Source organism: Scaptodrosophila lebanonensis, unplaced genomic scaffold (genome assembly GCF_003285725.1).
Source record: "Scaptodrosophila lebanonensis strain 11010-0011.00,11010-0021.00 unplaced genomic scaffold, SlebRS2 tig00000043-arrow-pilon, whole genome shotgun sequence".
Lineage (NCBI taxonomy): Eukaryota > Metazoa > Arthropoda > Insecta > Diptera > Drosophilidae > Scaptodrosophila > Scaptodrosophila lebanonensis.
In genome coordinates, this window is record NW_022060545.1 from 4,174,582 (window position 1) to 4,409,906 (window position 235,325).

General features: G+C 38.7%; 1 protein-coding gene across 1 annotated transcript; it reads right to left on the reverse strand.

The window, feature by feature from the left end:
- Positions 1-51,425: 51,425 nt before the first annotated feature.
- On the reverse strand, positions 51,426-214,830 carry LOC115623219 (ecdysone-induced protein 75B). Its single transcript, XM_030517458.1, is given in 7 exon segments — positions 51,426-54,547; positions 59,602-59,840; positions 75,571-75,715; positions 129,050-129,138; positions 213,132-213,283; positions 213,315-213,348; positions 213,351-214,830. Coding segments are annotated over 7 exon segments (4,692 nt in total). The 5' UTR covers positions 214,732-214,830; the 3' UTR covers positions 51,426-51,895.
- Between the last annotated feature and the right edge of the window lie 20,495 nt (positions 214,831-235,325).

Sequence of the window (235,325 nt, forward strand, 5' to 3'; positions counted from 1 at the left end):
TAAAGCAATACCAAGTTGCTTATCTCTATGAAACTCTACAAAGTTTTGATCATCTCTTCAAGTGTAAAAATTTAGAATATTCTGGAACCCAAAAGAGTTTTCTAAAAACTGAAAATAATATCAGTAGTGCTGCCAATTCTCAACCAGTGTGCATTACCAACTCGAACGAACCATCCTCTTCGTCCGCGGCTTGCTGCCAGTTGTGTTAAAATGGTTTATGCTTTTTGCCACGGAAGTGGCTCGTGCAGTGACCCTGACCTGAGCTCCTGCCAGGGCTAAGTCAGTGTCTTGGCTCGCATTTCAGTAATTTCCTGTTTCGGTTTGTTGTTGAATGGACCGCCATCCCCCACTTCGATGAAGATTAGCCAGATCGTTTGCTCAGTCAGCAAATACATACAAGTATATAAGAAGCGTGATCGAATGGTTGCCATATGCAGAGCTCGGTCGGATCAACAAACTGGCTGCCTCGTTCGTTCACTTTTCTCACTTAACTGTAAACAACATGCCGCCGCATTGTCATATGCAGCTAGCAGCCTGTTTATTATTCCTAAAGAAGAAGAAAAAGAGTCGCTGCTGCAATGCGAGACTGCCTTGCTCGGTGTCCGATAAGCGCTTCAAAATTGCAACAAGTGTGAAAATATACAAATAAGAGCAACAACAATAAACAGGGACAACGAACTAAGCCATGTTCCCATCCCTCCGAGGGAAATGCACGGACAGGCAGCGGTCATTGGACACCAGCGAGCAGTCGACTGGCTCCTCCTCTGGCTGCGAAGCGTTGACATCAAATGCCAGTTTATAAATATTCAAGTTGATGTTTACACTGATTCTGCTGACTACTCGTATATCATCGTATATTCCCCATGCATAGTTGCTATTTTTGTGCTATTGGAAATGGGTTCATCGGCTCATCTGTGCGAGTATCTTGGGGCGCAGAATGCGGCACTCGACCGACAAGCCGACAAGCGGACAAGCCGCCCATAAACCGCAATCGGCGCATTATTATCATAATAAACAGTTCCCATTCGATGTATATAATCGCTCGTAATGCGCCCAACCTACGTCGCGACGTCACTCCATGATCTCATTACAATAATGACTTGAATTACATGCCTGAAAACTTTGGCTGGCAACGTGTCTGGCATACAAATGAAGCCAGCCTTGAAATGTTCCATAATTCGTAATTGTCTTGAATCTTTACAAACAAAAAAAAGAGGTGAGGAAAATGGAAAGCAAATCATATTAAATGAACAAAAACCAACAACAAATTAGTTGACATTTATCTAAAAAGTGAATTCTTCATTTGCAGAATTTGAAATTGAAATTGATAAAGCTTTTAAAATGAAAAGAAATAATTTGCGGGACGGGCTTTGGGAACATCCTCCAATAGACCAAAGACTTTTCACGTTCTTCTTAAGTAATTTATAATACACCTAATTCTGTTTGAACACGGTCGTTTTTACACGGTTTTGATTTAACATGGTTTGCAAATTAAAAAATTATACATGGTTTTTTATTTTTACACAACTATTCTGGAAGCAATCTACCGTGTAAAAACAGAATTAGGTATATTTGTTAATTGATGCTTTATTTGTTGGGTATATTAATGTCTCTTATTCCATTTGAATGGGTTAGTAACAGGTACTAGAATGGTAAATAAATTTCACGCTGCGTTTTAAAATCGTTAATAGATCGGCATTTGATTTCAGCTTCCTGGAACTTCCACAAAATCTTTTTAAAATCACAGCTGGAGCTTAGGGACTGCGCCTATACCTATACTATACTAATAATAATTTTTCTTTTCCTATCACCGATGTGAAAGGCATGTGAAAGGATAATTCCATGATAGAATAAATATCTGTGTACATATCTGTATTCATACTTATTAGAAATATTTAATTATTTATTTATTTTTATTTTAAAATCAAAACAATACAGAACTTATACTAAAAGCTATGGACAAAAACCGATTACCAGCAGAGAGTAAGTAGTCAGGGACGTTATTAGACCTAGAAATAAAGAAATGGAGATGAAGAAAGAGCAAAAATAAGAGGAAGTTAAATTAAATTAAAATAAACAATTAAAATTGAAAGATATCCAGAGTATAGAATGAAATATAACGCACGATTTTTATTTGGATGAAAAAAAAAAACAAACACATTATTTACCAAATTATTTTCTTCTTTTTAAACGTTTCTTTATAACCAAAAGAAGGGTTTTTCAGGTCTCACCTTTTATAGTGAGTCATGTTTATATGCAGACGCCTCAGTTAATTGCACCAAAGTAGTCACAGAAAAGAGCGGTTAATGTAAAGCCCACACATAAATCTGCGCAGACATTTCATATTTATCAAGACAAGGACAACTTCATTGAGAAGCCGGCGACCAAGTGAAGCATCGCCAACATATTTCCGGCAGCGATTTCATTTTCTTTTGTCTCTGAGCTCTGCACTTATTAACCGCTTCCTTCAGTCCTCCACTCGCCATCTCCAATGCAGACAAAAGCCACAAGAAACAGCGTGAGCAGACCCTGAACTTTGGTGACTATATACTGCAGTCTCTTAGTCCGCTATCTTTCACATTGCACTTGAATCGGAGGCCCATGCATATGTATATTGCAACTGCCACTGCCGCCTGCAATTTGCTTCGAAGGGAGCAGTGGCTGAACCTAATGTCCCTCCATTGCGCTGCACATTGGTCATTGCTCTGACGCTCCTAACGTCCAAGGATATCTGTTTGTTGTTGATTCGTTATAATATATACATGGATGTGTGTGTGTGTGTGCGATCGTTCTCCTGTGTCGACTTCGCCAATCTGCCACTCGGGGCACCCTTGAACTGCATATTGACCGCTTAATTAGGGCGCTTAAGTACTTCTTTCCGTCATGCCGCTTGATATGCGTCAGTCGTCATCAGTTGTCGAGTCGTCTAAAGTACAATGCCCAGTCAAATGGATGGATGTGGATTGAGAGGCCGGGATCGGCAGCGGGATGGGAGTTCTATAGAAATTCTGTCTGCCACGTTCGTCGACATTTTTAATTGTGCACTGCATATCATTTGATATAAAATAAGTAAACAAATGGATATATACGATGGCAGTCATCTGCATAGAAACACAAATCATTCAAAATATCAAAATCAAATCGAATTGAATATAGATCTTTCTGTTTCAAATGTTTACATTTCGAATTCAGTTTGAAGAATATCTGAGGTCTATAGATAGTTAAAGCACTTTACTTTACAATAAACACATGCGTGTATTAATAATTAATGCTTGAATTAACAAACATTTTAAATATTGTATAGAATCAATTAGTTTTTGCAAATTAGGAAGACCAGACGTTGGATTATTGGTATTGTATTTTATTCATGAGTTAAATAATTTCTAAATATTTCATTTAAAAATTGCATTCATTCTGCTCACCTTAAAAATATGCAATACGAATATTATTTACTCTTAATGTTTTAAAGAAACAGTTTTTTAAAATTCAGTATGTATTCAATTATTTAATAGAAAAGTATGGAAAATCTTCGATCTGGTGTAGAAAAATATAGTAGTCCCATGCCTCAACTTAAAATGCCAGGTGTTTAGACAGATTTCCCCCGAAATAGCAACAAATGTCGTTTTATTCTAGAAACAAATTTTAAATCTTTATGCTCATTTTAAATTACCTTAAATCGTACAAGTAGTTATTTCAATCAGTAAACTGAAAAATCAAGTAAAGGCATACATACCATGTGCATTTCCATGATGTCGCACGGGACAGTCGTACACATTTAAAGCGAAAAAAAGTTTAATGGAAACATTACTAGCCCTTTAATTGGTGCTAATGTTGATGATAGGCATTTCTCGTTTCCAGGATCATTTTTGAAATCCAAGGTGCGGGACTAACTCAAAAAGGGTTTTCGTGGCCACCAGTTCAAACCCAGATTTTAGCGAAAACTGAGGAAATATATGAATGTGACTAGTTTTAGGAGGTTGTGCATTGATGTCTCTTAAAAATGGTTTCGATTTTACCCAAAAATTATTACAACATTTTTTGCAATTAAATTTTAAGCGCATTCACACGGGACATTTTTTCTATCATGATATACTTGTATGACTTTTCTTCTACTTATGTTTAAAATTTTTTTGTAGTTCATGTTTTTTTTTCTCATAATAACAAACCTAATAACTATATGTATGAAGGAACAAGGTTTGTAAGAGTACTAAATGCAATAGCAAAATTAAATTGAAAACCGAATTTTATTACTGAAATTACTGAAACAAAAGTGTGCTAGAAATATCCATTCGAGTATATCGTAATCGGTTATAAGTTATTGTGAATTCAATTGTTTCTCGATAAAAATGTGATAAAACAAAGTAAGTTTAAGAACTTTAAGTTATTTTTGGTCTCGGTGGACCTTTCGATGGATATGCCCAAATAAGTGTACTGAAATTCCTGAAACAAAAGTGTCCTAGAAATTCAAATATCTCGTTATCGGTTATAAGTTATTGTGAATTCAATTGTTTCTCGATAAAATGTGTCCTAGAAATTCGAATATCTCGTTATCGGTTATAAGTTATTGTGAATTCAATTGTTTCTCGATAAAAATGTGATAAAACAAAGTAAGTTTAAGAACTTTAAGTTATTTTTGGTCTCGGTGGACTTTTCGATGGATATGCCCAAATAAGTGTACTGAAATTCATGAAACAAAAGTGTCTTAGAAATTCGAATATCTCGTTATCGGTTATAAGTTATTGTGAATTCAATTGTTTCTCGATAAAAATATGATAAGTAAGTTTAAGAACTTTTAGTTATTCTTGGTCTCGGTGGACTTGTCGATGGATATGCCCAAATACGTGTACATTGTCACATAATCATTTGTAGTGTTTAATTTTGTAATCAAATGGAGTTTATTTAGTTTTATGAAAAGGGCAACAATTTCTTAAATTTAGCAAGCCATTATTTTAAACAGCACTCTTGACAAGGAAAACAAAACATTTTAAAATGCAAATACTCTCTTAAATGAAGCGATTACTACGTATGATAGTTAGTTAATAAGGGCGTTGAATCTATTTATTTGGTCGGCAGTCACCAGGTTCTGTACGACTACTATATGCATATGCATACAAAATGAAGTGCTTGCCTTGTCTGCTGCTTTTGTTTCGTTGCGTTGAGCAGACATTTATATGCTTATACGTATAGTATTTATGTTTGTATATTAATATATGTGTATTTTTCTGAAGCTTCGTGCAATGACTAATTGTCGGGGTATGCACAATCAAGGCACAGAAAACTTTATGCGCACTCAATTTGAATTAATGGGGCTTACGCGTGTATTGAATTTGATGGCAGGACTCTGGGTCGGACAATCATTTCCATTTAAAGAAAACACCTAACCACCACATAGCTGCCCACTCCTCCTTAATACCATTCCCATTGTTCATATAGGCATACAGACATACTCGTACGCTGCTAATTTGATATTTCTCGTTACACGCTTCCAAAGCCTCGACCATGCACTTGACCCTCAAGCCAATTGCGTCAATGTCAATGCCAAAGGCAATGCCACGAGAGACGGGGAGGAGCAGCGGGCGCAGGGACATGCGGGCGGGCAGTGTGCGCGTAATTAGTTGTTGCTGTTGTTGTTACTATTCGTTGAACGAGCTGCTGCCGGTGGCACTGTGGCACTGCTGCTGGTGGTGGCAACAGTTGTTGCTGCAATGACCTTGAACGTTGGCAAAACCCACACAATGCCAGTCAACGGGCGGTTAGTCGCCCGGTTGTTTGGTCATACGAATGACCTTTCACTGCAGCGACAACGACTCTTTCTCGCTCACTCTTTTCAACTCTCGCCCTCATGGTCATGCGAATGGACGATTCGCTCGCACTTGCAGCTAAAAATAAGCTTCACTTAGCTGGCAGAGAAAGCTTCGAGTGAAGGTCAAAAAACCCACCCAGCCACTCGGCATTTCACATTTTCCACATTTTCCGCACTCTCGGCACATGCCACAGCCGCGTGCGCAAGTTCAAGTGCAAGGGTTGCCGTTGCACCTATTCGAGTGCTGTGGGTGTGTTGTGACCTTGTTGCACGTTGGCTGCATTGACGTTGCCGTTGCTGGCGTTGCCATGTGGGAGGCTACTCGCTATCTAATGAAATTTGATGAGCCCGACTCGCCCACCTCGCCGGTCTGCCGGCCGGTTAGAACAATCAGACAGATAGACAGACAGATAGACAGACAGACAGGCAGGCAGGCAGGTAGGTTGCTTGGTAAGTCGTTTGGAAAAGTTTCTCAAGGTCAAGCATTCCCCACCAACTATTTTTAACGCGCTATGAGCATTGTTTTTGGCTTTTCTTGACCTCCCGATAAAAGTCACTTTCGGAGCTGGAGTGATTAATTTGATTTTAATTACGACTTGAGTGGGCGGAAGGATGCTCCTGAAGCACAAAGACTATACATATTTTTAGATACCATGCTGACTGGTTATGTATTTGATTGAGAAATGCTTCAGAAAAGCGACAGCGATTGAAATAAAAGGCATGAGGTATATTTTATTTTTGGATATCTATTTGTTATCCAATTAAGAGACTGCCTTATAATACGCTTTTATGTTACGATTCAATGTTTTAAAAATAATATCTATATTAGATATTTATTTGTTATCCAATTAAGAGATTGCTTTATAATAAGCTTTAATAGAACGATTCAATGCCTGTGAAATAATACCTATTATCTGGCAATATTTGCCAATTGGTATTGGTTCTTAAATTACAGAACAGTGGAACTTGATTTGATAAATTACTAACGCTACAGTGGAGCAAGCCCGACAGTGTAATACCCTGTACCCAGGTAAACTTCCGTCACTGAGTTATATGCGCCCAAAGCAGCAGCAAAAAGAGGAAGACGAAGAGCGAACTTGTTGCTGCAGTTTGGAGGGGGGAGGGGGGGTTGTACTGGCGAGAATTTGTTTCACTAATAACTTTAGAATTGACCGAATTGGATTTTAAAAAACAGTAGATAATTATATATAAATTATGTGTGCGAAGTTTGGTTTAGGTAGCATTTGAAATGTGGACGCTATTGACGAAATTCTGTAGCGGGGGAAGGGGGGGAAAATTTAAAAAAAAAAACTCGTCCTTTCTCGGACCTAGGAGAATCTGGATGCCAACTTTGGTTATTCTAGCTTTTATAGTTTCTGAGATCCTTGTGTTCATCCAGACGGACGGACAGACGGACGGACAGACGGACGGACATGTCTAGATCGATTTCTCTCGTCATGCTGATTCAGAATATATATACTTTAGGGGTCGGAGATGCTTCCTTCTGCATGTTACATACTTTGCACAAACCTAATATACCCTTTTTACCCTACGGTACAGGGTATAAAAAAGTAAACATGTAATAAATTGGATAGCCTCTTAATTAGTGGGGAAATATATTAAAAATAGTTCGAGGGCCAAATCAGGGCAGTGTGCGGCCTATAAATAACTGTAAAATGGTGAACGTAATTGTAAGCATAGGACCTGAAGAGAATCGTGCAGGGTACATTTATTTTAAATTTCAATGAATGAATTGTCTGTTTTGGGTTTTAAAAATTGAATCACAGAATTTTATACTTGGAATAGCTTGTAGTTGTTTATAAAATCGAACAAATATTTATAAATCATATTATTAATTAAATTGTTTTCCAATACTATAAATTGATTTTCTCATTAGCTTCGTCGTTCTTTTTGTCAAGTCATTAAAACTGAGCCTAGTTGCTTGCATTATTTTGTAATTGTTTTACAGGTTTTAAACCGTAATGCTCAAGTATGAAGATAAAGTGATAATGTGATTCCAGCGAATGAAAATAATATATGTACAGAAATAGGTTCATTTATTATAAATTCTTGTTTGTTGTTGTCCATTTGTAGTCTGCACAAATGAACGTGAATTAGTTGTGTGCTTCTATTAGTAAATGTGTGTCCTTTTATAAATGAACTCTCGTATTTCTCCATTTATAGAAGACAGTATCTTACCTGGAATGCCTCTGACAATGGAGTGGGGGAGCAAAGTTAATAAAACAAACTTTCTTGACACGTGGCTTAATTGCATTATGGCCAAATATCAACTTTGTTGTTACTGTCCAGCTACACCCACCCATTGAGGGTACAATGTCGCTACAGTGAACCTTTTTCCATGCTTTTGCTTTGGATGATAAAAAGCAGCGTCCTTTGTTGACCTTTGCAAATCGCAAGCAACATAATGATGATTGTAAGCCGCGCGTGTGTGTATGCGGGTGTGAGTGTGTGGCATTGTGTCTGTCTGTGCGAGTGTGTGTGTGAGTGGGAGCAGAAGGTTAGGGTAGAAAGCTACCTAAAAGAATACATAATTTAAAAATCAAATCAAAGTCACGCGCCGCAATATAATCATCATCATGGAGCAGGCCGGGCGAGGGGTACGTGGGCGAATTGGAGCCCAAGGTTAAAGAACAGCCGCCAAGCGCCCACCATCCCGCCTACTCGATTGCCCACAAACAACAAGTGCACGCGTGGCATTATCGTCGTACCCGATATCGAAGTCGATGTCTAGGTGAAGGGGAGTAGGAGGCAGAGCAGCAGGAGCAACGCTAAGAGCAGAAGCAGAAGAAGCAGCAGCAGCAGCAGGTGCGTAAGAAAGGTCCAGCAAACAATGGGGCGACTCCTCCACGCGCCGCAAAGTATGCAAAGAAAAAGTTGCCGACACTGTCGCACTCACTTGCCACGTGTGTGTGTGTGTGTGGGTCCCAGTGTGTGAGTGTGTGGGCGCGCGACTGGCATTGGCAATGTCAAAAGCAAAAATCCTTCAGTTTTAACCTTGAACTTCAACTGCGTCGATGCGACGTCGAGCTTCTGCTGCTGACGTCCCGTGTACGGCTCGAACAACGGGAGCGAGCAGCGTAGCCTGCATGTTGCTATCTCAGGCGCACCGTGTGTAGGTTTTACGTTAACCTTGTCGGGCTTGTGAGTGGGCCTGTGCGTGTAAGAGTGCCGTCAGTCTTTGAATGTGTTTGTGTGTGGTGTGTGTGTGTGTGTGTGTGTGTGTGTGTGTGTGTGTGTGTGTGTGTGTGTGTGTGTGTGTGTGGTGTGTGTGTGTGTGGGCGCCTACACGTCGACTATGGAATTTTTTTTGCTGTTGCCTTTCACGCTCAAGCGCTGCCAGCACTTACAGCATTATCTCTCTCTCTCTCTCTCTCTCTCTCTCTCTCTCTCTTTATTTCGTTACACTCTATTACTCTCTCTGCTGCTGCTGCTTAATATTGAAGGGCATTTAGTGTTGATTGACGATAAATAATAAAGCCATTTTGTGCGCGCTCTACCTCACTGGAGCCGTTTGGCAAGTGAAAGCTTAAAGCTTGCCTTCTCGTCATGCTGCAGACATTTTGACTTGTCGTAGGTTTTTTCCAAAGCTCCTGCAGGCGCTTCTCTCGCCTTTCGTGCTCTCTCCTTGCTCTTTCTCTCTATTTCTCTGCACGGGGAGTGGCTTGCTCTTGAGCAGAGCTTGCATAACTTTTTATGCTGGGCGCTGAGTTGACTGTACTTCTGTGGCATTGTGCCGCGTGTATCGAACTTTCTCCTTGGCATTGTACTCGCTTCAACTTTCGAGTGTGCAGCTCTTACAATGGCATCTCTCTGGCGGCTCTCTTGCCAGTTGATGTATCTCTCACTCTCCTGCTGTCCTTCGTGCAAGTTTGTTGCCATTTGGCATTGCTTGAGGACATTTTGGCGGCGTTTTGTAACTTTTACCTCCGCACGGTGTTTGGCTAAAAAGCTTATTTTCGCTGTTGCGCATTTTAGTTGGCCTTTTTGTTGGGCCTTTTGTTGGGCCTTTTGTTTTGGGCTCGCATTGGAATCAGCAAAGTGCGTCATCTCTTGTTGCGCACCAACACCCCCCTCTACACCCTCAATCTAGCCCACAAATTCAAATTCAATTTGCATTTCAAATAATATGGCAATTTTCCTGGAAATCCGTAAAACCTCAAAACTAAGAGAGCGTGTGTTACGCATATGTTGTATACTTCATGGCGTTGGGACGCTGGCATTTAGGCTTATTCCGAATTTAGCATAATTTCCTACACAAGAGCCAGGGTGGATCGTTTGGGTAACCGCCATAAATACATTTTATGCGCACGTGCTCACATATGACGCACCCTGGTGGCTCACCTAACAGCTCCTCGCCACCCCCTACTCATATCGCACAATTTGTTAGCCGCGTCGTAAAAATTGCTAAGCGTTGTAAAGTATGCAATGGCATTTATTTGAGCCACTTTTTTGAATGAAGTCGAGCGCGTGCGTTGACCGTCGGTGTGAGTCCCGGGCGTAGCGCGTAACCTCGTCCCAGGCACTGTGGGTGGTCGAGGCCGTGGTCGTGGTCTGGGCAAGTGGCTTTGTGCTGTTACTGTGTTAATGAACTGGCCAACAGGAATTTTTGTCTGACTGGTAGATATGGTAATGATATGGAGAATGGAAGGCGCTTATGATAGTTCTCATTCCCCAATGGAATTTATAGCTTGGCTGTCATTTCTGGTATTTACTGAGTACAATATGTTTGTAATTTTGTGTAATTTTCCACGACGCAGTTTGGTTTTTATTTGCCGTGTTAGAAATTTCTAATTATTGCCCCGTCCGAAATGACACGCGAAACAAGCAACAACAAGAATGGCGCCGAGCAACCTTGACCACTCATAACCTTGAAGGCAAGTGTGAGTCCTTCTGCCTTTTGTTTGGGTTCGGGGGACAAATAAATTGTCGTGGGTAATGGCGGTCCGCCATTGGCGAGCTGGCCCGAACCAGTTTTGGGGTTCAGCGCTACTTGCAGTTATTAAATCGTGGCTTTGTTTATTTAGGGTAGGGTTAAGGCAAACGGTAAGGGTAAGGGTTACACTTAATGCGAAGGGTTGGTGAGAAACCGCAAACAAATCATTGGGTGTGCTGATCGCAGTTTGTTCCACTGAAGGTGTGTCTATCTTTAAAGATAATCTTCAGGATTTTAAACAAAAGTCTTTAAAGGGGTGTTGCTCAAAAAAAAATTCTGAAGGGCAGAAACGGACAATTTCTTTGGAAAAAAGCATTTTGTAGACTTACCTGCTGCAAAATGCAAGGAACCTTTTATTCTAATATTGAAACATTTTGGTAGATAAACTATATAAGCATTGATACACCTTTTCGAGTGGGGAGAGAAATGAAGAGAAGTTCGTCAGATGTCAGACTTGGGTTTGCCGCTTTTACAAAATGTATAATTGTGTATAAAAGCTTTAAAAGCCTCTTATAAAATGTTCTGACAGACATTGCACTCTTCCTTTGAAATTTTAACAAAATCCTTTGGAATTCTGTGTAATTCTGTCTACCACCTTATTACTCAGCTATTTAACTTAACCGTCTCCTAGCCATTTAATGGACGCAAGAGCAATGCATTTAAAATAGTCGCTAATTGCCTGCGGTTTACGGTTGAATACAATTTCTAAAGCGCAGAAAATTGCGGCAACTTCAAGTGCCTTACGTAAGCCAACCCTCCCTAGTTCCAAGAAAACTACTCCCTGACATCTGCGAAGTTTCGCGTAAGATCTTAAGACCTAGTTAAATATTTGACAAGCGTTATTTTTGGAAACTTGAACTTATTATCGATTCAATGTCAAGTGCCAACCCTGAACTTATGCCGGACCGCAGCTGCTGTTGTTGCCTATCCGCCTATCCGCCTATCCACCTATCTGCCCCTCTCACTCAAATTTCTGACGTAGTCGCTACCATTTTCCGGGTGGGTGGGGAGCAGTGCAGAAAGTCGGCCCGGAAATATGTTTGGGAGCAAAGCCACCAGCTTCCGTTCCAACAACAAAAGTGCGCATATCTTTGACGCACTCACACATCCAAATAAATGTTCTCACACACACGCACATATTTATTTCCAACACGTGTCATGGAGGCTGTTGACGTCTCTGGTGCTCCCGATTGAGTGGAGTGGAGTTGAGTGGCATGGAAAAGCTGCGCCTTCCCTGTGGCAGGGGCTCGGAAGCTGCGCAGCTTGTGTTGCTGCCGACATCCTTAGCTTTTCGCTTTTCGTTTCGTTTCATTTTGTGTTTTGTTTTTGTCGCTCACTCGCTCGCTCGCTCGCAAAACTTCAAGGTTAACTTCCGGTTGTTGCGCCCCACTGGACTCCTTGCTCAACATTTGCCGCATTGTGCGCGCTGTCTTCGTCCTCCCCTTAATACGATTAGGAACGGGAAGGTAAATAAACCAACCAGCACACAACAAAATAAAACCAATGCCTATCATTCATCGGAGCGTGTGACGCCATATTGCTTTATTGTTGCTGTTTTTGCACCGTTGTGGCGTTATGTAACCAGTGGCAGAAGCAATCCATAGAGTTCCATTTCACACTTGAAGAAATAGTGCTAAGAAGAAGTCATTCTATTTGTCTGTAAGCTGCAGCTTAAAATTCCAAATATGTATAAAAGAATGCTTGTCAACTTCTTAACTAAAGAAGATAGTTTAAAGGATAAAGCTATTTATTTACGTACGCCTATATTAATAATATTTTATAAGAATCAGGTTGTATTTAAATTGGCAATTTCAGGAACAATTTATACACTTTGAAAATCCAAGCCCATAATTCTATAAGAGATTTTCAATTGTATTTAATTTTTTGAACTACACAGCTGCTGACTGTAAGGAAAGGAATAAAAAGTGATCCTTTCTAGGGATTGCAAATATCAAGAAAAACCCTTTATTTAGCTTATGGTTTACTTGTGTCTTATTTGATAAATCTTGATAAATCATAATCCTTCAGGGAGAAAAGTCTGACAAATAACTCTTTATATTTATTTTTATTTTATATATAGTATATATTTAATCTTAGTGTTGGAGCTTGTGGATAACTTTTTGAAAACATTATACATATTCGTTGAAATCTAAGAACTAATTAAATATTTTTTAATAAAATCAATTATTTGGTTATAAACATGCCTTGGATTACTAGATCGGATCTTCATTTTAAAATCTCTCTGAGAGCGGGGAGCTTCTTTGGAAAGATACATTATGAAGCATGAAAATAAAAATATGTTCTGGTACTCTTCTCTATACTAAGTATATTCAACTATGAATATACTTATGATTAATTGCAGACTTTGTTCTCCCAATACTCTATTCTATTGTTCTACTCCACTATAAGTTTGAGAAACCACTTTTTTTTGGAGTGCAGTTGCCAATCTCGATTATGTAAGGCTCCTTCATTATGCGGAGGCGTCTTCAGTTCTCGGGTTCGTTAAACTCGCCGCAGGCGCAGCAGCGCGGCTGCCATTAATCTTTTAGGCGGGAACATTTCCCCTCAGTCTACGCGTTGTTTTCAGGGTCATTGTACGGCTCCTGCGTGTCATTGTCGAGGTCATTGCCTTGGTTCTAACTTCCGCTCCGATTTGTTCACGATTTTTTCATTCGTTCATGTCTCTAGCGGCCTCTTTCCGCCGATAATTATTTTCTGGCGTGCCCGCAGTTTTTCATTTATAGGTACGTACGAGTATTGTCATTAAATTGATGAATTAGCATTTACTTTTCCGCTTGCGCAACTTCAACTACGCCTTTACTTTGCGGTCTGCCACCACCCGTTACTGGCCTGCTTGGTTTCAAATTTTTCCACCCAAATGAGTGCCGGGAATGCTCCCCTGAGGGGTTGGGGCGTGTGTGTAGGTGGGTGCGCCTGACTTAATTTTATTAAATTTTTGCCGTGTGCTTATAGAGCTGGAAGCGAAATTTGTAAAAATATATCGTTCTAATATTTGCCTGACATAAACACTGTACTAAGAATTGGAATGGTGACAGTACTTTCTAAATGTCAACTGCTTTTAAATATAGTAGTCACTGAGTAAAAGAATTGTTTGCCGCAGTCAGAAGCTATTTTGTGTCCAAACAGATCTTTATCTTTTTATCTGGATAATGGACTTGTTTAGAAACTAAGTACGATAGATAACTGATTCTAATTCTTCTGCTATTTTCTTCGTTTATCCAAAGAATTTACTACAGCGTTTGAATGTCTTCTATTTATACAAAGTAGAATCAGGTTTCGTAAAATTGATCATCTATGTATATGAATGAAATCAGGGCTCGTAAAATGCGCGAAGTGCTCATTCAGACTCGCTGGAAACTCTGCCGTGGGTCCTTTTGAGCAGACAGGGAGACTGTGAGCAGTTGTGAGTAGGTAGCAGAAGCCGAGCGCTCGTTCGTGAAATGAAATTACTGAGCTGGTAAGGGGCACAAATTTAAAGTTGGTGGCTGCTTAGTTTAAAAACCAAGTCTCCATCTCCTCCTCCTCTTTTCCCTTTCCTTTATCTGGATCTGAAATATATGAATTGTGAGAAACTAAATCGATCTACTCGTATTGATTCTTAGCTGGCTGGCGTATTTAGTTGGACAGTATAATTAAAAAGGGGCACTCCGATCTAAGTTGATGATGAATCATATGTATATTTGTTTGAATATATTCCTTTAATACACAAATTAATTTAATATATAATATAATTTAATATTGTTAGACTATTGTTAATATTTGTTAGACTTAGCTGGACGTATGAGCAAAGCAAATCTTGCCAATCCTTTAAGAGATGCTACATAAAGTATTTCAGTTTCAAAGGCCATTTGTACTTAACATCTCTCTATTTTGTAGGCTCTAATACCTAAATCAATTAATGTTAGGTCTATCGATAAGCAATCGCAATAAATCAAGTACCAGTTTGGAAAGAGAATGAAAGAAAGAGGATTTCTGCATTGGGGGTATTGCGTTGATTTTAGTTCATAAGTTAAGTTGAAAAATTTCAAACTGTTTCCACTTTCAATTTCAACTTACTGGAACCAATTTTTGTGCATGATTCCTAGACTTTTACGCGATTGAGAATTGCGTTGAATAAAGTGTTCCATTGAAAAAGCGCTCGCTTGTAATAAAATAACAGCATTCATATGTATTTCTGAGATCCATTAATCATATATGTATGTACTGCATGGCTATAATTTTGTTATACAAGTATGCTTGCCCAATCCGTACAACTTTATCAGACAAATTCTAATGAAATTTCAGCTCCACTGACCCACTTCACGACGACGATGACAACGAATCCGAAAGATTTCCCACGCCCCGCTTGCTTTGATTATCTAGCTAACTTGTAGGTAGCTCCAAAATGCAACGTCCACTTGGCTGCTTGGTCGTTGGCCATTGCCTGTGGGGTTGGGGTCCAACAACGACACAGTCAGCATGGCTCATTCTCATTGTCTGTTCCCTGGAATTGCTGTCACACATGCCCCGCGTGTCTCTCTTTGTCAACAGCACAAAGTCTTTTTTGTTGACAACAACAACAAAAGCAACAGCAACAATAACAACAACTATAAATTGTTTATTAAAGTAGTTTGGATTTTACGTTTTATTTTATTTCATTTTGTAATTTTTTTTGCTTTGTCCACAAGAATCTGTCATATGAAGCCGAAGCCCTAAATTGCGCGCCAAATATTTTTTCATAATCACTTTTATGTAATGTGTGAGCAATTCTTGAATATTGTTTGTAATTGCAGTTGTTGTCGTTCCTCTTGGAGTTCATTTGCCGGCTTGTGCCAATTTCAAGGTTTCAGCAATTATTCAATACCAGCAGCGACGCCCAGGCATATAAAATGTGCCAACCTCGACGGTTTAGCGTCGCTATATACTATAGTATATTAGTTGTGTTTGGCGTTGTTGCTGTTGTTCTTTCCTGGAATCGCCTTCTACAAAATAAACAGAAACTAAACAGCGAATAGTGCAAACAATTTTCACGTTTTCATTGCATGGCGTTGCTGATGGCGTTGGCGTTCTCGTTGGCGCGTTTCAAGTTCAAAGAAATGGCAGCGAACACCAAAATAATAATGGAGCTAGGACTGGGTCTATGCTAGAGCTGTGAAGAAATATTGTAGTTCCAAGATTCATGCTTTCGATTCAAATTTGGATGTATACATATATTTTTTAAATACTTAGCATGTTTGAAACATGGTGCTTCATATCATACATAAAAGTAACATTTATTTTAAAATAATTTTTTATATTTTAATTAAAAACTTGATAACAATGAATGTTTCTTTTTAAAGGTGCTTTTTTTTAAAACTTATTCTTAAAAATTATGAATTATTATAATCACAATGTTTAAGGTCTAATAGAGATCAAAAGCGCTTATATTATTAAATTGTTTAATTTTATTAAACAATAGAAAGCTTAAACTAAAAAAAAAGCCAATGAATAAAAAAGTCTATAGAAAATACAAGAATATAATAACACACCAACTCGGTGGGGGATTTTAGTTGCCCCGATTCACAGCAAATAGTAGTCAGAGGAGTTATTAGACCTAACCAAAAAAAGAAACAATAAATCAAAAGCAAGTATATTTAAATTAAGTGAAAAATAAATTAAAATTAAAATACATAATAATAAGAGATACAAAAATAATTAAATAAATTAGCTGATTATAATCATAGATTTCTTAAAATGCAGAACGAAAACATGGCTGATAATGAACAAATGGGTGCAGAAATAGCAACAATAAATCAAAAGCAAGTATATTTACATTAAACTAAAAGAAATTAAAATAAAATTACTTAAATAATAAATGATAAAATATAATTAAATGCTGCAGCTGATTATAATCATAGTTTTCTTAAAATGCAGAACGAAAATATGGCTGATAATAAAAGTCGTGAAAATGTAGCTAGATATTCTAACTCAGATATACTAAAGATTGCAAAAATATAATTATAATATTTGAAAAATTTTAGACATTTTCTATACTCTTTTCTCAATTGGCAGCTGGTTAGAATCAAAATTGCAAAAAAGTAATTCACCAGCTGACGAGCCTTTCATTTTCTAGTATTTCGTAAAATTTTAATATAAAACTTACAGCAGGATGAGAAATTGAGATTTATTTCGTAAGCAAACGATATTTGGATTATCAGTTTGTGGAATGTTAAGTTTTTCATTAAATTTAATTTCATTTATTTACAAAAAAAAATGGCTCATAAATTTGTGTGTTATTCTATTATTAGTTAACAATAAAAAGTTCAGTCTATGAGACCCTATTAGATATAAAGTGTGTTTTCATAGTTACGGACAGTTTCTAAAATGTAACAAAATCGGGGGAAAAATAAATGTTATCTTCATATTCTTTCTTTTTGTATTATCTGGTGAAATATTTCAGCTTACACAATTCTCATGTCAATGCGAAATGCAAACGTGCCGGCAACGGAAGTGGGGCAGCACTATTGGTGACCCTGTTGGTAGTGGACAATGGCCAATGACCACCAATGAGACAATTGTACGCTGATGACGCATTGAGAGTGGCAACAGAGAATTGGAAAAGTATAGTATTTGGGGGGCAGTTGTTGCTCAAAAACTGCTGAGCTGCACGCATTGCTCACGGGTATGACGGCTGATTCCTGACGGCTGACGCTGACGCTGCCGGAAAAGGTTTTGGGTACGGGGCGTTAACACAATTAAAATACAATTTTGACATTCTCACCGAGCATGTGGGCGCTTTGATTGTGTGGTTGCCTCTGACGTTGCTGCTCTTGTTGTTGCGTGTTGTCGCCCAAACCCTCATCCCTCACCACTCACCCACCGGCAACCCCAACCCCGAGCCACAGCCCTAGGTAACAGTGTCAGCTATTTTTTGTGTGTAAATATTTAGTAAGATTTTGAGCTTTTGCCACTAATTGAAATGGAAATTCGTTCACCCTGACCTTTGTTTTTGTATTGTATTTTGGGGAGGGGGAAGGCGCCGGCATCACCTTTTGTAGTTTATTTTGGGCCGAGCTGACATTGAAATTTCACCGCCGCCGTCATGGTTGCCTTTGTTTGGTCGCTATTTTTTTATTTGCTTTTCTATTGGCATTGCTTGCTAATTAGAATTTCTGTTTTGTTTTCTTTTATTTTTTATGGTGGTCGGTGGAGGCACGTGTTGTGCGTCTGTGTGTGTGTATGGTTGTGTAATCTGTACACAAAAAGGTGTGCCGTTGCCGATTATAAAATATTAGCGTGAATGTAATCGAGTTGGGGCTTCGATAGTTTCTTAATTTGGAAAATATGCAACATATTAAGTATCTGAAATAATTTAAGAGCTGAAAAGATGTAGGCTACTACTATGCTTTGGTGAGACATCAGCTATTATTATATTCAATTGCTGTACGATCGAATCAAGCGTCCTAACTCTTCGTATGTCTATTATGCAATTATTTTACAATGTATGTGCGAAATTTGCAAAGTTTCTATTTGATGGTACTTTAAGTGTATTTGATTTGGTTGATCGCTTTTGGCGCCAATTTTGTGTTTTGTGGGATCCAAGCAAATCAGAGGATTACTCTACTAATTTTTTTTAAATTTATATATATAAAGTACAACTAAAAATGCGATAAATGTGGGGTCACATTAAGCTTTAATAAAATGAATAATTTGTTTTCAAAATATTCATTTACAGACATTTTTTGACCCCAAAAATAACTTTAATATCAAAATAAAACACATCATTTTTTTGTAAAAAAAAATATACAAAGTCTATATATATTTTGCCTTTTCTATCTAATGGAAAAACCGCATTGAAATCAGAAACAAAAAGTCATACGAAAGGTTAAAAGCGACCCCCACAACGCTTTTGGGACAAGTATTCTCTGAGCGTGAGCTAAGTGTGAGAAGTCCAAAAAAATAGAGTAAGTATATCTTGAGAACTAAACAAAAATTAGCGTCCGATCGAATAATGTTTCGATTTGTATACTTGGTGTAAAATGAATCACTTAAAAAACAAACCTCAAAATCAATGGTTTTCTTAAAAAACTGGAAAAATGTATATCCAATATAAATCGTATATAGCTATATATAAAAAAACAAAACCTTAAGCTATTGTTTTTTCGTCTATAAGCTAAAAACTAATGGGAATAATTGGATAGTTAATAAAAAATAATCGTTGGATTAGCTAGTTTTTTACTTTTTGCATAAAGATCTAAAATCATAAGCAACATCGATTGTTTATTGGTTTTTTGTAGCAATACAGTGATCGCTACTCTCGACGTATCACCTTTCATGTTGAGGGTATATCGTTGCGTAAATGAATGTTAACGAAACTCCAAGGTTTTTGGATCATCGTCGCTGTGGCGCCTGTTGTCCCTTTAGCAGCGCTTCCTGCCTCAATAGCAGCTGTCGTTGCCGCTTCAATTTGTCGAACCGCGCTTCACTAACCACCGACCACTGATCAGCAACCAGGTGAAATTTGATATGCTGCCCGGCCAGTTTTTGCCTCTCTCAGTGTCTGCATCGTTCACTGACCCCCCGAAATAAACTTACACAAAGCCAAAGAAAGTTTGGCGCATGCGTCGAGTGCCAAATAATAAAGCGCAATAAAAAGTAAAACAAAATCACACACACACACACACACACATTGGCGCCATGAAAAACACCCAATGAAGTATTTAACATGACCGTTTTTCACTGTCTGGTCCACACAGAGAGTTCGTCATCAACAAAAGCCGCCCAACCCAAGCCACGACTGCTCCACTCCACTCCACTCCACTCTGCTCCGATCCGATCCGCTCTGCGTCGGTCTGACCTCAATAGCCAAACAACATTCAAATCAAATCGCTGCATAAAACTCTCACTTTTCTGCGCTCATCATAGGGCCGATGATCGTGAGCAGAGGTGAAAATTTGTCATACAGTAGACTATCGGTTAAATGTAGTTTTAAAAGCCATTCGAGTCTAATTAATATATAAAATGTTTTTCAAAAGAGATCAAAATAAATAATTGCGTATTCACACTCCTCGGATTATGAATTACTTTAGGAGTTTCGGACGTTCATTACGCACTCAAAAATAAAGGAAATAAATTTATTTATTTATTTGTTTAATAACACGTTCATTACGCACTCAAAAATAAAGGAAATAAATTTATTTATTTATTTGTTTAATAAGGATGTAGGATGCGTTCTTTGTAAAATGGGCTTTCGAGTTTTAAGATTCCACGATTAGCTCAAGTTAGTAACAGCTATAAAATTTTACATTCTCAAGGGCGTACGCAGCTTTTACAAAAAATGTTGATTAAATAATTAATGGGCGAACGGCACCCCCTCCCCCCCCCCCTGCGTACGCCCTTGTACATTCTTATTATAAAATGCCAGAAAAGGACGCTTAAAATATCCTTTGCCTTAAGTAAGGCATATAAATTTTTTTTGTATTTCTTAATGCCATTTCAAAATGTTTGTTATTCTTCCGAATAAACACACATTAATATTGAATCAATTTTAGAATAAATAATTTTAAATTAATTTAAATTCCGTTTCTTGTTATTAAATCTATGTAAAGATAATGTATTAAAGATAAAGATAATGCATTATTAGACAGATCGACAGACGGATCAGTCAGATCGATGATGTATTATTTTCCTTTTTTCCTTAAATTTCAATTTTGCATTAATTGCAATCTAAAGTCACGAGGAGTCACTACGAGGATGTTGTAGATTTATCTAAGACCTAAACAGTTGAGATTATAATTTTTATAATACTACACTAGCATAACATTATATGAATGTGGTTAATACACACAGCTTAGATTAATTTTTATTGAATTTTACGCACTTGGCAGAAACGTGCCTTTATTTTTATCCTGCACTAGCGTCCAGGTACGTGCTTCGCAACGAATAAAGTGAAATAATAAACAAATTTAGTTGGAACATCAAATTCAATTATTCAAACAAAAAATATTTTATTAATTGCTAGCTATTTTAAAACTTAATCCAAAACATTATTTTTATATAATATATTTTTTGTTTTCCATTTTGAGCATGAATAAACAAACGGCTGGGGGTACAGACTCTGGAATTGGCAACAAAAAGTTGGCCATGTGAAAAACATGATTCCTCCAAATTCACACCACAATCCCCATCTGAAAAAAAATTGCATGTTGACTGCAAAATCCCCATTAAGAAAATGATCCGCCATTTATTGAATTCATTTGTTACAAAAAATGTGATAAGTGAAGAACCGCCCGACCGATTTTGTGCAAACTTCACATAAACCATCTACTAAATAGTCCGAACAAAGCCTAAGCATTTGGTCTGGTTAGGTGAGCCCGTTCTTGAGTTATGAAATTACAATGAAAAGTGGCATTGATTTTTATAAATATCTCTCTAACTCTTTTGTAAGCGTTTAATGATTTTTGTTTTAAACGGAAGTTCATCAGAGCTAACTCCACTGTAGCTTCAATTTAGCCACCGATCGAGTTCAACAAACTCTCGCTTGAGCTCATTTTGGAGCAATGACACTTGCCGCCCCGCTGGCCGCGCACTCTTGCCCTTTCGGTCGAGCGACCGCGTTGTTCGTGGTCTCGGTCTCGGTGTCTCGGTTCACCCTTGCCCCATGCCATATTGTAAATGTTGTTAATTTCTTGGCCGAACAACACTTTCTTTTACATATCGCACATACATACATACATATCCATATGCATGTATGTATTGATATGAAAAAAATTCGACAGGCTGCCGCACAGCTGTTGCCGTTTTGCCTCTTGCCGCTTGCCGATTGCTGTATGTACTAGTTGCAACATTTTTCACTTTCTTTTTCTGATAGCTTTTGAAGTGTTTCTGGCTTTTTGTGAGCGTTCGCGTTCGGATACATGGCTGTTATAGTTTTTCGAGTAGGGTAATTGATGCCCACCTACCCAGTCGAGTTTCGTAGTTGAACTCCAATTGTTTTGTTTGTCATGTGTTGGCCAAAAAGAAAGTCGCTGCACTGTTTTTTTTTTCGTCTCTTTCCTTTTGTTGATTATTTTGTGTGTGTCTGTCTCAATTTCTAATTCGGTATTTATGGTAAATGGAAAATTGTTGTAGCATATCAGACAGACATCAAGATTTGTATAGTTTTTGGACACTTTTCGGTGAAAATAGAAAATGAAAGCGCGGAAAATTGTCGAATAAAGTTGAATGCTTCAGCAGCTGCTCAGAGTTATACAAAAGCGATTAAAAATATTCAAAACACAGCACTAACCAACTGAACAACCCTTTGTGCCAATATTTATGTCATTTTAAATATCTTTAGTAGCTGCCAGACAGTTGGCGCGCTTTGTCGGTCTTGAGGGTCATTAAGAAAGTTGCCGAAGCTGCATCAGCGGCTGCAACGACTCCTTCACTCATCCATGCAACAGGATGTCTTCATTTCCGAAGCTGTTGCTTTGCCATTGCGGTTTTTTGTTGCTGTTTTTACTGCTGCAATCCTTTGACTGCTGTCCGGATACAGGCACAGACACAGACACAGGCAGCAGTTGCATTTTTTATGGCCTTGCATAAAATGTTAATGATTGTTTAGTGGTTGGTGGCCGGTTGACGTGTCATTGGAGCGCCGGTGCTCCGGTTTCTGGGTCACCACCGTTTTGAGAGAAAGTCGGGCACAAGGTGCAACATTCGCACCGAGTTAAGGGGAAGTTCAATTTGGCGAGTTCATATACAAAACAATTTATATAGTACATACGAGTATGTGTTGGTTCATACATACATACATGCATGTATTTTGTAAATGTTTTACTTTAGTAGTGGAAATTCAAGAAGTCGAAAATATACCTTGATAATGTTAAGTTGTTATTAATTTAAAAATTATCTTAATACGTGCATGCATCGAATTGCTTATTATCGATAGCAGACTTTGATGTAGCTTTTACCACCCCGACTTTATATATACTTCTGTCTATATACATATGTGAATTTTGCATTATCTGAATATTTTCTATTGGAAATATGCATTATATGAATATTTTCTAATTGAAATATGCATTATCTGAACATTGTCTAATTGAAATATGCATTATTAAGGTGCCAATTTGAAGGGAAATAACAATGTGATTTTAGGAACTCTCAACAGATATCTTCTATTCTAAAGTTTATTCTGAGATGTTTAAAAAAATCACATGAAGGCAACATTTAATTCTTTTAAATCAAAAATTACCATAATTTTGAATTCTATAAATATAGATGCATATTTAACATGAGTAGCTAAGGTAAAGAGCGCCTTTATCACAATTACAAGCAAGGTCTAAATTTGTCGTGTGCCACAGTAATTTATCAGGCTAGGGCGTCTCGATTCCTCTACAACCTTGTACACCTAATTCGGTTTTTACACGGTAGATTGGTTCCAGAAACAACCGTGTAAAAAAGACAAAAATAGGTGATTGGTTTTCTTTATCTTGAAAGAAATATATAGGCAATTTTAAATTTTCAAACCGTAAAAACATAATTAGGTGTACTGAATATTCCTAACACCTTTTCCCAATTGTAATACAACGACTACAATTAGTTAAAATAAGTACCTGAAATCTTTTAGAATTATGAAAAACTTGTAGCTAATTAGATTGCCCTAAACACAGCAGCAATTTTCCAGCATCTTTAAACTCATGATTTTTCCCCTATTGTTCTACTCCTGACATATTTTAATTCGTCTTTGTGCACATCTAAAATAGCATCTAGTTATGGTCAAAATTATCTAGAGTGGGCATTTTAACTTTTACTTAACTCGGTCTGCAATTCATTTTTCTCGGCCATAAAACCGAATAAAAATGTTGAAATTTAGAGCCGCATAATTAACTCAATTAAATGCCACCATCACCTAAAGGCACTGTTGACTTTTGCTTTGTGCTTTGAATTCTATTTTTTATTCGAACGTCGCTTTCCTCAAATGCTCGTTGTTTTATTTGTACCGTAAACTTTTGAACTTTCAAGCCGAAGCCCTGAAAACTCTGCGGGGCGCCCCCTGCCTCAAAAAAAAAACCAGGTCAGCTCACCAAAATTTCACTCTTATTAATGTGCTTTTCTACTTTTTCGACGCTTTTGTAATTACTTAATGAAATTTATAAATGCCTAATACCAGACAATGCCAAACATTTCGTTCGCTTGAACTTCTTTCTAGCGCCAGTCCTTCTCTCTCCCCTCATTATAAAAAGTGAAACTGTTGACAAACGAAATTGAAAAGCAAAAGAAATTTGAAGAATTGTTGGCAAGACAAAAGGCGAAAATAATGAAAATACAGATACATGGCTAGAAAGAAATATAGTATAGTGCATATAGCAAGAAATCCACTTTCGCTTTTGCTTTCAATTTCATTTCAAATGCTTACTTGTTAGAGTAGAGTAGTAGTTGTTGTTTTGTTGTTGCCGAACTGTCGCGCATGCGCAGCAAGCTGATGTGTGACATGGACGAGTACAGCAGTACTGATGCATGCGTCTATTTTTTAATTGAGCGCTGATTGGCTTCGGTAATGCTTTTATTGTTGACTCATGAGCTGACAGAGCATTGAACTCTGGAAACATGCTCAGCATCGGTAGGTGCAGTCTAGTATGTATTTCAAATAGTTGTGAATTGACCAAGCTTGGTAAGGTTGTATGTGGGAGGTATACTTACATTTATTTAGTTTATATTTTTACCATTTGTTTGGGTAAAAAAATATAATATGCTAAATGGCCTATTCATAAAAATTCAATGATGGCATTAACATAGCTTTTTCGACCCACCTTAAAAAATATTGACAAAAAACACAACTAAGGAACAACTTCGATATTTTAATACTTAGTATGAATTCCCTGTTCGTTAACAACTGATTTAAGCCTTATAGGCATCGACGCCACTAGTTTTCTGGCCGTTTCCGGAGAGATTCTGGCCGTTTCCGGAGAGATTCTGGCCCATTCCTCAGCAAGGGCAGTTTTTAGGTAATTTTGTTTCTTTTCCGAATATTCATGTATATTATTGATCAGTATGACAACGAGACGATATAGCCATGTCCGTCTGTCTGTCCGCCCGTATTAATGAAAGGATTTCGGAAAACCCGATAACAACCGCACGCCAAGTTTTATCATAATATATCTATTATAAAGAATGCTAAAGCCATTAATGCAATCTCTGCCCAAGCTCTGCTTGCAGCTCTTGTTGTTGTTGCTGCTTTGTCTTTATTTTGTACTGCACACATACATTCACGCACATAAACACGCATAGAAATATGTATGCCGATGTAAATATATACTCTAAATAAATATATGTATGTACATTTGGTTTAAATTATGTATGTATGTATGTATTAAATATTTTTTATTTAAATCTAAAATGCACACAATTTCCTAACCTCAATCAACTCAACTCCAACGCATAAAATGACCAAACACTTGCTTTGCCTTACACGTGTGGCAGGCGCGAGAGCCGATTTACAGTTATGATTTTTGATCTTTTCCTTTACTTTCGTATTCTTAGAGAGAATATTCTGCAGGCTGATGCAATGCAAGGCTTAGTTTTGCTCGACCTGTTGAACGCGACGCGCCGTCGGTCATTGGAGTTGCCGAGAACTCTTAGAAAATGTGTAGTTTAAATAGTTTAATCGTTTAAATATTAGTAAAAATATGTGAAAACATTACTACATAGTGCATACATATATGTAGATGTGTAAGTTGTGTGCGAAGTGTGCAAAATATGTGTTTATTAATGCAAAAATGCCGCGCAAATTTCGTGCTGTATGCATATTTATGTATGTATGTGTGTGTGTTCGTGATTTCAAATAAAATGCGCAGTGCCTCAATTTTTGTTTTGTTTTTTAAGTGGTAATAATTGTGATTTAAATAATTAAAGTAAAGTTTTTCTATTTTCAAATGTATGTAAATGTAAGTACGCACTTATTAATATTTGGCATCTTAATATTTTACTGCCTCAACATACATACATACTTGTGAACATATGTGTGTATACTTCTGCGTTTAACATTTCATGTATGTATGTATACGCGTGTCTCCGAATTGGCTTTGATATTAGCAGACAAAGTGTCACCACAACATAAGTTATGTTATGTTATGTTACATAACAGAGACACAAAAAAAAAAGAACGAAAAAAACTCAAATAAAAGAATTTGCCGTACGATTTGTATAACAGATTTCTAACTTGGATACATTTGTGTTTTAAATCAGTTGAATGAAGTTGGAGTGTGGGTGGTCGAACGCAACTTGTCGCAAACGACCAAGAAAGTTGCGTTCAGTTAGATCAATCGCTAAAGGCAACAGAGGTCTTACGATCCATATTCAAATGAAATAAAAGAGTCAGTACTAATTTTTCACGAATTTACTATAAAAGTCAAGTTCGATTTCTGGCCATAACCTATCTGAGCTCAAACATTTCATTGAACTCATTTAACGGCTTCTCAGATCTTGCTCTTAATTTGTCAACAACAAAATATGTTCATGGAAAGATGTTTTTACATTTTAGCTTCTTGTTGAGTTTTAATTTTAGTCTCTTTTTTTTTTTGCTTTTTTGAGGTTAATTCGCATAATTCATTGCAAAGACCCTCAACGGCAATTATGAGGTTATTTATACACACACGCATACTCACACGAGCACACGTGTATGTACACAACCACACACATTTGTTCATTGGCCTCCTCGGCTGTTGTTGCTGTGCCATTTTTCAGTAGCAGCAGTAGTTGTTGTTGCTGTAAATGTTGCTGTTGTTTTTCGCGCCGTTCATTGAACAGAGGCAGAAAAAAAAACTCAACTCGAAACTCAACATTGAGCGCATACACTCACACGCACTCGCATGCGTTTAAGGTGAGTTGTAGTTGAGTTGTTGTGAGAGGATGAGGGAAGGCTGTGGTGGCAGCTGCCGCTGCTTGGTTAAACGACACTTGCTAATTGTCTCTGACCTTTTTTGGCATATTTCAGTGGCGAGGCTCTTTAGTTTTGCACGCCAAGCGCATAAAATCAGTAGCTTAAGCAAATACGAAATAATAATAATGATACAAAAAAAAATTGTAGGCGACTTTTCGAATTGGGTTACATGGCCCGTAGTCGCTGTCGGCGGCGCAGCTTTCATTTCCAGTCAGAGGCACAGCCGGTTGGTTGGTTCATTGACATTTTTGCAACTCATGCAAGGGCTTCAAAGCCGAAAAGAAAGTAAAATTTCGTTATTAGTGCGTTGTTATTGCTGTTATTGTTGTGTTTGCTGCAGCTTTTGGTTCCGCTCCAGTTATGCGGCAGTGAGGCCAACATCACGTCTGCGAGCAGACAGCCCCCCTTGTTGCCCAACAAGTGGCACTTGCTGAGCTTTAAGTTCAAAAACCTCTTCGAGTTTCACTTTCGCTGCTGCCGTCTGACTAACTAACTAACCAACTGACTGCCTGACTGACTGTCAGACTCTTTTGATTGCCGGCCAAGTGAAATTTTATAATTTGAATTGTTAAGTGAAATAAAAACGAAATAAAGGTTATTGACATTTTGCAGCTCACGTGATGGCCAAAATTTGATTGAGAAATAAATATGGGTATGCACTCGTATATATTTTTGAAATATTTAAACACACTCTTGTATTTTATTGGATCAGAGCTAAAAGCAAAGTCAACTACTTTATTGCTCACCCTGAACTTCAGGCGCCTTCGTTTCAATACCAAAACGTAATTCACAAATTGTTTATTGTAGCTTTTATTTAACCATTGCCTTGATTTAAGGTTGCGGGCCAGAAAACAAAAGGCGAGCACACACACATTTTTTACATAAACAATGACTAAAAATCGCAGATTGAATGTGAAACCTCCAAATTATTTATTGCGCCCGCCTCCACCTCCACCTCCCACTCTTATTGTTGTTGCTGTGTACGAGTATTTCATTCTCAATGTTGATGTCGATGCCTGGCCCCTGCAATTGGGTCGCTGTGCAAAAGTCGCGTGCAAAGCATTCAGGGGCGTAAATAAACGCGTCAAAGTCGCGTTGACATTTCAACTACGAATGCATGTACATATGTACGTGTGTGTGTGTGTGTGTCCATGTTCAAGCACTAATTGTTCAGATCAACTTTGACTGATTATTGTGAGTTGATTTCTGATTGTGATCTCTTGTTTGTCCGTTCGTTCGTTTAGTTGCCGTTGCCGTTTCTCAGCCCACTTTGAAATCTACAAATTTCTCCAACATTTCACCAAAACGCTTTTGAAGTCTCTTGTGTGTGTGTTGTTGTTGTAGTTGTAGTTGCTGTTGCTTTGCAAGCACTGCAAAGTCCGTTGACTTTCGTTTTCATAAGCGAAAGTGTACTCCATTTAGTTTAAAGTTGCTTTTGTTTTGTTTTTATGTTGCTGCTTCTGCTGTTGTTGTTGCATTTATTTTGCCGGCAGCAGAAACCGGTTATCGTCTCGTTTTTCTGGGTCAACGAAAAGTGTGGAAAGTGTTTTGTTTTATTATGTTTTTTTCTCAGCTTTTTCGGAGGCATATGAAATTGTGTTTTGCTTGTCTGCAAGGCAAACCAAACTGTTGATTAAGCTGCAGTGCCACATGACACAAAAGAGTGAAAACCAATAAACAACAACATTAGCACTGAATATTTTAATTTCTAAAAGACCGTTTTCATTTTATGTATGTACTCTGAATCTATAGTAGTACTTCAGCTTTAGATGAAAATTATTTGCTAATCGAATAAGAAATCTAACATACCAGTTTTTAAAATAATAATAAAATCTTAATTTCAAACTAATGTTCGGGGGTGTTGTATCGAAAAAAATTACATTTAATTATGTTTAATCTAAAATCTAAAAATAAAATGAGAAAGCAACCTCTCAACAAAATACTTTGAAAAACACCAAGTCTGAAACTTTCCAGGCTCGACCAATAAAAAGTCTTTGACACACAATCCTATCGATCCGGCTTCTATACAAAATACCGGACAACTTTGTCATAACCCAGTTATAATAATGTGCAGCGTACTCCCACGTCCTGGCCATTGCTTTACAATCCGAGATACAATTTCACAGCCAAATCAGATTACATATCTTCCATTCTACTTGTAAATCCTGCTTTAAAAAAGCTAGAATTAATTTTATAATTTTCGAGTTATTTACAATAACTAATAATAACACAAAATCAACATTTTAATTAAATAATATTTGATTTGATTATAACGGTGAAATGCAATTTATAGCATCATCCAATTAATATTATTTTTACTATTTACTAAGTCACCAAAAAGTATTAAGTTTGGAGACTCAAAAATGTCAATTGATTGGTGAAAATATTATTATTACCGCAAATTAAATACGAAATATTTTACTTGCTGGCACTGCTCCTCTTAAATAACTAAGTTTATGAATAAAAAATGTAATAGTTTTTAAAATTAATACTTGTGCTCCTTTATATATTTTTTAAGTCTAAATCCTTTTTCAAAAAAAGAGTAGGATTTATATTCAAATGTATATTGTATTTACTGTTCCAAAGAGATTTTTATTTTTTTTAATTTCGGATACAAAGCTCAATTTTCTTACACTGATTCTTTTTAGACTTTTTTTTTAGATATCATTTCATTGTAATGTTGAAAGAGCGATGTAAACTTTATTTCGTCTTCGTTTAACTGTAATCATTATCTGAACTCATAGATTCTTTTGTCAGTTCAATAACTTACTTGTACTTACTATAACTCATAACCCACATAGCTACATCAGCAAGGAAATGTTTCGAAATACGCCTTAAGTAAAAATGCTTATTTTCAAATTAAGTCTTAAGCTGTTTCCGACCCTCCATATAGTTAATTGATTCACGATTTTAGCTTCCCTCGCTTGTGTAGCAGACACGTTCAAAAAGTTTACTGAACTCTGCCAAAGAGCAGGAGAAATTTTGACAAACCAAATCCAAAGAAAGTGAATTTTGTTGCGCTTGCCAAATGGCGGGCGTTCAGCAATTTGGGTCGCAAATGGGCCGCTTTATTGTTGTTGTTGTTGCTTTTGTTGTTGTAGTTGTTGTCACAAATTATAGGCGCTTAGAGCTGGTTATGGCTGCTATGTTTTGTTGTTGTTATTGTTGCTGTCACTGCTGGTAATGAGTAGCGCCAACTAAAAGTGAAAATATTTGATTTATGAGCTTTTCAAGTTTTCGAACGAACAAGTTTTGTGCATCGAACAGACAGACAGTCAGACAGAAAGACACTTTGAATATTTGTTGTTAATTTGTTGGGGCCACTTAATATGTGTGTGTATGTTTTTTGTGTGCTATTATTAAGTTATTATTGTTGGTTTTGTTGCTTTCTGCAACAGTTTTTTGGTGATATGTGTATGTGTATGTATATGTTGCTGGGCTTCCTGGAATTCAGTTTGGGCGCAGCCAAAACAATTTGCAGCTTCAAGACACAAATTGTGAACAGAGACAGGGAAAGACAGCTGCAACAACAACAGCAACAACAACAATCACAATTACAACAATGTGAGCTACAAAAACAAATGGCGTCATAAACAAAGCGAACGCCTACACTAGATAATTACACGCTATCATCAGTTTGTCAGTCGCAGTCACAGTCGGGGCTGTGGCTAGGTTCGGGGTCGGGGTCGGGGTCCACACCGACTTCCCAAGCCCAGCAAATTGACCGGCGACCGAACGACTACGACGCAGTTACAAGGCAGGGCAGCACAAATTTCTATATCTTCGTAAATACATACATACATACATGTTGTATGTCTGTGCACAACGCCCACATCGTTTTGGGACCGTTCAGAAGGATAAAGGTAACCTTGAAATACAAATAAGTACAATCAGTATATGTATATATATATGTTGTGGGTAAGTAAATATATGCTCTGCGTATAACCAATTTGTTGGGTGAGCTGCTAGCTAGAAAATAGGGAGGGAGATTCAAATATAGATTGATATGCAGAATAGAAGGTTGCTGCTGAAATGAGTTACAACTAATATCGTTGATTGCCTGATTCAAGGACAGCAAAGTAATATAATTATAGAACAGAAGAAAAGTTCTTATAAACTAAGGATAGCGAAACTCTTAAAATGTTTTAATGTAGTCGTTGAAACAACATTTCTCCAAACATAAAATATGTATATTGTACAATTATTTCGGATGCAATTTCTGTACGAAATCATTTACAAAAGCTGCTAAAATGGGTTAAAAGAGATAGTTGTGTCAGTCGGACTTTGGTTTACTTATCATTCCTCTGCAAGCAATATTATATAAGTAGTTATCCAACTTCGCGAGAACTTTATATTATATAGCGGCACAATACAGAACTTATAACCCATGTACCAGAATATCGTTAGACATATTCATAAACGAAAGAGGGAAGGCAAACATTAAAACTTGTTGAATCAAATGGTTAAAATGGACTGTTTTATTATATAACTAAGCATCGAAAATATTAAAATATTATTCTATTCATCACTTCGATTACTTACAAAAGTTCCTAAAAACTCATCTTTAGAGATCTATCTCAGTTGTGGACGACTTATAAGAAAACACCAAAAGCGACTATGTCTCTGAAAGAAAGACATTTAAGTAATTAAATTCAACACCATTTTACAAAATGTCCAACGCTTTTCAAGCAGTGCCCGTCCGGTCGGGTTAGTATAATATTTATCATATTAAGGGTAGAGTTGCGTGCCTAGGCCTAGAATTGCGCCTGTCATCAAACGGCACTTAACTATATTTTCATACAAACAGGTAAAACATAATTCCAATCAGCGAAAGGTGTATCTAGATGCAAATAATGGTATTTGGCGAATCTGATTGCTTAGCGCAGCAAGTCGGGCGACATAAAATTTCTGTTTACAGCCTTCAATGTTCGATTTCGGCTAATTTTATGCCTCAGTTGGGCGTTAAATGCCGCCTAAATATGCCCGATAACGGCTGGCGTGCGTATACGTGATGATTGCATTACCGCGACTTGCGCATATCCTTGGCACAAAATCCATAACTCCCTTTATGTTGTCGAAGCACATTCACACGCACCAGTTCACCATCATTGTTGGTTTCATATTATGCGACAGAGCATAAAAATTCCGTGCCTGTCAGTTGGTTAGAAATTTGAAAAGCCCTCGGTTTATGTGTCATGGCCGTATAAGCCATAATGCTAAGCCTATGAGCCTTTGCTATAACTTATACTTACGTATTGTTGCAAAATTCATGAGCAAACAAGGACATACGTGGAATAGGATGGGAAATCAATGGCGAAAATAAAGTAATTTGTTGTTTCATAAATTTTCGAAGATTCTTTTGGTTTAAGAATCGTTTCTCTCCGCTTAAAACACAATGTTTGATTGATTTTTTGTATAGGATGTATTGTAATATGCAATAGGCTTAAATATTTAAACGAGCTTGTATGGCGAAGTAATAGCAATGTGCTGTAGGGTTTATAAAGTCGCAGTTGGGATTCAGAAGATATATCCAAATGCAGCATTCTTGCTCCTTCTCACACTTAAAAATCGACCCACTTATATTATATTTCTTACATAAGTTTCGATACAGGTTATATTCTTCAAAACATCATTTTCTGGATCAATAATCTTGCAATTACATTTCGAATTAAACATTGTTTTAAAGTTTAAAATTTAAACCGTAACATTTAAATTTGAGGAAAGTCTTGCAACAATTGCGAAATGCTACCAAAATGTTTAATTCTACTAACCACATGGAATCTTAAAGATAATAATGAAGTTGACTCAGACTATCAGCTCTATCTGAAGCCCAGTTATCTATTATTGCTCAGCATCTATAACAGAATGAATTAAGGAGGCAAGAGAGCAGATTTCCACGTGCACCTTCCTCGGCACTTCTCACTTACTTCAAGGCTAGTTCAGTCAAACTAAGGTTTAAAATATTTATGACATTCCACTACATATATACCCATATATATGTATATATGCACTCTTCTTCCACAGTTGGAGGGGCATATATTAAACCCGACTGCGGCTGCTTCCTGTGGCATAACATTAAACATTGCTCGGAACTCTGCCCCATCGCCCTCTCCTCCAATCAAGAGGCAGACATCAAGTGCTAAACCAGTCGATCAGTCGAGTTTTGTGTTAGTTAGCAACACAAAGTTATTCATTGTGTGGCATATTGAGCAGCAAGCACTTCCTGAATTGAAAAATCCATGACATTGAAATTGTCGTCCGACCGTGAAATGTTTGTCATACTCGTAGTTTGCATTGCTAAATAAATAAATACTGTATATACATACAAGTACACCTATAAAAATATTCAACTATGCGCTTCAAACATTGCCTTACACTACATAGAAGGAGTACATTGGGAGTAAGAAGTAAGCATAGGAGGGAGTTTTATATATACTTGTAATTTATAAGTATTTGATGCGCATTACGTTTGACTTGTGGATTCGTCCTTGACACATGCGACACGATTATGGGTTTTTTAGGCAGGAACAGGAGCAGGAGCAGGAGGCGATGGCGTCGCCTCCATTTGCCACATTTGCCACATGCGGCCAAGCATGAGCATGACAAAGCAGAATGACATAAAAAGCAATTGCCATTGCCCGCATGGCGTGCGACTTGAGGCTGAGGCATCAGGCTGGCAACAGTTGGTCGTCATCGTCATTGCTTTGGCACGCATATGCCGGCGGGGAGCGGTGAGTGATGAGTAGGCGTTGTCGCTCAAGGACTCAAGGACTTTCGGTCGTCGGCATATTTGTGTGCGCGCATTCGTATTATTATTACTTTGTTTTTTTGGGACTGAGACGCAATCGGCCTTGACTAGGCAGACTGGCAATGTGGCTTATTTCTTGAAAAACAATACGACAATAAAACAACGGCAATACAGCAGAACAGCAGCAAGAACCAGAAGAAGAACAACAATAATGTCAGCTTATCAACATGCACGTCATCGAAAAATTGCCCATTAGCCTCGATCATCAGCATTTGGTCTTGAGTCTAGGCGTAATAGGAGCAGCCGCGCCATGGCCCTCGTTACACACACAGACACACACATACATGTGTGTCTTTATATACAATGTACAATGTCTGTTTGTACAAAATGGAAATAAAAATTTAAATATTTACATAAAACGGCATATGAAATGTAATGCCAATCGGTCCGCGTCCGCGTCCGCCTGCCAAGTTCATTTGTCCACAAATCTGTCCGAGCCGTCCATTTTTATGCACTACTCGTATGCTCTTTGTGCCCCAGAGAGCCTCTTATGAAATTAAGTTTTATGCGTAATTTGATTTGGTATTTTACCCTGCAGTATAAGAGCATAGCAGGCACATACTCGTACTTAGTATACATATTTATATATAGGTTTGCATCAGAATCAATGATTGAAAAGACAGGAAAGTCATTGAATTGGTGCTAATTGCAAATAGTATACAAGGAGCATGATTATTGGAGAACAACGATATTTTATTCTTTTTCTAATATTATTCGCAGACTTGGTAAGATATTCGGATTGGATAGCTGCCTTTCTTCTTCCACAAACTTGGGTATAAGCTTGTATTCCATTATTTCAACTCCGAAGGACGTAGGAAATTGTTGCCATATCTACATATATTTAATATATATATATACATATATATATATATATATATATATATATATATATATATATATATATATATATAAAGGTGTATATATATATTTAAAGGTGTACTTTTAAGACTAGCTACAGTTTCTTGATAAAACATAGAAAAATATCAAGAAATTATAAAAGATGAAACACAATCATTTGGCAGAGCATACTTATCTATGTATAAGGAGAATATCTTCCTCAGGTTAATAATCATATCTGACTACCGAAAAGCGCCTATTGGTCGTTTATTCAGTCTTGCCTATATTGTGGAACATATACATATATTTATGTTAGAATGTAATTAATTTGCTTAAGTGAAGCATTTAGCATTTATTTTAATAACTATTTTATTTAAAGTCGATATTTTTAAATAAACTTTTAGATTTTGTGACAACGAAGGCGGTTTGGAATAATCTGAATTATGTGAATATATTGCAGATTCTCTAGTGGAAATATTATTTCTAAAATTTTAATTTGTTAAAATAAAGAACAACTGCAAAAACTTTTAGAATTCTGCTACAGTTAATGAAAAGCAACAGCACCGATGACCAGAATGCTGACTTAGTTTAAAGGATGGCATTACAATAAACTGAATAACTATTGACAACTTCTGTTATTCTTGACATCTGATCACTAAAAGGTGGAGAAAAATATAAAATATCGACTATAAAGGGATTCAAATTTTGTAGAAATATTTTCAGTTTACGAGTCACATGAAACAAAAGGAGAGCTTACTAATTACAATGGCCATTGTGGGTTAATATAGTAAGTAATTATCTATACACATACTACACGTATTCGAACGGACGTCGTAAAGCGAACAGACAGACGATCGGCCACGGCTGATTACAAAACTATAAATCGCATTGGCAATAATGAAAAATCGTTTACACAACAGCAGCAGTACTGAGAACAACGACAACAACATGGACAGCCTTCAATTGCAACGCTTGAGACGCTTACAGATTACTTGTGGCATTTAAAATTGTACATTAGTTTTCTGCTCCATTTCCATTCCCGCCAATGTCAAGCGAACGGAGCAACACATGCAAATTCGAGGCAGGTAGTTGGAGGAGGAAATAGGCCTCCAGACAGAATAGGTGGCAGGCCAAGTAGTACGAGTGCTAGGTTGAGTCAAAATCTCAACCCTGGAGGTGTTTATTTTTGTTCACTCTGCCAGCGTTCTCATCGTCATCATTATGTTCATCATTGATGGCTGACGACTGCTGACAGCCGACTTTCTTGAAATTCAAGATGCTTATGGGACAGGCCATTTACATAGTCAGCCCTCACCAACCCAGGCAGGTCCTTGAAAAGCGCTTAAGGCGCTTTATTGGTTGGTTTTATGCTACCACTTCGTTGACAACTGCCTGGCCTAGGCCGTCTGCCTCTTCTAGCTCTTCGCAGCCACAACAACCTTAACATTTATTTTTATGGCTGCCGCCACTCCGAGAGCTTATGTATTTGAATGACATTTGATTTGGTTGAGCTCAATGAATGTAAAGCCTGTCGGCCGAAATCGCATGCAAATGCGAAATTTTATCTACTTGTAAGAAATAGCCGCACAGAAATGAGAGAGACGTACAGAAAGTGGTTCCCAATTCGGATGGACAAACTTCTTTTTTTGTTTTGAAAATGATGATGTTCTACTAGGAATGAGATCTGATATACTAGATATAGACTGTGTGAGACTTATTTTCGTTTCAATTAGTGGTCTGTTTAATCGGAATTCTCGGTTAACATCAGTTGCACAACTTCTAAAGCAGAAGCATTTCATAAGATTGACAGAGCTGGTGGTATAAGATGTTCTACATAAGTAGTCTGCTAAAACATCTAAATATATATATTCGTTTTAAAGAGATATTCATATTATAGTCTTTCACATTCATTAGTGGGTATTCAATATTTTTCGCCCTTAAAGCACTCAGTTATGAACCAATTTAGAATTAAATAAATGCATTTGTAATTGAAAATAACATTTTAAATAGGCAGGATAATATTTTCGCCACATTTTTAAGAATGTCGAGGCAAGGCTTTTGAGTAGTTTTATAAAAAAAATTTGGGAAATTAGAGAATACAACAAAGGTTACCAAGAAATAAAAGCTCTTTGATTTCTAAAAAAGTCGAATTATAAATTATTTTCGTTTGTTTATTACTTTATTCAATACTGCAATAAAAATAAAAAAATAATTTATAATTCAACTTTTTTAGATTTCAAAGAGCTGTTTGAATTTTAGCAGAAAAAAAAATTTAAAAAAAAGTAGTCCCTTACATGTTAAAAGTTGGATAAGAAATCATCACAAATATCTATAAAATTTGTTAAAACTAATAGGAGAATACATTATTCAGTTTGAAGCAGTCTAAAGAAGTACTGGAAATTAAGGATTTAAATTATACTTTTAATGCACTTATGTGTAAAAGTTGTGCATGAAATACCAACAATTTTTTTTTTTTGGTGTGCTTGCTCCAACGGAAACATCACTTTCCAAGGAATTCGGACTGTGCTTGCAGCCCAATTTTTTCTCACCTATATTTTAAGGTTTTGAAGTGCCTTTGAGTTGCTGCTTATGAATAAATGAGTACCTTTCCGTCATCTGCGAAAACAGTTCAGTCACTCGGAAATGTGCGCTCCTTAATTAGACAGTTAAAAAGTGAGTGCCTCTGATTTGTTATCCAGCCAGCAGTCCCACTCAGAAAGTTTCATTTGATTTGGGTCAAGTGGCAGCAACAACAAAAAAAAAAAAAAAAAAAAAAACATTTTTTTGGAAACTTTGTTTTATAGGCCTGAGAGTTTGGCAGAGTTTGGTGTGATGGTCGCCTACTTTGGACTCCAAGCTGCCGCCATTAAGGGGCGGATTCTGCGCAATGAATGTGTTGTTGTTTTTAGTATTTGCGTTGCTTTTGTATTTACGTTTTACGACCAGGCTCAACTTTGACCTTGAATGCTAAACAACTGGCACGGGGCTGGGACCGAGTTTCGGGGGTTGTTGGCGTCGCAGCACAATACAATTTTCGTAAAAGTTTTTTGCAGGCGCCCCATTCTGCGCCACCGCACCCCGAGCCCGGGAAAAAAAAACAAAAAAGCTTTTCGTAGCCGCCATGCCGGCAACAATTTTCGACGCAATTTCGTTGCGCTCATGTTTGCTCATGTTTCTGTTTATGGCTGGCGAGCCGGGGGGTGGGGGTGCAAATATTTTGTGTTGTAATTGTGTAAATATAGTAAATGGCTCTAGGTTATTGGCTTGTGGGGCCAGCGCGTGTGGTTGTTTGTATTGCCAGCCAAGCGAGCCAAAGGCAATGTGAAAAGCCGATTGAGTTTCATAGACGCATTCAAACCGCCCCCCAACCACCTGCGCCCTATTAATAGGGAGCAGGGATACTCGTCCCCTTCAAAACTTAGTAGTGCAATGCAGAGGTCGGGTGAATTTAGAGCTCAATTCGCAGGCCATTGGCCGCATCTAGAACCTAATTAGCGCAAAACTTTTCTCAAAAGTTCCCTTTCAACCTCCACCTCCAACCATCCACACCTCTTCGCCTTTTCCCGAAATACCATTTGCTGCTCATTTGTTCCGTAGTCATCAGCTTCAACGTCGTAAAAAGCAACTTAATTTTCTTGGTTTTTATGACGTTGCACGATGCTCGACGACTGATCCCCGAAGGCGCCGAGCTCCTGAAAAGAAGAGGTAGCTGGCGGCTGAGGGGCGTATTTCTATTCCCGAATGTGTGCCACGTGTAAATAAGCAATCAGGCCCAGGCTCTCCAGACTCCCGCCAACTCATGCCAACTCTCCACGCGTCACAATCGCCACGTGGGTAGCGCCTGATGCCCCCCTATCCATGGAGGTGCTGAGGTGGTGGTGTCGGGTATGGTGGGGGCTTGCAATGTTATTGTCAAGGACATTCCCAATACAACACACGCGTTGTCGTTGCCGCTGTCCTCCTCGTTGTCGATCCCACGCAATTCTGGGGATGCTGCCTACTGCCTTGACCTTTCTGAAGGAGATTTTTATGAGTGCGCGCGCAAAATGTTAGCTACTTGTTGGCAACGTGGCAGTTAAGTCGTTGAGCTTTTGTTTTATGTCCCAAATATGTCTTCTATATGCCAAAAGAGGCACTTAGGACTCGAGTCTTTTATGATGCACGCGCGCCAAGTCCAAGCAATCCTGGAGGGCTGTGTTTTCCCCGCTACCCCAACGAGATTCGGTATGAGATGAGCAGGGGAGGAGCTTTTCGATACAATGATATACTTGTATAGAATAAATGGTATATAGAATATCAAGTCGATCAAGTCTAAAGTATTTTATATATTTATGTACATTATTGTAACCAAGGCAAGGTATACTGTTTCTTATTTATAATGGATAGTATAGATTGGTTAGATCACTTGTTTTCATGAATTGTCTTTTGAAGCTCACACAATATGCAGACCAAATATTCTATAATTTCTTTATGCACCAAAAGTTTTCCTTAAAGAGATTTCTTGAGCTATGAAATAAACTGGGACCGAAAGTGTTTGATTTCAGAGTTTATTTTTAATGGCGATTCCGCTCTATGCTCGCTCTATGCCTTTGGGGTGATTTCAATATATATCGATTGATTTGTTAGATACAAAGCTTTTGAAACGAAAACTGAAATGAACAAAATAAATAAGTAAAATAATGCGATCAATTTTTTTAGCTGACAGAATCAAATAACCGAAATAATTCAAGCTGAAAGCACATAAAATAGAAATTGTTTGCCTTGGAAAAAGAAGAAAACTGTATCTAATTAATGGAGCTCAGTAATTTTTATCTATAGTATATGTTCCAGAATTCAAGTAATTTATCGGTCAAATTGGTATGTAACGTGATTCTGCTTTACGCTCTCCTTCTTTCTTGAAATTAGCAAAGAGTTTTTGTTCTTTTCTTTTTGTCTGTGTACTACTTACTTTGTTGCCTTTTCCCCCACTGCTGATGTCAACATTATTGGCTTTCATTGCCTTGTCGCCTTTGCTGCATCCCGAAAGTAAACTCAAGAGATTCTTCGAATTGTTATTGATGTGACATTGAAACACACTCCAGAACAGGATCCTGGCCAAGCAGCCCCAAAGTCTTGCCGGCTGGGCAAACAAAATGAAACAAAGCGGGTGGGACGAAATGTCTGTGCGACTCAACACAAATAAATCTGCCTAAAACCAAAAATCACTTAGGCATCGTCATATACAAATACACACACACACACACACACAGATACACACATGTGCACATAGACATGCTCCCCACATCCCAACACACAAACAGCAGCCGCAGACACGCATACGAGGGGGACCCTCCTCGTGCAAGGCACGCGCGTGTCGGCAATCAAGCTGAAAAGAAAAATTGAAGCAAGAGAGCGGGAAAGAGCGGGAGTGAGAGTACAAAACGGCAAGTGCCAAACTCAGGCGATTGAGTCCTGCACCCGCATTACTCGACGTCCACACCCCACCCCTCTCGCACGGTCAGCTCTTTGCCGCCCACACAATCAAATCCACGAGGCAACGGCCGCTGTCCTGGCGCGTGCAACACTTGTCAATGTGACCTTGAGGGGCTGCCATTGCCACTGCTGGTGTCACTGTCAGTGCCACTGCCATTGCCACTCTTTCAGGCAGGCAGGCAAGCATTCAGGCATCCTTGGAGCGAAGCAATACTCGTAAATGCCGCCGGGTGTTGCCAGAGCCTTTGCACGTAATTTGCGCGTTTAGCATATTTTTAGGCGCAGCAAACTTGCCGCATTTATTTATCTGTCACTTCTCTGACACGCGCCCCAAAAACTGATACACAACAACAGCGCTCCCCACTCGCCTGAGTCCCACCACTTGTTGTGGCTCATCAAATGGATGACATGCTCCACGTTTATTGGACTGGCTGTGGCACAAAAAGGGTTAAGCTGTTAACTTTCTTTTGCGGATAGTCCTTAGTCCCGACTTGCTTCCTCTTCCCCTCCCCCTGAGCCCTGTAAGTGTTCGCAGATTGTTGAACATAGATCAATTCCATGTCCACTACAGTCATGGCACATTGGGCCTAACTCACTATTTATTGCATATATTTCAGATAATTGATATACTTATGATCATATAATTATAATATATAATTAATTATTATAATTATTATTATTATCATAATTACTAACTATATTTTTTTTATTGTCAAATTATTCGTTCCTATTAAAAATTCACAAATAAAGTATACGCTGTAGAGTTAAGCATTAAAGTTTGTAACGATCCTCTACTCGTTAAACTGCATTGTAATAAACATGCAGCTCTCTCTGGAATAGAGATTCCTCTTATTAGAAAAGTATTTTGAAGATTCAAGCATTTCAATTAGGCCGGACTTTAATTCTTCATTTTGCTTAAAATATAAAGATTTCATTTAAATATAAACATTTCAATGTACCCGCACACGAATGTGAACTACCTTCAGAATGTTTAAAAAGAAATATATTAATTGTATCCAAGCATTAAAATCAAGTGCTTTCAAACCCTCTCAAAAAGCTATATTTTCAAACTTTGTAAAATAGCTAGAGCCTAAGCACAACACTTGATTGTTATTCATATATTTGAAAATAGACAATCATAGAATCAGGAATCAGGAATTTAGAAAATAGGAAATTAATGTTAATTTTGAAAAACAAAATCAGTTCAATTTTTGAATTCAGTAAAGTTTCATTTTCCTTTATTTGCCAAACAAAGAGAACATTAATTCGAGCCATTTCTGCGGCTTAGAAATTGGCTTCTTATATACGTTTATGCCCTTCCATTGAAAACATCTGGGTTGTCTGTGTCTCAGAGTACGACAGTAAAAAACTTAATAAATCGCTCAAAAGCAAAATAGTTTATATTTACCATTTAAAGCTTTTTCTGGAATTTAATCTGAATCCTACTTTCTAACTCAAGAATATTCAGTTTTGTTTTCTCCATTTTCAGTCTTTTCCATCAAAACTACTCAATACTTTTGGAAAATTCGAATTTAACAGTATGAACCTTATTTATAATACTTTATCAGTTGCTCGTTAGTTCCTAAACATTTCAATAGAAAAAGATAAGAAGAGCTCATTTACAATTTGAGATTATTTTCCGCACAAGCCAACATATCCAAAGCAATTAGTAGTTCGTTTAGAATTTTGCATATACTCGTAAATATTGTATGTATATGCTCTCCATAGCTGATAAGGGAAACGAGGCCATTAGACTTATGCTTGACCTCGTTATATTCCACGATTCGCTTATCAGCCCACAGTGCGACCGAGTGGAGCATTCACTGCTAGTTTATAGAAAAGGTCCCCAATGCTGGGTCATCTGTTAATTTCTGCCTATGATTCATTGGATTCTACACAACAATCTTCGTTGATTGTCGAGCACATTACTCATACGTCCCATATGGCGCCGCTGGCGTCATTTGCACTGCTATATTTTTGGTTTTATAATTAAGAATAAATGATATCTTTGTTGTCACACTGCAAATATGCCCTTCCTATCTATATACTCGTACTCTGTTTGTGAAGAGCTTTATTGATTCATTGCCTTGAAAAGGGAACTTTCAAAACAATCGCAATCATGTAAATTGTTAAATTAGACTCGACTATACTATATATGCTAAGATACATACACTACATGTATGTATAAAATATAATCTGTATATTGTTAAATCATTGTGGTTACATGTTGTTTGATTATTTGAGATGATATGATCAATCCGTACATACTATATGTTGAGTAAAGCCAATTTGAAATTAATTTGCCCATGATAAGGCAATATATAGAATTAATTCCATTTCAAAGTTCAAAAACAAAAAGTTTACGAAAAAAATATTAATAATTACTTTTCATTTAATTAATTAATTTTCATTTCTGTCTTTTTCTCTTTTTTTAATTCTTTCGATTTGTAGCTCAGAGTTTACGAAACACATAGCATTATTTTCGTTTCAAAGTTCAAAAACTGACATCTTAAGCTTCGAAAAAAATGAATCAAAATTATATATATAATTTTAAACTTTATTCTACTCTACAAGTATTTTCATTTCTGTGTTATTGACTTTTTAATTTATACGTTTAAAGTTTAAAAAACATAACTACGCATCGGAAAACAGTTAAAGATTAACCAATTCAGGGTGTGGTAATAATACATTGTTCACATTCCAATATTCATACACACTTGTATATAAAGAAAGCGAATTCTACCAATCTTATCTTTTATCCGATTGACAATCAATGAATTAAAGGTGAACCATTATTAAGAAAATTAAAAAGTTAGGAAAGTCGACAATTTGTCGAAGCGTCTAGATTTGTGGATTGAAAAGTAATGCGCATAAAATGTGTCACAAATTTCTTCAATTCAGAAAACGTTATTTTAATTATTAATAAACAAACAAGCAGCTATCCCACCCACATCTTTTCTTTTCTGCTTTTGTTGCTCCTCATATTGCACGAAAAGTGCATTACATTTCAATTGTCATTTTATTTTATTTAATTTTTCAACTGCTCTGCTATCAGCTCATTTTTGCCTCTGCTCGTCGCTGCTGTCGTTGCTGTTATTGCTGTTGTTGTTCTGTTTCAGTTGTTGTTGTTGTTAATGTTGTTGTTGCCGTCGACTGCAGTGCAGTTCAAGTTCAATGTCAAGCGTATTTCGCTTTGTTGTGTGTGTTTGTTGTTGCGCCTCATCGTCGCTTTTATATTGCATGCCCACACTTATACTTATACTATACTTATATATGCAGGTCTGTGTACAAACACCTGTGCGTGTGTGTGTGCTGTGTTTACTTTTTGTTATAAACGTACAACTTTTGTTTATACTACGTAGTATATATATTTAACTCTCTATTATACACAACTCGTATCTGAATTGCCTCCGTTCGCCTCGATGTCCGTCGTTTCCACGATGCCTGTCGTTGTAAGTATTTTTGTGCAGTTGTCGTCGGCTTTGATTCATTCCTTTTTTTTGGGCTTTTGAGGAAATTAAAAGTAAATTTGATTAAAAATATGTTTGTAAAGCCTAATAGGATCAAATAAATACTAGCACAATAAATTCCTTCGTTTTTCCATTCAACTACTCTGATGAATAGGAGCTACAGTTAGTGGATTTTATTTTCGAAAAAATATTTCAGATACAAGACTCTAACTTCTTTCTTTACTTTACTCTACAAGTATACTATAGAGTCTCTAGATTAAGTCTGGTCTTCCAGCCAGCCAGTCCATAACAGCTGACTGCCCATCTACTGATGACTACGTAAGAGTTGAAAGCTTTAGACCCCTTTCAGTTGTCCTACTTTATAATAACAATTTAAAAACAGAACGTTTGAAGTACAAAATATATACATATATCAGAGAACTTTCTATGCAAATACTTAATCAATATTATAGTATTATGTACGAGTTATAGTCCAAAATAGTTAAGCAAATGAATATTGATTGGTTATGATTTTGTCGATGCGCTAAATAAGGAACATATTTGCAGTGAGTATCTGTTCTTCGAATCAGGTTTAAAAACAAAACCGATGAATTATGATTTTTACATTATTTATTTAAAATTGTAAAATTGGATATGATGGATTTAAACAATTTTAAATTAAAATTTATCTAAATTTATCTAAAAACAAAATATTTTCAATTCAGAATCAAAAAAAGCAATGGCACTGAATCTATCGAACTAAGTTAAGTTCTATTTTCGGTTGTATGTACGACAGCTTTCTGCCTAGAAAAGTTATCTTAATTGATCGAATTGGATTAGGAATATGCAGGTACATATTTGTTACGATTTTATTTGGTAAGCACGAAGAAGGACAAGATCAGATTAGATCAAACTGTTTAGTTAGTCTCAGCTAATGCTTGTCAAAGGTATCTTCTTCTTACTTCTATTCAATTTAGTTTGCGTTTAAATCTTGTAGTAAATCCTTTTCATGGGTCGGCACACAGAAAGAATGAAAGAAATGAATAAGCCGACATCTGCTGCCCTCTCCACACCACCTGGCCCACACTTTTGCTAAACATTTCAAGGACAACTGTCCCATAATTTCACATAAATTGTTACTATGTACTAGTATGTATGTATAGTACATATTTTTCGATATAACTAGTATACAAGTATATACATACATGTACATATGTATGTACAATATGTATATGCGGGTTCGGGTTCGGTAACGCATGCCGCACATAAATGAAATTTATTATATTCGGCACAATCTTTCCTCCATGTTTTTTTTTTCTACTATACGAGTATGTATGTATGTAGGTATGTTCTTAATTTCATTTTGGGGCTTTTGTTCTGCCTTTGCTATTTTGCTATTTGTCTATTTATTTTCCCGCCCCGGCACCGACCGCCCCACCACCACGACCACGACCACGACCCATCAGAGTGCTCGACCCCTCGGGAATGAACTGCGAGTTTCGTGTATCAGCAAAGGCTTAACCGAAAACCAAATATAACAACAATGCTTGGAACTTTTTTCTGGGCTGTGGATGTTGGTCGCGAGTGTGGCGGGAGGAGCGGGAGCGGTAGCGGGTCGGGGGCGAGGGCGCTAAACATGCGTACGCACACATGCGTGCTGGCTGTATAGCTGTATGGGCAAGGGGTGTGTGGTGGTGTGCTGTTCAAGTGGTTCAGCGGTTTGGCGGTGGCAACCACGCACTAGAAACGCGTTGCGTGAGCTTTTATTTTCGCGCGTGCTCTCACCCGTTCCCCTTTCGTTTCATTGCCGTCTCTCAACCACACTCGTCTTGGCCGCGTGGTTACCGTTGTTGTTGTTGTTATTATTATTATTATTATTATTATTATTATTGTTGCTGCTGTTCCTGTTGTTGTTATTGTTGCTGTTATTGCTGCCTAGAACTTTGCTAATTTCGTCTAATCAGTTAACCTTGAATATTTTTTGGACGCGTGATTGTTGTTGTTGTTTAATATACAAATACATTTTGTATATTTGTTGTTGTTGTTGTTGTTGTTTTTGCCGCTGCCTGCCTACGTACATTTGTGAATGTATATAGCACATACATACATACATATCCATAGTATAAGTATGCATGTGTGTGTGTATTTATTGTCGTGGAATTTGCGCTCGCTGTTAGTTGGTGTATGTATGTATGTATGGGTGTGTGCGTGCGTTTTAATTTATTTAAGGCTTGTTTTTTTTTATTTCAAGGTGAAATATGCGCAAAAAATTTAAAAGAACAAATGAATTGAGGAAAGCAACTTCTTCAACATTAAATAAATAACAAAATCATAAAATGAATATTATACATATACACATACTATATGTTTATAATAAAAAAATGAATAAATTAAAATAATAATAAGCATAATTTTGAAACTAGTTTCCAAATTAAAAACAAAAACGTTAAAATGTCATTCTTAATATTGTTGCAATAAACGGATTAATGTACAAATGTATTGTATTCAACATATCAATATAATTATTGCATATACAGTGCTGGTGAAAAAAAAAGCACTCCAGCAAATGAAAAGTCTACGCACAAGAACTTTTTTTTGGAACTTTATAGAAATTTCAGAATGCAGTGCTGTACTGGAAGTTTGTTTCTTAGTACAGCTTTGCTCAATCACATCAACATCTACTGTTCCTATTTAACCTAAATATGGAGTGGTTTATTTCCCCAAGAATGCCCTACAAAAATAGACGACCTGAAAAAAATAACGTCATAAAAACGATCATTTTGGAAGGAAAAGCTATATGTATGTATGTCGAAGTTGGTAGAATAGTCAGAGTATATGTTCAAAATATATACAAATACCATAATTCTTAAAAAAATTAATACTAAAACTGAAAATGTAATTTAAAATAATAATTGCCAATATACATATAATGTATATTAAAAACTCATTTAAAGTCGCTTAAAGTTAATTGTAAGATCAGCAAGAGTAAATAATTTAATACACGAGTATGTATAAAACTAAGCACTGCCTCCTTATTTGGCTTTAATGAAGTTTTTGTTTTATGTTTTCTGACAATGTCTCGGCAATTTGGAATTTCCGTATTTCATAACTCCTTTAAAAAAAAAACTTAAACTTTTATTTATATATAAATTAAACATATCTGCCAAGTTTAAGCTAAAATATTATTAGTATTACCGCTGCTCATCCCATCTTCTTTCAACATTAGTGGAATACGATTGGTTTCGTTTTTAAACTAGCGGACTGATTCAGGGTAGAATATTTAAATAAATAAACTTATTTAAACACTTATATTTAATATTCAAGGGAAATCTCAGTATGGAAACTGCAATGGGAATTCTTTTCCTATGACAAAAAAAACCCATTCACTAGTAATAGAAAAAACATATGTACATATGTATGTGCTTCCGTTTCACACTTCCTGGTTCGTGTTTCCCTTGCATATTACTCATACGCCACATTGCACACACTTAATTAATCTGTGTCGCGCTAGTTGTGCACTTTTCAGCCTACCCCCAACCCCCGACCCAACCCCCTGAAAAGCAAACGACGGCCACACAACGCCTTAGCTTTGACATTGACTTTGAAGATAGATAACACACATAGTTAACGTGTGTGTGTGTGTGTGTGTCTTGATGAGTGTGTGTGCACAATTCTCTCTCTCTCGCTCTCCTTCTCTGTTTGCATGGCGTCTGCGGTGCTCGCTCGTTATTTAAAATTAGAATAGAAGGTATTTTGCAAATAAAATAATTCCTTACTATGGGTGCGCGCGTGTGTGTGTGCGAGTTTTTTTGGTGCGCGTGTGTGTGTGTGTTGGTCTTATCGACACAATGCGGCGCATGTTAGCCCCCCGCTCTCTCTCTCTCTCTCTCTCTCGTTTGCTCAACTTATCACTGCTCGCCTACTTGAGTGCCCGGTTGGTTAGGTGTCTCTTGCGTTATCTATACACACATACACACACACGCATACACATGCTTGCAGTTGACGCTAAGAGCAACAACAACAATAGCTACAAAGTCGAAAATAAAGAAGAAGACGAGAGCGACGCCGACGCTGATTTGATTATTTCGGCAAATTCATTTCGCGACACTTATCGCTCAAGGTCACGGGCAAAATTCCAATATACATACATACCTATAGTATATAGCCACGACATTGAAAATAATGGCAACGTGCTAGAAGAAGCGCCAGCCCCACACACACACACCTACAAATAACAAATGATAAGAGCAGCAGGGAACGTACGTACATACATACATGTACGTACATATGTATGTATGTATGTATGTAGATGTGCAGCTGTAACATGACTGGCACAAAATTATAACTGCGTCGACGACTATCTAGGGAGAATGAAGGGTTGTAAGGCAGATATGTCGTTAGCGGATACGCAGAATTGTAAATTAATATAATAAACATGAACAAATACATTACATACATACATTCTCTGCTTTTTAGTTGAGCTGCTTCACTATGATTGGTAATTGGTTGACAATTAATTTAAGTTCGCAGCTTGGACTAGCAAATGAAAAGATATTTAAATAGGGGGAGGGACTAGACTATAGTGCCATAATAGACCTAATTCTGTTTTTACACGGTCTTTTTGTACACGATTTTGATATAACACTGTTTAAAGATTAAAATTTGCAAATGTACATATGTATACTTGTATGTATATTTTTTTTTCAGAGATAAGAAATCATGAAATCAATCACCTATTTTTGCATATGATCAATGTCTTTTTTTACATGGTTGTTATATACCGTGTAAAAACAGAATTAGGTGTAATAGTAATATAGTACTAATATAGCTTATAGTACTCTCCAGATATGTCTTCCAACCCTATTAACCTGAGAGTGTTGTTGCTGATGTTGAGAAATATTCAACGAATCAAAGAAATAATGCAATTTATAAACTCAAAGTCTCACAGGAACATTGAGCTGCAATCGTAAATCACAAAAATTCTGATCAATCTTTTGATGATCTTTAAATAACATATCCAATTCAAATCTATATTGCTTGATGTACAATGTGGAGTTTTAGTAGGAACTCAATATCGATGTTGAATTTTTATAGATATGTATGTATATAGTAGCTTCGTTCAAAGATAATCTATGTAGCCGCAATAAAAGCAAAGATCTAAGTTTGATTATCATTTTAAAAATCTTTCCATGATTTTGTAAGTTAACTTCAATAAAGAAGTGTCGCGACTTAAATCCAAGGTTTTATTATCGTTTGAAGAATTTTAACAGCAAACTGTCGTTTCTTCAACTAAATCGATGGCTAGTTTTATTTATTTTGCTAAATCAGCGATCAAATAGTGGGTTCCATTGGCAGCGCGAACATCATAAAATTGATAGGGTGTGCCTTGCTTGACTTATACAAATGATGTCCTTGGGATGTGCTTGTTTAAGATCCGCAGTTGTTTCCGTTGTTGAATATGCTGCAATTTAAATGCCACATTTTTGAAATAAAAACGACAGACAATTTTCATTTCTTGATATATTTTAAATACTTATTTTCATATTTTATTCACATATTTCCTCTGGTTTTAAAACAAACTGCATTATTATTTTATTTCACAAATACAAATGTCTTCCTGCCTTACAATCGATCTTACTTTTGTCTTACTTTTGTTGCTGTTGTTGTTGTTGTGTTTTTGTGTTGTTGTTTTCTTTTTGTTCGTTTCGATTTGCCATTTAGCCCATTTATTCTAATTATTACGTTCGCTGTACGATTTGGGAATTTCGAATGCTCCTCAAACATTTCACATTTCTCGTTTCCCGTTGGCAATTTCCATCTTTCTCTCTCGCTCTCTTCTTCTTCCTTTTATATTATCCGATTCAAATCATTTTGTTAATAAAGTTTTCAATTATATTGTGTGTGGCTGCCTTCTGCGCGCTCAGTTTGAATTTGTTCTTCGAGACTAGTTCCTATTTACGTGTAAACTGTTACTGTTACTTTACTGTTACTTTTAAATCTTCTATGCTTAATTGTCGCAATTTCATTGTTTCAGTTGTCGCTGCTTGTGCAGCTGCTGCTCAAAACCTCTTATTATTACCGGATAGCAGTCAGATCCCTGATACAGAACTGCCATCCTCCTCGACCTGCTCTTCAAATTTGGAATTTTTGTTGTTTTTCATCATTTTGTTCATTTTTTACATAAAATATTCATATTCTTTAGATACAATGTGTCTTCAATATGTTTACTTTGCTGGCTAAAAATTACGGACAATGTTACAAATACACACACACACACAAAAATCGTTTACGATTTCTGTTTTTTTTTTTTGTATTTTAGTTGGTTTTTTTTTTGTTTTTTTTTTAAATTTTTATTCATATGCTTGTAATTATTGAAGTGTGATATTTGTATTTATGTTTGTAACCGTTTTGTTGTTGCTGCTGCTTGCATAAATGTTAAAAGAATATATTTATGTAATATATTTGTAAATGTTATTTTATTTATACGCTTACTGCTCTTTTAAGTTAATTTCATTCGTATGCGTAAGTTTCAAGTCAACTCGGCAAACATTCTTTAGTTGCTCTTGCTGTGGTTGTTGTTGTTGTTGTGTTTTTACATTGTTTTGCGTGCGCATTCGTTTATACACATAAAATATTAACTTTATTCGGATAAAGGTATATCGTACATACAATACATATATAAGAGTTGCAGATATCGCTTCTCTACAATTTTTACAATGCGGCAGCAGAAAAAACAAAGAAGAGCTACAAATTATATGTTTCGATCGAAAATTGTTGTGGTTCTCGCTTCCCACAAAACAAAAGTAAACGGAAAGTGTTGAAAACAAGAGCTGAAAATGAAAAGTCTGAAAAATAAAAACCAATTCAAATAAAAAGAAAGGGTTGAATGTTTTTTTTTTTGATATTTTTTAAACAAATTTTTTATTGATTTCACATACAAATTTCTGCGTCGGTGTGTGTTTTTGTGGTTGTTGTTGTTGTTGTTTCTGAAGCAAAAATTGTTTGGTTCATTACCATAAACATAATAATAATAATAATTAATTAATAATAATCATAATAGTACAGCATAATTATAGTAATAATTAATGTAATAGTTCTTTGCTACCGCAATTTTTAATAATAATAAATTGTATTCTTTTTTTGTTTGTTTACTTTTTAAAGTTTACGCTTTTCAAATAGTATTTTTTGCAGTTTTTTTTTGTGGTTTTTGTCTGTTTGTTTGTTACTCATTACTGATATTTTTGTCAGCGTCTAAGTTTTATGTTCTTTACGCCAATTAAACATTTAATTGTAATGTATAGTGTTTACTTTAAATATGCGTTACGTTTAATTTAACATTTAACTATTTACACAACAAATCATGTTTAACGTTGGGTTTTTGCAATAATTTGATTTTTTATTTGTTTGTATTTTTTTTTTTTTTTGTTTTTTCTTTTGTAGTTTTTGCTCAGTGTTGGTTTTTAAAATTAGAAAACAATAATATATATATTAATTATGTATGCATATATGTATATATGTAGGTATAAATTTACTTGATGTAATTCTTTAGCAAATTAGGTTTGTGCCAAAAAATGTTGTCTATATATAGTATGTTTAAGAAATTATAACAACGCAATAAAATTAATTCATAAAAAATGAATTTGCAACTTAAAGTATCCTTTGCATGTTCTCGTGTCAAAAACTGCTTTTCACTTAACGGAGATCGCACAAAATATTCACTTTCGCTTCATTTCGGTTTAGTTTCACCAAATTTTGTAAAAATAATTCGCAGTTTTTCCAAAAAACATTTAAAAGCAAGTAGTATTGAACGCTTCGCTTGCCTACTGAATAACTAAATCTAAAACTATCGATAGAAATATATAGTATGTAAAATATGTACAACAATCACTTAAAACTTAAAAACAATTCAAAGTTTGCGCTTTGTAAGAAGAAGTTCTTGTTTTTCTAGAAGAAACAGTCAAAAACAAGAAACAATTTTGGAAGAAAAAACAAATACTTTGAAGAAGAAGATGAAGCGTTGCAAATAAAGGAAATTACGTTTTCTTTTCTTTAGGACTCAAAAGCAGCAAAAATGTGGTTTCAATTCTACTATTGTTTCCATACAACGCTATTTGAATGGTAGTAGGCGCTGCTTGCCACGCCCACCATTTACCTCTAAAAAGCGCTTCGATCAAAAATGAAAAAGGACATTTGTTTCATCGCCTTTAAATTAATAATCTTTACTTTAAACGCTTAAATTGCATGCATTTGTTTAAACTTTGTACACTGCTCAATGTTTTTTTGTTTTGTTTTTTTTTTTAAGTTTTATTTTTAATGTAAAATAATTTAATTGGTTTGTTTTTTTTTTTGTTTTGTTTTGCTTCTAATATTTTTCTCTGCTCTTTTGTTGCAAATTAAATTAATGTTGAAATAATATATATATATTTTTGTTTTTGAAGATTTTTTTCTTTTGTGTAGTTTTTCCCGCCCTGTAATGCTGCTGTCTTGGTCACGCCCCCTTGTTGCGACCACTTCTTAAGTTCTCTTGTGTGTTGCTCTTTAAGGAAAGTTTCTTACGCACCCTCTCCCCCTCTCTGCCACATTTCTTAAATCATTTCAGTCTCGCTCTTGCACTAAACATTTGAAGAATTCTGCTTAGCTGTGTGGTTGGCGCCACTGCTGGGGTGGTTTACGCCTCCAGCATGACTTTGTGCACCGCTGGCACGCCCCCGGAGGGAGGCTGCGGCGTACTGCTGCTGCTCGGCGGTGTGCTGGAAGCCACCGGTGGTGCGGTGGTTGCTGTCACAGTCACATCAGCCGACACTGTGGGGTAGCGTTGCTGCTGCTGTTGTTGTTGTTGTTGCACAGCATTGGCAGCGGCGACGAGAGCGTGCAGTTTGCTGGGCGGCGGCGTCGGGGATTTCTTGGACAGATTGAGCGGCTGCTGGGAGTCGGCGATGTCCACCTGAAGCTCGAGCATACGAGGTGGCGAGGGACGCGGCGGTGTTACTGGTGAGGTGGAGGAGGATGTTGAGTGCGGCGATTGGAAATACTGACAACTGGAGGCGACGCTGGACGTTGTCGATGCGGTCGCGGAGGATGAGGATGAAGAGGAGGAGGACGACGATGAGGAGGATGAGGAGGAGCCATTGCTGTGTGGCGAGACTGATTGCTGGCGCTGCTGGCAGGTGGTGGTGATCACCGATGAGGAGGCCCAGCGCCCGTTGGGTAGCCCAGCCACCGTCGGTGGTTGCTGCTGGGGTGGTGGCGAAGGTAGCGTTACGCAAGCACCGCCACTGCTGGTGGTTGAGGGTGAAGCGCAATTGGAGTTGCTCGACGACGGCGAAGAGGCGGCGGCATAAATGTGCGACTGTTGCTGCAGCGGCGCCGGACTACGGCTGCCGGTGGTTGAGCTGGCGGCTGCAGCCGCTGAGGGCTCACGCATCAAATAGTTTTGAATGATATCGGAGCGTTTCATTTGCTCGGGCGTCATGCGTGGCTCGGCCATTAGGGACTTGGCGAGCACGGAGTGGGTGCTGGAGAGGGTGCCACCTGTGGTGGAGCTCTGGGTGGTTTGGCTGCTGTTGCGCGTCAGATGCATGTGCAGTTGGCTTTGGTGGTGATGCTGTTGTTGCTGTTGGTGGTGCTGCTGGTGGTGATTGTGGTGTGTAGCGACTTGGGCGGGCGGTGGTGTGGCCGCTGCTTGTGGCACAACGACGCTTATGGCGGCGGGTGGTGGGCTGTGGCTCAAGTGAGAGCCACCGCGCGGACTGCCAGCAGGCATGCTTGTGGTGCTGCTACTGCTGCTGGTGGTGCTGGCAGCACTGGTGGAGCTGCTGGCGTCCGCCTCCGCGGTCTCGAACTCGCGATGGCGCAATGCGCGGAATTTCTTGTGCGGCTTATAGGCCTCGTCCATCAGCGAGTTCGTGTCGTACAGCGGGGGTGCCTGTAGAACGCGCTTCAGCACAGGCATATCCTCCACAATCTGACGCTTGAGAGTCGCGCTGCTGGAGGCCGATGTGGCCGAGGAGGGCTGTGGCGAGCGCACAGGCGACACAGAAACGCTCACCTGGGCGGCAACTGCGGCGGCAGCGGCTGAAGCAGCAACCGCTGCGGCATCACTGCAGTCCAAAGCATCATCGACGCTGGAGCGCGGACTCGAGCAGGAGGAACTGCCGCCAGAACTGACGGGCTTGCTGCCTCCGCACTCGTTCTTCTCATTACCGGACTCAATGCCGGAATCTGTGGGCGAGTCCAACTTGCGGTAGCGAGCCACCGCAGTGGCGCCGGAGGTCAAATGATGATGCAGCTGGGGATGCTGATGATGCTGGTGCTGCGGCTGATGCGACTGCTGATGGGCGTGGCGCACAATAGGCGTGATCGTGAGTCCATTCTGTGTGAGATGCGCATGGGAGCCGACTATGTCCATATCGGCAGCACCAGAGTCCCCGGAGGATCCGGAATTGGCCCGATTTCTCAATGGACAGCCGCCGGAGAGGGTGGCGGCCAAAAGTGGAGCCGAAGAGGCCAATGATGAGGGAGCAGCATGAGTTGGCACCGAGGGACCAACCTGATGATGAGTGCTGCTTGGAGCACTGTAATCTAAATCTCCACTCTCTGTGCTCGAGACGGAGCCCAAGGGGCTCTTCGCCGCCTCCACATCCATGGCATCCCAGCTGCGCGAAGGACTCTTCACAGCTCCTGCACCCGCAGCACCGTTAGACTCGCCGTCCTCCATGGACCACATCTGCTGACGCAACAACTCCTTGTGCTCCGTGCGAAAGACCACTAACTTCTCGGTGTGAAGAGTGCTCAGGGTACGCAGATCAGGCATTGTTTCCAGCAGCTTGGACAGGAAATCTGGCTGATCTGGACGATTCTGGGCCACAATGCACTGCAGACAGCCCTTGAGGCGACTGTACATTTTCTCAATAAGCTCCAAGTTGCGCAGACCCGGACGGTCGGGTGTGATCAAGACAATGGCGCAGAAGAGACCAATCTCAGCATCTGTCAGATTCATTGAGTTCATGCGCTCCGCAAAATTGAAGGTCGAGTCGACCAGGAAGCGGGCATTGGCTCCATTCTGGATAGCATCGCGACGCATTACTTGGCCATTCAGGCAAATAATCGAGTTAATGGACGAGTCAAACATGCAGATCAGACGCACGAAGAGCGCATCGAAGAGACCCGCCTTCAACAGCGTGAATTTGTCGTCCTGCGTGAGCAACTGGAAGCCGGGAATCATGCCAGCGAAGTCGATGACGCCACGTATGACGTGCGCGAAACGCTGTGAGAACTCCTGCTCCGATTGCAGCTCAGGCGCGGGATTTAGAGGACAGGCCTGCAAATAAAAACAAGCAAAATGGGAAGATCTTTGGTTAGAGAATATAAAATATAGAGAATATTCTTCTAAGTACAAGTCTGGTAAAAATAAATCTAAAACAATTCGCGCCCTAAACCCTGTTGCATACGCGACTCACGTACTATTGTGAGTTGACTAATCTATTACACATCGCACAGATAACGGCAATCGTCAGTCTGCAGTTGTTGTTGCTGTTGCTGTTACTGTTACTGCTGACGTTTTTGTCACTTTGTTGCTGCGCACAAAGTTCACGCGAAGGTCGCCCACCCGCTTTATGTGAATCAATAATTATAATTATTAGTACTTCCGCACGCCCACACACGCAAATAGATTGCGAGAGCAGTTCAGCGCTCTCTGACTCACTATTCTCACTCACCACCCGACCTACACCTGCTCTCCCAATCTCTCTGTTGTCCATCGTCGTTACATTTCCTGATGCCTGCAGAGCTTCTGGTTCTGCTTCTGCCCAGCAGAAAAGCTCAATTCGCGGAACACACTCAACGAGTGCTAGTTTTTTTTAGTTTCTAGTCGTTTCAGCTCTCGCTCTCGCACACTAACACTTGCACATGGACAGCAATTATTAGGCGCTTACGTTTTCTGCTAGTTTTAGCAACAACGTTGACGTTAGCGTTGATGTCGTCGCCTGACATTCTGTCCAAGGTCGACGAACCAGAGTTCAAGGTTTGTTTCTGCTCCCCCAACGGGCAGCGACGTCGACCGCGGCGCGTGTGCGTCGTTCTCGTATTTTATTCTGTGCGCCTTCTATTTTAGTTTCTGTTTTTTTTTTTTTTTTAATTTCTGTTCTAGTCTCTGTTGTGTCTCAAATGCTCCGTTCATGTAATTTGGTAATTTTGCTTTCCGGGTGTTATTTTTTTTTTTTTACACACACGCACAGCTCTGACACTAGACGTGCATACGTGCCCTTCCTATTCACTCGGTATAAACCACAACAACAACAACAACTAAAACAATAGCTGTTTTTCAATCGCATTTGTATTGAGTTTTGTTTTGTTCATTGTTCCTGTTTTGCTTTTAATTTATAATTTATTGCATGTATTTACGTATTTTTTTTTAAACGGGCTTCAAGTTTTTTGCTAATGTTCCGTTTTAATAAAATCACACGAACACACACACACACACACACATACGTATGTGGCACCTCACCTTGCCTTGCCCCGCTCCGCCCCTAAAATTGCTTTGTCTGCCTGTTTGCACATTTAAATCTGAGCGCCTTAGCGAGCGCTATATGTATGTATACATACGTATATGTATGGGTGTATGTCTGTTTATATTTATTTGTATGATTAACCTTGAACATTTTTTCGTCTACCCCACCGCTTGCTTTTGTGCTTAGCGGCCTTCGTCAAGTGCAAAATGCCGGCAAGCGGCAACCGGCACAGCAACAGAAGCAGAAACAACAACGATAACACACACGCACACACAAATACACAAACAGACAAACGGATGGACGGACAGACAGACGTTCGGACAAATTTCTTTCTATTTCTACACCTTTGAAATGACGGCGTTGTGCCATTTAGGATTCGCATTCGCAATCGGTTCGTTTTCGTATATCATATACAAATATTTATTTGCGCAAAAAGCGGAAATAGTTGCGCACTAGAACTACTCTGTGTGTGTGTATGTGCGTGCCTGTGTGTGTGTGCGTGAATGGCTTTCTTTCGCACAACTTTATGAGCCATTGCCGCCAGTTTCTTCCTCTTCCCTGGCATGCGCGTATCATAAAACCGGCGGCGACCTTCAATTCATTATTTTTGGCTGATTCGCATTTGTTTTTCTGCTTCCACTTAATTTTTTCCATTTTTTTTCTTTTTGTGCTTGCAGAAAAATTAAAAAAAAATGAATTCCTCGAAATTTATATTCCACTGCTGATAGGGAGCAAGGCTTAAGGGGCAAATTGTACAAGTAGAATATAGATGATTGGTATTAAGCAGCGAAAAAGCATTTGACAGCTTTCAGAAAAGTTCTAATGGCATGGCTAAATACAAAAAAAAAAAAACGTATAAGATTCGCGTTTTATTATTCTTTACTAGCATTTACTGATTAGAATTTATTTACATATGTACGAATGTATTTCCTTCTACCTTCATTCACATATTAACCTTAGAAGGTTGCCTTTGTGCCTCAGCTCTTATTTGATTTCTGTTGCTGCCTTGCATTGCTTCCGCCTTGTCACACACACACACACACACACATAAACACAGACTCATAACTCACATAAATATGTACATACATCCATACATACGTACGTATATAATTCTAAAGCTACATATGTCAGTTGAGTCGATATGTGGCGCTTCCTTATATGTAAGCATTTCGAACCACCTGACACGGCAATTAAATGTGAATTGCGTCGTCGTTGTTGCCAAAGGGTAAGCACTGCAACCCCCCCGTGCCCGTGCCCCCCCCCACTATCTTTCTCTCTCTCTCTCTCTCTCTATTGCTCAGACTTTCTAGCCATGCACACAAATTAAAATTTGTATTTGTATGCTTGTTGTTGTTGCCATTATTATTGCATGATCATTATTTGTATTAGTTCGCATTTGACTTGTCATTGAAGGGGGGAGGGGGCTGTTGCTGGGACTGGGGCTTGTAAAAGTGCCGTTGCTGTGTCTGTCTGTCCGCCTGTCCGCCTGTCCGTCTGTCTGCTTGCGTTTTGCTTCCTCATACCCACATGCACACATTCGCACACATCTGTACATATGTATGAATTTGTACATGTTTTTCTAAGTTTATCAGTCGCGGCATTTATTTCATGTGCATGTCTCGACACCTCGTCCAGCCCATCCCATCCCATCCCATCCCCCGCAACGACGGCGACCCACCCTCTCACCACCTCTGCGATCACACTCTATGCATATTCGTATAATAATATTTTGTATTTTTTATTGTTTGCGCATATATTTCTATATACATATGTATACATATCTATAGTATATATGCGCATGCAAAATAATACATACATTTCATTCATTCAAGGTTAAAAAATAACTCGCCACAAGGTCGTTCTCGCGCATATGCCAACGTCTATGTGTGTGTGTGTGTGTGTGTTTTTATTCTACACTGCAGGCATGTGCAAATTATTTCTTGTTGTTGCTGCTAGCCCCTGAGATCGCTTAACACTACGGCTTAGGATTATCTGGAGCCTGAACTTATCAAAGGAGTCCAGTTGCCAACGAAATTTACACTTATTAGCTTTGATTTTTTTTTTTTTTTGCAAATCATAGTCTGCAATAGTGTTGCAACAAAGGAAGGAAATTTAATTACTACCTGTAATAGAAATAATACCTTTGAACTTTTCAAAACACTCGCATGACATTTCCATTTAACAATTGTTACGTATTTCTTTTGAATCAACGTTGCTTAAAGCATATTTTCCAGTAATTAGACACATTCCATTCGCCACATAGTACTAGAACTTATACCTATATACGAGTAGGTGTGTACATATGTACATATGCAAGTAAATGGCGAATTGGACTGCAGAGCTCGCAACTGTTGTCGTTGGCCATTGGTCATGCCCTTGACTTTGACATTTATAATTCTTGATAATGAAAACGTGTATAGATATAAGTTCGTTCATAAGTGCTATACCAGAATGCTCTGCTATTAGCTCAGCTGTTTTATTTAGCTAATGGGCACGATAATATCCACAACAACAACAACAACAAAATTTTCGACAGCTTACTTTGCCTGCCTCTTCTATCACTGCCCAGCCTTAATACTACAAATATACATACTTTTCATACCTATTTACAATGTATTCTGTGTGGGTGTATGGCTTGCCATTTTGTTATAGCACGCTTAAATATTTAATAACAATTTATTTAAACAGTCGCACATGTGTCTAGCGCTCACCCCTCCCTTTCTATTTGGGCGCCCCGACCACCCCCTCATCAGTCGCAGTAACACACGCGCCTCTATCTGACCATTTGTTGCTGTCTGTATGTTTGTACGTAGGTCTGTGTGTTTCATTAATAATGACGCTACGCTTGACCTTGAGCTTTTAGAACTGTATGAGCATTTGTTATTATTTCCATTGTTGTTGTTGTTGCTGTTTCTGCTGTTGTTGTAGCAACACGTTTTTTGCCATTGCCTTATCGCCTTGCCTTTACTCGTGGCGTGCTTATCGCTCTTGAACTTCTGGGCTGCCCATAATATATTTTTTCTTTTTTATTTTTCCACCCCACAAAAAAGCAACAAAAATAATAATAGCATAGAGAAAAAAAAACACACAGAAATGAAAAACTTGCATATTACGTATACGCCGCACTGGCAAAACAATGACGTCAAGCCATTGGCTTGGTAGTACAATTTACAACGTTCCATTTATCAAATATCGCACATCAGTCTGTCAGTAAGTCAGCTAGTCAGCTAGTCAGTCTCTCTGTCTGTCTGTCTGTCAGTCACTGGCGACATTGACAAACAAAGAAATATGTTGATTTCTAGGGCCGCCGCCATCATCATCAAGAACTTGACCCCAAAGCGCGCGCGCGCTCTTTGCTTCAATGTCTTTGTCCAAACGCTGCTGCAGCAACAATAACAACAACAACCGCAGCAATAACAACAACATTGGCAACAGTAAAAGAACGCGCTTGTAGCTTTCCGGTAGACGCGTCTACGTGAGACGCAGTTGATTTCCTGGTTTAAAGCGCGCGCGCGCGTTCGAACGCTCTCAAAGTTTAGAATCATTTTTTTCTTTTTTCTTTCTTGATGGTTGCGCCAAACAGGTTCACCTTGGCGTATGAGTAACGTCAGAGTTAGCTGGCGAGCAGGTTGTTTTTGTTATTGTTACTGCTGCTAATGATCTATCTATCTATGCATGTCAATAAATGTCTTTTGGCTGCCGTTTGCAGTAAACACTAACCATGCGGGTAAAGCATTGCCCGGAAACGTGTGTTTGACATTCACGCGCCTACGCCGCAGCCTCAAGAACAGCGACAACAACAAAAAAGAGAAACCAGATCGTAGGTAGAACCATGAGATAATGCTATAAGCTACTGATTACTTACCAGCAATGTTGGCATTGAATACGAGGGACATTCACGTGCTCGCTGTCGCATTGCCGACACCTTCTCCTTTGTGAACTCGCACGTCTCCAAATGGGCGCGCAACACGGCGGCGAGCAGACGGGGCTGATCGTCCAGTTCCGTGGCCAAGGCCCGTTGCTGGCCCCGATTCTGTGTACTTTGCTGCATGGCGGCCAAAATGCGCGCCTTTTCCCGTTTCGGCACACGTCCAAAACGCACAGCTGCAAGTAGATAAGAGAGAGAAGATGGTATTTAGTACAGTGGTAACCAATGAAGAGGTACTATATAGATTTATTACATGTATTTAGGTGTACTGAGGAAGACTCTCAGAAACATACAAAATTCTAGTTATTTCAAAGCCTGAAAACTGTAAATGGCAAGCAGAAGGTGTTATACAAATTGCATCGATGGTTTTTCATTTTGATCCTGTCCCCCTTTTTCTCTAGGCAACACATACTGTGTATATCATACAAGTAAGTGCTACATGCGCTTAAGATATTCACGTTTTTGAGATATTCGAGTGCGCCAGTAAGTAATTGTGTGTAGAGTTGTCAAGTAGGCTCGCATAAATTAAACGCTTCATTGCAAACTCTCTGTCTGCTTCGTCGGCTCTGTCTGTTGGGCCATAACAGTATGTTGGTATGTAACGATCGTGTTTGCATGTGTTTCTCTGGCAGTCTGACTGACTGACTGGCTGGCTGGCTGGCTGGCAGCAGGTGCTCCCAACAGCTGTTAAGATGAGCGCGCCCCATTTGCAGCCGCTGTCCGTTTTGTCACGCAGGAAGTTGGAAGTCACACACGCACAAGCACACCCGCCCTCTCCTCACCTCTCCCCTCTGTACAGTTGCTTAACATTCTGTAATTTATTGCTCACTGCACCCTTCTGTTGTCCTCAATGGCGAGTGAACTGAGCCCTTTTAAGTAGGTCATTGCCTGCTCAGCTGTCGCTGCTCAAGTCTGAACTCTTTGCCTGCTGTTGTTGTTGCTCTTGTTGTTGCTGTTGTGTTGGCTGCCGCTGTTACACTTTCTCTTTTTTTAGATTTTTAATTTTTGCGCCGAATTTGTATGTGTGGGTGAACTTTCACATTTCACCAGCGGCAAGTAACGACAGCAACACGTTTGCGGTCACGTTTTTCAACCTCTCCAGTACGCTCGCATTCGCACTCGCACTCTCCCTCTCCCCCTAGCTCTACCTTACCCTCTCACGCTCTGTGCCTTGAGTTGCGAGAGCCAGCAAGGCACGATAATTGAGGTGATGTTTGCTGGCACATGAAAATTGGTTTGAAGGTGTGTTTGCTTTTGCGCGACAACAACAACGATCTGAGTTGATTGAGTCGAAGGTTTGCCGAGTTTTTAATCCCCAGTCGAAATTTAAATGTGTATTTGAATAATTTATTTCGAATTTTATCCTTCTATCGTGGGGTGTTAAAAAAAAAGAATAAATATTTCTTGTTTTCTAATCTTTTTCTTAAGAATTTATAACCTTTGTTATGCCATGCTATTCCATTTTTATATTTCATTTATTTATTATCTTACTAGCTCTATAGATATTCTCATTTTATAAACAGAATCATATTGTGGGCTATTTTTTCAAAATATCTCTTAAACCATCACTTCGGATTCTTGCTATAAATAAACACACAATCAGATACAAATATATGCATTTGTTTGCGTCGTCTGCTGCTCAATTTTTCAATGTCAATGCATAAGAAAGGTGTGCTCCGAAAAATCAAAGCTAAAGTTTCTATAATTTCACTCAAAAGAAGGCAACAGCCAGCAACTTACAAAAGCGACAACAACAACAGCAACAACCACAATAACCAAAGTGGTACACACACAAAATTAGTAACAAAAGTGAAACAGCAAGAGACTGTGCGGCTGAGAGTGAGAGAGGGTGAGAGATGGAGAGGCAGAAGCAGAGACAGAGGCAGATTTTTCTTCTTCACTACTTTTTCCAGCAGCCGAGAAATCGAAGTCGTCGTCGTCGTCGCCGTCGTCGTCGTCGCCACGTCGCTGCTTCAGTCGACTGAGTGACCCACATTGGTGTGCAGCGAAATTCAGGTCAAATGAAATGGAAAATGAAATGCCAGCTGCCTCTTATGCTTGTCGCTGCTGTTGTTGGCGCTGCGTGTTTGCGGCCGCGCGTAGAAATTAGAGCGAGCGACGGCGAATGTTGCTGCGCCGACGCGCGCGTCGAAAACTTTCAACGCTAAAAGTTGGTCAAACACGCCAAAGCCTCAAAGGCAAAGCGAAATACGAGTATGATGTGTGTGTAGTTGTTGTTGTTTTTTAGAAAATAGCAAAAGTTGTAAAAGCTGCTCGCAAATGAAGACAACGCATGTCGCCAACGTTGGCGCAGGCGCAGGCGTAGACGCAACCGACGCGTCGCTGCTGCCGTTTTTGAAGTTTCATTTCAAGTTTAAATACAATTTTTTTTTGCCGCTCTTCCGTGCCGCAAACCAAACCAAAAATAAAAAATAAAAAAATTATTGTATGTGTTTATAAACGAGGTCAGCACTCAATGGCGCTTAAAGTTGTGTGACTTGAAGGCGGCAGAAAAAAAGGTAAACAAAACCAAAAAGCAAATCAAAGCCAAGCAGCGATCGCGTTCGCATGGGCTCGGAACTCTCCTCCAACTCTCAACTCGTCTGTCAAAGTGAAAAGTGTGTCTTGGCACTAAATTCTATTGGATGCTGATGATTGCGGCTGCATTTCTATGGCAGCGACTGTTTTTTGTTGTTGCCATTGCTGTTGTTTTCTTGGCCACGGCTTCTGTTGGCCAAGTGTGAAATGAAGTTTTTAGTGCTGGCGGCGGCAGTGGCAACGAGTCAGAAATTGAAAGCTGCCTGCTGGCCTGCCGCCTGCAAATTTGTGTCACGTTTTCGTTGAGCGTTTGTGAAGTTGTGAACTAGAGTTAATTGATTATTTGCTTTAGTTGGTATGTTGGCTGACATGGATGCTAGCTGATTTCCCATTATTGGGTGATAATTTTCAAATTTGATTAGAACGTTTATAATGGGATGGTGTGGCCCAGGCTGTGGGTTAGGCTATGCTGGATGCTCTTTCTTTCATAAAACCTACTCTGTTCCGACTCAATTGCAACGGTTTTTTAATTCAACTTACGCGCATTGTGATAATTCACGTTTCCTTTGAGTATGCCCTTCAATATTGGTAATTCTTCGCCCATTTTTGTGTGTGTTTGTTTGTTTTGTTTCAAAAAAAACTTTGTTATTTTCTCAATGCATGTAAGCTGCTGAGAGTGTGTGTTCACAATAACAACAAAAATGCAAGTTATGCATCAATTTTTGCTATACGATTTTTCATAAATTCAATTTGTTGTAATATCTGGTTTGCTTTGTAAATTTAATTTAATTTTTGGCACACAAACAAACAACTTTGGTTGCAGCTGCTCTTATTTGAAGTATTTTGAAGCAAGGCTTTTAGATTGGCGCCTGTTTTCTGTTGTTTCTTCAATTCAATTCATCAATTCATCAATTCTTTCACGCACACAAACAATTTTCAGGTACTCTTTTGGTGATTGCAAAATTTGTTGATTTGCAAAATAATTTACTTGTTGAATAAATATTTTCACTTAATTTCTCATACATACATATGTATGTGTTTATGTAGATTTGTAATATAATTTTTTGTATTTGCAGAGGAACTTTGTTTGCTTGCTTTTTGAAATTTATAATTAATTTTTGGAATATTCTGCTGCTGTTGCTTCACTTGGTTTAATTGTGGAATTTAATTAATTCACAATTATTTAAATTAAATTTTAGCGCGTAATCCAAGAGACGTGAGACTGGCGGCTGAGACTGAGGCTGACGCTGCTGTCGACTTTTCTTCACATTAACAGTTGTGGGTTTTAATAATTTATTAATATGTAATATTTAATTATATTTTGCATTTTCACACACGCACGCGTTGTCGTTTTTGCTGTTTGCTGTTGGTTTGCTTTGCTTTGATTTGCTGGGAGTTGAGTGTTCAACGAATATTACTAATATTAATTAATATGTAATAATAACAACAGCACTGAAGTGTATAATTCTTCTTTAGTTTTTGTCAATTTTCGCTAACATGACAAAACTCGACAAGGTCTCGAACGCGACTAACTGTAAAAGCAAAAGCACGTTACGAATATACCCAAAGGTAGCGGCAGCAGCAACAGCAACAGCAGCAGCGCCAGCAGCGTCGAATGGAAAACAGCAGCAACAACAACAGCGACAACGACAAAAAGCGGTAGAGGCAACGACCAACGCGTAGTATCAACAAGAGAGCAACATACGCTCAAAGAGAGGGGCAGAGAGAGAGCGCGCGTATGCAAAGCAAAGCTTGCCGGGCTTTTGGTGCACAGACATACCCACATATGTACGTATGTATGTAGATATAGCTTGTGTGTAGATAGTATGTGCATTTGCATGTTGTTTTGGGGGGCGGGTGGAAAAGTGCAACACCCAACAGCACAATTTATAATGAGAATTCAAGTTGAAAGTTTTCTGTAATATCGCTATAATTTATTAATTACCATCAGCATTATGGCAACAACATCAAACATTGATGTGCCGCCTCCTCAGCAAGTTCAAGCGCTCTTAGTTCTACTCCTGATAAGCTTGCAGCCAACTGTCAGTCAGCCAGCTTGTCTCCCTAATGCTTGTCTGGCTGTTATCTCTGCCTGCCTCATCATCAACAAAAGTTCAACAACCCAACACACGAGATAGATACGCAAACAAAGAGCGAGAGACAGAGTGTACAAGTACAATTAAAGAGCGCCGTTTTGGAGCAGCTCTCTCTTTAGCCTGCATGAGCTTTCCAACACACCGAAGAGCGCAAGTGTGTTGAATTTGACGGCAGCTAAGAGTAAGACCGAGCTTTTGTGAAAGCTTTAGACATGATTTGTGCAACTCTTTGACGCAACGCCGTCAAAGTAGCGCGAGGATGCGCATTCAATAGGCATTGCCAATTGATTGAACAGCCGCAGCGCAGCAGGTGTGTCCCTGCCTTGAGAGTTGTTGTGGTGGCATTATTATTATTGTTGCACACTTGATGCCGTAATGAGTTTTACCTTTTTCTACGTCTTGGCCATATATAATTTATGACACGCCTGGCCCCGTCGCGCATTTGACGCCCTCCTTCCCGCCCCACCCTAAGGTTCTGAGGCGTTGCATTTGACTTTGAGCGCATTACATTGCATATTGCCGACAGTTTTTGCAGCGCGTGTGTGGGTCGTTCAATGCATATCAGTATATAGTAGGTACCTATGTATATACATAGGTTTCTATACATACCTATGTACATATATGTATTTAGGTATATGCACACATACATATGTATGTATATATACTATACATATGCATGTGTTTGCTCGAAACAATGCGCATATTTAAATGAGTGCAATGCAAATTTGTGAGTGCGCGAGTGCATTGAGTCACGTATCTCAATGCCTCCGCCTCCCAATGAAGTAGCGAGCGAGGGAAGGAGGAAGGGGCAGTTGTTGATGGCACGATGACGACAACTCATTGTCAGCTTCTGTTTTGCTTGTAAATATGCATTCTTGTGCTGTTGTTGTTGCTGTTGTCATACAGATTAAGTGGGTAAAGTGTATATAAACAGTGAGTAAGAATCTGTGTGTGTGTGTGTGTGTGTGTGTGTGTGTGTGAGTGTTCGATGTCAAGGACAGTCATTGATTGTTGTTGTGCGCGACAATGACATGCGTTTAAAAAAGAACTAAAGCATAGCTTAATACTGCTGAGCTACCTGAGCTGCCAAAACTCTTCGAGTTCGAAATATAGCTATTTATATAGCGCTATTAATTGAATCAAAGGAAATGCTTAGAAGTCTCATCAGAGAGATGACTTTAGAACTAATCAAGAATACGACAAAAAATATATGAATTACTTAGCTGCATGATAACATTAAACTTTTAAAAATCTGGCCATCATGGCACACTCGAAACTGGAGACTGAAATTAAATTGCAGGCAACATCGTTTAATTCGACTGTGTGTTACATTTAAAGCTACATATATTTGTATGTACATTTATTTATATGTACATATGTATATGTTTGTATGTACACACATATTTTTCAGCCGAACACGTCAATAGATCAACTTGAAATTGAGGTCGTCTGTTGTCTAGTTTTACATTTTTTTTTTTCAAAATCCATTTTTTTTTTTTTTGCCAGCTGCCCCCACTGACTCATTGAGAGTTAGCTGGAAACAAACAAAACGCTTGACTCACAAATGCGGTTGTCGTTGGTTTTGTTTTCTTTCGTTTGCCAAACTGTTTTAATTTGCTTATTAATTTTATGCAGCTAACGGTAAAGCTAAAGCCAACAACAACAGCACTGTCCACGCATATTTGGCGCGTCATAAAGAAATCAGTTGTTGGAGTTCAACTCCCCAAAGCCCACACGCCGAAAAAAACATCCAAAAACAAATAACATATTTATTCGAACTCACTCGCCGAGATCTTCGAGTGGCTGTCGCTGTTGTTGGTCATTGAACTTAAAACCGAAATGAGGCCAAAAACAAACAACATACGAATAAAAGCAACAGCAACAACAACAACAACAACAACAACAACAATGACGACAACAATGTTAAAATTTAATAATATAAGCAAACGAGCCGCGTCGGCTTTTGGCTTGTGGTTGTTGTTGTTGTTGTTGCCTCAGCCAACGTCATTGCTTCATATATGTATGTATACATATATATTTCTTGTGTTTTCTTCAGCAGCCAACAGCACGAAAGTAAAAGTGAAAGTTGTTTTTTATACTATAAGTAGGTTTGTTCGTAAGTGTGTCTGCCTGCCTGCCTGCCTGCTGGTAGAAATTTTCGTGCGTCTTGTGGAAATGTTGCGATTGAGCAAGTCACCGAATAGGCCTATAAAACACCAGCAACAAGCTGTTGTTGTTGTTATTGTTGTTTTTGTTGCTGAGTCTAGCCATATACATAGTTGCATAAGAGACGTCATCAAAGCCATCATGTGCGCCTATAGGCCTCGAAAAGCCCAGACGTATGCATGCATGTTCGATGTTGCTCAAATCTATCAGACGTGGTGAACTAAAGAGCATGTCTTTAGTAAGGGAGGAGTAAGGGCAAGCAACGGCTGAAGAGAGGGGGAGAGCGATTAAGTGAGGCCGAGTTGAAGAGAAGACGGAGTTGGCAGATAACGTCTTGCACTGATAGAGGTGGAAACATGCATGAAGGTCAATTTTTGGAGCCGAATTAGTGGAAGGGGGGGAATTAAGAAGGTGGTGAGAAAGTTAGAGAACAAACGTAGAGGTGAACAAACACTCGTTATGTTGTATTTATTAAGAGCTGGAATCGAGGTATGCATGTAGGTTGCGATCTATTTAAACACTTTAAGGTAGAAATAGGGTGCGGTAGTATGTACTGTAAATAAATGTTAAAACGTGCTAAAAATATTGCTAATATTGACAATGAATTGTTTTCAACTTTCTTTTCAAATACAACTATCCTATTTTGCATTTTCGTTAAAGGTATTCAAAAGCGTGCCCCAAAGATTGCATATCTTAAGCAACTCATATACGTTGCACGGTCTATTGAAAATTATTGACAATTTTTGTGTTGTTTTAAGAGGCGCTAACTTGAAATTTATTCATACAAGACGCACGCTTCTATTGGAAACATTACGTTTGGCAGCCCCATAAATAATTATCTAATAAGCTGTCAAAAACCAAAAGACCAAACAAGCAAATTTCATGCAATTAAATGCCAATTAACAAGTTTCTTTCTTCTTGTTTTTAACACGAAATTTCACTTTCACTGCTGCCTGTGATCGTCAGACTCTCTGCAACTCGCAACTCCACGGCGCTAACCTCAATTCGCATGTCAAAGCAACTGCGACGAGAGCAGCGACGCTAGCTGCGACTGCAACTGCTGCGACAGCGCTACTGACTGAGACAGTGAGTGCTTTCTACAAGACATACATTAGTACATACAAACAAATGTACATGCATATGCACATAAAATGAAATTTTTGTCAAGCGCCAGCATTGAAAATTGAATAGCAATTGTAGTTTCAAATTGCCTTATTACTTGCCATTATTGTTATTGTTGTTACAGTTACTGTTTGTCTATGTATTGTGTTGGTATTGCGCATTTTATGGTCTGCTTTATTTTACTTTACACTTCCCGTATTACGTTCGTTGCTTGCCACTTGGCTTACAACTTGACGGACACAATAATAAGTTGAGGCGCTAATTGCGCGACGGACGATGAGGAAGTTGTTTAAAAAACATAAACTAAAGCAATAAAAGACGGTCACGCATACACACACACACACACACACACATACATGCACATATAGTACATTGGAAAGCAAAGAAGTAGCAGCAAAAAAGTTCATTTATTCATAGGTTCAATGCACTCTTAAAGCCGTAACTACAAAATGATTGTAAGTGAAAAGGCGGAGAGTGTCTGAAGAGGGGAGTGGGAGTACAATAATGCAGAGGGATAGGGAGAGAGAGAAAGAGGAGGAGTATGTGTAGGCAGGCCTATTTTCTGCGTCGATTTACGTAAAACTGTGCTTCACTTACTTACTCTCTCCCCCACAACTAGCGCTGCCCATCCCCAGCACAACCCCATCCACCTCTCTCGCTCACTCCACTAATGCCCGCTGCATTAATTACGCGACACACGATGGTGGCTGTTGTTTTTTTTTTTATTGTTGCTGCTTTCTTGCGTAAGTTGTTTACAATAATTTTTACGTTGTATCGAAAAGTGTAGAAAGATACAACAAAAAAAAGTCGAAGGTATAAAGAAATGCTTTTGTCTCTTGGGGTGAAACTGAGACACAAAACAGAAAGCCAAATAAAATATACAACTATAACAACAGCAACAACAACAACAATAATAAACTCATCATATGCGTCCCTTTTAGTCATATGTATATTGTGTATTTGTATTTGTTTTCTGGAAATTTCTTCGAAATTTTCTTGGAATCGGTATTGTTGGCTTTATTTATGTGGGGCGGCGAATGGGTAGCGCTTTTATTACGAATTATGCATTATTATTAAAAACAAATGAAAGCAACGCACTGTTTACTGATTTATGTGTGCGTGAATGTGTGTGTGTGTGTGTGATAACAAACATACTTTATGTACTAAACACCAAGTAGTATTGGGCCTGACCTCCTCCTCATAGCCAAATACACTGCAAATGTTGACAGCTTGCTCAATAACAACAACAACAACAACAGCAAACATGAGCTTTATATTCGGACGCACAAACAAACATAAGACCCTGTGCCATATTATTAATTTCTCATCAATGATAACAAACAAGCGAACAAAAAACATGTTTAAATAATTTTAAAAAAAGGTCGCACTCATTTATTTTCATTAATAAAAGCCAATAGCGAGAGCACAGGCAAAAAAAAAGTATTGCAAAAATATATTTTTTTTTGCCTACAAGGGACTGCCATTTTGTTTAATTTGCTGTTGTTGTTTGCAATGCATTGGCTACGCAAATTTTTGATAATTTGAAATAAAAGCGGCGCTTCAAGGCGACAGAAATAGCAACAAAAGCAGCAATTGCAATGTGCAATGTGCTCGGCAGCAGCTCGAAGGCGAATGACCGTGCCTGACCCAAATACAAGTCGCTGCACTCGCTTCTGCCGCTAACGTCGCTGCACTCGCCAACAAAGGCAGCACTCAAAGTCGCAGTCGCCGTTGCCGTTGCAGTCGGAGCAGCGCAGGCGACAAAATGCATGACAAAATAAACGAGCGAAAATTGACAGAGCGACTGAACGTCAATGCGACGCGTCGCTTACGTTGTGCAAAACAAAATGAAATAAATTGCAGCAGCAGCAGCAAGCAGCAGAGCAGCAGAGCAGTAACAACAACAATTTGAAACGAGGCCGAGTGCAATGAACAGCATTCAGTACACGATAAACGAGCAAAATGAGCGACTAAAGTGGAGAGAACAAATGAGAGCGAGAGCAAGAACTTCTCTCGCATTGCAATCGCATGCAAATGCAACAGCAGCTGAGTGCATTTGTAAGGTTCTTCGAAACATATTTCGAACAAGTTTTTCGAACATTGCTGCTGCTGTTGCTGCTGCAGCAGCTACTACTGCTACTGCGACTGCGATGGCGGCGATGTTGCAATGCGAAACCTTCGAGAAATTTTACAAGAGTCGTTGAACTCGTCGCCATCGGTCGTTTAACTCGTATGTGTATGTGTGTGTGTGTGCCCCAAAACGTTGATGTTGATTGGGGCGACGAGGCATTGCAGCAATGTTGGCTGTGGTCGTCGTTGCCGTCGTCGTCGTCGCTGTCGAGCCGACTTGAAACTAGTTTGGCGCCGAGGCATTGAAAAAAGCGAAAGTACATTTTTCTACTGCTGCGGCTGCTGCTGCGGCTCTCGTTGTTGTTGCTGTTGCTGGAGTGAGTGTTGCTGTTGCAGTTGTGGTTGTTGTTGTTGCCACTATACGTATGAGCAATAATTTTTTATTCGCTCGCACGCTCGTTCGCCAGCTCAGAGGTAAATGAACCTTTTGAAGGTTCAACTTGCGTATCAGGCTAGTTAGTTGTTGGTGGCGGCTTGTAAAACAAGTTTGTTACGTTTAGCCGTAGTTGTTGTTGCTGCTTCAGCCGCTGCTGCTGCTGCCAACTTCTTTTCAACATTTGTTTTGCGCTCTTTTCTTTGACGGCGGCAACACGACCAAATTGCAATTTCACCGTTAAACCAAAATTTGTAAGCCAGGTGAAGTCTTCGGCCGTTGTTGCTGCACACGCAATTTTTTTTTTTACCTGTTTATGTAACAACAAAAGCAAAGCAACTTGTCAGGCTGTTGAGTTGTTGCTGTTGTTTGGTTGAGCGGCATGCGTGAAATAATTTCACTTATTTGTGTTACCCTCAAAGTCCGCAAAAAAATAATAAATAAATTGTATAATGGACAACAAATTGTGTGGCAGCTGCACCCACATACAGTATACGACATGTGGGACGGCTATGTTCATCAGCCAGCCAGCAACATTAGCATCAGCAACATTAGGCATCAGCAACATTAGCATCAGCAACATTATTGTGCAGCAGCAGCAGCCTTTGCACTTGCAGGTCATTATTTGCATTTTGTACTTGAAGAACAGCTTAATTATGATACAGAAATCTATGGAGCGTCCTTCCCGCCCACATCCCCGCTAGCTGCTAGCTTTGTGTGTGTGTATCTGTATGAGTGGGTGTGAGTTGTGACCGCCCACATTTATATAAGCGAAAATATAGAGCTCCTTGAACTGTTTGTGCTGACCCCCTCCTAGACTTTGGAGCCCACCGCCCCCCGCCCCAGACACTATTCTGCCACATAACTAAATGCAATGAAAATTGTTGCACAGCCTCGTGAATGCGAACGCCTTCAAACGCCCAACCCAGTGCGCGACCTGCACGTACATACGTAGTTGTTGTTCTTGTTGTTGCTGTTGTTATTGTAAAATTTGTGTAGCCTCCAATATTATTTTAGTCGACAGCGCATGTGAGTGCGAGTGTGTGTGTGTGTGTGTGTGTGTAGCTCTGTCTCTGTGTAGCGCTGGCATTTTAATGTATTTGTAATTGACCTGAATAAAGTTCAAAACACTCGCAGAGGCAGCGACAAGGCGAAATACACAAATATACATGCATATCTACATACGAACGTACATACATATGTATATATACATATGTCTAAATGTCTGTTTGTATGTATGTGTGTGTGTGTGTCTAGCTGCTGTCGTTCTTATTGCTGCTGCTGCTGCTGTTGTTGTTGCTGTGTAGCCTCAAAATAATAATGATTGCGACAACAATAACAACAACAGCAACAAACAGTAGCAACACTCAACGTGTTGTTGCTGCGACTGCATTCATACATACATAGCTACTGTTGTTGTTGTTGTTTTTGCTGCTGCTGCTTATAAATTTGTACATTTTGCCTCCGATAATTGACAATTGTTTGATTATTTTATGTGCGCCGCTGCTTTTGGGACAACAGCGAACAGCCAACAACTAATTGCTGCTGCTTCTAGTTTCTGTTAGCATTGTTGTTGTGGCACACAATGATTGCAACGTGCAGCGTTTGTAGAATGTGTTCACTTTTCGATTGTGGGTTGCCATTTCGATTGTAATAATTGAAACATGCAATTTGACATTGATAGAAACAGAAAGGGCGTAATCGATCTATAACTCAGTTGTGTGGAGTCTTATAATGGAGAATTTTCATTCCAATTCATTCTTGTACTCTATTTTTGACAAATAGGGATTTCAAATTTGAAATACATTTCAAATATTCTAATTAATTAACAATAATATGCAAAAGAAATACATTTAAAAAATATATCAGCTTATTCGCATAGCCTTCAATATTTATTTTTAGCTTTGGAGAATGAAGCTCCAAAATAAATACCACATTCATATTTAAAGAACAACACTTAATGCTTAAATAAATACTTGAGAAGTGACCTCGCCTAGCTGGCGCTAGGTGCTAGGCGCTTTGCCCAGCGCCAAATGTGGTGCCTGGTGCTGCCTTTTTATTTGATATTTATGTGCATGGCAGCTAACAAGAAATTTGCAGCTTACATCCACATCTACAGACACACAGAAATACTGAAATACAGAAATACAGACATACGTACATGCACACATGTGCTTGCATTTGCATGCATTTACTTTCAATTTGCTTAGCCTCGCGCTAATTTAAGTTCATTTCAATTAAAATAAACAACAAACAACTACATAAACAACAGCAGCGCCAGCGCGATATGAAAATATCGCACAACATGCAAATGCTAAATCAAAAAGCAACAAATATTAAAATGTTCTACATCAATTTAAACAATTCCAAAAATCACATTTAAAAGTGTAGCGCGTTCCACGCTGCGTATGACTGATAAATTTCTCAAATGCACAGATATATTTGTAGATATTTATACATATGTACATATGTATGTACATATGTCTAATGTGCAGTACTTATTGTACTTTAAAGATTTGGTTCGTTTTGATTTCGTTTGCTTCGTTTTGCACTTGCATTTCGTACGGAGTCCAATTTTGTTTACTATCAGTGAGGCGTGCACGCACACTCATTTACCCATTCACTTACTCTCTCGCTCGCACACTCATTCAATCACTCTCTCTCTCTCACATACGCACGCATGCACGCACCGATGTTCCACCTTCACTGTCAGGCAAGCGCCATGATTGTCGTTGTCGTCGTCGCCCTCGCTATCACCTTAAAACTAAATGCCTGACGGCCCCGTCCCTGCGCCGTCTCTGATGGACTCGCTGGCTGACCCAGTTTTCGCCGCACGTCAGTCGCGGCGGTCAATGAACTGAGCAATGAACGAGAGAGCTGGCGAGGTTGAAGCGACGCAACCAACGATGGGCGGGCGCATTTTTAAGAGGGGGGACCAAGTGTGGGGAGTACGGGAGATTGCCTCGTTTGCTGGCTCGTGTTTGTTTGTTGCCTTTTTTTCTATCATACAAACATACATACATGCATACATTTATTTTTGGGGGCGCTCTATGCAAGACTCTAGTGTATGGTTGTATGTTTGTGTGTTTGCGCTAAATTTCAGTTTCGTTTTCATTTGACGTTTGCTGTGCGCTCTTTTTTTTCAAATGTCTTGCGTTATTTAGGTGTATTTGTAATAGCAAACAACAAGAGACAAACACACACTCACATAGATGTAAGGCAATAGTGTGAATTGTGGCAGCAAAATGGCGCCTTTTACTGTAGAGACTGCCAAAAGAAATTATGAAAGCGAAAAAAGAAAGTGTTTCGAAATCAAAACGCAATAGCAACAACAAACAAATTGTTATTATATGTATGTTGTCTCAATTTTGATTTTTGTCTTTTTTTTTTATTGTGTCGCTTGTCGCCAAGAAAGTGAAAGTAGTTTGTGTATACGCTTGGTATTTCTTTTCGGGCTATGTTTAAACAATCACAGCCTTGCGTTTGCATATTGAAAAGCAAAATAAAGCAACAGCAACAAAAAATTATAAATATTGCGGCTGCATTTTTCTAGGTCAACGGCAATGTTGGTGCTGCTTGGTTTTATAACTGTAAATTTTTTTGAAGCAAGGCAACCCCTCGACATCATCGTTAACGTCAACATCAACGTCGACGTGAACGTCAGCGTCAGCGTCAGCGTCGAGGCTGCCGACGTCTCTGGCCTTTTTGCATGAAATTAATTCTCCTTGAAAGATAAGGCAATGGCATGGCGTCTGCGTCGCAGTCGGAGTCGCCGCCGCAGCTAACTGCGCGCGCAACATTAAAATAGCACACGGTCATTTTTATTATAAACAATTCGAAATTTTGTGCGAGCTCGCCGTCGTCATCGTCGCCATTATTGTTGTTGCTAGCTGTGTTTTTGGGTTTTCATGGCGCTTTTTTCCTTCTTCTTTTTTTGGGGTCAGGCATTTTGTTTTGTTGGCAGGCTAACTTATTTTTGGCATAAACTATGCAAAGAACTAGTTCAAGGATGCAGAGCAGTTGGCTGCTATTGACTGAAATGATGCGCAAGGCACTTAAAGTTTGAATCAAAGGTTTTCTAGTTCTTTATCATGAAATTGAATGTGTACATAAGTACATGTGTATGTACACATACATATGCATGTATGTATATGTGCGTACATATTTGGAAACTTAAAATCTAATCCATCAATTACAAAACAACACGCAGGCCAGCAAGAAACAATAGCAATACCAAAATATTACGCATACGCAATGTCTGCTGGCAGGCATACAAAACAAGCCCAACACACTACAACACGCTACAACAACAGCAGACAAATAACCGTTTCTTCGTCTTTCTCCATGCAAACTCACTCACGCGCTCTCACTCACACACTCCAACTACAGCTTGTCTCTTCTTCTTTTTCTTCTTGTATGCGCCACTTTCGTTTTCACTGCAGCAGCGACAGCAACAGCAACAACAAGACCCAAAGCAGGAAGAAGCAGCAGAAGTCAATGAACGACGTCAACTTTGCTTTATTACAGCAGCGAGCACCAGAGCTGCCAAAAAAGAGAGTGCAGCCATACATGTGAGAGTATGGGGTATTGCTGTTGTTGTTGTTGGTGTTGCTGTTTTTGCTGCTGCTTTCATAATCAACGACAATGCGCGACAGCATTTCCTGCGCTTAATTTAAACAAATTATTACAAAATTTAATAATAGCAAATGGAGCAGAGCACCAAAAAGAGCGCAAAACAGCAAGATAGAGAGCGTGCCTGTATATTTACGAGTATATAGCACACAGGCTGACTGACTCACTGGCTGGCTGGCTGACTGACTGACTGACTGACTGGCCTCGTCGCTTGCTCGGCTGCTGCTGGCTGCTTTAAAATTTGGGTTAAGTGCGTTCATTCAACTTTTAACACCATTTCGTAAGCAATCGCTGGCTTTTGTTGCTGTTGTTGTTGAAGCTGCTCCCATTTATCATGCGGGTGTTGTTGAAGAATTTGTTTAAACAAGCAAAACAATCAAATAAAATGAAAAAAGCATAACAAAATTGTTTTTGCTTTTGTTTTTTTTAATTTTCCTTTGCTTTTTCGGCTCCCAACAGCAACAACTTTTACTTTGCCGTGAAATCGCGCGCGGTTATAGTTTGTTGCAACACACATACACACACTCACACAATGTTAAATTTTGTTCATGGCTGGTCAATGAACTCATAGCTCGCTACGTTCGTTTGATTCGTTCGGCTCGTTTGTCTGATTCGTTCGTTTCGTTTCGTTGCTTTTCGTTTTGCTTCGTGTTTCTAATGGCGTCTGTGTGTGCATGTATGTGTGTGTGTGTGTCTGCGTATGTGGGGGGTTCGTTTATGACTCTGACTGATTGTTAATAATTTGGCTACACACACTACACACATTCCCCAACTATTTTGCATAGCTTGGAGTGAGTGCACTCACTATAGAGAGTAATTGAGAGAAAATAAAAGGCGGTCGGTACTCACCATCGCGACTCATGCCAACGGCAATACATTTTTTCAGGCGACAATATTGGCAACGATTGCGATTGATGCGCAAAATGCTGCACTGCTGGTTCTTGGTGCATGGGCGATATTGGATCTTCTGCTGAATGGAGCGTCGGAAGAAGCCCTGTAATTAAAGAAAGTAAATACAATTATTAATAAAAGTAATTTGCATTTATAGCTTAATGTTATTTATGCGATTATTTCATATTAAAGTGCTAGGGGTTTTTTAGAAAGATTCTATTTTCATCATCATGTCATTAATTCAAAATAAATTGAGTAAAGAAATTACTAAAAGCAGTTTGGAAACAGTAAGAGTGTTTTTATTTGGACACCTACATCACTCTTCTCATTGACATCTTCAGCGGCTTTATTGTTGCCACTGCCACTGCTGTTGTTGTTGCTGAGCGCCGTTTCCAGATTCTCATCAAACTTCTGACACAGGTAGTTCAAGGTGGATGCCTCCAAGCGCTGGTGATGCTGCTCGCACAGCTCATCATCGCAGCCCGAATCCTGGGCATCCATATCCTCCAGCTGATGATGCTGATGGTGTGGCTGACAATCGCAGATGGCGGCAGCAACTTCTTCGTCGCTGCTGCTGTTGTTGTTGCAGGTGCAGCTGCCGACGGCATTTGACAACGATTGTGTGCTCGAGTTGCTCAGCAGGGAGCAATTGCTGTCTGAGCTGTCACGCCTCTGTTGTTGTTGCTGTTGTTGCTGCTGCTGCGTTTGTTGCATCAACAAATTGGCAATCTCCTTGTGGGTTTGCGCCGAGAACGGACTATCACAATGCAATTGACTGTGCAGGTGTTGCTGTGCCTGATGCATCTTGTTGCTGGTGGGTGCAACAGTTGCTGTTGCTTCTGCTGCCGTGGCCTTGTCTTCTGATTGCTGCTGCTGCTGCTGTGGTTGCTCCACAGTTGTCTGTTGTTGTTGCTGCTCTAGCTCGCGCTGCTTTAGCTCACGGGCATAGCGTATTTTCTTCCAGGGACACTGATATTGCTCATAGCCCTCACCAGCTGTTGATGTGGTTGACTTGTTATCAGCGGCAGCAACTGTTGCTGATGCTGCATCTGTTACTGCTGCTTTGGGAGGCATGTCATCGTCGCTGTTGGCACAGTCCTCATCGATGCCTGACTCGCTGTCATTTTTGGCGCTTAGATCAACGCATGGCTTTGGTGGCTGCTGTTGTTGTTGTTGTTTCTGTTCCTGCTGCTGCTGCTGCTGCGTGAGCAGCACGACTATTTGTTGATGCTGCTGCTGCTGCTGACTAATACTATTTGTCTGGTTACTGTTACTGTTATTGGTGGTGGTTGTCTTTACTAATGTTGCAGGTGTTGTTTGTACGAGCAGTTGAGGCAGCAGAGCGCCTGTCGGCTGCGGTGTCGACGTTGGTGGCGGTGGCGGCGCTGTTGCTGCATCATTTTTCAGTCTTTTGCGTTGTTGCGGCGGCAGTTGATGCTGCTGCTGATGATGTTGCTGCTGCAGGTAAACAATTTGTCTGGCTTGCGGTGCCGCCGCTGTCTTTGTTTGCTGTTTGCTAAGCGGCGCTGATTCCAGCAGCTTGACCAGCGCCGAATGTTGTTGCTTTAGCTGTTGGCTCTTCACTTGCTGCTGCTGCTGCTGTTGTTGTTGATGTTGCTGTTGCTGCGCAGCTGCAGTGGCCACAATATGCACATTGTTAGCGCCGGCGGGTGTTAGCAGCACAATCGTTGTAGTCTGCTGCTGTTGTTGCTGCTGAAAATGTTGCTGTTGCTGCTGCTGCGGCTGATGTTGTTGCTGTTGCTGGACCGCGGCCATTTCTTGCATTGCACAAACCATAATTTACGATTAATTTTTTATGAATTTTTTTGGTTTTAGAATGACACTTGAACTATGTTGTTGTTGTGGTTGTTGCTGCTGATGCTGCTGCTGCTGCTTACTACAATTTGCTAATAAGGAACATTTCTTTGCTTTGATTTCAATTTGTTTCACTTCATTTGAATAATATCGGAAATACTTGTGTTGCGCCTTAGTGGCAAACTTTATTCTTGTTATATTTCTTCTGTGTTGGAATTTGAGCGCCAAAAGCGCCTGAGGCACAAGAGAACTGAACTCTCTTCTTTTCAGATTATTCGTATGCGATCTTGACGATGTCTTTGTTAAATCACTTGATTGGCTTCTTCACTCACAAAAATAATAAATATAGTAATAATTTGTATACTTTTTATATTTATGGTATTTTATAATGGGTGTATTGTTTAGTTTAGCGTATTCTGCTTTTTATTTCGCGCGCTTTTCTTGCTCTGCACAACCGCTGCCTACGACGAGCAATTTGCGAATGAAAGCAGCGTCGCTCCACAATGTGTGGAGTAGCCGACGAAAACGATGACGACGTTGGCGCTCGAGGGAGCCCGCTCTCTCGCTCACCTCTCTCTGTTTGCTCTCTCATATGGTGCATAAGTCTGTGGTGCAGTGGTCGGGTTGCTCGTTGCGTGGCGCTGCCAACCTCGCGCTACATTTTGTTTTTATTTTTGTTGTGAGTAGTTTTTTGTGTGCCAACTGAGGACATTCACTCCGTCGCTGACGCTAGCGTCGCAGTTGCGTTGCGACGTTGGCAGCTAACAATAGAGGAGCTACGCAAATGCATTTGGCGCTGAAGTTTTTGTTGCTGTTGCTATTTATTTAGTGTGGGGGCGCCTCGTATTTCTGCCCCTTCTGGTGCTGGTGGTGCTGGTGCTACCTTTTGTTGTCAACAATTCTTGGAACGCCTACAGATTTCAGGTAGCTGCCACCTGACTGATCAGCTTTGTTTGATAACACAGAAAGCAACAACAATGCGTACAATATATAGAAAAAGAGCAACAAATTACAGACAGTGCAGCGCGTGGGAGGAGGAGGATCTGTTGTTGTTGCTGCTGCTGTTGCTGCTGCGGCTTGACAGGTAGTCGATTGTTCCACTTGGGTATATTGTGTGTGTTGATAAATGAGTGACAAATAAGATTAATTGATATTGAGTGGGCACAACAGGCGGCCCAGAAATGGTAGTGAGGGTGTTTGGTGAGTGCGGATCAACGAATATGACAGCCATAAGTGGACTTACATATGTACATAGATTTGGAGCGATGTTTTTTTTATTAGATGGATGATAGCACTTTCTTTTTGGGTCGTAAAAACTATTTTAATGCAGCCACTAGAAATGATAATAATACGCACTGCTTTAAAAATGCAAGACAAGGCAAGCAGTGTTATCAATGCTTTATGGTTAGCGATTGGAAAAGGATATAAATAGCTAAGTAAATCATATTGCCAAGAGGTTTAACATATTTATAAAGGACAGATTGGTTCTACCACAGAAAATTCGACAGAAGACATTAAATAATATCAATTATTGCTATATGATGCAGTGGTCTTATCTGGCGAGTCTCTGATATGCTTCCATTTCTAGGTTACAAATTATAAATCAGAAAATAAAAAACAAAAAACGAAAATGTAAATGAAACGGTTACTAGCAAAAATGTCAATTGTACAACATTTGTCGGCATTTGAATAGCTTCAGAACTGGCGGAAAAAATAGCTAAATTTGCAAAACAGCAGACGTAAAGAGAAATTAAACATATTATTTAATAGTTTCTTTTTCTATAGAGCGACATGTACTACAAAAGCCTATAACGTTGATGCTTCGTTATTAATAATATTAAATAATATTTCTACTGTGTGTGCGCGCGCTCTGTTTTTGAGGCCAAACGCAAAGCAAAACGCAAAGACACCACTCCCCAACAACACCAACAGCAACAACACGTCCACTGTCTTTGTTGCTACTCTCTCACTCGCACCAGCACAGATAGCTGGCTACGTAACCAAAAAGCCCCCTCAACGACGACGTCAATGCTGTCACTGACTCTGTTGCTGTCGTCGCCGCTGCTGCCTTTGCCTTCGTTTGAGCATAAGCAATACACATAATGCGACGGCATCGGCAGAAGCAGCGACTGCGACGCAGAGGTTGGCTGACTGGCTGGCTGGCTGACTGGCTGGTAGTTTAGTTCAACGAACCCGCCATTGTCGTGACCCACTTTTCGGTCAGCTACCTCCAAATGTGGAGCTCTCGCATAACGTACAAACGTACGCGAACTCGAACCGAGCGAACAAACGAGAAACTGAGTGAGCGAACGAAACGAAACGAGTGGTGGCCAATGGCCGATGTTCGTCGTTGTTGTTCGTCGTGCATTTGGCGCTCTCAATTGCTCGGTCGTTCGTTTGTCGGTTGCATTTGCATGCGAATTCGTTGCTGCTGCACTTTGTTGTTGCTGCAGCGTTGCAAGCCTTTGGTTTGGCTTTTTAGCTTGACGGCGGCAGAGCAGAGTTCATTTGAGCTCGCGGTCGGTCAACGACACAGAAACCTCAGCCACTGAGGCATTCAACGGACATTCTCTGGGGCTTGCGGGGGCGGCATTTTGGACATGTATGAAAAAAAAACGAGCTAAGAAGTTACCTTCGTTCCCGGCCAAGCTATGAATGTGCTTACAGCAAAAATGTTACTCCTCCATGGTCATGGGTCTCGAACTATAAATCCTACCTTGTTCGTACTATCTGATCTTTGATTATCATATTTATAAGCAATATCAGGATGGGTACATTGGGAATTTCCGATCATATATATATGTACATATGTAAGTAATTATGTACCTACGTATATCATGCTTCTTTAGGCTTATTAAAAATGTACGCACCAGAAACGGCATACTTTTACACTTTTAAGTATAATAATAGTAGTGTTTAAGGAAATATTTTGAAAGGCAACAATTGTACATTCGTTGCTTATTTAGCAGATTTTTATTGAGATAGGTTCGAGAATTGGGTTGCCCTAAATTGTAGACTATGCAGCGTTTATATGTGCATAATATCCGTATTACATTCGGCTGGAAGTCATTGAACTAACTCAACTAATCACATATAGTACACGTATAATATAGAAATGTGCTTTATTATGTAATTTAATCAGAATTAATTCAACAATTTACCGCCATTGCCTGCCCCAGAGTGCCGACCGAGAGTTCAATGCACCAACGACCAACTACAATTAGTCGCCCGCCCCCTCACTCACTCGCTCGCTAACTCACTCAGCCAACACACAAACGAACTTCAAGCCACAAACAAATACACGAAGTCAAGCTTGTTTTTTTCTGCAATGCTAAAAGAACTTTCGGGAACAGCTGTGCCAATTTACAAGAGCTAACGCTCTCTCTCTCTCTCTCTCTCTGTGTTGTCTCTCTTGTGAGGAGGAGCTCTCTCGCAACGTGGCTGCCAAATGTGAATGAACTCTGTTGGCTGCGCTGCAGTTACGCGGGCAATGCGAATAACAAGTTTCAAAAGAAAGTGAGAGCATTTCACACAACAACACATACACACACACAAACGCACGTAAACGAACCAGTTGTCGAAATATGTGTGAGTATTTTGCGCCAACGTCATGCAGCGTAGCGTAGCGTTGGCCCCACTGCCCCCCGCCCCATTCTATTTACTCAACACATCAATTTTGGACTTGTGTGTGCCTGCGTTGTCTCTTTTTTGAATGATCCGCGTTGTCATCGTTATCGTCATCGTCGGCATCGTCATCATCGTGTGGATCATTTGGGCATAGGGGGAGAGCATTCATTATATGGCACACTTCATTGTTTGCTTCTTAATGCTTGTTCTGTTGTTAAAAGAATTTTCTGGCTATTTGGGCGGCTTAACACAACTCACCCATGGCACATTTGTAGTCAAATTTTTTCAATGATCATCGAATGGGTGAGCGAGCGCGCCCATGAAGTGTGTGGCAATCCCTTATAGCCAGAGAGCAGCAACAACTCATGAATGAATCGTTTGAGTTCTATATTCAATATTCGATAGCTGAAGGCAGTCTGTTGGGCCTCTGCCCACATTACCTGCTGCGATCAATTTAATGGATTGTTCGATCGATTGCCCTGTTCGGTTCGGTTGGGTACTTGACACATATTTTTATTTTGTTTATATGTTTGTGGATACTTGAATGTCTGATCTCTTATGAAACTCTTATATTGAAGCTACTGTCGGAACTTGACATCGCTCAGCTAACTGCCGAAATGGGCACAAGTGCTCTTGAAAGATCCAAGTCCAGCAAAAGTAGCTCGCAGAAGAATATTGATGGTGTTTTTGGTCTCTTCTTATTTAGAATTCGGGCAATACCGAAACTTAACCAAACAAATAACATTAAACGAGCATTCCTTTCAGATTAGCAACAGCTATAGAGTTGGCAGACTTGCTACTAAATTATTATTTTAAAATCGTTTGGACCACTTTTGAGCATATCAGGAGGAGTTTTTATCAATTCTTAACAATACGTCGCGGTTTAGTCATCATAAGTCCAATGAAAGGCGCCACAAATCACTTACAATCTTATCATGTCACAGCCCAATGTGTTAAGTCAGCGACGAACGTCCGCCATTATTAAGCCCATTTACCTGGCTCAGCGCCAGCGCCAGCACCATTGAGGCGTCATCGGTTTGTGTACTATAGTTGAGGAGCTTGGGGATCGCAGCTCTCGACTGTAGCTGTCTGTGTCCAATGAGTAAGCAATTAGCACGTGCTTGGCCACACCGACGAACAGAAACAGAACGGTGAGACGGGGAGTGGAGAGGAGGGAGAAGTGCCCATAGACCCCACACCCGGAACAGCTTTATGACGCCTCACTGTAAGTCGGCGTTCGTCATGCTTTTCAGCACAGTTTATATGACAGTCGAGCGTGTTGTCTGCCATGAGTTATTGACAGTAAGCTGCCAGAATTTCTAATACAAGTATGTATGTACATGTTTGGCGATGAGGCACGCCAGAATCTTTGGCCATATTTCAAAGCTCAGTGGTCAGTGAGGAGTCGGGTAACGTCATTAAGTCAACTGGCCAGCAATTAGTTTAGGAAAATATGTACAATAAATAAATTATGCTCAAGTTACCAGCGTACGCAGCCTTCGCTCGACGCACATTTGGGTCAAAGTTCATCGCACTTCTGCTCGTGCCGTGTGCAAGGATATGCCAGGACGCTTTTCTTTCCTTCTGTTCTATCAGCCACCCCTAAAAACGCAGTCAAGTGGCAGTTGCGTCGAAGGCAGCTTCGTCATATACATATATGTACATACATATAGTACATATATACTCGTCGTAGTAGTAAAAAGCGACACGAGGTCAGACGCACGTAGGCAGGCGCAAAAGCACCAAACAACCCCCACGCATAGATATGTGCATACCTATGTATAAATATGTATGTGTGCGAGTATATTGCCCGACCGCCCAGTTTTGGCCTCGCGCTCATTGACGTCACGAACTGCCACAGCAGCTTCTGCTGAGTTCGTTCAACTTTGCGGCTCATGGTCGCTTGCATTATGTACATATGTATATATGTATATATATTCTCTATATATAAAATGTGTTGTTGTTGCTGTACTAGTAGCTGTTGTTGTTATTGTTATTGTTGTTGTTGAGGGCAGTGCAGGAGACAATCAAACTATGCTTGGGCGCACAGACCCAGCGCACAAATACTAGAAAATCGCATTTCAGTTTTGGGCAACAACAGGAAATTGGTTAACAAAATTGTGCCTGAACTTGCCAGGCTAGGTGGGTGTAAATAGAGGAGATGAAGGATATTTGTTGTGGCCTACCAAACTAATCAACTAGTCGCAATACAATACAAATATCCGAAGGCCAGCTAATCAATATTTATAGCAATTAGGGTAATAAAATAATGGGTTCAAGCAAAAAACTAATCACCATCACTAGTTAAGCTTTATTTATGGAATAATGGAAAATGCAGATATTAATATGGGCAATAGGCAAACCATATGAATTGAGACACAAATTATTAGTTTATGATTTGCATAATGGTATGATGTAGGACTCAGCTAAGTTCTAATTCGTTGTGAATATTGAAACCTCAGCAAATAATTGAAATATATGTATTACTCTCCTTTTAAATATTTAGAAAGGGATTGTGCTGAATTTAATGATTGTAGATACAGCTGAACCGATTTTTACAATCTCGCCGAAAGATACCTACTACAAGTATATATCCCATCTTACTTTTTTATTTATATTAAATTTATTGTTGCTGCTCTATCTCTCAATAAAATAAAGTTCCTAACGTCCTTAAAATACAACGATAGTGCTAACCGTCTGTGTTTCGTTTATTTAACTAATCAGTAGTTTTAATAATTTTACTCAACAGTGTCTCAATAGAGTCCCGAATATGCACCTTTTTAAGAACTTTCCAATACAATATTTATGCTTATTATAAGCATGTTACGGGAAACTTATCTCATGCGTTAAGTTTAAACAATAAGGCGTATGATTATCATTGTTTTGTTTGGTAAACAAACACGTTGTTGTCCCAGTTATATTGATTTCCTCGAAATCGTAACTGAATAGTTACTCATACAGACACGTACATATATATATATATATATATGTAATACATACATATGTAAGTAAATATAAACAAACACATTAATCAAACATAAGTGTCCCATAATCGACGACAGTAGAAAGAATTGGTAAGACGGCAGCAAAGCCCAAACCTTTTATAGTGAACTGACAACTTCATTAACTTGGCAATAAAACAAAAAGTTGTAGGTATACTATCCACACACACACACACACACACACGCACACATCGAAACCTTGTATGTCAATACACTCCCCAACTGACAGATAGCTGGACAAGTCAAAAATTGGAAAAAAGAAATCATATTGAACTCTCGAGTATTGAAGTGTGGAGCAGCGGAAATACCTTTCACATTTCAAAAACGCGGTCCCAAAGCGAAACGAAGGGCAAGCCAAAGAAGAAGAAGAAGAACAAGAAGAAGATACTGAAACCAAAAATGGCAGAATGGTCTTATGGTTGTGGGAAAGGAAGAGGGATGCACAGGGACTTGCAGCAGAGCAGCAGCACATGGCGTCGTCTGAGCGCCCAAAAAAATATGCGGGCATGTATGTATGTATGTACTCGTACTATATAGAGGCAGGCTCAGACCGAACTCGGACAGTGCAACAATAGCAACAACAACACGAACGAAAGGCATTGAGGACATTGCACTGCAATAACCTTAAAAGAAGGCGATGAAGAAGAAGAAGCAGCAGCAGCTCCAGCTGCAGCAGCAGAGCAACTAATTCAGAGCTGCGGATGGCAAAAGAGCACAAGCATAGAGAGCAATAAAGTGCACCGGGACACGTGCTCCCTCGCTCTCTCTCTCTCTCTCTCTCCCTCGTCCTCTCTCTATTTCTATTTCCTTGGCTTGGCGCACAGCAAACTAACGTGCACTTTTTGCTCAAGCAAATGAGTGGCTGGGCAGTGGTAGTGTGGTCGGTACTGGGGGCTGGTTGTGGGTGGGTCTGCGTGTGCGTGTGAATCTGCCCAGAACTTTCGTTGCACAGTGGTTCGCAACAGCGGCAGAGCGAATGTGATCCACTGTGCACAGCATTAGTTAATTTTTTGTGGACATCGTCCATGTGCTAATTACTAATTATTTATGATGGAAATGAATTTTAATGAATAGTTCTTTTTTGCATTTATTTATTTTTCCAATTTAAACTAATATCCCTTCATGAATTTGCTGGACATCGTCCATGTGCTGTTACCAATTATTTATAATGGAAATTAATTTTAATGAATATTTATTTTTTTGTTGCATTTATTTATTTTTCTAATTTAAACATATCGTAAGAGTTAATATCCCATCATGAATTTGCTGGACATCGTCCATGTGCTGTTACCAATTATTTATATTGGAAATGAATTTTAATGAATATTTATTTTTTGCAATTATTTATTTTTCCAATTTAAACACATCGTAAGAGTTAATATCCCTTCATAAATATGCTTTTTTGCACTAAATTAATTATATAAATTGTGATTTAATTGTTTTAAACACTTTTTATAAAATGGTAATAGAAATATTTAAATATGTGTGGCTCTGAACATTCAAATATTATTATTTTTTCAATTGACTGCAGAGGACTGGCTTTTAAGTATTAAAGGTAAAAGCATTCTTTGCTATCAAAGCGCTTTTTTTTTATAGTCAACTTGTTAGGCATTTCTTGCTGTTGGGCAAATATTCGATTCAATTATCGTATCAGGTGTTTGTAGAATTAGCTTCAAATTTGCATGCCACGTTTCTGTGACTGCTGTTGCATTTTATTTGCAAATATAAAGTAGCCGTCGTGTATGCCATTATGCGAAAATATTGCCTTGTAACTGCAAATGTGTTGTGAAGGAGAAGGAGAGTGGAATGAAGACATACTTGTATGTATGTATGTAGAGACAGAGAGCGGGCGAGCCTGTGTGTCCTTAACCAGGCGAACGAACTCAAAGCATGCCAGAGCAGTGAAATTGGCGCGCATTTGTCCCAACAACAACAACAACAACAACAACAATTAGACTAGCAACAAACACCCCACCTGTGCCATGTCAGACAGAGCGAACGAATTGGCCGCCCACCCACGCGCCTCTATTCAGCCCCACCCCGCTTCCTTCTGCGCACTGCCAACACCACCCTCGCAGGCATTTCACTTTTGCTGCTGCTTCTTCTTCTTGTTCTGCCTCTACGGCTACGGCTGCTGTCACGTTGAATGCATGGGGTTTGTAGCCAACGTAGTCGCCTTCGTCGTCGTCGTCGTCGTCACCGTCCCCGTCGTGGTTGTTTTTGTTGTTGTCACTTTGCTTTGACCCACTTTCCGTGCATTGAACTTTTGCTGTGAGCGCTCTGCCTGCCAAGAGCCAGAAGATGCGGAATGTGGCAGAGGGGGTAGGAGCTGGAGCTGCTAATGCTGCCACTGCTGCCACTGCTGCTACTGGTGGCTATGTACAATTTTTAGGGGTTACGTTTTATGTACAACGCTGTTGGGTAAAAGTGTTTGCTGCCAGCATACCAGCACCACCCGCTAGATGGCGCTGCTGCATCAGTAACCTTAAAAATGTCTGCGTGTGCTGCTTAAGTCAGCGCAGCAGCTGCAACTGGCAGCCTTTGCCGTTGCCGTTGCCGTTGCCATTTCCGTTGCTGGAGCAATGACCGCAGCTCGCCAAAGTTGAAGGATAAAGCGAAAGGCAATGCATATGACTGCGAGCTCGGGCACCAGCTGGGCACGGTTAGTGCGAGCTGGTGGTGAGTGCGCTGCGGTGGGGTGGGGGCGGGGGTGGACGAGGCTTTATAGTTTGCTTGCCGTAATTTAAGTTGCAAGCAATTTACCCTCTGAGCCCGATAGCCTTGTACAGCAGGTTGGATAATTATGGTTGGACAATTACAATTTGCTGTAGTCAGCCAAATCTGCGATATATCGAGAGTGGATGCAAAGCTAAAAGGACAACCTTTTGTTGCCATACAATTTTCTTCAAAAACAAACATGTATTTAATGGAATAAATTGAATAAATTAGAACCTTATCTTTAATCGAGTTTTTGTACAATAAACACAAAATATAGTAGACGAGTATATTCTACTTCAATAATTAGTAGACATTTGAGACGATTGACACGTATTTTTTATTTTTATTTATTTATTTATTTTATTTTATTTCCAGACCTATTTCCAGCACAAACAATCATAAATAATGAAAGGTAAGTGACTGCATCTTTTTTGCAAAACTGCTCTTTCTTTCCTGCTCTTTCTTTCAATTGTTCCTGCAATCCTATGTCGCAGTTCTGTTAAATGAGTGATCACTGTAGATGGCCACGTTTATGCAACGTCATTCAAATGCTGGCCAACGCACAGCCAGTTTCGTAGCCTGACAAAATTAAATCGCATTATTATTGCCTCGACAATATCAACAACAAAATGAACTGAAACAAAGTGCTCCACTTAATTCTATTTCATATATTTATCGGAATATTTTTATCTACACCCATGCGGGTGTGTGTGTGTGTGTGCGTGTGCGTGTGCGTGTGCTTGTTAGTTTTCTATATTGTATGCTCTTTTTTTGCAGTCTTCTTTTCTAGTACTTGTTTGCACCTCTCTTTGCGTCTATTTGCTCGGCCAGTTCAATGAACTGCGCGTAATTATTTTGCGATTATCTTGGTTATTTTTTTTGGGTTTATGGTTTTTCAATATGGGTAACGTATGGTATGGGGGGGGGGGGGTGTAGGGGGGGTAGTTTTTGTAGTTGGAGCGCGTGTATGTCAATTATGAGCCATTATGAAGTTGTTTATTGCCTTTGTTTGTTTGTTTGTTTATTTCGTCTGTTTGCTGGTTTTGCTACGCAAATAAACAAGAAAAGAAATCTATTCTATTCTATTCAAGTTGGGACCCCAATTGGCGTCACACTCTGGCTGGGGCACAAATATTAAAACAGTTGTCAGCATACATACTACTCATACATATGTACATATGTATGTTAAGAGTTAAAATAGAAAAAAAAAACATAAAATAAAATAAAATGGAGCCAAAAACTATTATCGCATGAAAAACAAAACGAGTCACAAAAATGCAAAATGAATGGCAGGCCTGGGCCAGTCAAAGCAAGCCACGAAATTGCGAGCGCGCCACATGCGGCAAGGTCTTCTGCGTGCAGTTGCAACAGCAGCTATAAAAGCAACAACAACAACAATAGTTATAGCGCCAAATCTAACTGCAGTTCTCATTGCGGTCGTTGGCATTTGGCAAAAAGCGTTTTTGTTTTTGCGAGCCATATGAGAGAGAGAGAGAGAGAGAGAGAGAGCGAGCACAAGCAAAGCTGTCGCTGAGAGTAGGAATGGCAGAGATGGACGTGGACTCGAGCAGAGTGAGAGAGCCAGGCAGGTGTGGGCAACAACTACAACTACCAAGGCGACTACTGCGGCCTCAAGTCATGCAAAGTGCAGTGAACTCAAAATCGACGCCAACGTCGACGCCGGCGTCGTTGATGCTGCCTGCTGCCGGTGTGGGCGCAGCAGCCAACAGCAGAGCTATTTGGCTCTCTTCTTCGACTTCAGGCCCATTAATGTAATTTCAATCAGTTGTTGTGCCTGTCTTTATTATTTTATTTTTTTTTAAGTGTATATTTCTGACTGCCCCCCTTAATGTCGCCCAAAATACAAAACTGTCATATAAATTGCTTGGCTCGTTCTGCCAACGGCGCTTTTTATTTTTATGACTCACCACACCAAACGTCTCACGTGCCGCTCGCTGGCGGCTTTCTTGTGTTCGCAGTTGTTGTCTTTTTATGGGGCGTTGTGAATTTGATTTGATTTGTAATGCCGCCTCAGCTGTTGTTCTTGTTGTTGTTGTTGCTGTTGTTGTTGCTATTGCTGCTGCTGCTGCTGTTGTTGCAACGCATTTCTGCATGATTTTCGGCGACTCATAAGTGGGCGCCTTCTGACAGCATTTTACACTAAATAGGCGGGCGGTGGCAATTCTCGCAGTTCGCAGCTGCAACAGCCGCCGATTATGCAATGGGCCTTTGCTTCATTTTTATAAAATTGTTTTCCTTTTTTTGTTTTTTTTTTTTTTTTTGTTTTGTTGTTTTACGTCGTCGCTCGACTTTATTTATGTCGCAAATAAAATTGCTGAAAATTATTTATTTTCATTATTGAGTCATAAGCCCAGACCGCCAACGGCTGCAAACGGCAGGAAGTGGGCGTTAAAGCTATGCATGCTATATGTGCAACGGATTTAGATGCGGAATTGATAGTCAGACTATAATGCAAACCAAAATATATACCGCATAGGTGTACTGATAATTATCAGTAAAGATATCACAAATATTTTTTATTTGAATGAAGCAATTAAATTGTTAATAAAATGTTTATAAGTAAATAATTGCAATCAGTAAAGATATCACAAATATTTTTTATTTGAATGAAGCAATTAAATTGTTAATAAAATGTTTATAAGTAAATAATTGCAATGGAGAGGAACTTAACGATCTGAAATGGCGATTGTAAATCGCCCCTAGATTTTAAACTGACAACGATTATAGGTGGACGAACCTTTTAGAGAAGTAATTAATGAGTTCCCAGTACCTTTTTGAAATATTTTGTGTTTACTTTAGCATCACTTTTTATTGAAATGATGAGTAAACAAATTTATTTCTTGCCTTGAAGCGAGGAGTGCATCCTCGATTAAGACGAAATGGAAAGCCTGTTTCTGCCACAAATGTTCTTGTACCATGATCCTGCAGGGGTTATCAATATGCGTCAGTTCTTTAGGGATCGAAACTATTTGCGTAAAATATCATTAAATAGCATTTGCATTTTGGAATATGCAGCTTTAATCGAAACGCAATCGAGCCTTTCCCTGCTCTACTCAGCTCACTGGGCATATCATTTATTTAATGCTGGACATTGCATGGACAGGACTTAAGCGTTCAACATTTAGTGGAAAGAAAATTGTTGGCCCAATTTCTCAGAGCTTCAAAAAATGTTTATAAAAATGTACTTTTTGGCCAACAGCAAAAGTGGTAGCTCTGTTGGCACGGACGTTCGGCATCAAATGCCAAATTAATGAGTGCTCGGTACAACATGCAACAACAACAACAACATCAACAACGACAACCACAATATCAGGAGTAGCAGCAGCAGCAGCAGCACTCGAAAAATTGCATGAGAAGCGCTCAAAAGCTAAGTCTTTGCCACAAAGGCAGGGGGGTGGGCTGTTGGAGGGGAGGGACTTTGATTTTTTAGTTGTTGGGCGTCCAACAACAAGCGGCCACAGCTGGGCCTAAAACAGAGCTAACAGAGAGTTGGTTGAACTCCAGCGCGCGACGGTTGCCACATTTGTGGCAGCAACAGCAACAACAGTAACAACAACAACAAACTGTGTTAAGTGCCGCGTGCCGCTGTGGGCTGCCAAACCGAAATTGTTGCACAAGATTTGTTTATAAATTTCAAAGTTTAATCATAAGTTGACAGCCAGATACACACACACACACATACATATATACATACAGACACACGCACATGCACTCGCGAAACTTCGCATTTGTCTCTAATCATAATTTATTTTATTAATTTAAAATTACAGTGCGCATGGCAACAAATTGCAAAGCAACTTAATATAGTAGTAGTAGTAGTAGAAGCAGTGTTTATTACTGTTGTTGTTTTATTTAAGTGTTGAATGTAGCTGCCTAAGTGTGACTGTGTGAGTGTTATGTGCATGTGCGTGTGTGTGTGAGTGTGAGTGAGTGTGTGGCATGCAAAGTGAGGTCGCTGCCGTTCAATAACCTCAGCCAAGCAGCCAACGAGCAAAACGAATGAGCGAGTGAGTGTTTGAGAAGGAGAGAGTGAGGGAGCGAACGAATGCACCAAAGCTACGCAACTCTGCATATGCAACAACAACAACAACAACAACAGCAACGATGGCGACGATGACGATGACTACGATGAGTGCATGGCCCGGCTAACCAACAACAACAACAACAAGCACAACAACTGCACACACACACACACACATACAGTCACATACAACTATGCATGTAGACTTGGCATGTCATTCGGCTATCTGCAGGCATCTATGCGAGTGAGTAGGTGTGTGTGTGTGTGTGTGTGTGTGTGTGTGTGTGCGGGGCGCTTGGCAACAAACTCATAGATGATTTTGGTGGGTTGGCTGCCTGGCCTGGCCTGGCCTGGCCGTGCGTGATAATTGGGCAGTGGTCTGAGATCTGTCAGTCAGTTAGTCAGTCAGTCGGTCGGTCGATTGGTCTGTCAGTCTTTTGGCCTATCGGTCGTTTGGGCGCACATTTTGTGGGTAATTTAATTGCTCTGCAACGACTTACTCAGAGAGATGCAAAAATTGCATGTTGTGTGGCAAACAAAAATTGAACATACCTGCAATGAAATGGAAGGAAAATTAAAAATTAGAATGAGGATTCATGGAAATGCTTAGCATAATACAATGGAAAAAATTAATTGTCCAGTTTATTTAACCAATTTAATGATTGTCCACGATGGACAGTTTTAAATAAAAACACTCTCCTAATACAAAAAAAAAAAAATAATGCAATCTCTATAGTTGTATAAGCGGAGCAGCACTAAATATTTTAATAAAGTGTTGTTTTAAATAATGTTTTAAATTATTAGTTAGTTAGTCTAGTTTGTATCACTCGGAAAGGTTTTTTTTTAAAATATATTTAGGTCTTGCGATTATTTTAATACTTTGCAAAAATGAACATGACTTTAAAGAACGTTAACTATTTGTTTATTTGTAGGCTTCCTTAGATAATCAAACGTTTAAAAAAAAATGTATAGAATATTCTATTATTCTGCATTCAATCAATTATTCTTCTTGCAAAAATGTATTTAAACATCTTTATTTAAATATTCTCTCCATCTCTCTACCTATTGGGCAGCCACAGCACTGACCTTCCCCAACCTCAGACAGATTTACGTAAACAATACTTATCAGCATAATATGCTGCAACAGTTGAACAATTCTACTATTCTACTATTTTTGTTTCAGCAAAGCACTGCAGGGGGGTTGCCCCACCTCCCTACTCATAGCCATACCTCTTGCCTTACACACAGCAGCCAATTAAATCAAATCAAAACTCAAATCAACTTCTCGACGCAGTTGCCCGCTGTTTGCTGTTGTTTCAACTAGTTATAGGGGCTTATCGCATTTCACAATTTTAGAACAAACAGCACACACAGAGACACATACAGACGCACACTCGAAACACAGCAGGCAGTCTAGAGTTGAGCGTCAAGAGTCGACAATCGGCGACGGCGACGGCAACGGCGACGGCGATACGACGTCCAAGTAACTAACCTAACCTACGCTATAACCCAATTCAGACCCGGGGAGTTCAATAACCCAAGCAACTACGACAACCACAACAACAACAACAACAACAAAAGCGATGGCGACGTCGACAGCAATCGTCATCGGGCACTGTTGCACTAAACTGTGCATGTGTGTGTGCGTGTGTGTATTTTTTTATTTCGCTGATTTGCACGCACTGCCTCCTCTATAGGCAGTTGTACTGCCTACGAAAGAAAAACAATTCGTGTGTGCTACTCAAATTTTTAATCGCTACGCACACACACACACACACACATACAAAGACACAAACGCACTTGCATATACAAGTATGCATATGTGAGTATGTATGCATAAATTATTACAATTCTAAAATATAGATTAGCTGTAAATCTCATGCCTAATCAGCAAGCGTTGTGCGGTCAAAACGCAATGAAAAATGTAAAATGTAAAATGCAAAGCACGCGGCGTATACGCAACGCAGCCAACGTTGACATGCATACGAAATGCAAACACACTCACACACATACACACAAAACTTTTGGTTTGTTTGCATGGTTGTGTGTGTTTGTATAGTAGGTATGCAGAGCTTTAATGACATGCATGCTAGCTGCTCGCCTGCCTGCTGCCTGCCTGCCTCAACTAGAACTTGCTTGACGTCGTCGCTTCACCATCGCCATCGTCGTCGTCGTCGTCGTCGTCGTCGTCGTCGCCGTCGTCTACGTTTCATTTTAGTTCTCAGTCATCGCTGAGAGTTCATTGCACTTCGCATAGCGGCATATTTTGCATTTATCTCTTTATCCCTCTCCCTCTCTCGTTCTCTCTCTCACTTAAGCTCACTCGTTGTATCGCCCTGCAGCCGTCGTCGTCGTCGTCGTCACAATCACAATCACAGCAGCAGCAGCAGCAGAGGCAGAGTCAGCAGAGGCAGAGTCAGCAGCGCCTCAACCGAACTATCTTTTTCCCGATTTTTCCTGCCTTTTACTTCTGTTCTGTGGTCTGTCTGTTCGCTTCTTTGGCACGTCGCTCGCTTCGGTTTGCTGGTTTTTCCACATCGTTCTTCTCTTTTTGTTTTTTGTTTTTTTTTGGCAGACAGGCTTCGATCCACCTTCCTTCAATCTCCTTCCAACGATTTTTGAATGCATTAGAAATGAATGCGCGCCAAGTAAATAAAAATATCACAACACTCAAGCCTGCTTCTCATTTTTTGGCACACCAAATAATTGCAATAATTGCAACAACAACAACAACAACTACAACAAGAACAACAGCATTATGGCTGTCACTTAAATTTTGTAGGTTCTGTTAATTAGAAGCAATTAAAAATAGCAGAACAGAATTCCTATGGTCCTCGTCGTCGTTTCGCTTGACAGTTCTGACGGAAACACAAATTTAAGGCATTTGAAAAACGATTTGTCGACGACGACGACGACGACGATGGAGGCGACGGAGACCAGACGACGCAGGCGGCAGCAACAATTCTTGCGACACTTGAGACAAAACTTGCACGCACTTTATGCGCACTCTAAATATGTATGTGTGTGTGTGGCTGCTGTGTGTGTCTTTATTATTAGAATTTATGTTGGAAAAGCGAGCAGAGTAGAAAATTAGTTTGAAACATGCAGCAAGTTGTCGCAGCAGTGCCCGAGTTTGTATGTTGGTGGATATTTTTGGTCAAGAAATGGGTTAAACATTTGGGACTGTCTGAGTGACTGGCAGCGACAAATTAAGTGATAAATCAGCTAAATATATAATTCAGAGATAGACCGAGCATAATTTTATTAATGTTAGCATAGAAATTCCTTAAAAATGATTATGAGAAGGTTCTATGGGTTTTCAATTACTCGAACTCTCATTTTTCGCATTCAGTTGTTAATTTTAGTAAATAATTTTTAATAGAGAAGTTATAGAATTGTTTTCTGTCGACTTTTCTTACACTCGATTTGTGAACATTTTTTCGACCTCTTTCTATATAACTATAGCTAATCGTATATATAGTGTTTACTTTTTATTAATTTTTAATTTTATTTTCTTGCAATTCCTGCAAACATTTCTGCCTAAAATTTGTATGTTATTATTTCGTTTTTAATTTTGTCAGCTTTTTATAAATTTCCTTTTCTTACACTCGATTTGTGAACATTTTTTCGACCTCTTTCTATATAACTATAGCTAATCGTATATATACCTATATATGTACTTTCTAGTGTTTCCTTTTTATTAATTGTCCATTTTATTTTCTCGCAATTTCTGCAAACATTTCTGCCTAAAATTGTTACATTATTTCGTTTTTAATTTTGTCAGCTTTTTTATACATTTCATCTTAAAGATTAATATCTTTTCTCCTTTCTTATGTATGTCTTTTCTTTTCCACCTTGTCTTTCCTATTAATAAAATGTGTCCTTATTTTATTCTTGATTTCATTTTACTCACTCTCTTTCGTTCTTGGTTTCTCTACTACTTTTTTCACCCTTTTTGGGTTTATCTTTCAGATCTTTTGACTCTTTATTTAGCATAGCCTTAACCTTATTCTTTATTACTTCTTTCCTCACTCAATTTCTCTTGTGATTTTGTTCTCCTTTATACTTGTAATCGCTTTGCTCATCTCCTTCTTCATGTCTTTTGTACATGTATGTTTCGTCTGTCTTTCTCACCTTGCATCTCTTCAATTTATCAACTCCTTGGCACTTCTTATTATTTTCTATCTGCCTATTAAGCTTGTCATTTAATAGCCTTTTCGCCCACATCTCCTCCGCCTCTGTTGTCACTTCAATTGTCGCCGGTGGCGTTGAAACACCATTTGACATTTGCTCGTTCAGCTTTTTGGACGGCCTGCCTGCCCGGTCAGATCGGTGTTCCACACCCCGACCCTTCTGCCGCCCAACCCTAGCGACACCTTCATTTCGTTTAATTGTGTCGTGTCATGACAGGCCTCGATTATTTGATTTTTTTTCTGTGTCTTACTCGACTCGATGTTGCATGCAATGGCTGCATCGGCATCGGTTGTCATAACCCCAAGAACTGCAATGGCAACTGCGGCATTCGGCATGTGGCATGTGGCGGGGCACACGTTGACGGCGGCGGCGGCGAAAATGTCAAAGCAAAGTTGTGTGAAAATTAAGAGGCTTGTAATTTATGTTGACTTGTCGAATGCGAATGCGCGAGACACTGAAAATCGAATGTAACTCTATTTGAAATAGATTTTCTGTATTGCTTTTTTTATTTTTATTTTTGTATTTCTGTGGTTTTTGTTGCAGTTTTTTTGTGCTCGGACTGGGCAAACAAGTTCTGCCTGTTGCGGCAGCCTTCAGAAACTACATATACTTGTGTTAACTAGTACAATCACCTCGTCGAGTATTAACCCCTTGTTCTTGTTGCTGCTGCTGCTGCTGTTGTTATTGTTGTTGTTGTTGTTGCAGTGACTGTGGCAAAAAACGTGACTCGGCTCGATGGCGGCTCGAAATAAATTTGCGAGCCAGTCCAAGTCAAGTAGATGGAATTGCATTTAATGGGCGCGAACCGAGCCCAATTGTAGTCAGCAGCAGCAGCAGCAGCAGCAGCAACAACAACAGATACAAGAACAACAACAACAATAGAATGACAGTCGCAGCCTTTACAATTCAAATTCGTATTCGCAATTGATTTTTGCGTTATGTGCACGGCTTCGCCTTCTTTGTCTGATCGGCTGGCGTCTCTGTTACGTTGCGATTTGAATATTTGCCGGCCGCAATGCATAATGCCATTAAAGATGCTGAAAATTTGTATTTTCTGACAACAAATTGACAATGCGTAGATGCATACAGCAACACCAATAGCAACAGCAACAAGTAGGTGACAGATGCAACATGTCATTCAACTTTGGCTGGCGGTGTTGGGAAAATTTTTGGTCTGAATTCGCCATCAAAATGCCTGTGCATAGCATTTTTATACCCTGTACCCAAAGGGTGAAAGGGTATACTAGTTTTGTGCGAATGTATGTAACAGGCAGAAGGAGGCGTGGCAGACCCCACAAAGTATATATATTCTTGATCAGGATGAGAAGCCGAGTGGATATAGCCTTGTCCGTCCGTCCGTCTGTCCGTCTGTCCGTCTGTCCGTCTGTCCGTATGAACGCAAGGATCTCAGAAAGTATAAGAGCTAGAATAACCAAACTTGGTTTCCATATTCTCCTAAGACCGAGAAAGTACGAGTTTGAGTTTTTTTTCGATGCACCCCCCCACTCCCCCGCAATTCATGTTTTTGTCCATAACTTCCATAATTTTTAGATTTTCGAACCCAAAATTGGCATATACCTCCAGTTGGTGATTATGAGTTCGTATGCCAAGTTTCATTATGATAAGCCGATTTTAAAGGAAGTTATAGCCAGAAATACAATCTCCTGTTGTTGTTGTTGCTGCTTTGGTACAGCCTTGCATGCACATACACATGTATGTATGTATGTAGCCACGCATAGAAATGGATGTAAATACGCAATTATATGCACATGTGTATGTTGCATGCACGATGAAAAATTAAATATAATCATATTTACACAAAAGCAACTCTGTATACATACACATGCGTAACCACCATATGTACATATGTATGTACTAATGTACGTATTTATATATTACAAAATAATTGTTATTATCGATAAAATGTCATAGTGCGGCGCAACAGCTGATTACGCCGCAGCAAAAGACACAAAATTGAAAAGAGCAATACAAACACCCACGTGTGTACACTCTTCACATTGATATAATATTGTATAATTGTGGCTACACTTAATTTGCCAGAGTAGAAGATTATTCTCTAAAACAATTTCATCCAATGAACTTAAACCAAGTCTGAATTTATTTAAATTGAATTGTTCGCTAATATTGATATATATATAATTGCAGAGTATGAATGCTTCCCCAAAGGTTTGTTGTATTTTGTTGTGGTTGCCACGTGGTCACTTTGATATTGTTAGCTGTGTCGAAGTGCTGCCAGTTCTTAACCATCCAAACAGAAGCTAGATCAGCAATTGAAAAAAGCTTACAATAGTTAAATGAATTGGGTCAGGTCTAAGTTAATATTAGTACTTAGAAGTATTACGGCCAAAAACACAGCGTTCCTTATGTTGGGATATTTTTGCTTAGGAATGTATGTTTTATAGGCATATATTTTTTAAAAATTTGTGTCGCAGTAGCCATTAGACATCACCAGAGCTAGCGGGAAATGAGCTAAACTGGCAACACTGACTACAGATGGCACGCGACAAGTGAGAGAGTAATTAACAGAGAGAGGGAGTAGGTCAGTTGCATTGAACTTTTTCATGCAAGCGCATCTTCATCTCGTGTCGATTTTGGTTTTTGGCATCGAATTGTTTATAATTGCATTTAGATATTCCGAATTAGTTAATATTTGTTTTAAATCATATTTCATTAAGCCGATTACTCATAATAAGGCTTATATTTGTTGCCAAGTGATTCGTTTGAAAAAAGCACATATTTTGGCGCGAACTCTTGGCGCAAATTTGTGGCGGGTTGTAATACTGTGCTGTTTTTTTTTTACACATTTTACGGCATCATAATTTTACGGAAACGTAACCCCACGGGAGTGATTTTATAGTGTGTCTTTTAGGTAGACGGTAGCATCAACATACTCTTGCTGAAGCTGACACCCCTCCCCTTTTCCCTTTGATGTCGTCGGAGTAAGTACGCTCCAATTTTATTTGCAACTAGCGGTGAAATTAATCAAGTGTGTGTCGACATTCATTGTATTTGTTGTTAGTGAAACCGTTTTACTGGCAACGCACGTATTAGTGCATTAGTTTGTTTGTCTGCTACTGTCTGTTTACTGTCTGTCTGTTTACTGATTTACGTGTATGTGTGCACATCTATGTGTACACACGTACAAATTTACTCAAACAGTTTCAGTATCATTTTTTTTTTTTTTGGCTAATTTTGTCCGCTTTAAAACAATTAGCACATATCCAGTTGGACCGTCATATAGGATTTTTGTAGGAAATAGAACAGCTTCCCAATTTTTAATAAGTCTTTTTAAAGACTGCTTACTATTTAAATTATAATTGTTAAATTAGTTATACGCTCTATATTTATATACTAAATTCTTATTTCATTAAATTACAAGTATCATTTTAAGTTATTGTATTTATTGTTTATAATATAAATATTTTAATATAAATATATTATATAAATATAATATAATTATAATATTTACACGTATTTGTTTTTTGTACATTATAATACATAAATTATAAATATTTTATTTAATTATGCCTCGCGTCAAGAGGAAATCTGCGTTAAGTAGAACACAGAGGCAAAGAGAGAGAAACCAGCTAAATAGGTCAAATTTAGAATATAGGCAGACCGAAAATCATGTTAATGCAGAATCCCAAAGAGCCCGTAGGATAAATCCGCTGTATAGGGAAGCCGAGCGTCTTCAGAATAATCAACAACATACAGCTCGGCGAAATTATGCAGAAGTCAGAGAACAAGAGCAGGCAGTTGATAATGTGCGTCGTGCAAATCGTAGACAGGACTCAGTTGTCAGGCGGCAGGAGCAAATAGGTAATACTACACGACGTAGATCTCGTAGACAGGACTCAGAAGTCAGAGAACAAGAGCAGGCAGTTGACACAGTGCGTCGTGCAAATCTTAGACAGGACTCAGTAGTCAGACAACAGGAGCAAATAGGTAATACTACACGACGTAGATCTCGTAGACAGGACTCAGAAGTCAGAGAACAAGAGCAGGCAGTTGATAATGTGCGTCGTGCAAATCGTAGACAGGACGCAGTAGTCAGGCGGCAGGAGCAAATAGGTAATACTGCACGACGTAGATCTCGTAGACAGGACTCAGAAGTCAGAGAACAAGAGCAGGCAGTTGATAATGTGCGTCGTGCAAATCGTAGACAGGACGCAGTAGTCAGGCGGCAGGAGCAAATAAGTAATACTGCACGACGTAGATCTCGTAGACAGGACTCAGAAGTCAGAGAACAAGAGCAGGCAGTTGATAATGTGCGTCGTGCAAATCGTAGACAGGACGCAGTAGTCAGGCGGCAGGAGCAAATAAGTAATACTGCACGACGTAGATCTCGTAGACAGGACTCAGAAGTCAGAGAACAAGAGCAGGCGGTTGACACTCTACGTCGTGCAAGTCGTAGACAGGACTCTGTAGTCAGAGAAAGGGAGCAAGTAGATAACACTGCACACCGCAGATTTCATAGACAGAACTCAGAAGTTAGGGAAAGGGAAAGAGATAACGCACGCATACGACGGTCCCACGCTAGAGCAGACCCAGTTCGTAGAATTATAGAGCAGGCGCGCAACACACTTGCAAGACGAAATTTACGTTTGCAAATTAGACAAGAGGGCCTTGTAGCCAATAGAAACTTAGCGCAAAGAGTTAGTCAGTACAGAAGAATTGAAGAAAATAGAATAGCAGTGAACCGGCAAAATGCATCTCGAAATAGGCAAGAGCGAATGAATACTGAACAGAATGTCCAAATAGCCTCTTTAGCATCTCTCATTCGCGTGTTTAATAGGACAGTTAAGCAAGGTCCAGATCAACTTTGCCTCTGCTGTAAGGGCTTGTGGTTTCCAAAACAAGTCCAAAAATTAAGCCGTCATACTATTGAAAGCAACAACAGTTTTAGTTCGGAAATATTATTTCTCTCCAGTCAATTTCCATCTTCTGACGACACTTATACTTTTTGCAGAACATGCGCAGTTTCTATTAAAGGTCGTAGAAAACCTTTAAATTCTATAACAAACAATTTAGACTTTCCAGCGCTTCCCGAATGTCTTAAAAGCTTGACGGCACTAGAAGAAAGATTAATTTCGCCCCGCCTTCCATTTATGATAATAAAGTCTCTAGGGTATGAACGCCAAACAGGGCTAAAAGGAGCTATAGTTAATGTCCCTATTCCTGTTGCAAACATAGTTTCTTCTCTTCCGAGAGCTTTTAATGAAGCCGAGGTTGTTCAGCTCCACCTCAAACGTAAAATGGAATATAGGCATTCTTTTATGGTGGAAACCATAAGACCTTCAAAAGTTTATGCAGCAATAAACTTTTTGATTAATACTGAGGTTTATAGAAAACATGCATTAAGTATTAATGACCAATGGATGGCTTCCTTTAATTCTGATGTGGTTCCATTTGTTGCATCACCACTTGATAGGGAATTAGTTCAGGAGTTAGCAAGCACCCGGTCAGAGCAACGCGACCAATCCGAAAATCTAGAAGAGGAAGAATTAAATCCAGGTGGGCAAGTAACATTGCTAGATAATATTCCTGTAGAAAATATAGATATTGGTAGGGTTATTATAGCACCTGGTGAAGGTCAAAGGCCTTTGAATCTTATTACAGATTCCCATTCTAAGGAGTTGGCTTTTCCGACTATTTATGCAGGTAACGAAAGAAAAAGCTCTAGAAGCTTAACTAATATAGTACGATCAGAACTTAGGAATATAGATAGAAGAGCCTGTAGGCCAGATAGTTTATTTCATGACTATAAGTCATTAGAAATGATTAATATTAGAAATAATATTTCTACTTGCTTACGTAAGCATAGCGCCATTATAGGGATAACGGCTGGAAATGCCCTTAATGAGGATCATATGGACAATATAATTCGCCACGATGATGGCTATAGAGTTTTGAAAGGTGTTCGTTCGTCTCCAGCCCATTGGGAAGATGAGAAGAAAAAGGTACTGGCCATGATTCGACAGTTCGGCCTTCCTACCTTTTTCATAACTTTGTCGGCTGCTGAGACTAAGTGGCCCGAACTGCTAGTTATTCTTTCCAAGGTAGTAGATAATATTGTTATAACTGAAGAAATAGCAGCAGATTTAACTTTTAATGAGAAGGCGCGATTAATTAGAACAGACCCGGTCACTTGTGCTAGATATTTTGATTTTCGTTATAGAGAGGTTTTAAAATTGATGAAGAAAAATGGGGGAATATTTGGTTGTCATTATGTTACTAAATTTTACTGGCGTGTTGAGTTTCAACATAGAGGTTCACCCCACATACATGGTATGTTTTGGCTTGAAAATGCCCCAAAATTAAATTTAAATGATGACGCTTCAATTCCTCCTGTCATCGATTTTATTGATCTGTATATTACAACTGATATAAATGACGAAGCCATTGGTCCGTTCATAGGATACCAAAGTCATAAACACAGTAATTCGTGTAAGCGTAAAGTTAAGGAACAGCTTATTTGTCGCTTTGGTATACCTTACCCTCCTATGCCTAGAACAGAAATTTTAGTTCCATTGCCTGAAAACTTCCCCAATATTTCAATTCATAAGGCCACATTTGAAAAAATTAAAAAAGTATTAAATGCTGATTTCGATTCAGAAATTGTCAATTATCTTGATACATTTGACAACTTTCTTTCACACATCCCTGTGAACTATGAAGACTATAAATACGCGCTAAGATCGAACCTTAAGAAGCCCCATGTTTTTCTAAAAAGATCTTTTAAAGCGCGTATGACTAACGCCTACAACAAGCACCTTCTTTCTCTTCAAAGGGCTAATATGGATATTCAATTCATATTAGATCCGTATGCTTGTTGTAGCTACATTATTAATTATATTAATAAGTCTCAAAGGGGTATCTCAAATTTAATGCGAGAGGCTATGGACGAAGTTAAAAGGGGAAATTTTACAATAAAGCAAAAGCTACAGCACTTAGGTCATAAATTTATTTCGGGTACAGAGATATCCGCCCAAGAAGCCGTATATTGTTGTTTAGGAATGCAACTTTCAGCAAGCAGTAATGCTGCAAAATATATAAATACTGGCTTACCTAGAAATCGAGTTAGAATGCTCAAATCAAAACAACAATTGCGCAACCTTCCGTCTGATTCTACAGATATATTTGTTCTTGGTCCATTAGATCATTATGTTCAACGCCCCAATGATCTTAATAGCTTGTGTTTAGCTGAGTTCATAGCATTTTATACATTCAATAAAATTGAGCCAAAACGAACGCCTAATGACACCGTTTATGCCCTTATTAATGGTAGTGGGTTTATTAAGAAAAGGATAAAACCTCAGGTTATTAGATATAGACGATTTAATTTAAATAGTGATAGAGAGAATTACTTTAGGGAAATGGCAATGCTGTATTTGCCATGGAGAGATGAGCAGGTAGAACTTATAGATAGAAATTGTGAAGAGGTGTGTAGTGAGAATCAAGAGTTGATAGATGATAATCGCAAACATTTTAATGTTATTAATGATCAGGAGCTACAGGACGCACTTAGGAGTGCAAATGAAGATAATTTAACAGAACAAAACATTGAGGAAGGTAATTTAGAAGGAAATCAGGCCGTTATAGATGATCAATTCAGAGTTTTAGGCTTGCCTGAAATAAATTCTCAATTAAATGTTTTAAATTTAGAAACGAATAATGAAAATTCAGATTTGTCCGATAATAATAATATCCGAATTATAAAACTTCCTTCTTTGATTTCTTCCGAAAATTTATTAAATATTATTAAATCCCTTAATTTAAAGCAGAGAGTTTACTTTAACCACGTCATGCACAATATGAGAACAAAATCAGTTTTTCTGGAGATTGTTGGGGGTGGTGCTGGCGTTGGTAAAAGTCGTCTAATTACAGTTATTTTTCAAGCCCTTTCAATGTACTTTAACAAAAAGCCAGGTTGCAATCCGACTTCTACTAAAATTCTTCTGTGTGCACCTACGGGAAAGGCTGCCTTTGGCATCAGCGGTTCCACATTGCACTCAATGTTTTCTCTTCCGATTAATCAGTCCGGTTCCAACTTAAGACCATTAAGTTCCGACTTAGTTAATACTTTACATTCGAGATTAATTGATCTCAAATTACTCATAATTGACGAAATTTCTATGGTAGGTGCCAAGATGTTTGCTCATTTAGACTCACGACTTAAACAAATTTTCAAAAGTCCAACAATATTTGGGGGAATTTCCGTCATTGTTTTCGGGGACTTGAGACAGTTGCGTCCGGTAGGGGATAATTGGATATTCGATTCCAATCCGTCCGATCCTTATAGTGTATTAACTACACCTTTGTGGGATAATTTCAAATTCTTCGAGCTAACAGAAATTATGCGGCAAAGAGGAGATCAGGGTTTTGCCATAGCATTAAATAACATGGCATCTGGGAAAATGACCCCTGTTGACATTGCATTAATTCGCACACGGATTGTCGAAAATGCAAATGTACCTATAGATGCCATACATCTTTTTAGTACAAACGCGGCCACTGACTTTTTTAACACATCTAAGCTCAACTCAATTCCCACTGTTCAACATATTTCCTATTCCGACGATTTTATCAAAGCCACTCATCTAAATAGCGCAAATAGGAGTCGGATTTTAGAATCCATAAAAAATTTCAAAACTTCTGAAACTCAGGGCTTATGCAACTCTCTTATTTTAAAAACCAGCGCTAAATATATGATGACGGTCAATATAGATACTGCAGATGGCCTTGTTAATGGAGCAACAGGCATACTTATGCAAGTAGATTTCAATGAATCCAATAGTCCTATTACTTTGTGGATAGACTTTTTGGAGGAAAGTGTAGGTGCAGTTGCACGTTCGAAATGTAGAAATCTTGCACAACCTTCTTGGACCCCCATTCAGAAAGCTCTTCGAAGCTTTCAATATAAGAAAAACGACAACGTTAATATTGACCGTAGGCAGTTTCCAGTTGTACCTGCAGAAGGTATAACTATTCACAAAAGTCAGGGAGCTACTTATAGCAAGGTGGTGGTCCACACATGCGCTCGTATGCAACGTGCATCAATATATGTAGCTTGTAGTAGGGCAACTAGTGCGTCCGGTCTTTTCATAATAGGAGATTTTCATCCTCCATGTCCTCCTCACGCTGAAGATAAAGTGGAAAAGGAATTAAGTAAATTGCGTTCAGCTAAATTGCTCCATACACACTTCGACTATTTAATAAATAGTCCCAATTTTAACATTATTTTCCACAATACACAAAGTCTTCATTGTCACCTTAGCGATGTTCAGTCCGATAAGTTGATGCTCAACGCGTCCCTTCTATGCTTCGTTGAGTCTTCCACATTCTCTAACGAAGTATACGAAATTCCTGGATTTAGCCCAGTCGTACGTTTGGACTGTCCTGTATCCAATACAGTACGACCTAAAAGGGGCATTTTTATTTTTATAAAAAATGAATTGTTAGGAAATGTTAGTCTTCAGCGTAGTTATCGTTATTGTAGTGGCTTAGATGTGTTTGAATATGCCGTTTTTAAGTACATGTCTTTAGGGGTTTTAGTTGTTTATAGAAGTCCCAATTATCTATTTTCTAAATTTAGAACTGAATTTGAAAAAATTTTTACTGACCATCCCTTTTTATGTAGCGATTCTTCAATTGTATTAGGAGATTTTAATTTGTGTTTGCGAGTAATGACTTCTGCTAGGGATACCTATAGTTTTTTGCAAAGGACAGGCTTTAGTTCAGTGTTAGATTTGAGTACGTCAACAACCAACTGTGATACACACATTGATTGGGCGTTCTCAAATATTAGTGATAGGATGAGCGCTAGGATTTACCCAACTATTTATAGCTATCATGATGCGGTATCAGTTAGCGTTAGGGATATTACTTAGTTTTAAATAGATAGATTATGTGTATTTTATGTATATATATTTTGTATTTGTATGTTAAGTATTTAATGAAAAATTTTTGTTTAATTTAATTATTTTAATTTTACTAAATTATATTTTTGATTATATTTGATTGACTTTTTAATATATTTTGTTTTTAATTTATAGTTCCCTTGTGGCAGACCGCACAAAATATATATTTAAATTTTTGGGGAATAAGGGGGTGCTCCAATTATAAAATAAATTATATAAATTGGGGCACCTCAAGTCGACTCGTAGGTCCCAAACTTTATGTCAAGGTGACCCTATTGCTCTTGCAGTAGCCTCCACGTGGTATTCCCTGGGTATCGATACTAGCTTTCTAAATCGGTAGCGAATTCGAGCGGCGCATTACATAAGTCATTTTTATACCCTGTACCCAAAGGGTGAAAGGGTATACTAGTTTTGTGCGAATGTATGTAACAGGCAGAAGGAGGCGTGGCAGACCCCACAAAGTATATATATTCTTGATCAGGATGAGAAGCCGAGTGGATATAGCCTTGTCCGTCCGTCCGTCTGTCCGTCTGTCCGTATGAACGCAAGGATCTCAGAAAGTATAAGAGCTAGAATAACCAAACTTGGTTTCCATATTCTCCTAAGACCGAGAAAGTACGAGTTTGAGTTTTTTTTCGATGCACCCCCCCACTCCCCCGCAATTCATGTTTTTGTCCATAACTTCCATAATTTTTAGATTTTCGAACCCAAAATTGGCATATACCTCCAGTTGGTGATTATGAGTTCGTATGCCAAGTTTCATTATGATAAGCCGATTTTAAAGGAAGTTATAGCCAGAAATACAATCTCCTGTTGTTGTTGTTGCTGCTTTGGTACAGCCTTGCATGCACATACACATGTATGTATGTATGTAGCCACGCATAGAAATGGATGTAAATACGCAATTATATGCACATGTGTATGTTGCATGCACGATGAAAAATTAAATATAATCATATTTACACAAAAGCAACTCTGTATACATACACATGCGTAACCACCATATGTACATATGTATGTACTAATGTACGTATTTATATATTACAAAATAATTGTTATTATCGATAAAATGTCATAGTGCGGCGCAACAGCTGATTACGCCGCAGCAAAAGACACAAAATTGAAAAGAGCAATACAAACACCCACGTGTGTACACTCTTCACATTGATATAATATTGTATAATTGTGGCTACACTTAATTTGCCAGAGTAGAAGATTATTCTCTAAAACAATTTCATCCAATGAACTTAAACCAAGTCTGAATTTATTTAAATTGAATTGTTCGCTAATATTGATATATATATAATTGCAGAGTATGAATGCTTCCCCAAAGGTTTGTTGTATTTTGTTGTGGTTGCCACGTGGTCACTTTGATATTGTTAGCTGTGTCGAAGTGCTGCCAGTTCTTAACCATCCAAACAGAAGCTAGATCAGCAATTGAAAAAAGCTTACAATAGTTAAATGAATTGGGTCAGGTCTAAGTTAATATTAGTACTTAGAAGTATTACGGCCAAAAACACAGCGTTCCTTATGTTGGGATATTTTTGCTTAGGAATGTATGTTTTATAGGCATATATTTTTTAAAAATTTGTGTCGCAGTAGCCATTAGACATCACCAGAGCTAGCGGGAAATGAGCTAAACTGGCAACACTGACTACAGATGGCACGCGACAAGTGAGAGAGTAATTAACAGAGAGAGGGAGTAGGTCAGTTGCATTGAACTTTTTCATGCAAGCGCATCTTCATCTCGTGTCGATTTTGGTTTTTGGCATCGAATTGTTTATAATTGCATTTAGATATTCCGAATTAGTTAATATTTGTTTTAAATCATATTTCATTAAGCCGATTACTCATAATAAGGCTTATATTTGTTGCCAAGTGATTCGTTTGAAAAAAGCACATATTTTGGCGCGAACTCTTGGCGCAAATTTGTGGCGGGTTGTAATACTGTGCTGTTTTTTTTTTACACATTTTACGGCATCATAATTTTACGGAAACGTAACCCCACGGGAGTGATTTTATAGTGTGTCTTTTAGGTAGACGGTAGCATCAACATACTCTTGCTGAAGCTGACACCCCTCCCCTTTTCCCTTTGATGTCGTCGGAGTAAGTACGCTCCAATTTTATTTGCAACTAGCGGTGAAATTAATCAAGTGTGTGTCGACATTCATTGTATTTGTTGTTAGTGAAACCGTTTTACTGGCAACGCACGTATTAGTGCATTAGTTTGTTTGTCTGCTACTGTCTGTTTACTGTCTGTCTGTTTACTGATTTACGTGTATGTGTGCACATCTATGTGTACACACGTACAAATTTACTCAAACAGTTTCAGTATCATTTTTTTTTTTTTTTGGCTAATTTTGTCCGCTTTAAAACAATTAGCACATATCCAGTTGGACCGTCATATAGGATTTTTGTAGGAAATAGAACAGCTTCCCAATTTTTAATAAGTCTTTTTAAAGACTGCTTACTATTTAAATTATAATTGTTAAATTAGTTATACGCTCTATATTTATATACTAAATTCTTATTTCATTAAATTACAAGTATCATTTTAAGTTATTGTATTTATTGTTTATAATATAAATATTTTAATATAAATATATTATATAAATATAATATAATTATAATATTTACACGTATTTGTTTTTTGTACATTATAATACATAAATTATAAATATTTTATTTAATTATGCCTCGCGTCAAGAGGAAATCTGCGTTAAGTAGAACACAGAGGCAAAGAGAGAGAAACCAGCTAAATAGGTCAAATTTAGAATATAGGCAGACCGAAAATCATGTTAATGCAGAATCCCAAAGAGCCCGTAGGATAAATCCGCTGTATAGGGAAGCCGAGCGTCTTCAGAATAATCAACAACATACAGCTCGGCGAAATTATGCAGAAGTCAGAGAACAAGAGCAGGCAGTTGATAATGTGCGTCGTGCAAATCGTAGACAGGACTCAGTTGTCAGGCGGCAGGAGCAAATAGATAATACTGCACGACGTAGATCTCGTAGACAGGACTCAGAAGTCAGAGAACAAGAGCAGGCAGTTGACACAGTGCGTCGTGCAAATCTTAGACAGGACTCAGTAGTCAGACAACAGGAGCAAATAGGTAATACTACACGACGTAGATCTCGTAGACAGGACTCAGAAGTCAGAGAACAAGAGCAGGCAGTTGATAATGTGCGTCGTGCAAATCGTAGACAGGACGCAGTAGTCAGGCGGCAGGAGCAAATAGGTAATACTGCACGACGTAGATCTCGTAGACAGGACTCAGAAGTCAGAGAACAAGAGCAGGCAGTTGATAATGTGCGTCGTGCAAATCGTAGACAGGACGCAGTAGTCAGGCGGCAGGAGCAAATAAGTAATACTGCACGACGTAGATCTCGTAGACAGGACTCAGAAGTCAGAGAACAAGAGCAGGCAGTTGATAATGTGCGTCGTGCAAATCGTAGACAGGACGCAGTAGTCAGGCGGCAGGAGCAAATAAGTAATACTGCACGACGTAGATCTCGTAGACAGGACTCAGAAGTCAGAGAACAAGAGCAGGCGGTTGACACTCTACGTCGTGCAAGTCGTAGACAGGACTCTGTAGTCAGAGAAAGGGAGCAAGTAGATAACACTGCACACCGCAGATTTCATAGACAGAACTCAGAAGTTAGGGAAAGGGAAAGAGATAACGCACGCATACGACGGTCCCACGCTAGAGCAGACCCAGTTCGTAGAATTATAGAGCAGGCGCGCAACACACTTGCAAGACGAAATTTACGTTTGCAAATTAGACAAGAGGGCCTTGTAGCCAATAGAAACTTAGCGCAAAGAGTTAGTCAGTACAGAAGAATTGAAGAAAATAGAATAGCAGTGAACCGGCAAAATGCATCTCGAAATAGGCAAGAGCGAATGAATACTGAACAGAATGTCCAAATAGCCTCTTTAGCATCTCTCATTCGCGTGTTTAATAGGACAGTTAAGCAAGGTCCAGATCAACTTTGCCTCTGCTGTAAGGGCTTGTGGTTTCCAAAACAAGTCCAAAAATTAAGCCGTCATACTATTGAAAGCAACAACAGTTTTAGTTCGGAAATATTATTTCTCTCCAGTCAATTTCCATCTTCTGACGACACTTATACTTTTTGCAGAACATGCGCAGTTTCTATTAAAGGTCGTAGAAAACCTTTAAATTCTATAACAAACAATTTAGACTTTCCAGCGCTTCCCGAATGTCTTAAAAGCTTGACGGCACTAGAAGAAAGATTAATTTCGCCCCGCCTTCCATTTATGATAATAAAGTCTCTAGGGTATGAACGCCAAACAGGGCTAAAAGGAGCTATAGTTAATGTCCCTATTCCTGTTGCAAACATAGTTTCTTCTCTTCCGAGAGCTTTTAATGAAGCCGAGGTTGTTCAGCTCCACCTCAAACGTAAAATGGAATATAGGCATTCTTTTATGGTGGAAACCATAAGACCTTCAAAAGTTTATGCAGCAATAAACTTTTTGATTAATACTGAGGTTTATAGAAAACATGCATTAAGTATTAATGACCAATGGATGGCTTCCTTTAATTCTGATGTGGTTCCATTTGTTGCATCACCACTTGATAGGGAATTAGTTCAGGAGTTAGCAAGCACCCGGTCAGAGCAACGCGACCAATCCGAAAATCTAGAAGAGGAAGAATTAAATCCAGGTGGGCAAGTAACATTGCTAGATAATATTCCTGTAGAAAATATAGATATTGGTAGGGTTATTATAGCACCTGGTGAAGGTCAAAGGCCTTTGAATCTTATTACAGATTCCCATTCTAAGGAGTTGGCTTTTCCGACTATTTATGCAGGTAACGAAAGAAAAAGCTCTAGAAGCTTAACTAATATAGTACGATCAGAACTTAGGAATATAGATAGAAGAGCCTGTAGGCCAGATAGTTTATTTCATGACTATAAGTCATTAGAAATGATTAATATTAGAAATAATATTTCTACTTGCTTACGTAAGCATAGCGCCATTATAGGGATAACGGCTGGAAATGCCCTTAATGAGGATCATATGGACAATATAATTCGCCACGATGATGGCTATAGAGTTTTGAAAGGTGTTCGTTCGTCTCCAGCCCATTGGGAAGATGAGAAGAAAAAGGTACTGGCCATGATTCGACAGTTCGGCCTTCCTACCTTTTTCATAACTTTGTCGGCTGCTGAGACTAAGTGGCCCGAACTGCTAGTTATTCTTTCCAAGGTAGTAGATAATATTGTTATAACTGAAGAAATAGCAGCAGATTTAACTTTTAATGAGAAGGCGCGATTAATTAGAACAGACCCGGTCACTTGTGCTAGATATTTTGATTTTCGTTATAGAGAGGTTTTAAAATTGATGAAGAAAAATGGGGGAATATTTGGTTGTCATTATGTTACTAAATTTTACTGGCGTGTTGAGTTTCAACATAGAGGTTCACCCCACATACATGGTATGTTTTGGCTTGAAAATGCCCCAAAATTAAATTTAAATGATGACGCTTCAATTCCTCCTGTCATCGATTTTATTGATCAGTATATTACAACTGATATAAATGACGAAGCCATTGGTCCGTTCATAGGATACCAAAGTCATAAACACAGTAATTCGTGTAAGCGTAAAGTTAAGGAACAGCTTATTTGTCGCTTTGGTATACCTTACCCTCCTATGCCTAGAACAGAAATTTTAGTTCCATTGCCTGAAAACTTCCCCAATATTTCAATTCATAAGGCCACATTTGAAAAAATTAAAAAAGTATTAAATGCTGATTTCGATTCAGAAATTGTCAATTATCTTGATACATTTGACAACTTTCTTTCACACATCCCTGTGAACTATGAAGACTATAAATACGCGCTAAGATCGAACCTTAAGAAGCCCCATGTTTTTCTAAAAAGATCTTTTAAAGCGCGTATGACTAACGCCTACAACAAGCACCTTCTTTCTCTTCAAAGGGCTAATATGGATATTCAATTCATATTAGATCCGTATGCTTGTTGTAGCTACATTATTAATTATATTAATAAGTCTCAAAGGGGTATCTCAAATTTAATGCGAGAGGCTATGGACGAAGTTAAAAGGGGAAATTTTACAATAAAGCAAAAGCTACAGCACTTAGGTCATAAATTTATTTCGGGTACAGAGATATCCGCCCAAGAAGCCGTATATTGTTGTTTAGGAATGCAACTTTCAGCAAGCAGTAATGCTGCAAAATATATAAATACTGGCTTACCTAGAAATCGAGTTAGAATGCTCAAATCAAAACAACAATTGCGCAACCTTCCGTCTGATTCTACAGATATATTTGTTCTTGGTCCATTAGATCATTATGTTCAACGCCCCAATGATCTTAATAGCTTGTGTTTAGCTGAGTTCATAGCATTTTATACATTCAATAAAATTGAGCCAAAACGAACGCCTAATGACACCGTTTATGCCCTTATTAATGGTAGTGGGTTTATTAAGAAAAGGATAAAACCTCAGGTTATTAGATATAGACGATTTAATTTAAATAGTGATAGAGAGAATTACTTTAGGGAAATGGCAATGCTGTATTTGCCATGGAGAGATGAGCAGGTAGAACTTATAGATAGAAATTGTGAAGAGGTGTGTAGTGAGAATCAAGAGTTGATAGATGATAATCGCAAACATTTTAATGTTATTAATGATCAGGAGCTACAGGACGCACTTAGGAGTGCAAATGAAGATAATTTAACAGAACAAAACATTGAGGAAGGTAATTTAGAAGGAAATCAGGCCGTTATAGATGATCAATTCAGAGTTTTAGGCTTGCCTGAAATAAATTCTCAATTAAATGTTTTAAATTTAGAAACGAATAATGAAAATTCAGATTTGTCCGATAATAATAATATCCGAATTATAAAACTTCCTTCTTTGATTTCTTCCGAAAATTTATTAAATATTATTAAATCCCTTAATTTAAAGCAGAGAGTTTACTTTAACCACGTCATGCACAATATGAGAACAAAATCAGTTTTTCTGGAGATTGTTGGGGGTGGTGCTGGCGTTGGTAAAAGTCGTCTAATTACAGTTATTTTTCAAGCCCTTTCAATGTACTTTAACAAAAAGCCAGGTTGCAATCCGACTTCTACTAAAATTCTTCTGTGTGCACCTACGGGAAAGGCTGCCTTTGGCATCAGCGGTTCCACATTGCACTCAATGTTTTCTCTTCCGATTAATCAGTCCGGTTCCAACTTAAGACCATTAAGTTCCGACTTAGTTAATACTTTACATTCGAGATTAATTGATCTCAAATTACTCATAATTGACGAAATTTCTATGGTAGGTGCCAAGATGTTTGCTCATTTAGACTCACGACTTAAACAAATTTTCAAAAGTCCAACAATATTTGGGGGAATTTCCGTCATTGTTTTCGGGGACTTGAGACAGTTGCGTCCGGTAGGGGATAATTGGATATTCGATTCCAATCCGTCCGATCCTTATAGTGTATTAACTACACCTTTGTGGGATAATTTCAAATTCTTCGAGCTAACAGAAATTATGCGGCAAAGAGGAGATCAGGGTTTTGCCATAGCATTAAATAACATGGCATCTGGGAAAATGACCCCTGTTGACATTGCATTAATTCGCACACGGATTGTCGAAAATGCAAATGTACCTATAGATGCCATACATCTTTTTAGTACAAACGCGGCCACTGACTTTTTTAACACATCTAAGCTCAACTCAATTCCCACTGTTCAACATATTTCCTATTCCGACGATTTTATCAAAGCCACTCATCTAAATAGCGCAAATAGGAGTCGGATTTTAGAATCCATAAAAAATTTCAAAACTTCTGAAACTCAGGGCTTATGCAACTCTCTTATTTTAAAAACCAGCGCTAAATATATGATGACGGTCAATATAGATACTGCAGATGGCCTTGTTAATGGAGCAACAGGCATACTTATGCAAGTAGATTTCAATGAATCCAATAGTCCTATTACTTTGTGGATAGACTTTTTGGAGGAAAGTGTAGGTGCAGTTGCACGTTCGAAATGTAGAAATCTTGCACAACCTTCTTGGACCCCCATTCAGAAAGCTCTTCGAAGCTTTCAATATAAGAAAAACGACAACGTTAATATTGACCGTAGGCAGTTTCCAGTTGTACCTGCAGAAGGTATAACTATTCACAAAAGTCAGGGAGCTACTTATAGCAAGGTGGTGGTCCACACATGCGCTCGTATGCAACGTGCATCAATATATGTAGCTTGTAGTAGGGCAACTAGTGCGTCCGGTCTTTTCATAATAGGAGATTTTCATCCTCCATGTCCTCCTCACGCTGAAGATAAAGTGGAAAAGGAATTAAGTAAATTGCGTTCAGCTAAATTGCTCCATACACACTTCGACTATTTAATAAATAGTCCCAATTTTAACATTATTTTCCACAATACACAAAGTCTTCATTGTCACCTTAGCGATGTTCAGTCCGATAAGTTGATGCTCAACGCGTCCCTTCTATGCTTCGTTGAGTCTTCCACATTCTCTAACGAAGTATACGAAATTCCTGGATTTAGCCCAGTCGTACGTTTGGACTGTCCTGTATCCAATACAGTACGACCTAAAAGGGGCATTTTTATTTTTATAAAAAATGAATTGTTAGGAAATGTTAGTCTTCAGCGTAGTTATCGTTATTGTAGTGGCTTAGATGTGTTTGAATATGCCGTTTTTAAGTACATGTCTTTAGGGGTTTTAGTTGTTTATAGAAGTCCCAATTATCTATTTTCTAAATTTAGAACTGAATTTGAAAAAATTTTTACTGACCATCCCTTTTTATGTAGCGATTCTTCAATTGTATTAGGAGATTTTAATTTGTGTTTGCGAGTAATGACTTCTGCTAGGGATACCTATAGTTTTTTGCAAAGGACAGGCTTTAGTTCAGTGTTAGATTTGAGTACGTCAACAACCAACTGTGATACACACATTGATTGGGCGTTCTCAAATATTAGTGATAGGATGAGCGCTAGGATTTACCCAACTATTTATAGCTATCATGATGCGGTATCAGTTAGCGTTAGGGATATTACTTAGTTTTAAATAGATAGATTATGTGTATTTTATGTATATATATTTTGTATTTGTATGTTAAGTATTTAATGAAAAATTTTTGTTTAATTTAATTATTTTAATTTTACTAAATTATATTTTTGATTATATTTGATTGACTTTTTAATATATTTTGTTTTTAATTTATAGTTCCCTTGTGGCAGACCGCACAAAATATATATTTAAATTTTTGGGGAATAAGGGGGTGCTCCAATTATAAAATAAATTATATAAATTGGGGCACCTCAAGTCGACTCGTAGGTCCCAAACTTTATGTCAAGGTGACCCTATTGCTCTTGCAGTAGCCTCCACGTGGTATTCCCTGGGTATCGATACTAGCTTTCTAAATCGGTAGCGAATTCGAGCGGCGCATTACATAAGTCATTTTTAACTATCCTGTAGAAAGGAAACTGTTATTCCAAATTATAAAATTACGATTTTTATTTATTTATATTTTTTAATTTTTTGTTTTCTTTTTTGTGGGAGTGTGTACAGGGTATTTTACTGTCGGGCTTGCTCGACTGTAGCGTTCTCTCTTGTCATTCTTAATACTTCGTTCGATTGATGGTCTCATGCAAATGTGGAAATGGGGCTTCAATTAAGCGCTAGAAAGTTCGAACCGAGCAAAGGTTCACAGCGAACAATTTTTTTAGATGGACTGTAGAAGTACAAATCTTGAATCAACAACAAACGAACTTCGTAGTAAGTGCGATTAGCAACTAATGTTTTCAATAAAACATAGATGGCTAATATGAGTAGGCACATAATGAGACATTTAATTGGGCTTTACTTTAATTCTTAAATAATAAAAGAAGTTTAAGGCTAATCTTATTGATTGCCATTTGCAAAAGGTCTCTAAAATGTAAGAAATAACTTTGCTGGGTCTTATTAATGCTTGTATCGTTCCAATACTTTGTTAAGCAGTTTCTTTTGTGCTGTAATTATGTAATAAGATCATATAATATTGCAGAAATAGTCCAGTCTGTATGAAGTCCCTTTTCACTACGATGGATTGGAAGCCCAATTGCTTAGAGATGAAGAATTTGCAGCCAAACAAATGTTTTTCTTTAAAGTTTTGTGATTAGAATTTATTATAAGGACTATTAATGGGCAACTGAAATGTTTCGATATAGATTGATTTGAAGGCAATGACTATCTCGAGTATATATTTGAAGTATATATTTGTTTTCCTAATACAAGTATAACTCAATCTTTTACACATTAACTATTTTAAACATTTCCTCAAAGGACTGCTGATGAACACTTTTGCCATAAATCAAGTTGTTTATGCCACATGTTCTAAATGCCAACTCGCGCTCTTAACAACTTTACAATGTGTGTTGTTGGTGTGTAGCATATTTGAAAAGTTACGCATACGCACTGTTGCCGACAACTAACCACAACTAACGGTAATTGCATGCATGCCAAAACGCCCACATGGCCCCAAGTGGGCGTGTAATTTATGCAACGCATGAACTTTTCGCCGCATTACGCCCTGACCAATACGGACACACACACACGCACACACACACATAGGCAGAAGCACGCACTCACCAGCACTCACTTACTCACATGGCAAACAAATTACTCATACGCAACGTCAGCAACAACAACTAGTCAGCCAGCCCGCAACCCAGGAACGAGAGACCAACCCAGCAACGACTACTCTAAGCTGCCCCACATTAATTACCATAAAAATAGGCATAAAAATGACAGTTCGACCAACTGGACGGACATTTGATAACGCCAAGCACGGCACTACACTCCCGTCATGGGTCGTACGGGTTGGATGGGGGATGAGAGGTGGGGAACGGGGGTGTGATGGAGCATTCATAGAATCTGTGACGGAAATGATTTAGTGTCGTTGGCATGCCTAAGCCATATGTAGAAATAGCGAGAGACGCCGAGTGAAAGAGAGCGGGAGCGGGACGGGAGCGTGCGAGTGGGAGTGGGAGTGGAAGAGAGCGGGTTCAGGGCAGTGCCAAATGCATACGCACGAACACACGCACACTTAAGCCTTTTGGAGTGAGAGAGGCAGGGAGAGAGGTAGTGCTGCCAGCTGCCTGCTGCCCGCTGCCTGCGATGCTTAAATGAAAGCGCGTGCAAAGCCTGCCAACGAGTTAGTTTGGCCCAAACGACCAAAACGAATGCGATATGCGAAATGTTGCCGACTTAAGGCCGATTGCATAATTATCATGCAACATGCGGCAGTGCGACGCCATGCATGTTGTTGTTGTTGTTGTCGTTGTCGTTGCCGTTGTCTGAGATTTGTGGCATGCATTTCACGCACAATTGCAAAGCTCGTGTTAAACTGCCGGCTTTTGACGCCCCGCAGCGGCCCACCACTCGAGTGTGCGTAGTTTTTCGAGCGCCCAAGGGGGCCAGGGCAGCATTCAAATAACTGTACTGTTGCAATACAAAGAAGGATGACGACCGACAAAGCGCCGGAGAGGGGGAGAGATGGAGAGAGACAACGTGTTGAGCACGTTTATGTGTACAATAGCTGGACATTCTTTCTAGTTTCTTATATGTATACTTGTATGTATATTTTTAAAGGGGCTTACTGGACTAATAAAGAAAACCCTATAATTTATGAATTTATTTAATGGCGAACTAAGTTGTTTAAAAAGACTTATGCACCAGCAAGTCTCTAAGTGCTTAACAGATTTTATTTGACAGTATCTATTGTAAATATATTCAGTATTTTTATGCTAAAGGAAACTTTTTCGGACTTGAATATACACCTAATTCTGTTTTTACACGGTAGATTGGTTCCAGAAACAACCGTGTAAAAAAAGTTATTGATCATATGCAAAAATAGTTGATTGGTTGCTTATCTCTAAAGAAATATACATATATGCAATTTTTAGTTTTCAAACCGTGTTATATCAAAATCGTGTAAAAAAGACCGTGTATTTTCTTTTCTCAAGATAGGTGAACACAAAACCTTCTCTGAGTTAATTTTCATCAACCCCACAGTTTTCAAATACAACTCGTTTGTGCTCCTTTAAAGTTCTTAAACAGCATTGCGTCTTAAAAATTAAAAAATTGTAAACAAAACTATGTGAAAAGAAACTTTTTTTTTCTTAATTTTAAATATATATATACTTGGCTAATTCTGGAGCATTTAAAATGAAATTAATTTGAAATTAAATATCGATAAACGGCAACTTGTTACCAAATTGAGACAAAATCGAGCAATGAAATGAACGATTTGGAATAAATCTGAGTTTTGATTCCACATACTAATATTTTATATGCTCGTAATCGTGCTTTTACGCAAATCGTGAACTACAGATTTGCGGCTAAAACGTCTCGCATGAACGCATTAAAAAAGGAACACAAAGCGGCGGCAGCTTACGAGCTCTGAGCCTTGCTGCTGAAAAAAAAAAAATCTGTGTGTAGGCTGCAGTTTGAGGCTGCAGTGGATTTTGGTGGCACACACATATGTGAGCGGTCTTTGACCGCACAAAACGTTACCGTTAGTTAGCCCGGCCGCGGCAGCGCAGATTACAAACAAACAGAAACACACACACACACACACATACTCGTGCATACATATGAGTCTGTATGTACGACGCTTAACGGTCGTTGCTGTCTGGTGTTTGGTCGCTCGTCGTTCTTATTAACCAGCTGCCCAATGCGAGTTCAAATTGCATTGCAGCCTCAGCCTGCCTCAAAGTGCCACAACGTGCCCCGCATTGTCCGAGGTTAGTGCAACAAACACACACACTCACTCACACATACACAGACGCGGAGCAAAGCAAATCAGTTAAACGACTTTTGGCGGCTACTTGGCGGCCACTTGGCTTTTTGGCTACCAAACAATTCCCATTCGCGTGCTTGACTTTAACCAACAACAGCAGCAACAGCCAAAGCAACAGCAACAGCAATAAAAAAAAAAAAAACAGCAAACAATTCCTCTGTTTGGGCTGCCTTTGTTGTTTAGTTGGCGTTGCTTTGACTCTTAAAGTCTTTGAGCCTTTGGGGCATGCTTCGTGTTGCTTATCGCTGCCGTCAAATGCGCAGGCTGCTTAGCTGTTATTTCTTTCTTAACTGCCAAGCTTGCCGCTATAAATCAATTAGTTGTTGTTGTTGTTGCTGGTGGTGCTGCCACTGCAACCGTTTGTGGCACCTGCCTCCCCCCGCTAGACGCTTTGCATGTTGCGCACTGAATTCGTGTGAAGGGCGTTTTATCGCAGAGGTTGTTGCACTTTGCAACGATTGCTTGCCACGATAACTTGGCTAGCTATATACGTGCGCGATTTTTATTAGGAAGGATCTAGAAAAGTGGCCTAGGCTGGAGGAGGGATACGAGTAGGAAAGAACGTTACTAGAGTGCTGATTGGCAATGATTTTAAATTAGAAAATGAACAAAATCTTAAACAGAGTAGAACAACTAATAATACTAATTAGAAAAGAGACCAGAAGCTTACTTTCTTACTAAAAAAGACTAGGATTTGTTTCATTTGAACTTCTTCAATGAAGGAAGAAAACTTTGACTTCAGAAAAAAATGCTTGAAAACATACAATTTCATCAATATTTGAAGTCACCTGCTTTGATACTTTTTTCAATAACTTCTATGTTTTAAATATGTTGTCTTCCCTTAAAATGTAGCCTTCAACTAAGATGTCTATGAAGGCTATTAGAATCTGTTTCATTCAAAAATCGCTTCTAATCCAATCAACTCTCGAATTTTCTTTTATTTATCATTATTTTGAGGCTTAATTAATTGTCCCTATTGTCTATGCTTAATTCTCAATAATGCTGGAATAAAAATAATCGTTGATTGAAAGTTTTTCAAAGTAACAATTATTAATTTAAAACATGGCCCTACTACAATAAACCATACTATGACTATAACTTCAAACAGAAACTTTGTAGACATTCTAGAATTGTAAAAGGAAAAAAAACAATCTCGTTATCTTGAGAACCATTTGCATAGCAGCTCAAGAACGCATTCTTTTCAAGGAGCATGGCAGCTCCTCGGCTCAACTACTAAGTCATGGTCTTTAGTGCTTGCTCTACTTACAACTTAAACATCACTTTTTGTGGCACTGGAAATACAAAGCAACTCACCTGCAAGAAAAAAACAGAGAAAAGAAAAACGTTTTTGAGTTAGGAATTTGCATTTTGGCAGAGTACGCGTAAATGGTTCAACACCAAAGAATTTCCCACGCTCCTGCCACAGCCCGCAATTGCAACTGCAACAGCAACAGCAACACGCCCGCAAATGAAAAAACCCCCAAATGCTCATAAATAATTTATAAAACGTTTTCGCTCTTAATTACAATCTGAGAATGGGAAACGGCAGGCAGGCAACAGACCTGGCAACAAAGTTGACAGGCAACAGCAATAGCGGCGGCAACATGCGGCAGCAACATAAAACTGTCAACACAAATGTCAGAGAATTGTGACTTATGACATAAGACAATTATAGCTATAAGGTGCAGCACCAACAGCGACGATGATGGCTTGTTGCCGCAACAGCAGCAATATCGGAGACGCCATCATCAGCGCCAGCACATGACGTGAAAGGCGCATTGAACTCCCAACAGCAACAGATAAACAATTTCAAGTTTTTCCTTCCCTCCTCCTCCGTCTTTTGTTTTTGGCATCCATCGTCCAGCGATTTTGATAGCGACATTGCAGAGTTGCTCGACGGCAACACCAGCTGGGTTTGTGTCTAGGCTGTCGCTTAGTGGCTGCGATTTTGCATTCTATGCCAGCCACAGCCACAGCCACAGAGTGCATTCAACTCCTACCATAGCTGCAACATGTCGCTGCGTTTATGCAACGCTGACGTCGACGCCGCTGCCGCTGCCACTGTTGCTGTCGCTGCTGTTGTTGCTGCTTCGAAGAAAGCAAAGCAGCATAAAGTCATTGCACTTGCGTCTGTGTGTGTATGTGTGTGTGTGTTTGTGTGTGTGTGTGTCTGCATGCAGTTTGTTGCGGTACTTTCATTGCTCAACATTACGCACAGTGGGGGATTTTGTAATAAAAAGTTTATAGTTCAACAAATGGAGCTCGATTCGATTTTCAATTTTTGTGTTATTATATAACTAAAATATTTAAATAGCACGAAAAATCGATTTAATAGCCACTCATATATGCAAATATTTGCACACGATTACAAAAATGGGAATTACTTGTGAATGGTAAGGTTATTGGGAAGTCCAAAGGAGCTTCTGTTTAAAAACAATTGCTAGCCTTTTAAATAAATAAATAATGTGATCATGAATTAACTGCCAACTAGATGATACGAAATCTCCCACTGTGCAGCGACTAACTATTTTGCAGCGCTCAACCGAGTTCATTGACGTTGCTGCAATTTGTTGCTATTGCTGTTGTTGTTGTTGTTGTCGATGTCGCTGCTGTGACTTTGTTGTCGCCATCGCATACATTTGTTGAGCTTTGATTTTTTTTCTAGAATGTTGCACAGCTTGAAAAGAGAAAGCAACAGGCATGAGGCAGCGACAACAACTGTAACAACATTTACTCGCAATAACAGCAACAAGTCGAGCAACAACATTAGCAACAATATCAGCAACATTTCAGCTGGCAACATTGTAGGCCATGTTAGATCGCCATGTTAGATTGCAACAATCGCAGTCGCTCGGTCGCAGCATTTTCATGGCTACAGTGTTGTCATGTTGCTGCTTTTGATTGGCAACACCGTTAACAAACACATATGTATGTATGTATATACGTTTGAGGTGCAATATCATTAATTGGGCGGACAGATGGCAATCAATTGAATACTCGTAAATAAGGCAGCAATTAGGTGTGTCGTGTGTATGTGTGTTGGCAACATTTGTGCGCGCGAGCAATAATTTGTAATTAATTGGCGGACATTTGTTGACAATGTATATTGGAAAGCCTGCATTAAAAGCAATTACCTGCAACAAAGCCTAGCAACAGTAAATAAGAGTAGTAGACGAGGTATTGGTTTAAATAATAATAACAATAATAATGGCAATGCATTAGCTTCTTATCAATCGATAAAAGGTCTAATAATTCAACAAGCTTTTGTACATCGGCAACATACATACAACAACAACAAAACATGTGTAGAAACATTTACAATTGAAATGGCAATCAACATCATCTGTTCTACTATGTTGCCCACATCATGCTTAGCAACACCATGTGCGATTCACAACAATTCTAGATTGCATCAGCAACATCGAGGTGAGCAACAATGCTGCGAATGTGTTGGCTAATTGCCAAGCCTTTAGCTTTAACTGATAAGCGACAATGCTGGCAACGTTAGATTGGGCACAACACCACCAACAACAACAACAACAACAACAACAACAACAAACGGCAGCAGCAGTAGCATTGCAATTGCTGTCGCCGTATATTGAACTGTAAACTTTGCAACTAGAGCAATGCACTGAGCGAGGCAACAACAATAACTCGCACTGGTTGGCCTCGACAGCAACAGCAACAACAACAGCAGCAGCAGCTGTGGCGGGTAATGACACTTTCCGAGAGCTTGGGGATTGGTGCGTATGTGTAATGGACGAGTTTTATTGCTAATGGGCATGCAAAAGGCAAACGCAACATTTAATTAGCAATAAAAGTCAACAAGGGGGGGTAACCCAAAAATGTGGCCAGCGGGGCAGGGGGCAGGGGGCAGGCAGTCAGAAGGAGCAGCTGCAACACACAAGCTAAGCCACAAGACACACAGAAGCGCGTAAGCCACCAGACTACCCCCACTTGGCGCACAGAAAACTGGCCCAAAAGCCACCCCAAAAACCAAACACGAGCTCTTCCCATGTGCTCGAAAGGGGTAAGTAACCTCGAATGAAAGCAAAGGCAAAAACGCAAACGTTGCTGTGGAGCTGTGGAGCTGTTCGGCAAACAGCCACGTGTTGGCTGTAGCAGCCGCACCAGCAGTTGAACGACTCTTAACTGGGTCAGCAAAAGTGGCAGCAACCCCCAACCCCCAGCAAACCAGCAGCTGAAGGGTTAGGTGGGTGGGACCTGCAAATATTTGCACAACTACTCATAGCCATAAACACACACACACACACAGATGCACATATACATGTCTACACACGCACGTTTTACTATCGCTCGTAGTTTTTGAGGCAGCAGAAAAAAAAAAATTGCAACTGCCATTGCTGGCAACTGTCGTTGTTGCTGTTGTTGTTGTTGCTGCTGCTGCTGCTGCTGCTGCTGCTGTTCCTGCAGTTCATTGCACTATGCCCTCGCCCCAGTTACGAAGCTGCTCGTAGTACTCGTTCATACACCTATATAGTATATATCTGCATTTGTTTGTTGGTTGTGTGTGTGTGTGTGTGTTTATGTTGCACGGTTGCAGCTGCACGTTCTCTTTGCCAGTTGTGCTTGCAACCAAAATTGTTAGATAAGCCAAGCTTGCGGCCGCGTTAGTGAGTTGTTGTTGTTGTTGTTGCTGCTGCTGTTAGTAGGCGTGTGTGCAGCGGATTAGTTTTTGAATTTTTCAACGCTAATTAGTCACAAACTGCTGCGCTGCAATTGCTTGCTTGATTGAGCTTTAGACAAATATCTCAGTCAGTTATAGTTTATGCGAGCAAGACGCAACCTTAATGCAAAGGAACCATCAATCATAGAGTAGCTAACGTAAATCCCACTTTTCAAACAACACAAGATTGTGAAATTGAACATTGATTTAGGAATTGAATACAATATTTTGTAGCAACCACATAAACACATATATTTCTTAATTAGTAGAAAAACTTTCCGTGTTTCAAAATATTCTTTTAAATGGATTTAGTAATTGATTGAAAATTTTTAAAATTCGCGCTCAATGCTGTGCGTACAAATTCACCACAATGGCAGAGAGTAATAAAAAGTTCAACACGAAATATTTTGTGTAGCATACTTTTGCGCTTGCTTATAAAAGATGTTATGCTGCCACTGGTAGCGCTATTTAGAGTTTACGAAAACGGCCAACAGATGGCTTAGTCGTATTTCTTACTCAGCATTTTTCAACATTAGAAATAATCTAAGCATATACTTATTATTATATACTTATATGTATTTATGTATAAAAGTGTCATAAATTAAAATAGCATTTATTGAGCCACACCAGTCTGTCGATCTCTAGCTGTAGTTGTACATCTTGAAGGCTGTTGACCCAAATTGCAAAGTGCATTGAACTACTGATCTGATTATTGTTGTGCATAAGAATTAATATATGTACATACATATGTACGCTTAAAATTCGGCTTTTAAACATAAATCAAGCAAAGGGCTAGTTGATAATCATGGAAGACCATAAAAATAGACACAATGTGAAGAAGAACGGTACAACGAATACACATAAATGTAGTTTTCCAGAACTTTCTGTCCTCCCAACTAAATGCAACTTTTTCCTGCATTCGCTCACACCCACCCCCTCGTGCGCACGCCTAGACGATTTCATGCTACGCTGCTGCTGCCGCTGTCGCTGTCAGCTTCGGCGTCGACAACGACAACGGCGTCACCGCGACTGCACGACCGACTGCAGCTTTAGTCGTTCAAGTGCATTTCAGAGCGTTAACCTCTGTCGCTGTCCTAGCACAACACCAACACCAATACACACACACACACACTACTCACTCTGGAGAGTAGCAGCTCTGCCGCTTGCTCTCTTTTTGTCTTCTTTTTATTTGCTCCATGTTTTTCCCAATTGGATTGCTCTGCTTGCATGTTCGAAAATTTGTTCGAGTGGAAAATCTGATTGCTGGGCTGAAAGCGAAGTGGAAAAATGCGAAATGGAGGAAAACGGGAGGAAGCAAATGAGAACAGCGAAGGGCCACCAGGCACGAGGCCGGCGCAAGCGAGCTCGACTTTTGTCGTATAAGATTAATTGCAAACTAAGTAAATAAATTTAATTAAAAAGTGCATTCCATTATTTGTATTCTATTTTTTGTATTTTTTGCTGATAAGCGTATTTTTTATTAGTGGACTTGTTGTTTACGCTCCCAAGTCATTCGAGTCTACCTCAACATTGGTGCCTGTCTGCCGGCCTGCCGGCCTGCCCGCCTGTCTATCTCCATTGCACGACCCTGCACGGGTTTCTATTTATTTTCACTGCGCCTCAAATTTGAGATCAGAAAAGAAATAAAGCACGATCTTTGTCAAATGAAACTCACGAATTTCGTTGCATGGCCCTGCTCTGCCCTTTCATTCCCATCTTTTGTTTGTTTGCCTGTTTGTATGCGCTTGTGCTTGTTTGTGTGTTTGTTTGTTCTATGTTATTTCTATATCTATCTATGTATGTATTTATTTTAGGCATTTTCAATTTCTATTTATTTTCTTTCGTTGTTCTTCTCACACGCCTCAATCACACAAATTTCCGCTGCTTTATCAAGTGCATGTACATACATTATTATGATTACGAGGGGTTTATGTATTTGTGTGTGTGTGTGTGTGCATTACTGCAACGTCATTATCAGTATTATTATTGCTCTTCTTCTTGCTGTGTTTTGAGATGCTGGTTGTTGGTGCACTTTAAAGTTGATGCAGGTTAGGGTCGAAATCTAAGGAAATGCAGCATCTACTACTTGGATTGTATTGCCGTACAAAGATAAGATGAAATATGGGCAGCTAATGAGGAGACTCTGTCTATGGAGGGTTGCAGCAAGGGCTTCTCTTTTGTGTCTCACAAAATTGACAAATCAAAAGCAATTAGATTTCCCTTTTGTATATGACCTGCTAAGTGACAGCATTTTTAAAGATCTTCACGATAATAGTTCAGTCCCTCAAAAAGTTGATCTGTTATACATATCCATATTAATTATTTCACAATTCATCTTAAAAGTAATACTTTCCAAATGAAGAGGACTGGGATAATATTTCTTTTTTCACTAAATTTAACAGAACTATCTGTCAGCACATCCATCAAATGCCATTCAAGGCGAATATTTTGGAATCTAAAGCTGAAGTTCTTAATTCTTTCTTGAATTCTTCTCACATCAATCTGTTGTAAACAGACAACAGAAACTCTTATTCTTATGCCCCAACAATTACAATGCTTTATTTAATTTATTTTTTACTAGATACTATCATTATTCACATAATTATTATGTACATCATACATCTTCATAGTAAAAGAGTTCCCCCACAGTCGCAGCAATAGCTACAGAAACAACAACAACAAATAGCTAGCAAGCCCCCACACAAGTTCGACGCCAAACTATTTTCGAGCACAAGACCCCCAAACGCACAACGACTCTCAGCTGCAGTTACGCTCAGCTGCACTCGTCGGACTAATAACAACGCAGAGAGAGGGAGAGAGCAACCGGGAGAGAGCGTACATATGTATGTATGTTCTCTCTTCTTGTGTTTGCGGCCTATGCTGCGCCCGCTGCTTCGCCAGCAGCTTGCTGCTGACATTGAACGAGTTCATTCACATTTGTCGCTGCCGCTGCACTCCGCCCCGCCCCCCGTCGATGGACAGCACGCGCAGCATAAAAAACAACACGGCAGAGGCAGCAGCAGCACCACCACCACCACCAACAGTAACAACAGTAACAGTAGCAGCAGCACCAGCAGCAGAGGCAGAGGCAGCAAAATGAAAGCACGCAAATGGGCAGCAATAGTAAAAACGACGTAGAAGAAATACATAACAAAAATACAATAACAAGAACAACAAGCATGTGAAAAGCAGAGAGAACAACAACAAATAAATAGTATGCTAAATAATATGAAAGAATTGAATACACATATTGTATAATAGCCGAAGTTGAAACGAGCCGAAGCGGAGCGCAGAGAACGCCATAGAAAAAAAATGCTTGGAGGTGCTGAAAAGAAAGCTGACCAAGCGAGTTACATACCTACTCTACCTTCATATTCGGTCTCTGTTGACGCTTTTGTTTTTTGACACATTAACGCCCCGTCCCTGTTCCTGTCCCTGTCCCTATCCCAGTCCGACTATTTCACTATACATACATACATACATATGTATGTGTGCGTCGTTCTGGCATTCTCTCTCGTTCTATAGGAATAGGAACCCACAATCGAGCACGCATTTGTGTTGTTGGGAACGAATAGTTTGTGTAGGTTCCGGGAGTGTATAATTTTTGTTGTTGTTCATCGCTTAGCAGACAAATTGGGTCATTAGGCACCAAAAGCCTACAGTGTGAGCAGGTGGAGGAAAAGCAGAAGCCTGTGAAAGCCTGTGTGGGAACAGGTAGAAGCAGATGACCCACATGAAAGAAATTGATGTGTGGTGCTAGGGAGCCTATTCAACTAGATGATTTATGGAGGATTCCACACAAGGAATGCATAGAATTATGGTTGGTTCATCAATGGAAATCGGTATGGAATACAGAATACTCACAGATCCATTAGTTATTTTAATTTTATGAATGGTTAATTTTGATCATGTTGAGAAATTCGAATACTATTGTATTTATTTAACGCGAATATAAAGTGAACTTTTCTGTTACTTCTCGCACTTGGTATCTTTCCGGCCGACTTTTTTTTAATTTTGATGGCTTCAATCGATTTTCATAAAATGTAAGAAATTTGTAGAATTTACTTAAAAACCATTGAACAGCATTAAACATTTATATTGCAAATCAATGTTTTTCATTTTTAATTAAATTATGAAACGGAAAGAGATGCTTAATGAAATATTTTACTCGGTTAAGTTCCCATCAAGTTCTTCCATGATTTTTGAAACGCTATATATAGAAATCCTTATCATATTGAACCCTCTATTTCATTGGGAACAGTTCAGTATAAAGTATTTTGTAAATTATTTAAAATTCTAGCTTCTACTGTATGCCGCAATTCCCATACATATGTATACTTATATAGTATATACAATGTATGTATGTATGTACCTACGCATTTTCCAAATATGTCGAGCTTAACTTAATTATCAGCATCTGACTCATCAGGGCTGCCATAAGACACTAGGCTTGTATGTAACCGCAACTGACAGGCATGAGAAAACAACAACAATAAATAAACTATGCTGGCAGCCCATGTGTCTCGAATAGAGGTCAATAGACACGACGAAGGTTGGCCAAAAAGCAGCGCCAATAGCTCAGGCAGGCTGCTAGCTACCTAGATATACAGACAGTTGCCTGAAAGAGGAAATAGCAGACACATGACCACGATGGCAGTGTGGCGTATGCGCAATGTACATACATACATACATACATATAAAAACTAGCTTCCTACTTTGCCAAAAACTGTGAAACGGCTGTGAGAATCTAGCCAGCACTATACAGCAGAGGGAGGGACAGAAAGAGTGAGCAAGCTGCGCGCACGCGTAGTGAAGTCAGCTGCAAAATGACAGACAGAGACCGACAGACAGGTTTCGGATTTGAGCTTAAATGTATGTATGTGTGTGTGTGTGCTGGGCCGTGTTTAACCTTGAACTTCAAAAAAAAAAAAAAAAAAAAAAAAAAAAAAAAAAAAAAACAACATCAACCATCAGCCTATATGAATTTTATTCGGGTTTTGGAACAAAGGCCTACGCATTTGTATGAATAGGCCCGCGTGCATGATAGAAAAATTAGCGCATTTAAATTCACATTTGTTGCCATATTGACACATTGACAAACTTAGTAAAGCATAATAATAAAAAAAAACCGCCCAAGCTACTTAATAACATTACAGCAACAATTTAAATAAAGCAAACTAAAAAAGTTCCAAGAAATGGGCAACAAGAGTGGTCGAAAAATTGTTGTTTTTTTTTGTATGTTTTTTTTTGTTGCTTAAGAGACCAAAAGTCTGAAGTCAATGAACTCGAAAAGCGCAGACGACGAAAAAGCAGACCAAAAAATGAAGCAAAAAATTACGGCAGAGGCAAAGTTTCGGAAAGTTTGAAATTTCAGACGCGCAGACGCGATTGCAGTTGAGAAGCAAAAATTAAAAACCAAAAACCGAGAACTAAAAGTGAAACGAAAACGCTAAACAAATACAAGGCAGCCGAGGGCCAAGGATTGAGGATCGGGCAGTAGGGCTGCCAAATGGGCGCAAAAGGCGAAAAAACGCGCGCGCCAAAGGCAACCGGAGGCAGAAAGAGAGAGAGAGAGAGACAGAGTAGGAAGAGCGAGCAAGATGGACAGAGCAGACTGACTGGCTGGATGGCTGGCTGGCTGTTAACCTAATTCAAGGACGTCATTGAGACATTATTTGTATTGTTGTTACTGCCACAGTCGTTGTTGTTGCTGTTGTTGTAGTTGTTGTTGTTATTCTGGCTGTAGAGTTGCAAATATAAGGGAATAGGGCAAACTACTTTGCCAAGGTTATGCAGATATGTGCTAAAGAGTAAGCAAGAGAGCTGCGTAGGGATGCGAATGAGGTGTGAGAAGGGGAGAGAGGGAGAGAGGGAGAGAGGGAGAGGGATTGCCGACGATCAGCATCAGCGTATTGGACTTTTGTACTGCGCGATACGCAGCAATAACAACAACAACAATAATATGGTAGACGACTTTGTCGGCGGCAGGAAGAAAAGCGAATGAACTTGGCGGCATTTTCAATGTCACACACACACACACACACACTCAGAATCGTAGACTATAAAGCACAGTGTGGCTGCTGCCGGTGGTTGCTTGGCAGGATACTTTTGATTTATTTTATTGCGACGCAATTTACGATGCAAGGACAACACAACATCTACAACTTCAATCTACAAGCATACATATATCTAGATACATACATATACTATGTACACATACAAGTACATATGTATGCACATTTGTATGACGGCGGGTGTGCGTCGCGCAGGTTTCTCGTCTGAAACGCAATTCAATGCCCTGAAGAGAGAGGGTAGGAAAGGGGGACCAGCGAAGCTCGTCGCTGCCTGTTGCTTGAAGGCAACCCTCAAATCCATACAAGGTTTATAAAGGAGTCTGCACACAAAGGTCAAATGAGTTCAATGTCAGTGACGCCTGACGACTGACGGTGGTGGTTGAAGGGAGCGAACTCAAAAAGGAATTGCATTTTGCCAGACAAGGCGACACACGTGCGCAGCACACGCACCCCAATAACACCCCGCCCCTCTTCCAATATGATAGATGTGGTACTTACCTTGCAGCCCTCGCAGGAATGCACACCATAATGAAAACCAGAGGCCTTGTCTCCACAAACTCGGCACAGCACGGTGGTCCCATCAAATTCTGGAAGAAAATAAAGAGAATGAGTTCCATTAACAAAGATGTTCTAACAATAGAAGAAGAGTCTATTATAAGATGTCTACCATTTGATTAGTTGATTGTGAATAGAAACAATAGATCTTAATAATGACAAATAGATAGCTATACGAGTATATGAATTCTTAATTCATAAAATTATTGGTTTTTTATTTAATTACTTTAATATTTGCTTTCTTCAAGTTAAAATTATTAGAAATGAACAATATAAATATTTAATTAATTAAAACCTAAAAAATGCCAAGAGCTTCATTCATAAAACCGAAAAGCTAATAATAAAGCTTAAATACAACTTTTACTCTCAATGATATGTTGTTGTTGGCTCTGTTGTTCTTCCTGCTGCTGTTGCTGCTGCTGAGAAGAAAGTAAGCAGACAGCAACGTAATACTTTCTTTCATAAATGCCAACGAAGAAAGCAGCAAAGCACAAAAGCCAAAACAAACGAAAACAATGCGACCGACTCGCCATTCCTATTTCCATTCCCATTCTCGTTGAACTTGAGCTCGTTCTGCCAACCAAAGTGAAGAAAGTTCAAAAGGAACGAAGCGCTCAGGCAATTGCAGCAACACGAAAGTTACGTAACTTTCACCATAGTACGGCATTAAAAGAAAGCAGGCACAGCAGATAAACAATGAGGTAGAGCATGAGAGAACAAATCACGAGTGGAGTAAACAGAGAGAGAGAGAGAGAAAGACTTTCTTCAGCAAGCCGTCAAGCAGGTTTCGTAAGCAAAGAAATTATGTCTCTCTCTCTCTCTCTCTGTTTCTTGCTCTCGGCCTCTCATTTACTCATTGATCTATTGCACTTGCTTTACACCTGTCTGTTAATTAACATTTTGTAACATTTTTCACATTTTGATTCGTTACTGCAATTATGAATCAAATATCAAATAATTGCTCGTCATGAATTTGTCATTAAAGCTAAAGACTCTGCATGCCACGCTTTGTAAACAAACGTAAACAGTAATTGCAGTAGCAACGACAACAACAACAACAACAACAATATCAATCAAAGCTGCAAAACGTGTGCATGTTCATGATCTTCAATGTGTGTATGTATGCGTGTGTTCGTGTGTGCTCTTGTCTCGCTGTCATTGCCACGCTTCAAGAGCATCGCTGCTATTTCTGCAATAACGGCGGCGTCTACGCTGACGTCGCCAGCAGCACCAACACCGACTGCAGTTGAGTGTTGCGTGTGTGAGTGTGTGTGTTTGTTTGTATGCGCCAGACACGCTCTATAGCCTCTTGTTGTTGTAGTTGTTGTTGTTGTTGTGCAGTCTCGTCGGCACGGCAAGTTCACTGACATTTCGCACTGCAGATCGTTGCACTTTTGCATTGGCCAACAAAGCAAGCAGCAGCAGCAGCAATAACAACAACAGCAACAGTGATCGCTGCTCTCGCAGTATGTGTGTGTGTGTATGCTTCTTCTTATGCTGTTGAGCCTCCTTTTCACACGCACAACAAACATAAAAAACTACTGACTGACTGAGTTGGTTAAACCTTAACTTTAACGTCCCGGCGCTTAGCTTAATGCGCTTTTAAGCTTGCCATTTGCATGCATTACCGCATATTGTTGCGGTCGTTGCTGCTCAATGGGGATTTCTCAGCATACATACATACATAACTATGAACATACATATGGACATATACATATATACATACATGTGAATATAGTTGTATGTTGTCGGCACATTTACATGCTTTTGGTTTAATTATTGGAGCATTTGCTTTAGCAAGCATAATGCGTGAATGAATGGAAGCGTGTGGTATTATCGTTGTGTCCCTAATTCTTAACCATATTTAAGCTACAGACTTTACAAGAGGTTATTTTTTTAGTCATACTTGTATGTTCATTTGTTTAAGTTTTCGGATTTGTGGCTGTTTTTCTCCACCTTAGCTGCCTTTCTAACTTTGTTTAAACACCAATATACGATTTTTTGCAAATGAAATTTAAGAAGAATTAGAAAAGATGAAAATATTTTCAAACTACACACTCGTACATATGTTCGGAAAAATCCCTTTTTAATAGCAAAATTGAAGAAAAAGACGATTTTATAATTAATGTTGAACAAGACAAAAAAAAAAAAAAAACAAAAAAAACGAACAAGAATCTTATATCTATGAAGTAAAAGTCCCTAGTCCCTACCAGAATCTTTTAAGATATTGAAATGAAACATCAAACTAGTTTGATTTCTTATAGTACCCTATGCTGATTGTCTTCTTAAAATGCTTTAAAGTTTACACAAATAATCGGACATCCATTAAATTAAATACAAAGTTGCTCGTCTGTTCATCAGTTCCAAAAATGATGTGACCTTCTGTTTAATAAATTATTATAAACACGCGCCAGTATTGTTCTTGAGGGCCCAGCCATGGCATTGGCCATCATTAAACATGGTTCTGCATATAGTTAGTGGAGCCGTTATCGCGGAAAAGTCTCATTTAAAGCGCTTTGTAGCCACTATCGTGCTATTAATATTACAGCACTTTCATTATATTTTTTATTTATCTCTGGACATTACACGTGTCGCCGATTAGCAAAGCTAACAATTCACTCTCGACCTTGTCGCGCGCTTTGTTTATAGAATCGCTTAGCGGTAATCGTAAGAGCAATATATATGTACATGCATATTTACGTATGTATGTATATATGTATGTACTATACATATACCTGAATATTAAGCACAAGTATTCCCAAAATCGTTTCATTCTTATGACTGTCAGCTAATGACGTAAGCACCACATCGTCTCACCTACACAGCCTCAGACGGAGAGAGACAGACGGACGTACACACTTATAAAGGTATTCATACTTATGTATGTATATAGAACAAGTCTATAGAACGGCAAAAAAAAAACAACGCCCACATGCAAATACTTTTGAATGTGTGCCACGGCATAAAAAATAGAAATCAGCTGCTGCTTTGTCTCCCTTATTTTATATTGTTTGGCATGCCAAATAAAATTAATTAAATCAAAATTACGAACAACAGCTAAATTTATTTTCAAGTTCAAACGCAGTTGTTCGGGGGTAGATCTCGTTGTTGTTGTTGCTGCCTTTTTTGTTGTTGTTTTTATTGCTGTTGTGGCTGCTGATAAGCCAAAATTGGCGTATGTCTGTTAGAATTCCATAAACAAAAGCAAAACTCTCTAATAAACACATGCTTGTATGTATGTCTGCACTCGTTCATATGTATACCCGTATGTATGTACATATGTATATAATGAGGAGGAACTTTCGTTGTCGCTGTCTTGTCGCACTTCCTATCTCTAGCTGTAAATGCTGTTTAGATAAGCGAATGTGTTATTAACATAAAAACTTTAAATATTGCAAAATACTTCCTTGTTTGGCGTCTAAGAGGCGAGTGTGAAAGTAGAAAGGGCGACTCCCTTTTTCAAGTATTTGGCACCCAAAGAGACTGTGAACGATGAGATCATTCGATAAACAAATAGTTGCTCATATATTAATTCCCGATAAAGTATGTGAACTTATTCTCTGTAGATATTGGTCCAAATGTTGAGACATGGCACATTTTTCAGAGCACATTTTTATTTATTTTTGATTGAAGGCAATATTTAGATTGCAATGGGATAACAGCATTAGAATCACACATTTTTACTGATTTTGTCCAATAAATTGGGTTTCCTACATACATATGTATATGAAAAGAAGATTATCTGGGCAGAGATATACATAATGTATCTATGTAAATAAACATGTAATTGTCTTACTAGAATCTTTAAGATTGCAATCAATAATAAAGCAAACAAAAAATTGTTTTTTAAATTTTCTTTAATTTAAATTGTTTCGATTTCTTTCAAGCTCTCAAGTATAAGACCAGAATAACAATTATCTCCTTTAAATTGAATCGCAAATAATAATATGTATTGCTATAATTAGGTATACGCGTATAATTACATTTTAGTTTTCGTTTAAATGAAGACTAACAGAACAGAGCGAATCACAATCTATTGCCGAAATCTATGAGTATTATCTAATACGCAAAACACATGCACACACGCACACACACACACACACACACATTGTGGGCGACCTTGAAAGTTTCATTCACTTCACAGCAATGCACACACACACACTCGCACACTCACACACACATGGGACGATCAAGTCCGCACTATCACCGCTTGGTGGCCAGATAGCCCCAAAGAGTAGCAACAACAAACAAACAAATGGCACGCACACATCGACACACACACACACACACACACACACACACACACACACACACACACACACACACACTCGCACACCACACAATTCAGCAAACAAATACAAATTAATTCTGACAGCTCGATGAAATTTTTCGTATGAAGTTTGGCAATGTTCTCTGACTCAAAAAAATTGAACAAAAAGAAAAACGCTAAATTAAAATTTGACATTGAAATTTTTTCTGGTATTTAGTTTTTGTTTTTTTATTCCCAGCTAGTGTTGTCTCTGTCTAGCCCATGAGCCATGGCGCTAATTTCAATCAATAAATAAAAATTAAGCGTGTGCAGCAGCTGCCGAATAAAAAGTTCTCCCCTCACCTTGTCGCTCTCATGAGCTTTTTCGCTCCTCTCTCTCGCTCGCTACTATTACGCTCTCGCAATTTTGCGCGCCGCAATGCGGAAATGTTTGGAAACGGACGGCGGACAGGTTTCAAAAACGCGTCCAAAATCGGCGGCAGTTCAACGGACATATGCATATATATATATGTATGTATATATATGTGTATATCTGTAGCTTCAATGCAATAAAATTCAACTCATTTTAATTTTATTTCGAGTTCAAAAAACGCAACTGAGGTCACAAAAATTTAAATTCTGTCGCTCGACTCGCACCTCTGCCTTGTAAAGGGGGCGTGAGTCGCCGTATTGTTGTTGTTGTTGCTTTTGCTGCGTTGTGTTGTCGGCATTACCTTTTAGTTCATTGAATTAAACGCAAATTTTTCGGCAGTGTCAACACGTTGTTCGCTGCTGGTTTATTGACTTTTGTCTTCTTCTGCTTGTTTTTTTGCGCTGCCGTGTTATGCAATCTTCAATATTAATTTTAATTCAAATTAATGGCTGGCGGTCGATCGCTTCAGCGGATCGAGTGCATTGACTTGCAACACGACAGGGCTTTGCTCTTTGTGGAGCGGCAACCGCGGCCGCAACTGACGAAGGTTGATCGAACCGCAGGGCGTGGGAAAATGGCTGGAAAGGCGAGAGCGGACACTGACACGAAGTGAAATGATTTGTAGTATGAGGCCAAAAGTAACTGGCATATATAGCACTGATCAGTGCAATAATCTTACAAGTTATGGAAAACTAAAAAATGCTTACGAGACACCACTTAAGAAAAAGATAGGCTTGAGCTCAAAAATGTTCACCTATGTATGTCTTTCAATTGATTGCAGTTGAAAGAAAGAAGTTTGAGTTATTGACCTTAAAATTGTTATGCTAACGATATTATTTCAGAGAGAAACTGCTACATGTAGCATGAAATATATTAAGAACCCAAGATGCCACAATTTGTGTGAATCCTGAGAATGAAGATTGTTCCATTGCTAAGGCAGACTAGTCAGCGAATAGTTATAATGACGCGCTTTTTTAAAAATCTCTAACAGACGTCATTACTTGTAGTTTTATGTTTCACAAAAAGGCCTAGAAGGTTCAGAAGAACACACCCCAAGAAGCTTGAAATTATCAGCAGAATATTATTGTAATTGTGTAGAACACGTATGTTTGTTTTTGTATGTTTCATTATTAGATAAAAAAGGGCCCCTTTAAGCAGGTAGCATAAGTATGGTATGAGCTTTGAGTCTATAGTTACAATCAACGCCTACATTCAATTCAACATTCAATACAAACAAAATAAGTACGAAGCCACCGATCGATCAGTTACAATTTCTTCAGAATACAATGCAAGCCAAGCGGGCAAGAAACTGGTATGAATAGACAATTGAATTTGTCTACAGATAGTACGTCTTTGTAGTTAGAGAGTCAACATCTTAATGCGATTGAAGTTCATTTGGCAAAGTAAAAGTGTCTTGCCAATACAGCTGACAACAATTGGCCAATTGACCGGCAAACACTTTCAATTAATGCATGTGAAATAAATTCAGTAAGAAAAGGTTTTTACTTTCAATTCGGCAGTTTTCACTTTTCAAATGTTGCCGAAAGCAGCCTGTCGTTGTCTTTTCGTATTTTTTTGGCCAGCCTGCCCTAAACAACTCACAGACTAATAGACAGACAGACGGACAGACAGACTTGACTGACTAACTGACTGAGAGACGCATTGGGGTCTTTGGCCGTCTAATAAATTTCTAAAATGCACAAATAATTGTGCCAATAAAAATAAACACGCCGACGATGGCAGTGGCAGCGAAACTTTCCAACCAACCCAAGAGTTCAAGCGCCGCCTACAACGAAAAACGAACAACAAACAACGAAAAACTGCGAGCACTGAAAAGCAAATAACTTTTCTTTCTGCACAATTGTAGCGCAACTTGGCGCCGCTGCATTGACTTTCACCGACATTCAACCAACTCTGGCCAGAGCCGGAGTCGCAACAATGCCAGCGAGCGCAGGAGCGGCTGTGGCTGAGGCTGAGGCGGCCAAACAGGCGGCCGGGCCAACAAGCGAGTCATTAACCCGCCGCCACAGCCACACGTTGCGGAGTGCAATGGCAACGGCCAACGGCAGCGGCAACGGCCAACGGCAGCAGCAACTAAAAATGTCAAAGACAATTTGACAGTGAATTTAAATGGAATGAGGAGCGGGAACGGTGCAGAGAGAGGGGTGTCGGACTTGGCCATAAATTGCCTGCGCATGCGCAGTGAAAACGAAAACGACAACGACAAAGTCGCCAACGTCGCCAGCCAGCGTTGCAGTTGCAATTGCGAGTGCAGCCAACAAAACTAAAAGTGAATTTCAGCTGCAGTCGCAGTCCGGGCCGCCGTCGTTTCTCACTGCACTGCACTGCACTGTTGTTGCATTTTCACTTTCATTTTGCATTGAAATTAAAGACTTGGCTAACGGATGCATTTCCAAATGCCAAAGCCAAACGCCAAGTGTTAAAAATGCGCAAAACAAAACAAAATAAAACACAAACAACCAGCGACAACAACAACAACAACGAAATTAAACAACACCAAATAAATACGTATCACACACTATTTTCTGCCCGTAGGCCTTCTTCTCATTGTCGGGTGGGTAGCAATGAACTTGGCGCTCTCGTCACTCTCCAGCCCGCCTGCAGCTGCAGTCGACGCCAACACTGGCATAGCTGCAGCGACGGTGACAATAACAGCGACAGCGACGTCGACGTCGTTGGCAACCAGCGCACATTGGCTTTTAAGTCAACTTGAAAACTAACTGGTGCAACAATTTTTAACCTGACTACAATCATTGTTATTTATAAATATTCATTGAAAATTATTAATAATAAATATAAATTATAAATGATGTGTATAATAAAATAATAGGACCTCCAGCGTAGATAAAAGAAATTCATTCTGGCAAACAAAAGCAATCAAAATTATATGTATACTTAAAAAAAATGCTACAAATTGTTTCGTTAAAAAAGTATTTAATAACAAATATTAATTAATTTGTTAAAGAAACTAATAAACTATAAAAAAATATAAACTGAAAAAAATAAGAAACTTCTCAGAAAACAATATAAAGTTTACGATAAAAACATAATTTGCAAAAATTGCAATGCAAGTTCAAAACCTATATTCCATATCCAATATTCAGACAATTTGTATGTAAGTTTTAGCCGTTTTTTTTGAACTTTTTCCGTTTTCTAACTCATGATTTGTTTAATAAGAAAAAGGTATATATAATTTATTCAAATGAAATAGCCTTCATTTTCCAAGCCATTGAGCCACTGTGCAGTGCCAGTCTGTGTAACTGTAACTTACAACCAAACGACTTATTTATCTGTGACTGAGTCTCGAGCCTAGACCTGCGTATCAAATGCAGCCGATCGCCCAGTTTGTTGTTTGGAGAAATGCGCGCCAAGGCGTGCAAATAAACAAATTGAAAAACAAAAATAAATAAATCACAAAAATAAAAACACAAAATCGACTGCATATCAATATTATTTGGCTTAGCTGCGAATTTCACTTTCAACTAACGTTGAATAAATATGCATTTTTTTGTTTTTAATAGAAATCGAGAAGTACAAATATCTTTGCCATGCAGAATGGAAGAGGATTTATTAGATATGAAAAAAAATGTTTTCCCAATTCAAACTATTCATTTCTGTTTGTCCCGAACATTACTTAACTTAACTACTTCAAGTATTTCTAAAAACAAAAATAATAAGAATAACTGATGACTTGAAAGGGTACACATTATTATAAAAAAATAAACTTGAAATAAGTTCTGTCGTGTTATAAATATGGAAGCCAGTTAAAACAAACACTTGAGACAATAGTTTGCAATTGTTCTTAATTGATTATAAAAACTTCAACTGAACAGAATTAGTCTGAGAACCATAAAACAAGATTTTCAATGTCACGCCGAGAATAGAATCTTTAGACAAAACAAAAGAAGCGGATAAATGACTTATTATATCTTGAGCTTTTTATGAAACATTTCAACTTGTAATTGCACCTTTCCAAGGTGCACTCCAAGGCTGTTAAGGACTCTGAATAATTTATGGTTTGTTTCCCATTTCGGAGTCCAATTGCACAGCGGCTCATTGTGACTAGGAGGGAGTGTGAAACCGGGAATTGGGGAACTGACTGCTTGCCTTGACTCATTGTACGAACTTTTATTGAGTTATACTTGTATAGTACGCTTCTCAACCAACCGGTTAGTCATGCAATAAAAGTTATAATAATAAAAAAAACACAAGCAGTGCATTAACTTCCTTTAGCAATAAACAGAAAACAACAAACAAACCGACAAAACGACTGACATTGGTACAGTTATTTTGCGAATGTTGTCGCATCCAAGTTAATTGAACTCTCATGAACCTACAGCTCGACAGATTTTGAACTTGTATATATTTTATTAATTTATCGTATGCGGAACGATACTGCAGCTACCGACGACGACGATGGCGATGACGACGACGACGACGGAACGACCTTGTGGGTTATAAGTTGATTGACTGAGTCGATTGGAGTCTGTGAAGGAGTTCGATGAGTCGACAGATTGAGTTGTTTGAAGTGTCGGTATTTTGATTGACAACAGAGCTGGACTGCTCGACTGCTCAACTGCTCAGATGTTAAGCCTCGGATCGATTAAATTCGAGTAGGAAGCGGTTGGCTATGCGTACATACGTACTAATTGTTGTGATGTCAGTAAGTCAATATACTCATTACCCGCCGAGCAACCTTCGAGCGAGCAAACATTCAAACATTTCCGTGCTGTGCTGTGCTGTTGCCAAGCGCTTCAAGTTTTGGGGCCTAGGCCTAGCTACCTACCTAGGCGTCAAATGTTAATTGAAAGCCAAGGACACCTTTTTAGCTTAAGCTCGCTCTTCCGACTTGACTGATCGGAAGCACAGCCATGCTCGTCTGTGATATTTGACACTTGCTCCACGGTTTTTGGTAAATTGGCCAAAAATCTAAGTCACAAAATTGATCACATCCAATACTATACGATAATACCATAAAAGTTGTTTGTTTTCATAATTGGCGAGGTCGTTAAGCGGAAGTTTATTTGCTAATTTGCATGATAGAGTGCTTAAGCGATCTGGGGTCAATAGAATCTATGAAGGTTGGCAGGGAGTCCAAGACTTGGTTATGCAATTTAATTTACAGTCCATGTTCTTGATCATCTGGTGAGCTAAGCAGAGTTTCATGTTTTATGAGCATCTCTGGCTAGACAATAAAAATAGTCATTTCATTGAGATTAAACACATGTTGTGGGGCCAGCCAAGCAAACCTTTAAAGCTGGCAGGGAATCTCAAGATATGATTTAAACTTTAGTGGGAACATTAAAGATGCCCTCTGATCGAATCAACTGGATTTATTTTATTTCAGTGGAGTCTCTTCCACACTTACCAATATTGAGTTCGGGCTCCCCCTTGACCGAACTGGCCACAGTTGTATCCATAACTGGGTACGATTTTATGTAATCCGGCGTCTGGGGACGCGAGTCTGCCGCTACAACAATTATATTGTTGTTGTTGCTATTGCCAGCTGACTGCAGACTGAGCTGATGGGGGTGGTGAGGATATCCATGGGGTGGCGCATACATGGCTGCCATGTGGTGTTGGGACGGCGGTGGCGGTGGTGGCCGCGGCTCGTAATGCGATTGAGCCGACGCTGGCGGTGGAAGTGACACCTCAGTGGTGCTAACGACCATGCCATTGGCCGAAACAGCGGCAGCCGAGGAGCAGGATGCACCGCTAATACTCTTATTCACGTAGATGACATTGCTGTGCGGCATTTTGCGCGCACTGCTGACCGCTGGGGGAACACCTGTGGGTGGCACAGTATCCAGATCTGTGACAGGTGCGCCCAGGCTGGCCACAGTGGCGGCGCTTGGAGCAGCACGTTGCAAGCTGGTGCTGCCACGATAGTCGCTGGGTGTCTGGAAGACAATAGCGCTGCTAGAAGGCTGAACTGTCATTAGTTTGCTGTGCTGATAATAGCTGGAGACGCTGGTGTTGGGAGGCAGCTTAAGAGCGTTCTCCAAGTGGGAGCGTCCTACCATGAGTTGCGCATTTGTGGTGGTGCTGGAGGCATGTGTGACAGCCACAACCACCGCCGCCGATGCAGGCGGAGCAGAAGGTGCTGCTGAAGCTGATGCTGCTGCTGTTGCTGCTGTTGCTGCTCCTGAAAGAGCAGGAGGCGCTTGGCCTCGACATATGACTGAGGTCTTTGCACTGGTTGTGGGAACTTGCACTTCAACGGTAGCCAAGCGCGAGGAGCTGCTTGGCTGACAATCGGAACTGTCCGCGGACATTAACATTTTCGATTTGCTCTACACTTCTGAACCTCTTTTTTATGTTTGGTATTAGAAATTGATTTTAAACACTACTGGCAGAGCCGTGCATAGTTGCTTTTGTTGTTGGTGTTGATATTCTGGGTATATAAAAAAATAGCCCATAAAATTATATTTGCATATATATTTTTGTTGCTGTTGTTATTGTAAAGCCAACAAAGGCACTTGGCTTATCCTTTAACACACACAATAATTGTTGGTCACTTTATTGGTACAAAAGATTATTTTGGCTCGATGTTCAGCAATTTTCACGTACGAAGCGCACGAAATGAAAAACGAAACGAAAACTGAACAAAACTGAACGAAACGAAACCGAACAACGAAACTGCCGCAAAAACGATCTGTACGTTGCGAGGCGCAGTTAGTCAATGAAAGGAAAATCAACATTCGCATTGGATCTTGTTCAGTTTCGGTCGCAGTCAGCGGCAGCGAGTCGACGGCGGCAGCAACAGCGACTGCGACGGCCGTGAGAGCACAAGTTGTTGCGCTCACGTGCTCTTGAAAACACGCACAGGCCAGACAACATGTGGCGGCTCACTAAAGCATGCATATGTACATGCTTGTATGCGTGTGTGTGTGTGTGTGTGTGTGTGTGTGTGTGTGTGTGTGTGTTTGTATGGCGCTATCAGAGAGCATAAAAACAAATCATTAAGGAGAGCAGAGAGAAAAGCAATGACTGAGAGCGAGAGCCAGAGCCAGATCCATGAAAAGCGGTGTGTTCTATTAAATGGCTTGTCTACTCGACGGGGGTGTTGTTGCTCGTTCTCTTATAACACCCCAGCAATTTGTCAATCGGAACTCACCCTTACCGATTGCACCAGACTAGACAACAATTTATGTATGTTGCGTTATTAAATGATTCAGCTAGGAAGGCAATTCTCAATTTTCTCCTTTAATACCCTTCACTGAAGAGTGGACTAAATCTGGCAAATATGGGAAGCTTTCTCGAATTCGCTTCCTTTATCACCTTTGCATATAAATGGCAAAGAAAGGGTTGTCCAGCAAAATGTAGGTATTTTAATTGACCGATATTGGTGTAGAGAGAGGGTCGGATGAAGGGTGCTCAAGAGTCGGACTGGCGGGACATCAACGTTCTACCCATTTCTCTTTTTTTTTTTGGGAGCAAAACACATGTCGGGCAGGCAGTAGTCGGTGATGTTTTTGTCGCAGCATTAACCTTCGCAAAGCATCGGCCAACCGGCCTGACTGAACTGCGAACCGGCCGCGGTTATTGTACCTTTTAGCAATGATTGTGGCCGCCCTTGCGGAGCAATTGTTGTTGCCGTTGCCACTGGTGGGTGTTATTTGGTTTTTTTTTTAATATTTTTATTCGTTATTGATAAAAGTTTTGCTACTCAGCTAGTTCACTGCGCTGGAAGCGGAGGCCAAAAAAAAACTTGTTCGCGAGTGAAATTGTTGTTCATGAATTTCATTTAATTGCATGTTGCGCGCGAGCGAGCAATTAAAAATTATATCATTATGTGTGCGAAGCGGCGAGTCATTGACATGAGTCGTTGACATTTTCCATATGGCCGGTAAATTTAAATAATTTATTAATAAATATAAAAAATCATGATGGCTGCCATGCCTAGGTCAATGTTAAAAACGTTTCCTGTAGCAACAAAACCGAATAGCAGCACCTCCACCACCAACAACAACAACAACAACAGCAGTGTTCAATTTTCTTGTTCAACTCGTTCTGGATCACATGCCACGTGTGGCCATCTTCGAGCTATTTGTGTAAGCTACAAGGCTAAGGCTGCCTCTCCCTCTCTGTCTCTCTCTCTTGCTCCGCACGCACTTCCTCTCACTCGCCAGCCTGGGTCTGTTTGCGTGGGCGCCGATTGTGGAACAGAAATAAGTACGCACTGTTTTTCTTCGGCACACATATTTTCGGCTTTTCGACACATTTATGAGGTTTTTCTCGTCTTTAAATAGGCTGGTGTTTTGTTTATGGCCTTTTAAAGAAGATCTCGAATCCCTTTTTCAACAAATTTGAGTAACTAGCTGGGATTTTATGGAGGAAAACAGAAATGATCAGAATTCTTCTGAACATTGCTTCGAAATGGAAATTATTGAATCAGTCAGTTGAGAACACATTAGAGTGTTCTCGAATTTTGATTAAAGTGCTAAGCATACTTCTTCACTCTGGTGAAGTGATCTTTTCATGTAACTGGGGAGCTTCAAGTTCTGGAAGGGATATTTTTAAGTATGATATGTACGCAATCAATTATAATTTGCAAATATGGCAAGCAAAAAACGAATCAATTTTCTCATCCACATTGCCTGAATTTGTAATTGCACTCAGTAATTTGCCAGTTCAATAACACTGCAGACTCTCGAGACAGACATGCTGACCAAATTGATTGCATGATAAACAAAAATTCCACAGATATGTATATTAGTATAATTCGCAGACCTAAAGCTGAAAGAATGACTAATTTTCACATTGTCCCACATATATTATGACAAAAAAAAAAAAAAAAAAAAAAAAAAAAATGATTCGCAGACTAAGCCTGCGCACTCACTTTCATTATTACAACGAGAAAGAGAAGAAGAATAATAATAATAAAGTGAGCAAAACAAATAAAGAGTCGCATACTATATACTCGTAGCAGACATTGAACGCCCCACAAAAATAAACATTGAACTTCCTTATTAATGTGATTTCAATAACAACGTCAGATCAGCAGATCGGCAGATCGGCAGACGCGCAAGGCATTCACAAATAAATGAGCGGACAAACGAAAGTTGCAAATAAAGGCAAGCAGCAAGCAACCAACCAACCAACCATCGGCGCATTATCACTTGACCGGAAAAAAGGCACATCGAGCTGTAAAACAAGTTCAAGTTTCTGGGGTCAAGTGCAATGTGTGATTAAGAAGTCTCGAAATACCTACATATGTACGTATGTACATATTTAATAAAAGATTGAAATCGTGTGCAATGTGCCGCATTGCACTTTCCTTGCACTTTCCTCCGGCCACTCATTTAATAATACACTTTCGACTGGCCACTTCGAGGCGGGCTTCATGTAATTCGGCAACGTCATCGTCATCATAGCGATCATCATTATCTTCCTCGTGATCGTGATCATGATCAACATCGGCGGCAGCAGCGAAAGAGGCGAATGTACTCAAGACAAATGTCATTGCCTTTTTCCGCCACAATATTGCAAAGAGAGGGGCCCATTGGATTGCCCGTCCGCTGTCCTCGCCCCCTCAAGATGATAATCAGATGTCAATGATACGACGACTTGGGTTTATTTTCTGCACTTGATGGCATAACTCAGCGCATTTTTTTTTTTTTTTTTTTTTTTGTTGTATATTTACTCGGTCGTGATTATTTATGACTCGATGATGTGAACTTTAAGCAAGGGCTGAATTGTTCATTCAACATATGTACATATTCAATCAAGATAGTGCAGCAGATTGGACTTCTTATATGTGGGAGTTCATGAATTCAAAATTAATGAACTAAATTGGGTAATTGGTAGTGCACTTATAAAGATTACTAATATAATTTTAAGATCTTGATCTCCATAAACATTCAACATTTTATTAGTAAAAATGTTAAAAATATGCTAAGAATGATTGATTTTCTTATCAACTTAATAGGGATCGATCAAGCATAGTTAGTTTAGAGTTAAAATAGAATAAATTCCTAGATATCTCTTAAGGCAATCGTTACAAAATAAAATTGTATTTTTCTTTAAATTTTTGCATCATACATTTCTAGAATCTCTAGTCGCTCTAGTTTAAGATACTTCTTCACAGTGCTTCTTTAAGGCTGATGAAGTCTTCTTATTTGAAGTCGATCGTGCAACGCATCCGTTTCTTTTTAAAGACTAGCCTGTTGAATGCATTTATCTGTCTGGCCAGGTGGCGGAAGAGCTTCAGACACCTTCCAGCTATGAAATGGATCATTCAGTGGTTCGATGCTGTGCCACTTAATCGCAATCAGCATACGAGTATATTCTATACTGGGCCGATGTCCGCATTTGTTTCGTCCACTGCTGAAATCGTTGACCGATAAATCAGCGGCCTCCAGAGAAATGTCGTACACGCTCAGATAGACGCACAGCGTAACCAACGATATGCATAAAGTGTTAAATCAAATTTATTGTATAATCAGCGCTTAACAGTGACGGACAGAGGCAGTGACAGTGGCTGAGGCAGCGGCAGCGGCATCAGAGCCAGCAACGTCAGCATCGGCTTTGACTCGCACATTAATCGGTTACGCGGAGTGTCACTCAAGTCAGAGTCAGTCAGTCAGCAGGCAGTATGGTTTAATCAGTGCGACCTCTCCTTGCTTTATACTCACGCACGCACAATCGCAAAAGCAATCGCTGCCTCTCCCACTCCCACTCCCACTTCGACTCTTTTCACGCTCGAGCATCAAGCAACTCGCTCGACTTTGTCGAAACCTCTCTCTCCACGGCGCAAGTTGAACGACTTTTTATGAATTTTTCCTTGTAGGTTTTTTTTCTTTAATTTTTAATTTGCAAAAATTGTGCGAGGGAATGACAGTAAACTTCCTTGATAACTTGTTAAATATTTGTTGGTGTGTTGTTGTTGCTTCAATGTTGGCAAGTAATTTGGCTTAGAACTTGACTTACCGCAGACGTAGCAGTAACCAGTTTGCTTGTTCTATTGCGCAACTTTTGAACCCGTTTCATTTCGAGCGGCTCATCAACGAGTATATCATGCCTTTATACATATGTATATATACGAGTATGTATATATTTTGGTTATATACACACATGTGTACATATCTCTATTCGCACGTATGTACATACAAATGTATGTATGTATGTGTGTATATAATTAACGCACAATGAGAAGGTGCGTGCTGTCACACAAATATGTACATAGTATGTATGTATGTATGTATCCATAGTATATGTCTGCTATAGTTTGGTGTTCATGAACTCGGTCAACTTGAAGGCCAACAATTTGTGGCTGTGGCTTACGCATAAAAATGCTTTATGTTTGTGTGTGTGTGTGTGTGTGTGTGTGTACTCAGGCAATTTATTTTTTGCGTTGCTTTTTTTATGCTGCTACATTTTGGCGTTAAGTGTGCTCTTTATTGTTGTGTTGTTGTGTTTTTTGGATAGTTGATTACGCATGATTTTGGCCTGGCAAATCTCATCATGATGTCATGCCAAGCGAGAGGGCGAAGGGGGTAACAACAATTTGGCAATTTGAAAATTGATATGGGTAGCGATGATAGAAATCTAAAGATAACTTTTCCCTTAAACTGAGGGCACATCAAGGTCGTCTATGGAGCGAGGATCAGCCGATCTGCTGATCAGCTGAATGTTAGAAATAGGACGTAAAATATTGAGGTGTCATATATAATTTTTGTTTAGGAGCGTGGCAAGCTCATGTGCTAATTTCTGATGAAGTCCCTAGGTTTGCCTTTCAACTCCTCTCAGATGGCGATCCACGTTTTATGTAAATTTCAAGGTACTAAAAAGTTAGAAGAATAGCAAATAGTTCCTTTAAACAGATGGGAAACATTTATACTGCACTTCTGAATTCTACGAGTCAGGTGTCCTCACTTGGTGTTTTATTAAGAATTAAACGTTTTGATTTAAAAGATATAATTATATTAGCTTTTGAGAAACCTATTCCGTAAAGTGGCAGTGTACATATGTATGTATATCTTTAAAAGTACATAAATGGCTAAAACACATGAAAGAGAAACTCGGTCCACTTAGAGAAGGAAAGCAAAGTCCAGCCGGACCTAAAAAGTGCATAATTGTTTTCTTTAGGTCCACTGATTATCATTAACTGCTCAAAGGCTATCATTGCTATACTTGTACTTTCTTTTGTGTCTGATCCCTGCCCTGTTTTACTGACTGCTACGATCTTTACAGTCTGCGTAAATTCAATTGATAACAGATGCGTGGCTTCCGTTTCCCAATTCGATGTTGTAAGGGTCTGAGTTACGTTTAGAAGTAAACTATTGAATTCTGGATACTAATGGAGACGCCTAAATAGAATCATTTAAGTAATATTGATTAGCCAAGCCCGCATCAGAAGTTACAATTGTAAAACCAATATGTATATGTAATGCGAGTACATAATGACTAACCGGAGTGTGTGTACATTATGAGCCCTTATCGAAGTTAGAAACTTAAATAATAATAATATGTAATATCAATAAGCAAATATACAGGGCACAAGTCCCAGCACAAGCTCCAATACATACATATGTACATACATTAATTTATATACATATTTACTTCTATATGCATATAGGCGCTTATCGCTTATCAGCAGCAACAGCAGCAGCAGCAGCGAAAAATGAAGGTCAGCAGCACAAATTCCTGACTCTGCTTATCTATTTTTCCCCCACATTTAAAGCTGACACACACACACACACACACACACACACACACACTTGTATATATGCCTACACATAGAAGAGAAACGCGTCACTTTGATAAAAAATATGTAGGTGTGGTTGGCAGAAGGCGGCTACGGGGGCTGCCTTCATTTAGTTCGGCGCCTTATCAGCAATGCGAGCAAAGTTTTTTTTTGTAGTTTTCGCGCAAAAGGTGAAAATTCGATAAGAATTTTCAAGGTTCCCTCAAATTGCGGGCTGAGGCTGATAGCCGCACACGCGCATGGAACCCATGGAAAATGTTTTCATGGTTCCATCGGCTGTACAGTTATTACACAATATTTGCGCAAATATTTGGTTGGAAAAAGCAAAACATCCTCTGCGATTGTGTTTTCTTTTTTTCTTATTCATTTTTTTTTATTAGTCAAGGTCGGCATTGAAATTTTTGCTCATGTGGCTATTTATTTATTTCTTTTTTGTTGACCGCCTGGCTTGTAGTATTTTGTTTGTTCTTTTATCGTGAAGTTGCTAAGTTCTAAATTCAATAGAAAAACTAAATCACTCACACCTATAAACAGACACACATATTTATAGGGAATGTGCGTAAATTTGTGCAAATTATCAGCAAACCTTGCGTTTGGGAATTGATTGGGCGGCGAATAGTCTATAACCATGGCCTGTTCTGAGTCTATTGAACTGCTTTCGTTTTTTTGGAGGTCTTATAGTTAGCACGGAGTGGAATTTCGTGGAATGCATATTTCACTTTAGTGAGATGAAAAGAAAAGAATTAGAACAATGCACCATCAAGCAATTAAAGATATTTCTGCAGGATCTAATTACCTATACATAGTTATTTTTCATATAGAGTAAAGAGAGCCATAATTTATGAAATGCTTTTGAGCTTAAAATGACCTGAAAAGTTATTAAAATTGTTTATCCTTATTCTATTGTTTAGATTTAATTATTTATAGCTCTTGTTTTATTTATCGTCTTTTATATGAGCCAGCTTTGTTGCCAATACGATCTTTTTTCATCGAATTTTCCAGCAAGAACATTTTCCGTTTGCATTGCGAGTACCTTTTCCATCACTAATGCTATTTCATTCTCTCTGCCTCTTTCTCGCTCTCTATTATTTTGAGCGCCTTTTCTAGAAGCATTCTAAGTGTCTGCCGCAGATTAGCTTCCTCATTTGCTTGAAGTCGCTTTTCTTCACCAAAAAATTACAAATAAAACTGTATGCTGTAATTACTAGAACGAATAAGAATAGTGGGAGAGTGGCGAGAGAGATGAGGGCTGGTAAGACAATTTTCTGCCTTTTGATATGTATGTACATATGTGTGGACGTTCTTTGTCGTTTATTTTTATTATCAGTGAACATGCAAGGGCAGGAAACAACACACATTTTCTGTCTGTGTTGGCTTATCAATGAAAATTGTCGGCCACTCAGATAGAAAAGGCAGTGAAAATTAATCAAAAGTGCAGCCAGACACATGCACTTGAGAGACGCCCACACACACACACACAAACGCAAACACACACACACACACAACCTTACTAATTCATTCCAATTATGGCGCATTGAATGTTCAATGATCTATTCCCATTCCCCCTGCTGCATAAAAAGTGAACTCGACATTGAAAAAAAAGCAACGTAAGACAAATACTCGTACAAGATAAACTCAAGAGCAGCCGCAGCAGCAGCAGCAGAAGCAGCTGAAGCAGCATCTTCAACAACAACAACAGAGAGAGAGCGCAGCGCAGTGACGGATAGAGCTGGAGAGAGCAACTATTGTTGCAGTTACTCTATGTGTGCGTATGTAAGTATGCACAAGTCTGTATATCTGTAAGCATGTAATTGTGTGAAGTTCAAAGCCACAGACAGTCGCTCTGCTCTGTTATGAATGCTGCTGTGCTGCTGTTGTTGTCGATCATTGCCCATGTTGGTGTAGGTTCGTTTCATTTCTAATGGGAACTTGCAGCTATTGGGTGTTGCTTGCTGCAGTTGTTGTTGTTGCTGTTGCTGTTGTCGATGGTGCTGGTGCTGCTGCTGCACTTTTGCTTTCCCGCTTCACAGATTTGTTTTTGTAGTATCTCTCTTCTTGCCTTGAATTTTTCCACTCGCATTTCTACGCTGCCACAGTCGCATACATTTCACTCGGCCTGAACGGAGCGTCGTCGAGGGTCTTTAACCCTTTGCCAGTGCAATGCACTCCGATGCCGCCGCCGCTGCTGCTGCTGATGCGATCGGCACAACCAAGTCACTGTCTCTCTGCACGTCCATCTGTCCAACTGTCTGTCTGTCTCTCTGCTTGACTCTGTGCAATTTTCTTCTTGCACATTCTCGCCATACACACACACACACACACACACACACACACATATATATATATATATACATACTCGTACATACATATCTATGGCTAGTTGCGTGCGTCGACGCTAGCGTTGGCGTCGGCAGCGTTCGTTGCACTTCTCCTAGCTCCTGCCGCTGCCTCTGCTGCTGCCGCTGCCACTAGCATTGCTGCTGCTGCCTCTGGCTGGCTTGACTCTGTTTTTACGACTGCTTACAGTTTTGTAACTGTTATTGAGGGTTATTCGCATTCGCATGTGCATTTGGCGAGTTGTTGCCGCTGATGGCTTAGAGTTCTGCTAGTTGCGAGTCACTTGGTGGGTTGGCTGACTGGCTGACTGGCTGACTGGCGGACTGGCTGGCTAGTTGAATGCTAGCTTGGTAGCTGGCAGTTGGTGGCAACGATCGCTGCTGCAGCGGCACGGTCGCGCTCCGACTATATTGATCGTGCTTAGTTTGCCTGATAAGTGGCGAGCGTTCCGTGGCTGCCGTTGCAATGAGTTTATTGACTTGTCAGTCCGCCCGGGCCACGCATGTGCAGTTGGCAAAAGTTGAATGCACTGCGGGCTTTTGTTTTTGTTTATTTCATTTATTTCTCTTCATTTCTTTTTTTTTTTTTTGCCACAGAAATTGGTAATTGCCGCACGTGCTTTCTATGATTACGCCATGGAGCTGGCAACTACGAGTAGCAGCCACAATAGGCTGCCAGGTTGTTTGTTGCCAGCTTGTTGAAAGGTAAATTCAGTTATTGCTGCTCTTGTTTTTGTTGCTGTTGTTGTTGTTGTTGTTGCTAACTATTGGCTGTAAGGGACAACAACACTGGTGGTGTTGCTGCCGCTGCTGCGTCTGTTGCCGTTTAATTGGCAATTTGCACTTGGCCAGACCGTCAAATTGTAATAATAATAAGCACTTGCTTGGTAGTCATGTGAATTATAGCTTCGCATCTGATAGATTCAAACGGTATCTGATTGCAGTTCTTAATGGGCTCCAAATTCGTACACATACATAGTACTATAGCTGTTGGTATTGGTGTGATGATTCATGATGATGCCCAGCATAAATGTGACGAGCTCTCATGCAGGTTATCTGAAGTTATGTTCGTTCCGACAGGCAAATAATTTGCTCACAAATTTGTCAATTTAATAGACAAGACGATGCACAATTATTTATAGCAGCAAAAAACGTTACTTGTGTTTAGATACTTAATTTATTGATTTATTGTTATAATTAATTATTATTTTTATGTGAAGAAATACAAGCATAAGGCTAGTTTTATTTGCCATTCATTCGATTCTCAGCTAATTGTGGTCAGAGACATTAATAGAACCAACAATCTATACAAAATTAAAAATTATTTTAAGATGGGAGATTAGTTAGAAAATTGACAACACAGGTGGGGAAGAATCAAAAACTGATAACAGACTTCTAACTTCTAAAAGAAACAGGCAAATAATTTACTTAACTGTGTATCACAAGCATGTCATAAAATCGATATTTGATATTCTTCCAACTAAATCCAGGGTAAATTTAAAAAATACACCATTAACTTTGCTCTGAGTTTTCAATTAAATTAAAAAATTTCAATTAAACACTTTTAAGAAGTTAGTTCGTTGGAACTTTGAAAGGGCCTCTTTTTCCTCAGGAGAAACTAAATTTCTTTATGTATTTATATGCAAATTAATTGACAGCTTTAGTTACAGGCATCTTCTAATCTAAATAAAAAGCTGCTTCAGATTTTAGCATTCGTAGACTTGTAAATCTTATTAATATTATTATTTTAGATTAAAAGTAAGCACACAAGGAAAAAATTATTAACAATACTTAACTTTCTTTGTAATCCCTTGAAACACCAGAAATAACTTAATAATATTTAACCCATTTGTGCTTGATATATAATTCATTTTTTCAATCTATTATATTAAAGTGGCAGTGTAAACACCGAAGAAAGACTTGCTAAGAACTATACAAGGCTGTTGAAATGGTCAATATAATGAAGAGAAAATTACTTGTAAATATCAAAGAACTGATAGAAATATTAGAAAAAAAATACCTAAAGTATACATTTTATGGTATTTTAAAAAACAAACTAAAAGATTGACCTAATTTTTTTTTCTTTCCAGGATTTGTTCCTACTTCAGCTCACCAGCACTACAACACTATCCAGATTTGGCATCAGAGCTCTCTAGAGGTAATGTGATTAAAAAGTATAATAACAATTATTTGGCTTAGTTCCTAGTTCTTTTAGGATTTTCAAATGAAGTTAAGATACGTTTTGCTGGCTTCCGTATATACTTTGAGCAGCAAATACTTGATGTTAGATCTCAATTATAATTATTGTTATTACTGTTGCTGTTGCTTTAGAATCTCTCTATGTTTAAGGTGTGGATGTTAGCCCACCTGACACCACAATATCTGTATAAACACGCCCCACACCAACAGCAGAATGAAGGAAAAACAACCGGCAAATACAACTGACAACAAGAAGAATGAAATTGCTCACATCTGCCATCCAACAAAAGCTTAAAAAAACCGAAGAAAAAAAACGAACGCCCAAGATCAATCTCTAGGCCTGGCCCGACTCGGTTGATAAACGCGTAATAAGCGCTCAGAAAGCCATAAAAATAACAAACAAAACAAAACCAAACAGAAAATAATCAAAAGTCAGAAGCAAAAATTTGGCGCAAACGAAAGACGCCAAAAGCCTCGTAATAAGATTATATAAATGGCGGCCCTCCAAAGCGAACTCGGGACGCTCTCGCCACTTGGCGGCTCGACTTGGTTTGGTGTGGTTTGGCTTGGCTTGGCTTGGCTTGGCTCGACTTGTCTTGACTTAAAGCACAAAAATTACAATTCGTGCGAAAGTGAATGACCTCCATTAACCGCCATTAAGAAGGCGAAGGCAGTGTAGAGACCGCAAGAGCCAAGAACAAAAGCCCCATTTTCCGTCCCTGGCTCAGCAACAGTCTTTGGATATGTTTTGTTTCTTCTTCTTTTCTTTCATCATCTATAGAAACATTAAAACATGCGTTCATGTCTCTGCCTCCATTGGTTTTTGAATTCGCATGAACCCTTTTCTCATCGCCTCCGCTTTAGTTGTTGTTGTTGTTGCCTCTCACATCGAGCTTAGCATAATAATTAGTAAACCAAAACTGGGGCCCGGGACTCGAGCTCGAGCTCGAACTCGGACTCGGTCTTGGACTTGGACGAAATGTATTTTATTGGTTTGCTCGACTGGTCGACTGGTTTGCTAGTGTGCTCTGCTTGGTGTGGTTCGGTTCGGCTCGGTTCTATGGCCCCCGGTCAGGTGAGCAAAGCCGCGACCAACTGGCCAGCAAGGAATTTGAAACCAGTTTGGCCGCTAAAAGATACAAAGAAGAAAAAATTGACGTTGTACGCGTTTAGCATAATTTTTTGTGAATGTTTGCTGCCTTTGCCATAATTTATTAATGCGAACTGAACGTAGCGCCAGTGCCCCCACTAGGAAGTTGAGTTTAATGCTCGACACAGCCATAGAACGTGGCCCATGGACAGGCACTGGCACGGACGAAGGCAGACCCGACCCGATGAGCAAACATTGGCACAGGTGTTGAGAGTTAATCGTTTTTTATTTTGTATTTTGGGAGGGTTTTATTACCCGTCTGCTCGGGCGACGTAAGCCAAGATGATGACGTAGCGTCTAGGATGGTGAATTCCTGAGCATTGAGAATGTGAGAAGGAGAAGATAAGTAAGACAAACACTATTAGAAGGATTTCAAGATGTGATTCGATTAATTGGGTTAGTTGTTCAGGTGACTGAAAACTTTCTCTTGACGATGTTGGCCCTCTTCTTTATTCGCCATGAGTAATCATTTATAATTGATATGCAACTAAGTAGACGCATATTAAAGAACGATAGACACGCAAGAAGTTTTAGATCAGCAAACGGAAGGTACTTCCATTTTGGACTCAGAGATATGGTAACGAAACATCCTCAACTCACTTAAACTTTCTACTAAATTTTCTCAATCAGAGTATAACTCTCCACTTTCATATCAACATAACCCGAGTAGCTTATTATTCTTACTATTTAAAATTACTCTCCAAAAGTACCAGATATGAACAATGCAAGTATAATACATCATAGCTCTCAATAAAGTAGAGGCAGGTGTAGGAAGAGTTATAATATTGCTTTCCCTGCCTTCATTTAACCATCAATTTTGTGGATCACCCTTTCTAGGTCCTTCAAACGATCTTAAAGCCCATAAGTGATGGTACCATCACTTATGTGTTACAAATCATGCACACTTTCAATCCCATACAATACGATCGGAGCCAAGGCAGCGATCGTGGAGTTCGTTGCTGCTGCAATTGCTGGCAGGCGGGCACAGAAGTCAAGCACCCCAGTCTAAGAGTTCATTACTACCAGCCTAACAGCCTAACAGACAACCAGCCTTTCAGTCAGTCAGCCAATCAGCCAGTCATCCAGTCAGTCAGTCAGTCAGCGCGACGCTTTCTACCATGTGGCCTCGCCTGCCTGCCTGCCTGGCCTGGCATGCAAAATAGCGCGAAAAACTGGTATGCAATTGCAACAGCAACAACAACAAGACTTATGTGGCAACAACAGCTGATGACGTTGCCAAGTCTTTCATGTTGCAGAGCGGTAGTAATTGCGGGCGGGGGCAGGATCCTCAATACACTACAAGAAATTGTAAAGTTGGATAGAATGTAAAACTTGCAAATCCCTTAAAATTGAATTGCAAACTGAAAATATGTTTCAGCTAGTATTTGCGGTACTTCTGAAGATAATTCCCATAAGTTTACATATTTCTATCGATTAAGATGTCAACTGAAGAGTTCAATTCTCATGACACTATGAAGAAACCTTTGTAGAAAAGTGCTGTTTGCTATAAATGTCTTTTAATTATTCCTTCACCGATGATATGGCAAATCAATTTTATGATTTTTTTTTACTGAATCGAAAGTTTCTATACCAAGACTTCTCTTTTTAAATGATGTGGTTAGAAGAATCGTAGTAAAGAGTGAATGAGTGCGGCTTAGAATGAAAGATGGGATTGAAATGCTTTTATATATATATATATATATAGAGTGCATTTTGTAGTGACGAATGAATTTTATTACAGCTTAAGATTTACAAAAAATTATTATTTATTTCTTTATTTTAACATTTGTAACTTGGAATTAATCTTGAATCACAAAATTTGATACATTTAAAACTAAATGTATAGCCAGAGCAAAGAAGGTCTTCAGGCTGCTTTTTTAATCTATTAATTATATGTTTATATGTAGTTTAGAAATGAGCTTTATGAAGTTATTATTAATATTTACATTATTTGTCTCTGCGAGTAGTTGATTTGGCGTGGGAATTGTCAAGGAAGTGTACTGGTTGAAGATAAATTGGCAGTAGTTGGTGAAATGTTTTATAGTAAGAGCGCTTGCGTTGCAGTATTTGTGTACCCAGTCGAAACAGCCAATAAAAATCAGGCTAGTCAGCAAAATGCTGGTGACTTCGCCACTATATGGACTGCAATTTAAGATGCTTTGTAAGGGAAATAACAGCACAATGAATGTTTAATATTATAACATTTGTTACCAAATATTTAATATCTATTTTTTTTAATATTAAAAAATAAATATAATATAATTAGAGTCATTTTTGATTAAATTTAAGCTAATAATAAATTCATTTCCAACTAGCAGTCTCCCAGTAATGTTTAATTTTCACATCAATCGAATTTTTGATTGATTATTGATTTTCAAAAATATAATTTTTGAATGTTTAATATTATAACATTTGTTACCAAATATTTAAAATCTATTTTTTAAATAAATATTAAAAAATAAATATAATATAATAAGAGACATTTTTCATTAAGTTTAAGCTAATAATAAATTCATTTCCAACTAGCAGTCTCCCAGTAATGTTTAATTTTCACATCAATCGAATTTTTGATTGATTATTGATTTTCAAAAATATAATTTTTGAATGTTTAATATTATAGCATTTGTTACCAAATATTTAATATCTATTTTTTTTATAAATATTAATAAATAAATATAATATAATAAGAGTCATTTTTCATTAAATTTAAGCTAATAATAAATTCATTTCCAACTGGCAGTCCAGCAGTAATGTTTAATTTTCACATCAACCTAATTTTTGATTGGTTATTGATTTTCAAAAATGTGTGCCACATTTTTCTCTCAGTGCATGCATTGAGTGTGTTGACTTTGGGCGCGCACAGGTCGCTGCACTCTCAGTTCGCAACGGCAATGGCACTAACAACAACAGCAACAACAACAGCAACAACAACAGCACGCAAGCGATCGCAGCAGCAGCGGCAACACTCACTGGAGCATTCGAGTGAGTTTGCTGGGCAACTATGCTAGTGATACCACCACCACCACCAACAACAACAACAACAACCACACAAAAACAACACCAACAACAGCACAATCTATGAAAGTTGACTGACACGACGACGCGGCCAGGACTTTAACCCAAAGCAGCCACAGCGCCAAAGTGAAATTGTTACCAGCCAGCCCAGGCCCAGTTGCAGGCATTTTTCTTCTTTTCTTTTCTTTTCCTTTTTTTTTTGGTACTTTCCACACACACACACACACAATTTCCCATTTAGCTGTGCATTTAGTATATACATTTGTATATATATAATTTATTTTTTTTTGGCATAGGTAAAAGGAACGCGACGCTGTCTCAATGGAATTTCCACGTGTTGCACGAACCGCCAAATGGGTAAAAAATTGGCGCAGCAAGCCTGTCTCCCTGAATGGGTGTTTTTGATTTTGTTGTTGCTGGTGCAGCAGCATTTTGTGAAAGTTTTTTCGGCATTTTTTGTTTTTTTTTTGTTTTTGTTTGATACTCGAGTAATTTATAGTTTATTAACTTTTCCAGAGAGTGCATTGACTTGAAAGCGACTTCGAAGCAGCGAACAGCATCGGTGTTGTTATTGCATTTCTTGCTTCGCTCTTCAGTTGACCGAAACAAAGTTTATTTTTCTATTTAATTTTATTATTTTTGTGTTGTTTTGGAGGTCATGCAAAATGTCGTGGGTGGCAGTGAAAGTCGGTTAAGAGTTGAAGTGGAAGTTGATGTTAATAGGCAGCGTCTAAATGTCAATTTAAAGAAGATGAGCGAGCACGAGTGGAAATTTCCAAACGAAATTGTGGAGATGGTACTAAATTATTTGACGGTCATTAGCAATTATATTCAATAGCATTGTTTATTTACACATATATATATATATATTTAAGTTTAAGGCATGGGTTACAAATCAGTCAGCTAGCAAAAAAAAAGGTAGACTGATTCGCTATTTTGTGGCAAAGACATAAGACAGTCACTTTTAATTACAAGACGACCGCTTACCGCAAGAGTGAATGGCTGGTTGATTAATCTACAACCGGAGATGATATTCTATTAAAGAATATTCTTTTTCTACGAACATTTTGTCATAATTGGATTAGCTTGTGCTACTGGACGCCTAAGTTTCTCCGCATAAGGGCTTTGCTGGATTCATATGAAATGTTAACATTTTTTGAATCTTTGTTGGACACTTATTAAATTTAATTAATTTAATTTAAATTAATATAATTTAATTTAATTTTAATTTCGATAATTTGTAATCAAGCTTCTTGTCATGATGGTGGCAGCGTGATTCCAACCGAGTACCAACTCAAGAAATGAAATCAGATTGTGGGATTAAAATTCAATTCCAAATTTGCCTACGATGTTAAGCAGTCAAAAGAGAATTTTATGACTTCATAAATGTTATGTGTTTTTGTTACGCTATATTTAAGAATCTTTTCGAGTTCCTTCAAAATATTAGAAGAACTAGTCGTTAAATACCTAGTTCTAATAAACGAAAAACTGGTAACCGTTTATTCATTTGAAGTACACCAGATGCCGATTTTCTTATACAAGTCTTGTTTACAAGTATGATGGACATACGGAACAAGAACCTTCTTCCACATTATGTCTTTTTCCCATTATCTCTTAAGAAAACGAAGAGTTAACCAATCACTGGGAACAATCAAGCATTTGGAAAACATTTGATGTCTGGAAGAATGGAAGCTTCATTTGATAATATCAATTTAAAGTTGCCATCAAACACTTACACTTCAAACTACGATTAGCTGCGCTTCCGTTCATCAACTCTTCTGCTGAAGATTATGACTCAACCTCGTCTAAAGTATATGACATATTAGCAATAATATCCACAAAAACAACAACTCGAACAACAATTCCATAAGAGTTGGTCAAAACAAATGCTTTAATGAATAATGAAGATGATGGTGCTTGTATTGGTGTTGGTGTTGCTGTTGGAGCTTGTGGCGTCCAGTAAAGTATCCAAAACAGACAAAACAAACCCGCATTTCTCCACTCGAGTGGCCGGTGTGGAATTTTGTTTATTTGGGACAAGTTCATCGGCAGCCAGAAACTTCAAAACATTTCCGAGAATATAATGGTAATGATAGAGAAATGGCGTTGTGTAACAGCACTTGACACTTGGACGTCGGACGTCGGACATTAGACATCGACTGCGTCTCCGTCTTCGTCGTCTTCTTGGTTGATTTTCGTTTTCTTTTCTACTCATATTTGTTTACAACTTTTGATTTTTTGTTCTACCGCTTTTTGCTGCTTTGCTGACTTAATGACTTTCTACTTTTTTTTTTTTCCTGTGTGTGCGGCTCTAGCTTGGCTTACTGAATACAAATACGAGTGCTTATGGTTGTATGGTTGTTTGTGTGAAAGGCCGCTACTTATTTAGTTCTGCCGTCTTATGTAATACCTGTTTTTATTTTGGTTGTGTTGTTGGCCGCTGCGTCAGCTTTAACTCTGTGTTGTTGACCAGTTTCTTTATTATTCTTTCCTTTTGGCAAACAAAACAATTTGGCCAAGTCTATTAACGGTATTTAGTTGAAGCGGCTTCAACGCTTTCGCAGAAATACAAAACTAACATAGCGTGCAAAACTTGTGGCATATCAGCTATTTGTGAGTGATTTGCCAGCTCATGCTAGAAACCAAATCCATTAGAAAATAAACAAAAATCAACTAGAATGTGAATAGAACTATAAATCATATTTCCAACAAATTTCTCGATTAGTTTGTGGCAAAGCGATACAATCTCTAGAAGATTATAGGGACTCTTAACAAATTATTTTGAAGTCGATGTAGGTATTACAACAATCTCTTTTATATATATAGCAGGCTTTAAATTGGACACTTAGACTATATATTTTATTTTAAAAGTGTTAAAGAGTGGTGTTAACTTATTGTATCAGAATATAATAATACAAGTATCATAAGTTTAAAGAAATGTCAAATATACATACGACTAAGTAAGTATGTATTGGTATTTGAATTATTATGTTATGACACGCACCTACACACTTAATGCATAAATGCAGGCCGACACTTAGGACGACAGCTGAAAACGCAATATGCCAAGACTAAGTGGGCAGTTTCTGATACGGACACCCCTTCCCCTAGCCCCCTAAAGCGTACTTCCAACGCAGCCAATTAAAGGCGCGTGTGCTTCAAAGAGTCTCGGGCCCGAGGCAAAGTCAATTGAGGCAAGGTGCAGGGCGACAGTCAGGCACATAACTCAGCCACCACCTTGTTAACTGCCCAAAAAAAAGTGCTTCCTTTTCGTGCATCATTAACAACAACCATAACAACCACATCGGTAGAAGCAACAAGTACAGCAAAAAATTAAAAACACGGAAAGCGATTTGGGCAACACATTTTCAAGTTTATTAAAAGAACAAAAAAAGATATGTACATACATATATACTATATGAATCGAAGAAAGCAGCAGTAGCCCCAATTGTCTCGATTATTGTTGTTGCTGTTGTTGTTGCCTCCCAAGTCAACGTCACTTTCTGCGATAAAAAGCAACAGCAGCAGCAACAACAACAATAACAAACCTAAATGTGCCGAAAATAAAAAATGCGATTACTATAAAGAATACTACAAAGAAATATGCACGCGAGCGAACAAATCAGCAAACAATCCGTGCATACAAAAACAGAAGTATTGTGAATATAAATGTATGCAGGGGAGTAGCTATTAAAATTTCATATAGAGGGGGATGTCAAAATATCATCCGAAATCATCTACATAAAGATTCTACAAAAGTGTCTAATACTTTAAAATATAATTTAATATTGGCTATGCACTGAAAAATTATTCAATCAGTAAACTCAAGATGCTCGCTCAAAAAAAATATTCTAGTTTTTGAGGGAAGATGAGGAAGCAATACGAAATATCATAAGCAGGAGGTTTCTTGAATTCGATAGAATGTGCAACCCATTTGAATATTGTGATTGAGAACAATTCATATTGTATGTATGTATGTATAGTAAATCTTCCTTAAATGTATCTATATCATCATTCTTGATAAATAGGATAAATAGGAGCATATTATATTATAAGTATGCTACTGTTCAGTTAAATATTATTAAATGTAATATTTGATTTACTGACATTTAATTTATTTTATTAAATGCCACCAATAAGTTGTTTTTGAATAGTAATAACTGCAGCAAGAAGTTTTTTAAAATATAAAATTATATAAATTAAATATATTTAATTTATTGATTTTTAAAATGTGTTTTAAATTTATTTTATTAAATGCCACCAATAAGTTGTTTTTGGACAGTAATAACTGCAACAAAGAGTTTTGTAAAATATTAAGAAAAATATAAAATATAAATTAAATATATTTAATTTACTGATTTTTTAAATTTATTTAAAATTTATTTTATTAAATATATTTTATATAATATAAATAGTAATACCTGCAGCAAGAAGTGTTTTAAAATATAAAAATATATAAATGAAATATATTAAATTTATTAATTTTTAAAATGTATTTTTAATTTATTTTAAATTTTGGTGACATTTATCACCAATAAATTGTTTTTGGATAGTAATAACTGCAACAAAGAGTTTTTTAAAACATTTTATCTTCATTTGAGTAATGTTTTCAATTTTTTTTTTAAATTTCATTTTATTTGCATTTTGTCTTAACCTAGACAATAAATAAATTTTATGAACATAAATTTCTTAATTAACAGGACGGTATGAGCTCCAGTGAGCCGAATCCGTGTATATACATATTTACATATTTCTCTATCTTGTTCTATATGGGAGGGAGATCTTGGACGTGGAATCTTTTTAATCGTCTTCAACAAAGAGTGTTGTCTAATAGATTTTATGGAAAATAATCTGGAAATAACTAAAATGTGCCATTCCAGTTTGTGTATTTAGACCATTCAACTAAATCGCCTCCTTTTAATCTAAAAATGTAATCTTTGTGCATTTGTAAAGAGGCCGGCGCTTGCTACCAAACACAAGCAGTGCACACACACATGTGCATATGTAAGTAGAGTGTACCTGCGTTTCCTTTAATAGATAATAGCAAAGCAGTGCGCCAGTGAACCCCTTTGGAAGACGTCGCGACGTCACTGAGTGACGTTGCAGTCTCAGCCACTGCTGTTTGCAAATGGTGCTCTCTTTTTTTTTGTTTTCTACTTTTTCTGTATTTGCACATGCATATTGTTCTTGTTGTTGCTATTGTTGGGGCTGCTCCAACTGTATGCTCTCGCGCAGTTTTGCAAAAAAGTGTGTGCGTGTGTGAGAGTGTTGAGTGAAGATTTTGTGTGTGTGTGTGTGTGTGCGTGTGTGGGATTGTGCTCATGATCGTAACGGGGTGAATGTCATCAGGATTTTTATTTGTGAAGCGGTCAGTTGCCTTTTCGGCTTGTGAAATGTGTGTGTTTTTTTTAAACACTGACGAATGCAGCACAGATTGCACAAACATACGAAAATACGCGCGATTGTATAATCGTGACGCTGCGGCAATGAGTACAACAAAAACAACAACACATGAATAAGTATTGCAGTTGTTTTATAAAATTGTGTTCTGGGTGGTTGTTGTTGTTGATACATTTTTGGGCAATTGCTTACGAAATTGCCTGCAAGTGTCAGAAACTGATTGTGAGTCATGTGCATGGCTCTGGAGGGGGCTGGAGGTGTGCGAGGGGGAGGCTTCGCATTGGGAAATGCGAATACGAAAATGGAATAAGCAATGCGTTCAATTTTCACCCGCATGCAGCAAAATTTGTAAGTCAACGAACCGCCAAGTGAAGCGGACAAGCAACAACAACAACTTATCTACATAGTACATACATATGTACATATATACTATTCATCTAGCTGTTGCAATTTTGCAGTGAATGGCACAGCGGCACACACTGGAAGACACCTCGGCTCGACTCGACTCGACTCGGCTCTGCAGCGACTGCGAAGCCGACGTCCTTGCATCGGTTAAAAATAACAAAAGCCAACAACATTTGCATGTAACTGCTACAATGGAGCACGATCGTGCTGCAACAACAAAAACAACAACAACTACTACTACAACAACAACAACAGCAGCAGCAGCAGCAGCAATGACGTTGCAAAAGCTGTCGATCGCTTAGCTGCCGACTGACTCCAGCCATGTTGCTGGGTTAGTTACCCCCAGCTCGATGGCAATGAACCAGAGAACCATTGACCGACCAGAGCTAAGCGCAACGATGACGATGACGACGACGACAACGTGTGATCGCACAATGGATGAGGTGCGGATAGAAGGAGGGGTCCACAAATATGCAACTTGCAACAGCTCGGCTTGATTCGGCATGCTTTCGCATGTCGGTCTCGGGTCTCGGGTCTCACGTCTTCGGTGTTCGGTGTTCGGTCTCTGGTCTCAGTCTGGGGGAACTGGTTTTGTCTGTAAATTTGTTTTTGCAACGCTCATCGCTGCAGTTGTCGGTAAAGTGCAATGAACGTGCAACGGCAACCGCAGCCGCCGGATGAGGGAGCGTGGCATAGCGTCAGTTTTAAACAGACAGTTCCCGATATATAGTATAGAGACCTCAGCTCCAACCTTGGCTTTTAATCGCATCTTTACTGTTTAACAAAATATAAAGATTTATAAAACAATTGAAGATTTGTTCTATGTCTGACTAATTGGTTCGAGCGAGGACGCAAGCTTCCTTTCCTGCGCTAAGCAGTTCTTTTGGAAAATTTGCACTGCAAATAGGGGAAAAGGGCTTCAGGGTTAGCATGAAATGATTGTATTTTTTCTTCGATCGACTTCAAAAACGGTTTGTCTACTCTTCGAACGAATATAAATTGAATTAAGTGCAACGTTGCTTTAAATTTGTTTTGGAAACGTTTTTATACTTCTTTGTTTTAACATGTTCGTTTTTAAAAGGAAAAATTTGTGTAGGAATTCCGTCAAATCGATTTCAGATCTGGGGTGCTTTTTAAACATAACGAAGACTTCAACTTTGCATTTGACGGTTTTCAAAATTATGCAATGTAGTATATATATTAGATGCTATGCTTAAAATAATAAATGCTCACATATCTTTATTTAGTTTTTACGAAACATAAATATTAATTTGTCGATCAGGAGGTATTTATTTGACAAATTATTTAAAATTGTAATTAATCCAATTTATAATTTTTAAACCGAGTTAAAACAAAACCGTGTAAAAACAGAATTAGGTGTACGATCTTATATTGGAAAGTCGCTCGTTTTATTGAATTGCAGCTGTAACTGCTTGTGTCGTTAATTGTTATTGTGGTGCGATATTTCTCCTGGCTTTTGCATATTGCATTTGCTTTAAGTTTTGAATGACGTAGGCTCGCAGCAGGAAAAACAACCGAAATGCGTCATGAACGGGGCGTGGGACCACAAACACCGAAAAGGGCCCAAGTGGGGCAAATGGAAGATTTGAAACTTTCCAGTCTTCTTCCCTCTGTCTCTCATTAAGTCAGTCAGTCAGTCAGTCATACAGACGTTCATTTAGCATAAAGATGGAGTCCAGAACTTTCGACCAAACTGGGCGAGACACAGTTGGGACAAAAAGAAAACGAAAACCACCAAAAACTGGAAACTAAAGAACACCAATAACAGCTAAAGTTGCTCGTTTCTTTCATTTGCTTCCCTTCTTTCTTTCCTTCTCTCTCTTTCTTTCTCTCTCGCTCGCTCTCCTGTTCTCTTGGTCTTTCTTCGCAGTTGGTTATTCAAGACGAAATTTGGCAATGAACTTGAAACACGTGTAAAGCGAATGAATAATTTTGCGCCGCATTCTCTCTCCGTTGGCCAAGAAGACAATGCCAAGGCAAGACGAAGTAGAAGGGCGGGAACCGGGGGGGGCGGGGAATTCTGCGAAGCAATATGTGTTGCTGTTGTTGTTGTTGATTTTGCCCACATATGTATGTATTTTTGTTGCCACTCTCTTCTGGCCTCCTCCGGGGCTTTTGCGCTTTTGTAATATTTTCGTATGTACCTGATTTATGCCCTACGTTGTATTTTTAATTATTTTCGGCGTAATAACCTAGATTCGTGGCGTCGACTCAGGCAAACAGACAGCCAGACACACCGACTGTTTGACTGTTTGACTGACTTTTAGAACGCCGAGTCAATGTTTTCATTCTTATATGACTCTTTGGCTGGTGTGTGTGAGTCTGAGTGTGTGTGTTTGTGTAAGAGTTTGTGCATAAGTAAGTCTCCATTATGATTCTTATGCTGCCTTTCTTCACGTATTTCTCTTCTCTGCTGCTGCTGCCTTCTTTTGGCACAACTTTTGTCCGCCATTTTCTCTGGTATTTGTTTTTCTTGCCATAAAGTGAATGACACTTTGCCATTTAATTTTCTTTCTGGGTAAAATAATGACAAATAATTTGGCTTCTTTCGAAGAGAAGAGCGCTAGCAATCTAAATGTTCCCCAAAGACACTGCGTAGATAATTGTTCAATAAGAAATTAGTTCAACACAAAAACAAACAAGTAAAATGTTTATATGTTCAGTTAACATTTTAATCATAACTTATTTGCTGTAACTATTGTAAACTTTATTTCATCTTGGTTGTAACTTAGTTAATATTAGTGTTTTGTTTGGCTGTATGAACGTTGACAACTCGACAATTCCAAGTCCTAGAGCTGTAAAACATGAGTGGCTTATTCTCCTAGCTATTATGCATTACAAGTTTATTTTAAGCCGATCAGTGTTATTTTAAAAGAAATTTACATATGTATTGTTTTTACTGCCCCCAATAATCTTGAGTCCCATATTTTCTCTCTCCCTGTCTCTCTGCTTGTTTCGACTCGTCTTACGGTTCATTCAACTCAGGCAGTCAGCTGTCAGAAGCAGAAATGCTCTAAAAAACCTTTCAAAAATTACAGGCACTTAATCGAACTGTAGCAAAACAATTTTCGAAAATAAATCCTAAGATGTTCTAAAGTGTTTAAATGTTCAACTATTGCTAAAAATAAGTCAAAAATTTACTTAAAAATTCTATTTGTAAATAATAATTTAATTAAATGTAGTTCGTTGTGGAATATAATTGCAGAGAAAATATGGGAGGAGAACATTATAAGATATACTCTATAATCTGACCAATTACAACAAAAGGCTCGATACAATTTTTTTTAAATAATACTAATGATAGCAAAATGTTTGTTTTCCAACATTGTAGACTATCACAAAATTTAGAGAACAGGCTTTGCCTTCAAATTTCTCCCAGTCTGACTTGAAATTCAGAATGAAGTGTTTACAACAAATAGACGCAAATCATATGCTTCGATTGCGATCCAAACTCATTTATTTTACAACCAGCATTAAGTCGAACTTTCTTATTTTCTCTCTCATCTTTCTCTCTGCCTGTTTGCGGTCTTAGAGCAGGTATCATTAAACGTACAAACGGACAAACCCTCACTCACTTCATTCATTCAACTGGGTGTGCGATGGGCCTTCTTCTACCTGTTGCCTACCTGATGGGCCATAAAGCGACGACCGACTGACAGAACCATAACCTAACGCACAAACAATGCGACTCCGACCGTCCAATTGGAATAGAACGGTACCCTTCGAGCGGGCCTAAACAGCAGATGAAGGCCGGAGAAACACAGAAACACACTCCAATACAGTATAATTAATGATTCCAGCAAGACATTTCTCGTAGAACATAAAATCGCGCAACCTTTGGGCCATACATATCAAATGAGTTCCTCAATTAAGCAGAGTCTACTTACGCATATGTATTTGAGTACCTCGATAAATAGTAGCTGATGTCAGCCATAAAGTAATGTGTGACTCACCTGTAAAGAGAAGGGCAGAGGGGAGGAAATAGACAAAATTAGTTTAATTTGACAATTTACAATAAAGCGGGCAAGCAATCAAATTAAATTTAACTTAATACATAATGCCAATTTTAAAGAGCCCCACACATACGCACACTTCCGGAACTTCGGTCCTCAGAAACCCTGGCCACCAGGTACGAACAATTTCAAACACCCCGCGCACTTATCTAATCGCATTGAAGCCGCACGTGAACGGCTCAGAACGGCAAAAGCAAATTGTCGTTATGGTGGATAGACACGATATTGTAAACAAAGGTACCAGCAGGGGTCTCTTGGTTGGTACGATCAGTTAATGCTAATACATGAGCAGAACTATTGGGAATGAGAAAACCTTTTCATATTACGCACTGCAGAAATGCAGGAAGAGACCAGAGTATGTAGTCTTTTGAAGTATATAACCATGTATTTTGTTTCGATCCAACTTGGAAGTATAGCATAGCAATGAAAACTCTCTTGGTAGACACCTCTTTTAACCGTTCACCCCTCTTAGATAAAGTGTCTAAGTATGCTCTTGTAAGTGCCTAACTTACAATGACGAGGCTTAGTCAAAAATGTATTCCATGACATTATTAAACTGCTCTTTGCTCAAAGTTTCCAAACTTTTCTAAAATTTAAAACTTTTCCATCACTTTAAAAAGCAGTGCATTAATAATACGCCTCTCTACGCGATTCTCATGGTCTATACTTAAAGGTTCATAGGATTATGAGTAGATAAGGCTTAATTATTGGGAACATACGTAAGCTTTTAAATCATATCGAAAAATATGAGCTAGAGTCACTAAACCTGGTATGTATGTTCTTAAAAGCACGATTTATTTACCTTACCCTAGGTCTTGAAGATCATCTGCCTTATGAGATTTTCTTATAATCATTTTGCTTTCTCATTTTTATTTTAATAAAATTTGCTTACAAACCTATCTTCTCTCACCTAAAGAGAACAGACCCAGGGCCTATCTATAGAAAAGTAATAATTATACACTTTTGCATTATTATTTTCGAATTCGATCAATACAAATCGATTTGGCTGCAGCTATCGATCGATGAATCGGCAGTCGATATAGAAAAATAAAAGTGTTTTTGTGTACAAGAACAGGCCCCATTAATTAATTTATTGTTTGTTTTTCGAAAAACTTACTTCCAACGAAAACTTTTCAAATATTTAATTAGTTGTTTAGAGCTTTTGAAAAATCATCTGCCCTATTATTTATTGTCTTAGCAGGGTAATAATCGTTATCGTTAGCTGAAGGTTAACCGAAAACGAAATACATTGAACTTTGCGAATTGGATAGCTGGAATCGTGGTGCGTTGAAGTGCGTAGTACAAGTAGAGTCTTTAGAATTCTTCAATATTTGGCCATATTTGTTGCGTGGAAATGTTGTGGAAAACATTCGACTTTAGCCACATTATGTCACACAGTTATAGTACCAGTCGTGAGGTGATGGGTGGGGGGAGGCCGACGGGGCAAATAGTTCTACAAATAAACATATTTACGTAGAACAAAAAAAGAGGCCGCCGCCATTGCTGTCGACGTGTCTCTATTTAAAATTTATGTGCTGTTGTTTGTTATATTTTCGGGTACACACATACATCGACACACACACACAAACACAGGCAGGCACACAAATTATTTCGAAGTTCAAGGTCAGTAAACTTGCTACGCACACGCACAAAGCAGCGACGCACACGCAGCGGCAACGAATCGTTGGGTAAACATTCGTCAGATACTCGCACGGAGACGCGTTCACAGATACATGCTCGAGCAGGGGAACGAGCGATCGAGTGTGTGCGGGCAGGTACGAGCTAGAGCTGTGAGCGTGAATGGCTCACGAAATTTAAATCGATGCTATTATAAAAGCAAGAAGGACACCACAGCATAATAATCTTCTTTTGCTTGGAGCCATATCGATATGGCATCATAGCTATGGGAAACTATTAAGAATATATTTAAATAAAGGGCAACCAGATTTAAGAAGTTTTTTTGCCTTTTCCTTATTTTCCAATTCTTGAATTTTAAAAGATTCAAAAGAGTATGTTCCTTCTACAATAATTTTGAAAAATGTTCAGAAAAGTTAACAAACTGTCATTTGTAAAGTTACGGAAGTTTAATAAAGTTATAAGATTACTATTTGTCTTAAATAAGTTTTCTCAATATGAATTTAATTATACCAACAATAATTAATTCATTAATTATTACAAATTATATTAAATAAATAAAAAAATAAATCATTTAATTTCAAATTAGATAAGAATTTATTGAATATCCCCAGTATATTCTTCTCTGGCATAACATTTCATTGCCTTCAGTTTCTTTCTTGTATAAAGGCTCTACAATCTACGATGTAGATGAGAATGATCAGCCAAATAAATGAAACTACAAGTAAAGAAATAAATAAGAAAATAAAATATATAGGAATTAGTACATAAGTAGGAAGGAGACTGGAATTTTGGATAGAGTGATAACCGTACAAAATTATGAAGGGAGAAATATTGAAGTAGCTATATAATACATATGAATGAAAGGGGCGGGAATTCTAAAGAGCAGGAAAACCATAAAGAAATTAAAAAGTGAGAAAATATTGAAGCAGCTTTTTCGAAACGATATTTTGTGTCACGCGCTCATCTCTAGCAGTAGACAATCGTTTCTAAGCATGACGAGCTGAAGTTCCCCCACATTCACACACACAGGCACACACACACACACTCGCATGCATACATTTTCATGAAACTAGAACGAATTTGAAATGAATAGAGAGAGAGAGAGAGAGAGAGAGAGAGTAGTGGAGAGTAGTGAAGTGGAGGGGGGCGAGCGGATCGTGCTCTTTGTGTCTATGAGTCGCTCGGTCTGTTGGTCGATCGGTCGCCCGGTCTAGCATTCGGCATACAATAGAACGCAAAATAAAAGATACAATAGAAAAACTCTTGACTAAAATACATTTTAATGACTGGCTCTGTGTCTAAGCGAGTGAGTGTGTGTGTGTGTGTTTGTCTGTCTGTCTGTTGAGCCCGTGGGGCAGGCCGAGTAGGCCCAGTTCTGTAGTCGATGTGCGGGTGTGACTTTTTCACAGAGATCTTGAACTACCATTTGCCATCATCATCATCATCATCATCATCATCATGATCATCATCATGATCATCAGCGCGATTCCAATTGTCTGTGGGGACTTTTTGGTGAAGGGGCACGCACATTTGTGTCTTTCCTATAAATAGCACTTGCCGTATTGGGAAATATATATATTTTTTTAAATTTTTATTTGGTTATTTCAATGGTTCTGTATTAAAATGTGATTTATGTTTATTAAAAACCGGCTCGATTCTAAACAAAGAGCAGCGGCGCCTTCATTAATCAAATAGTTGTCTAAACTAAGCGGTTTCGTGTTAATGAAACACAAACTGTTGAAAAACTTGTTCAAATAAATTGTTATTGGTAATGGCAATGGTAATGGCCAAAAAGCCAAATCATGCAGTAGTAGCTGCCGTCTAACTGGCCGAGCTCAGGTCAAAGCACGCATAGAAGGTTAATTAAGGCGTTGATGTTGGATGGGCACATGAATTGTCTTTGCGATCAGCAGACCCAGACCCTCACGCCGAAATTAAGAAAAGCACACCAAACAACAAACGAAGAGAAGAAAAAAAAAAAACGGAAAGTTGTTAAACAACTTTTTCTTTTTTTTGTATACAAGTATTTGCTTGTGTAGCGCTCCCTTCCTCTTACCCAAAAAAAACAAAAAAAAAAAACAAACTCACACCTTAAAACTAACTATAAAACCCAAAATATACGCCCATGTAATGCACGGCTTTACAACAACAAATGCCACGACAGCACCACAAACAAAAACACAAAAAAAAAACAAAAGGAAGACCAACCAACAAAAATTGTGGCCTTCTGTGATTCTGAAATCAAAAGTCGGTGCTGCAAAGGGCTCACTGTTCTCTCTCCCCAAATCTTGTTGGCTGCTTTCTTTTGTGCAGCACTTTCTTCGCTTACTTTCTTTCTCCCAATCTCTCTCCCTCTCTCTCTCTCTCTCTCTCTCTCTCTGTCTTGCTACTTGTTCGACAGCAGTTATGTAACTTTTAGCCATGACCGGCTTTAACAGCCGCAGGAGAAATGGGGTTAATGGGCCCGCTTCGGCCGTGGCCATGAATTGTTTCTGAAGGTTAGAGAGCAGAGTCAAGAGATTTTTGGGAAAAGCAGCAGAAGATTTCTATCTATTCCCATACCCTTTAAAGTACTTAGAAGCCTGCCTGTCATCATTGATTACAAAAATTCTGAATTATTCAAAAAATAAAAAAAATAAATAAACCAAAGTAAACCAGAAACGGTTTGTGGGTTGAAGCTGAAAGAAGCTCACTCATGGGATTGGGAGTGGAATATAACTTGTTAAAAAAAAGATCAGCGCAAATAGGCCCTTGCTTGTCAATTTAAAAACATGGAACGTACAAAATTAATAATAAATATTCATTTGAATGAAATAAAAAATCAAAGAAAAGAAAATCAAAAAATAATTAAAATTTGAAAAATTCTTAAAAAACACTAAATATTTTCAAGTGCAACTATTTAAATATTCTCAAAGCAACTATTGACTAGTTTTTATTCATTTTCCAAATAGGATCCATTACAATCTGTGGATGTATTTAAAATCTTTTATTCATGCTGACTTATTAGAATTTAAATTAAGTTAGAGAAAAGACTATATAATATATCATAACAAATTAACATCATAAATATAATTTTTAAAGAATCTGTAGTTCATTAATTCGAAGAAATTCCACATTTAAAGTTGGTTAAAAAGTCAGTTAAAAAACAAATATATTCAGAAATAATTTAAACAATTTAAGGGCAAATCTACCAACATCAATAAATTGTTTTAATTAATTATTTTTTGTTTTGCAAATTAAGAAGTTCTAAGTTAATAAATAAATATATTTTGTGTGTGGTGCTGTAATTTAAAAATCAAATTATTTGGCAAGTTGGAAGTCACAACTGCTGAACAATCTTAATGTACGAGCATATTAAATATCTGGATATCTAAAAAGCTGATAAATCATTTTTGAACTTTGAAGAGTTCTACAAGTATAAGCGCCAGCAAGGTCGTGTAGCTAAACAATTCATTACCAACAAATATTTAGGCATTCGTATTACTCGAATATCAAATATTAGCATAAATTTGTAAACCCAAAACAGATTCAATTTCAGTTATACGTGCCACATATCACATCCAAAGATGACTACCGGACTACCGGAATCCAAATGTTTTAGATCGGAATCTTGAAATTTATGCGGCCGTAAAGTTCACGCGCGTGTTTAACTCGCACCCTGGCTCCATTGTTTAGAATTTTAATTATGCTGATTATAATATGAGTTTTAAGATTCAATTTTTCATATACATATAGTAGATATATATACTTGTATATGTGTGTATGTGTATGCTTTTATGATTAATGTGCTTCAAATTAAATTGTTCGTAGGCCCAAGCGTCAAAGTGCAAATGTCTCTGATGTCATCTAAAGTTCTAGGTAAGCCTCTTAGGCGAGTCGCTCTCCCCCTCCCTCGCCAATTTCTGAGTACTCGTGTTTTTTCTGCCTTTTGGCCATGTCGGTATGCGCGCTTTTTTGTTTTTTTTTTTTTGTTTTTTGCAAGTCACAGCAAGCTTAACGCATAATTTGCCAGATGGCGTAATTAGAGGACGGACGGATGGATAAATGGATGGATGGATGGATGGGGAGTTCAAGTAACTTTTGTCCAAATATTTTCGTTGGGCATTAAATGGTAGTGTGAAGAGGTTTCATGGCTCAGTGCCTCGTCATCAGAGCAACGAAATGAAATGTAAGCTCCATACGTTCTATGCTTAAATATTTGAAACACTGACAAGTAAATTAAAAAAAAAAAATTTTAGGGCAAATAATTTTATAAACATGTTCTTAAATATTTCTCTTGACGGCGGTTTAGGAAATGTTGAAAGCTTTTATTCTTATGAAAAAAAAAATGAAATGTTTGCCGATCCGATCTGTAATTAAATTTTTCATTTATTTATAATTTCAAAGGGAAAAAAACTTGCATTTTTGCAAACTAACATTTTTGACTTGGTCGCACCAAAAAGAGAAATAGTTTTGAAAGTATTTATTTGTAGTTTAAAATCTGCAGATCACTAGTTTTTATTTTTCTGTCATTCTTCTAGAGCTTTCTTTCTAAAAAAGCAATAGTTTTTAAATAAAAATCTGTCAAGTCTGATATTTAATCACAAATCTACTCAACAATTTTGGTTGGAACACGAGAAATGTTTTCCAAATTACATATACAAATTTTTGATCTTAATATAAACTAAATATTTATGTATTAAGTAAAGAAGAGGTGGGTTTCAAAATAGTACGATTGGTATTGTATTTAAAGATTTTGAGGGGAGCTTAAATATCTTAGAAATCTGAATGCCTTTAAATTTAACATTTCATAAAAATGAATTAAAAATCAATTAAAACAAACACATCCAGGCCATAAAAGTACCTAAAATACCTAACATTCTACATTAGCTTAATGGCTTATAATACCACTGTAAGGCTATATATATCATAGCGAGTCCGATCTTAAATCCTAAATCCTCGACCGAAAGAGTCCAAATCCAACCAAATGTATAGCCGAATCTTCTCGCCCCAAGCATAAAGATTTCATTATAAATGGAATTAATTGATGATTTAATTTTGAAAACTTTAGGGCAAGTCTTTCAAAACCAAACACGGAACTACTTGTAAAAATTTAATGTTGTAATAATGTAATAATTTTTCTAATTCTACATTCTTACTTATTTTTTAATGAGTTTCAATTGATTTTGGATTAAAACGAACTGATGAATGATCCTAAGGAGCATGGCTATCGTCTTTTTATACGATTTTGAGACAGATATTATAAGAACTACATATTCTACTTAGCTGTTGTTAAGGGTACAATTGTTCCTATTGAGTACTAACTGATGATATGTATCTGAATTCCATAGCAGAGTGTCAATATTAATTACATAAGGGACGCTACGGGTTGTCAAGAGAGGGAAATAAAAACCGCCACATTGTCGCCAACGCCATCGCCATATTCTCTGTCGGTGTTTTCAAGTACACGGCTATGTACACGTACCCTTGAATTAGCATTAATGCCACGCAACGGGGGCGCAAAACCAACAAAAAAAAAAAAAAAAAAAAACTAAAAAAAAAAACAAAAACCAAAAAAATGTAAATAATATATGCGGAGGTACTGGTAAGTACAATGAGCATTTAAAATGCGTAGAACGAACTTGAACTTCGATGAGAAGGAAGCTACGCACAGCCCAACAACAACAACAACAGCAACAGCCAACAGCTTCAATAATATTCAAAGTCAAGGGCTAGTGTTGGGTGAACAAAAAAAAAAAAAAAACGTGTTAAACATTTTGATACGCTCAGAGCTATGGAGAACTATTATGCGGGAGTTACATGGCACGAGGCACGATGACCGATTCCGCCCCCAACTAGTCAAGCGGCAGCTTATATATTGCCACACACTATTCTATATAGGTGTATATATATTTGTATATATGTATATAGTTCTTGATTGAGGCACGCAAGAAGTAAGTCGGGAAGTAAGAAGATGACAAGCAAACACGCCAAACAACCGACCAAAAGAAAGAGAAATGAAAGGCAGAACAGAGTCGCAAACAACTTTTTAGCGCAACAATTTTGGCTAAATTTTATGCGGGCAACATTATAAGAAGAGGAAGAACAAGAAAGAGTCAAGACGAAATCAAAGAACGAGGAAAAGAGACACGCACTGCGGGCACCACATCATCACCACGAAACAACCAAAAAGCAAACCAAACTTTTTTCTTTGTGCTCGTTTTTTTTTTGCCCAAAAAAATAATAATAATGAAAATGTCAATGTCCGAACAACCTTGAAAGAAGCCAGAGGAGAAAAGCAGCCAGTCCGCAGAGGAATACGTTGCGATTGAGCGGAGAGTGCGAAGCGAGTGGTGGAGAAAAAGATGTATGTTTTTTGTATTTTTCGAGATTCAAGAATAACTCGAAAGGTTAATTTCTTGTTCCTACAAAAGTAAAAAGGGCCGGCCCAAGATCTGAATTGAAATGCGCATATGAATGCCGAGAGGGTTTATCACAATCATATTCAATTGATAAACACAATTTGCAATTTAGATTATCCGGAGAAGGTGGTTCAGAGTTGGCGGCTTGCTTATGGAATTACGCAGTGGACTTTACTGGAAGTGAAGCTTAGTATAAAACCGTTCGATTTAGGTCCACAATTATCACTATAAAGTTAAATTCAAAAATGCTTCAAACAAACATAAGAACCTAAAGAATATTTTGATTAAGTCTTGCCAGCGCTTTTTGATAACGTCTCTATGGCAGAAGAGTAAAAACTTTGCTTATGAAATGGAACACAGGAACAGTCTTTGATAAAGGCTCAAGAGTAAAGAATAAGCTTAAGAATGAAATTGTAATCCAGCAATACATAGACAGCCCATCAGAAAAGGCATGAATTTCTAAATCAAGTTTAAAACAAGAATAAGAATAATATACTCGTATTATGATTTATAAGCCAAATATGAAATACCATGCCACATCACTTTGTCCTTCCCCCCACCGGCACTCCATTAAGTGGTAGATAATCGACTCCAATGACTGATTTTGTAAACTAAACAACGATTTATCATTTGACGATTTTCCCACTTTCCTTGGTTGTGTGGCCTGCCATGCTCAAATAGCTATTAAGTTCAAACATAACTAAATACTATTTAGTTAACTAAGAACTTCTTCATTAAATCTGGTCGTGGATGTAAGTCAAAATTTAATTGAACGGACAATATTTCAAATGCTTCCCAAAAAGTTTTGAACATGCTTTTAATATAGGGCACAAACACGCTCCTAGCGGCCAATATCTGCAACTGTTAGGCAAGAAGCTTAAAGCTGGTTAGCTACATCAAGTGTTTAGTTGATAGCCGCTAGATGGCGCACAAAACACCTTTTAGGCCTATTAGTTTTCATTTTGCCTATCAACAGTATTTAATTAATCGCAATTAAAAAGTTGGTTTTTAGCATTTCTTTTATATTAGTCCAGGGGCTACGTGGGTCTTGGCAGACCACAAAAGCTTTAATACAGATTTACAGTTGCTCCTGACGTCATTCCATGATGACGACGATATCAACGCCGCTGCTTCATTCGAAGGAAAATCCGAATTGAGTTCATGAACGTTTGTTGACTGCAATATGCTGTGTGTGTGTAAGTGTTTGCAACTAAAAAAATGCACATAAAATACACACATATAGAGGCAGACACGCACTCAAACACTCAGAGAGAATAAAGCAAATGCATTTGACAGCGTCGACAAATGCAAAACCAACAAAAACACACGAACAACAATGGCTTGCAGTTGGCCCAACAACAATATGCAACGAGGTCACGTGTGCAGTTTACAATATGGCGCACTCATACACTAACACACACAGAGACTCACACACACACACACACACACACACACACACACACACACGCGCACACACACAGATAACAACACTCAGCAGGCAAGCAAGCGAGTGAGTCGCACTATGAAAATGCAATGCAAGGTTGCGAGTGCCTCTCACAATGCCCCACATCCCCCCCTGGGGCAACCAACAACTGTGTCTCATTGTGAGACAGTCGGCACCGCCGTCGTTGTCGTTGTCGCTGTCGCTGTCGTTGTCGGCAGGCGAATGAACTGAATTGACCCGCTTCAGAATAACCTCTAAAATTTGATTCTATTTTCTGATATTGTGTTAGTTTTGTTTGTGTATGTGTGTGTGTGTGTGTTTGGAGAGAATGTGCATTCAAATTTTCTGTGTTTTTAGCTGGAGGGTGGTTGGGTGGCTCGGCCTGACAATGAATGGCAATGGTTGGCAGTTATCGTTTGCGGATTCTCCATTTGAATACTAAAGAATAATGGATCATTAGGTCGATATAAATGTGTGCGTAGCAGTCGCATTGTTCGCACTGATTCATGCATTAATGATGGGAGGAATTCTTTTTCAATTAACAGATCTGTCCCGATAGCTAAGAGTATTGAAATGAATTGCCTTTTTGGATAGTGTAGCCATTAAATCAATTATCAAACATTTGCCTAAATACTAGCCTTGGCACTTATGTAAATGCAGATTTGAAAAGATTTTTCATATCACTTTAAATATCACTACAAAAATAAAAAGCAGAAAGACGTTTTTAAAAATAGGGTTTAGACTCTTAAGTAAAGCGAAAGTAGAAAATGATTTGAAACTAAATTGAAATCCCAAATACAACTTTACAAGCATAGTTGCTTCTTTACTTTGCTGAATTTTTGCAATAACCAGATCTATAATTCTGAACAATTATTGGTACGTGCTTATGAGGAAAGAGTTGGAGCACACACCCTGCTCAACATTGTAGTTCTAATTGACCAAAAAAAATATAATCCAACTTTGAACTTGAGCTAGCAACGCCAACGAAAGATAAAGTATTTTAAAACACAATTCTCAAGTAAGATTCTTTTGAGATATTTTTTATACCTTTGGTATTGTAAAACTAGAAACTCAATTATTTCTTAATTAAACGGATAGGTACTACAAATTTTTAAAATATACTATATATAATCAATATGTCAATCAGCTAGTCAGGGACTTCAAAAGCTAGAGAGACTTAACTTGGTGGTGGTGTTTCCCTAACAAATAAGCAGATCGTCTTGGTTTCAATAATTAGGACAATATCGCACTATTAATTTACATATATATATATTGGGACTATAATATTTGTCTAAATATGTATTCATTTGATAAGGAAATAAGTATTAATTGTCTAAAGAATATCGTTGATTCAATATAAATAAAAATTCCGGACTATAGTATTAAAACTGAAAAGAATCAAAGTTCACGAAGTTAAGCTCGAAAAGAAACCTTTGATTATTTCAGTTGACACAACAAGTGCTTAGAAAAATTGTATACGACTACGAAAAATCTTCAAATTTATTGCAGAATAGCATTATTTTCATTTGGGATTTGAATGTTTAAAATTTTCGAATGTAAATTATATAACATTGATACCGACTATCAATGTCTTGCAGTAATAATTATTGCCATGAAAAATTTAAATAAATTTAATTGATAAATTTAAATATCTCATTTATGTAACATTCATGTTTCCTTAAAGTCATATCAATAGTCAATTGGGAAGTCCTTAACATCAAAACAATGTAAGGAAATTTAAGATAACTCTCCAATTTAATTTAATTATTCAAAAAGGAATGAATGAGAGGAATGAAAATTTCAATCAGACTCGTCGTTTGCCATTTTTGGTCGCTCCTCTGCGCTTCACAAACTTTGTATTGTAACTGTATTGCTTGGCCGCCATTTCCGTTTGCCAAATAAAAGCAAACGCTAAAAGCTTTCAAAAGCTTCGACAAAGTGTTAGGTGTGTGTGTGTGTATGAGAGAGTGTCTAGCACACAAATCGAGTGCAAGTTCAGCCAAAACACAAAAACAAACAAAGACACACAAAAAAGCAAACCAACTTAACATTTTTATTGCAGTTTTTCGCAGCTGCAGTTCCCAGTCGGCATGTGTGTTCGTGTGTCTGTGTGTGTGTGTGTTTGTAACTGCGTGTATCTGTGTGTAAATTTAGATCGAGGCTATTGCTTTACAATGCTGCCCGTGCATTCAACTCGACAACTCGGACAACTCGACGCAATTCGTTGCCAGCTTGCAGTTGCAATTTTTGCTTAGACGAATGACATTAGAAAAAATTATGCTGAATTTATTTATTGCATGCGAATGCAGCCAAAGCGAATAAACAAATGAATGAAAACACACGCACACGCATGCAGACACACACACAGACACACACACTGTGGCCTGCCCGTCTATTTCCCTCTCGCTTAGCCGCAACTCACTTGATTTCAATTTACAAAATGCAAATACACGATCGTGTGGGTTGCTCGACTATGGCGGGAAGGGGGGGGGAGCGCCACATTTTGCATACACATTTATTTTATATGAGTTATTTGACTTAGTTTTTCTCAACAAGGTTGCCATAGGCATGGGTTAAAAACCTCTAATGACATTCGCTGCCAATTTGATTTGAGCTTGAAGATATAAGATTTCAGTACAATATTGACTCACAACTCGCAAAGGGTTTCAGATATATTCGCTAGCTTCGGAGGGCGACTTACCTAAAATGAGAGGAAAAGAGAGTCATATTAGAAATTATTTATATTTATAGCAGAAATAATAATAAAGTTAGACATTGTTGGAAAAATATTAGATTATTCCAGCCTCACTTCCGATGCTAATGACATTCCTTACTTTACTTTCTTAATATTCCTATTATTTACAAAAACATTCTGCTCTAAACACTGGGCAGAGATAAAGTGTATAATAGTTCAATTATTGCCCGAATTCTTCCACTAACTAGAAATGTATTTATACGCTGATCATAGGCATCATTGGCGCAATATGTTTAATTTATTTGTATTACACATTACAATAATATATACATATATAGAGAAAAGATATGAAGAGTACTGCTCCAATGTTCTGATGTGTCTTTTTAAATCTTGTTAAAATTGTATATACTTTTAAAAAGAAAATGTATTAGTTATGGTTATTGTGTTAAGTCCAACAAATACTTTGCACAGAAATTTGTTTAATTAGTGCTGACGAGCAATTGTTGTTGAATAAACTATTCGCTGTGTCCTAAATTCTTAATTGTTTTGCTGGAGAAATGCAATTAATGTGCAAAGAAAAGCTTGTAACTAAAAGCAAATAAATAAATACAATTTGACATAATTTCTATATCACTTTAAATGCAATAAAATATTTAAATATAATAAGATTATGTTTTTTTTTGAATTGCTTGTAAAGTTGAGCGTGTTCTTGTTACTTAATTTATTGTCCATTAAGAATAATGGTTAAATCTGTGAAGAGCGACAGCAGCAACACCTTGACCACCTCAAATATTCGTTTAGTGGGCCAAGAAGCGACCATTAAATTGGCGCTGGGGGCAGAGGCAAAATGTCAGCTCATTCACAGTCACAATAACAGTCTCGGTTTCAGTCTCCGTTCACTTCACTAATGCCGCTGCAGAGAACAGTTAAACAATTTTCAGGGGCACCAGCTACTAGTGACAAACCTAATAACAAGCAGCTGCCAGTTAGTGGAAAAATGGCAGCCCCCTCTCGGTTAGTCACATGGCAAAATGGCGGGCGCACACTCGTAAGAAACACACAGTGGAGGTCGTACATTGGCCCAAGTCGATGATGCATTTACCCCAGAAACTTGCACACAAACACACATACACACACACACACACACACACACACACACACACACTCCAAACAGTGGCAATGCAAGTCGTGGCTTTGGTGCGGCTCTGTTCTACATTGCGTATGAGCAATAATTTGTGTTCGTTTCTGTGTCAAGCGTCAATGTCTGCATTTGTTGTGCAGCATGGCGTATGCGTAATTCGCACCTAAAAAACTAAACCTAATTAAAGAACTAATTGAAGTAAACAAATAATACTAAACAGAGCGAATTTTGGAATAAACAACAAAACAGCTGCAACAATTCTATGAGAAATCTGCACAATTTAAATTCACACAACTGCTAAAAACTTTTGTCGCAGCTCAAAAGATAGCCGCCCCTACAAACCGCCCCTCAACCCCTTCCCCATCGACTACCACCGCAAACATTGCTGAGCACTGTTGGTTGAACATTTTATTGGGTCATACACGATGGCGGCGTCATATCGCTCCACACATCGACTGTGGCGATAATAGAAATAGAAATAAACACACACACACACACTTGCACCGAAAAAAACACAACGACGGCGGGTCAATGAACGTCGAAGTTATTCAAAGCGAATCCAAGGCCACAGCCGTACGAATAGAATTCGAGCGAGCGAGCGAGCAAGTGCTAGAAATGTGAAGAGAGTGAGTGTGGCTTTCTATCTGTGTTTGTGTGCGTGTGTGTGTGTGTGTTTGTTGGCTGGAGAGTGAGAGTGCAGGCAAGTGGAACAAAGTGAGAGTGTGGGGGCGCATTCGAAAACTAGTGAGAGTTGGGTGCCAATTTCAAGTAGGCAGGGGGGTTACAGAAGAGTGTGTTTGGCAGGAGTTGTGGTCTCCCTGCAGAGGGTATTAGATTGTAATGCCGTGGAGTGGAAAAAAACTACATATCTAATCTTTTTAAAGTGGTAAGCTGGGGTGATTTTCGTTCCCACAAGTGCCCTGGGGGGAAAGAAACGCCCGCAAGTCCCTAAGAAGCCAGCTTTTATAGATAGATTGTCAATGCATATCTATATTTTTATTCTGGAACAAATTATTACCACTATATTCTCAGATTTTTAGCTCACAACCGTAAATAATTGCAATAAGTCCAATGCAGGCAAAGCAATGAATCGATTATTTTAAAATAAGGGCTTGTGTAATACAGCAACATGATCAGACAAATCGATCTAGACATATCTTTTTATTGTCTGTCTTGGATTTTAGAATAGGCTGTTAACCAAACCCCATGAAACATGACATTGCAGACTCCCTAGATCCTAGGCAATACGTGTTTATTTCATATTCCTTAGTCTTTCTTTTTCCTATTGTTCTGCTGAGTGCTTCTGCTTTTCGCGCATATAACAACGCATGTGAATAACATGAATAGCATGTGAATTAAGTTATATCCTCAAATGTTGAAGACCAATTTTGATCACGTCTCACCTATTTCTTTCCTAAAACAAACGACGAAAATCGAGAATCCAAAACATTCAAGCAATTTATAAAATTTTTAATCAAAGTTCTCCATGCATTTCTAAATAGCGCCTAAAAAAATAAGCAGAAATTTGTAGCAAATGCATATTTAATTGCCATGCACAACAAAAAGGTGCTTCACATCAATAAAAACCCCGCTGGAGAGCCAAAGTAACGTTTTGTACAGATACTCGATAAGAAATAAAAATACAATAAGAAGGATATATCATAAAGAGCTTTAAAAGGGGCACCATAAACAAATTGATCTAAAATTTCTTAATCTATTTTTTTTTCTAAAATTCGCGTACAATACATGTATTCTAATATTAATTACAATATTAATTTTCAATATCGAAAACGTAAATTTCACTTAAAAATGCTCACAAAAATTTCAAATTTTCTAAATGATAAATCGTTAGAATATACCCCCGTTTTGTTTCTCTGCCAGCAATGATATCCATATTGGCTTGGAGTGAGTCATTCAAATTACTTCGAGAGCAAATATTTGTTATCAAATATTTACTAAAAAGGCAAAATAGGGCGGATTCTATTTGCAGGCTTACCTACATCTGTGATATTTTCGAGACAAATATTGGTATCTCTTGTTTGTCGCAAAGACAATGCAAATATTCTTAGCTAAGAGAAATATTTTTGTACATTTATAGGTGAACTTTTCTCTCAGTTCTCATCTGTATTTGTATCTTAAATAATTTTAAAAGACTCCTTTTCATTTTAGGTTATCTATCAAATTTAGACAAATTTGCTAGATAGGTTTTTTTCTTTCCTGAACTGTTTGTAATCAGAATGAATTGCTCATATACATATACATATATAATGAGTATATGAATGCACATAATTCAGTTAGATACGCCACCATGTGAATGGCCACCAATCGTTCGAGCATATGGCACAAAAACTAACAGCCATAAATCTAAAGAGCTGAACAAAGTTAGCTGCAAAAATACTCGCAAATGCCGCAAATGTCAACAAAATGCCCCAAATACTTTTATATGCCACTCGCAGACACACATATGCACGCATATACATATGTATGTATGTACATATATACGCAGGTGTGTGTGCGTGTGTTTTAAAATACTTGTATATGGCCAAAACAGTCAATGTAAAACAATGGCTGGCAAACTCGAATGCTGGTTACACGGGGCGTATGAGTAATGTGTGGTGAGGCAACAAGCTGTAGTACACCCTAGTCCTACTCTTAGGCAAACATTTCAGATCGCATTCGCATGCTATCAATTGAAAATGAAATTTGTAGCCAGGCCCCTGTTCCCTCCTGCCCCTCCTACAGCGAAGCACGCGCCACATCGACGACGTCGTCGTTGAGTTCGCCATTTGCCAAGTTCAACGACCGCACAAGTCCATGGCCTACTTTTTACAACAAAAACTGGCGCTGTGTTGGTCGTCGCTATCGTCGTTGTTGCTTTTACTTTCGTGCGTTTGTCGTTCGGGTCGATTCGCGTGCGCTCGGCCCGCTTACAGCTGATGGAATGTTCGGGTGTTGTGCTTAGATTTTGCCTTTTTTCTGTTATATTTGTGTTTCTCTCTTTCCCTCCCCACACATTACGCATTTTTATTGTGATTTACTTTGTCGCTGCTGTTGCCGTTGCCTCTGCCTGACATCAGCGAAATGATTATGCGGCGTATGATTAATATGCGTTGATAAAATATTAAGCATACGCCAGCGCGTACGAAGATGAATACTTAATATGCACGGCCTGCTGTCACATCTAGCAGATTTTATGGTCAATTTGCCAAAATATGCCAAAGGCTTGCTGGCCATCAATTAACTCGATTTTCCCTTTCTGCAAAAAACACAACCGCATAGATAGTGCGAAGCAGCAGCAGCAGCAGCAGCAGAGAAACTGCAACAACAACAACAACTGCTACAACTATCTAGTTATAGCTCTGACGTGTGTGTGTGTGTGTGTGCTCACATATTGTATTTGCCACAGAAATTTGGGTTAATGAGTTCAACGACCGCGCCGAGGAAGCGCCAAAAATACGCGATAGAGAACCAACTGAAAGCGAAAGTGCTTCGCAGTTTTTGTTGTTGTCGCTGCTGGTGCGATAAAAAGCATGCCAGCGACATGGCAGTTAAGTAAAGAGTTAAGAGTGACTTTTAGCTGAATAGATGATAATAATTTAGATTACATACGAGCAAGTAGTATATAGCATATAGTATGTTTGCTGAATCTTTTGGCCAACTCACCAGCTAAGACTCGTCCAATAAGACGTTCCGTATCATCGATATGCTTGGCGTTCGCAAACAGATCCTCGCGACTTCCCACTGTCATTTTGAGTGGGAGTGGCTCGGAATTTGTGGGCTGAAAGGCGGTAATGTTTCTAGACTGATTGTTGACGGGGCTGGCAAAAAGTTGGTTCGATGTTTCGGGCAGCTTTGGTTTAAAAATTGGCAGTGTTTGAATTCAGATTCCTTAATGCGATTATAAGGTACTTTGTAGGTATGTTTAGACTTTGATGTTATTTTAGTGTTTATTTGTTTTCAATTTTATAATTGTTGTTTGAGCAGTTTGTAGAATATTTAATTGGAATAAATATTATTACAATATTTGCTTGGCATTTGTTGTTATTTAATTATTGTGTAATTTATTGCTACTAATCGAACTATATTGAAATTTGTTGCTAAGTTTATTAATTTTAGATTTCTTTTAAGTCTTTTGCACTTGCGCACTCAGCGATCTTTCTATCTCTTGCTATCTATCGTTCGCTATTTCGCTCACACCAATTGATTATGGCACCTTTAAATTAGTTGGATTTTAAAAAATTGATTCGCTAGCTAGTCTCTAAGATACGCGTTTTTAAATTGGCTATTAAATTCATTTAATTAGATCTATGTATACTCCTTCTGCTTTTTCTTATACTTTCGTGTGCACTTTTGTTAACATTGAGGATGATGGTTTATCACAAATACTAGCAACAACGGCAGCAACAACAATAACAAAAACTTGGCAGTAACAATTTTTTACGTGTTTTATTTTTGGACAAGTCTTTATGCATTTTCATCTAATAAATGCAAACATTGATTTAGACATTATTATTAACTTTTAGTAGCGAAATTATATTTCAACATTTAAGGCTACACTCTCTCTCCCCTTCTAGTGCTAATTCAGATGCAAGTCTTTGATTTATGACACTTGGTTTAGGCTTAGAATTTGTTGATTTGGAATTTTAGTTATTTTTGCGTTGTGAGAAGCCGAATGGATTTTTTATTTTTTTTAAATATTTTTCTTTGAGCGCCAACCAGTGGACAACAACAACACCGCCTGAATCGCTTGTCCGTTACACGCGCAGCGAACGAAGAACGCAGAATAATAAGCAAAACAACAAACGAGGCGCGCGAAAGCCGCTGCCGCATGGTCGCTGCCGTCATATGCTAGGCAGCGACAGCACTGCATTGCCGGCAATCACACTGCTTGTCGTCGCAAAAGCTCTATCGAGTGTGTTGAGGGCAGAGACCAAGAGCTTTTAGCAGTAGGCGCGCAAATTTGAAATATCAGAGGAGCTGGAAAGGACATTTTCTGACCCGCTTTCTATGAATTTCAAATAAGAATCTATTTGTTTATTTATTTATTTATTAATGTCAACAAACAATGGAAGTAGTACATAAAAATTATAAAAAGCATCTTATAAGCTAAGTTACAATAATATCTAATTAACGCCTCCGACCCGGGTTATTTGAATAAATCTCCTTAATACAAGCTCTTGTAAAAAGCCATATAATTTTAATTTAATTATTTATTAAATGATTCTCTGCTCTTTTGGTTAAAATGTGCATTTGCTTATTTAGATTGTTATTAATAAACAAAATATATGCATGATTTTGGAGCTATACCTTGTATTTAGAAACACATTGCATACAAGCATAAAAATCTTGGTCAGCTAATTATTTGAAGAAATTGTCCCATGTTTATAATTTGACATATTTTAATGTGTAGAAGAATCGGCAATTGGGCCCCATTTCGATGTCCCGCTGAAACGGAGCAGAACGCGCCAAAGTTAAATGAACTGTTAAAATGCCAATGACTGAAGAGCCGTTCAAGGTCACAGAACAAACGCTGATGAAGTGGCGTGAGGAAGCAACAGCAAAAAAGGCAGCAGGAGTCACAAAGAGTTGGCACAAAAAGGCAATCTTGGCTCGAAACAGACAGGAAAAAAGAACGAAAAAGTATATAAAATTGTGCCAATTTGAGCTCGCGGTACCGTCTTTCGCTGCTATTGCCTAGCCGTGCATATCCTTGAGCTACATTAGCATCGTCAGTCAGTCAGTGACTCAGTCAGTCAGTCAATCCCTCAACCAGTTGGACTGCAGCATACGCTTCCAAAAAGTTGATTGCTTTTAAGAATAAACAAATTATACAGCGTCCATGCTATAAAAGAGATTTGTTTTTAATGAAAAATAATTATATTGATGTTAATAAAAGTCCTCACTTTATGTCTTCAATTATCAGTCCATAAATAACTGGGTATTTAGAAAAGATTACAATAGTTTTTAGAAATTTGAAAAGTAAATAGATTTTCAACATTTTTAAGTTAGGTCGGGCCTTGTTGTGAACTTTGTTTTACAATACCTTTTAAGTCTAATAACGTCTATGACAACTCTGTGCTGTGAATAGTTGATCGTTCGACAAATAAAATCCCCCACATAGACGGATTCTTTATGAGATATCTTTTAATTTCAATAAGGTTTTCTTTTTCTATTCTTTTATTAAGTTTCAGTTCGATGAAATAAGTAAATAAAAATAGACTCGCATTGGTTTCAGAAACCCACGTCCCTATTCAAAAGTGTGCTTCTCTTCTCTGTAATATTTCCAGCTCTATTGCATCTAATAATCTAGACTCTAGATTCTAGAGTCGAGTTTCTGCTTCGTTTTAGGTGAATCTGTTTAGAAACATATTCACTTTATAGAACTGATGTCTATTTAGTTTTTGAACCACTAATTAAAAGGGATTTCAAAGTGTACGCCATTTGGCGACACACCCACACACACAGACGCCCCACATTTTCCAACGACAGCTCTATCTGGTGGCGGCGCTCAGCGCTATGCGCTTGGCATTGAGCTGCTGGAAAATGTCAGCGAACGCTTTTGAACTTTTGTAGCAGAACTCCCACACAGCGATAAATAGGGAGAGTGAGGCGCCAGTCCGCCCACCAAATCGACTGCCTGCCCTCAATTTTGTAGCTGCTTCTGCTGCTGCTCTGGCTGCTGCCTGTAACAAGCGCCGCATGTTGCACAATTGGTTGTCGCTGTTGCCAGTTGCCAATTGGCGCTGCCCGTTACCCGTTGCCTCCTGCCCGCCATCGTGGCAAATTTCTGAGTCGTTGCACGAGTTCAGGGTCAGGCGCAAAGGCGCAAAGGCGAGTTGCATTTGCGTTGCGGTCGAATGTGGGCTGCTGGTCTGAGAGAGCTGTTTTGATTTGCTTAGCTGCACGTGTTAAGCAACAGACCGACGGCAATTAGGCCCACTTAACACAATAAGCTAAATGTTGATTTGGTTTCGTGTACACAGAGGAGCCATCTACATAGACTTTATTGACTAAACGCATTTTTAATTCATACTTCTAAAGATGTGCTTTAATGAAAACAAAAGACAGAATGAAGTAGTCAGATAGAAGGGTTTTAACTTTGTATTTAAACTTTACTTAGTTACGACATATCCTTTCATTTGAGCTTTTTATTCAATTATGATTAGGCAGAGCATATTTTTTTTTAAAGCGTGTGTATTTATGCATTTACTTTATTAGTTTTTCAAATTTAAAGTATTTTAAGAAGTGCTCCCAATAATGAAATCCGTAATGTGGGGTTTAAGCTCTATTTACTACTGTTCCTGAAAGCTTCATTTAACAAATAATTTTTTATTTAATTTTGAATAATTATTATTTTTTTTTAATATTTTGTTTAATTCTTTTTTTTTACTGTGCAAGTAATTATTCGTTACTATAAAATCATTTAATTGTGCATGTTATTATAATGATTTAAACCGAATACGGTTTAGTTCCAGCCGTGTTGGTAGTACGGAAGTATAAAAGTCTTGAATCAGTCAATTCGCTAGCATATATGAGAAATATATGTATGTATCTCTCAGGATCTAGAAATAGATTCTTGAACCATCAACAGCGTAATAGAGCCACTTGAAATATAATGTGCCGACAATTAAATCATATGAATCATAAATACAAGTGAGTTCCACGATATTGAAATTTGGAAAAATAGAAATTACACGTAATATGTAAATCTTATCTCATCTTAATAAGGAAATGGCTATTTACAAAATTTAAAATGTTGAATCAGCACAACTTTTTAAATGTTACGGAATATTTAAATGGCATATTTAAAATCTTAATTATCGTATGAGAAGTTCATATGTATGTGTAGCTTCAAAAACAATAGATTACGCTGTTCAGATTTTATCAGCTAAAACATACGCAAATGGCACATCCAACGTATGGCTTTTAATGCCAGGCAGACATTGCGAATCGTATACTAAGTATATAGCGTCGCTGACGTCGTGGAACGCCATTTTAACCTTCAGCGTCTATTCAACTCTGTTGGAAAAGCGGGCAAGGACATGAACTGCGTGGCTGGCTCGGGCAGCCGGACTGCCTGCCTGCCTGACTGCTTGCCTGACTGACTGACTGGCTGCATGTGCTCGACGCCATTCACTATTCACTGGAGGCTGGAGGCTATGCAAATGTTTCGAAAGATGGCGCACTTATGTACATAGCTGGAGCTTTGGGAGCGCATGAAAGAACTGTAAATTTTATTAATTAAAAGCAATAACAAGAAAACTGCTGACAGTTAAGAAACTAATTGAAATTGAAATACTGAGAGCAAGAGGGAGTGGGGGAGAAAAAGAGAGTGAGAGAGTCGAGGAGGGGGGTAGGCGCATATTGCTGAGCAATAAAATTGAAATAACAGTCATGTGGTTGCCTATCTAACGGCATAATTGCATTCGCGCGACTCTGTGTGTGTGTGTGTGGGTGTATGTGTGAATGGCTTTTGGTGTTCATGTACATGCACATGTACATGTGTATGGGTGTGTGCGTGTGTCATTGTCCTGAAAAGAGTGCAATGACTTTGGCCATGTAATAGGCGGCACAAAAAGCTTTGAGCGCGGCGCTTTTTAAAATGAGTGAAAGCTTTTGCTTTGCAAAGACGGCTGCCATGAGCATGGTTGATAGTTGTTGTTATTGTTGCTGCATTACAGGCTATCAAGATGACGTTACTGTAATAAAAGCTTCTTCCTCTGATTCAAATTCAATTGGAATCGGGCAGTATTGAAAATCAAGCCAAAACAAAACAGTCCATGTAATTAAAATCTACAATTCTAGTGGCACAACATTTTTGGTAAACTATACATATAATCCTCAAGAAAAACTTGCAAAAATACTAGATGTTTCATCGATAATTCTCCAATAATTTGTTTCAATTATTTCAGTAAGTTTGGTAAATTGTTGAACAATTTTATTGAGCGGCCTACAACAAAAACTGTGTTTTTTTAGTTTCATTTAAAAATGTTTATAAAGGATATCAACAAGAGTAGGAGCCCGGCTTATCTAAAATATCGAATTCCTTGCATTATATACGCCCTATTAAGTGTGATTTCCCATCTCATTTGACTGACAAATAGAATAGTGAATAATATATGTATGTACTATGTGTCCATATAAATGTTCACTAGCCTGCCTGCTGACTAAGATTTAGCGAGAAATCAAAAGAAACGAACTGCGGAGAAGCAACCTACATACATACGTGCGTACACATATGTACATAGAGGAGGGAGCACAACGCCGACGAGAGAGGGAGAGAGTGAGAGAGTGAGAGTGATTCGAGTGGCTCTCATTTTGTGTTGCCTATGATGCCTCAAAGGCAATGCAGGTATGGACGGAGGGAGGGGAAGGAAAGACAGAGGCGGCAGAGCGCGCTCATGGCAAGCAAAAGGAAACAAAAAAGTTTTGTACACACGCACTAATACATGCACAGACAAACAGTCGCAATGTACACGGACAGGCAACACATGCAGCCCCAACAACAACAACAACAACAACAACGACCATATTCCACTTGGCCCAGATTATTTTGAAGGTCGCGTATTATCGACGGTCGTTCACCTATTTACTTGAGCTGCGTCGCTGCCGACAACGACAGCGCGAACGACGACGTCAGCAGAGGCAGCTTGGCTTCATTTTCGGGGCTCTGTTACGCGTGTATTTGTGTGTTCGAGTATATAACGGCAGTTAGCTTATATACAAGTATGTACAAACATTTATATACATATGTATATACCTATATACGTATATATAGGCATTAGGTGTGTGTTTAATCAGCAGTTGTTGCTGTTGCTGCTGCTGCGCGTGTATTTTGTTGTGTTGCCGTTGCTGTTGTTGTTGGTTTCTCTCGCTTGCCACAGTTGGCAGTTTATTAGGAAAGTGCTAAGAAAATGTTGCGGAAAAGCTTACAAGGAAGCAATGCGACTCTTACACACAAACACGCAATAGCCAAGCACATATACATACATACATACATATATACTCGTGCACACACTTAGGTATTTGTGTATGTGTATAAGCGTGTTTGTGCTTGTACTTTTAGGCATGCTTCATAAGTTGTCGACGACTGCCTTATTATGAATTGGTGTAGGGGTTTGTCAATGTCCCAATGCCTGTTGGCTTCAACGAATTTTAAAAATATTTTAAGCATTTGTCAGATTGCCTCGCAATGTGTATGTGTGTGTGTGCGTGCTTGTTTGTGGAGATGTAGGAGGGTTTGTTTGTTTGAATATGTTTGTGTGCGTACAAGTATGTGTGTGTTTTAATGCGCATTAGCGGCTATGACAAAAGGCGTAAACAAACGATTTACAAATACTAATAGACTTAAAATGTTAAACAAATGCGCGAGTGTGTGGTCGTGTTGATTGAATAGCAACATACTTGCGTCAAATGGAACAGTGAATTTTATATGTGAGTGAGTTTTATATAGGAATCAAATAAGGACGGACAGTAATTTGTTAGACAAGATTTCATAATACTGTATGAGCGGCCTATTGAGGATGAAATGGGCTGCGATGTAGGCCTTATACGAGTATATGGGATCTTAACAATACTGAGCAATGGGTATTAAATGGTTATTTGAAAATACAAGAGCATAAAAAGATAGTTCCGATGGCACATAAAAATGCAGATTTATTTTACAAATTATAGCTCTGTATAGTATGTCGACAGCCTATGTTTCTCGATTTAATTCATTTAGAAAACAAGTGTGTTTGATGGTTACGGAAAGCTTAGAAATTGGAAAAAAAGGATGTAGGATGGAGCTAGGTACATATATAAATACATACTCTACGTAATAAATAAAATAATAAAACCATTTTCTTATATGATATAAAGTTTTTAAGTTTATCTATAAGAATAAATGTGTTTCATATTTTTTTTTGTTTTTGCTTAGCCGGCTCAATACTTTTTTTTTAAATTAAATTTTTATCGATTGCATTGCATTGCAACATTTATAAAACTTTTGAATGTAATTGCAAGCAATTGCAAATAATTGAAACAATTCGTTTAAGAGACCAACAGTTATAAATAATAATGTGCAATTCAATTATAATAGTAGGTTGTGATTTCAAACTTTTATCGATCAGAGTTACAGCTATAATTCATTAATACCAGTAAGTCTGTATTAAAAGTAGAATAGCTCCTTAGTAAAGTTATTTTGTTAAGCCAAATAGTATTTTAGGCACATTGCTCGGTTCTCCTCTGCAGCTGACAATGGAAATAACGACTTCTTTTGCAGATTATTGCAAAGCAGGCATCTCAAATGCCCGATTAATGCTCACGTACGCTTCCAATTCTTTCTATATACTTTACTTGTACATAGATGAACTATGTATGCAAAGCGGAATACATAAAACATTTACAAGTGCTACAATTTCTCTTTTTTCCGACATCTCGTCTAATAGGAACACACCTCATCTCGGACGCCTGCGGCCCACTCGAGTGTACAGCAGCAAATCAAATCAAAAGTTAAAGGCCACGCGAAAATGCGCGGGAAAACCACCCCAGCAATGAAATGAGAGGGAAACTACGAAAAGAAAAATGCGTAGCTGGCAGTAGTATGGTGTGGTTGGGGCAGAGAGATAGAGAGAAAACGGCTTACAGGGACGGTTTTGTGGCCACTGTTGACTGAGCGTGCGAGCGCGCCCGAAAGTAGGCAATACAAAGTTGCCAACAAGCCTTACGCAAGAAAAACTTAGGGTAGGCTAAATCGGCTTGGAGTGAGCTTTATGCTTGCCGTTATTTTTAGCACACAAACGCGCCCGGGCCGCCCCAAATGCGACAACAACAACACAAACAACAGCATTAAGCAGATGGGCCTAGCACAACAGTTCGTGGCTTGAGGTTTTGGGGTGGGGTGTGGGGGTTGAACGTTATATACAAGCACGGAAAAGAGAAGAGAGGAGAGAGAGGAGAGAAGAAATGGGGTTAGGGGGTTTGACACATTGACCATGAATTTGGTCGTTTCGTTTTTCTTTTTTGCCTTCGGTTTTGTGTGTGCGTTGGTCCATGAAGCGGGATGAAGAGGCGGCAAATTATTGAGCAGTGCGTGTTCTGGGTTCGGGATTGGGTCTTGCTGGCTGTGTGTGTGTGTGGGTGTGTGGGCCGCATTGAGGCTTACACGTGGCAAAGGCAAAAGTTTAGCGGCCGGAAGCCCGTGCTCATTGTTGGCACTAAAATACAACAAACGCCAATTTATTTGTTGTGGTGGTGGGTGGTGGGTGGTTGGAATTGTGAGCAGCATGGAAATGCATATATATGAGTATAAACACATTATATCACTTCCTGTAGGATCATTTATCATAATTAAGCCTCTTAAAAGCCTCAGCTGGTGCCGCTTGTCCACCACTCGCATAGGCTGCATTGGGGCCATCGAATTACCATTATGAGGGGGGCTAGACCAAAAGAGGAAGCAGCCAAGCAGCCCAGCAGTCCAGCAGGCCAATGCCAATTCAAGCGCCTATCAATATGATGGACAAATTCAATTATTATGCACGAGAGAAGAAGAAGAGACGAAAGCAATTTGAAAGCAAAACACCAGCACACAGCAACAGAATTCCACGAAAATGGCGAACCACCCGCTGCCAAGCGACCGCCAACGCCCATTAATGACACTAAAATTAAGCGAGAGGTTACTTAAAGTCAAGGCCAGGCAATCAAAATAAGCAACAACAAGCTGCTGAGAAAAGTGCGAGCAACAAATAGAAAACAAGTAAGTCGACACACGCACAAAACAAAATTGTAGGACAGAGGCAGGAAGAGAGCGAAGAGCGAAAACTGCCACAAAAGAGACGGGTGCTTGGAGTGTACATGAAAAATGGGGAAACAACTAATAAAAATAGTAGTGGAAGATGGGTATGTGTGTGGAAATCCTTTTTATCACTCGATTAATAATATTTGGAACACCATTTTTAAACTTACTTTCGATGTCAATTGGAATAAGTAGCGATAAATATTGCATATCAATTGGGGAATCTCGAAGAGACTATTTTCAGCTGATAGCCACAGCAGAACTATCAACTAACAAGTATCAATGTCAATAAATTTTGTATAGTATGTGAAGAACCGATGATTTTTTGAAAAAAAAAATAATAATTTGGCAGAATATTTCATTAAAACAAAAGTACCTAAAAATATTAATAGATTTCAAAAATCATGAAGACACTGCTGCTGATAGCCATTTTAAACTACAGCAGAAAATATAAAATGATTGATTTTAGCAATTTTTGTATAGTATGTAAAATCAATAAAATGAATTATTTTGCAGAATATTTCATTAAAACAAAAGTAGCTTAAATATATAATAAATAAATAAGAATAAATAAAAATATTTATAGATTTCAAAAGTTTCGGAGAGTCTGTTTGCTGCTGATCTCCATTATTGTTAAGAGATATTCATTTTTTGTATCTCATTACATATTAAAAGAATTACATATTAGAAGAAGAAGTCACGTCGAATAAATCTTAATCACGTGTCCATCTTTAGAAAGAGTGACGCCTTAGGCGACAAAACGAAAATTGACAAAGTGCTAATGCGTGCGAGAGTTATGTGTCAAAAGTGGCACTTCACTGTGTATGTGTGTTTGTGTGTGTGTGTGTGTGAGTGTGTGTGTGCCACAGACCACCCAACAGTTTGTCTTTGTCGCAGTCGCCCATACTTTATGGGCAGCTGAATGGGCCAAGCAACGCCTTTGGGCTCAAAGTGTTTCAGGAAATATTGCAAGCCCAAAATAAAAGGCAACGAATAAAATGAGAGAGCAAGAAAAAGGTCCTGACAAATATTTGAAATATTTCAAGTGGCGAGCACTTAATTAAATTTTATGTAAACGCATTTACCAAGCTACAAATTTGCCAGCAAGAGACCGTTAAGAATAATGAGTAGGTGTAGCCTCATTTAGATTATATAATATATTTTCAAGGCTGAGGCAGAAAGTGGGTGAATAGTCGCATTGGATGGGAAAAAGAGAACAAAAACGTTCGTGACAGCTTTCTTGTTTTCCAGATTTTGTTTTCTAGTTCTTCTGTTTTCGGAACTTATGCCAATCTATTAGCCATCAATCAAAATTTGTGTCCGACTTATAAATAAATTATTGATTGAAAAAGCTCTCATCCTATTAAATGTGTTTTTGGGAATGTTTGGCTAACTAATGAAATGAAGATACATAATTTATTTGCAACAATAAGCAGTAGAAAAAATGGTTATTACTTTGAAGAACGTGTTTTCTGCCATATATTTTGAATTTCATGTTATTAACATCAGAAATAAACTACAACAAGATCCTAGAGGCGCATCCTTTTGTCCCACTGGCTGAACAACTGTTGGTAGCAGTGGCGCGCTCTGTCGCCAAGTAGAGCTGACAAAAACAATGCGCCCATTGCAAGCGAAGCTTTTCATGCACAAATGCATTTGAATTGCGTTAGTTGTGTTGAAAAGCTTTTTGCGAAAAGCTAACACGCAATAGTTTTGCCAAAGCTACTTGCTTCAGATTGCAGTTTGCACTTTTTGGTTGCATCCCAAACTAACAAACAAAAGCTCATCGAGTGGGAGTGCGATGGGCCCAAAAGCTCATGTAGTTGCATATAAAGTGGGAGAGGGAGAGAGAAAAGTGTGAGAGTTTTCAAAGCTTGACAAAGCCGACATCCCCAACCCGGACAAGCCACAACAAGTTGCAGCGCTTGCCGGTGCAGTCACAACAAAGGCGCAACAGTTGCAGCCGTTGGTTGTAGCAGCCAATCAGCTGTTTAGCGACACACGAGTATAGTTACATCAGACTTTGCAGTTCTGCACCGCATTTTACAACTCGGTCTGTACAAGGATCTTTGCTGTTTCTCGGCGCGTGCCGACTGTCATTGAGCTGCCCTTGATCGTAAGTAACCTTCGTGAGTGTGCGGCGCGTGCTGAGCCGCGTCCGAGGCCAATCGAGTCGAGACGAGCCGCTGCACTACACGCGCCTGGGCAAGGACAAGGACACATATTGTGTTGTGTTGTGAAAATGCAGTTCCTATGGCCTACAGCAGGTGTGCCACTAACAAGACACCTAATTGCCATCTAATTGACCTGAGAAAATTGTATACGACAATTTCTTAACAAGGCGCTGCATAATTTAAAGTGAGGATTTCTATTTTAAGAAACTGGCTTTAGAATTTAAATTGAAGTTAAATGAAAACATTGGCACAATTGTGCGTCAAATAGGCAAAAGTAAATAGCAAAGTCTAGTACTTTGCTTCCATTTGCTTTCAATCAATTATTGATATGTATGCCTATATGAGGAGAATAAAGCAGACATGAAAATACACTTTCACTGCATAATTCAACGGGGTTTCTGTTTTAAAAACAGGTAGTTGATAAGTTAAGCCTAAAAATATATGTATTTGTATGTTCGAAAAAATGAAATCAAATCAAAGCAGACATGGAAAGACACTTTTATTAAAAGCAGGGTCTTTCATTTAAAGAAACGGCCATTTGATAGGCCCCGATTAAGAAGTAGCATGAATAGTATGACTTATTCCGTAAAATACTTCTAAATAAGAAAAAGCAAATTAATAATTTTGTCAATCACTTACTCGTAGGGCAAAAAATAAGGCAGAAAAAACACATACCTGCAAAGACAAAATGGAAAGTGGAAAATTAGTTTCATGCTGTAAATTGTCAATTTTATCGATTCTAGTAACTGAAAAACTGGGTCAACAACGGGTCGTATGCGCAATTTTTCACAAAACCAAATAAATGCAATAGAGAAAATTGCTAGTCTTACACTTAAGATATACACACAAACATGTATATGTATCATATGCATTCATAGGAAGAAAAAGCTAGGCATGATAGTGACAGCTGCCTCAGCGATACTGCCTACAAATGCAGATACATACATACATACGTACATAATGCCTACATAGTTGTTGTTTTTATCTGTGTATTTGTATTGAGATTTTCGCCTAGAGGCGTTAGGTGCGCTGCCTTGCCACCTTGCCACCTTGCCGTCTCCTCTTTATGCCTTCGAGTCTATCTATTTTGCAAATTTGTTGCTGTTCCTGTAGTTGTAGTTGTTGTTGTCGCAGTTGTTTTTGTTTTTATTGCGCAAAGCGCGCGCCAACGACCTTGACCATCACAATTTATTTTCATTTTGCTCTCACACTCTCTCTTTCTGTGCCTACGAGTACTCTCACTCACTCCCTCGCCCAATCGCTGCCGCACTCGTTCGCTCGCTCACCCGCTTGTCCGTCCACTCATTCAATCACTTGCGCCTGAGTGGGGCTGTGTGGTGGTGTGTGTGTGTGTGTGTGTGTGTGTGTGTGTGAGTGTTTGCATGTGTTCGTGCAAATGTGCACATCGTGGCACACATACATACGTTGCTTGGCACTTACACAAGACCTAATGCCCACCACCACGCCTTTGGTCCGCCCCGGACAAGGGGGCATTTAACATTATTTGTATTATTTAAATAGCCGGGTGCAAAATTGAATGCGATTTTATATTTGTTGGTTTCGGTTTCTTACATTTTTCAGAGGCCCCTCTGCATCAAAATTACATAAACATTGAGACTTGAATGCGATCAGAAACTACACAAACATATACATACTATATATATGTATAGATGGCTGCAAACAAAATTATGCGGAAGCAGCTAACTCAGTCATAAATCGTTTCGTCAGCAGCTTTGGGGAGGTTGATCTAATTTCATGTCCCGCAAATACTCATTTACTTGTACACTCTCAATGGCAATGTCAATGTCGATTTCGATGTCGATGTCGATGTGCGGCCAGAATGTGGGCGTGCTACGTCAGCAGCGAAACTGCAAACAACACAGTGGGCGAAATGCCAGAATGCAGCAAAGTAGAGAAGCATAAGGAGAGCACACACACACAGCCCATGTCACAGAAATAAACTGAAATAAATAACTGCAAATTAGTGCAATTGTCTCTTGAAAATAAGACTTGAAGCTGCGTGCAGACAAGCAAATATTTTGCAGTAAATTATTTCAAGTAAATTAAAAGTCTTATCATTTATCGATGGGTTTCCCTTTTGCAAACGTCCTCCTTTTAAGTTTTACAATAAAAAACACTACAATACTTTTCAATGTGGTGTTTTAAAAATTGTCTGTGCCTGCTTGCTGAAAAATTAAAAAGAAAGTTTAGGAGATTACGGAAATAAGTACAAAGAAATAATTGCCATTTCTGAGAACGTGATGTCAAACCCCTAAACAAGCTATTACTTTTGAAACAATGGGATTCGTACTACCTTTAAAATAAATTGATTCTCAATTTTATAACATAAAATCAATTTTGTAAAAAATCTCATAGGAAAAAAGCTATTGTGGTTAAAAAAAGACTAAATACAAGTATAACTTATCCCCTTTTTTCTAATTTTAAATCATAAAAGTCTCAAAAATAGGACACAACATAAAATCAATTTTATAAATGATTGCCAACATTTCAAAAATCTCATAGCAAACAAACAACAACAACAAAAAAACAGTTAATATAACTTATATTCTTTTTTCTAATTTTAAAACACACCTAAAGGTCTTAAAAATACGACACAAATTATTAAACTAATTCTGCTTCGGTCTTTTTCCATTTGAGCCTGTCAAGCTAGAAATTTCTCCTCGAAATAGTAACAAAGTAAACAAATGGCAAACAACAACTCGAAGCCTGTGCTACCCACTGGCAACCTTAGGAAATATTTCACCCAATTTTCATTTTATAAATAACCGTAACTTGGCATTTTTCTTTGCTCAACGTGCAACGCACACGATGTGAATGTCAAAGCAGCAAACGAAACCCAACCGAGAAGCAGAATGGGAAGCAGGAAATGTATAATAGAAGCGAACCATAAAAAAAAAGAAAACGAATGAAAGTGAAAAGTGCCTCAAAATTAGGTTAGTTGGGCGTTATAACCAAAACGAAGAAAAAGACAAAGTGAATGAGGAGCTTAAAATCGATGACAGCTTGCGGCAGGTTCTGTAGACAAGTATTATATGACGCATACGCCCCGTTGCACATCAGTGAGTAATTGAACGGAAATCGTTGTAATAATAACAATTAAGAGTGGATTTTCCAACAACAACAATTAGGCGCTCTATTAATGCTGTGCCAGGCAAACGGCAGTATAATCTCACAGCCTTCACAATGTTGCTTTCGTCCTTATCCTTGGCCTTGCAGGTTGATTACACAATCTAAGCAGGCAAAACAGGCGACAGTCAGGCAGCCAACAGCTAGCAACAGCAAATGTTATAGAAACGGCAACAATTACGCAGCTACAGAAATACAGTAGAACTACTACTTCAGAGTAATCCTTAGCTTAGCCATACAACTACCATTTCCAGCGAACGAACTTTAGATGAGTCTCAGAAAGTCTCAGCTTACTTGTAATCAAAGATCTTACATAAAATAAGTTATCTGAGTTGCGATTTAATAATCAGTGGGTAAGGGAACTATGAAATATAATCGCAATCAAATTGTTTCATCCTTTTTATCCCTTTATTCCAAGAGACTTTTTGCTGACTTTTTTTTTACTATATTAGCCAACATGATTTGTTTGGCTCTTGGTTCTTTCTATTTTCTTTTGTATTTTCTAGTTTCTTCTTTATCGCTTCTTAAATGGTTGTTCCTTGTTGTATCATTACTTAATAAAGAAAATATTAAAAATCCTTACAACACGTCATCAATTTATTCAAATGCAAGACCACATCTTTCTTGATTGCACTTATAAATCAAAATGCATTTCTCTAGATTTTCTCTAGTTTTCATTTAGAGAGGCTCGACTGTAAGTAGTAGAAGCAGCAAAGACACTTGCACATTTCATTGCCATTTGCGTTGCCGCTGTCGCTGCCGCATGAACAAGAACTTGTCAATTTCAGAAGGTCTTTCTCGTACACGCACACACTCTCAGTCGCAGTCTCATGCTCTCGCAACACATACATACATATGTTACATATTCAGAGAGCAGAGCGCATTTTACGTTACGTGGGAGCAGAAGGACATAATTTTGTTTGCTGCCATGAAACATGCATTGCTGGGGCAACAACAACTCTCGCCCAACCCCCATACATCCCAACAAGCTGAAACCAATTGGGTTCTTTGTTGCGGTAGGCGAGTTGGCAAAGTTTATTGACAGCCGCCTTCGAAAGGTGACGGATCCGGCATTCAAACTATATATAGTATATAAGCCCACATCAAAGTCTGGCTTTTATAGTAGACCAATTGGCAAATGGCATTGAAAATGTTTAGCGATATAATGAGAATAATTAAATACATGTGAAGATTAGGATAAACAAAATAAATAAATAGAACACATAGGTCTCGCAAGATTAAGATTATATGAGCCTTCATTAACTTAAAATAAATGTTAAATATTTTAATATTATTTTAAAACGGAAGTACATGTTTAAATCGTTTATATTTGGAGCTTTTAGGTTAATGCCATAACTAGACAGCTGGCGAATACTTTTAAACTGGAACATATTTAAATTAACAATCACTGTCTGATTAATTTTTCGATTAACTATTCATCGGATGTCAATTTGCTTAACAGATCACAAATTAGGTTTGCGTGTATTAAGATTAATCAGAAGATTTCATTTACAAATTGTTCATATTTTGCGGTCTTAGGTGGATTCCATAACTCCACAGTTTGTAAATACTTTTAGCCTGAAACATACTAATATTAACAATGACTCTCTGATTACTAAATTAATTAACTATTTATCAGCTGTCAATTTGCTTAACAGAACACAAATTACAAACTCTTACCCTTCCGTAAAAGCTCACCCTTTCAGTGTGTCGCCGCTTTTTGAAGTGCTCAGAACATGAACTTGGAGGTCGTCTACGCCCCGGCATGGGGGCACTTGGCATTGACCTTACACTTACCCCCCACACAGTCCACCCCTGCTGCTGGCAGGATAGCGAGAATAGTTTTCAGTGGACAGTGGAGGCAACCAAAGCCCAAAACACAAAAAAAAAGCACACTGTCTGGCCCCCCCATGCCATGAATGCATAACCTTTGCATTGCACGCGAAGCTCATGAACCTGACATTGAATGGATTGCATGAATGTGCTGGCAATGAAATTTTCTTACACACTTCCGCACACAGATAGGAGGGGGAGGGGGCCAACTAACGGCAAATTGCTGGTGCCTGGGGGCAAGTATTTTTGATGGCTGTATAACATTGTTGCCACGGTTGGATCGGATTTAAGGTGACGTGGTGTGCATGTTCATAAATGGGAGGGTCGTGTCAGGTCAGGGCCAAAGCGCTTGACATTTTATCGATACGAGCTCATAAATACGAATATGTATGTGAGTATTCAGCTTCGTTCTTTATACAAATAGTATGATCTATTCTTAATATCTTCAGTTGGTCAGCGTGCCACGCCCATGCCAAGTTTAGGCGCCACTCTATATATATTGCTTCTTGTAGTTTGTTGCTTCACCGCGGCCATGTTAATGACCTTACTCAAGGGCACTGCACTTGCGCTTGCCTTCACCGAAAAACAAGAAGCAGATAAACGGGGCGCGCATGCGCAGTCAGCCCACAACAGAAAGACAAGGCATTCGCGAGTACAGCCAACCAACCTGGGGCGGCAGCATCGTTGTCGTCCTCATCTCCAGGATCGGCGTCATGCCGCTGGCATGCGGCCAAGTAACCAGCCGAGCATTCATTTTAAGGCGCGAGAAATCTTCAAAAGCAGAACACAAACGCGGGCGTGCGTTCCCTTGTTTGTTGCCTCGACTTCAACTACAACAGCAACAACAACAACAAGAAGGTAACATATAAATAGCATGCCCCACAGCTCAGCTCTGCTGCCCCCCTCTGCTGCCCCCCCAGCAACAGCAACACACGCGCACAGCTTCGCACAAAGCGTGACGCTATTGCGTTCGTAATCATTGTCTTTGTTGTTGTTGATGTTGTTGTTGTTGTTCTTGCTGTTGTTGTTCCAGTCTTATTTTTAAAATTTTGTGCAACGCGCACGCGGACTGGGATTCGATGGGATGGGATGGGATGGGCAAGAGGACAACAACGAAGCCACCATGCAGCAAGTCGTTGACAATATCAAGGTCTTTGCTTTATCTTTTTGTATTTATGTTGTGAAATTGCCTCCGATTTCGACACACAGCCAACGCCGAACAGTGGTTTGGTGACATACATACTTGTATAGTATATGATATGTAGGTATATAGTATTTGTGTACGTATCAGAGACATAGATTCGAGCTTGACGCTTGATGATTATTCAGAGAGAATTATCTATCACTGTGTTAGCTTGCGTTTTTTATTTTTCAAAAATCAATATTTAGACAATTTTTAAATTTTATGATAACTTAAAAATTTTAACCATGCCTCTGTCTTCTCAGGAACAATTTCGCATTGTGGGATTCCTGTCAGCTTGTCAGGCTCCAGCACGATTTTTGAAATCGTTTTTATAACAAATGTGACAACGTAGATCATAATTATATTTAAAAGCTTATATATTTTGAGAAAAAAACATATGTATCATAAGTTTTTGAGTGAAAATTAAGCAATATCTTCATTTATAAACAAGAGAAAATCAAGGTTAATAGAATTTGCGGAACTTTGTAAATAAAATAAAATAAAATAAAATGAAGACTTGTAGAAAAATAAATGTATGCATTTTGTTGGATCGCATAAAATTTATAAGACGCTTTTCAAAATTTGTGGGGCTGGATATTCAAACAATTACACTTTTAAATAATTAAAAAACTGATTAGTGTTTATCGAAAACATTAATTTCAAAATCTAGAGTGATTAGGAATGGCTAAGATAGATTGCTAGATAAGTTGCGATTCCAATATTACTGGAATAACTGCGGAGATTTAAATGAATTCACACAAATAACTGCACTTTAGAAACAAACTATAATAATTAAAAGTGTAACATTTAAGAACTAATTATCATTCTCAAATACAAGTATTCAGATAATTTGGCACCACTGTGGAGCCAGGCCCGTCTAGTACATGACCAGGCGCGATCTACATCTATCCAAGAAGCCAACGACTTTTGCTTTTAGGTCAATGGCACTTGGCTGCCACACATTGGCTGCCTCTTGGCTCGCTCTCAGCTCGCTCTCTCGCTCCCTCCGTCACTCTCTCGCTCTTTGACGGCACGCTCTCGCAACTGCAACCAGTTTGCGACTCTCTGGCACTGATCCTGCTAATAACTCGGCGTGATGCGCTCGCTCCCTCTGCTTTGCCTTTTGCCCTACATTGCCTGCCCGCCCTGATTTAATGCTCTTCCATTTGATTTTCATGCTCACATCGCCAGTGTATTGGTTGTTCGGCGTCCGTTCTGTTCTGTTCTGCGTGCTTTTTCAACCAAAGTTCAAGGTCTTCAATGCGTAGTTCATCGTCAGCAGCGTCTCAGCCGCCGCCATCGTCGTCATCCGTCGTTGTCTGCACAGATTTCGCTCCAATTTGCTTTTTTGTTGTTGTTTTTTTATTTCTTTGGTTTTTTTATTTGTCAGCGCCATGAGGCCGCCCTTTGTCTGCTCGCCTTTTTCGAATGCATTACAAATTTTTCCTCTCTTTTTCCATACCATTTGTTGTTGTGTGTGTGGTTTTTTGCATTTTCGGATTTCGTCTGCGAAATGAAATTGGCCCTTTTTTGTTCTGCTCTGCTGCACAGACTTAATTATTTGACTCAATTTCGACTTTTTTAATATATATAATATATATACATATACATGTGTACATATCTACCTAAAAATATATGTACATACAAGTATGTGCTGTATATGCACATTTACATAAGAATGCAGTTGTATGTGTGAATGGTGCTTTCGTATTTTGCATTTTGTATGCAAATTGTAGAGGTTGGAGCTGCACTTATTCAGCTGTAATTAAGACATTTCCGGTTGATGACCTAAATGCCAGTTTAGTGAACAGGACTGTAGGGAGACATGCATTTATATGTGTATATATGTTTATACATATGTATGTCTGGAGAGGTGTGTCTGCCCCAACTTGGTGGCTTTTGAGTCATATTGTCGCAGAGATGCGAATAAATAAATCAAAATGGCACCGTAAATTGTAATTGAAGTTAAAGAGTAGCTTATTCGTTTTATATAGTAGACTCTACTAAGTATTCATATAAAGTCGACTTATACGTCTTTGAAACTTGACTTAAAACTAACCTTCATACTAAAGTTTAAACAGTTGCACACTTTGACAAACATAGAAGTCGATTGCTAAGAAAAGAGTGTGTTCCAGTTTGTAATGTAGCGTCAAAAGTTTAATTATATGTTCAGGTTTAATTGTATAAATACTAAGATCGGCAAAGGTTCAAAAGTTTTTATTAATTTAAGCGTCATCAAGATCGAGCCACGTAAATTTGAAATAAATCAGGCCCAATGTTAATTTTGAATGAACTCTGTTCTAAAATATTTTACCCCAAGCAGCTTCAAAACGCCTACCTTGCCTATGGCTCTTCAACCTTTATTTAGGCGAACATCTGCCAGCCATTATTTAAGACTAAACTCCTAATGTAAGTTGTTGTAAATAATAACAGTATAACAGTATTTACATTAAAATTTATTTTTTAGAAATACCTAAGTGGCTTTAGACTGTTATCTATTTTATGTTATTTAGCTTTTGGACTAGCATGACTGTCATCTTTCTGAACCAAATTAGGCTTAAGTCCATTAGAAACAAAATTCAAAACACATCAAAGAGCCTACAATTTTCTACCTACCATTTCATTTCACCATTTTAAGCAATGTTTTTTTTCCTACCTACAACTAAGCACACACTCTCTAATTGCGCTTTTCCAGCTTCATGTTTACCTTTTGATACCGAAGGTCGTAACACAATTGCTCTAGATTTGTCATCGGCCGATCAAATTACAAACAGATGAAAGCACATATTAGTGTCGCCATAAATTTATTTTTTCTGAGTAGAGCTCAAAAGCATAGACGTGCGGCCTTTCGGCATAGACGAGCCGTCTGCTCAAATAGCTGGCAAGTGATTCAATTTGGGGCATGCTGCGTGACCATTGGAGGTTGCTAAAGAACAGTTAGATGACTCAATTAAACACACTTTCCTACTCATAAGAAATTTTAAACTTAAGACAATCACTGACTCAGAACTGACGACCTTCGGCTTTTCTAGCGCGTGTCTATTTGATGAGAAAGTGAATGCGCAATAAAATATTAAATTCGAGACTAGTGCAAAATTATCAGTGAAATGGAAAGCCCCATTGGAAATAGTATCAAGGAATACAATGGGAGGTGCAGCCTCAGACTCACACTCAGCTTCAGCCTCAGCCTCGGTAATTGTAGACTTGCATTTGAATTGAAAAGTAACTCATAGTCCCTGCTGTCAGTGTAACGGTATTGCCAAGATCTTTGCCAGTGGTGCGTCAAGTTCGTCACGTTGTGTCGCCCGCCATGTAACTGTAATCACAAAATAGGTAATTGTTTACACCATATACGAACGAGTGAGGCCTCAGACCTGAGACCTCAGACTTGCCCCCTTCGGGAAATCGCGCAGTCATGCCGCCTCACCTTGTCGCCACGCCCCAACGCTCCAACGCCTAAACGCCTAAACGCCTGCGCCTCACATGCAGGAAATGTGCTAGATTTTATTGTGCGCGCTCACGTTACGTTTTGTGGCGCACTTGCACTGCTATCTCACAGATACACGTACGAGTGCGAATACGAATACATTTCTATCTACCAGTACGCTAACTGTATCTGTAACTGTGACTGTGGCTGTGTGCCAAACAGCAGCTGCTCGAGAACGCTCAACGCTCACTCAGTGTGTCACATTTTCGCTGTCTGCTGTTTGTTGTTGCCTTTTGCTTTTATTATTACTTTTATTATTATTTGCTATTTCTCTTCCGCTTCTAACGCCGCTGCCGCGTCAGACGCCAAATGACCTTGTGCTTGGTTTTTTTTTCTCTCTATTATTATTTTTTTTTTTATAGCTATCGTTGCGGTTGCCTTTTGTTGTTGTTGTTGTGGTTGTGGTTGTTGTTGCTATTTTATATTACGCTCCCACTTGTAATTTCGCATTTTAATATGAACATTGTATAATAAGTACGAGTGTGTGCCGCCGGCCGTCTGGCCGTCTGGCCGTCTGACTAACTATAGCGTTAGTCCGAAACAGGTTTGCCTTTTTAGCAGTTTTGCATGCCATTTAGTTACTACGAGTATCGAAACTACACTTTAAAGCTTTTGTTAACTGTTTTCGCTTGCCCAGTTAGTTAGATAATCAAGCTTTTTAGCTGTTGGCGCCTTTTCTTGACGCTTTGTTGTCAATTTGTGCCAACATGTTTTAGTTCAAGCCGCAATTTGTGGCGTAATTGCGGTTCCGATCCCACTAAAATGATCTCGAAACTCAATATATCATTCCAAGCAATGACACATTCTTGTTAATTAATGATGAAAAGTAGCATTTTCTCAAAAGTCTAAAATCCACTCTTGTAGAATGTCCTACTTATGGGACCAATAATATTGCATTTTCTGTAAATCAAGTATACGACTCTTTAGAAAAAAATCAAAGCATGAAGACTCAACACCCTAGGGCAACTTCCTTCGTATGTTACCTCTCGAAGATATCTGGAGTCAAGTTTGTTGCTATACCGCTTGATTAGCACAAGTGTTAATATATGTATTTAAGAGGATTGCAATCCGTTATTAAAAACATTAAACATTTAAGGCTAAAAGGCCCAGCACAAACACTGGGCCCAATAATTTAATGAAACGACACTTGGCTATAATTTGTTTGTAATTGAATGATGATGAACAATTATTGAATATATGCAATTAGTCGACCGTTTTAAGCTTACACTATAAACAGATACATTTCAATTCCATGACATAAAAATTTACGCTCTCTTTAACTGAATTATATTTGCATTCAATATATTACAAAGGCATTTAGAAATTAGAAAATGTGCTGTCTAGTTGTATATCAAGATCCAATGGCTATAAGACTAGATCTTTAGGTTGTTCGTCAGCATGACAAGTCAAATCGAAGACAAGAAATTCGAAATATATAATAACTCTAGTCACCCAACTCGATATGCAGGTTCTGCCAAACAAAGAAATTTGATCAATCTATGTTTTAGTTTTGAAATATTTAGCAAACAAGCTCAGGGTATACCGATCTGACCAATTGTGGTAACATGCTTTAAGTTGAAGCAGATTTAGGTATCGATTGGCATTCAATTTTGAATTCACAGATTTATTCCAAATTGTAAAATAATGCTAGCTTTTTTGCTTGCCTCCAATGAGAATAATAATGCCCAGTTGCTTAGTTTTTTCTCCAATGACAAATAGTTGTGACCAATTCTACATAATTGTTAAGGCTTATAAATTGAGCGTATTTAGCCAACTTAATTGCCATACTGTCCCCATGAGTATCAAACAAAAATTAATACTATATTTAAAAAAGTAATACTCTGCTTTCCATTTTCTATTTGTGTAATGCATTCTAGCTAATTAAAATAGCAAGTATGGCATTTTGTAAGCTCAAGGTTGTTGGGCCACTTAGTTTGTAAACAGCGACGTGCACAAATGTCGATTGTGGTTGTTGTTGTTGTTCCTGCTGTTGCTGTTGCTGTTGTTGTTGTTGATTTTTATTAGCCCATATAATCAATTAATATTTTCCCGATGCAAAAGTTGCACCTAAGCCTCAAACACTTTACTGTTGCCTGTTGCTTGCTGCTCAACAAATTACGCATTTGTTTATTTATTATTTAATAGCGTGCAAGTGATCAGCAGCAACAACACCAACAACAATTACAACAACACAAATAATAATAGTACAGTATTATACAACAACAACTGGCCAAAACCGATTTACCTTTGCCTTCGGTTATGCAATAAAAACGACGACAAGGTCGCTGCGCCGCCCAGACATGCCGGAAAAATAAGTCAAAACGTAGCTAATGACTCAATACTATTTAGAAGCCAACAATCAAGTTGGCTAGAACGCAAAAGCGCACCAAAAAGTTCTCAATTGCTGCCACATACCACTCTTATAGTATTTGTTGTGCATGTAAATGGAAAAATATAGTTCGAGGCACAAATGTTACATTATATATTTACAATTCATATCCTATATATAGCATTATAATAGCCAATCGAGTGTTGATTACGATTACTTGGCCTTTGACAAAGAACAAAAAACAACAACAACAAAATCGTGTTTTTTTTTTTTTTATTTCGCGAAAAGCTTTTTCCAATGTCACTTTAAATTAGACATCCTAATGAGAGTTTCTTGTGCTCGTCATAAATAAATAATTCAATAATGTGGATATGGGGTAAGGACATGGATGCCTAAATGTTTCTCTTTGTTTATTTTGTTTTGATGGACGCCTGGGTTCGTTTTTCTCTCCACAATTGTTGCGAGTCGCGCGATAAAAAACAAATACGCAACACAATGAAGTAAAAATACCTTTTCTACACATTATACACCAATCATTTGAGTGTGTGTATGTGTGTGTGTGTAAATGTGTCACACACACTTAAACGCCGCCTGGCCCCCCTGATATGAATGCGTGCATGAGGTTTATCATCAGGGCCTTGCTTCTACAATATATATCAGTCTGCCAGTGGTGGGACTGGTACTGGAACTGGGACTGGGTCTGTGGGTGTAGTGGTGTGTGTGTGTGTGTGTGTGTGTTTATGTCGTCTCTGCGTCTGTGTGCGTTGACATTGACATTGAAATTTTACTGAAACGAACGCTCAGGGGACTGTTTGGAGGGGGGACCTAGGGCTGCTAGATTTCTGCTCGCGTTCAGTTGGGTAACGGGGCCAGCGATTATGAAAGCTCGTTAGCACGCCATTATCTAAGCTACCTCTGATCTAAGTAGTGTATATTTGTATGCCATACTCTTGCCGCTAAACTGACAGCTCATATATTTAATTTAGGCAGCAAATTTAGAAATTCGAAATGATCTATAGGCCACGATAGAAATTGTATGTAGTCGAGTTTCCTCTGAATTCATATAGCTTATAAGACATGCATTAAGATGTAATCATCATGGGAATTCTTAAAAGGAAACGATGGATCAATTTATTTTCTATTTTCTATAATTTTGAATGCTACAATAAATGGAGGGCTAATAAGAACTGGAACAAATTTTGAATAAACCATTTAATCTTAAATAATGCGCAGCCGTACTTTAAACAAATACAAAAAAAGCCTATTTGTTATAAGATAAAGTCTCTAACTGTACAAATGGCGAAAAAAGTCAAGTTGAGTTCCTAACATTGTAGAAGTTTTGATGGAAGCATATTCTCATTGATCTAAATCATATATCATGATGGAAGATCTGTTAATAACTACAAGTAATGCGGAAATCTAACAAATAGTTTTATTTTCTTTATTCTTTTAAAAAATTACATTTTTTCCTAATGTCTGTGAAAAAGTATTGAAGAGGATGTGCACAAATATATGAAATTAAAAAAAATTAGGAGTCTTTTCTGAAATGGCCAACAACTGTGGCACAGCTGTTATGATAAGACGGCCTGTGGTTTCATAGTGATTCCCAACAAATAGAGCTAACATTCAGTTATCAGCGAGCCAAATGCATGAATGGAATGGTGCGATAAAACTGTGTGTGAAAAATTTCGATTTCTGACAAGTGTTTTAAAGATGCAACCAAACTTTTGCGATAGCTTGCAAGTTATTCTTAAACTTCTTCTTAAATTTTATGAAGAAGAGCTAGTATTGTAAGAACAGAACAAGTCAGAATTTGATTTCAATAAATATAGTAGTATTAGCTTTTACCTGTAGTCGCTTTTGAAGATGCGTCATATTAAAGGCATTTCTAATGAAAAGCATTTATTGTCAACGATTACTTACAAGATATTTCTGGTTTAGTTTTCGTTTCTTCCAAAACAAACTCAATACATAAGCTAGTATGTTTTGTAGTTTCTTAAATGTGACTGGAATTTGTTGGCAGATGATTTCATCACTTATGGGTACAATATTCCTACCTCAACATACTATGAATTATCTTCCAACTATTTCTACTTCATGTTGTTCAATTCAAAACAACTAGAAACTGATACTGCTACAGGAAACTATTTACAGCGTTACGATCGTTACTGTCTAGTAAGCATTCGAGTAAGTTCTTCGCACACCTATCCAATCCAAGACACCCATCGTAATGTCCCATTCATTAGCTTTTACTTGGACTACCTGCTTGTATCGTTAACTGAAACTGCGACCCATTTAAAAGCCCATAAATCTTTCTTCGGCTGGCGCACGCTAGCTACTCGTATAGCTCAGCAATTATATAGAAAACATAACGCCTCGTCTGGGCTTAGCGATGGTTAGCCTTGACTTTTATTTATTTAGCTCTTAATAAACGGCAAGCAACGGCACCAAAGCGGCATGCTTGTAGACTTGATTATTTATTAGCCAAGCAAAAAAAAAAAAGAAGGAAAAAAGCAAAAAAGAATCTGTTGCCTGGACTGTCCATATCCATATAAGCTGGAATATGTGAGACATGCGCAAAACGCCAAATGAAATCATTAGAATGCTGTGGAGCAACAGTTTACTGGTTGGGTGAGGGGGAGGGGATGGGGGCAGTGGGGCAGGCTGCTCGGCTACTGTCACTTTCAACCTGCGTGGCTGCTGGCTGCTGGCTGCTGTCTGCTCGGTTCTCGCCGCTAGCTGCCTGCCTGTCTTCTAATTAAAAGAACAGGTTTCTGATACGTGGAACTGCTGCAGCTACATAAGCAGAGCACAAATGATTGAAGAATACGAAAAATTATGCAAAATTTCAATATCAAACACTAAGGTAGTGCTTAATTACATTAATGCGGGACATATTTTTTGTTTACATCATTTGTTTTCCCTTACAAGATTGTTCATTTGAGCGCGTTCTTCTCATTTGTATATGCGAATTGATTGAAGAACACATGGAAAATGATGCAACTTTTCGACACCAATCATTAAGACACAATAATTCAAGACATATGTTTGAAAATAATTCTCATTTTATTTAAATCGCTTGCAAGATTGTTCATTTTTTCAATTCATTGATTGATTGAAGATTAAAAAAAATCTATGCATAAATTTATTATCAATTATCAGTATGTATATCATTATCTTGAATTATTGATATTTAATTTGTATGTTCTTAAAATGTGTAATCAATATTTGTATCTGTGAAAGAATGATATTCCGAAGAACCTTGGATTCAGTTGGACCACTGAATTCCCCACTTGTCCCGCTATAGCCTTTAAACTACATTAAATTTTGCAAACTAACTATTCCTTTGGCAGCTGTACTATATACAGTTCATGTATTTGAATAAAGCATTAGTTTATGGTGAGAAAATGAAAAAAGTGACTCATAAATACAAGATAAGCTTAAGATATATTCAGAACTGAAAACGTTACTCTATTAATAGATTGAGGCTATAAGTCGGTAATTTCTTTTCGTATCGATAAGACAAGTCCAAATACCAAGTTTGTTGTCACTAGCTGTTATGGTTCAAAAATTCTCGGGGGTCATACGGACAGACAGACTGTCCTGTCTATATCGATTGGTTGTGTCATGCTTACCATATAAAGTTTGTGCCTAAGACATGGGTGTGCCACGCCTCCGTCTGCCTGTTAAACTATAACTTGCTAGTATACTCGTATACCTCATTCAGAAGTCCATTACCAATTGGCCAATAATTTCAATACAAGCATTCGCTTTATTGGACACTCCCTAATTTTTAATTGTCCGGCATTATACTGTATATACGTCGTATGTATATACTTATATTTAAAAAAGACGTATTTTGCTTAGCAATTAATTCAGTTTGTAGGGCAATCCCCCAAAAATATGTATTAACATATATATACGTGGAAAGTATTTATAAGGCGAGGCCCGCCAGACAGAACGGAAACTTGGTTCATTCAAATCTGAAAGGCAAATATATGGATTGTCTGCTTTTTGAAACAAACAAAATGTTTTGACACATTGAAAACAAATACATAAATATTTTGACATTCACACAAACATACTTACTTGCATACTTAATTTCTGCGCCTGTTTATATACATATATATGCTCGTATATACATACTTGTGTATGCTTTTAATTCTAATTTCGATGCGTGTCAGCGCCACGAGGTAATTTTTGTATTTTTGTATTTTTTGATTGCTATTTGTTTGCTGAGGTGAGAATTTTGTTGAGTGCCGAGTTTATTCTAGTTGAAGTTCAAGGTGAGAGCGCGCCGCGCAGCCACAATAAAAAATGTATACATCTACTATATGAGGAGAGTGTATATATATATATATATATATATATGAGTGTGTGTGTGTTCACATAAAATGGTGCAAAAACAAACACAAACAAGAGGCACGCAACCTTGACAATACACCCAGAGCCTGTATTTTGTGTCGCCAAAACAACAATAAAAAGAACAACAGAAAGAAACAGCAACAAAATATATAGGAACGAAAATCGACCCGCACACTCCTACTTGGGCTGCTGACACACACGCGGAACAACAAAACACACACAGAAAATAAATAAACAAAACAACAAATTATTTTCATTATTCAATTGAAATTGATAATTAAATTGAAATAAATTTTGGTGCGAGTACGAATTGCAGCTTGGATTGACGCTCTAATTTCTTCAATCTGCGCTGAATGTCTGTATCATGAAATCAAATATTTCATATACGAGTATATAGTGTATTTAGTATTATTTATTTGTATGTTCTATATATAAGTATGCATGTGCATGAAAAAAACGGGTGTGATGTAATGCGTGCTTAGCGCTAATTTGTCGCTCAGTCGAAATATTGAGTGGCTTTCTGAGAATTTTTGTTTCGTTTTTGAAAGCAACAGGCGTGACAATCACCCTCGGAAATGGGCTCTTTGATGTCGAAGGTGTGTGATTAAAGAAATAAAACAAGCCATATACAAAGTATAATAATAGGACAGATCAAATACAAGAGCATAGACACATTATTTTAAATTTCAATTGGAGTGTCCTGCAAATAGAAATTGAAACAGACTTAGCCCACCCAACAATGCTCAGCTAAATAGACTTAGAATAGGGTTCAGTGCAGAGTGGCAAGTAAACTGAAATAAGTCATGTTTATTCGATTCAATAACACCCTAATCTGATGTAAATCATCATCATTTGGAGAATATAAACCAATTCCTACTCCTACAGTCTTACTATTTCATTCAAGTTTGTTGCACTAATCGTTCCCATGGCTGCTGTCATTATGCACAATTTCTTCAGTATATGATGGGACATTATAAAAAAAACGCGTTAATACTATATTTGGACGTTATAAGTTAACTCAATTGGCCAACTTTGGTATCCCTACCTGTTATGGCTCAAAAGGTCTCAATGTTCATACGGTCGAACATATTTGTAACGAGTTGATATCATATCGTCATGCGACTTCTAATTCTGCTTGTAATATTATTATATTAGAAAAATATAACTTTTTCATTTTGCTTGGTCTCTCCCTATTATGATATAGGGTTCTACTTGAGTTTATTTAAAACGTTTAGGCATGGCGATAAGATTAAAGAATGTATATGTAGAGCTTACAACGAATTAAACGACTGATGTAACATGTAACCATACATATATTCGTAGATAAGCAACAAATGCCACAGGTTATAAATATGTATCTTATGTCACTTTATTTGTTACGTCCTACGCGTTTCTTTTGCATTTATTTAAAGAATACTTTTAGTTATGTCCTTAAAGTCGCGTGTTTTGTTTCTCGTTTGTTATGCATGTTATCTTTAAATAATTTAATACTTTTAAACCCCATTTCAATTGTTGAACCTAAAATATTTCAAAATAATGAAACTTTAAACATAGGTAGAAAATCCTATGTATTTTTTAAAGCATTATTTGAACCATAAAAAAATTAAGAAAAAATCTGTCGAAAGCAAAATAATCAGTCCTTATTTACAAAGGAACAGCATTGAAAATGTAGAATATTGTTAATAAACATTAAACGGATGTTAGAAGAGTTCCACAATTAGTTTAGTTCCCTGATTCTTCTTCTAATATTCCTATCTTCCACTACATTTTGCATTCAAGCGATCTAAAAATCACATACATCTACTATATCCCGGAGCATATTTAAATTTCTGATCAAATCTTGCAGGCATTGCTAAATTACTAAATCACTATTGGGCTCTTATTATTAACATAGAAATAAGAAATGCTTCAGTTTCTCAAGAATATGTTGGGCATTTCCCTCCACTCTCTTATTTCAATTCAAATATATTTCAATTCAATTCAAACATATGTGGAATATCGACTTTCACGTTCACCTTCGCTAAAGTTACGCAAATGCCAAAAGAGCTGTTCAAGATCTAGATAGACTTGTCATATAATTTGACCTTTTACTGTCACTTTATAATATAATATGTATTACTGCTGCTGTTGTTGTTGTTATTGTTAAATAACTGTTACTTGTCATTCCTCATGCAATGTATTAATACATGACTATATACATATTTATACTCGCATATATATTATATGCATGTATGTATACAAGTATGTATGAGGTATGTGAGTACTGTTTGGAAACGGCTGATTCACTTGCATGTCAACGCTTCGATTTCCTACGTCCATATATAGTTATATATATGTAGAACCTGTAGCACACGGTCAACCCCCGACCCCGACCCGACAGACCAATCAACCAGAAAGCGTGTGTTCTGATACAAGTGCCGTTGTATATTGCCAGGGTCAACGAGTTTTGTGGCTGAACATTTACAGTGCACGATCATTACAACGGACTAGGTGTTATGGTAGGGGCTACCAATTATATTTTTGGGAACAGACCTGGTGCTGACTATTCTGAAGGAATGTACCATAAGTACTCGTAATGCCCTCAAAGGTTAGATAGTTAAAGCACTGTGTTTGTGGTGGTTGCTCTGAAAAGGTTTAAAATAGAGATCGTATTCTTAAAAACAAATAATCGCCATATTTAAATACTATTCATAAATAGCCAGCAGCAAGCTCAAGTGTTATTTTCTATCAAAACCACTTCTTAATTCTTCATTTAATCATACAGTTGTACTCAACATAATAGAATCCAGAAGAAATTTTAAAATAAGCTGCAAATAGTGATAATATTTGTTGTGTCTATATAATCCACGAGTAGGTCACTCACAGTGGGATGACAAAAACTAAATCTACCAAAAGAATCATTAGTTTTATAAAAGCATATCGTGTAAAAATTGGAACAAACAAAGTGAAAGAAATTGAAGTAAGATCCTTCAATATAAACAAAAGTTAATTTTAAAAAAATTGAGTCCCCAAATCCATTGCCACAGGCGCTATATATCAGAACCGCCCGATGTTTGGAAAAACCCATTAAGGAGGACGTGCGTGGAGAAAGTAGCAATATCGATTTCAATATTTAATTTAAATATTCATGTCAAAAATATCATGTTGAACAGAAAACATATAGGGTTGGGAGAGTGATATGGAAATGAGACAATAATGAGAACACACTACTTATATCAAAATCATATGAGATTCATTATCCTTGCTATTTCTTGCCTCAATTCACTAAAATTCTCAATATTCCGGGCTGGTGGAGTAAATCCACCTTTATTAAAATAAATTTGTGAAAACATTTTGTTTTAAAATATATATTTCTTATATATTCTTTCTGATATGATGTGTAAGCATCAGACGTATAAATATCTAATGCTGGGCCAAAAAAATTAGTATGAAATATTTGTCATAATAAAAGTGAACACTTACCTAAATCTGGAATGGAACTGGAGGGCTCCTCGCCGCTATTGACGTGGTGACTGCCATTGGAGCTACCGCTGCCTCCCAGACACGAGCTAGTGGCATGCTTGATCTTGGGTGGTGGAGGCGGTGGCGGTGGTCGCATGACGGCGTTGCTGCTGCTGTGATGCGATGAGGAATGACTGCCACCACTACTGCTGCTGTTGTTGTTGTTGTTGCTGGTGCTGCTACTGCTGCTGCTGCTGGAGACAATGGGCGTGCGAAAGATATGCGAAGAGGTGGCTGCGGCTGCGGTTGAGGTGCTAGCCGCTGCAGAGCTGGATGTGGCACTAGCAATGACATGCTGTTGCTGCTGCTGCTGTTGTTGTTGCTGTTGCTGTTGCTGGAAGTGGTTCGAGGCAATTACATTGACGTGGCGCGTAGTGGTGGTAACAACATATTTGCGTGCAGCGGCCGTGGGCGGTGCGCTGCCAACAAATTGCTGTAATTGCTGCTGATGCTGTGAGGTTGGTTGGGTTGGCGGCGGCGGAGGTGGCGCTGAGGGAGCGGCTGGCGGCGGCGTTTGACGCTGCTGCTGCTGATATTGCACGTGAGTGGGCGAGAGTCCTGGGGAAGGCGACTGCTTGATGAGCACATGTGACGATAGGGATTCATTCAAGTGCGGTGGCTCGATGTAGGAGCGTCTGGCGATGACCGGAGAGACGGGCGCGGAACGCGAATGGTGGTGCAGGGGCGGCGGCGAAACGGAATGGCGACGCAACGCGGCGACCGAAGAAGCGGAAGTGCTCGCATTGCCGGACGCGGCGGACTCATCGTACAAGCGACCATCGCGTATGACCCGCACATGATGCTGCTGCTGCTGTGGACGCTGCTGGAGCTGCTGCTCCTGATGATGCAGTGGCGGCGGCGATGCCGCTGCACCACCAACACTGTTCACCAGACGCTGATAGTGCGACGGACTGGCCGAGTGGCGACGCGACAAATGCGACTGCGCCACCGTCGGCACCGTACGAGTGATGATAATTTGTGGGGCACCACCGCTGGCCAGAATGGTCGTCGTCTCGGGCTGGGTGCGGAGAGCCAAAGCACTGCCGGATCCAGCCACATGCTGGGTGTAGATGTGCTTGATGGCGCCCACGGTGGTGCCAGCACCGGCGGCGGTGCTTGTCGAGCTCGCACGCTGCTGCACATACTCGACACGTGGCGTCAGGATCACCTTCTGAGTGCCACCTGGTGTGGTCAGACCTGTGGGTTGACGGGGCGGCACCGTTTGAACCTGCACATGCGTATAGCGCTGCTGTTGTGGCGGCGGCGCCTGGGGCTGAGGCTGAGGTGGTGCTACATTCGAGCTGCTTGTAGCCTCTGCGTCGCGCAGCTGTCGCCGCTCCCGCAACTCCTGCTCCTCCAGATGCAGCATCTCGAAGTCGATGGGCTCCGTTTTGATGATCTTCACGTTGGCCGTGGACAGACCGACAGCGGCGGCTATTTGTGTGGCTGTTGGAACGCTGCGTGTGCTGTTGCTGTTACTGCTACTGTTGCTGTTACTGTTGCTATTACTGGAGGCAGCGGCGGCGGCCACAGCTTCCATGCATTTCAATTTTTTCAACATCTTGCTTGTATGTGTGTGTGTTTGTTTGTGTGTGTGTAAAAAACCGTTGGACAACGTTTACAAAAAAAGTTGGCGCAAAAATATATAGTATATGTTTGAATATCGATATAAATATATATATACTATATATACGAATATGTATATACTTATATATGCTTTACTTTTGTATGAGTAGCTTTAGCTTTTATCCTTTTCGTTTTTGTATCTATGGAAAGATTTCTTTTGGATTTGATCCTGAATCACCTGCTTCGCTCTATGCTCTGTGCTCTGTATGCTGTCTCCTTATCCTTCTCCGTCTCCGCTTCCGTTTACTTATGTGCTTTGCTCTGAGTTTTCGTTTCGTTTTCTTTAGTAAAAATCAGTCTCTTCTTCTTTCGCTTGTTGCAATTGTTTTGTTTTTTGTTTTTTGTTTTTGTTGGTTATTGGTTGCTGGTTGATTTAATTTCTCTTCCCGTTTGTATTTTGTTTCTGCTTTTGGATTATCAAAAATGGTATCAGCCTTCAAAGTTGCAAAGTTGTTTTAGTTTCTTTACTATCTGCTACGTATTTATCGTAAACCCCTTAATTCTGTTTATTCTGCTTAACAGCTACTTTCCTTAGGTAGCTAGCGTTGTTCCTTAACCTGCCCACTAAACCGCAGCAATTATTATGTAAATGATGCGCAAATGTATCTTAAGGGTCGAGTGTTGAGTGTCGTCGTCGAGCCGTGAGCAATGAGTGGAGCTCGAGCTGAGGTTTCTTAATTAGTTGCTAATAATACTTGTCGTGTGTTAATGTTGTCTCCTCAGCAGCTTCTTGAGTATGTTGTAGGTAATTGAAGGTATTAGCTGAAAAGAGGAATTAGAACTTGCAATGGCAATCATAGAATTAAGTCCTGTAGCCCTGTATGCAATTCTAACAGATGTTTGTATCAGCATCAATCTCCCATCTTCAATCTCTCTCAATCGCAATCTTCTCACATTTTTTAAATGCCTTGCTTCAAATCAATCATTGCTACTCTTTTGCTAATTCTATTCAATCCTTTAATATGAAGTTCCTATGTTAAATAATTAATATCCAATGTTTTGAAAACTTGAAAATAGTTTTAGAATTTACGACATATACATTTTTCATAATAATCCATCAAAAAAGGCTCTTAATTCTATTATAGTATTTCTAACAGAAGAGTACAAATATATCGACTTTTAAAATTCAAGCTAATTGGAAATGATCATTAAACCTGCTACACTTATTATTGATCTAATAATATTTTTTTTAAATCTCAAAAAATTTCAATTTGTTGAGAAATATCGCAATTAGTTGGCATACTTACTTTTTACAAATAATATGCGCCTGATTGATTGTTGATCTGATTGATGTATTGATTAAAATCGTTGAATAATATTGTTGTATAAATATATATATTTATATATGTATGTATGTATGTAGGTAATATGTGTGATGAATACTTGTAAGTTTTGTTTACAAATAATTTACAAATGTTGTAAATTAGTAATTAAGCATACGCACTTAAATAGGTTTTGTATAATATATGGTTGTTCGCACAAAGTTGTGGTAAGTATTATGACAATTGCACAGTTTAAAACTTTTACGAAACAGTATTGTACAAATATTTTACAAATATTATATATTCCGCTTAAATATGTAGCAAGTAATTTTTATTCCAAAAATATATGTATGTATGTATATATTTATTTTGTTATATTTTTAATTAATATTAACTCTTAATTCACTTGAATATTTTGCACATGAAACACAACGCCGCAGTTGTCGTTTTATTTATTAATTATTGATTTATTTATTTATTTGTTTGAACCTGAGCAGTTAATTTTATTTGTTTAGTTTTCCTCGAAGCTTTATTGATTTGTTGCTGTTGCTGTTGTGGTTGTTCTTGTTTAGTTGTCCTTGTTAAACATCTTTAGAAAAATATATAGTATGTTAAATATTTTCGCTATACGACGCATATGTACATATGTATGTACATAGATGTACATAAGTACGTATGTCTATAGCTGGAGGAGTGTATGCGTGCTTGAGTTGTTGTCTTGCTGCTGTTGGTGTTGTTTTGCTGCAACATTTTGTCAATAAACATTTTTATTGAAGCGAAATTTAGAAAACATGTCAAACGATTCTAACTTATGCCTTTTCGGTATTTATTTAATTTATACTTTTTTTAAAGTAATTTTTTGCTTGGTTTTTTTTGTTGTTGTTTTGTTTTGTTTAGCTAGATTTTAGCTTTAGTGGCCTATGTATTTTGCTTTATTGTGGCCACGCTTTCAATTATTTCACTTTTTATTTCATTTTTATTTTTATAACTTTTGTTTAATTTGCGGCAGCCGCACAACAAAGCGTGCAAATAACCTTGAATTTCGCGTTGTTTATTTTTTTATTTTGTGGTTTTTTGCTTTTGTTGTTGTTGTTGCTTTTGGTATGGATTTTTAACACTTGATCCTAACACTTGTTAGCCAGGGGGCGTGGGCGGGGCTTTAGCCAATTAAAACAGCTGTCGTCTCTGACTTTTGAACTTCGTACCTTTGCTGCTGCTGTTGTTGTTGTTGCTTCTGTTGACTTATTTTATTTAGCCAGAAGAGTTTATTAAAACACATTGCTACAATTTGCTGTTGTTGTCGACGCGTTCACAGAAACTCTACAGCTGTTTCGAGTATCGCGCAAAACATGCCGTTTTCTTCAAAATCGCTCGGACGTTTGTGTGTGTGTGTATCGAATGACGAGGCTATTGGGGAAACAGCTGAAGAACGTTGTGGCGCAACAGCTGTGGTGGTGGTGGGGGTAGGCGGGGCAGGGCGTGACGCGAACACGGACGCTGTAACAGCAACAAATATTGTGTTGGCATAGCATAAAAATGATTGCCAAATTGTGAAAAGTCAATACATTGGCGGCAACTATGACGAGCTCGAGAACGAATATGAGAATGACATTGGGGGCCAAATGCCAGCCAGCGTTCAAGAGCAAGGTAAAAAAGACGACGCTGACATTGACGACAACGGCAACGACAAGCGACGAGCGACAAGAGACGAGGACACCACTAACAAAAACACCAACAGCTGTTCGGCTGCGAATTCTGTTGAGCCTTGCCAGCAACGCTGGCGGACAAAGGCAACAAGGCGTTGGGCTGCACAAGGACAAGGACACCACTCGCGGAGCGACTCGAACTCGGTCTCGGATTCGCACTTTGGTCAATGTGAAGGTTAAACGAATATCGCACTTATATAAATTTTCGGACTTAGGCCACTAATTGTTGCACTTTTACGGCCATACTTATTAAGAAACTACTTTTATTTCATTTGTTTACGAGTGGTACGACGGCTTGCAGTTGTTGTTGCTGTGATTTGTGCTGTTGTTGTTGTTGCTGTTGTTAAAGCGCGCAGCAGCGAATAAAAAATGTGTGCAACCGTTGCGTGTGCCGTACTTTCTCTGACTGAGCATAAAAACACATAGAGCTTGCAGGCCAGAACGAAACTGGTAAGAACAAACACACACACTTACACACACACAGAATCACACACAGACAAAGGTATCAGCAGAAGCGAGAGCGCAAAAAATTTGCGCAAGAGAACGACTACAGCAACTAAAAAGGAAGTGTCTATGTCTGTGTACAATACCCAGCTGCACAATGAAAGTGAAAACCATGCGGTTGTGGGCACGTCTGTGAGCGCCTCATGAGAGCGCGAGAGTGGGATTGAGAGAGAGAGAGCCCCAATAAGCTCCAGTGCGCGCAAGCTCAGCAGCAGATGAGGAAGCATCGACAACAGCGGCAGCAGCAGTAGCAGCAGCGGCAGCGTAAAGAATACAACAAGCAAAACATAAATAAACAAAAATAAACGCGAATGAGCAAGTGAAAAGAAAATGCGCATAAACTTGAAAGCCAGCGAGGGTACAAAATATATACACAGATATAATTAATATGTATTTACGTGCTCCGAGTACACTCGGAAAAATACATTTTCTACATTTGCCCAAATCGCTCATGAGCTAAAAAATACACCCATCAAAAAGTAGAAAAACTAAAAATCTATTGTTCTTACATTATTTTAAAATACCTAAAACGAGACTCCGAAATACAACTAATTTGTTTTTAAATCAGCAAAACAAATTCACTACAGGAGATAATGCGTAAGAAAACTAATAAGAAATTAATTTGAAAAATACAATAAAGTTTGACGAAAAATTTGTGCATAAATTCGAGCCCAAAATTATATTGAATTATTAAATGATACACTTGTTTTTTAAAAAAAATGTGTTTAATAGTGGGTCCATTGCCCTTAGTTGTATTTGATGTGCGATATTTTAAATGTTAAAGCGACGTTTTTTCTGAGTGTACGCAACCGAGGTTTGGGTTTGGCAGGCTATGAAGTTTCTGGGGTTGCTTTAAAGCTCACCATCTCAGTGTATATCTATGTACTGCTGTGCTGGGGTGCTTTGGGGTGAAGTTTGAGCGGCAGGAACAGAAACGAAACTTCCGCCCAACGCACACAGTGAAGAACGCCACACTGTGCGTATACGTAATATGCGTAACTAAGTTACGCATTGAGGTAGGTTCGTAACGAAAGTGGAGTCAAGCATTGAAACATATTCTCTCTGCACGCAACTTGAACCACATTTTGTGACTTTTTCTTAAGCAATTAGAACGAAGTGATGAATATGTTTTGATGCTTCGCACGCAACTGTCATTTGTCATGAATATTAATTCAAAATAATAATAAAGATGATGCATTGCTGTCTGTTTGGTTAAAATAAATGATGCGACGCGTGCGTGTGCGTTTGTCAAGTGCACAACCGTCAAATATGAAAAGCTTCCGTAAACGTCAATTTGCCGCTACAATGAGCAATACTAAACTGCAATAACAAATGCACAACGACATTCAACATTCGTTGCATAGAAACAGAGCGCGCAACATTCAATAGCAATATAAACTAACAGACGACAAACTAACAAACATCCACACACATACGCAAACAACCCAGCCATGTGCAAATAGAAATGTATTGACCTTAACACTGAACACTCATTGCTGTTTGGGTGACGCAGTCGACTTTGGCGTCGCTGCCAACACTGCTGTTGCCGCTGCGCTGCTCTACATAAAGCGCGTGTCGACTCATTGCAAAAAAATGACTTAAAATAGAACTTCGAGAGAGGGAGAGTACAATTTTACGTTTGTGTGGCATGAAAGAGAGAGCGCTTGCGTGTGTTAGTCAAGTTCACCACTACCACGAGCCGATGGCTTTCCGTGTGTGTGTTAGTGTGGCACTGGCGCTTAACAGCAACGTCTACAGCGGCGCTACAGTTGAGTGAGCAGCGCACTGTTAAAACTCCACAAAAACAGCCTGTGGGTAAGAGGTGAGAGGCCACAAAATGGAGTTCAACTTGGGCTGCATTGCAAACAAGCCCAGACATCGGCAGTTTGGGGACGCGCATTCTAATGAGGGTTGCTTCGATGGCTAAACAGGGGCGAATAGACGGACAATGTCTGGAGTTTTGAAGTTGGCAAGTGGGTGGCATTGCCATCGAATGGAATGAGTCAGACAATTTTGGTAAGCTACGCACGAAAAACTGAAGCTGGAATGTGTGTGAGTTTAATGAGCAAGATACAGAGCCCTCAAACTTTTAAAGGATGTTTTGAAAATGCGTAGTTGTGGGCGGTCTGGAGTCTGTTGGTTGAGAGTTCGACATCTCAATTCAGGCAGCTTAGAAGTTATTTTGAGAGTGAAAGGTCGTCTGGCGTGGCTGGAGTCCAATTGGGCAAATGAAAAAACATTTAATATCAATATTTCACACCGAAAGCCCGTCAATATTGTGAATGGAATGGGTTCTACATTAATTCATGCTATCCATAGAATAATCTCTTTAAGATTGATCGGATGTTACTCTTGTTTCATATATGTACTCGTATGTATGGTTTCGAGGTTATTACAGTGTAACAATTGTTCTTTTCCTTATGCCACTTATTTCAATTGTTTTGATTGATATCATTAGAATTGATATTATTATCATCCACATGTTTTGATGAGCACCTAAAATTGTTTGATTTTTTCATTACCTTTCGGAGTTCTTATCCTGCATTTTAAAGTTTAATCATCCAACATATATAAATTATAAAATGCATATTATAATTTATTTCGATCATTATCACCTACATACGTATTGTCCAATTATTTGGTGCAACAGAACAGCACACTGATACACTAAAACACTGAAAAGCACGCACACAGATCCTCAGCTCCACACTTACGACGACACACAGGAGAGTCCATTTAACGCTACACGAAAATGATTATGCGCCGTTGAAGAAACAAGTTAATTAACTTCAATAAAAGGTAACTAGCGGATACGATAGCACACGCGACCGATATGGAATCCAAATGGAGTTAAGAATACAATACATCATAAACGAAAGTCAGTTGCATCCGCAGACACAACAACAATAATAAAATCCACAATGAGTATCAGTTAGAATTGTCGAATTGGTCGCTGGCGAACGGAGCAGAACGTACAAAACAAACGTGCGACATGACGTCGTTAACGAGACTGAAACGAGACAGAAATTTTGCAAAAGTGAAAAATTCTACTTTCAATATGAAAACGAGCGAACGCAGACGGCACACACGAGCCAGAACAAGAACTCATTTGCAGTGCAGCGACGACGCCAACTGCGCCGCAGACAGCAGGCTGTTGGGCGGGAGTTGTGCAGTGCGGTGCGGCCGCGGTCTGGAAGAATGGCAAAGCCGCACTGTGGGTATGGGTAAGGTAGGTCGTGGTATGGGAATGTCGAGAGCACCAGCAGCCAGCAGCACAACAGTAAGAGAGAGAGTGTGCGACGCGTGAGAGAGCTTCACACATTGCACAAGTGCAGAGCGACCATTGCCGTTGCCATCGTTGTCGCTGCTGCGGCCGCAGTCGCTGCCTTTGCGAATGCAGAAAACAAAGCATAGCCCCGAGAAGTCAACGTACAATGCGTTGGGGGTGCAATGAACACAACGTCGATGTCGACGTCGGCGTCGGTGGGCGACGTTGTGCAGGAAGCAACCAACGTACAGTGTTCAATTTTACAAATTTAGGTGGAAAAAAATAATTTGAAATAAAAGTGTTTACTTTCATTGAAAAGCTGCTAGCGACTGTGGAGTTTTTTGTAAAATTGCCTTTAATAATATTTGTGATTACTTAACTTTAATAAACAATCTACATGTGTAGATCTTGTAAGCATGCAAATTTGAAGAAACAAAAAGAAGAATAATAGACTCAAGCAATCAAGGTACATTAAGCATGAAAAGAAGAATCCGCCCGACTTTTTCCATAATTACTGACAATTCGGAAAGGGCTCACGAAAAATGAAACTATAATAATGTAATTTATTTTATAAAGGGTGTTCAATTCAAGTACAGACGAATACATAAAATCGTTGTTTATTTCAATCGGTCAGTAAAAACATTATGTAATTAAACTATCAATATTTTTATATACTTTTCATTATTATACATTTCCCATTTTATCCACCAACATTTGCAATTAGGCACACTGTGCAAAAGCGTTTCAGATTTTCGCCTCTCGTTGTTATTGTTGTTCAGCGTCGTCTGGAGTTTTGCCCCTTTGCGCTTTTTATTGGGGTTGCAAAGTTTTTGGCATAGCATTCCGGGAGTTATAGCCACGTTGCCCGTACAATAGAAATTAAAAATAATTGCAAAAAATTGAGTGGCAAGGCTTTTCTTTGAGAGTATGAGTTCCTTGCCGCCCTTTTTTTTCTTTTTGCTGAATTTGCAACCCTCGAGCCATTAAATAAAAGCAAAGTTTCTGACATTGTCTTCATTTGATTTCAATACGCTCGTGTTGGGAGTAAGGTTTCCTAGACGCCTTGCCGCTTGAGCTTAAAATGAGCTGCTGATATGGATCGAGTTGCCATGACGAACAAATTATGAGGGGCAGAAGGACAGAAATGGGCAGATCGATGCGACAAAAAACCTCCCTGTCCACCACAGCAAGGCTGTTTCATAGCAATGAAAAGTCTAAAATAAAAGCCATAACTGACTGACAAATATCATGGTCAATGACAGAGCCGGCAGAGAGCTGAGAAATTTGCATGGGCTCCGAAAAGCGAACGCCCCAAAATGAGGGTGATACACGAGTGGCAGGGGCGGCCAGACAACACCCTCAGCTGATAAATTATAGTTGACGAGGAGCCCGAGGGGTGTGAGCAACTCTGTCTCATGGCGAAGAGAACTATATGGTGAGCAGAAATGCAACGCGCATGATTATCAGCTGCACATTTGTGCATACTGCAAGGCGCGTTCTTCTCTAGGCTCCCTATTCGTGTGACTGTGTGGTGTGTCTCTGCTCTGTGTGTGTGTGTGTGAGTTTGTTTGTGTGCAAAGCTGCACGAAGGTTAACAGAGTTTTCAGGGGCACACACAGAACTGTGGAGCAGCTACTACGAGTCCTCGTGCCTGCCACCAAGGGCAAGGACACGCAAGCATGCGCATTTCCGCGTTTGCTGAAAAGTCATTGCATACACACAGGCGCTGTATATGTGCACGATTTGTTTCTCCTCATTGCCAAGGTCTGCGCGTTAGTCGAGCAACGCCTGAGCCGGCTGCCGGCGCTGCAGCGACTGCGACTACGTCTACGGCTGTGGATGCTGCTGCTGCGCCTGCATTTGACATTGAGGGGGCGGTCGTGGGTTGTGGGTTGTGGGTTGTGGAAGGACAGATGGACGGCGTTCGTTTCAGGGCTGCTCAATGCATCTGTCTGACCATCGGCAGACGAAATGCACGACCCATGGACACATTCTGCATCTCCTTGATAATTTGTTTAAAATGCATATCCATGTCCATGTCCTTTGCTTCGCTTTGGTTTCGTTTTTTGGAGGTTAGACGACACGTGCGACATTTCAGCATTGCAGCCTCAAAGTCAATGGGCAAGGCCTTGGGGGGTGCCCACACACATTTCAACGACACCCCTCTATGATATTTTAAGCAAAACGACAATGTAGAGCGGGAAACTTTTAAATGACCCACTGCCTGCACAATTTTCTTTTCGTTTTTTAATTAACACCCCCAATTTCCTGCTTTCCATCTCATCACATTTTCACTTTGTTGCTTCATAACCCAATTTCACGTTTTGAGTTGGAAAAATTAGCAGATTTTTTCACAATTCTCAATAAAAGTTGTAATTCAGCATGAAAAAATACGTAGCTCGTACTCGTAGCTTAAAAAATTAAATGAAAATGATGTGTTAAATAAAAACACTAATAATTTGCAAAATCGCAAATTCACAAATTCAATTTGTTGCTTGAATAGATAATGCAATACTAGATTGTGGATAAATTATTAAAAGGAATTATTCTGCTAACAGCGCTGAAAAGTGACTTGGGAATTACAGTTCAAAGCCTCTCTCTAACCGTCATAGCCTGCCTTCAATTCTCAAATCAAGATTATTTAAACACAATTTCTTGCCCAAATGCGATTTTTCAATTTTTTAATGGTCCGATTCGTGAAGTCAAGCTCGTTCACACATTTTTCTATCAGTCTAAATACGAATAAAGATATGAAGTATTTAATAAAATTATAAATAATGGGGCATGAGTTTATTCTATTAATATCGCTTTCAATAAGAAAATGCAGCCATCAAACTTTAAGAACTAGGAAACGTTGATGCTGCGGAATCTCATTCGATTAGACATCAGCTGGATCAGGTGTGCTCTTGCCATTCTCTGATTGAAGCCCCGGTCTTTATAGCCAGCAGCTGCTTCTTCGTAGGATTTTCAGATATATTGCACCTACAACAAAGTATTGAACGAGTAGTGCTGTAATCTCGTGCCGACCTGACTCTTGAATACCCTGCAAGACTTTCTGGGAACGCATTTCGAAGGAGAACTCTTTAAATTTTTTATTGTTGTTGCACCATTCTCTATCTTATGGAATTCCGATGAGTTAATTAAATTTTCAAGGGCTTGTAATTATTATATACTTTTATTCTTAACCCAAACATTTTTTAAAAATAATCTTTAATTTAATAGAATGATTAGATTTTCGAATTCACTTTTATTGCATTTAACATTTATTTTTCATTAACTGAAGTACATTTCTTACCTACCTCTCTATAATATCTTAATATCTTATCGGTAATTTGTTTTCAATAAATTAAATACCTGCAAACAAATCTGTGTCTGCTTCTACTACTTAGATTAGCTTGCAGTCTCGCTCAAGCAGTTAAATGAATTTCAATTATATGTTTGCTTCTTATTAAGCATTATTATTGTCTTCTTGTTAATAATAAACTCATCAATGCGTACTCATTGTGATATTTACTGAGGCTTCCCTCAAATATATTTTACTGTCAGTCTGGCTGGTGTTTCGTCCAATTCCATGTCATTTCGTTGTTCTGCCTCTTATTGTTTGTGTACGTATTCAATTTTTACGAGGCAATTGACTTTGCGGCCCAACTAATCAAGTTAAGCTCCCAGGCGACTCATTAGGCAGACAACCACACACAAAGGCACATCGTGACATATTTGGGCAAGTCCTTTGCTGCATTGACCCTGTTGAAAAATCAGCCCATTTAAAGTCAATTATTGGGTCAATGTGCGTGCACTGAACCGACTTTCGGTCCCAATGCCTCAGCACAAAAGTATGCTATATGCCGAAACGGATTTCGGCAGAGTTCAGTGCCTCTTTGCCATTCTGGCTTTGTCCAAATACATAATTTAGAGCTGCAGCCGCACAAAGATAAAGATAAAGCAAAGACAGAGCCACAATCACAGTCAACGAGGGCGATTTGTTTTATTTATGCCCCAAGAGGCGTTTGCCATGCCGTTGGGTCAGTGACTCATTGGAAATTGTTTGAGTAGCCTCTTGGTTTGGCTTGGTTCGGTTTGGTTTGCCTGGCAAAGTTTGCAGGCAACATGAACGACACTAACAGTCTACATGTTTAGAATTTTTTTCTGTCCTTTATTTATTTTAAGTAACAAAGGTGCCGATGATTCAAGACGGACGGGTGAGTAAGCTTTGTGGTTAGGCGCCATTGAACCCGCCTAACAGGTGCGTTCGTCCATTTGACATGGCACAGGTTAAGCGTCAGTTCAAAGTTCACGCTATTTGCACCGACCATATTAGTCATGCATATGAGGGTGCGCGTATATAGTACATATATGTAGTATTTATCTGCTTCATTTAATAAATATTTATATAGGTGAGGCTTGGCTGTTAAAATTAGAATTCTCATAGATGTATTGAAAATTAACTGCCAAGTGATGGGTAGAAGAGAATGTCCTTTCTGCTGAGTCTTTACAATTCATTTATTTTTAAAATATTGACTTTACGCTGAAAATGGAAATTCAAGCTGTTCAGTATGGAAAACAATTAGGTTAAATATAAGTTGTATATATCCACACTTCGTCCATGTTTTTGCAAAAAATGTAAATAATTTTTCCTATAACGAAGGCATTTTGTAGATCAAATAAGTTGTTTAAAATTTTATTAATTTTTAATACCTACTATAAGTTATAATACTAGTACTATTTTAAACAAAGCAAAATGACATAATTTTTTTTAAAAAAATTTGTGTGCAAACATTTAAAAATTATTTTATTTTATTAAGTTTTTTCAAAAACCTCCTAAAACTACTATGGGAGCAACATCCATACTTTAGCATGAAAACAAAAGTAAATAAATAACTTAAATGAAGAGACCGAATACAAGAAATTAGATAGTGTCTCGCCCATTATGAAAAGATTAATTAGACAGTCCGACACAGTAGGAATCAATAGATCTACCTAAGAACAATAACATCTTAAATGAGGAAAGTACTAAAATATCACAAAAGAACAAATGTTACTTTTAATTTCTTCATACAATCCTCACACATCACCTCACTATTTGGTTTTTTTTTTATAGCAAAACAATTTTTTCCAACATGCAGATGGTTTCGAGCGAAAACCTGACCCAGACACATACTACATACTCGTATATATAGCAGCTAGCGTTGAACTCACACATCATTTCCTCGGCTGCTTTGTGGAGTGAGGAATAATAAAATTGGCGAGAATTCGTTATGACAGCTCTCTGTCCCATTCCACTACAAATGATCCCTACCCATACGGTCTATGAAGTGCAACATCCACAGCAATAAACTCAATTCAAGCCAATCTGTTGGCAAGCTCTTGGTTTATTGACCTCAATGCTGCACACATTACGTCATGGTGTGTGGAGTGTGTGGCACATTGCTATCAGTTGTAGGCATCAGAACGTCAGCCAGCAGGCCTGGTGGCGTCAATAGGCACACACACAGATACACACACACACACACAGGCACACAAACTCATTTACAAAGAAGAATATTACGGGGTAGCTCTGTTGAGAGCCCACGTACACGATATCTGAATGAATAACTGCAATGCCAACGGCTCTAACTCTGCATAATACATCAGCAAAAGTTTGGGTTGATTATGAAGAGAAAAATATGGGAAGCATGGGTAATATGCATATGTCATCCAGTCATTAAATAGCGTTTAAAAGTACATTTATAACTAAGTACTTAGATCAGACAATGGCTTAGAGCTCTTTCGCTTTCAACTTTATAATTTTTAGTATTTACTAATTCTTTTTCTTTCACTCTTAATTTAATTTAATACTGGCTTAGAGCTCTTTCGCTTCAAACTTTATAAGTTTGAGTATTTATTAATTCTTCTTCTTTGACTCTTAACTAATCCGTGAAAAGTGCACAAGGAAAATATTAATTTAATCTTGGAAAATGTAAAAACCAAAGCGTACTGTTGGAATATATTATAAATGTATCAACCTTAGAGATTGAAGTCGGTGTTATGGGAGTAAGACTTCCTGGTTTAGAAATTGAATCAATTCGTTAGTTTCCTCAACATCCTATTCTGGCACAGTGGTCCAAAACAGTCTACATACACGGCGTTTTCATGAGAAAACTCAATGAAATCGGTCTATTTTGATTTAAAAGAAAAATCATAAACAGAGTGCCTCCAGCTTGAAAGAACATTTTTGTTTCAAGTGGCTAGTAGCTGCTTTACAATTAAAAGCAATTTTAGATTCCCCCACAATATTTAAAATCTTTTGGAAGTAAAGATTCGATAGCTGTAGGAAAAATTTGCTGAAAAGAAGATGCAATTGTTAGGAAGGAGTAAGCATCGTTGTTATCCTAAGGAAAAGGAGGCCCAAACTAAATACTAATGCTGATCTTCTTGATTTTCGTCTAGATAAACTTTTTTGGTGTAAAAAAAATACACTATTTTTTGGGTTTCTATACCCTCGTTTGCGACATACTTAAATCTGTATGTTCCTAAATATATATCTTAACCAAGTTGCATCTCTTTTTTATTTCAAAAGGACATATTTCATTTAGTTTTAATCCGAAAGCGTACACTTTTTCGCTCACTGTATTTATTAACTCACTCTTATCAGGCTAGCCAAGAATTGCAGTTCCACAAAAACCTGAGTCGTGTTATACATACTATATAATAACTATAATCTATACTAATTACTAGTAACAGTTACACGATGACGTCGTCTATTAAACATTGCACAGTTAGCTGCACAGCAGGAGCCAGTATGTAAGGGGCAGAGAGTGAGGGAGGGAGGGGGGTAATGGGCTATGTAGAACGCAGTAGCTTGGCAAAAGGCAGCAAAGACCTGTAGGAGCTCCTGAGTTAGGGTTTGTGTTCGTGTTCGTGTTCGAGTCCGTGGCATTGCCTTTCCCACCTTGTGGCATGTGTCAAAAGCACACAGTGCATGGTTGTCAGCAACTCTGCATGGTGATTTGTCATTTTAGCCCGTTGCTATTGCTGTTGGCCATGAATGAACAAAAAAAAAATAGAGAAACCAACCACAACAGCCATGAAAGGAGCCTTACGAATAGCCTGGCAAGGGTTGTTGCAACTGCTGCCGCAGCTCCTGCTGCTGCTGCTGGTTTGTTGCTGAGTCAGCAAGCCGCAAGCCACCTCACCTAGTTTCAATTGGCATTGCACAATAGGCCCAACGAATAGCGTTGGCAACACTTCACTTGCTTTGCTACTTTCTCCCAACGATGCCGCCACATTACAGCATACTCGTAGAACTTTCTCTAATGCCACAGAAACTTGTGGGGCCGGTTGGTTGGTTGGTTGGTTGCACTTTCCACAACACCCCACACCTAAACGCACTCCATCCGCAAACTATTTGCAAATAATTGCCAACTGTTAAGCCTTTTGTCTTGCACCACTCCCGAGCTGGCTAACGTGGCCGAAGGGGGGGAAAGCGGCAAACTGGCGAAAAACTAGTTTTCCAAGTTGTGCATTCAAAGTGCAGTGTGTGGAGGAAAAGCGCCATGTTGCATGGCAATGACCTTAGCCTTAGACACACAGCCTTAGCCTTGAATGTTCTAATGCATACGCGTAGTTTTCTGTGTGTGTGTGCTTCGTTAGCTTTCCCAGGTGCTTAGAATAAGGCGAAGTGAGTGGCAAAAGAAAAAACCAGTTGGATTGCAGTTAGGTTGCAGTGGGAAAAAGCCAGGCTTTTATTTTCCATTCCCTCATTCTTGCTGCTTCTGCATATTATGTGGTCAGCAGCGGCTGAAAATTGGAAAACGTTGCCATTCTGGTAAGTTCTTCAAAGCAGGGCCTTAGGCAATTTCTCACTAGAGATGGGCTGGGGAAGTGTTTGCTGCAAAGAGGCTCGAGAAACCACAAAAAATAATTCAATTTTCTTCATGGAATTTTTCAATACGTCTTTTTATGTTTTATAAAAAGGCATGTGACTTCATTAGCAAAAGCCATGCAGCCATGATTATTCTTAATTTTTCAAACAACAATGCGCTGACATTTAAGCCATAAATACAGAAGATAAATTCAAATTTTATATGCATTTTAGCACAGTAACTTATAATTTATAATTGTCTGAAAAATGATGTGCATATATAGTTATGTTCGTAATATTGTTCAAGAACATAAAGTATTTAAAAATGTATTGAATTGTTCAGCTAAATGTTTAGCTCCAACTATGCGCACAATAAGTATTGAGCCAATGCACATTTCGGGAAACAATTGAATTTAAAAACAACTATAACTTATTTATTTATTTTTAGCAGAGCTGTCAATGTGAAAAAAAATCAAAATAGTTTTTAAAAAGTGTTTAATGTTAATGTTTTTTTCTTAATACTAATGTTTTAATGTTTTTCCTAACGACATTATTGAAGAAATAACTTATTGAAATACATTTGTAGTAATTATTTGTTGAAGTTGGATACGAACTATCGAGGAGTTTTTTTTGCATCTATATGTGTATTTGAAAAAATTACAAATTCAGTTAATGATTCGATGTTAAAAGCATATTTTTAATATATATCCACAAAAAGAGACAAGACAACGGTCCATGTCCATCTCTACTTGTCAGCCATACCCTCGGACAAGTGTTACCAACTTGACGCACTCAGACTTGGACAACAAATTCAACGAATTTCTTCTGTCCGCCAATCAAACGCATAAGGTTTACGAGCCATTGTCTGGCGGCAATGAGAATTGTGTAATTTTTACGAGTACTGTATCCAAGTAGCCATAAGATGCAGACTTGCAGATACTTGTCCAACATCAGTCGCAGCGGATAGAAAGCGAGTAGAAAGCCATCTAAACTAACACACTTGCACAACTTTTACTTTAGACGCCACCGTTGAGGAGTAGAATTCCTTTTTATTTTATTTTTTTTTATATTTTTCTCTTGTAGTTTTCACTTGTCACACAGACGACGCCAGCGGCCCAGGCAGGGCACTTTCTAAACGAGCTAAGAGCGATTGGGCTGGATCTGCCAACCAAATCCATACCCAGCACCACCACCATCAGCACCATCAGCACCATCAGCACCATCAGCACCACCAGCGCCACCTTCAACTCCAATTGCAACTCCACCTCCACACAAGTGAGTCAACAGACAACTGTGCAAACATATAGAGGCGAGCTGGAGAATGCAGGCGGCAGAGAAAAGAAACGGCAAACGGCAACGGCAAACACATCCAGCTCGTCCTGCGATGACAGCCCAGCGAGGAAAATCTAGTAGCATGGGTAGGTCAACCACCAGACATTGAACTCTACGAATACTAGCCCGCTTGTGTGCGCAAGCAACGCGAACTTCCGTCGAGAACGTTGCAAGCGACGATGACGATGTCGACGACGACGACGACGACGACGATGATGACGACGACCACGATGTTGGCAGCAGAGGGGACTGGGACGCAGGCCAACAAACCGTGGCAAGCTGGCAAGCGTTGTGCGGAAAATGTTGCATTTTAGTGGGTTGAGTGACACAGACACAGTTTGTCGAGTGAGCGAGCGAGCGAGACGGACTATGCTGAACGAGAACGTGTTTGCAAGACTGTGCGATTTTGTAATAGCAATAGGCTGCAGCGTTGCCAGATGCAAGAAATTTTGGTTAAGCTCGTGATAGTAGTGCAGCATAAATTCTGAATTGAAATCAAATTGTGAACAAGTGACGAAAAAAATATATCCATAGTTAAAAAAATGGTAAGTAAGGAAAGTAAAGAAGAATTTATAAGAAAATATATTTTTTCTAAATATTTTTACCCTTTATTTCTTAGAACATTTCCTTCCAAGATGCTTTTAAGTTTTTGATAATAAGAATAATTGACTTTCTTTCTAAAGTAGCGCTGTAAGATTAGCATCAATTGCATAGCTGAAGAATTGAAGATATTGCCATTATGCGACTAATATGTTGATTAAGGCTCATTTTTAGAAAATGTTATTCCCGTCGTAATAAAATGAAAGGAAGAAATTAAAATTATTCAAATAACAAAGGCAATTATTTGATAGGTTAGTCCGGTGCACAGGCGTAGTTAAGCCATAATTTTTTCGTTGAAAGCGGCTTTTCCGATTAGTTATCAGTCAGATAGCTCAGTTGCAGGCAAAATAGTCTGGCAACGCTGGCTTACCTCATTCTTTGCGCATTATATTGCCAAACTAAATGGGGGGAAACGAAATGTAAAGCAACTTACGACAACGACGATGGCGAAGCGACTCCGACTCCGACTCCGACTCGCTTGACTGCAACTCGCATGTGGAGTATACCACTAGGATTGTAGTCGTTTCGATTGCATGCAGAAACACACAAACATACACACACACAAACACACACACACAAACACACACACACATGCACCAACACACAAACAACAACATGTGCGCTGCTCTGCTCTGCTCTGCCCTGCTCTACTCTGCGCCAAGCCTAGCAGCCAAGCCGATTCGCGCCGAGAGTAGAGTAGGACAAAAGGGAGACACAATTTTGGTAGCAATGACCTTCACCGCGTTGTTCAAGTTGCGCCATAGTTGCTTTTGTTGTTGTTGCTGTTGTTGGCTCTGCTGCAGTCGGCGCTCCAACACAGGAAAACAGCGAAAAGAAGAAGAGATAGAAGTGAGTGGAGTGGTGTGGTGTGGTGTGGAGTGGTGAGGAGTAGAGTGGTGAGGAGCGGTGTGAAGTGGTGAGAAGAGAAGAGAGTTGGGAGAGTTGGCGGCAGCAGCAATAAATGATGCATGAGCCATGTATTGGGTTGCGAGAGGGGGGGGTCAGTTGCGGGTTTGGGTTTGCTATGAAAGGGGCGGTAGGTGCGAGCGCCGCTGCATTCGCTTTTTGTTTTTGTATTTTTTTTTTTTTTTTGCTTTTTATTTCTCTTGCATTGCTTCAATGCCTGCTCGGCTGCTCTCAGTACAAATTAAACAGACAAAAGATAAAAAAAATCGCTTTTGTGCTGTTGGCTGCTGTTATGGAGGAAGAGAGGAGGAGAGACAACGACTCCTATGGCTGCCATTGAAAATGGAGTTCATGACCAGCTTGAGGGCGGGGTGGAAGGAGCGGAAGGTGGAGCGTAAACTTGACACTGGCACTGAAGTTGCATGTTCGTGAATGTAGAGTGTGAGTGTATGGGTGTGGGTGTTGTTGTTAGTGTTGGTGGGTGGGTGGCGACTGGCAGCCCAGGGTGCGGCTGCCTGGCTGGCTCGCTCGCTTTTTGTGAAAATTGCTGAAGTGTGGAGCGGCGGCGCAGACGTTCTTGGTTTGGGTTTAACTTTTGGTATCATTGACCTGCTCTGCCTTCTGCTGCCGTTGTTGTTGTTGTTGGTATTGCTGTTTGCTGTTGCGCTGCGGAGTTTTGCAGCAGTTGTGCAGCAGACAAAAGCCCAAGCCCAAGCCCTGCCGCCTGTGCAAATATTTTGATGAATGGTTAGGCTGCAGGGGGGGAGGGGGTTACGGTGTGCGGATTCGGCTTGCTGTTAGTCATGTAGCCGGCGACGCCATTTTGGAAAATGCTGCCGCATGTCAAACAAACACACACATAGATATGCTTGTGTGTCTGTGCATTGTACATATATGTATGTACATATGTACTTCTATATGTATTTGCTCTTTATTTTTCCCCCACTTTACAATAGGTTAGTCTGTTATTGTTCTACTATGTGGCAATCGGTTGTTTGTAAGAGGATATGTGTACATATAAGTATGTATGTGTATGTATATATATGTATGTGTTTGCAAGAATATATGTAATTACAAAAAGTTTTCGCTTTTCGTTGATTTTCATTTTAATTGTGGTGTCAACTGTTGTCATTTTCAGAAGCTGTCAGTGGTTCGTTAATGTAAATTGATTGAATGAACGAGTTTCGCGATGCAAACAATGGGGAAAATCATTCAAATACACATGCATACATAGATACGGGCTCTACAGGAGTGCTGCAAATTCGCATTGGACTAGAACTGTAAGGTAACAACTTTATCAACATTACTTGATTAAATTTAGATATCACCCGTTTTTGAATGTTCCTCCCTGTTAGTTACAAATAATTGTAATTTAACATATATTTTTAATCCATTCCCTTGCCAAAATGGTGGCAGCACATAGCTCATAGACTGGTACAACAAATTCTGAATTATATAGAATTACTTATCGAAAGGAGCCTTTAATCACAAAATTAATATTAAACTAGCATTCAAAATTTATAAAAAGGACACGATAACATTGCACTTTGATTAATTTGTATAGTCAGTTTAAAATTAATCAAGGATTCCAAGGAGACGTTGTTATTAATTCCATCTTAGACTAGGTTAGGAAATATTTTGAAATGCAACATTTATTTTGAAATCTATCTACCCCTAGATCTAGATATTAACAAGTACAGTGAAAACTCTCTTGGCCGGACATTCCCTGTTAGCCAACTTTTGTCCGTCCAAAGGGAGTGCCCCCTTAAGAGGATACTTAAAAACTTAGTAAACTGAACGAATGTTCTAGAAAAAGTGTCCGCCTCAGATGGGTGTTTGGATAAAAGAGATGTCCATTAATAGAGTTTTCCCAAAATAAATGAAATTTTCAAGGCTTTTTCGAGTACAAACTGTAAATGAACTTCATTCCAAATCCTGAGCAGAGATTGTTATAAAGAAGCTTTTAAATAGTAAGTAGTTAAAATTCTTGAGTCTTATTAAGCAAAAAAACCATCAAAAGTTACAATGATACCTTAATGGTTGGCATTTTTGGATGCAACCACAATGCTGACTCGGGGTTGGGGAATTTTGTTTGCCCCATTCACAGCTTAATGTAGTTAGGGAAGCTGTTCGGGTCTAATTCAAAAATGTGAAGTTGACGGTCAAGCAACAAAAAATTCAAAACTGTGATCAAATATAAAGAATTGTGAAATAATATTTGAAACTTTCGTACCATAAACGTGCATTATTGTCTATCTAAGTAATATGCTAGGGTTATAAATGGGCTGTTTAAGCATATTTTCCAAAACATTGTATATTCATCCATATATGCGTATTTATTTAAATATAGTTTTTACTAATAACACCTCCTTAAAAACCTATCTCAATATAAACGTAAAATAAACATAACTTATAAATATATTAACTGTAAAGTGAAACTGAATTGTTAGAAAGAGTTCATCGAACACTTGACACGTAGACCACAAGGCAGGACATTATTTGTACAGAAGGATAATTGAAACCAACTTCTTTTGTTGACCTCCAGCAATATATTTACAAGCAATCGAGCACTTTCCACTCTATTTCTAGCTTTTAACTCACACACACACACACAGCTATCTCGCTCTTTCTTAAGCCTGCACTCTGCCGAGCCCTCGATGGCCAATTAAAAATCCAGTTCAAGCCATTTTCACATTAAAAACACACACACTTGCATACATTCTTTAGCACACTGTGGCAAGCAAAACAAATAGAGCAACGGTTGAGCGAATCATTGGCATAGGTAGTATAATATAATGGCAAAACAGAAATCCATCAGCAAATAGTGGACACAGCAAGTGCATAAATAGTAAGGGCGACCAGAACTGTAGAGGATGATGATGATGTGGAAGAAGATGATGATGATGTGGAGGAAGATGATGTTGTGAATGCAGATGATGAATAGATGGCAGCGGCAATTGTAGTGCCAATCATGCTATGGAGAATGACGTCGAAGACGCAGGGAAAGCACGAGAAGAGGCAACAGTAACAACAACAACAGCAACTGCCACTCTTGCAGCGTCACTGCCAGTGTCAATGCCAGCAGGCCATGGCTGCGGGAGGGCGGTTGAG